The sequence below is a fragment of the Pipistrellus hanaki genome (assembly GCF_964339955.1).
Source record: "Pipistrellus hanaki genome assembly, chromosome: 2".
Lineage (NCBI taxonomy): Eukaryota > Metazoa > Chordata > Mammalia > Chiroptera > Vespertilionidae > Pipistrellus > Pipistrellus hanaki.
Genome location: NC_140504.1, coordinates 178,888,277 through 179,132,412, shown reverse-complemented (window position 1 = coordinate 179,132,412; position 244,136 = coordinate 178,888,277). Strand labels below are relative to the sequence as shown.

Below are 244,136 nucleotides of genomic sequence, written 5' to 3'. Positions count from 1 at the left end.
GGGAGAGCCCCGCTCTACCTGCGGGCTCTGCGGGCCCCCTGTCCCCACGGCGCCCGCCCACCGCTAGGCCCCGCGCCAGGAGCCGGGCGGAGGGGAAAGGGGACGCTCCGGAGGCTGCGGGGCCGGGCCCGGGCTGCGGGAGCCGGGAGGGGCGGAGGACGGCGGGCTGCAGCAGTCCCTGGCTGGCATCCGCCTTGGCTCCCAGGGCGATGCTGTCATGGGGAGGGGGGGCAGGCAGGGGGAGGGGGCCGCGCTGGGGAAGCCGCAGCGGAGGTGGGGGGGGGGGGCTGAAGGTGTGGGGGAGGGTCTGGTTCTGGGTTCTCATTTTCCAGGGCGGGTGTGAGGACACCCTGCCTCAGGCACCCGAAGTTGGGGTGGAGAATAGTGTGCATCCTTCAAGACCTGTTCCTCTCTCCCTCCCTCCCTCCACCTTTTCTGGTGTGGGCAGCTCTGGGGTGGCGAGGTGTGAGTCTGGGGGTCTGACGAGGAGATCGCTCCCTCTCTGGGAACAGACCTTGACGTAGTTCTCACCCAACCATTTCTTTGCCACTGTCCCACCTTGTGGCCACTGGCTCTCCTTGTATCAAGGGGGAAACTGAGGCACAGGAAGTAGAAGTCACAGGCCCGAGCGAGTTAAAACTGGGAGCAAGCCCTTTCTCCTTTCCCTGCAGAGATGCTTAAAGACGTCATGTAGCCGAAACCGGTTTGGCTCAGTGGATAGAGCGTTGGCCTGCGGACTGAAAGGTCCCGGGTTCAATTCCAGTCAAGGGCATGACCTTGGTTGCGGGCACATCCCCAGTTAGGGGGTGTGCAGGAGGCAGCTGGTCGATGTTTCGCTCTCATCGACGTTTCTGACTCTCTATCTCTCTTTCTTCCTCTCTGTGAAAAATCCATAAAAAATATTTTTTTTAAAAAGATATTTTTTAATGCCGGGACCGGTTTGGCTCAATGGATAGAGCGTCGGCTTGGGGACTGAAAGGTCCCGGGTTCGATTCCAGTCAAGGGCATGTACCTTGGTTGCGGGCATATCCCCAGTAGGGGGTGTGCAAGAGGCAGCTGATCGATGACTCTCTCTCATCGATGTTTCTAACTCTCTATCTCTCTCCCTTCCTCTCTGTACAAAATCAATAAAATATATATTTTTTTTAAAAAAGATTTTTTTAAAAATAATTAAATAAATAAATAAATAATCACTATCAGTCATAGCTTCGTGGGCGCGTGTGCTGTGCAGTCACACAGAGCCCATACTTTAAAAGGTTCCCACTTGCCCTGACCGGATGGCTCAGTTGGTTGGAACATTTTCCCGTACACCAAAGGATTGTGGGTTCGATTCCCAGTCAGGGCACATACCTAGGTTGCAGGTTCAATTCCCCGGTCAGGGCACAACTAATCCATGTTTCTCTCTCACATCAATATTTCTCTCTCTCTTTCTCCTTTCTGTTCTCTTTCCAAAATCAATTTTAAAAAGAAACACATCACCGAAACCCATTTGGCCCAGTGGATAGAACGTCGGCCTGCGGACTGAAAGGTCCCAGGTTCGATTCTGGTCAAGGGCATGTACCTTGGTTAAGGGGAACATCCCCAATAGGTGTGCAGGAGGCAGCTGATCGATGACTCTCTCTCAACGATGTTTCTAGCTCTCTATCCATCTCCCTTCCTCTCTATAAAAAATCAATAAAATATATTTTTTAAAAAGAAAATAAACACATCAACCTGGGGTAGAGTGAACCTGCAACCTAAGTACGTGCCTTTGACCAGGAATCAAACCCACAACCCTCTGGTGCACAGGACAGTGCTCTAACCACTGAGCAATGCTGGTCAGGGCTCTTTTAGTCTGTTTTGATAAACTGCATTTAGAGTTTCCTAACATTAAATCTTACTTTCCTGAGATAAACCCAACTGACTCAAGGAGCTTTATTATTTACTGGCAGCCCAGTGCACACAATTCGAGCACGGGTAGGGTTCCTAGTGACTGCTGGCTGTCAGCCAAGGCGCCTCCCTTCCCCTGGACACTTGTCACCACTGCTGGCCCCACCCCCTGGTCGAACTCCTGGTCGAACTCCTGGTCAAGGGGACAATTTGCATAGCAGGCTTTTATTATATAGGATTTATAATACCATTGGATTTGATGTGCTAATATTTTGTTTTGGATTTTTAAAATCTATTTATATTAATAAATAAGGAAAACCTTATGCTTTTCTGTCTTTGTTATTTAGGATTTGTTATCTAGTTATTTTAGCTTCATAAAATAAGTTGGGGAAGTATTATCTATTTTTCTTTTCTCTGTAAAATTTTGTATAAGATTGGAATAATCTGGTATTTGTACGTTTGCTGAAACACATCTGGAACTGGTGTTTTCCTTATGTGATGGGATTTTTGTTTTGTTTTACTAATATTTCTATTTATTTAACAGGACTATTTAAAAAAAACTATTTTGGGCTTTCAATTTTTTTAAATCGGTCTTAATAAGTTATATATATATATATATATATATATATATATATATATATATATATATATTTTTTTTTTTTAATTGATTTTTTTGTACAGAAAGGAAGGGAGAGAGATAGAGAGTCAGAAACATCGATGAGAGAGAGTCATCGATCAGCTGCCTCTTGCACACCCCCTACTGGGGATATGCCCGCAACCAAGGTACATGCCCTTGACCGGAATTGAACCCGGGACCTTTCAGTCCCCAAGCCGACGCTCTATCCACTGAGCCAAACCAGTCCCGGCGATAAGTTATATTTTTTAAGACTATTTTGTCGAAGTTCTCAAATGTATTGCCATAAAGTTGTTGATAAAATTCTCTTATTTTCATCTCTGCTTCCTTTGTAATTCTGCCCTCCTTTACAATATTTATCTATGTTTTCTTTCCTTTTTTTCTACTTTCATTACCATAAATTTGTCCATATTTTAATAATCTTAAAGATCAATTTCTTAGCTTTGTTGAAATTCTCTATAGTACTTTTTTCTAATTTCTTTATGTTTGCTTTTATTTTTATTATCTATTTCCATCTACTTTCTTTGGTTTTACTCATTCTTTAACTTACTGCTTACACTGGAGACTTAGTTTTTAATTTTTAGCTTTTCTTCATGTTTAATATAAATTACTCTTGACTAACGGTTTTATGTACATCTCCTATAGGACACCATCAAGGGGACCATGTATTGTGGGAGTCCAAGAAGACAAGAAAGAGCAAGAGGCAGAGAGAATATTTGAAGAAATACTAGTTGGCATTTTCCCAAATTTGATAATAGACATGAATACAAACACCCAAGAAGCTCAACAAATTCCAAGGAGGAGACACTCAAAGAGAGCCATACTGAGACACACTATAATCAAACTTTCAAAAATGAAGAGAGAATTCTGAAGGCAGTTAGAGATTGTCACGTACAAGAAATCATCAATAAGATCATAAGTATATTTCTTATCAGAAACTTTGGAGGCCAATATGTTTAAAATGTTAAAAGAAAAGAGCTGAAACTGGTTTGGCTCAGTGGTAGAGAATTGGTCTGCGGACTGAAAGGTCCCAGGTTCGATTCTGGTCAGGGGCATGTACCTTGCCGGCACATCCCCGGTAGGAGGTGTGCAAGAGGCAGCTGGTTGATGTTTCTCTCTCATCGATGTTTCCAGCTCTCTATTCCTCTCCCTTCCTCTCTGTGAAAAAAATCAATAAAATATATTTTTTTAAATAAATAAATAAAATGTTAAAAGAAAAGAAAATTGTTAACCAAAAATCCTATACCTTCAAACCTGCCCCACAAGAAATGCTCAAGGGAACCCTACAGGTTAAAATAAAAGGACAGTAGACAGTAACTCAAAGCTGTATGAAGAAACATACAAAGCTGTATAAAATCAACAATAAAGGTAAATACAAGGGGGGGGGAGGTAAATAGAAGAGCAATTATAAAACCCAGTATTATTGTAACAATGATTTGTAACTGTATTTTTTTTTGGTTTGTTTTCTGCATGATTTAAGTCGAGACTAATACATTTAAAGAAAAAAAACACAATTCATGTAAAATTAGCCTTACTGTAACTTTGGTTTGTAATTCCAAATCTTGTTTTCTACATAATTTAGGAAATTGATGCATTTAAAGAATTATTAGTTTATGTTTTAGGCTACACTATGCATAAAGATGTAATTTTGTGTTATCAACAACCAAAAGGATGGGGACAGAACTTTTCTTACATTATTGAAGTTTAGCCGGTGTAAATTCAAAATAGAAGTGTTATAACTTTAGGATTTAAAATGAAATCCCCATGGCAACCACAAAGAAAATAGCTCTAGAATATACACAAAATGAAATAAGAAAAGAATTTAAATGTTTTACTGAAAAAAACAAGTAAACACAAGAGAAGACAGTAATGCAAGAGCAGGAGTGGCTATAAAGTAAATTTTAGATTAAAAAAATGTTGCTTGTTTCCTATATAATAAATTTTTAAAAGGTTGCAAAAATTTTTGCTAGAGATGAAGAAAAAAATTATTCTAAGTGAAAGCCAGTCATAAAAATACAAATACTTTATGATCCAATATACATGAGGCACTTGGAGGAGTCAAAATCATAAAGATGGAAAGTAGAACGGTGATAGCCAGTGACTGAGGGGGAAAAGGGAATGGGAAGTAATATTTAAATAGGGTTTCAGTTTTGCGAGAGGAAAGTATTTCTGGATATAGGTGGTAATGATGATTGTACAACAATATGAATGTACTTAATACCACTGAATTTTATACTTAAGATTGAAATTTTATGTTAAGTGTATTTTCACACAATTTTTAAACATTGAAGAAAAATATTGACAAATTGGGATTTGTAAAAAATAAATAAATAACTTATTTTATTAAAAACACTATTATGAGAGTGAAAATGAAAATCATAGATTGAAGGAAAAAAAAAAAAGCTGAAACCGGTTTGACTCAGTGGATAGAGCGTCGGCCTGCGGACTGAAAGGTCCCGGGTTCGATTCCAGTCAAGGGCATGTACCTTGGTTGCGGGCACATTCCCAGTAGGGGGTGTGCAAGAGGCAGCTGATCGATGATTCTCTCTCATCGATGTTTCTAACTCTCTATCCGTCTCTCTTCCTCTCTGTAAAAAATCAATAAAATATATTAAAAAGAAAAGAAAAGAAAAAGAAAATCACAGATTGGGGAAAATATTTGCAATACATGTATCTAGTAAAGAACTCATATTCGGAATACATGAGGAATCCCAACAAATCAATATGAAGAAAAAACAAAAAGAAAAAGAAAAACCTTGAGTAGCACTTCTCAAAAGAGGATCTCCTATCGGCCCAAAAAAAACCTTAATCGAAGATATAGTTATAATAATTATATAATATAGTTTATATATTTATTCAGAATATATAGAGAGATTTATTATAAAGAATTGGTTTGTTTGATTATGGAGGCTGAAAAGTCCCAAAATCAGCAGTAGGCAAGCTGAAAACCCAAGAGAATCAATGGTATAGAGCAGTGGTCTGCAAACTCATCAGTCAACAGAGCCAAATATCAACAGTACAACGACTGGAATTTCTTTTGAGAGCCAAAAACTGACTTCTGTGTATAGGCCACGAAGTTTCAATCGCACTGTACGTGCACGGCCGCGCATGGAATTTTGTGGAAGAGCCACACTCAAGGGACCAAGGCGCCGCATGTGGCTTGCGCGAGCCATGGTTTGCCGACCACTGGCCTACAGCTCGAGTCCAAGTCCAGAGGCCTGAGAACCAGGAGAACGGGTGATATAAGTTCTAGTTGAGTCTGAGTCCTGAGGCAAAAGACGGATGTCTCAGCTCAAAGACAGCTGCGCAAAGACAAAGGATTCTTTCCTCCTCAGCCTTTTTATTCTGTTTAGGCCTCAGTGGATTGGATGGGGCCCACCCACATTAGGGAGGGTGGTTTGCTTTACTCAAATGTTAATCTGATGCAGAAACACCTTCACAGACATGCCCAGAAGTATAATATTTAACAAATATTTGGGCACCCTATAACCCAGGCATGTTGACACATAAAATTAACCATCACAGAAGTATAGGTAAATTTCTTTCTGACCTTTTAGGACATAGAAAAAGCACTACCTAGGAAAGAAAAGACTGATGCATTTGGCTATATTAGAGTGAAGAACTTCTATTCATAAATCATCTTTTAAAAAGTGAAAAGGCAAGCTATAATGGAGAGGAGACTGTTGTAACACATAACTGACCAAGAATTGGCATCAAGGATTTAAAAATTTCTTTATATGAACCCCTTCGATTCACTAAGAAAAAGAGAAACAATCAAATAGGAAAATACATGATCTATGAGTAAGATATATGAGAAAGATGTATGAGCATGGAATTTTCAGAGGAAATACACATGACCAATATACACAGAAAGAGATGCTCAGACTTCTTAGCAAACAGAAAATGCAAATCAAGACCACAATGAGACACAAATTTACACCATTTGATTGGCAAAAATGAAGATATCTGACAATTCCAAACATTGTAGAGAATGTGGATCCGCAGGACCTCATATATTTCTGGTGGAGGTATAAATGACAGCAACCATTTTAAAATAAGTTGTCATTAGCTTACAAGTTTGTCATTCATAGATTCTGAAAGATAATATTAAAAGTATTAACATGCCGAAACCGGTTTGGCTCAATGGATAGAGCGTCAGCCTGCAGACTGAAAGGTCCCAGGTTCGATTCTGGTCAAGGGCATGTACCTTGGTTGCGGGCACATCCCAAGTAGGGGTGTGCAAGAGTCAGCTGATTGATGATTTTCTCTCATCGATGTTTCTAACTCTCTATCCCTCTCTCTTCCTCTCTGTAAAAAATCAATAAGATATATATATTTTTTAAAGTATTAACAACCAATAACAAGTGGGTTCTGATGGATCAGAACAGTTGCCTGACTAACCAGAATGGATACCAGTAGCTTTACTGGTGTGGACTGGCTGACTACTTGCTCTATATACAATATAACCCAGCATTTCACCCCCAGTTATGTACCCAGTGGAAACTTCTGCTCATGTTTATCAAAAGATGGACACAAGAATATGCATAGCAAGAGGAGAGAGGGGAAAACCTAGAAATAACCAAAATGCCCATTGTTAAAAAATGGATGAATAATTATCGAGCAGTCACACAATAGAATATTATATAGAGCATGCAAAAATGTGGCTAAATCCAAGATTATGTACACCATAACACTCTTTTCAGAAAGTTCGTAAACAACTAAAACTGAGCACTATATTTGGGTCACATATATATTTGATAAAACTATAAAAGCAAAAAAGAAAGGTAATGATCATTGCAAATCTGGGGAGGGGAAGCAGAGTTATAAGATGGGGGGGGCAGATAGATCTTGCGTTAGTTGGAGAGATTGTAGGTATCTGTTACATTCTTGTATAATTACATACATACATACATATATTCACACTCAACCTAAGAGATCTATGTCCAATTATGACAGTAACCATGAAGCAAGGATTATGATTCATCCAACTCTGTCTCAGACTCATTAAAAAATAAAAGACAATTTTAAAATATGAGCAAAGAACAAGGAATTTGAAAGAATGACCAAGCAGATAAGAAAAGGAACTAAATATAACTTCTAGAAATGAAAAATACAGTAACTATAATTATGAATTTAATAAATGGGGTTAGCAGACAATGGGAGGCAGGTACTAATAGTATCAGTGAACAGAAAGATACAGCTGGAAAATATATGCCAAAAAAAACACATCATAAAGAGATAAGGCTCTGAAGGTGCCTGGCCGGGGCGACTCAGTGGTTGAGCATCAACTTATGCCTCAGGAGGTCACAGTTCAATTCCTCGTCAGGGCACATGCCCCGGCTCCATCCCCAGTGTGGGGCATCCAGGAAGCAGCCGATCAATGATTCTCTCTCATCATTAATGTTTCTATCTCTCACTCCTTCTCCATTCCTCTCTGAAATCAATAAAAATATATTATTTAAAAAAAAAAAAAAAAATTGCCCAAACCAGTTTGGCTCAGTGGATAGAGAGTTGGTCTTCAGACTGAAAGGTCCCAGGTTCAATTCTGGTCAAGGGCATGTACATTGCCTGCGGGCACATTCCTGGTAGGGGATGTGCAGGAGACAGCTGGTCAATGTTTCTAGCTCTCTATCCCTCTCCCTTCTCTGTAAAAAATAAATAAAATAGCCAAAACCAGTTTGGTTCAGTGGATAGAGCATTGGTCTGCAGACTGAAGGCTCCCAGGTTCGATCCCCGTCAAGGGCATATACATTGGTTGTGGGTACATCCCCGGAAGGGGGTGTGCAGGAGGCAGCTGGTCGATGTTTCTCTCTCATCGATGTTTCTAGCTCTCTATGCCTCTCCTTTCCTCTCTGTAAAAACTCAATAAAATATATATATATTTTTTTAAAAAAACAACCATGAAGATAGCCTGAAATACATCTAATCAGAAGCTTGCCCCCTCTCCCCACAAAGAGAGAGAATACTACAGAGGCAACATATGGAGAGATAATGGGTGATGATTTTCCAGATCTGATTAAAATAACAAGCTGTGGATTAACAACAAATCTTAAGTAGGACAGGTAAAAAGAAAGCCACACATACAGCATCATATCAAAACTACAAAAACAAAGATAAAGAGAATTCAAAAGCAGCCAGAGGAAAAGCAGGTTGCTTTCAAAGAAGCCACAGATGAGCTGACAATTGACTTCACAAAGCAGCCACAGGCCGCCAGGGGACAGTGGAATGGTGCAGTCAATGGGCTGAGGAAACAAAACGATCAGCCTAGAAATCTGTGGCCAGTTAACAAAGACTTTCCAAGGATCATGACAAAATAAAGGCATTTCAGAGAGGGAGAAAAAAATTGAAAGATTTCCATTAGCAGACCATCTCTGCAGTGAATTATAAAAGAAGTTCTTCAGACAAAATATGATCTCGTGTAAGAAGCGATCACAGATGGAAGGACTAGCATGCAAGAAGTAATGAAAAACAAAGAAAATGGTAACTACGTGGGTTACTCCAACTGTATAAAACAGTTATAAGGCCTGATGGTTTTTTCAAAGATAGACTTAAAACATGATAATAGTACATATCTCTGTGACTAAGATCCTTAAAGGTAGGGAGGAAGAGGATAGATTGACTTCAGACTTTGATAAGTATATATGTTAAAATTTCTAAAGTAATTGATAAAAGCCGAAACCGGTTTGGCTCAGTGGTAGAGCGTCAGTCTGCGGACTAAAAGGTCCCAGGTTTGATTCCCGTCAAGGGGATGTACGTTGGTTGCGGGCACATCCCCGGTAGGGGGTGTGCAGGAGGCAGCTGGTCGATGTTTCTCTCTCATCGACGTTTCTAGCTCTCTATCTCTCTCCCTTCCTCCTCTATGTAAAATATCAATAAAATATATTACTTAAGAAGTAATCGATAAAAGAATAAAAATAGAGCATAATACTTCCAAACAGTTGTAGAAAAAAAATTGAAATAAGAGACATACAGTGAAAGCGGGAATCCAAGTTCCATTTCAGAATCATTAGACTAGGGAGATGGTGGCAGGAGAGAACATTAATGACATAGGCCAGTGGCCAGCAAACTCATTAGTCAACAGCCAAATATCAATAGTACAATGATTGACATTTCTTTTGAGAGGCAAATTTTTTAAACTTAAACTTCTTCTAACAACACTTCTTTTCTCTTTTTTTAATATATTTTATTGACTTTTTTATAGAGAGGAAGAGAGATAGTTAGAAACATCAATGAGAGAGAATCATTAATCAGCTGCCTCTTGCACACCCCTACTGGGGGTGTGCCCGCAACCAAGGTACATGCCCTTGATGGGAATCGAACCTGGGACCTTTCAGTCCGCAGGCCGATGCTCTATCCACTGAGCCAAACCGGTTTTGGCATCTAGCACCACTTCTTCAAAATAGACTCACCCAGGCCGTGGTATTTTGAGGAAGAGCCATACTCAAGGGGCCAAAGAGCTGCATGTGGCTCAAGAGCCACAGTATGCTGACCATGGACATAGGCAAGAGTCAGATCATGAAGGGTCTGGTGAGCCCAGCTGAAGAGGTGGACCCCTAAGCAATGTGGAGTCAGGGAAGTTTTAATTTAAGTTTTAATTTAAATCTTACAATAAGATTTGCTTTAAGAAGCAGCATTCTGACCACAGTGTGGATATAGACTAGATTTTATACACACACACACACCTCAGAAAGATAATCAGAAATCTCAAACTTTGCCAGGTGAATAAAAATGTCACCCATTAACATTCACAAGTAAATCTTGGTAGCTTCCAATGCAGAATTTTTGCAAGCAAGCTGAAGGTCTTAGAGGCTTCAGGCCGTGGCTAGCCAAGCCAGGCATTTGCATGCACAGGGCCCAACGGTTTGTGGAAGCGCCACTCCACACTGGCAGTTGACTCCCATTATTGCCATGTGCCATTGTTAGTGAAATTGAAATGCTGCTGCTTTGGCTTGATGCTTGAGATTAAAGTTATCGCTTGTGAAATGGAGAGAATGCTTTTTCTGTTATGCTCAGTTGGAGAGGTCCTGGAGTGAAACTGCTTGAGCGGTTAGTTATATCATCCTTTCTCTCATTGCCATGGACATCCAGGCAGGAACTCCATAACCTCAGGCCCTAACGATTCCGCAGGAGTCGTTCTCCTATTGATGTTATCACTCCCACCACCACAAAAAACCAGTGAAGTGGGAACTCAGCCAGGCCACACTCTGGTGGAGCTGGAAGTCAGCTGCAGCCTGAAGGCCGTGAAACCTGGGCACTGCATTGCACTCAAGGCAGCAAGTCCATATCTTCACCCCCTTGGGAGTAAGAATGTTCAGTGGAAGCGAGGAGGGCAACCTCAGCAAGGCTGACTGGGCCCCCCGGTGCTGTAGAGATCAGTGATGTAACTCTTCCTACTTGAATTCATAACCCATGTCTCCCAGCGTGCACATCGGCCACCAGAGGGCCTGGGTGGGAATTTCCTCCAGTATCAGCCCCTGTTTTGTACCTGGAACCAGCACTTTTGTTCATTACTTTGCTAGAGCAGGTTCATATACTCAATAATTTTTCCCATTTATAGAGAGTTCTCCCTCTATGGCTTCTGATCTACCTCCCTATCATTAGGCTTCTGTTGTGGTCACCCCTGTCCACCGGTCATATTTGTATACATCTGAAAAGAGTTCAGAGCTTGCTGAAACCGGTTTGGCTCAGTGGTAGAGCGTCGGTCTGGGGACTGAAAGGTCCCAGGTTCGATTCCGGTCAAGGGCATGTACATCGGTTGCGGGCACATCCCCGGTAGGGGGCGTGCAAGAGGCAGCTGGTCGATATTTCTCTCTCATTGAAGTTTCTAGCTCTCTGTCTCTCTCCTTTCCTAAAAAAAAAAAAAAAAAAAAAAAAAAGAGTTCAGGGCTTCCCTTCAAGGTTTCCTCAAACCTTGAGTAAATTAGTAGATATAAATGTACACCTGAGCCCTAGTTCATACCCAAATATGTTACACTAGTATAATTTGAAAGCAACTTTTTTATTATTATTATTGTGTGGGGTGGTTACAGAGAGGAGGAGAGAGGGATAGTTAGAAACATTGATGAGAGAGAAACATCGATCAGCTGCCTCCTGCACACCCCCTACTGGTACACACACCCACAACCCGGGGTACATACCCCTGACTGGAATCAAACCTGGAACCCTTGAGTCCGCAGGCCGACGCTCACTGAGCCAAACCAGTTAGGGCTGAAAGCAACTTTTAAAATACCTTTTAAAATTGCATTTCACTTTTTAAAAATAAATGAAATTTTTACTGGTTGGGGTGGCTCAGTGGTTGAGCATCAACCTATGAACCAAGAGGTCTCAATTCAATTTCCAGTCAGGGCATATGCCCAGGTTTCAGGCTCTATTCCCAGTGTGGGGCATGCAGGAGGCAGCCAGTCAATGATTCTCTATCCCTCTCCCTTCCTCTCTGAAATCAATAAAATTATATTATAAATAAATATGAAAATAATAAATAATTTTTATTGAATTGCAATTAGACTATTCTATATAATAAAACCTAATATGCAAATCGACCGAACAGCAGAACGACCGCTTGTTATGATGCACACTGACCACCAGGGGGCAGACGCTCAATGCAGGACTTAACCCCACAGCCAGACATCCTCTGAGGGGTTCTGAACTGCGAGATGGCACAGGCTGGGCTGAGGAACTGCCCCACCCCCGCCCCAGTGCATGAATGCCATGCACCAGGCCTCTAGCATATACATATGCAGATATGCATATAACTACAAATAGTGCATAAATTTATAACTGTACTTGATGAATGTCACAAAGTAAACACCTGCCTGTAATCAACTCTAATCAAGAAATAGCACGTTGAAGTGTATGTTTAAGTGAGGAGGACTTAATAGGAGAAGAAAGGGAAAGGCTGAGATCACCCCAGAGTCTGAGGTCTGGCTCAGATGACCAAGGCTTGTGCTACCATTCACACAGGAAGAAACGCAAGACTGAAGGAGAAAAGTATGGGTATGGTTTTGAACATGTTAAGCTGGAGAAGCTTTGAGAAACTGCCAGGGTAAGGTTGATGCTGGATAGAGAGATTTGATGGCTGTGTTTTCCAAAACAAGAACCAGGAACCATATTTTGCCATGGATTTTTGTGCTTTTCCCAGATTCAAAAAAGAAAGTTTTAATACCAAAGTCTTTTTTTTTTTTTTTTTTTTTTAAAGAATAGGTGCCAATTTTATTTTTAATATATTTTATTGATTTTATACAGAGAGGAAGGAGAGAGATAGAGAGTTAGAAACATCGATGAGAGAGAGTCATCGATCAGCTGCCTCTTGCACACCCCCTACTGGGGATATGCCCGCAACCAAGGTACATGCCCTTGACCGGAATCGAACCCGGGACCCTTCAGTCCCCAAGCCGACGCTCTATCCATTGAGCCAAACCGGTCCCGGCTTAATACCAAAGTCTTGACATTCTTGGGCTATTTCAATGTTTTAGGTAATTTTCTTCACATTTCTATGTTTGGTTTCCTTATCAGTAAAATTGGGATAATAGTTATACCTACTTCATAGAGTTTTGTAAATAAATACTGAGTATTTTATGAGTAAATATATATATAAAATACTTAGAACAATGGGACATAGGAAACAGTAAATATTAGCTGTTCCCACTTATGGGGACAATAAGACTAATATTTTAAGTGAAAACTGTTCTCAATATTGGGAGAGTTACAATTTCTTACTACAGAACAGGTGTTAGGAAAGAAACCAGATGGGTTCAGCTGGTAATTTTCTTAAATTGGATCAAAGGGGGCCTATCTCTGGTCCCTATACTTTGTTGTTGTGTTTTAATATTTTTTTAAAATTGTTGATAATATTACAGATATCTCCCATTTCCTTCCCCTTTACCCGCCCTTCCCAGCCCCTATCCACCCCCACCCAGGTCTTCACTACCCTACCGTCTGCTCCCTGTACTTTGGAGAGCCTTGGGTATCACACACAAACACATACACACACACCACAAGTTATTAAAGAGTATATTTATGCCTCTGTTTCTCTGGATCTAGAGCTGTTAAAATTACATCAAGCAATTATGTCTCAAAACAGGGCTTAAAAGCCCAACTGGTGTGGCTTAGTCGTTGAGCATCAACCTATGATCCAGGAGGTCACGGTTCGATTCCCAGTCAGGACACATTCCCTGGTTGCAGGCTTGATCCCCAGTCTGGGGTGTGCAGGAGGCAGCCAGTCAATGATTCTCTCTCATCATTGATGTTTTTCATCTCTCTCCCTCTTCCTTTCTCTCTGAAATCAATATACATATATTTATATTATATATATTTAAAGACTATTCTTTTAAAAAGGCTTTTAAAACCACAGTACTGTTGATAGTACTAAATAAATATGAATTTTGATATAGGACATTGGCCAAATATTCCTAAAAGAATATTATTGGCAGCGCCCTCAGTGGTCCCGGATCTGGCTTCAACAGTGTTTGGACAGAACAGATCGAAGGACACCCCTTCTTCCAGCCTCCAGCCACTCTCCTGCATCTTATTCAGTTACCACCTTCAGAACCACCTCCAGGCCCAGCCAACACTCTGGGTTTTGTTTTTGTTTTTTAAATCTACCTTAACTCTATTGTCAAACAATTATGAGGTCCCAAATTCGTCAGAATTATTCCACCAAGATGGAGGCTGTGGTCAACCGCCTGGCAACCTGCATCTGCTCTGCAGGCCTCCTCCACCTCCTCTGTCTGGGCTTCCATTTCGACCAGGATGGTGTGGCTCTCAAGTGCCTGGGCCACTTCTTCCTCACGTGGGTGGAGAAGAAGTAGAGGGCGCTGAGCATCTCTTAGAGTTGCAAAACAAGCGCACTGGCCGCATTCTCTCCCAGGACGTGCTGAAGCCCTTCCAGAATGACTGGGCCAAAACTCAGGACACCTTGGAAGCCGCCCTGGCCTTGGAGCGGAACCTGAGCCAGGCCTGTGGAGCTGCAGGCCCACGCAGACCCTCAGCTCTGTGACTTCCGGGAGAACCACTTCCAGGGTCAGGAGGTAAAAGTCATCAAGAAGATGGGCAACACCTGACTCACCTCTGCGGGCTGCCTGCTGCCAGGCTGGCTGGGCAAGTATCTCTTTGAAGTATGGCCCTTGAGAGGTCCCTCTGCATTCCCCTGGTGTCTGGCTTTTACCTGAGCTTCTCCCCAAAACTACTCTCCATTCTTTTAACCACCTTGAAGCCCTCTCCCATGCATTGTACCAAATGAAACAATAAAGCTTTCGCAGCAAAAAAAAAAGAATATTAGCTTTCGATATTTAGCCAACAAAACCACAATATTTCCAGAAAGGAATAAGTATTTTCTGTAGGAATGATTTTGAAATTTGATGATAGAATGGACAAACATGTAAGATAAATTTTAAAATAAATAATCACTATCTGAGATGGAGAATTCAAAATGAGACTAGTCATTTAATGGGCAATATAACAAAAAAAATCCTATAAATAAAAACCTAATATGCTAAATGTCTGGTCATCCGGTTGTCTATTCAACCAATCAAAGTGTAATATGCTAAGACCTCTCAACCACTCGCTATGATGTGCACTGACCACCAGGGTGCAGACAGTCCACTGATCAACCAGTCACTATGACATGTGCTGACCACCAGGGGGCAGACACTCCAACAGGTAGGTTAGCTTGCTGCTGGGGTCCAGCCAATTGAGACAGAGCAAAACAAGCCAGACACACCCTGGAGCCCTTCATGGTCCCTCCCCGGTCCTGATCGTGCACCGTTGGGGTCCCTCAACCTGGCCTGCACCCTCTCACAATCCAGGACCCATTGGGGGATGTTGGAGAGCCAGTTTTGGCCCGATCCCGCAGGCCAGGCTGAGTCTCATAAGTTTGGATTTGAGATCTTTCTTGTGTTTTTTTTGTTTGTTTGTTTTTTAATATATTTTATTGATTTTCTTTACAGAGAGAAAAGGAGAGAGATAGAGAGCTAGAAACGTCGATAAGAGAGAAACATCCACCAGCTGCCTCTTGCACACCCTCTACTGGGGATGTGCCCACAACCAAAGTACATGCCCCAGACCGGAATCGAACCTGGGACCTTTCAGTCCCTAGACCGACGCTCTACCACTTAGCCAAACCAGTTTTGGCTCTTTCTTGTTTTTTTAATGCAAGCATTTGTAGCTATCCATTTTCCCCTTAGCACTGCTTTCACTAAGTCTCATAAGTTTGGGAATGTTTTGTTTTCAGTCATCTCTAAGTATTTTCTAATTTCTCTTGTGATTTTTCTTCCATCTATTGTTTGTTTAAAAGCATACTGTTTAATTTTCACAATTTTCTTTAATTTTCAAGTTTTACCTTTCTAACCTCATCCTGTTGGTTAGAGAGATACCTTGTTGATACCTATTTATGTAAACCTATAGAGACAATTTGTGGCCTAACATTGGTCTATCCTGGAAAATGTCTTACGTTCATTTGAGAGAGATATGTATGCTGTTTCTGTTGGGTAGTGTTCTCTATATGTCTTTTAGTCTAGGTAGTCTGTTGGTTTATTGTGTTGTCTCCTATTTCCTTACTTATTTTCTATCTGGTTGTTCTATCCATTGTTGAGAGTGGGGTCTTGAAGTCCCTTACTATTATTGTGGAACGATCTATTTCTCCCTTCATTTCTGTCAGGTTTTGCTTCATATATTTTGATTGTCGTTAGGCACATAAAATTTTATAATGGTAGTATCTTATTGCTATATTAAAATTCATTAATACAGAATGTCCTTCTTTGTCTCTTGCATACTTTAAAAAAAAAAAAGAGAGAGAGAGAGAGAGTGGAAGAGAGAGAGAAAGACAGAGAAATATTGACGTGAGAGAAACACATCAATTGATTGCCTCCTGTACATGACCTGACCAAGGCCCAGGCCAGAGAGGAGCCTGCAACCAAGGTACATGCCCTTGACCAGAACCAAACCAGGACCCTTCAGTCCACAGGCCAACACTCTATCCACTGAGTCAAACGGGCTCGGGCTTTTGGGTACATTTGCATTTGAAATCTATTTTTTCTGATATTCATATAGCCACTCCTGCTCCTATCGTTAACATTGCATAGAAATCTTTTTCCTCCTTTCATTTTCAGCCTGTCTGTGTCTTATAGACAGCATATGGTTGGGTCATGTGTTATTTTTTTATTTTGCTTTGTTATGTTTTATTTTTAAATATTTTTGCTTTGTTAATCCTCACCTGAGGATTGTTTTTTGAGAGAGGCGGTGGAAGGAATGGAGGGAGGGAGAAAAGAGGAGAGAGAGAGAGAGAGAGAGAGAGAGAGAGAGAGAGAGAGAGAGAGAGACTATGTGAAAGAGACACATTGATTTGTTGCCTCCCAACTGGGGTCAGGGATCAAACTTACAATCCAGGTACATGCTCTTGACCAGGAATCAAACCTGTAACCCTTTGGTGAGATGGCCAATGCTCTAACCACTGAGCATACCAGACAGGGCAGGCTCATTCGTTTTTGTCCATTTTACCAAGCTCTGTCTTTTGACTGGAGAGTTTAACCTATTTATATTTAAAGTAATTACCACTATCAAGAAACTTTTCTGTCTTCTTTTGTATTTAGTAGATTTTTATAAGCAAAACATTTAGATTCCTTTTTTATTTTCTCTTCTGTATATTTAGATGTATTTTTTGTGGTTACCATGGGGATTACATTTAACGCCCTAAAGTTATAACATGCTAATTTGTAATTATACTAGCTGAACATTAATAACATACAAAAACTGCTCCTTTACAGCTCTGTCCCCAACCCTCTCAGTTGTTGACGTCATGAAATTATATTTTTATACATTGTATATCCAAAAACATCAACTAGTAAGTGCATTAGTATTCTAAATTATGTAGAAAACAAGATTTGGAATCATAAGCCAAAGATACAGTAATCCCAGCCTTTACATTGATAATGGGACTTTTGCTTCTTTAAATGTATTAGTCTCTTAAATCATGTAAAAACAAACAAAAGGTACCATTACAAACCATTGTTACAATAATGCTGGATCTTATAATTGCTCATGTATTTACCTTTACTGAGATATTTAGTTCTCCATTCAACTTCAAGTTACTGCCTATCATTTCTTGCAGGGCAGTCTAAGAGCTACAAACAACCTCAACTTTCATTTATCTAAGAATGTCTTAATCTCTTCCTCACTTTTTTTTTTCTCTTCCTCATTTTGAGGACAGTTTTGACCATAAAGAATTTTTGGTTGACAGTGATGTTTTCTCTAGCAGTTTGAATATATCGACTGCTCTCTTCTGGCCTCTAAATTTTCTGATGAGAAATCCGTTGATAATGTTATTGACAGTACTTGTATGTAATGATTTACTTCTCTCTTGCTGCTTTCAAGATACTCTTTTTCATCTTTTGAATGTTTGATTATAATATTTCTTGGTGTGGGTCTATTTAGTTCATCCTACTTGGATTTGTTGAGTTTCTTGGATGTTTATTTATTTCATCAAATTTGGAAAGTTTTCATCCAGGATTTCTTTAAATATTCTCTCTTCTCTCTCTATTTCTCTCTCTCTCCTTTTGAGACTCCCAGGATGCATGTTTGTTCACTTACTAGGGTTCCACAGATCTCTGAGACACTGTTCCAATTTTTTCCATCTTTTTGTTGTTGTTTCTCAACCACAATAAGTTCCATTGTCCTATCTTCAAGTTTTCTGTACTTTCTTCTACTTGCTCACATCTGCCTTCAAATCCCCCTAGTGAATTTTTAATTTCACTTATTATACTTTTTATCTCTAGGATTTATTTATTCTTTGTTTCTTTTTAGGTTTTCTAACTCTTTGTCAACATTTTCAATTTGTTCATACATTATTTTCTTGACTTTTCCCACATATTCCTTTAGTCTTTGAGCACAGTTAAGACAGTTAAGCTCTTTGTCTAGTATGTTTGTCATTAGGTCTTTTTCAGGATCAGTTTCTGGTTGCTTATTTTTCTTCCTTTGAATGGGCCACACTTTTCTGTTTCTTTGTATGCTTTGAGGTGTTTGAACACTAGACATTTAAATCTAGTAGTATGAGTAAAATGATAACTCTGGAAATCAGAGTATTCCACACTCCCCAGGGTTTGCTCATTTTTGTTAGTTGGGGTTGTTTGTTTGTTTGTTTGTTTGTTTTACACTGTATTTGTGTCAAGGATCAGACTGAAGTGTAATGTCTTCTTAGGTTCTTCCTGAGCCTGTCCCTGTGTAGCTATGGCCACTTTCTTTTCTTTTCATCCAAAGATATGTTTTTTATTGATTTGAAGAGAGAGGAAGGGAGAGAGATGGAGAAATATCGATGTGAGAAAGAAACAGAGATTGGTTGCCTTCCATATGTACCCCAACAGGGATCGAACCTGCAACCTAGGTATGTACTCTAACCAGGAATCAAACTGCAACCTTTGGGTGTATAGGATGATGCTCCAAACAACAGAGCCACCCACCCAAGGACCGTGGCCACTTTCTAATTTTCTTCATATACACAGTTGCTTTTGAATGTCCTAGATTTTAATATTTGGTTCTCAAAGGGAGAAAGCACACAAATGAAGGGGGGGAAGAATGCAAGTCACTTCAGCCAGAGGGGGTGTGTCTCTCAACAATAGGGGTGGTGCAACAATGGCTTCCCGTCTTTTTGTTTGCACCTCTGTGATCAGTAGCAGCAACCATTCCACAGATGCCCTATATTTGGAGGACAGGATCATTGTTGCCCACCCTCTCTCACACACACTGTGCATTAGCTGCTTCAGGTCCATGTGCACAGCTGTCTGCCCCATGGCTGAAACTGGCCAAAACTAACAGCAATTTACTGTCCAAGTTTTCCCTGGAAGTTGCAAACCTTCAACACTTTCCAGAGTTCCAAAACAGTTACAGCAGACAGATTATGTTGGAGTAATTATCTAGGTGGGGAGACTGATTCCTGGTGCTTTCCCTTCTGCCATGTTCCCAGCAATTTTTTTGGTGACACATAATGTGAAGTGCCAGAGGAAAATATGGAAGTCAAAAATAATTGTTACATCGTTAGTTCTATACATGTTATTAGAAGTACAAGGTTTTCTTTTTTTATTCAGATATACTTTATATCCAGTAAATCACACAAATCTTAAGTGTGCAGATCCATGAATTGTTACATATGTAATTGCCACCCAGATGGAAGATATAAACATTTACGAGACACCATAAAGACTCCCTTATGCACTATTCCATTTAATAACCCTCAAGAGATAACCACTGTTCTGAATTCTATCACCATATAGTAGTTTTGCCTGTGCTTTACATAAAAACATAATCATACATAGTGTCATGTTTGTGTCTGGGTCTTGTGCTCAATTTTATAAATGTATTCATCCATGTTATTGCATGCAGTTAATTTTTAATTTTTGTTTAGTATTCCAGATATAACCATACCATAATTTATCACCCATTCTACTATTGATGAACATTTGATTTGCTTCTAACTTAGAGCTATAATAGAAAATGCTGCTATGACTATGCTATCAATACATACATGTCTTTTAGTGGACATTAGCATTTGTTTTTTTCTTGGACATACGCGCAGGAGCCAAGTTGCCAGTCATACAGCTTATGTTCATTTAGTTTTAGTGTATGCTACCAAATTGTTTTCTAGACATTTGTATAAATTTATCCTCCCATAAACAATGTACAAGACTTCTAGTTTCTCTACCTCTTCACCAATTCTTGAAGTTGTCACTTTTAAAAACCTTAGCCATTCTAAAATTGCATGTGCAAGAGGTGGTACATTGATACCACTATCACATTCATTGATAGCTGCTGAAGACAATTGGCACACGGGTTTCCCCTGGATCTTGGGAAAAGGACATGTCTGATATCTAATCAAGGATCAACATGGGCTCCCTTTTCTCCATAAGGGAGGGTCTCACATCAAATCCTTAAAGGTTCGGAATACGTGAGGAGACCAAGAATCCAAAGTAACTGACAGTACAGAGCAGACTGCTCTCTCTCTCCCTCGGGCTCCTTGCCTCTGGGTCCCCACCCCAGCTTCCTGCTCCCCTGAGTGACAGGGGAGGATGGTGATTCCCACACACTGTAACTCTAGACAGAGGCTTTCTTTCTGCAGTGTCTGATCTCCCAAAGGCAATCGGCTCTCAAGTTCTTTTTTCCCCAGGTCAGACACACAAGACTAAGTTAGACATTTCCCAAAGGAAACTGACTATTTTACTAAGGGAAAAAGTCACATCAAAAGCAAGATAGTACAAGACTGCAGGGATAAATGAGGCCAGAGGGGATCGTTTTTTATCTGGACAGAATCAACTTCAGCCTCCGGAGGTTCAGCTGGCTCTCGTGTGGACACCAGATCACTTCTCAGAGACCCAGCATGGCCCCCGGGGCTGAGCAATTCATCCCACCAGAGCGACTGAATTCACGGTGTGGGCCCAGGCTGCCTCCTGGTTGTGATGTGAGATGTTGGTCCGCGTTGCATGGAACGAGCCGGTCTAATTCTCAAGAAAGGAGAGAGAACTAACAATTACCAGTAAGTATGTGGACTTTTGTTTAATTCCTTCAGCAAGCAAGATAGGCTAAAATTTGGCCGGTGTGAGGTCTTAGGTGATACCCTTTCTTTTCCCATTTCTGCCTCACCAGGTTTCAAACACATGTGGAGCAGACTGAGAAGCCTCCTAGGAAAAAGAAGCAAATTAACCTTGCTCACAGCTGGATTGCAGACAGGAGTCTAGATTCTGGAAGGATGCAGGTGACTATGCCCAGTCCTGGTGAGGAAATGTAAAACAGAAACATGTTGTTGATGGGTGTGTAATTGGTGCGGCATTTTGGGAGGCAATTAGATGATGTAATTAAAACAACTTAAGGGTGCACACATGCTCCTTGACACAGCGATTGCATTGCTAGGAATTTATTCGATGGATTTTCAAGTATGCAAAGATTTGTGGACAAGCACATTCATTGTATCTTTGTTTACTACAGTAAAACAATAGAAACAAATGCCCAACAATAAACAATTCAGTAAAATAAATTCTGTATTAAAAAGAATGAGGTAGATATCTATATGTGCTGATATAAAAAGATGCATAAGATATGGTAACTGAGAAAAGTGCAGAAGAGACTTGTAATACCCCATTTGCAAATTTTTAAAGAAAATTGACTATACGTATATTCATACTGGAATAGAAAACATCTGGAAATATACACATAAGAAACTGTGAACAGCCCGGCTAGTGTGGCTCTGTGGTTGAGCATCCACCTATGATCCAGGAGGTCATGGTTTGATTCCCGGTCAGGACACATGCCCTGGTTGCAGGCTCGAGCCCCAGTAGGAGGCATACAGGAACAGCCAATAAACGTTTCTCTCTCATCATGGATGTTTCTATCTCTCTATCTCCCTCTCCCTTTCTCTCTGAAATCAATAAAAATATATACACTTAAAAAAAGAGAAGCTGCTGATGAAACCGGTTTGGCTCAGTGGTAGAGCGTCGGTCTGCGGACTGAAGGTCCCAGGTTTGATTCCGGTCAAGGGCATGTACATTGGTTGCAGGCACATCCCCAGTAGGGGGTGTGCAAGAGGCAGCTGGTGGATGTTTCTCTCTCATCGACGTTTCTGGCTCTCTATCTCTCTCCCTTCCTCTCTGTAAAATATCAATAAAAATATTTTAAAAAGAGAGACAGAGAGAGAGAGAGAGAGAGAGAGAGAGAGAGAGAGAGAGAGAGAGAAGCTGTGAACAGTGGCTACCACTGGGGACCTTTATTTTATATTTTACATTTTCCTCTACTGCTTTGAACTTATTTTCATGAATATGTATCACTATTAAAACATAAGGAAAAAATTTAAAGAAGGGACAAGAAACCAATGAAGCCGAAACTGGTTTGGCTCAGTGGATAGAGCGTCAGCCTGCGGATTGAAAGGTCCCAGGTTCGATTCTGGTCAAGGGCATGTACCTTGGTTGCAGGCACATACCCAGTAGGGGGTATGCAAGAGGCAGCTGATCCATGTCTCTCTCTCATCTCTCATCGATGTTTCTAACTCTCTATCCCTCTCTCTTTCTCTCTGTAAAAAAAATAAATAAAATATATTTTTTTTTAAAGAAAAGAAAGAAACCAATGAAAGTTAATTTACCAAATAGAAAAGAGGGCATTTATCAGGTTTGTCATCAGAAGGCAAATTCAGCAATAGGGGATGAAGGTCAATAAGACATGACGGCTCATTGGTGGACCCTCCCAGCCAGCTTGGCAACAAGAACATGCTGCTGGCGTTCATTAAGCTCTGACTTTCTGAGACCCAAGCAGTCTTGCTGAGACCTGATAACATGACTGAGGAGAGTAGAGGTTCCCTTCTGCACCTGAAGCCAATTCCTGAGTCATCAACACATTACGGGGGAAAGCGCTGGTGGCCAAAGCCATTGGCAGGGATCTGCACCCAGTGACAGAGGCTCAGCTCAGCCAAAGCAAAAAGCAGCAAGTCTGGCGGATTGCAGTCCCAGCCAACAACGGAATGGATCTCCAACTTGGTTACCATCAAGTCTTGGTAGAGGAGGCTTGGCACAGTGGAGGTGATGACAGAGCTGCAGGTATCCAACAACAGCAGAAGGAAGCAATCAGCAGGACTGGCCAGGAATGCATCCGGATCATCCGTGCTTGGAGGCTCCCAGAAACACTTGAGGAAAATCTACCAGAGACTGGGATGTCTGAGCCATGGAGTATTTTAACTGAATGATTCGGGTTTCTTTAATTCATCTGGTATACTGAGGTATTACAGTAGAGAGCACAGGGGCGACATCCATGAAGAAGGTAAACATGAAATTTATTACGTTAAACTGGATAAAAATGAAATTGCCAATATTCAACCTTTTGGGTCTACAAAAAGGAGCACTTTCTTATGGATCAACATAAATGCATTCTGGCAAGAGAGAATGAAAACCAATGAATTACCAAATTAATTGCTCGATTACAATTATGAAAAGAGCTATGAAGGAGTAATCGGATCTCACCCAGTTGTGTGTGTGTGTTGCTGGTTAAGAAAGCCTATAAGAGTTACTTTTAATGAAATGAGAATGAGGAGGAGTTAGCTCAGTGAAGGAAAGGGAGGGACATCACTCCTGGCCATCAGGTGCAAAGGCCTTGGAGCTCAGGAAACTGGCCTGTGGCAGGGACTGAGAGGTGACTGAGCTGCTGGAGGGGGCAGAAGTGGAAGGTGTTGAGGCCGGGTGGGACACAGGAGCCAGCTCAGGCAGAACCTTGCAGGCCATGTTAAGAACTTGAATTTCATCCCATGAGATTTTAAAAAATGGCATATTTTTTGTATCCAAAAGTTGGCAAAGTCTAGGGAACACTCGTGTTCCAAAGAATGTTCTATCCCCTTTCTTACAGAGGAGGCCCGTGCTCCAGCTGGGGGCCTAGTGTATGTGGTTGCATCAGAATAAAAATCTAGGTTCTTCCAAAGAGCTTTGCCTGGCCAGAGTTCCCCTGGGCGGGCGGGTGGCGGGGGTGAGGCAGGCAGGGCGGCCAAGGAAGAGGCTTCCCCTTCAATCCCTCCGCCCCCAGCTCCCAGTGGCAGCTCAGCATCCAGGAGTGCTGGGGGGAGCTGGGCACAGAGGAGCAGTAGATCAGCAGGTCCAGCCAGCTGCTGAGGCTCAGCAGCTCCAGGCTAAAGGTGTGTGGGACATCAAGCGCCATGATACCCTCCTGCTGGGCCACCCAAGGAGCCAGCAGCAGGTAGTTGGGTGCCAGGCAGAGGGCAAAGATGAACAGAAGCCCCAGCACCATGGTCCTGGCCGCACGCTGGTGCACCAGGCTCACATGCACCAGCAGGAAGACTGGGGCGAGGGGAGCAGCCAGGCAGCAGCGTGGGCGGGGCCAGTGGTCGCCCTGGGTCCAGGCTGCAGCCGCACATGCTGATGAGTTCAGGCGAAAGCCATGGCCATGCAGGAGGACAGATAAAAGACCACCCAGGTAGTAGGTGAGCCAGAGTGGCAGCGTGAGCATGAAGAGCACATCGGCCAGGGTTGGAAGACAGCCCCAGGCCCAGTGCCAAGGTGTGAGCGACGGGCACCTCCATGAAGCAAGAAGGGCCATCCCGGGAGTTGCAGCCGCCAACACCAGGTCCCAACACTGCTGTTCATCTTGGACCTTGGGCTAGGGAGAGGCAGAGAGGTCACTGCAGAGGCCTACACTTTCCCCAACCCCAGTCCACCTCTTCCTCAGTCCTTGCTGGGAGGATACACTAGAAGCAAGGAAACCCAAGTGAGTGGGGATGAGGACTGAGCTCAGCCACCACCTGGTGGGAGGGAGGGGGGTGCGGGGAGGGGGGAGGAATAGAGAGAAAGGGATGGACTCCAGAGTTATTTGGAGGTGAGTGGGCTTGATGACAAGCTGTGGGAAATAAGAGGCAGATGTCCCCGATAGCTTGGAAATTTCCAACCTGGTGACTGGGCGGGTGGAGGTGCCCCTCACAGAGGGAGTATGGTTCAGATATGTGGGGGCACAGGCATGTGAGGTCAGCCCAAGCGAGGCTGAGCCAACTGGAAGTCCCGAAGAAACCAGGCTCGCAGATAGAGAACCCGGGAAGGGCCCAAGCCAGTGTGGGAAGCACCAGTGGAGGCACCAGCAGGGCATACATGGAGGGCCAGACTATGATACACTGACCCAGAGGACAAGCCTATGCATAGTGACCTTGGACTTGCCTTGGTGAAGGTCCTCTCCTGGGCTTGCCTGGAGCACCTTGCACAGTACCTTTTCAGCTCTGTGCCAGGTACTCCAGCCTGTTTCCTACCCCCTCGCTTTTGACCACAAAGAAGTCCTGGATCTGACTCAAATCACTGGACAGCAAAGCAAAAAGAACACAGGCCCTGGAATCAAGCAGATTCAAGATACACACATTTATTTGCCATGTGACCTTGGGCAAATTACTCAGCTTCACAGAGCCTGTCTTCTTCTGCTGTAAAATGGAGATTAAAATACCTACCTCACAGTGCTGCTGGGAGGATTATGAGAAAACATAAGTAAAACTCTGAGCACTGTGGCTGCCGCTGGGGAGACACTTCATAACCATTAGCTCCCTTCCCTCCAGGCGGCACACAGAACTGTACACCCACACAGGCACACACAGCGCGAGAGACGCAGGCACCCCCAGCAAACAAAACAACACAGACATCTGGGTGTGTTCCTCCCATCTCCCCAAGGCAGGTAAGTGCACAAGCCCATGTCCCGCTCCCATTTTGGACACACAGACAAACTCCTAGGGTGTCTCAAAACTCAGATCCTCCAGTACCAAATCTGTCCTCTTGCTTGGACTCTCTCAGGTTCCAATCCTTTGTGGGATCCTGAGCGAGAGTATTCCTTTCTTGCGCGCTCTCTCTCTCTCTCTCTCTCTCTCTCTCTCTCTCTCTCTCTCTCTTTCTCAGCTCTGTCCACCATGGCTCTAGCCCCCAAGTGCCCCCCCACCCCACCCCAAACCTCCCCTTGCCAGTAGATTAGGCCTCTCTTACCTCTTGCTATTCCTCTCTCTCCCTCTCTCCCTTGAGACCTGGCTTTAAGGATCTGAGACAGAACAGAATCCACTTCCACCCAGACGTCCTAGGACATGACATGAAGGTTGGGCACAACAGCTGGAGTGGCTTGGGTCCATCTGTGGCAGCTGTGAGCTGGGTTTGTGGGGTGTGGCCAGGGCCCCAAGGGAAGGGAGTGTCATTCCATGACGAGAGGACAGAGGGAGGAAGATAGAAAAGCATAAAGAAGCCCTGGCAGCTGAATGTCATTTGTGCTTACCTGACCTAGGCTCCAGCTGTGGTTTGGGGGGCACATTTCTTGGGGCCTGGCTTCTCCTTGGGCTGAGGAGCTCCAAGAAATGTGCCCCCAAACCACAGCTGGAGCTCAAGATATTCCTGCTGCTGTCAATCCTAATTGCTCCTCCTCACCAGCTGGCCAGCCCACTCCTCTACGCCCTGCCTTTCCTACAGCCAAGCGTGAGGGCCCTTAGCAACTAATCAGCTTACAGGTCAAGCCTTGGTAAACAGGAGTCCTCAGCCTATGCCAGCAGTGAGAGGTTTTACTCAAAGTCCTGGCTAGAGACAGCCTGTCTGTGGCATTCTGGGAGCCACAGATTCTAGGGGCTCCAGGCTCTGTTTTCATGGGCTCAAAATGTTCACGCAGAGGGGCAATTCTGGAAAGCAAGGCAGACTTAATCACATTGGTCAGATCATCCCGTGTACCCTCAAGTTGAAGAGAGCGGGAGTGCCCTGCCTGCCCACTTCCGACTTTGACAGCTGGCGCAGTGGAAATGGTGCATTCTGGAGTCAATCAGGCCTTAATTCTAGTCTCAGATCTGACACATGGGCACTTAAGCTTTCTGAGTCCGTTCTCTCATCTGTAGAACAAGCCAGTGTTTAATAATAGCATTTACTGAACACTTATTATGTGCCAGGAACTACTGTAAACACTTCAACCCACTAAATCCCCCCGGCAACGCTGAGAAGTATTTACCACCATTAAACATATTCTGCAAATAAGCTAGTAAGCCACAGAAACCATTTCTGCCTCCTCCCTTGCTGACCAGAGTGGTAAATCTTTTATATATATATATATATTATTGATTTATTCACAGAGAGGAAGAGAGAGGGAGAGAGAGAGTTAGAAACATCGATGAGAGAGAATCATCGATCAGCTGCCTCTTGCACACCCCCTACTGGGGATGTGCCCACAACCAAGTACATGTCCTTGCCCGGAATCGAACCCGGGACCTTTCAATCCGCAGGCCGACGCTCTATCCACTGAGCCAAACCGGTTCCGGCCAGAGTGGTAAATCTTAACTAGTTCAATGCCACCGTGGGAAGTCCATTCTCCTTGCTAGTGTTGGGCCTCGTAATGAAAATGTGACATGATTCTCACATCTCACAGTGGGATGTGAGGGGAAAACCTAGGGGTCTTCTAGGAGAGCTTTTCTCTTTCTTTTCACCTTTGGGTGTCATGTGTAAGTGTCCATGCTGGAGCTGCTGCCACTGTTATGCATCCCTGAGGGCAGTAGCCAATAAATTGAAAGCAGCGTGAAAAGTTGAAAAGAAAAAAAAAAAGTATTTGATGTCATCATAAAGCAGCCTACATTGAAGCTATGTTACCTCTGGACTTCTTATGTGAGTGACAGCTTCCTTATTGTTTTGACCTCTATATATGTAGTGTGTGTACACTAATGTGTGTGTGTGTGTGTGTGTGTGGGTGGGTGGATGGGTGCTTGTGTGGTAAAAATGGTTGGTAATGTGACAGAAGGTACCCTAACATGGTCACTTTTCCTTGAGCATGGCCACACACACACACACACACACACACATCCTTCTGACTCCCTCGGACCTTTGGGATTTACCCCGGGCTTCCGGCCTTGCTTTGTCAGGCAGCACCCCTTGGAGTTGACTGTCCCCTGCCTCCATGCAGGTTCCCAGGAGCACTGCACTGAGTGCCACACCTCAGCACAGAGGCTGGCAGTTTCAGGTCCTTTGTTAGTTTCGCAGAGCTCAAGTGCCCGAGATAAAAAATGGAGAAGGGCACACTTCGTGAGGCTCGGAAGGGCACACGCAGAAGCAGGCACTTGGACTCTGCCACGCTCAGGGTGTAAGTGACCAAAGCCTTACAAACGTGCATGCCTGTTGAACCAGCACGGACACCCCCAGGGAGAGAAAACAGGTGTGCAGAGGTGATTCGCTGAGGTTTTCAATAGCAAAAGATTGGGAACAATCTACATGTTCCTGCGTGGGGGTCTGAGTAAATACATCACAGCACAACCTTACCGTGGCACAACACCCAGCCACGAACAACAAGGTAAAACATGGTGTATTAGCTTTAAAAAGCCAGTAATAGCCGAAGCTGGTTTGGCTCAGTAGATGGAGCGTCGACCTGTGGACTGAGAGGTCCCAGGTTCGATTCCAGCCAAGGGCATGTACATTGGTTGTGGGCACATCCCCGGTGGGGGATGTGTAGGAGGCAGCTGATCTATGCTTCTCTCTCATTGATGTTTCTAACTCTCTGTTCCTCTCCCTTCCTCTCTGTAAAAAAATCAATAAAATATATGAAAAAATAATAAATAAGAAATAAATAAAAAGCCAGTAATAAAATAGTATATATGGTCTCATGCTCGTTTTTTTTAAAATCTGTATAGAAGCATAGAAAAGTACAGTTAAACAATGGAATAGAAAATAGTTATTTGGGGGCATTAACATTGTGGGCTAAATTTCTTTTCTGCTTATTTTCACATGACAAGAGGAATGCTAGGAAATATCAAAAAGAGCAGCTGATGTCCCAGAGAGAAAGTTGGTCCAGGTAGACAAGATGTCTATTTGCTGAAACCAGTTTGGCTCAATGGATAGAGCGTCAGCTTGGGGACTGAAAGGTCCCGGGTTCGATTCCGGTCAAGGGCATGTACCTTGGTTGCAGGCATATCCCTGGTGGGGGGTGTGCAGGAGGCAGCTGATCGATGACTCTCTCTCTCTCATCGATGTTTCTAGCTCTCTGTCTCTCTCCTTTCCTCTCTGTACAAAATCAATAAAAATATATTTAAAAAAAAAAAAAAGATGTCTATTTCAACGTGGCCATGCTCTGATCCTGGACATATTGTGTTGGTAACAAGGGGGTTGACTCCGTGTCCCTCTGTGACAGTGACATGGCACCGAGAGGCAAGAGGTCCCTACTCTCAGGATCCCTTGGCTAAACTTGGCATCTTCTTCCCTGTGGGACTGTCCACCTTCTCGGTTCTGGCTAAGAACTGGCAGATGTCCAGCAGCACCAGGAGCGCCAGGCAGACGACAGCCGGGATGCAGGTGTTCAGTGACTCCTTCAGAGACACCAACGTGAAGATGGACCCTGGAATGGAAAGTCAGGTCTCTGAGGCTCCCTGGGCACCCGACAGATCCAGGAGCTCAGGGCTCTCCAGCCTAGGCTGCCCAGCTCAAGTCCTCCCCGTAAGCACGCCCCGGGCACACATCCTAAACTAGGTGCGCTTGTCTCCAGGGCCTTCCAGAAAAAGCAGGACCAGGAATCAGAAGCCTTTTGAATCAATGGAACCCCTTTCCGAGAGCAAGAAAGAAACAGAAACAATCCAGCCAAATAGGGCAGGAAGGTGGCTAGATGGGCATTTGGGAACAAATTCTCCCTGCTCCAACTCCTTTCCTAATCCTACTGGAGGGAAGGAGACCCAGGGGTTGGTGGAGGAAGTGAAAGAAAGATCTGAAAATGAGGGAAGCTCCCGCGATGGAAAGCAAGCCCGGGGGCAGGATGGTAGTGGTGGCAGCAGCGATGGTGACACAAGACCGGGGAGCCGGGGGGGGGGGGGGGGGGGGGGGGGGCGGCGTGTCAGTATAGAAGCAGCAGCTGTCTTTGTACATCAGCAGTTCCTGTGAGCTGAGCTGCTATGAGGGGGTCCCTCCAGGACTTCTAGTCCCAGGCAAATTCTCTGCCTTTCTGTTCAGGGGGCTCAGCTTCTTGGTTCCCAACTGCCAGACACATGGGTCAAGTGGCAACTGCTACTCTGTCCTCTCATCTCAGAGGGGTTTTAGATTACATTATAATACATCCTTGTGATGGAATATCACACAGCCAACAGCAATGATGAGGCGGAAGGTCTAGTCGACCTAGTGTTTCAGTAGATTACGTTTGAGAAGCGCCTGCCCTAGTCTGAAGACCATGGAAACTGTAATACAGCAGGACGTGCTCCTGGTTCCAGAGAAAAAAAGGGGGGGAGGGGCAATAGTAACAATAGTAACGGGGAACAGAGGAACAGCCATGCCTTCCCATCACCCTCCCCAGGAATTCCTCCTTCCCCTGCCCAGGGGGCGCCCCTTACCCATCATGAGCACGATCAAGAGAAAGTTACTGATCTCCTGCAGCTTCGGTGGGCCCAGGGCCAGCAGCAACCCAGCCAGCAGCTCCAGCCAGCCCACCGTCACCTGGTAGCTCATGGGATCTGGCTGGTAGCCGAACACCTTCAGCGGGAACACCTCGGCAAACTGCTCGAACAGGACTCTCTAGGGGTGGCAGGGAAGGCCTGTCAGCCACTCGCCGAGGATCCCCTTCCCAGCCATGGGACGGGGCATCTGGTGCCTACGTCAACTACCCCTACTCTAGACCAGGTCCAGGGCTGAGGCCAGCTGGGAAGGAGAGAGCCTCCCTGGGGTGGGGGGTCTGAGCTCTGCAATCAGTAAACGGGCTTCATGCTCCAGGGAGAAGGGCTGGACGGTGATGCCGAGATGGACTGAGTCTCTCACTAGACTCTGCCCAGCCCCAAAAATTAAAGGAAGAGGAAGCAAGGCCTGAGCCTTCTCCTCTAGTGCCAAGGCCTTGGGAATGCCACCACATCTCTTTATGCCTGGTCTGGCTTCTCTTCGGGTCCTGTGCAGCAACTATTGGGAGTTGGGAGAGAGGATGGAAGGGCAGATGGTTGCTCATTAAACAGATTCCACTTTCTACGTCGTGTGCTGGTGCCTGGATCCCACTGCAATAGACACAAGGGGAGTCGAAGGGGCTCAGAGCCACTCATCTTGCTGAATCAGGTTCCGTGAGGGGCCACATGACTTCATCCTGATCCTCAGGCTGGCTGCCTTTTTCTGCTCAGTGATGCAAGGAGGCCCTACGCTGTCTGGCTCTAGGAATGAACCTGCCCAAACCCACCACCTTAAGGCAGGAAAGAAGGGGGGAACCCAGTTTTGGGAGAGAAAGCTCCCAGGGTCTCCAAGCCTCCCCCAACTGGTGGGCGGAGTTATGACATTACTGGCATCTGCCACAGAGACATCCCCAAGACATTGAACCACCAATCAGCGTGTGCTGAAGTGCCCTGGAACCTACCCCTTCCTGTTCAGCCCTGGGCCCAACCCTTTCCTGTTCCTCCCCTCAAAAACACTCCCCAGACCCGCCATGTGCTGCTCTCTCCATTTCCATCCATGGAGGCAACCCGGCTGAGTCCTTTCTCCTCTCCCCCCTTGTTTAATTCTGATTTCTCTACCTCCCTAATGAGTCCTGCTCACTACTGGGGAATAAACTTTAATATGAGGGAGAGGAAGCAAGGCTTGGGCTTTTTCATCTAGTGCCACGGCCTTGGGAATGCCACACACACACACACACACACACACACACACACACACACAAAGGCTTGGGGGATTGGTGAGCATGAGAACAGGAAAGCTTTCCCCAGTAGAGAACTAGACAGCAGGCCTAAGGGCGACTCCTAGGCCTCCCTCCCAGGGCCCATCCTCCAGAAAAGAGCTCTCTGGATTCTAAGTTAAGAGAGTGTAACCTTTGGCCTAACCGGTTTGGCTCAGTGGATAGAGCGTTGGCCTGTGGACTGAAAGGTCCCAGGTTCAATTCCGGTCAAGGGCATATACCTTGGTTGCGGGCACATCCCCAGGAGGTGTGCAGGAGGCAGCTGATTGATGTTTCTAACTATCCCTATCCCTTTCTCTCTGTAAAAAAATCAATAAAATATATGTTTTTAAGAGAGAGAGAAACAGAGAGAGAGAGAGAGAGAGAGAGAGAGAGAGTGTGTGTGTGTGTGTGTGTGTGTGTGTGTGTGTAACCTTTACACTTCACCTTCAGGGCGGGTTTCCTATCCTGCCAAATGGGGATTAATAAACCCTGCCTCCCGAAGCTCCCAAGAACTCGAGCAAGAAAGAAGCTGTGTTTCTTTTCCACCCCATCTTCCTCCCCGGGGGTCCGGATTCGCTGGGGCCACCCATGCTCCTCTGGAAGGGGCCTTCCCGACCCTCCCGTCTAAGGACACTCCCCACGGGGCATCAACGTCCCCGCCGACGTTCGGAGGCTCTTCCCCAGGCTCTAGCGCCCTCTGGCCCGAAGGCAGGCGGGCGGCGGGGCCAGGGGCGGGCGGCGGGGCCAGGGGCGGGCGGGCGGGGGCGGGGCGCACCGGGCGCCGGGGTAACCGCTGGGCCCACCCGCCCGCTGCCCACGCCGCGCTCTCACCATCTGCTGCGCCGCAGAAGCCGAGATCTGCTCCGAGAGCTTGGCCGCCCCCGTGAGCGCGAAGAAGCCGCCCAGCAGGACCCGCAGCGCGGCCACCAGCAGCGCCATGGCCGCAGGTCCTCCGAGGGCGGGCTCACGCGCCCAGTCCGGCCCGGCGCCAAGCCCGCCCCGGCCTCCGATCCACTTCCTCCTGCCCGGGGCTGGAGGACGCGCTAGGCTTCCCTTCCCTCCTCTTCCAGGAGGGCTGCCACTCTCTTTTGTCCCGGGACTGGGTTGGGGGCGAGGGAGTGGGGGCCGGTAGGGCCGATGGACCTGGCCTTTCGTCTCAAGACCGCTGGCTCCTAACTGACTCTAGGAGCCCGATTGAATTTAGGAGAACTGTGTCTCCCAGTCAACCCGAACAGAGTGGAGTTAAACAGTGGATCTGGAAGTGGCTTGCAGGAGAGCACAGTTAGTCGGGATGCAGAAGACCAGGGCCTCATTCCTGCCCTTAGAGATCTGAGCTGTCACCTATCCCGGGCGGGCGCGCCGCAGTATCTGCTTCTGGAAGTAGGAATAGTGCTGCATCGGTCCCCCGGAGTCTGTGATAGGCCTAGCACAATGCCTGGCACATGTATGAGCTCAAAAAGTTATTTGAGAAGTAATTTATGAAATTATTAATAATAAATCAGTTAACGAGTCATAAAATTAATTGCTCTTTTGTATCTTTGCTTGAAACATAGCTTCTAATTTCTCCCAGCTGAAATCAAAATGTAAAAAAAGGTGTTTGAAAATTCAGATCCTTGTGATACTCTGGGCAGTTAGGCAGGAGCAGAGTAGAAACGGGCCAGGTACAGGTCACCAGGGTGGAAAGCCCTAGGTCCCTAGCAACAGGCTGACCTGGGAACTCACTCCCAGGGTGACCTCACCTCCCCTCGCGTATCTCGGGTCATGCGGTTTAGACCCCTGACCTTTCATATCACTGGCGTGCAGTTCGAACTCTCCCCTGACATGTCACTAATCCCATGGTACATCTCCTTAGAGGAGAACAAGGAGGAAAGGGTGCGGGGGGCCGGACAATAGCCTCATTTGACTCCCTTGCATGACCACTCCCTTAAGCATTAAGGCCTCCGAACAATGAGGCTCTGAACAACATAAAATATGAACAAAGCCTCAGGTGTGTTGACCACAGAGAGAGTTTTGGTCAAACTACAATAAATAACATCTAGGCCTCAGTTGTGTTTCAGCTCCAGGCCCAGAAGAGCAGCAAGGCCAGGCAGGCAACACCATGCGGACATCAGGACCAGCTGCAATGACTAATGATCCCCTCCCTGCGTTGGCCCCAATCAATCAGTGGAGACCACAACCCTGAGGAGCCACACCAGGAAAATCTATGAATACGCTAGAGCCAGTGTTTCCCAACCTTCTCTCATGATGAGAATCACCTGGTGGAGCTGTTAAAACACAGATTCCTGAATCCCAACTAAGAAGTGCTAAACTAGAATTTTTGGGAACATATAGGTAAAATTGTATACTTAACTAGTGCTCTAACACAGATGTTATATACAGAGCACTAAGTTAGGTATGCAATTTTACCTATATGTTCTCAAAAATTCTAGTTTAGCACTTCTTAGTTGGGATTCAGGAATCTGTGGTTTAACAACTCCACCAGGTGATTCTCATCATGAGAGAAGGTTGGGAAACACTGCGCTAGAGATCCTCCCGAGACCACGAGATAAAAGCCATTATGAGGAAAGCCCAGCCGAAACCGGTTTGGCTCAGTGGTAGAGCGTCGGTCTGCGGACTGAAAGGTCCTGGGTTTGATTCCGGGCAAGGGCATGTACCTTGGTTGCGGGCACATCCCCAGTAGGGGGTGTGCAAGAGACAGCTGGTCGTCATCGACGTTTCTAGCTATTTCTCTCCCTTCCTCTCTGTAAAAAATCAATAAAATATTTTTTTAAAAAAAAAAAAAAAAAGAGGAAAGCCCAGCACATGATGGTGCTCATACTCCTATTCTCTCTTCTCTAGCCTTTCTCCCCTCCCCCCATCTCTGTGTCACACACACACGCACCCCTTCCCCCCCTTCTCCATCCTCCAGGCGTCTTTTGTCTCTTTCTCCTATGCTCCAAGGGCCCTTGTTTGGCCTCCATAACTTACTTCCAGGCACCACGCAGCTGGTCGGCTCACTTCTTCCACAGCTCACTTCTACCCCTGTGACTTTCTCACCAAACTTGCACTTGTATTCGAATTCCCTAGCTCTGAATTATTTTCTTAGTCGAACTCAAGGACCAAAGTCTAACATCTGATGCAGTTCGCTATTCATACTTACGGCTGTGAGAGAGGTTTTCACAAAACAAATCTCTACAGGCCACTCCTGGCACATCTGACTTTTACCTGGAAATATGTCTAGACCTGGATGGGCAAACTGGGCCAAATTCGGTCAGTTGAATGGGATGTATTTTTTACTCCCTCCTCCTCCACCAACTAACAGTTTATTTGTTTATACTAGAGGCCGGGTGCTATGCACCGGTGGGGTCCCTTGGCCTGGCCTGCGCCCTCTCACAATCCAGGACCCCTCAGGGATGTCGAACTGCCAGTTTCAGCCAGGTCCCCACAGACCAGGCTGAGGGACCAGACCAGTGCATGAATCCGTGCACCAGGCCTCTAATAAGATTTTGGTTAATCTCTTCTCGCCCTTCCAGATCCCTCCTTCCCTGTGAGATTCAGTCTGTTCCATGTTTCCATGCCTATGTGCTGAGCGTCTGCCCCTGGTGGTCAGTACACATCGTAGTTACCGGTTGAACCATCGAACGGCTGAGTGTGGGAGGAACTAATCTGTATCTCTCTCACATCAATGCTTCTCTCTTTTCCCCCATTTCTCTCTCCCTCCTTTCCACTCTCTCTGAAAAGCAATGAAAAAAATATCCTTAGGTGAAGATTAACAAAACGAACAAAAAAATCACTATCTGGCCCTTTATGAAAAAAGCTTGCCAAACCCTGGTCTAGTGGGCCAGATAGGCCCTCCCCCTACAGGGGTCTCAAATTCTGCTGCTTTCATTTCCTGTTCATTAAGCTGCTTGGATCTTTTTTTTCTACCTACCACAACCTGCTATAGTAGGAGGCAGGCTGGCTGAAGACAAACACATCCCACGTGCTTCTAAATGCCAAGCAATTTCAACATCCAGGTGTGCTATTTATTACATTATAAATTGGACCTTTCACTACCTACATCTTTGTCATTAATCCCAATTATTTGATCAGTCAATAAAATGATATGCAATTATGTATAAATGTGTAATGATTAAATTCCTCAACAAAAAGTAAAATTATTCAAACATTTAATCACTGAAAACACATAAGCACATTAGGAAATTATATTTTAGGATACTTATCCCATACAAAAATTAACACAAAGTTATAGAATTTGATAAGCAATATACACATTTACTATTCTTTCTCCTTTACTAATTTTTCTATCCTTGGAATTAACGATGTGACTGCAAGTCTTAGGGCAGGACCAGAAACCAACAGATTTCTTTGTTTTGACTCAGTCAAAGCTGAAAAGGTAGCATCACATAAGTAAGTATTTGAAAAAGGCAATAAAAATTTCATTGCCCTTTCATGGAGTTCTGGGTAACCTGTCTTTGCTTTTATCCAAAACTGAGTTACAGACATTGATTTAAATACTGATTTTAATTCTAAATCTGAAGATAACTGTGCTAGTTTTTCTTCTTCCAAGTCCTCGAGATTACTGTTTCGATGATACATGAAAGGATTAATTATCCACAAATTGCCCAGGCGCAAGTCTTCTTCTGGTGGATAACAGTCACTGAACGTTTGATAAAGTCCTTCCAGGTGCTCAAAAACAGTGCTTGAAATGCTTCTCATATTTAAGCTGGATGAGTTGGAGAATTCGGAAAATGAAGGAAACATGTCATAATCATTCTCTTGTATGCGCTTCAGCCACATTTTTAACTTTTCTTTAAGTACGTCCATTTTATTATACAAATTGAAGAGTGTAGTCATACTTCCTTGGAGGCTTAAATTTAGTTCATTTATAAGTGAAAAAATATCTGATAAATAGGCCAGCCTTGCCACCCATTCCTCATCAAGAAAATACTTGGCCAAATAGGAATGCTGCTGATTTAAAAAAATTTCAATTTCATGTCGTAATTCAAATAGCCTTGTTAAAATTCTCCCTCTTGATATCCATCGTATTTCAGCAGGAAGTGGTAAATTCACATAGTCAGAACCCATCTCTTCACACAAAATTGTTAACATCCGTGAATTCAAGGCATTGCTCTTTATAAAACTTAAAATTTGTGCTGACTGCAAAAGAATTTTATGTAAGCATGGAGACAATTTTTCTGCTGCTAAATGTTCACGGTGAATAAAACAATGTGTAAATGCCAGTGTATTCATGGCAACTTCGTGAATTTTTTCCTTTAAACCAGAATACCTGCCAGTCATGCTTGCAGCTCCATCTGTACAGAGACCAACACAATATTTCCAATTCAGAGATTTACTCTGAATATATTTATTTATTAGTTCAAATAGTTCAACACCAGTTATTTTAGAAGGCATTTCAATACAACATAATAATTCTTCTTTTATATCACTACAATCATTATCAATGAAACGAATATAGCACAAAAGAAGGGTGGTATTTGAGATTTCTGAAGACTCATCTATCTGAAGGGCAAACCACTTTGACTCTCTGACTTTTTGAATCAGCTGTTCTTCAACATCTGCAGACAGTTCATCAATCCTGTGTCCGATCATATTATTAGAAAGAGGAATGGTTTTCATTTTGTCTCCAGCACTTGAACCCCAAACTTCTGAACACATTTCTACTAAGTATGGTTTAATTAACTCCTCAGCAATGGAGAATGGCTTCTTGCTGGCAGCAATTTGGAAAGCAATTAAATAAGAAGCTTTCACGAGTGACTTTTCAACTAATAAACACTTTTTAAAAGAACTATTCTGATATTCCATTTCAAGAGATTTTTGTTCAAAAAAACCTACTGGTTTGTTTTCCAATTCTGAATGTTTTGTCTTTAAGTGATGAGAAAGAATTGCTGGCTTCATGTGTTCAGCAGGTAAGATTTCTCCACAAATGACACACTGAGGCCGTGGTGAACTTTCTTTTGATCCAGGATAGATAATAAAACCAACTTTTAAATATTCTACATCGTAAGTCTGAAAAATATCTATTTTTTTTTTCTTTGCAGGTGGAGAATCAAGTTCCACATCATTCTTCCCATTAGGCATAGGTAAATCTGAATGAAATATTTGAATTTCTGTTATATTCAAGAATAAGCTATGTTATTGATGTTTTCCTCATACATATTAAAGTTTATACTTTTTTTTACTACTTATCAAAGGAATATACTAAAGCTTAAACACAAAACATAATACTTCCATGATGCCATTGAAAACAGAATTTCTCCTTTGTCCAAAGCTTGGTCACTGACTAAAGTGAAACTGTAAGCTGTGGTTACATGAACAAGAAATTCTATCTATTCAATAGATAACTGGAATCAGGGTTGAAGTCCACAGAATACATCATATTAAGAATAAATTACTGCCGAACCGGTTTGGCTCAATGGATAGAGCGTCAGTCTGCGAACTGAAAGATCCCAGGTTCGATTCCGGTCAGGGGCATGTGCCTTGGTTGTGGGCATATCCCCAGTAGATGGTATGCAGGAGGCAGCTGATCGGTGACTCTCTCTCATCGATGTTTCTAACTCTCTGTCCCTCTCTCTTCCTCTCTGTAAAAAATCAATAAAATATATATATTTTTTTAAAAAGGATAAATTACTTCACTTTTTAAAAACTTGTGGGGGGGGGAGAAGAGAAAAGAAATGTTGCAAAAACTTAACATTTGGTAAATCTAGATGAAGAGTATATTGGTGTTTATTGTGCTATATTTTCAATCTTCCTGAATTTTTTCCAAATTAAAGTTGGGGGGAGAGGGGAGGGGTTAATTAGTAGTTTTAATACTCTATGTTAGTAAGGTGCAGAGAAATTAATGCTCTCAAAACACTGAAAGTTGGAGCGTAAATTGATGTGCTTTTCAGAAGGGCAATTCTGCAACATATGTAAAAAAAAAAAAAAAAACATTGGGAAGGTAATGGGGGAATGAGGACAAATATGTAAAACCTTAATCAATAAATAAATTAAAAAAAAAAAAAAAAAACTATGATAGCTTTTGCCCTGACTGGTATTTCTCATTGGTTAGAGCATTGGCCCCAATCAGGGGCTCAATTCCTGGCACACTGGGGTATGAGTAGGAGGCAGGTAACCAATCACTGTGTCTCTATCACATCAATGTTTCTCTTTCCCTCTCTCCCTCCTTCCCACTCAAATAATCAATGGAAAAAATATCCTCAGGTGAAGGATGGCAAAAAAAAGTCTATGATACAAAACAAAATAAATTAAAAAAATACAAAAAAATTTTTTAATTAAAAAATGCTTTGAGCAGGGCTATAAAACTGAAAATATAAGGGTAGGTGGGGTTAAAAGATATAACATGGATTGGAGCAACAGTTTACAACCTTTTCAAGTATGAATTCAAATAATTTTCCTTATCAAAAATACCTCAGTCATACCTTTAGTAGCTGACAAATCAACTTATAGTGTTTAAAAAAAAAAAAGAACTAAGAGATTAAATCACTAATGCTTTTAAAAATTTTGTATTTAGTAATTGTGATAGCTTATCTATACATCTGAAAAACATGTTTGTCTAATCTACACATAATGCTTTGTGTGCATATGGATTCAATTTAGTAGTTATTAGTGTAAATGACAATAATTATAAGAGAAATAAATTAGATGTTCAAAAGATTAAATGTTTTCAAATTTAAATAATTGTTAATGGAACCAAGATGGCTGCATAGGTAAACGCCTAACTGCAGTCTCACACAACAATTTCAAAAAATACAACTAAAATATAAAGTGGACATTATCCAGAACTACAGGAAAGTTGACTGACTGGAAATTCTACAACTAAAAGGAAAGAGAAAACCAAAAGGAAAATCAGAGGAACTGTAAAAGCCTAAGGTACGAAGACACGGTGCACACGTGGGGAGAGGACAGAGCTGGAGAGGAGAGGCAGCCGAGTGCCTGTTGGCATTCCCTAGCGGAAAGGAGATAAAAGTTCCGATCGGTGCTGAACCCCAGTTCCGACTTCATTGAATCCCAGTTCTGGGCGAGACCCTGGGGTCCCAGGCTTATACAAAGGGATTCTAGGCTGTAAGGCGGAAACTCAGGGGAGCGGCGAAAGGCAGAGCCTCGGAGTAGCGCACATTGCGCGCAGAGGAGGAACTGTTGATTGTGCCGCTGGATTGCCCTAGAGGGAAGGAGACAAAAGCTCTGGACTGTGCTGAGCCCCTGTTCCAACTGCACTGAACCCCAGTTCTAGCCCAGACCCTGGGGACCCAAGCTCATATGGAGAGAATCTGGGCTATAAGGCGGAAACTCAGGGGAGTGGCAAAAGGCAGAGCCCTGGAGTCGTGCACATTTCGCGCAGAGGACTGACTGTTGACTGTACCGCTGGATTGCCCTAGCGGGAAGGAGACAAAAGCTCCAAACTGCTCTGAACACCACTTCCAACTGCACTGAACCCTAGTTCCGGGCTCATTGGGGGAGAGACTAGACTGTCTGGTAGTGGGCGAAACTCGAGGGCACCTTTCTCTCAGAAGTGCTTGCAGCGAGTACCAAAGATCATTGAGGAACACTGAGACTCAGGAACCTCACAGGGCGGGGCTGACAGGAAGCCAAGGCTGTAGGCTCCACCCTGAAACTCCGCTCCATCCAAGCTGAGCACAGAGGCTTTTGAATAAGGCTGTCTCCCGGCATAGACACAGCTGATCCTCACAGCCAATTGGCCTGAAGGTCAGTTCCTCCCAGTGATACCAACAATCAAGACTTAACTACAAAAGGCCGTACACACAGTCCACAAAGGGGTGCACCAAGAGAGTTCACGTCAGATAACTGGGAGGCTGGCCCACTGAACCATATAGGACACCTTAACATACAAAGCCACCCTACCAACTCAGGGAAGCAGCGAAAATGCCGAGACAAGGAAACAGATCACAAACGAAAGAAATGGAGGACAAAAAGCGACTGGATATAGAGTTCAAAACCACGCTTATAAGGTTTTTCAAGAGTTTCTTAGAAAAGGCCTAGGTATAAAATAAATGAGACCTATGAGGATATGAAAGGGGATCAACTAGAAATAAAGAATACATTGCCTGAAATAAAAAAAATATTATACAGAGTCCTAAAAACAGAATGGAAGATCACAAGAATCAAGTAAAAGATTTGGATCACAAAGACCCAGAGGACACTCCTCCACAGAAGCAAGAAGACAAGAGAATCCAGAAAGTTGAAGATAGTGTAAGAAACCTCTGGGACAACTTTAAGCGAACCAACATCAGAATTATGGGCATCCCAGAAATAGAGAGAGAGCAAGATACTGAAAACATACTGAAAGAAATAGTGACAGAAAACTTCCCCCACCTGGTGAAAGAAATAGACTTACAAGTCCAGGAAGCGCACAGAACCCCAAACAAAAGGAATCCAAAGAGGACCACACCAAGACACATCATAATTAAAATTCCAAGAGCAAAAGACAAAGAGAGAATATTAAAAGCAGCAAGAGCAAAGCAGGTAGTTACATATAAAGGAGCACCCATACGATTGTCAGCTGATTTCTCAACAGAAACCGTGCAGGCCAGACGGGAATGGCACAAAATATTCAAGGTGATGAATAGTAAGAACCTACAGCCAAAAATAATCTACCCAGCAAAGCTATCACTCAGAATTGAAGGCCAGATAAAGAGCTTCACAAATTAAAAAAAAAAGCTAAAGGAGTTCATCACCGCCAAACCAGAATTATATGAATTGCTGAAGGGGGTTATTTACAAAGAGGAAGAAAATAAAGATAAAAATTATGAACAACAAATATGAAACTATCAACAAGTGAATTTAAAAGCCAAGAGAATTAAAAAACCTGATGAACAATATTAACTGTTGAATATAATAGAATCAGAGGTATGGAAGAGGATTGGACTGACGATTCTCGGGGAAAAAAGGAGTGGGGGGTGCGGGAAGAGACTGAACATAAACTGCACCTATGGATGAGGACAATGGAGGGTGGGGAAAGGGCAGAGGGTGGGGTGGAAACCTGGTAGAGGGGGGAAAAATGAGGAACTTTTGTAACAATATGAACAATAAAGATTTATTTAAAAAATAAAAAAATAAATAATTGTTAGAGTTTCTTTTCCTTTCTTTAAAAAAAAACACAAAAAAACAGAGGACAAACTTTCCTCATGTGGAAAGCACAGGACACATACCTGTCTGACATTCCTTGTGTTGAATATGTGGTTTGCAAGAGATGGCCTTGGTCTGTGTGGCAGGCTTGCACAATAATGCTTTGTTCTTTAAAAGCCCGGCAGACTGGGAATAAAGAAGTATCATGGCATCTGTCTGTGTATTTCCCTAGTTAAAAACAAATTAAGAAACCAAAGAGATTTTTTTTAGTATCTCATCACTAACAATAATTGCTATCAACTGAAAGGTGGCATATATCAAGAGAAATATAATTCCTCTGAGTGATTGTAATAAAGAAGTCACTATGGAAAATATACACTAACTCCTAATTCTTCTAATCAGTATTAGTTCCATTTACTGAAAATACTCTACCCATAGTAAGTATAATCAAAACAATGAAAGCAATCTTTGCTAATTAGGACAACTATTTAGAAAAATTAGAGCCGATGTCACACTATATGCAAAAATATATTCCATATCAATCAACAACCTCAAAATGAAAAATATTAACTGGAGAACTTTTAAATGAAAAGAACAAGAAACAAGTATTCTTAAATAAAACATGACAGTTAAAAACAGCTCTAGCCAGGACCGGTTTTGCTCAGTGGATAGAGCGTTGGCCTGGGGACTGAAAGGTCCCGGGTTCGATTCCGGTCAAGGGCATGTACCTTGGTTGCGGGCGCATCCCCAGTAGGGGGTGTGCAAGAGGCAGGTGATTGATGATTCTCTCTCATCGATGTTTCTAACTCTCTATCCCTCTCTCTTCCTCTCTGTAAAAAATCAATAAAATATATATTTTTTTAAATAAAAAAATAAAAAAAATAAAAACAGCTCTAACCAGTTTGGCTCAGTGGATGGAGCATCGGCCTGCGGACTTAAGGGTCCCAGGTTTGATTCCTGTTAGGGTCATGTACCTTGGTTGCGGGCACATCCCCAGTGTGGGGGGTGCGGGAGATGGCTGATTGGTGTTTCTCTCTCATCGATGTTTCTGGCTCTCTGTCCCTCTCCCTTCCTCTCTGTAAAAAATCAGTAAAATATATATATATTTTTAAAGGCAAGAAAGATGGACATATTTGAATTTTTTTGCAAACAAAGGTCTTTATAAAACAAAGTTGAACTCTGGATGTTGTGGCTCAACTGGGTGAAATGTCTTTCTGCATACTGAAAGGTTTCAGGTACAATTCCTGGTCAGGACACATTCTCAGAATGCAGGTTCCATCCCTGGTTTGGGTGTGTGCTGAAAGCAACCGATTAATATCTCTCTCTTTCCCCCTTCTCTCTCTCTCTCTCTCTCTCTCTCTCTCTCTCTCTCTCTCTCTCTCTCTCTCTCTCTTTCTCCTCTCTCTCTCCCTCTTCCTTCCTCTTTCAAATCAATGAAAACACATCCCCGGGTAAGGATTTATAAAAAAAAAAATTGAAGAATCAGCAACAGAGTGGGAGAATGTATTTAAAACATGTTTTTTTCAATCAGTTAATATTTACTGAATGTTCAATATAAGCCAACCACTGTTCTAAGCCCAGTGGATACAGCAGAAAACAATACAAAGTCCTATTCTCATGTGATTTACATTCTAAAGGGAGGCACAGAAGATAAACAAGTAAGACAAATATATAATGTATAACTTTAGGGAATGATAAGTGCTATGAAAGAAATAAAGTAGGATAAGAGAGTGGAGAGTAATGGTGTGGAGGAAGGAATAAACATTTGAGCAGAGACCTTCTGAATATTCAAAAGAGCAAACCATGCAAAGGCCTGAGGTCAGCAAATTACAGGCAGAGGGATGTTAGGTGCAAATCTGTGAAATGGGAAAGAGCTTGGCCTGCTTTAGGAATATCAAGAAGAACAAGGCTGGCCAAAACTGGTTTGGCTCAGTGGGTAGAGTGTCGGCCTGCGGACTGAAAGGTCCCAGGTTCAATTTCGGTCAAGGGCCTGTACCTTGGTTGCGGGCACATCCCCAGTAGAGGGTGTGCAAGAGGCAGCTGATCGATGTTTCTCTCTCATCAATGTTTCTAACTATCCCTCTCTCTTCTTCTCTGTAAAAAATCAATAAAATATATATATTTAAAAAAAAAAAAAGAAGAAGAAGAAGAAAAAGGCTGAATAAGTAAGCAGGGGTGAGAATGGTATATTTGGAAAGGTAAGCAGAAGCCAAACTGTATAGGGTCTGGAAGGACTGTGTTTTAAATTTTTAAAATAGATAATATAGGCAATAATTTTGAGTTATATAATAATACAAAGGGTATAAAAGTGTATACATAAAAAGTTTTCTATGCTTCTCTGCCATCTAGCCAGACCCTACCTTGAATACAACCACTCTTCCCAATTTCTTATAGATTTTTCCAAAGATGGTCTATGTCAATGATTATTTTAAAAATTTATTTTATTGAACCCAACAAAGATGGCGGCATGGGTAAACATCTGAACTTGCTGCCATACACAACCACATCAAAATTACAGCTAAAAGATAAAACTCTGGGAGCAGGCCTAAGTCATCAGTAGGATATGCCCTGAGGACTCCCAGACTGTGAGAGGACCCTCCCTCCCCCTGAGTGTATGACTTTTCGTGCATGGGGCCTCTAGTATAATATACAACTGTGAAGTTAACTTAATGACAGTTCTAATGCAACATCATGCCTGCAAGTAATTAACTAGAAGTTATCATTATCATCTCCAAACACAAATAATTGCAGAGATAAGAGGTTTCAAAGTAGGACGAGCTATCTCTCTACATTGTAGTGAAGGCTGGTCTGATTCCCTGAAAGACTTCTACTAAAAAATAAATCTAATATGGTTTGTATTTTCCAGGGGATTGGGCCTAAGCCAATAGTCAGATATCCCTCTCACAGTCCAGGGCTCTTGCAGTCCGGAACCCCTCGCTCCTTACCGCCTGCCTGCAGCAGAGACGGGAGAGGCTCCCACCACGGCAGCTGCACTCACTAGCCAGTGCAGCCATGGGCTTCTGGCTGAGCGGAGCTCTCCCTATGGGAGCGCACTGACCACCAGGGGGCAGCACTTGCGTTGAGCAACTGCCCCCTGGTGGTCAGTGCACATCATAGCGACCAGTCGTTCGACTATTCAATCAATTTGCATATTAGGATTTTATTATATAGGATTAGTGTGACACTGGTTAATAAAATTATATGTCTCAGCCGAAACCAATTTGGCTCAGTGGATAGAGCGTCGGTCTGCAGACTGAAACGTCCCGGGTTCGATTCCAGTCAAGGGCATATACCTTGGTTGCAGGCACATTCCCAGTAGGAGGTGTGCAAGAGGCAGCTGATCAATGATTCTCTCTCATCGATGTTTCTAACTCTCTATCCCTCTCTCTTCCTCTCTGTAAAAAATCAATAAAATATGTTAAAATATATATATATGTTTCATGTGTACCATACTATAAAATATCATGTGTATATTGTACGGTGTGTTCACTGCCCCGTCAAGTCTCCTTCCATCCAGATTATCCCTCCTATACCTTCTTCTACCTTCCCCCACACCTTTCATTGTAGTTTTCTTGATATGCAGACACGCTGTCCATCTTTTCCTTTTCCACCCTGGAACAGCAATTCACATTTGGATCATCTTTTCAAAAATAGCAACTATTGCTGAAACATGGTCACTCGCTCACTCGCCACCCACCCAATTCTACAGTTTCTGCCTTCCATCAGAGATCCAAATCCACGAGACTTTTTCCTAATTCTATAAAGTCTTCTAGTAATTCATTCAACCTAAGCAAAATTTCAACATCCCCTTCACCAACCTTGCACAAATCTACCTTCTTTACCACTTTCACAGGTTCTTTATAAGCATGTTGTCTTCCAAGTTAAAGCCTCTTTACAGTAAAGCTGAAATGTTCTGATAGCTTTGGAGTTAGCAGATATAGTTTGCCTGCTCATGTTTATATTCTTAATACCTCGGCAGGCTATAAAATTGGAAAGCCTTACAGTAAACCTTTTTGTCTCACTGTCACCTCCTTTCAAATCATCAAAATACTTCATGCTTTAGCACAGACGATAGCTTGTCCTTTGGAGCGCTTTTGTCAGCCCTTATCTTATAGTCATGTTGCCAGGAATTTATCCACTTACTCCATTATCCTTGCCTAGATTGTGAACTAAAGGGGGCACCTGCTTTAATGATTCTTTGTTTTCTTGAGCATTATCTCTATTATTCTGCAGGATGCACTCTCCTAAATTATTAGAATGAGATATCACAACAGCAGTCTGGCCTTCTTCACACAATTTTGTCACATTTAACTTCTGTTCCAAATTTATTAAATTCTGGGCATAATTTTTAGCAGTAGCCCCACATAATGCATCTGAATGACATTGCTATTTGATATAAAAAATGTTTTTACTATATCAAGAGCAAATGTTAAGAGAGTAGCACAAGAGTCACCAATACATTAACCTAAGGTCCAAGGTTCATGTGATATTGATAAAGAATGATGGGAATTTTGTTTTCCTGCTAAAGTGATGCTGATACAGGACAACAATTACATAGTCTAAAATCCTTTCAACTTGCCGACTGCAATTATGCATTTCTTCAAAAACTGTTTTAATTTTGGGAAGTTTTACAATATTTCAAATTTGAGAGAGTGGGAATTTAAATATTTTTTACTTTATGCTATTTTCTGACATTATTCAAAGATACATAAAATGACATAATACTCAATTTTTTCAAGAGACTTTCTCGTCTAAAAGAAAATTACTTGAGCCGAGACAGGTTTGGCTCAATGGATAGAGCGTCGGCTTGGGGACTGAAGGGTCCCGGGTTCGATTCCGGTCAAGGGCATGTACCTTGGTTGCGGGCACATCCCCAGTGGGGGGTGTGCAAGAGGCAGCTGATCGATGACTCTCTCTCATCGATGTTTCTAACTCTCTGTCTCTCTCCCTTCCTTTCTGTACAAAATCAATAAAATATATTTTTTTAAAAAAAGAAAGAAAATTACTTGAATGTAGCAAAAGAGAAAAATAAGAAACCAGATGAAGTTAACAAGTATCTAAAGAAATTAAATACACAAATAATAAAAATAAATTAGGAATGCATTCTCATTAATAATGTAATTTTAAGATTTGAAAACAAAAGTTAATGCACAATATATTACTCTAATTTTTTAAAGATTAACCTGCAAATAGAAATGTACTCAAGCCGAAACTGGTTTGGCTCAATGGATAGAGCATCAGCCTGCGGACTGAAGGGTCCCAGGTTCAATTCCAGTCAAGGGCATTTACCTTGGTTGTGGGCACATTCCCAATGGGGGGTGTGCAGGAGGCAGCTGGTTGATCTTTCTCTCTCATCGATGTTTCTAACTCTCTATCCCTCTCCCTTTCTCTCTGTAAAAAATCAATAAAATATATAATTTTTTAAAAAAGAAATGTACTCAGATATATATTATAAAGTTATATCCAAAATGAAAACAAAGTGGCATTATCAGGCAAATACTAACAACAAAACTTACGTCTTCAATGATCTTTGCTGTCTCTTTACTAACTGCACCTGTTATAAAATGAAAACATGCTTTATTATCCCCAGAATATACAAATGTAAACACTAAAACCAAGAAGTTACTTTCCTCTCACTAAGGAGATCTAGAGTCTATATCAAAATTTCTCAAAAACAGCTGAAACCAGTTTGGCTCAGTGGATAGAGCGTCGGAAGGTCCCAGGTTCAATTCCGGTCAAGGGCATGTACCTGGGTTGCGGGCACGTCCCCAGTAGGGGATGTGTAAGAGGCAGCTGATAGATGATTCTCTATCAAAATAAAATATATATATTTTTTTTAATTCTCAAAAACAGACCAAGAAAACTTGGCCTCAGTATCACCTAGGGTCCTTGTTTAAGGTGAGGATTCCTGGGCCACAATCCCACCTATTGTATTAGAATCTCTTTTGGTAAAGGCAGCTATATTAAAATAATTTGGGTTATTGCCCTAGCTGGTTTGGTTCAATGGATAGAGCATCAGCCTCCAGACTGAAGGGTCCCAAGTTCAATTCCAGTCAAGGAATTGAATTGAATACCCAGTTGCAGGCTCAATCCCCAGTCGGGGGCATGCAGGAGGCAGCCAATTAATGATTCTCTCTCATCTTACTCTCCCTCTCCCTTCCTCTCTGAAATCAATAAAATAATAATAAATAATTTGGGTTATTAAAAAAATAAACTATGCATGCCCACTTTCTTCCCTATTCATTCCACCCTGCTTGCTACCCTCTACTCCAAGACAGAGGAGTATGTTTCCTCATATAAATGTAAATATTATCAATAAGAGCTATGCACACTAGACAACGATTCCCACAGTTTGAACAAATGCTTTTTCACCAAGCCATACCTTTTAAAACACTGTTAGTGTTCCGTGTGGGCGGGGCAGGAGATACTTTTGCTAATGACACCACATTGGTTATAACTGGTGTTGGATTTCTCCTTGCAGAAGGGAACGCCATTGAAGCAGCTGGTGCCTTACCAATATTTACTGATTAAAACAAAAAGGTAAGACCTCGTATAAACAAAAGGGTCACACACAAAAACCCTGTTTAACAACTTAATTTTCAAGATGCAATGCAAATATCTAACTCTGTATAATGTTGGGTTGGGTGATTCTGGTCAGATTAGTGTTCATTAGGACTTAAAGAAAGGCTGATTCTCTAAAATTATAAGCTTCAAATTATATTTAACAGTGGGAATTTAAATTTTTTTTTACTTTGCACTATTTTCTGCCTGACATAACTCAAAGATACATAAAACAACACTATATTGAACTTTTTCAAGAGATTTTAAAATATAGGTATTTGCTTCAGGGTTAGCTGGGCTTTTCTATTAGAAAGTATTAAAACTCCTGCCGAAACCGGTTTGGCTCAATGGATAGAGCGTCGGCTTGGGGACTGAAGGGTCCTGGGTTCGATTCCAGTCAAGGGCATGTACCTTGGTTGCGGGCACATCCCCAGTGGGGGGTGTGCAAGAGGCAGCTGATCAATGACTCTCTCTCATCGATGTTTCTAACTCTCTATCTCTCTCCCTTCCTCTCTGTACAAAAATCAATAAAATATATTAAAAAAAAAAAAAGAAGAAGAAAGTATTAAAACTCCTACATCTATGTTGCTTCAAATAAAAATTTAACATGACAATTTTTATAAATAAGTTGGTGATGTAGCTGTCCATCCATATTAAAAACACTGGTTTTGTTAACCCACATCACAAGATGAAAATTCTACCACCCACCTGACTAATCTCAGGGAATGGATGCTATAACACAAAAGATTAGCACAAGGCATATCTGGATTAAGGTGATGACTAATAAGACTACAAAGGTAGACAAGAGCCACACTGTAAGGAGTCAAAGCACATGGATTCTGTCAATTCAACAGCACTCCAGGCTTTGATCAGAGAACATAATACCAAATGTTTTTAATCTAAGTCAGGGAAGTCCTACTTCAGGGAACTATTTTAAAAACATGCTACATAACTATCTATTCATCTGGATATTATGACCACATTAGCTGTCCTACTTGCAAAATTATTTTATTCTTAGCCAAGAAGAACTTGGCTACCCATGAAGAAGTGATCTATTTTATTTTTTTATATAATTAATGTGTTGTTCTTTTTTCCTTGGCTACAAGCAAGCACTTGATAGTCTTGGGCCAGACACAGCAACTATATTAACATATTTATAGTCTTTCCCTTTGTTTGCCCCAATTTCCTACTTTTATTTCTAGTATATTAACTGAATAACATATATCTCTTAGTGTAAGTTATTTATGTACAGATAAATGCAATAAAAAGCAATCAAATCTAATTTTCCTATAAAATTAGTGCTTCTACATTTATTATTCTTGGTGTGTTTGATTATGAGAGCAAAAAGTATCAGGATTAATTTCCCTCAAAGGCAATCCTTAAGGATTCTTAAAGGAAATTTTAAGGAAATTCAAGCTATCTGAATCCAGTAAGATTTCGTTCTTATTGTATTATTTACACAATTGTGTATACTGATACTATAATCCTAGCATTGACATAAAAATCCCATTAGCCAAATTTAATTTTACCTTTTCTTTGTGAAGCAGTGTCATTTGTAATTTGATGATGACAGAATGCCAAGACACAAAATAGATTACAGAAATGTTTGACGTTTCCTCGCCATTTTATGGTCTCACTTAGCTTACCCTGTCGTTTACAAGCATCACACTTGGCCATCTGAGAAAAAAAAAAAAAAAAAAAAAAACAGGACATGCTTAAAATTATAAAATAATGAAAAGATAAAATTATTATAAAATCAGAAGACACGATGCAAAACATGATATATCAGTTAGTTGAGATCACACAATATGAGATTTCTACCTTAAAGTGTTGTGGTTATTCTCCAATGATACGTCCAATACAGAGTTAATGTCCACAATTTATAAAGAACTCAAACAAGTCGCCCTACCTGGTTTGGCTCAGTGGTTAAAGAGTCAGCCTGTGGACTGGAGGGTCCCGGGTTTGATTCTGGTCAAGGGCACCTGCCCAGTTTGCAGGGTCAATCCCCAGTAAAGAGCAAGCAGGAGACAACCAACCAATGATTCTCTCTCATATTGATGTTTCTCTCTCTCTCTCTTTCCCTTCCTCTCTGAAATCAATAAAAATACATTAAAAAATAAATAAAACCTCAAACTCAACACCAAAAAAAACAATCCAATTAAAATATGGGCAGGGGACCTAAGTAGACACTTCTCCAAAGAATACATACAAATGGCCTATCTGTATATATAAAACCCTACTGTGCAAATCGACTGAACGGTGGAACAACCAAACAATGAACAACCAGTAACTATGACTTGCGCTGACCACCAGGGAGTGCACATGGAACATGGTACACATTGGCAGCAGGCAGCAGAGCACAGAACATGGTGGGCGTCGGTCACAGTGGGATAGTGGAGCAGGTGTGTGGGGGTGCCAGACCAGGGCAGGGAGCTGGTCAGTCATCAGGTTGAGCCTCTGGTGGTTACTGAAAATGCTTTGCTCCCACGCGCCACAGTCCCGCCCAGTACTTGCACCTGCTGCCGGCACAGGAGCCTCTGCTTGAACCCACTACCGGCCCCAGTGCCAGCCCTGATCACTCAGCACTGTAAGTGCGAGCGGCAGCTGCCAATCCCCATTACCCCATTACTGAAGAGTGATCAGGGCCAGCAGCTATCTCTTGCACCTGCTGCTGGCGGGGGAACCACCACTCATACCAGCTGCTGGCACTGGGCCCATTTGCTCCGTGCCATCAGCAGGTGCAAGCAGGGCCAACACCATGAGCACGTGAGAGCAGCAGCAGCAGCGGAAGTGGGGATGCCAGTTGACAGGAAACCGGGGGCCTTGGCAGGAGTGGCTGGGCAGAGGCGCAGAGGATAGGCCAAGATCTGCCCCTGTGCCCACCACAGCCTCACGGCCCACCATTTCTTTCAAGTTGCATGAATTCCTGCACTGGGCCCCTAGTCCTATATAATAAAAGCCTAATATACTAAGTGTCTGATCATCTGGTCAGCTGTTCAACCAAAGGATAATATGTTAATGGTATGCTAAGGCTGCTCAACCACTCGCTATGACTTGCACTGACCACCAGGGGGAAGACACTCCGACTGGTAGGTTAGCTTGCTGCTGGGATCTGGCCAATCAGGACTGAGTGAGACAGGCCAGACATGCCCTGGAGCCCTTCCACAGTCCCTCCCTGGCTGGCCAACATCCCATGTCTCTCCCTGTCCTGATGGTGCACTGGTGGAGTCCCACGGTCTGACCTGTGTCCTCTTGTAGTCTGGGCTGAGGGACCCCTCCCCACCACCAAGTGCACAAATTTCATGCACCAGCCTCTAGTAGGCATATAAGATGTCAATGTTACTAATCATCAAAGAAATGCAAATCACAACCACAATGAGGCCTGGTCAGCATGGCTCAGTGGTCGTCATCCCATGAACCAGGAGGTTATAGTTTGATTCCCTGTCAGGGCACATGCTGGGGTTGTGGGCTTGATCCCCAGGAGGGGGCATGCGGGAGGCAGCCAATTGATGATTCTCTCTCACCACTATGTTTCCATTTCTCTCTCCCTCTCTAAAATCAATTAAAAAAACAAAAACATTTTTTAAAAACCACAATGAAATATCTCCTTAAACATGTCAGAATGGCTATCATCAATAAATTAAAAAAATATCAAGTATTAGTGAGGATGTGGAGAAAAGGGAACCCTTGTGCACTGTTGGTGGAAATGCAGATCTGTGCAGCCACTATGGCAAATAGTATAGAGGTTCCTCAAAAAAATTAAAAATAGAACTGCCTTATGACCCAGTAATTCCACGTCTGGGCATTTATCCAAAGAAACCCAAAATACTAATTCAAAAGAATATGTGCACCCCTATCTTCATTGCAGCATTATTGCCAATAGCCAAGATACGAAAGCAACCCAAGTACCCATCAATAGACAACTGGATAAAAAAGCTACAGTATATATAGACAACCGAATAGTATTACTCGGCCATAAAAAAGAACAAAATCTTACCATTTGTGACAGCATGGATGGACCTAGAGAATATTATGCTATGTGAAGTAAGTCAGTCAGAGAAAAACAAATACCATATGACTTCACTTATATGTGGAATTTAGAGAACAGAATAAACAAATAAAATTGATAGAACAAACTGATGCACAGATAGAACAGATTGATGGTAGCCAGAAGGGAGGGGAATTGAGGGAAAGAGTAAAAAAGGCAAAGAGATTAAGAAGTACAAAATGGTAGTTACAAAACAGTCATGGGTATGTAAAGTATAGCATAGGGAATATAATCAAGAATCTGTTACTGAGAGCAAGATATTATAAAAAGCTCGTGGCCGGAATGCCAGAACGCAGAAACGACCAAACAACCGGTCACCAGGAGGTGCACTGATGGGTCCCGCAGTGGCGGTAGCAGCAGGAGGGACTCTGGGTCTCATAGGGGCAGCGCGGCGGGTGTGAGGTCCCGAGGCAGCAGTGGGAGGGACTCTGGGGTCTCGTGGCAGTGGCACAGTGGGTCTGGGATCCTGTGGCAGTGGCATGGCGTGGCGTGGTGGGCGGGGCTGTGAGCACAACAGGGCAGTGGGCAGGTGGGCGGGACACGTGCAGGTGGAGGGGTCTGCAAGTACAGTGAGGCACACTCGGGTGGGAGGGGCCACACCCTCTGGGCTTCTAGTATTATTATAATAACTAGGTATGGTGCCTGGTGGATACTTGAGATACCAGGGAATACTTTTGTAAAGTATATGGTTGTTTAACCACTATGCTATACATCAGAATCTAATACAAAATAATATTTAATGTAAAAATAAAAATAGCCCAGCTGGAGAAAACAAAATGGCGGCATAAACACCTGAAATTGCTGCCTTGCACAACCACTTCAAAACTACAACTAAAAGACAAACAGACATCATCCAGAACTACAGGAAGGCTGGATGAGTGGAAATTCAACAATTAGAAGGAAAGAGAAAAGCATACTGAGACTCAGAGAAGGTGTGGAAGTAAAGTACGAAGCTGGGCCTCATCTGGGCAGAAGGTGGGGTGGGAACCAGGTGGAGGGGAGCTATGGGGGGGAAAAAGAGGAACAACTGAAATAATATGAACAATAAAGATTTTTTTTTTTTTTTTTTAAATAGCCCAGCTGGCATGGCTCAGCAGGTGAGCGTTGACCTATGAACCAGGATGTAATGCTTCGATTCCTGATCAGGGCACATGCCCAAGTTGCTGGCTCTATCCTCAGTATGAGGCATGCAGGAGGCAGCTGATTAATGATTCTCTCTCATCATTGATGTTTCTATCTCTCCCTCCCTGTCACTTCTTCTCTGAAATCAGTAAAAAATATTATAAAAATAAATAAAATAAAAAAAATATATATATATACTATAGTTAAAAATATATATTCTTATTTCATACAGATACCTTCAATTGAGAAGAATATAAAAGTTCATCTGTTTTCAAAATTAGCAATGAGAAATCTAAAGATAGATTCTATTTTTAAGGTTAAGAGGCAACATATTGCAATAGGAAGAATATGAACTTAGGAGTCATAAAGACTTTAATTCATTTAATATCTAATGGGGTATCCTTTGTCTTGAGCACTGAGATAGGTCCTGGGCATATAATTATGAAAAAGACATACTTCCCCTCAATAAAATTATATTTTGAGGCCTCAGGAAACAAGTAAACAGGTGATTTCACTTGCGTGGCATAGGTGCTAACTGTCATCTACCAGATTCTTTAAGGACATGTTACTTACTTCTTTTCCTTATTTATACACTGGCAATCACATACCTACCTCTTGGGATTCTGGTGAGGATTAAATGAACTTATGAAGCATTGGACATGTATTAGTGGTTCAATTAGTTCCAGCTTTCATTGTTAACCTTACAAAAAAAGTAATTTTTTTAAAAGGAAGTGGATAAGGAGGTCAGTCATAGTCATTTGATCTATGAAATGAGAACAAGGCCTGACTTTAAATTTCTCAGAGGAACTTTCTGTATGAGAAAGGCATAGACAACTTACCTATGTAAAATTCTAACTCAGTTATAACAAAGTCAATGTGCCTTAGAAGAAAGCAAAATTTAAAAGAAACGTATCCTCAAATAATAACAAAGTCTCTAGAAATTCTGTACTCTTTACCCCAAAGATTTCAAGTTTATAATCAATTAAATTTTGCTTTAGGAGCCCAGTTCTAAACCCAAAACTTTATTTATATAATCTGAACATATTTAAACAGAAAATAATTTTTATAAATTTCAGGAAGCTAAAGAGGTATAATTACCTGATAAAACAGAACTGTAAATTTTGACATGCATTCTTCACAACAAAACTCTTCTAACTTGCCCTCCAATCTGTTTTCTACCAAATTAGGGGATGTCTGGGAGCAATAACTGCACATCCTACAGTAGTTTCCCCATCGCTCTCCAAAGTCACGGGCAGAGAGGTATTTGCAAACTGAAAAAGGATGAAAGGAAGAAACATGAAATTTACATTAACATGAAGGAAGTAAAGTGAGTTTCTACAGTCTTAGATGCCCACATTGTTAATTTCTCAATACTGGACACAATTATTTGCCTCTAGGTTAAAGGATAATCTCTATATTCATAAAACAAACTTATATCACCTTTTACATATACTCTAAATATAAGGCCATCTATAATCAGAAACATCAGTTTCTTAAGCCAAGAAGCCATAATTGCTTAAGTACCTGCTTCACAAATGGGTGCAAGGAAAGATCTCTGAAGTTATAGGTAAACTTATGAAAAGATCTAATTACATTTCAGAATTTTTTATTTGCCGAGGTTATTGTAATATTTTAAAAGAGAGACTTTGGTGAAACCAGTTTGGTTCAGTGGATAAAAGCGTCGGCCTGCAGACTGAAGGGACCTAAGTTCCATTCTAGTCAAGGGCACATGTCCGGGTTGTGGGCTCGGTCCCCAGAGTGACGTATGCAGGAGGCAGCCGATCAATGATTCTCTCTCACCATTTTTCTATCTCTCCCTCCCTCTCCCTTCCTCTCTAAAATCAATTTTTAAAAAAATAAAAATAAAAAAATAAAAAAATAAAAAAAATAAAAAATTTTTAATGCTAAAGGGTCTTCTTAAAAAAAAAAAAAGATGAACAATAAAATGGTAATAAATACATATCAATCAACAATTTAATCTAAAAATCAAAATGAACGAGCAGAACATAAAAATAAAAAGATAGATTTTTAAATGAGTTAAATATAAATTCAATTAAAAAGCTTCAGCCGAAACCGGTTTGGTTCAGTGGATGGAGCATCGGCCTGTGGACTGAAAGGTCCCTGGTTCGATTCCGGTCAGGGGCATGTACCTTGGTTATGGGCACATCCCCAGGTGGGGGGGGTGCAGTAGGCAGTTGATCAATGTCTCTCTCCCATTGATGTTTCTAACTCTCTATCCTTCTCTCTTCCTCTCTGTAGAAAATCAATATATATATATATATATATATATATATATATATATATATATTAAAAAGCTTCAAATTGTATCTGATAAAACAAAAATTACTTGAAAATTGATTGTGGATAAATAGCCCAGCCCATAATGAATACTTCACAACCACATGATCTGTGGATAAAACTGAACTTTTCCCTTTACCTTCACTACAGAATGGCTTATCAACCCCTGAAAATCGTACAGTCTCCTTTATAATTTTCTGTAGTTTACAGTAGTCACACATTGCTATAACTTTATTTTTCTTTTTGTAGTCCTCGGAGCAAGTCTTGCCACAAAACACAAACATTTTACCCTGTAAAGAAAGAACAGTCAATAAAACCTAATTAAGCATTGCTTTAAGAAACATTTTTCCTTCTCATTTCAAAGCAAATTAAATGAATTCACAGATAAAGAGATAAAAATGCTTCCGGATAAGTTTAAATTCAATCTCTCTTATGATCTCTCTTTACCTTGTAGAAAAGAAGTTCTGGTTTTTTGGCAAACAGTTGGTAACAATGCTGACACTTGAGTTTAACAGCTGCTTGGATTGAAGCAATTTGCTGGAATTGTGCTGCAAGAGAAGGGAGACTGGCTGCAGCAGAGCCACTGCTGGTGCTGGGAGGAACCGCGGAGGTGCTGTTACCTCCTCTTGCTGACACTGTTGACCCAGAAGGTGGGCATATTTGGCCCTGAGACAGGGGCACTGCTGAAGAGTTTGTTCCTTTCGGCTTGTCAAATACATCCTGAATGAACACAAATAAGGCGAAGACTTTAACAATTAAGAAGTAACAAAAACTTGGTAAATTTCATTTTCTCATTTTAACAAATTTCTTTAAAATTTATAAAGCAGTACACAAAAAGAGTTTAAATGGCATACTTCCAGAATAGAAGAACCAAGAAATACAGGCTTTCCAGACAAAGAGTTCTAATATATATGACTCGAAAAATTAAAGAAGGCCTCTCATCACCAACCAGCCTCTTATGACTATTAAGAGCACAGTGATGCCAGATTGACATGGCTTAATGGTTGAGCACTGACCTATAAACCAGGAGATCACGGTTCGATTGCCGGTCAGGGCACAGGCCTGGGTTGCAGGTTTGATCCCCAGTAGGGGGTGTGCAGGAGGCAGCTGACCAATGATTGTCTATCATCATTGATGTTTCTCTCTCTCTTCCTCTCCCTTCCCCTCTGAAATCAATAAAAACATTTTTTAAAAATTAAAAAAAGAACAGAAAGAAAAGCACAGTGGCCGCCAGTGATGTCTTCTTTCTAATGCCAGGGCCAATGCATCAGGCATCTTCCCACCCTGCAAGATCTCTAAACTCTACTTTCTCTAAGAGTGAAGACAAAATGTGACAAGTGAAGGCTCACGAGTTCATGCCAAGGGTCATTATGCATCTGGCCCAGGATGAGAGGAAGGAATACATGAACACATCATCTTATCATGTATCCAAAATCATATCCTAGCTTCCATAGTTGAACAGAATTTTTTTCTTACGGAAATTTAATCTTTTATAAATATGGACCTTCATCAGTTAACATTTTGCCTTAGATCGATGCCTAATAGAATTGCAGGGGTAAAATACTATCTTAGCTCATACCTGGAAAGCCACAACACAACTGGAGCTGCAGAAGCTGTATATACTTCCATTGGACATAGCTAGGTGATACTGAGGGGTTGCCGAGGTTTTACAACTATGACACGAAACCTGGACACCTTGGTAACAAAAAATAAAAACCAATGAATAAGTTACACAGATGAACAAATAATCTAAAAAATGTATTAGAATAAAAACACAAATAATAATATACAAAATAAAAATCAAGAAACTTGCCGAAACCGGTTTGGCCTAATGGATAGAGTGTCGGCCTGCAGACTGAAAGGTCCCGGGTTCGATTCCGGTCAAGGGCATGTACCTTGGTTGCGGGCACATCCCCAGTGGGGGGTGTGCGAGAGGCAGCTGATCAATGACTCTCTCTCATCGATGTTTCTAACTCTCTATCTCTCTCCCTTCCTCTCTGTACAAAATCAATAAAATATATTTTTTTAAAAGAAACTTTATAATAACCTGTCAAGCTAACTACTACACACACACACACACACACACAAACACCTTAACTAAGGAAATCTATAAAAAAAAAAAAAAACTATGTTTATTTAAAAATCAGTTCTTTAAAACTAAACCAATATTGCGTCTTTATTTAACCATTCATCAAATTTAGTTTCCAACAAAAGAAAAGCAGTTGCATTCTTCTTTTTTTTTTTAAATATATATTTTATTGATTTTTTACAGAGAGGAAGGAAGAGAGATAGAGAGCTAGAAACGGCGATGAGAGAGAAACATCGACCAGTTGCCTCTTGCACACCCCCTACAGGGGATGTGCCCGCAACCAAGGTACATGCCCTTGACCGGAATCGAACCCGGGACCTTTCAGTCGGCAGACCGACGTTCTACCACTGAGCCAAACCGGTTTCGGCAGTTGCATTCTTTTTTAATAATTACTACTAGTAAGTCTATAAATTTATCAAATTTAAACATTACCTGAAGAAGTAACTGTCTTAACTCTGTAAGCAGATAAGCAATTAATAGAGCAGAAAAGCTCTGTTTTTCCTGAGTCATTGGTAGTCTCAATCATTTCAGCTGAGGGCCTCAATGATTTCCCCAAGGCATATGGAGGTGTATGGGCTGAATTCTGTTAAGAAAATACATTCTATTAAGAAATAACATTCAAAAAAAGAGAAAAGAAATAACATTCACACACCTAAGTATACAGTACATATATACATACTGTTTAAGAAAAAGAAAAGCTGCCTACAACCACTGCCTTTGGTTGAAATATTTGAGCATGACAATGAGGCCACACCAAGTTGGGATGTGGGAAAAGTAAGTTTTTTCAGATAATAATAAAATGTAAATTGAAGAAAATTAATAACTACCCAGATAGGTTAGCACCAACAAAACATATTAGAAGTAATGAAGATAGTCATAACATACTTTTCTCATCACAAATGATCAGAGAAGACCAGGTAATGCATGAACCAAAGGCTCATCTTCAATGCAGACTTATGAGAATCTACCACCTTTAAGGTTACTTAACTAGTTGATCCCACTGGGGAATCAAGCCCACTACCCAGGCATGTGCCCTTGTCTGAAATCGTACCTGGGACCCTTCAGTCTGCAGGCCGTATCCATTGAGCCAAACCAGCTAGGGCAGAAATGAAGTTTAATGTATATTAGGTCATTCTGCAGCACTGCCTGTTTTCAAGCTAAGTTTCATAGTAAACTCTGCCCAAAAGTTTGTCTATGTTTAAAGAAATAGCCCTAACTGGTTTGACTCAGTGGATAGAGTGTTGGCCTGCAGACTGAGGGTCCCAGGTTCGATTTTAATCAAAGGCATGTACCTTGGTTGCAGGCACATCCCCAGTAGGGAGTATGCAGGAGGCAGCTGATCGATGATTCTCTCGCATTGATGTTTCTAACTCTATAACCCTCTCCCTTCCTCTCTGTAAAAAAAAAAAAAAATCGATAAAATATATTTTAGAAAAATAAACAATTATAATATTAATGGCTACCATTTATGTAAGTTACCAATAGTATTACTTATTAAAGAATCAGAATCCATGATAACAATTTATATACACTCTATTATAGAATTCTTTAAACAACATAGTGAGATACTTTAAAAAATTAACAAAAAGTTTAAATTATCTTTAATTAGATTAACTTAATAAACAGAAAAGTAAGATATTAAACTTATTTCACTGACTCCAAAACCCAGGCTCCTAACCACTACCACTGTCACTGACACAATATAAGGTCTCTCAGTAAAAAATTATGTGGGGAAGTAAATGGTAAGAATGTATAAATTGTAGTTTCAAATTAAAAGAAGAACATCATTTATGTAGTAGACAGAGTAAGATTAACTTTTGACAACATTGCCTTATTAGAATACTTTAGTTGATTTTATATTTTTGAATAATGCATTCATTTGGTTACTGGTAATAAAAGTAAGAATGAAACTGGTTTGGACATCCTATATAATAAAACCCTAATATGCAAATTGACCGAACAGCGGAATGACTGGTAGAACAGCCAGTTACTATAATGCAGACTGACCACCAGAGGGCAGATGCTCAATGCAGGAGCTGCCCCCTGGTGGTCAGTGCACTCCCACAGGGGAAGCACCGCTCAGCCAGAAGCCAGGCTCATGGCTGGTGAGCGCAGTGGCAGGAGCCTCTCCTGCCTCTGCAGCAGAGCTAATGAGCAGCAAGCAGGCAGCCAGTAAGGAATGAGGGGTCCTGGACTGCGAGAGGGCACAGGCAGGGCTAAGGGGACCTCTCCCCTCCAGTGCATGAATTTCATGCACCAGGCCTCTAGTATATAAATAAAATGGATTCTATTCCTGTGACAGTAGTAACCAGACTGCCAAAAGCTGCAATTCCTAGAAAAGTAATACTTTTCATAGGATAAATGTCCATTACCAACTGCTTAGAGGAATTAAATAGAAATCAAAATTGCTAACTAAAAAAAAGTCTTAATTATTACTTAACATTCTTTTGTAAAAATTGAACTTTTTAAAGACCCCAAGTCATTCAGCAAGAATTAAATCGACACAAATTGATATACTTAGTAACCAAAAGAATGCATTATTCAAAAATATAAAATCAACTAAAGTATTCTAATAAGGCAATGTTGCCAAAATAATCATAATTTACACATTAAAAAATATTTTTTATTTTTTAAAATATATTTTATTGATTTTTTTACAGAGAAGAGAGAGGGATAGAGTTAGAAACATCGATGAGAGAGAATCATCCATCAGCTGCCTCTTGCACACCCATATTTTATTGATTTTTTTACAGAGAGGGAGAGAGGGATAGAGAGTTAGAAACATTGATGAGAGAAAATCGATCAGCTGCCTCTTGCACACCCACACTGGGGATGTGCCCACAACTAAGGTACGTGCCCCTGACCGGAATCGAACCCGGGATCCTTCAGTCCGCAGGCTGACGCTCTATCCACTGAGCCAAACCAGTCTCGGCTATATTTTACTTTTTGTTTTGTTTTTTGTTATTAATCTTCATTCTTTAAAAAAACGAAGAAGGAAGAAGGAAGAAGGAAGAAGGAAGAAGGAAGAAGAAGAAGAGGAAGAAGAAGAAGAAGAAGAAACAACCCTAGCTGGTTTGTCTCAGTAGATAGAGCATCACCCTACAAACCAAAGGGCCCCGGGTTTGTTTCCAATCAGGGGCACGTGCCTGTGTTGCGGGCTCAATCCCCAGTGGAGGATGTGCAGGAGGTAGACAATCAATGATTCTCTCTCATCATTGATGTTTCTCTCTCTCCCTCTCTGAAATCAATAAAAATAAAAAAAAATTTTAAGAATAATTTACTGATTTTTGGAGAGGAAGGGATAAGAGGGAAACATCGACGTGAGAGCGTAACATTGATCCACTGCTTCCTGCACACCCCTACTGGGGATTGAGCCTACAACCTGGGCATGTGTCATGACAGAGAATCAAACCAGCAATCTCATGATGCATGAGACAATGCCCAACCAACTGTGCCATACTGGCCAGAGCAAGAGTTCACTGTTTTCTTGTGCACTTCATCCCTGCACAGCCATCTCAGGAGGGGAGAGCCCAACTATAATATATGCAAGAGAATGATACTCATACCTGCTTATATGCTGTGACACTCGTTGAAGTAAAAACCTTCTGGGCCTGGGAAGAACCAGAACTACTATAGCAATAGCTCCCACAGTTCTCACAACATTTCATAGTGAGATTGTTGGTAGAATGAAATTTTGAAAAACAGGCATCACTACAAAGACCATGTACCACATTTTTATATTTAACTTCAAATCGAATCTAGGAGAAAAAACACACATAGGCATACAAAATAAGAGCCGGTTAAAAAAATATATATATATGATCTTTGAGCAGAATCCCAATAAAGGTAAAATGTAACTTACATCAGCATTCTTCTGGCACATACTGCACTTAGTTGAAATGTTATTGTTATATATGGTAACAACAGGTTTTTTCTTTAGTTCGTAAGAAGAAAGGCATGATTGGCTGCAGAAATCTTTGCTAGGAGAGGAATTTCCAAATTGGGCTGTGATCACATTCTTTGGATTTAAAATGTCTCTAAAAATAAATAACAAAGGCAAAATGAAATGTGTTCTTCAAAATTGTAATTTCTTCCTCTTTGTGAGCTAAAACAACTACATTTACTAAGGATAGCTATTATATAGTAGAAAATGGCTGATGCTGCATGAGGCATCTGGAAACTTGGGCTTAATGATTAGTTCTGTTACTATCAGCTAAGTAACAATGAATAAGACAATTACTATCTTAATTTCCTCATGTATAAAATGGAGTTCATAATACCAAATTTATAGATGTGTAAAAGAGAATTAAATTTAAAATATATCCAGGCAGATTCCCATGACAAAAAGAATGAGGCTTACAGCTCCAACTAAGTTTCTTCCACTGGAGCCAATAAAACAACTCCAGTCTATGAAACACTTGTCTTCTCACTAGCCAATAGCTGCCAAGAGTAAAAACATGAATGAGATAAAAAATACATTTACAAAAAATTAAATTAAATGCAAGATTCTGGAAATAGTGAACTACTGAAGATAAATATAATAATATTACCAGGGCCCAACCGGTGCTGCTCTGTGGTTGAGCATCAACCCATGAACCAAGAGACCACTGGTTCGATTCCCGGTCAGGGCACATGTCCAGGTTGTGGGTTCAATCCCCAGTAGGAGGAATACAGGAGGCAGCCGATTGATGATGTTTCTCACTCATCGATGTCTCTATCTCTCTATCCCTCTCTAAAAAAAAATAAATAAAAAACTCAGAAAAAAGTATGTTAAAAAATATTACCATGATATATAAAAATTAGCTATAACTGAAGAAAGCAAAGAAACAGATGACATAAGGATTACTATGGTTTGGTATCAGAGGACAGAACCAAGAATAAGATAAAAGAACACAAATAACTGAGTTGTTCTAGTATAAGAGTTCATCTGCAATAAGCACTGACAGTAAAAACAGAGGCTAAATATTGCCATTCTTCTGACAAGCATATAAACTGAAGGAAATAGTCATTAATCAGAAACACTAGTGCAGGCACAAAGTGGAAAAATAAAGGCAATAATATTATATATTATAATAATGTATATTGAATAATAACTATCTGTCAACATTATTCTTTACTCAAATTATATAATTTAATTGTTGCAAAAACACTATAATGTAAGTAGTATTATAATTGCCATTTGATAGATGAGGAGACTAAATCAAAAATGCCAAAGTCACATAGCTGGGAAGCAGTAAAACCAGAATACAAATCCCAGCAGTCAGATTCTACAGGACATGGAATTAATCATTCCACTATTCTGCCTTATACATCCTGTACACCTTTATTATACAGAACCGTTCCATGATAAATTATGAAAGAATAGCCCGGCCAGCATGGCTTGGTGCTTGAGCATTGACCTATGTATCAGAGGGTCACGGTTCGATTTCTGATCAGGACACATGCCCAGGTTGCAGGCTCGATCTCCAGTGTGGGATGTGCAGGAGGTGGCCAATCAATGATTCTCTCTCATTATTGATATTTCTATATCTCTCTCCCTCTCTTTTCCTCTCTGAAATCAATAAAATATATTTTTTTTAAAAAAGAAAGAACAATAGCAGTGTGATTAATTTTTTAAAACTCATCTACTATTAAAAATATTATACAACAGTAAGCCGAAACCGGTTTGGCTCAGTGGATAGAGCGTCGGCCTGTGGACTGAAAGGTCCTAGGTCCGATTCTGGTCAAGGGCACATGCTCAGGTTGCAGGCTTGATCCCCAGAGGGGGGCGATTCTCTCTCACCATTGATGTTTCTATCTCTCTCTCGTTTTCCTTTCCTCTCTGAAATCAATAAAAACATATTTTTTTAAAAAATACATGGAGCCAAAACCGGTTTGGTTCAGTGGATGGAGCGTCAGCCTGCGGACTGAAAGGTCCCAGGTTCTATTACGGTCAAGGGCATGTACCTTGGTTGTGGGCACATCCCTAGTAGGGGGTGTGCAAGAGGCAGCTGATCGATGATTCTCTCTCATTGATGTTTCTAACTCTCTATCCCTCTCTCTTCCTCTCTGTAAAAAATCAATAAAATATATATTTTTTTAAATACAACAGTGAGCCATAACCAGTTTGGCTCCGTGGACAGAGCATCAGCCTGCAGACTGAACGGTCCCAGGTTTGATTTTGGTCAAGGGCACATGCCCAGGTTGCAGGCTCAATCCCTAGTAGGGGGTATGCAGGTGGCAGCTGATCAATGATTCTCATCATTTATGTTTCTATCTCTCTCTCCCTCTCCCTTCCTCTCTGAAATCAATAAAAATATTTTTTCTTTAAAAAGATAAGATTGAATAGACTATCCAACCTAAGAGGAAAGGGGGTGGGGGGTGAAGGGGTAAGAGGTCAACCAAAGGACTTGTATGCATGCATATGAGTATAACCTATGGACACAGAGTAGGGGGGTGAGGGCAGGTGCTGGGGGGTGGGAGCGGCTAGGGAGAGATCAATGAGGGGAAAAGGAGACTCATGTCTTAAACAATAAAGAATTTAAATTTTTTTTAAAAAGAAAAAAAAATATCTAGACCAAGGTCGTACAGTTAATAAGTAATAGAGCCATGATCTAAAACCAAGCTCTTAACTTTTCTTGCTCTTAGAAACTACTGACAATACACTATAATTATATTACCAGAGAAATAGGCAAAACATGCCAAATTCTTCAAATATACTAAGGTAGAAGTTTTTTTGGGCCTGACTGGTTTGGCTCAGTGGATAGAGTGTCAGCCTGCAGACTCAAGGGTCCCAAGTTTGAATCTGGTCAAGGGCATGTACCTTGGTTGTGGGCACATCCCCAAGGGGTGGTGTGCAGAAGGCAGCTGATTGATGTTTCTCTCTCATCGATATTTCTAAGTTTCTCTCCCTCTCCCTTCCTCTTTGTAAAAAAATCAATAATATATATGTATATATATATTTTTAAAAAGTTTGTGACTTTCCTTTCTCTTTCTGAATCTATACATTATTTGAAGCAACAATGATTCCCAACAAAAGTTCACTAGGATTTTTTTTTAGAAATAAACACGTTATATTTGTGGCCACTAAAAGTTAATGAATTAAATAATTTTCACATACTATTTTAATGTGAATGCTATTACTTTATCTTATACTTCAGTAACATTCAAAATAAATAATTTTGAATGGCGGTTGTCTGATTACAGGATATATGAATGACCCTACAATTCCCACAAATTGCTCATTATTTCTTTCCATAGTAAAATTTAAATTGAAAGAGATTAAAAAACTGGCTTAGGCAATATTTTGAATACCAAATCATTTCTTTAATGTTACAAAAACGTTATAACTAAAAAGTTATTTCCAAAAAAATGAGCTAAAGAGATTTAAAGTAGCAAAAGCATGTTTGAAATAAACTATCTATATAAATAAAAGCTTAAGCGACTGTCATGACTGAGAGACCAGTCAGTGATGTGCACTGACCAGCAGGGGGCAGATGCTCAATGCAGGAGCTGCCCCAGATGGTCAGTGAGCTCCCACAGTGGGAGTGCTGCTCACAGCTGTCCAGTGCAGCCGCGGTGGCGGGAGCCTCTCCCACTCCATGGCAGTGCTACGGAGCAGTGGTAGCGACAGCAGGTGCAGGGGGGCCCAGATGAGCGGGAGTAGCGCGGCACCTGGCCCCAGCCACCTGCCCCTTCATGCACTGTTACATCCCCAAGGGGTCCCAGATTGCGAGAGGGCACAGGCCAGGCTGAGGGACCCCACTAGTGCACGAATCCATGCACCAAGCCTATAGGATGCACACTAAAAAAGGTACAAAGATGTAATAAAAATTTTATACTTTGAGCAGTTTGTGCAGGTCTTCTTGGGAGGAGGTGGTGGGCAGGCAGGTGAAGAATATCTGGTGATGCACCGTGTAGAGCAAAAGAGCTGAGTAGATCCTGTCTTGTGATATGCATTTTGCCCCTTACAAAGCATTTTTTTACAACCAGAGCAAACAGCCTGCAAAGCTATAGCTGGAACTGAAGGAAGCAATCTATTTGGGCCAGTTGATGCAAGAGGAAACTGAAAGCCTGGGGTCAACTGTTGGGCTATTAAAAACAAAAAACAAAAAGAAAAGTTTTAGTATCAATATGAACACATAACGTTCTCTATTTTTAGGACAATTCCTTCAGTCTTAAATCCCAATATAAAGGAGGCAGTAAGCACTCCAGGGGATTTCAAGCTTTCTAAACCCATGACCCATAGTAAAAACCACATTTTACATTATAACCCAGCACATATGTACATGCATGTATATGTGCAGGTGTGAATATAATTTAATGTGCAGGTGTGAATATAATTTAATAACTGACATAGTAGTTTCAGGAAATAATGTTTCTTTACTATATGTAGTATCTGATATATTAGTAATCTTATTCTATTCCACTTTTAAAATGCTGGTCAAGCCCGGCTGGTTTGGCTCAATGGCTGGACATTGACTCATGAACTAGGAAGTCATGGTTTGATTCCTGGTCAGGGCATATGCCCCGGTTTGAGCTCGATTCCCAGTGTGGGGCTGAAAGGGGCAGCCAAACAATGATTATCTCTCATCATTGGTGTTTCCATCTCTCTCTCCCACTCCCTTTCTCTCTGAAATCAATAATATATAGACCAGCTACTCAGAGTGAAAACACTGCTTTGTCAAGACCAGTTACTCAGTGTGAAAGCATTGCTTTGTCTTTAGGAAGAAAAAACTTATATGAGATGCTTTCCCAAATTCTACTCGTCAGAATACAATAAATATTCATTATAATTAACTTTTGCCATTTTGTTGCTTACCAAGAGGAATTCCACTAATTGAAAACACAGCATTAATTTTCAATTCACTTTGAGTTTTTGGATTTGGGGCATGTCCATACTCCTTAAAGGAGAAAAAAAAGAGAGAAATAAATATAGTTTTAGTATCTAAGTAAACTAGAAATACAAGAAAAACCTAATTCTGTCTATGCATCTTTTCTATATTCTAATTGTAATCACCTTCACAACTACCTCAAAAGTAAAAATTTACAAGTTATTAAAATAGAGTTAATCTTTACGAAAAGGATCTTTCAGAACTGGAAAATCTTTCATAATGGTTGTATCTACTTTTCAAAGGTAACCTTCATATACAGGAGTAATACACAGCTTTTCCCTGCTGAGCACTATTCTTCTCTTAGGTTGTGTTTATAAGGGAACAATAAATTAAGTTAATCTGAATAATTTAGAGTTTGTAAAATTATAGTAATTTTAGCCAAGACATTTACATGCTGTCGTATCTGTTAGCAGAAAAGACACAAGAGTTTCTGCTCGTTATGTGTAAAATCATCACAGTCCAAATCAGATTTACCCTTAACATATTTTTAAACACTTAAAAATAAAATATTGAAATAAGCCAGTCAATGAAAAAGAAATACCACATGACCTCACTCACTTATGGATAATAAAGAACATTATAAACTGATGAACCAAAAGATAGATATATAATAGAGACAGTAAAACAACAAGCAGACTGTCAAATTACAGTGGGGAGGGTAGGGAGATCTGGGGGAGATAACAGATCAACCGAAGGACTTGTATACATGCATATAAGTACAACCAATGGACACAAAACTCTGGGGAGGGAGGGTATGTATGGGAGGTGGGATGGCCAATGTTAAAATGTGTACACAAATAATAATTTAATTTAAAAAATGTAAAAAAATAAAATAAAATATATTATGTGCATACATATGAGCCTAACCAGTGGTCAAGGACAACAGGGGGTGGGGGTATGCATGGGAAGGGGTGGGGGATAAGAATGGGGGATGAGGACAAATATGTGATACCTTAAAGAAATTTTTAAAATAAAAAGCTAAAAAAGTAAAAATAAAATAAAATATAATCATGAAACAAACATTTAAAAATACATATAACTTTTTTTTTTTTAATAAGTTTTTATTTTTCATATTATTACAAATGTTCCTTCCCCTCCCCCCCACCATTGCTCTGTTCCACCAGGTTCCCACCCCACCCTCTGCCCTTTCCCCTCTCCCCATTGTCCTCATCCATAGGTGCACAGTTTATGTTCAGTCTCTTCCCACGCCCCCCTCTCCCCTTTTCCCCAAGAATCGTCAGTTCACTCCCCTTCCATACCTCTGATTCTATTATATTCAACAGTTAATATTGTTCATCAGATTTTTTTAATTTCCTTGGTTTTTAGATTCACTTGTTGATAATTACGTATTTGTTGTTCATAATTTTTATCTTTGTTTACTTTCTCTTCTGAAAGAACCCCCTTCAGCAATTCATATAATTCTGGTTTGGTGGTGATGAACTCCTTTAGCTTTTTTTTATTAGTGAAGCTCTTTATCTGGCCTTCGATTCTGAGTGATAGCTTCGCTGGGTAGCTTATTTTTGGCTGTAGGTTCTTGCTATTCATCACCTTGAATATTTCTTGCCATTCCCTTCTGGCCTGCATGGTTTCTGTTGAGAAGTCAGCTGACAATCGTATAGGTGCTCCTTTATAAGTTACTACCTTCTTTGCTCTTGCTTCTTTTAATATTCTCTCTTTATCTTTTGCTCTTGGAATTTTAATAATGATGTGTCTCGGTGTGGTCCTCTTTGGATTCCTTTTGTTTGGAGTTCTGTGCACTTCCTGGACTTGTAAGTCAAATTCTTTCACCAGGTGGGGGAAGTTTTCTGTCACTATTTCTTTCAGTATGTTTTCGATATCTTGCTCTCTCTCATCTTCTGGAACCCCCATAATTCTGATGTTGGTTCGCTTGAAGTTGTCCCAGAGGTTTCTTACATTATCTTCAATTTTCTGGATTCTCTTGCCTTCTAGCTTCTGTGGAGGAGTGTCTTCTGGCTCTTTATGTTCCAAATCTTTGACTTGATTCTTGCGATCTTCCCTTCTGTTTTTAGGACTCTGTAGAATATTTTTTATTTCAGACAATGTATTCTTTATTTCTTGTTGTTCCCTTATCATTTCTTGATGGTCTCTTTTCATATCCTCATAGGCCTTATCCATCTTTTCTAGGAAATTCTTGAAAAACCTTATAAGCGTAGATTTGAACTCTATATCCAGACGCTTTTTGTCCTCCATTTCTTTCGTTTGTGATCTATTTTGTTGTCGCATTTCGCAGTTACAGATGGGACGGGGTTTCAGGGTGGAGCCTGCAGCTTTGGCTTCCGTCAGCTCCGCCCTATGCAGGTCCTTCAGTGCTCGCTGCCGGCGCCTCTGAGAGAAAGGTGCCCTCGGTTTTCGCCTGCTGCCAAACAGTCAATGCTCTCCCACAATGAGCCCGGTATTGGGGTTCAGTTCAGTTGGAAGTGGAGTTGGAGGTGGCGTTCACAGCAGTCTGGAGCCCCAGTCTCCTTCCCGTCAGGGCAATCCCGCGGCACAGCCAACCGTCCCTTCTCTGGGGGCAGTGTGCGCGCCTCCGGGACCTCCTTTCTCCGCTACCCCGGGGTTCCGACTTACAGCCCAGCTCCCTATGGCTGAGCCTGAGTCCCCGGGGTCTGGCCCAGAACTGGGGTTCAGAGCAGTCAGGGGCCCAGCACAGTCGGAGTTTTCTCTCCTTCCCGCTTGGGAACGCCCGCCAGGCACTCGGCCTCCCTCCTCTCCGGCTCCGTCCTCTCCGCGTGCGCCGCGTGTCTCCGTACCTTAGGCTTTTACAGCTCCTCCGTGCTTCCTTCTGGTTTTCTCCTTGCTTCTTGTTGTAGGATTTCCAGTCAGTCGACTTTCCTGTAGTTCTGGGTAATGTCCATTTTATATTTTAGTTGTATTTTATTAAAATTGTTGTGTGCGGCTGCGGCTAGTTGCCTACCCGAGCAGCCATCTTGGATTCTCCCTCCAGTACTCTAAAAATACATATAACTTATCTTTATAAAAGACTGTCTTTATTCTTTTTTTCTTTTTTTTTTCTTTTTTTTCAAAAAGAAAGAAAGGGAGAGGGAAGGAGAAAAAGATCAATGTGAGAGTGAAACATCCATCAGCTGCCTCATGCACAACCCCCTACTGGAGATGGAGCCACAATCTGGGCATGTGCCCTGAACAGGAATGGAATCAGCAACCTTTCAGGTGCACTGGACAACGCCCAACCAACACCCTTCCTTCTAACCTGTTCGCGTGCACACACACACACACACACACACACACACACACACACTCTTAACTGGAAGGATCATGTCCACTATGGACAGGGACCATATTTGTTTTTCCATGTCTATACACTCAACGGCCAGCACAGTCAACATAGCAAACAGAGGAGACTCTAGGTTCTGACAGGAGACAGAAACAGATGTGATGTTGGCTCAGACAAGTTATTTAATCTTCTTTAGTTTCAACTTTCTTATCTATATATTATCTAACCTGTAAGCCCATTATGGAGGATAAATGATTTAATATCAACAAAATTTGTAGCATGATGCCTTACAGTTAGGCAAAAGTTAAGCATGATAAAAATATTAGCTATCAGCCGGGACCGGTTTGGCTCAATGGATAGAGCGTCGGCTTGGGGACTGAAGGGTCCCGGGTTCGATTCCGGTCAAGGGCATGTACCTTGGTTGCGGGCAGGTCCCCAGTAGGGGTGTGCAAGAGGCAGCTGATCGATGACTCTCTCTCATCGATGTTTCTAACTCTCTATCTCTCTCCCTTCCTCTCTGTACAAAAACAATAAAATATATTAAAAATAAATAAATAAATAAATATTAGCTATCATTATTATTTTCACTAGAGGCCTGGTACACAAATTTGTGCTCACAAACCCTTCCCCCTGGTAGCCTTTCCTACTCAGCCTCTGCCTCTGCCCCCAACCAAAACTAGGTCAGATTCCCTATTTTATGCTTTTCTTTTGGAGAACTTGTCATAATTTACAATTATATATGTTATTTGACCAATTATTTGTGTAAAATCTGTCTCCCCTACTGACTTTGATGACTTCCTGGATCCCCTAGCATAGAATAGGCCATAATACTGAGAGAATAAATAAAAGCAAACTTCTATCAGATACGAAAGAATTTTTTTTTAAAAAGGTACTCCAGCCCTAACCAGTTTGGCTCAGTGGATAGAGGTCAACCTTTAGACTCAAGAGTCCCAGGTTCGATTCTGGTCAAGGGCATGTACCTTGGTTGTGGGCACATCCCCAGAAGGATGTTTCTCTCTCATCGATGTTTTTAACTCTCTATCCCTCCCCCTTTCTCTCTTTAAAAAATTAATAAAATATTGCCGAAACTGCCTTCTGCCTCCGCGGCTGCCATGGCTCCCATGAAAAAGCTCGTGGCGAAGGTGGGCAAAAAAAAGAAGCAGGTTCTGAAGTTTACGCTGGACTGCACCCACCCCGTAGAAGATGGAATCATGGATGCTGCCAACTTTGAGCAGTTTCTTCAGAAGAGAATCAAAGTGAACGGAAAAGCTGGGAATCTCGGCAGAGGGGGTGTAACCATTGAGAGAAGCAAGAGTAAGATCACTGTCTAAGGTGCCTTTTTCCAAAAGGTATTTGAAATAATCTCACCAAAAAATATCTGAAGAAGAATAACCTACGGGACTGGTTGCGCGTAGTTGCTAACAGCAGAGAGTTACGAATTGAGTTACTTCCAGATAAACCAGGATGAAGAGGAGGAGGAAGATGAGGATTAAAGCTCATTTATCTGGCAAATTTTGTATGAGTTCTTGAATAAAACTTGGGAAGCAAAAAAATAATAATTAAATAAATAAATTAATTAATTAAATTAAATATTGCTGAAACTGGTTTGGCTCAGTGGATAGAGCGTCAGCCTGCAGACTGAAGGGTCCCAGGTTCGATTTTGGTCAAGGGCATGTACATTGGTTGCAGACACATCCCCGGAAGGGGGCGTGCAAGATGCAGCTGATCAATGATTCTCTCTCATGGATATTTCTAACTATCTCTCTCCCTTCCTCTCTGTAAAAAATCAATAAAATATATTTTTTAAAATTAATAAATATATATATACACATATATATATACACACACACACACATATATATATACACACACACACACACACACATATATATATATATATATATATATATATATATATATATATATTTTAAAAGATACTCCAAGCACGGAAAAATTATAACATATACTACTTCCTTTTTACAAAATGAAATATCATACAGATACTAAGATCTTTTTTCTTCTTTTTTTAAATATATTTTATTGATTTTTTACAGAGAGGAAGGGAGAGAGATAGAGAGCCAGAAACATCGATGAGAGAGAAACATCGGACCAGCAGTCTCCTGCACACCAGAATTATTCCCTCCCCGCGCAGTCCCTCCGGCCACCGCCAGAAGCGCTCACCTCCGGGCCGCCCCTCGCCTGCCGGGCAGCCCCGGCCGGAGGAGCAGTGGTCGGACCCTAGAAACCCGCGCCGGGACCAGAATTATTCCCTCTCACTGGAATTCTTCCGCGCGACCCAGTGCAGTCCCAGTGCAGCCAACATACATGCCCTTGACCGGAATCGAACCCAGGACCTTTCAGTCCACAGACGGACGCTCTACCACTGAGCCAAACAGGTTTCAGCTAAGATCTTTTTTTCATTCAAAGAGCAGAAAAACTAATTTACTCATCCAATGAGGAAAAAAAATCAGTTTGGGTCATTTTAATGTATTATACAAGCTAGAAATTGCCTAACTAAAAATTTGAATTCACCAGATAGAAAAGAAGGAATTAAAAAAAATTTTTTTAAGTGAAATGAAATGCTTACTTGAACATTGTCAGGTTCCTCTTTAATTGTGTCCTGCTGTGGTGCCATTGCTTTGCCACATACACCATCCAAAGGTTCTTTCATCCCAATTATTTATATAAAGGAATTCTCCAGGGTAAACTAATATATTTCTTCTTGGTAGTAATAGATAGCTGGGCTCCTAAAACACAACATAAAGAATTGGTACTCAGGTTAATCTTTTTTTTTTTTTCTTTTCTTCGTTTTTATATTAAAAGTTTTGTGTTGAGCACAAGGCTTTAGATTTGAGCATTTGAAAAACTAACTTTTCTGGGGCCTGGTAACTCTATCCTCCCACCTCCCTAATATCTTTAAAGACAAGCACTCTGGTCTTTTATATTTTGAAAGTTGCAGAGGGAATCAGACCTGCAAACCAAGACATAGGAAGAAGTTACCAAGAGAAATGATTCCAATAGTTCCTAACTCCATGAGAATTAGTACTTGGAGATCCGCCTCGGCTTTTATTTCTGAAAGTGGGGCACCACTGAGCTCCCCTCCCCCACCTCTAACTCATCCTTCCCTGGAGGCCTCTACGAGGGCCCCACTCCTTGGACTGAGATGCTATCACTAGTGAATAGGTAGGTACTCCTTACTTAAAGGGGGACCCCCTGCGCTTTTCAAGGTCTCCATGGGTGCCATGCCTAGGAATGAGACCCTCTGAGCTCTGATTCCCCTTCCCCGTCCTGTAAACAAAAAATAATTCTATTAGCCATTCGGCGGACTTTCCTCCTCCTCCTTTTGGTAGATTTGGTAGCAAATGTAGTGAACAGGATGTAGGAAGCCTGAGGCAAAAGGTACCTCCACACAGCTGTCTTTATCCTGGGAGCCCAGCCAGGCTCGGAAGGGGCGCCGGGTTTAAAAGCCGGTGCTCAGGGAGAGGTGAGAACTTCGGGCTCCCGGCCACCATACGACCAATCGAGGAGCGCGCTTCTCTCCGTCGAGCATCGCCTTCGCCCCGAAACTCTAGTCCCCCACCAAGAGTTCCCACGCGCGTCACCGACTACAAACTCGGCACCGCCGAATGGGCGGGAGCGAACGCGTCCCGCGAAAGCGTGTCATTCCCCGCGGCGCAACCCGCGTCCGCGTCCGCCCGGCCCCGCCCCCGCCGGTTCCCGCCCCGTCACATGGTGTGACCCCTCCCCGCGCAGTCCCTCCGGCCACCGCCAGACGCGCTCACCTCCGGGCCGCCCCTCGCCTGCCGGGCAGCCCCGGCCGGAGGAGCAGTGGTCGGATCCTAGAAACCCGCGCCGGGACGAGAATTATGCCCTCTTACTGGAATTCTTCCGCGCGACCCAGTGCAGTCCCACGGGCCGGCTCGCGGACAGATGCTTTCCTCGTCGAGGCCCCGCCCCCCGTTTTCCCATCATGCTCTAGTCCCGAGCTTAGTGGCTCTTCCCAGCATTCCTCTTTCCTCAGGGATGGCTGCCTTCTTAAAGAGACCAAGACCCAATTGTGAAAAGGTAGAGGCAGGAACTGGGGAGGATGAGGTGGGGGGGTGTTAGGGGCGTTAGACGACTTCATAAGTGCTCTGCACCATTCTCTGACGCTCATTTCCAGAAAGGGCCTCCTAGGAGAACATCATAATAAAAAAATAGCTGGAATTTATTAAGCCAAGAGCCTGCTAAGCACTTGACATGCGTCATTCCTTAGTCTTCACCACAATCCAAGAAGAGGTACAAATTTTTTTTTATTTTTATTGATTTTTTTACAGAGAGGAAGGGAGAGGGATAGAGATTTAGAAACACCCATGAGAAAGAAACATTGATCAGCTGCCTCCTGCACACCCCCCACTGAGGATGTGCCCCCAACCAAGACCTTGACTGGAATCGAACCTGGGACCCTTCAGACCGAAGCTCTATCCACTGAGCCAAACCGGCCAGGGCCAAATTTTTATCTGGGAGATGTAAATGAAGAAATTAAGTTGTACAAAGTCAGGATTTGGTATTTTTTAATTCAACATTGTTTTGGAGATACATCTGTGATTTGTGATGTCTCGTTCATTCATTTGTACTGCTGTGTTAAATTCCATTTTAGAAATATGATGTAATTGAACCTCCTACTATTGATGGACATTTGACGTGTCTCCAATTTTTAGCTATAAGGAATCATGTTGCTGTGAGTATTTCTGTATTTTGTGGCACATATGGTAATTTTATACCTAGTAGCGAAATTGCTTGTTATGTATTTATATAACTTAACTGGATAATGTCAAACAATTTTTTAAAAAGATCTTTAATTGATTTTTTTATTTTTTATTTATTATTATTTATTTATTTATTTATTTTTAGAGAGAGAGGAAGGAAGCGGGAGATAGAGAAACACCCATGTGATGGATTGCCTCTCACACGCCCCCTAGCGGGATGGAGCCTGCTAGCAACCATTTGGTGCACTAGAGCCCAATCTAGCTACACTGTCCAGAGCTCAAATAACATTTTTTTTTTTTATTGATTTTTCACAGAGCGGAAGAGAGAGGGATAGAGAGTTAGAAACATCAATGAGAGAGAATCATCGATCAGCTGCCTCCTGCACACCCTCCACCGTGGATGTGCCCACAACCACGGTACATGCCCTTGACCGGAATCAAACCTGGGACCTTTCACCCCCAGGCCGACGCTCTATCCACTGAGCCAAACCGGTATTGGTGAGCTTAAACAATTTAAGAAAGTGGTGGTTTCAGTTTGCACTTCACCAACCATGTAATAGAGTTCCAGTTGCCCCACATCCTGGCCAATAACTATTACTGTACCATTATATCTTTTTAATTTTAATCATTCTGGTGGGGGTATAGTGGTATTTGATTATGGTTTTAATTTGGATTTCCCAGATTACAAATGAAGTTGAGTCCATTTTCATGTTGTTGTTTTTTAAATATATTTTTATTGACTTCAGAGAGGAAGAAAGAGATAGAGATATCAATGATGAAAGAGAATCCTTGATTGGCTGCCTCCTGCATGCCCCATACTGGAGATTGAGCCCACAACCCCGGTATGTGCCCTTGACTGGAATCGAACCTTGGACCCTTCAGTCTGCAAGCCAATGCTCTCTCCACTGAGCCAAACCAGCTAGGGCCATTTGCATGTTTTTTAATATCTGGATATCCTCTTTTATGAAGTGCCTATTCAAGTCTCAGACCTATTTTTGTGTTGGATTATCTGCCAACTTTTTATGGATATATATTCTGGATATGATTCCTTTGTTGAATATACATATGTATTGCAATTATCTTCTCCCGCTCATGGACAGCCTTTCCACTTTATTATTTTTGTCTTTTTAAATTTTACTTATTGACTTGAGAGAGAGAGGGAGAGAGAAAGAAACATCAATTTATTGTTTACTTATTTATGCATTCATTGTGCCCTAACTGGTCATGGAACCTACAACCTTATCTGAACAATGCTCTAACCAACTGAACTACCTGTCCAGGGCCTATTATTGGTGTCTTTCGTTGTTGCTGTTAATCCTCATCTGAGGATATTTTTCCCCATTGATTTTTAGAGAGAATGGAAGAAGAAAAAGAGAGATAAACCTCTATGTGAGAGAGGCTCATCAATTGCTTGCCTGACACCCACACGTGCTCTCCACTGGGGATTGAACCTGCAACCCAGGTACATGCCTTTGACAGGAATTGGTGCTCAGGATGATGCTCTAACCACTGACCAACACAGGTCATGGCTATTGGTGTCTTTTAATGAACATAAAAGACCTTTATGCTCAGTGCTTCTTGTAAATGTTCAAAAATGTTTTCCCATCAAACGTTCTTACTAATTTCTGGAACTGTTATTACTTTGTCTTTCTTGCATAGATCTACAACCTAAAGTTGGGTTTTGTGTATGGTGTGAGGTAAGTCAGATTTATTTCTTCCATGTGAATGTTAAACTGATTAAGTGCTATTTTTTTTTTTAAGTCTGTCTTGCTGAAACTGGTTTGGCTCAGTAGATAGAGCGTCAGCCTGTGGACTGAAGGGTCCAGGGTTCAATTCTGGTCAAGTGCATGTACCTTGATTGTGGGCACATCCCCAGTAGGAGCTGTGCAAGAGGCAGCTGGTTGATGATTCTTTCTCATCTATGTCTCTAACTCTCTAACCCTCTCTCTTCCTCTCTGTAAAAAAATCAATAAAATATATATATTTTTTAAAAAGTCTGTCTTTTCCCTACTGCATTGTATTGTTGCCTTTGCATATAGTATAGTTGTCTAGAAAAGTGTGGATTGTTTCAGGAATACATAATCTATTTCTTTTGTCTCTCTGCAGAAATATTACACTGTCTCAATTTCTATGACAGCTTTATACTAAATCTTTTTTTTTTTCTTTTTCTGAGCACAAGTTTATTCAACCCAAAATAATCCGTCCAACACTGAGGTGGCTGACCACGTCCACGACCAAATCCGCCTCTAAACTGGAATTCGGTTGCTGACCCAGCGCCGGCCTCCGCTTTCTTGTCAGCACCAGGAGGCACAGCACTCCGTCTGTAGGTGTCTCTGTCGGCTTCCCCTCGTGTGAGTCTTGCAGGTCGCTCGCCCTCCAGAACTCTGGGCCTTGGGCGGCCAGTCTCAGGCCGGCTGCGGCGCAGCGTGGCGGGCACGATCTCAGGGGGCAGGTGGAGGTAATCGCGGAGGTACTGGATGCCCTCATTGGTCAGGTACCAGAAGTGTCTCCAGGCAAACTGCTCCTTCACGTAGCCCCGGGACTTGAGAGAGTGCATGGCCTTCATGACGTGGAGATAGGGCACGTTCTTGTCCGCCAGCTCGGGGTGCTTCGGCATGTGCACGTCCTTCTTGGCCACCATCACTCCCTCCTTAAAGAGGAGCTCGTAGATGGCGATCCGGTTCTTCTTGGGCATCAACATTACTCAGAAGTGAGCGAGCGTGCAGTGGGATAGGGGTCCCCTCGCTCCAACTCCGGGGAAGCGCAGCGACTACGGCGGCGACAGGGCCAGGATGGAGGCCGATAGGAGCCCGCACTCCACGGGAACTCACCTCCTATACTAAATCTTGTTATCTGAGAGAAAACGTTTTCCTTCCCATTATGTCCTTCAAGATTATCTTGGTTTATCTTGGTCCTTTGCATATTCATATAATTTTAGCATCAACTTGCCAAATGCAACAAAATTTTCCTTATAAACTTTAGAAGCAGCTAGGATTTTGTTTAGTATGCACTAAAGCTGTACACGTGTTTTGGAGAATTAGCATTTGTTATTCATTGTGTTGAATCATGTCCTCCAAAAAGATATGCTGCAGTCCTAATCCTGAAAATGTGGCTTTATTTGGAAACTAGAGGCCCAGTGCATAATATTCATGCATGAGTGCAGTCCCTAGGCGGAGCTAGCAATCAAAGCATGAGCATCTGGCGTGGAAGAGCAGGTCCCAGCTGACCTCTGGGCCCTGGGCAGCAAGTGGGCCAGCTGGACCCCACGTGCCATCATACGCCTGAGTCACAGCGCCAGAGTCCCCAAGGGCGGTCCAGAGCTCAGCGTGGGCCTCTGGGCCACGGACACTGGGTGGGCAGCACACTCTCTCCTGGCCAGACTCGCAAACTGGCTCCTGCACAAACCCACAGGGAGCCTGACTGGCCTCTGCGGTCTCAGCAGCTACAGCCTAGCTCACCCAGAAGAGGCTGCACAGGTGTGAGGCAGGCTTTCTCTCTCTCTCTCCCCCTAGTGGGCAGGCCTATCCACCGAGCCAAACCGGTTTCGGCTTGAGTTCTTTTTTAAAAATATTTTATTGATTTCAGAGAGGAAGGGAGAGGGAGAGAGAGATAGAAACATCAATGATGAGCCGAAACTCGTTTGGCTCAGTGGATAAACGTCGGCCTGCAAACTGAAAGGTTCCGGGTTCAGTTCCACTCAAGGGCATGTACCTTGGTTGCAGGCACATCCCCAGTGGGGGGGTGTACAAGAGGCAGCTGATCAATGATTCTCTCTCATCAATGTTTCTAACTCTCTATCCCTCTCTCTTCCTCTCTGTAAAAAATCAATAAAATATATAAATTTTAAAAATTTTTTTTAAATAAAATATTTGATAGTTTATAGCAAAAATTACAATTCAAACTTTCACAATTAGAATTTTATGTTTCTAATACATATGACAACTATAACATAAAAGGTAGGGAAGATAAAGGAACTTATATGAAGGTAAAATTCCACTTGAAGTGACCAAATTTTAATTCTAAGTGAACTATGAAAAGTTACTTATGCTTATTGTAATCCTTAGAACAACCACTAAAAATAATATGCAAAAAGATATGGCCCTGACCAGTTTGGCTCAGTGGATAGAGCAACGGCCTGTGTACTGAAGGGTCCCAGGTTCGATTCTGGTCAAGGACATGTAGCTTGGTTGCAAGCACATCCCCAGTAGGAAGTATGCAGGAGGCAACTGAATTGATGTTTCTCTCTCATCGATGTTTCTAACTCTCTATCCCTCTCCTTCTCCCTTCCTCTCTGTAAAAAATCAATAAAATATATTTAAAATAACAATAACAGAGATATGGTCATAAACACAATAAATTAAAACAAAATATTAAAAATGTGTTCAAACTAGCCAAAAGAAGGCAAGAAAAGGGAACTAAGAACAAATAACAAAATACGTATTATACCTAACCCTAATTAGTTTGGCCTTCAGACTGAAGGGTCACAGGTTCGATTCCAGTCAAGGGCATGTACGTTGGTTGTGGGCACATCCCCACTGGAGAGTGTGCAGGAGGCAGCTGATTGATGTTTCTCTCTCATCCCTCTCTCTTCCTCTCTGTAAGAAATCAATAAAATATATATACATTTTAAAACGTTATACCTAATTTCTATATACTATACAAGAGGCCTGGTGCATGTGGAGGGCATGGCCTGCAGGAATCAGTCTGCTGTGGGAGCACCACTCAGCCAGGTCAGCCAAGCGGTTGTGGACCCACCCTCTGAGGGAGCACACTGACCACCAGGGGGGCAGCTCCTGCAGTGAACGTCTGTGCTCTGGTGGTTAGTGCCCCTCATAGCGACCAGTTGTTCCGCTGTTTAGTCGATTTGCATATTAGGCTTTTATTACATAGGATTATGAAGATAAGAATAGCTGTTGGAGCCGAGACCGGTTTGGCTCAATGGATAGAGCTTCGGCTTGGGGACTGAAGGGTCCCAGGTTCGATTCCGGTCAAGGGCATGTACCTTGGTTGCGGGCATATCCCCAGCAGGGGGTGTGCAAGAGGCAGCTGATAGATGACTCTCTCTCATCGATGTTTCTAACTCTCTATTTCTCTCCCTTCCTCTCTGTACAAAATCAATAAAAATATATTTAAAAAAAAAAGAATGTTTATTTAAAAAAAAAAAAAAAAAAAAAGAATAGCTGTTGGAGAAATTAACTTCAGTTATCAGTAAAGTACAGCAGGTCCTTGAGTAACATTTCATTAAAAGTTGATGAGGCCACCGAAACCGGTTTAGCTCAGCGGTAGAGCATTGGTCTGCGGACTGAAAGGTCCCAGGTTCGATTCCGGTCAAGGACATGTACATTGGTTGCAGGCACATCCCCAGTAGGGGGTGTGCAAGAGGCAGCTGGTCGATGTTTCTCTCTTATCGACGTTTCTAGCTCTCTATCTCTCTCCCTTCCTCTCTATAAAAAATCAATAAAATATATTAATAAAAAAAAAAAGTTGATGAGGCTGCCGAAACTGGTTTGGCTCAGTGGATAGAGCGTCAGCCTGCGAACTGAAAGGTCCCAGGTTCGATTCCGGTCAAGGGCATGTACCTTGGTTGCGAGCACATCCCCAGTGGGGGTTGTGCAGGAGGTAGCTAATCGATGTTTCTCTCTCATCGATGTTTCTAACTATCTCTCTCCCTTCCTCTCTGTAAAAAAATCAATAAAATATATATTAAAAAAATAAAAATAAAAGTTGATGAGGCCTTAGGAACTTAACATTTGTTTATACCAATTAGGTTAAGGTAAAATTGAATTCATTATACTTCATTTCACTTAAAGTTGCTGAACCTATCGATGATATTGAGGACTAACTGTATTCAACATCACCAAAAGGTTTGAATTTGAGGTTAATTAACTGTAGAAGATGTTTAGCGACTATAGCAGCAGGGATCAGGAGGCCCTTTTGCCATGGACATCCCATTCACAAGGGGCCTCATATTTAGACTAAATATTAATATCTCAAGTAGTATGATCAAAGACAGGATTGCAATAAATCCACTCAACTTTATATATTGTATAGTCCTATTATGACTTAAGGAATAGCACATTTTTTGAACCTATACTTTTTATGTATTGATGGTGTTTAACTCCTTAAATAGCATTTAAAATCTACCATAATCTCACTTATGTGTGGAATGTAATCAACAAAATAAACTGACAAACAAAATAGAGAGACCTGGAAGCACAGCAAAGACTGAGGAATCTCAGAGAAAAGAGGAGAGAACTTTTGGCATCTCTATATATAAAAGCCTAATATGCAAAGTGTCCCCTTGGGAGTTCAATCAACAGGGGTCTGATTGCTCACTATGATGTGCACTGACCACCAGGGGGTGAGGCTGAACGAAGGAAGGCCCCAACTGACAGCTGGCAGCCAGTAGGGACCCTACCCGTCCAGAATTTTGTGCACTGGGCCTCTACTCTGTTTCCCCAAAAATAAGACAGTGTCTTATATTAATTTTTGCTCCCAAAGATACGCTAGGTCTTATTTTCAGGTGATGTCTTGTTTTTCCATGAAGAAGAATACGGTACACATTTATCGTTAAATGAAAATAAAGGAAATTTATTACCTGTATACGGTACGGTAGTACGGTGGTTGTCAACACAAACCAGACAAACTGTGAATCCTACAGTATCAAGAATTTACTCATTTATTCAATGACAATCATGTCATCATCTTCTGGAACATCATGATAACAATCCAATTCCTGAATTTCCTGGTGAATTTCTTGTGACTCCATTTCTTTCAGAATCAGTGGACCAAATCTCTCACGTTTAGCCTGGGGGGGGGGGGCTTATTTTCAGGGGGATGCCTTATATTTCACTCAGAAGGAAACCTGTAAGTAGATCTTATTTTCGGAGGATGTCTTATTTTTGGAGAAACATGGTAGTATATGCATAATCCCTGGACACAGATAATGGTATAGTGAAGGGGGGGAGGGGGCTCGGGAACCGGTGGAGGAAGTCATTAGGGGGAAAAAGGGGCACATCTATAATACTTTCAACAATAAAGGTATATTTTTAAAAAGTAAAATCTACCATCACTTTTGCCACACTGTTTCGGAATTACTTTAATTTTTAAAATACTCAGAGCTCCCCCAAATGGGAGAAGCATGAACCCCCTCTCTATCTCTGCTAATAATTCATTTTACTGGGAATTTACTCTGTACCCAGCCCTTGACTCACATCGCCTTTCTTTTTTTGTATATATATATTTTACTGATTTTTTTACAGAGAGGAAGGGAGAGGGATAGAGAGTTAGAAACATCGATGAGAGAGAAACATCAATCACCTGCCTCCTGCACACCCCCTACTGGGTATGTGCCCTTGACGAGAATCGAACCTGGGACCCTTGAGTCCTTAGGCTTAAGAAAGTCGCCAATAGAGTCATCTCTCGAACTCAGGAAATCTAATTGCCACTCCTGAGCTCTAGTACGAGCCAATACCCGCTGCCTCAGCCTTTAAGGGTGCAGACTTGGCTGCCATCTACCGTGTTTCCCAAAAAATAAGACATCCTCCGAAAATAAGATCTACTTACAGGTTTCCTCCTGAGTGAAATATAAGGCATCCCCCTAAAATAAGCACCCCCCCCTCCCCTAGGCTAAACATGAGAGATTTGGTCCACTGATTCTGAAAGAAATGGAGTCACAAGAAATTCACCAGGAAATTCAGGAATTGGATTGTTATCATGATGTTCCAGAAGATGATGACATGATTGTCATTGAATAAATGAGTAAATTCTTGATACTGTAGGATTCACAGTTTGTCTGGTTTGTGTTGACAACCACCGTACTACCGTACCGTATACAGGTAATAAATTTCCTTTATTTTCATTTAACAATAAATGTGTACTGTATTCTTCTTCATGGAAAAATAAGACATCCCCTGAAAATAAGACCTAGCGCATCTTTGGGAGCAAACATTAATATAAGACACTGTCTTCTTTTCGGGGAAACAGGGTAGATAAGGTTGCAAGGGTTAAGGCCCCTGGAGGCCTGCAGGCTCTCCCCGCCCCTCACCGGCCGCGGGCCGCATCCCGGAGGCGTAGCCCTCGCCCACCCGGGAGTCGCAGCCCGGGGGGCCGGCGGTTGGCTCTGCTGCGCATGCTCCGCCGCAAAGCACGGCGGGAAAGGGGCTGGGCCTGTGCGACCTTTCGGTCCCTGGGAAGTGGCCGTGAGAAACCTCCCCTGGCAAGCGGCCTGGAGAGAAACCCGTAAGCCTCCGTACGTGGCCCCGGTGCCGGTCTTTACGTCTGTGCCTGGCGGATGGACAGAGAGTTTCGCCTGTGGACGGGAGGGAGGAGGGAGGTCTTGTTGGGCCGAGTTTCTGGAGACGCCGCGGTGCGTGCGGGCTCCGGCCGAGGGGCACCGGGGATCGGGAGCCGAGTTCCCGGGCTTGTGGTCGCGTTCTCATTGACAAACAGGCCTCACTGACAAACTGAGGCCTCACTGACGGGCAGGCTGGTGCTCACCGAGCCGGAGGGTTGTCGCCCCTCGGCCCCGGCGTTCGTGTCGCAGTCGGGCCCTCAGCCTTCGGTGTCTCTGCGGCTTCCGTTTCTAAGACGTTCGTGGCGTCTCCTTCATTCAGTGGTCAGTGGTTTCAGCCTTGGAGACCTGGAACTCCTTTTGCAAAGTGAATTGTACACGGGATAGGCGTTAAAAGATTAAGAGTTTGGTTTAAAAAAAAAAAAAAACTTGTTTTTAGGTAAAGGTCATAGGATTTCTTTTTTTTGTTTTTAGTATTTTTAGAGAGAGAAGGGAGAGGAATAGGAAGAAACGTCAATGAGAGAGGAACATCACCCTTGGGCTGCACGCCCCCAACTGGGGACCAAGCCGGCTTTCCGGGCCTGTGCCCAGATGGGAATCCTACCGACCGGGGTCTACCCACCGGCCCGGTTTAAAAATTTGACCTTTGGTGAAGTAGGATTTGATCTGGGATTACATGAAAGTGCAATTTTTATTTGTGTTTTGCTTTAATATGCAGGATTAAGCTCTAATCGGTTTGGTTCAATGGATAGAGCATTGGCCTGCAGTCGGAAGGGTCTCAGGCTTGATTCCGGTCAAGGGCATGTACCCTGGTTGCGGGCACATCCCCAGTAGAAGGCGTGCAGGAGGCAGCTGATAGATGTTTTTAACTCTCTATCCCTCTCCCTTCCTCTCTTTAAAATAATCAATAAAACATATATTTTTAAAAATACATGCGGTATCGCCGAAACCGGTTTGGCTCAGTGGATAGAGCGTCAGCCTGCAGACTGAAAGGTCCCAGTTTGATTTCGGTCAAGTGCATGTACCTTGGTTGTGGGCACATATCCCCAGTGGGGGGTTTCAGGAGGCAGCTGATTGATGTTTTAACTATCTCTCTTCCTTCCTCTCTATAAGAAATTATTTTATATATATATATATATATATATATATATATATATATGCAGGATTGAGAGTGTCGTGGTTTGCATGGACTAGTTTTTGCAAACGGAAATTTTTTCAGCTTCCCCAGGATGCAATATCAGCACACTTTTCAGTTAAACTCAACCAAAAGCTTAAAAGTAAATGAGTGGAGAATTTCCTCTCAGGAGTTGAATCCTAAATAATATCTGACAGTTTCTTGTATTGTACTTCTCATCCCAAATTTTAAGACAAGAAGCCCTTAATATAACAAGAACTGAATTACAAAACCTTGCCATTAACTTCTAGGTTGTGGCAAGAATATTAGAGGAGCCAAAACCGGTTTGGCTCAATGGATAGAGCATCGGCCTGCGGACTGAAAGGTCCCAGGTTCGATTCCAGTCAAGGGCATGTACCTTGGTTGCGGGCACATTCCCAGTAGGGGGTGTGCAGGAGGCAGCTGATTGATGTTTCTCTCATCGATGTTTCTAACTCTCTCTCCCTCTCCCTTCCTCTCTGTAAAAAATCAATAAAATATATTAAAATTTAAAAAAAAAAAAAAAAACTCTGGCTCAAGCCCTGTGGGCATGACTCAGTCATTGAGCCTCGACCTATGTAAACCAGGAGGTCAAGGTTTGATTCCAGTCAGGGCACATGCCAGGGTTGCAGGTTCTGACCAAGTGTGAGGGTATGCAGAAGGCAGCCAATCAATGATTCTCATCTTTGATGCTTCTCTCCCTCTCCCTTCCTCTCTGAAATCAATAAAAACATATTAAAAAAATAAAATTATTGTGAATTTTGTTTTCTGCTCCAAAATATATCCCTCTTTGGTTTAAAGAGGTCTCTAGGACTTATTTTACTCTGATGTGCATCTGGAAAAGGAAGTCATGGATGTTATTCTTTTTTTTTTTTTTTTTTTTTTGCTTTTTGTTTTGTTCTTAGCTAAAGAAATGTTTTATATCAATTTCCCCTGCCTCAGAAATATGTTTTAGATTTATTAATTACATTTTCAGGGTGTTTTACTTGTCTATTTGTGTAGTGACCGACACACTTGAAGGGAGATTTAAGATGCTGAAACGCATAGATGCTTTACTTTTAAATGATGTTTAGACTTGCATAGCCTATTTACTTTCAGGTAAAGGGAATCTAAGTACTTAATGACATTCCAGTAATTTCCAAGCAGTTTTGCTTTGCTGGTTGTGTGTAATGCTCAAATGGTCTGGGTAGAGACCAAGAAGCCATATGAGCTTTTTTTTCTCTCTCTCCTTAATTTGAGAGAGAGGAAGGGAAGGAGAGAAAGAGAACGTCAGTCCCCAGTATGGAGAGGTGGTTGCTGGAGGCAGCCAGACTGATGTTTCTTTCTCATTGATGTTTCTCACCCTCTCCCTTCCCCGTTCTCTCTCAAAATCAGTAAAAACATATTTAAAAAAAGAAACAACCTGCCCTAGCTGGTTTGGCTCAGTGGACAGAGCATCAGCCTACAGACTGAAGGGTCCCAGGTTCGATTCCAGTCAAGGGCACATGCCTGATCCCCATTGGGGGACGTGCAGGAGGCAGCCGATCAGTGATTCTCTGTCATCTTTGATGTTTCTATCTCTCTTTCCCTCTCCCTTTCTCTCTGAAATCAGTAAAGATATATTTAAAAAACAAAAACACACAAAAAAATCCAAACCTGTACAGAATTTTTTAAAATATATTTTATTGCTCTTCCACAGAGATGAACGGAGAGGGATAGAGAGTTAGAAACATCGATGAGAAAGAAACATCAATCAGCTGCCTCCTGCATACCCTCTCCTGGGGATATGCTCGCAACCAAGGTACATGCCCTTGACCAGAATCAAACCTGGGACCCTTCAGTCCGCAGGCCGATGCTCTATCCACTGAGCCAAACCTGTTAGGGCCTGTACAGAATTTTTATCTGAGCCAAACTGATGGGATATGCTGGGGATCAAAATGTCAAATGCTCTGGAGAATAACAGTTTTGAAATTTCTTTTATACATTTGAAATTAAGGAAGAGACATAAGAAAGATTACATAAAGGTCAGAGAAAGCAAGGCAGGGATTGGATTAAAGAATAGTTAAGATTATTTGCTCTCTTGAGGGTAGTTCCACCTTAAGAGGGGGCTTTTCAAAGCTGTGTTCAACTAAATGCACCAAAACAATGGACAGGGCTTGCTTAAGACAAAGATATAAACCTTTTACTAAAATGTTATACGCCTGTCCTGAGCAGGGGTTAGAGTAGGGGTGTCGAACTCAATCAGAGAAGGGGCCAAAATCTAAAATCCAGCCTAAATCGCAGGCCGAATGGTTTACTGAACAGTCATAAACTGACAGCGGAGTGCAGTGATGACAGCGCGGTGCGGGCCACATTGCAAGGCCTGGCGGGCTGGATTTGGCCCGCGGGCCTTGTGTTTGACACATGTGCGAGCATCAGCCTGTGGACTGAAGGTTCTCAGGTTCGATTCCGGTAAAGAGCATGTACCTTGGTTGCGGGCACATCCCCAGTAGGGGGCGTGCAGGAGGCAGCTGATCGATGACTCTCATTGATGTTTCTGACTCTATCTCTCTCCCTTCCTCTCTGTAAAAAATCAATAAAAATATATATTAAAAAATAAAAAATAAATAAAAATAAAACCGGCTGGTATGGCTCAGTCATATTTCCCTGCCCCCTTCCACTCCTTCTGAAAATCAATGGAAAAAATATTCTCTGGTAAAAAAATAAAAAGTTATAGGCCAGGGGCCTGACTTCTCCACCATGGTCTGCCTGGTTAGGAATTTATGATCTGATCACCCTATGGGGTTACTTTCCATAGAACCCCTTCTTTTGTCCACATCGGGAAGTACTATGCATTGGAGGAACACGAGTACTTTAGAAGCAGGCGGGAAAAATATTTGAAAAGACATAGGAGAAATAGGTCTTGGAATCATAGGACTCTGGGAAGGAGAGAAATTCAAGAAGAGAAAGAATGGTTCTGAGGGGCAATTGGTTTAGAGGTTGGATCCTTGGGTGTGTTTCAATGATTATTTATGGAAGGAACAAATAAAAAGGGGAGGGGAGTTGATTCATATGATAACTGGCTCAATAGGAAGGTGGTGGAGAGAGATAGTGAGGACAGATGATTGGATTAATGTCAGAAACATTTACTGTATTTTCCGGCGTATAAGACAACCCCCTAATTTTACAATTAAAACATAGGTTTAGGCCTATATTCGCTGTATTAGACTACCCCCCACTTCAAAGAAAAGACTTACTTTGCCATCAAGATCTGCAGGTAATTTTTGTGCAATTTTGGTCTTTTGCCCCCGATTTTCGGTTGACTTTTTTTCGTTTCAAAAGTCGTCTTATACGCCGGAAAATACGGTACATTTTCTAAGATTATATGATAAATTAAAAATAATCAGGCTAGCTGGGACCGGTTTGGCTCAATGGATAGAGCGTCGGCTTGGGGACTGAAGGGTCCCGGGTTCGATTCCGGTCAAGGGCATGTACCTTGGTTGCGGGCATATCCCCAGTAGGGGGTGTGCAAGAGGCAGCTGATCTCTCTCATCGATGTTTCTAACTCTCTATCTCTCTCCCTTCCTCTCTGTATAAAATCAATAAAATATATTAAAAAAATAATAATAATCAGGCTATTTTTGGGTTTGGTGGCGTTATGATGTACTCAGACCAGGGAGAATAGAAGTGGAGAAGACTAGCCCGAGAAGAAATTTGAGAAGTGGAAAGCAAAGCTGTATTGGGGAAGAGCGGATGAAGGGAAGAAAGTAAGTATTGGTACTGTGAGAACCTGGAGACCAAGCTATCTGAAGACCCTTTTGTGCTTGTATTAGCAGCAGGAAAATGGCACCAGGTGTGAACCTTGGTTCTGCAAACTCAGTTCTTGAGTTCTGGCTAAGGGAAGAATTCAGAGTCGAGACTCAAATTATGAAAGAAAGTTTATTGAGAAAGTCACAAAGGTGACTATAGGGAGTTGAGGGGAGTTCTGATCTCAGAACTCTTCATCAACTCATATTTCAATTTAGGTATCTGGAAACGATTCCCCAAGAACGGAAGTGAAGAATTCCTTTACATCAGATACTCAGATGAAAGAATCACCAACAGAGGGTGGTGACAAGGCAGTGGCACCACCACTACTGCAGCCGGATGAAATTAAGACAGAACCCGACAATGCTCAGGTAAAACGGTACTTGTTTTCTTTTTTCTAGAGCAGCATCAAATTATAAATTTTAGTTATTTAGATGCTGGTTTATTGGTTGAAAATTTTAAATCCAAAGCAGTTGATCAAATAAAATAAGGTAGGTGGTGTTCAGTGCCAAAACAAGTATGTACAAGAATGTGATCTGAGAGAAGAATGACCTATTTGGAATTAGGTGTTTGGATTGATAAAAGGAAGATATTATGGGCCTAAGGTTAACATGCTTTTGTTTTTCTTGAAACAATTCAAATAACTAATATATTTTGAAGCTACTGCCTATATCAAGTTGTAGAATACATTTTAAATTCTTAGACTTATTTTCTTTTTAATTTTTTAATCATTACAATTTTGGTTTGCTTTTTTTGTTTGTTTCTTTTTTAATATATTTTATTGATTTTTTTACAGAGAGGAAGGGAGAGAGATAGTTAGAAACATCGATGAGAGAGAAACATTGACCAGCTACCTCCTGCACACCCCCTAATGGGGATGTGCCTTCAACCAATGTACATGCCCTTGATGGGAATCGAACCTGGGACCTTTCAGTGTGCAGATAGACGCTCTATTCACTGAGTCAAACCGGTTTCGGCTGATTATTCTTTAAGACCAAATTTCCTTGGAATATTTGCATATGGTCTAGGTGAAATTTAAATATATTTTATTGATTTTTTTTACTTTATTTTTTATTATTTTTTTAATAAACCTTTATTGTTTATATTATCACAAAAGTTCCTCATTTTTTTCCCCTCCACCAGGTTCCTACCGCACCCTCTGCCCTTTCCCCACCCCCCATTGTCCTCATCCATAGGTGCACAGTTTATGTTCAGTCTCTTCCAGCACCCCCCACTCCTCTTTTCCCTGAGAATCATCAGTCCACTCCTCTTCCATACCTCTGATTCTATTATATTCAGCAGTTAATATTGTTCATCAGGTTTTTTAATTCCCTTGGTTTTTATTTTATTTTATTTTTTATTTTTTTATTTTTTTAAATTTATTTTTAATATTTTTTTATTGATTTTTTACAGAGAGGAAAGGAGAGAGACAGAGAGCCAGAAATGTCGATGAGAGAGAAACATCGACCAGCTGCCTCCGGGGATGTGCCCGCAACCAAGGTACATGCCCCTGACCGGAATCGAACCCGGGACCTTTCAGTCCGCAGACTGACGCTCTACCACTGAGCCAAACCGGTTTCGGCTTATTTTATTTTTTTATTGGCTTCCAAAGGGGAGTTTAAGGTCAAAAGGAGTTTCCTGTGTACCCAAATCCTATTCATCAAAATCTGGGTAAGCTCCCTATTTTTTGGTACAAGATTTAGCTTATCGAGACCTGGGTGAGTCAAGGTCCTATTTGTTCCTCATTCCAAGCACATTGATTAAGAAATAAGTACTAATAAGAGGATTCTGCCAGTGCCCTCGGGCTCAGCTGATAAGAATTAAAAGAATGTCCAAGTGCCTTCTCAGGTGGCTCTCTACATCTCACCCTTTTTTACTAATTAAAATAAAATTTAAACAATAATAGGGCTCTAAAATTAAAAACAATTGCAAACAATGCCAATACAAAAGCTAAATTACATACATGTTATTTTCAAAACTTGAATGTCAAGAGCAAAACTCTGGCTATTAAATAATAACAACAATGCCAATGCGAAACAACAAAATGAGAAATCAGAATTATGGACATATTAATATTTTTAGTTACTAAATGAGTCTCTTTTGTTGCTGGTGTAGATTTACTCAGAGTCCTTGGACTTGCTGCACAAGACTTTGCAGAAGACTGGAAGCTAACAGATGCTATCATGAGCAGGAACATGATTAAAGAAGTAGCTTCCACTTCAGTCTTTAATTTCTTCAGATGACTCCATGTTGGCACCTCAGTCCCTTGCTTAGCTTTCAGTTTTGTTCTCCCACTTTGCTGTCCTCTGGGCAACTCTCAGACCTTTTGGGTGAAGGGACATAGGAGCTTCTCTGAGTCCATTGTAATGACGAACATAACACTCTGGCACCTGAATTGGCTGCATTGCTCCTTCTTTCCTTTAATTTTGAACCCAGGATTCGACCCCACAACACTCTGGGCCTGGCTGCTCCAGGCCTGGCTGCTGCTGCTCCGGGCCTGGCTGCTCCAAGCCTGCCATTCTTCCATTTCTCCAACTGATCACATTTTAAGAGCCCCATCGGTCCCTCATTGCTCTTATTATCATGTTAATTGTTGACTATTAACTACCCAGTACCTCCTAGCTTTAATTTTTAAATTGTTGTGGGAGCGGCAGACCAGTTGCTCACCTATGCCGCCACCTTGGTTTCTCTCCCTGATTTTTTTTTTTTTAGATAGAGAGTTAGAAACATCGATGAGAGAGAAACACCTACCAGCTGCCTCCTGCACACCAATGTACATGCCCTTGACTGGAATCAAACCTGGGACCCTTCAGTTCACAGACCGACGCTCTATCCACTGAGCCAAACTGGTTTCAGCTGAAATTTCTAATGAAGCAAAAAATAAATTCAGTTTTAATTTATTTCTTGTATTTTGCCTTGAGAGACCCTAAAGTAAATCAGTATCAAGTAAAGATATGACTCTCATTGAATTGGTAACAGTGCAGAATGCCCATCTAGGAAGTATCTGTTGCTTTTTCAACTTATACACATTAAAAAATAGATCAAGTTTAAACAGATTGGCTGTTGCTGTGAGAAAAAAAAAAAAAAAAAACCTCGTTTGTAAAACTCATTCAGCCTAATCTAACAGTTTTTGCGTTCAAAGTCTTTATAAAGGCAATTATATCTCAGCACAGGAGCTGCCCCCTGGTGGTCAGTGTGCTTCCACAGGGTGAATGCCGCTCGGCCAGAAACTGGCTCATGGCTGGCCACTGCAGCAGCGGTGGCAGCGCTAAGGATGTCCCCTGAGAGTTCCCGGGCTGCCAGAGGGATACCTGACTGCCAGCTTAGGCCTGATCCCCTGGGGAGTGGGCCTAAGGCTGGCAGGTGGACATCCCCCGAGGGATCCCGGACTGCGAGAGGGCACAGGCCAGGCTGAGGGGGACACACACACGGAGTGCACGAATTTTCGTGCACCAGGCCTCTAGTAGAAAATAATGTAGTAATTGATTGGTGTTATTAGCCGAAGGTCACCAAAAGGGGGAAAAAAAAAAATATATATATATATATATATATATATATATATATATATATATTTTTTTTTTTTTTTTTTTTTTTTTTTTTTTTACAGAGAGGAAGGGAGAGGGATAGAGAGTTAGAAACATCAATGAGAGAGAAACATGGATCTGCTGCCTCCTACACGCCCCCACTGTGGATGCGCCTGCAACCAAGATACATGTATATGCCCCTGATTGGACCCTTCAGTCCACAGGCCGACGATCTATCCACTGAGCCAGACTGGTTAGGGCACCCAAAAGGGGAGTTTTTATCTATGTGCCATGGTTCAATTCAATTGTACAAATTCACTGAATGGACTTTAGCATAATTTATTATTTTTTTCAGTTAAGTGGTTGTTTAAAATACATTGTGTTCACTATTTCTTTTTTCTTTCTTTCTTTCTTTCTTTTTTTTTTTTTTTTAGGAGTATTGTCAAGCCCAACAGTCCCAAACTAAGGAGAATGAACAGAAAATAAGCACTATATTTACAGACAGTGGTAATGGAATTATTTAAATCAATCCTATTTATTCTGACTAATATGATAGCCAATTATTCTTTTTTAGAATGTCATTGAATAGTGCATTGTTTTGAGTTATAAATCCAGAAGTAGCTTCTAAAATAAAATGAAAGAAAAAGCAAACTTCATTTAATGTAAATACTGAATATTTTCTTTCCTGTTTGGTGTTTATAGCTTCACAGACAACTACAGGCATTCAGCCTTCTCTGACATCATCTGGAATGAATAAAATGCTTCCTTCGCTTTCAACCACCGCCATTCAGGTTTCCTGTTCGGGTTGTAAGAAAGTTCTTCTGAAGGGGCAAACTGCTTATCAGAGAAAAGGATCTACTCAGCTTTTCTGCTCCACACTGTGTATCACTGAATACGTTTCATCTGGCAGTTCATCAGCTCTTCCCAAGAGAACTTGTGCAAACTGCTCAAGGTATATAATTCTAAATTAGCCCCTTTTGACTTCTCTACCAGGATCTTGGTCAGAGTTTTTGCTGTAGTTTTCTACATTGTCATTTTTTCTGAAAAAAATATCACCTTGGTTTAGGGGAAAGTTGCTTCTGTTTTCAGTTTCTTTAATAGAGTTTTTAGAAATCTTTTTAGCCCTAGCCAGTTTTGCTCAGTGGATAGAGTGTCTGCCTGTGTACAGAAGGGTCCTGGGTTCAATTCCGGTCAAGGGCACATGGCTGGGTTGCAGATTCTATCCCAAGTAGGGGTTATACAGGATGCAGCCAATCAATGATTTTCAATTTTGATGTTTCTATCTCTCCCTTTTTCTTCCTCTCTAAAATCAATAAAAAAATATTTTAAATATATATATTTTTGTTGTTTATTGATAGATTTGCAGAATTTTAAATGTGATTTCTGTTTCTCTTTAACTTTATTTTATTTATTTTTTATTTATTATTATTTTTTAATATATTTTATTGATTTTATACAGAGAGGAAGGGAGAGAGATAGAGAGTTAGAAACATGGATGAGAGAGAGTCATCGATCAGCTGCCTCTTGCACACCCCCTACTGGGGATATGCCCGCAACCAAGGTACATGCCCTTGACCGGAATCTAACCCGGGACCCTTCAGTCCCCAAGCCGACGCTCTATCCATTGAGCCAAACCGGTCCTGGCTCTCTTTAACTTTAAACAGTGTGACTTCCAAAGCTTTTATTGAATGCCCATTTTATTTTATTTAACTGTGTAGGGAGCAACCTTTCAAAAAAAAATTAGTCATATAACAGTTATTTTGGATCTTCCAAGGTATAAATGAAGTTATTTCATTTTCTTGAAAAGTTGAATAGCCATATATAAACATAGATGGATGGTTATAATCTTTTCAAGATTTCTGTGAGTTATTGTGTTGGTCTTGGTTGTTTACTTTTTAAAATATGTAAATATTATTGATTTTTTTTTTTACAGAGAGGAAGGGAGAGGGATAGAGAATTAGAAAAATCAATGCAGAGAAACATCAATCAGCTGCCTCCTGCACACACCTCCACTGGGGATATTCCTGCAGCCGAGGTACATGCCCTTGACCGGAATCGAATCTGGGACCCTTCAGTCTGTAGGCTGATGCTCTATCCACTGAGCCAAACCAGTTAGGGCAGTTGTTTACTTTTTTACATTTGTAAGTCATTTCTGATACGGAGGAAGAAAGTAGTAGTCATTTTATAATGAATTCATAAAAAATGTCCAGAACTTTGAACTCTGCCCTGAGATGTATAAAGCATTAGTGCATTAAGAGTCCTACCTAGCTGAAACCAGTTTGGTACAGTGGATAGAGCGTCGGTCTGCGGACTGAAAGGTTGGGGTTCGATTCCGATCAAGGGAATGTACCTTGGTTGTGGGCACATCCCCGGTAGGGAGTGTGCAGGAGGCAGCTGATCGATGATTCTCTCTCATTGATGTTTCTAACTCTCTATCCCTCTCTCTTCCTCTCTGTAAAAAAATCAATAAAATATATTTAAAAATAAGAGTCCTATCTACCGTGTTTCCCCGAAAATAAGACATCCTCCGAAAATAAGACCTAGTGCATGGAAAGATAAGACATCCCCTGAAAATAAGACCTAGCACAACTTTGGGAGAAAAAATTAATATAAGACATTGTCTTAGTTTTGGGGAAACAGGGTAGTATAATTTTGGTTTGTTAATACTTATTAAATAATAATGCTAAGTTTTGAATGTCTTTGTTTCAGAACACAAATTCCTTTCAAATGATATCTCATTTGGGAATCAGATTGCCATAATTTGAATCATCTTTTTTTAAAAATATTTTTAAAATTAATTTTTACTTATTTTATATTTTAAAAAATATTTTTTTATTGATTTCAGAGAGGGAAAGAGAGAAAGAAACATCAATAATGAGAGAGAATCATTGATCAACTGCCTCCTGCATATCCCACACTGGAAATTGAGCCCACAACCTGGGCGTGTGCCCTGACCAAGAATTCAAATGTGACCTCCTGGTTCATAGGTCGAACGCTCAACCCTGAGGCATGCCAGCTGGGCACTGTCGAGGTTTTATAGCAATGATTTTTAATCTGTTTTTAGTTAATAAAATTTTTAATATATTTCATGAATAAGATGAAAAATGGCTTTGAAGATGACATTTTAAATCATATTAGATGACCTTTTTTTTGAAAGCTATGTATTTAAAAAGTATCATTTCTGTCCTTTAGTATCCCAGTTGGAACCAACCAGAGATCCTGAGAGCAATCAAAATAGGCCCATATACTAAGGTTGAACACATATTTGTAGGAAAGTTGCTCAGATCTATGCTGAGTTTGTTTAAGCTAATTTTAGGCACTTGTAACAAAATCCCTTTGAGTTTTTATTTATAAGGCTTTAGTAGGTTAGAAGCAGCAATCTAATATACTAACAATATAAGCCAGTAAGCATTTTCTGAGTTCCATGCTTCTGTCAATGCAATATCTTCTGCCTCTCTTCCCATCTGGGTAATTTTGTGTCTTAAAGATCTGCCTCAAATATCTTTTTTTTTTTTTAAATATATTGTATTGACTTTTTTACAGAGAGGAAGATAGAGGGATAGAGAGTTAGAAATATGGATGAGAGAGAATCATCGATCAGCTGCCTCTTGCGCCACCCCTACTGGGGATGTGCCCACAACCAAGGGACATGCCCTTGACTGGAATCAGACCTGGGACCTTTCAGTCTGCAGGCCGAAGTTCTATCAACTGAGCCAAACCGGTCTCGGCAGCCTCAAATATCTTTACCTTTTATCTATTCCCACACTATTCCTTCCACTTTTACTCTAATCCACCCACCCAGATTTATTGTTCCACGGTCTGTTTTTATAGTGTTCACAACTCCCAAAATATTGATCATAAAATTAATGTTTTAAAGAATTGATACTGCCCAGTTTAGATAATGAGCTATATATATATATATATATATATATATATATATATATATGTTATTGATTTCAGAGAGGAAGGAAGAGGAAGAGAGAGATAGAAACATCAATGATGAGTGAATCATCAGGCACCCAACCTGGGTGTGTGTCATGACCTGGAATCTATTTGTGTGACCTCCTGGTTCATGGGTCAATGCTCAACCCCTGAGCTACACAGGCCAGGCTACAATGAACTTCTTAACATTAGCAACTAGATTACAGTCATCTTTATATCCTCATCATGTAAACACTGCCTGGCACCAGTAGATCCTAGAATTTTTGTCATGAAGTACCAGGATAACACAACTCAGACTGCATTTAGAGCTGCTATGTTTTAAACTAATAAAATGATTGATGATGTGATAATGAAATGAACATGTTATTTTTGGTATCATCTGATTAAAGGGCTAGAAAAATCATGCATAATACACTAAAACTTTGTAAATGTTGATCTGTTAAAATAGTGTTGATTTTAAGAGTATTTAATCTTTGGGGGGGATAAGGACACATATGTGATAACTTAATCAATAAAGAAAAATAAGTATTTAACCTGAAAAACTATTATACTGAAATATTGATATTCTGAAGGTTCTAGGTAGCCAGGTATGTTGGTCATTTCCGGTAGTGGCAGTTCTCAAATTTTCTGCTCTCCAGGCCCCTTTACACTCATGAAAATTACTGAAGACCCAAAGAGTTTTAGTTTTAGGTAGGTCATATCTACCAATAATACTGTGTTAGAAGTTAAAACTGAGGAATTTAAAAACTTGACTGATTTATTTATTTATTTTATTTTTTTTTAATATATTTTATTGATTTTGTACAGAGAGGAAGGGAGAGAGAGAGAGAGTTAGAAACATTGATGAGAGAGAGTCATCGATCAGCCGCCTCCTGCACACCCCCTCCTGGGGATATGCCCACATCCAAGGTACATGCCTTTGACCGGAATCGAACCCGGGACCTTCCAGTTCCCAAGCCGACGCTCTATCCATTGAGCCAAACCGGTTTCGGCCAAAACTTGACTGATTTAAAGTAATAAACTCAGTGCATGTTCACATGAATATCATGAAAAACAGCCTTTTTAAAAATATTTGTGAGAAGAAAAATTTAGTGGGCATTGTTTTTATCAGTTTTACTTTAATGGCAGGCTGGGTTTTCATATCTGCTTCTGTATCCAGTTTCTTGCAAAAATTGTTTTGGCAGAAGTCTAAAGAAATCTGGCCTTACAAAATGTGTAATTGGAAAAGGGAGGAGTGTTCTACTAGTGTTTAGATCATTGTGGATGCTCTTCTTTGAAAGAACATCAGAAGACAAGTGGTAGGTTTTTAAAGGTTGATTGTAATATGTAATCTGAAACCATATCAATGAAGGTTTTGTACTGCTAAATTAAAACTCATGGGTCTATTTTGTACTTAGGTTATTTTCCCCATAAATGATTTCTGTTATGTGAAATCATTGGAAAATACTGGTTCAGTGAGTTATGCATATGTTGGTATATTTCATTATGCAATATTTTTAAAATCACTTTTTTTAAAAATCACTAATCTCATCAAGAATGTCTAAATAATGGGGAGCGATTAAGCTGGAAGTAGCAGATACAAGTTTTCAAAAATTCTTATTTTCCGTGAAGCTCAAATTTTACCATTGGCAATGAATACTGCCAGTTGTTTTCTTTGAAGTAACAGTCTTACCTAATTCATTTTTGTGAAAAAGTATCTGCCAGGTATCCACTTCTGGGTAATAGTTGTTCTTTCAAGTAAAAATATGTTTCATAGAAAAAGTGGCTAACCTTAGTTACAAATCTTAACATTCCCACACATGGTTTTCCTTGAAACAACCATCATTCTTAAGTGCACATGGACAATTCTTTATGCCTCTATCCTATTCTACCACACAAAAAAGATGTGATGTACTCAAGGATCGAGTTTAATAAAGTGAGTAATTTTTACAGCAAAAGCTTGGCAGTGTACTAGTATGGGTACAGTTTGGTGCTACTACCTTGATTTATGATAAGGTTCTGGCAGTTTTACCCAGCACTGCTTCCCCCCCCCCTTCCAACTTATCAAGGTGAAATTCACATAACAAAAAACATTGCAGTAACATTCGTACATTGACAGTGTCGGACAACTACCACCTCTAATCTAGTTCTAAAACATTTCTGTCACTCCAAAGTAAAATGCTTCATTTAGTTTCTCCACGTTTCCTTCTCCTGTCCCCTCAGCCCCTGGCAACCACCAGCCTGTGTTCTATGTGTTTATCTATTCTGGATATTTCATATAAATGAAATCCTACAGGTGATCTTTTGTTCCTGGCTTTTTTCCCCTTAGCATGTTTTTGAGCTTCATCCATGTTGTAGCATGTGTATCAGTACTTCATTCTTTTTTATAGCTGAATAATACTCCACTGCATGAATATACCACAATTTCTTTATCCCTTCATTCATTGATAAACATTTAGGCTGTTTTAACTATTGTGAATAGTGCTATTATGAATATGCATGTACATGTTCTTTTTTAAGTACCTGTTTTCAATTCTTTGGGTATAAACCTAGGAGTAGAATTAAAGGAGCCTACCATTGCTTTTCAGATATACAGTGAAAAAGGCAAATAACATCTTTTTAAAAATATATATATTTCTTTATTGATTCAGAGTGGAAGGGAGAGGGAGAGAGAGAGAGAAACATCAGTGATAAGAGAGAATCATTGATTGGCTGCCTCATGCACAGCCCGTCCTGGGGATCAAGCCCACAAGCCTGCAACCCGGTCATGTGCCCTTGACCAGAATCGAACCTAGGACCCTTCAGTCTGCAGACCAACACTCTATCCATTGAGCCAAACCGGCTAGGGCAGCAAATAACATCTTAATGTGGAAATAGTTTTGATTTTGTGGATTCCCTCAAAGCATCTGGGGATCCCCAGGGATTTACAGACCATACTTTGAAATCTTCTGTCCTGCCAAAACCAGTTTGTCTCAGTGGATAGAGCATCGACCTGTGGACTGAAGGGCCCCGGGTTCGATTCCGGTCAAGGGCATGTACCTTGGTTGCAGGCACATCCCCAATGGGGGGCATGCAGGAGGCAGATGATCGATGACTCTCATCAATGTTTCTAATTCTCTGTCTCTCTTCCTTCCTCTCTGTAAAAAAATCAATAAAGTATATTTTAATTTTTTTAAAAATATATTTTATTGATTTTTACAGAGAGGAAGGGAGAGAGACAGAGAGCTAGAAACGTCGATGAGAGAGAAACATCGACCAGCTGCCTCTTGCATACCCCCTACTGGGGATGTGCCCGCAACCAACGTACATGCCCCTCACCGGAATCGAACCCGGGACCCTTCAGTCCGCAGACCAACGCTCTACCACTGAGCCAAACTGGTTTCGGCAATAAAGTATATTTTAAAAAGAAAGAAAGAAATCTTCTGTCCTATAGATTTCAAAGTTGGTCAGGTATGAATATGTGATATCACTTATTATTACTAGCACCTGCTAACACAGGTTAGGTAATCCTTAAAACTGCACTGACAGATGTGTTTTATAATCCCTACTTTATAGATGAGTAAATAACATGTAGGTAATAAAAATGACCTATAAGTAAAAGAACTAGATACTAAATTTGGGTTTTCTTACATCAAGGCTGATGTTGTTACTATTTCACAGTTCTACAGGTAAATGAAACAATAAAGGAGAAGGTTGTTTGAGGGAGTGATTTAGCTTATAGAGAGAAATTATACTTATGGTAAAACTGTTTAATGATGCCCTATTCTTCAGGTAAATGAAACAATAAGAGATGCCCTAGTAGCTGATTTGGCTCAGGGATTAAAGAATCAGCCTGAGGACTGAAGGGTCCCAGGTTCAATTCTGGTCAAGGGCACATGCCTGGGTTGTGGGCTTTATACCCAGTAGGGGGCATGCAGGAGGCAGCTGATCAATGATTCTCTCTCATTGATGTTTCTCTATCTCTCTTTCTCTCTCATTATCCTTTCTTCTTTGAAATCAATAAAAATATATTTTTTAAAAACAATAAGGGAAAAGGTTGTTTGAAGGAGTGATTTACCTTATAGAGAGAAATTATAATTATGACAAAACTGTATAATGATACCCTTATTATTTATTTTCAGAGACATTTTAAATCTAAAGGATGTCATCAGTGTCCAGCCAAAAGATACTACCTTTAGCAAAAATTTTTGCAGCCAATCTTGTCTAAGAAAACTATCTGTTAAGCTATATACTGAGAGAATTTCAGCCAAATGCAGCATGTGTCAGAAGACTACTCTCGTAAGTTGCAGTTTTTTTTAATCTTTAGGGACTCTGATTAATCTGCTTAAATACTAGAATTTTTACTGAATCTTTTTTTGTTTTTACCCTAGATTCAGTATGAAGTAGAATATCAGAATGTGAAACATATGCTTTGCAGTAATGCCTGTTTTTCAAAGTTTCACTCTGCTAACAACCTCATCATAAACTGTTGTGAGAACTGTGGAGTTTACTGTTACACTAGTTCTGATCTGTTCCATATACTTCAGGTGGAAGGACAGTCCCATTACTTAAACAGTTCAAAGAATATTACAGCATGCCAGCAGGTATGAATAAAGGTCTGTTGCTTAAAGGGAGGACCACTCCATTTGAACTTGACTGCATAGGACTCAGTGAAAAATTGAAGACTAAGTCCCTTCTGTTAGTTGGCTTGTGAATGGTTTCACTTTAGGAAAATGTGGGGGTAATAGATTTTAATGCCATTGGGAACAGTTTCAGTTGGTAAAATGGAGATGAAATAAAAGATTTCTGATAGTTCCTTCTTGTATAATAATTCATGATAAGTGATAGGTGGAGATTTTCCTAAAGAATCTCAGGTGGTCATCTTACCTTGAGGAAAGGCAACAGATGGAAGCTCATTTATAAACTACAAATAAAGTTAACACAGATCACAGTAATCAACTGGTAAGACTCAGCTACAAAAGTGTTTTTGTTTTTAGTTCCATGTATTTTTTATTTTATTTTATTGATTTTTTTACAGAGAGGAAGAGAGAGGGATAGAGAGTTAGAAACATCGATGAAAGAGAATCATCGATCAGCTGCCTTTTGCACACCCCCTACTGGGGATGTGCCCGCAACCAAGGTACATGCCCTTGACTGGAATCAAAACCCGGGACCTTTCAGTCCACAGGCTGACGCTCTATCCACTGAACCAAACCAGTTTTGGCTCCATGTATTTTTTTAAAAATATGTTTTTATTGATTTCAGAGAGGAAAGGAAAACGAGAGAGAGATAGAAACATCAATGATGAGAGAGAATCGCCCTCCTCTAGGGATTAAGCCTGCAACCTGAGCATTTGCCCTTGACCAGAATCGGACCTTTTAGTCCATAGGCAAACACTCTATCCACTGAGCCAAACCGTTTAGGGCCCATGTGTTTCTTTACACCTAAGCAAGGCTAAGGTGAATCTAGAATGTCATGCTTTTTCTGAGTGAATCATAGGAGGAAATAAACCAATGAGAAATACCCCTCTACTGTTGATAGGAGAGTCTTGAATGGGTGGTCTGAGCAAAGAAGCTTTGGTAGACTCGATGAACACAGCCTGAGCCCCTTTCATGACGTGGGATTATCACATATCTTGTTTATATGATGCTTTGAGACCCAACTCTATCCTTATAAATTCTTTCTTTAAAAAAGTTATTGAAGATGGGAATCTTAACAAACCACAATTCAAATAGGTCATTTGTGAGCCACATCTTTTTAATTTTTTAAATATATTTTTATTGATTTCAGAGAGGGAGAGAGATAGAAACATCAATGGTGAGAGATAATCATTGACTGCCTTCTGCACACCCCACATTGGGGATCGAGCATGCAACCTGGGCATGTGCCCTTGACCCAGAATCAAACCTGGGGCCTTTCAGTCTGCAGGCTGACGCTCTATCCACTGAGCCAAACCAGCTAGGGTGAGCCACATCTTTTTAAAATTGATTTTGGAAAGGAAGGGAAAGAGGGAGGGAGGGAGGAAGGAAGGGGGGGGGGGGGAGAGAGAGAGAGAGAGAGAGAGAGAGAGAGAGAGAGAAACATCAGTAATGTGAGAGAATCATTGATCAGCTGCCTCCTACTCACCCCTATGGGGGTTGAGTCCACAACCTGGACATGTACCCTTGACAGGAATTGTACCTGGGACCCTTCAGTCTATAGGTTATGCTCTGTCCACTGAGACAAACCAGCTAGGGCAAGCCACATCTTTTTTTTTTTTTTTTTTAACATATTTTATTGATTTTTTACAGAGAGGAAGAGAGAGGGATAGAGAGTTAGAAACATCGATGAGAGAGAATCATCGATCAGCTGCCTCTTGCACACCCCCCACTGGGGATGTGCCCGCAACCAGGTACATGCCCTTGCCCGGAATTGAACCCAGGACCTTTCAGTCCGCAGGCCGACGCTCTATCCACTGAGCCAAACCGGTCCCGGCACACATCTTTTTTTTTTTATGTAGACTGTCCACACCAGAGAATATAATGTCTTGGGAACAGAAATGGGACAATGAAAAGTCATGGAAATCTTCCAAAGGCAAGAAATGCCATTCCTTATTTTCCTTCCTTATCCCTCACACTTAATAAATAAACCTTGTCCTAGTTTTAAGAACCTATATTGAGCACTTATTTATTCAACCTATGTGATGGGGCAGGGCTGATTTGTGTAGAGGAGTTGAAAAGCACTACCTAGCCCTGCCACTGTGGCTCAGTGGGGGCAATTGAGCCTGCAGGGGAGCAGTTAGGTGTCGATCAGGCTGGCAGGGGAGTGGTTAAGGGGTAATTAGGCTGGCAGGCAGAAGCAGTTAGGGGCAGGCAGGCAGGCAGGCAGGCAGGCAAGTGGTTGGGAGCCAGAGTCCCGGGTTGTGAGAGGGATGTTCCACAGGGATTGGGCCTAACCTGGCAGTCTGACATCCCCTGAGGGGTCCCAGATTGGAGTATTGGAGCGGTGTGCAGGCTGGGCTGAGGGACAATCCCCCCCCCCCCCCCGCCCCAGTGCACGAATTTTGTGCACTGAGCCTCTAGTATTATTATAAACTAGAAGCCCGATGCACGAAGATTCATGCTAGAATGGGCTTTCCTTTCCCTGGCTGCCAGCATCATCTTTCCAATATGCCCCAGCCCCTTTCCACTCAGGCCCCAGAGCCACCTCTTTCCATTCCATTTCCTCCTTCTCATGCTGGTAGAGGCCCTGAGAGACCAGGGATAGAGCAGAACGCCTGTGTTCCAACCCTGTCACTCAGCAGCTGAGTATGCAAATTAACCACCATTTGTTGGGTTAATTTACATATCACTCCTCATGGGCTAGTGGTGTAGCAGAGGTACAATCAATTTACATGTTTCTCTATTATTAGGTAAGATATTAGCTTTCCCATAAGAATAATTAATTATAAATTATACTACTACTAGTGGCCCAGTGCACGGATTCATGCACATTGAAAGGAAATTAGTGAGAAGAAATATTTTAATATCACTATTTGCCCTTTGTCTATAATAAAAGTGTTAAACAAATTCACCATGGACAATGACAGATCCAAACACACGCATGCGATTGGTGCCAGCCAGAGCTTTATATGTATTGTGCATGCATGAGTCAACTTAGCTTTTTTTTTTTTTTTTTTTTTTTTAATGGTAGACACTGCAAGGAAACCAGAGCGCTGGAGAACTTCATTTTATTTTATTTTTTAAATATATTTTATTGATTTTTTACAGACAGGAAGAGAGAGGAATAGAGTTAGAAACATCGATGAGAGACATCGATCAGCTGCCTCTTGCACACCCCCTACTGGGGTTGTGCCCGCAACCAAGAACATGCCCTTGAATGGAATCGAACCTGGGACCCATGAGTCCACAGGCTGACACTTTATCCACTGAGCCAAACCGGCTAGGGCTCAGCTTAGCTTTTTATATATATATAGAATAAACTTGCTTAATTAGACCTGCTTTCTGATTTAGCTAAACTTTTTCCAGCCCAGAGAAGCACCCCAACTTCTCTTCAGGTCACTGTCAGCAGCACAGCAGTAAATATCAACACAAAGCAGGTTTATTGTAGATCACGCAGGGAGAACAAAGGGTAAAACATTTAACTGCAGCAGTGTTTGTATTCTGCACAGTGAGAAAACCTGAAGTCATTTTCAAGGTCCACCATTTCTTATTTCTTTTCAGTCAGATCAAGTTTCTAAGCTTCCTAAATCTCCATTTTTCAGCTAATGAAAATAAACTAGGATTCTACTGAGTCTCCTATCTATCTACTCCAGGATGCTGTGAGGATCAAATGAGATGAGGCACGGGAAAACACTTCATAGACATTTGGTTAAAGTGTGAAATGTTTGCTATAAAGCAAGTCATGTTCCTGGGCTGAAGAAACTGCAAGGAGGCTAGTTGCTAGGGAGAGGAAGCTGGGTGTTGCTACATGACATCATTACCGGGCGATCACAGCCACTGTTTCGGGCTGAGCTGGGCTGTGGGCTGCATTTTGCACCATGGGTTCTCAGCAGCGTCAGCTGCAATTTGATGGGGTGTCACTCCAGGGTAGTGGTTGGGCCTGTGTCCCACTTGGGGGAAGTTGAGTTTTGCTTTATGGGCACCAGGTTTGTGGTGCCGTTTTTCTGTGTGCACAGGCAGATCTTGCATTGAGCATCTGCCCCTGGTGGTCAATGCAAGTGATAGCAACCAGTGGGACACTGCATATTACCCTGTTTCCCCGAAAATAAGACAGTGTCTTATATTAATTTTTTCTCCCAAAGTTGTGCTAGGTCTTATTTTCAGGGGATGTCTTATCTTTCCATGCACTAGGTCTTATTTTCGGAGGATGTCTTATTTTCGGGGAAACACGGTAGACTTTTATAGATAGGTAGGTAGGTAGGTAGGTAGGTAGGTAGGTAGATAGATGGTTAATGTTAAATACCAGTGGATTTTTAGGGGTTTCTCAAAATACAATCATACTAATCCTGTATAATAAATTGGTAATATGCAAATTGGCCCTCATGGCCTCACAAGATGGCTGCCTACGACCAGGCCAGCAGGGGAGTAGTGAGGGACGACCAAATGACTGACAAGCAGGCTGTGTGGGGCGACCAGGCTGGCAGGTGGAGCAGTTGGGGGTGATCAGGCTGGCCCGGGGTGGGGGGGACAATTGGGGGTGATTAGGCGGGGGGGGGCAGTTATGGGTGATTAGGCTGGAAGAGGGCAGGAAGGGGCAACTAGGCCAGCAGGGGGGGGCAGTGAAGGGCAACCAGGCTGGAAGAAACAGTGAGGGGCAATCAGACCAGCAGAGGGGGACAGTAAGGGGTGACCAGGCCCATGAGGGGGACAGTTAGGAGTGAGCAGGCCAATAGGGAAAAGGCAGTTGGGGGTGACCTGGCTGGCAGCAGGGACAGTTAGGGGTGACCAGGCCAGCAGAGGGTGCAGTTAGGGGTGATCAGGCTGTCACACAGAAGCATTGAGGGGCAATCAGGCCAGCAGGGTGGGGGCAGTGAGAGTCGACCAGGCAGGCAGGTGAGCAATTAGGAGCCAGCGATCCAGGATTGTGAGAGGATTGTCCAACTGCCAGTTTAGGCCCAATCCCTGGGGTGGGGCCTAAACTGGCAGTTGGACATCCCCCCAAGGGTTCCAGATTGGAGAGGGTGCAGGCTGGGCTGAGGGGACCCCCCCTTCCCCATGCATGAATTTCATGCACTGGGCTTCTAATAAAGGATAAAAATACAAATTTTCAAAATTATACTCTGCTTTTTGTTTCATTGTTTCTTTGCCAATATTCTTTCACAGAAAAAAAAAATTGTATAAGGTATTTTAATTTGTCTTTGTACTTTGTGCCCACAAAAGCAGTTTGTTTCATCATTGTCATCTGTGTTAACTTCTTAAATTCATGAATGATGGTTCCTGCTTCACTAGAAAGAACACTAGTAGGTGATGAACCTCACAGTTTCCGTCCTTTTCCTTTGCACACGTACTGCTTATTGAACACACTTTATTCTATACCTCTTACTGCTTCAATGCTTTCTTTGAATATGCTTGAAATTTGTACCATGTAAGTTGGCCTAGAAAAAGTGACTTCCCACAACATTTTGTAAAGTGTGTTAAGACCTTTTCTAGCTCCTCCTTAAACACCAATAGGTTTTCCTGAATTGATGCTCAAACAGGTTTTGAGGGAAAAGCTACAGTTATAAGGCTTATTTTTTATTCATATGAAAAAAGTATTCATAAAATTGGCTTTGATTGCCTGGGATGGTGAACATCTTCTATGAACACTTTTTTCATTGCTTGCACATGCATTATAATTGCTATTAATATAATATATCAGACAAAAAAAATACAAGTAGTTATCTAATAGATTGACCAATTTCCTTCATTTCAATTATTGTAACTCGTGATGCCTTTTCTGGTCTTTAATAAGGTAAAAATGTGGCTTCACTGTCATTAATTTGTAGAGCAGTGGTATTGGGTAAATTTTTGATAGTATGTTAAAAATTTGTCATATACCAGGAATATATTATTTTAATCTCTAACAGAAACCAGCCCGAACACTTACATCTGGTCTTTGCAAATCATTGAAGCCCTCCGATGAAATGATTGAGATTACCAACGACCTGGGGAAGACAGAGCTTTTCTGCTCTGTTAGTTGTTTTTCTGCGTACGGTAAAGCTAAGCTGGAATCTTCTACAGGTAATGTTTGATTAATAAACAGGTTTAGTAATTACTGAAGCATATTACTGCTTCATTTAATTTATAACCTTGATTCATTTCCAAATTAGATTTAAAATTCAGAACCATTCAAAGCTTGTTGCAAAGAAATGCTTTCCAGTATTTTTGTATAAAAGGAAGACTACTTCACCAACATAGATTTAATATTTGTAAAGATGGTTATGTTAGAATAGAATCCTATACTTAGCACTGCTTTGTAAAAAGAAGCCTATTAAAATTTCCACATGAAAGTACAGCCAGTTGGAACTACTTTGAACTTCACTAAGAGAAAAGCACAGATAATTCAGGGCCAACTATGTAATACCATCAAAGAGCCACATATAGTGCCATTGGTGCTATTTACATAGTCAGTGGAGTGAATGATGCTCCTGGGAATTGTACATCTTGCAAAATGGCTTATTGAAATCTCTGCAATACTAGCTTAGCCCTAGTCAGTTTTGCTCAGTGGATAGATCATTGGCCTGCAGACCAAAGGGCCCCAGGTTCGATTCCAGTCAAGGACATGTACCTTGGTTGCAGGCTCCTCCCCAGTCCATGCCCTGGTCAGGGTGCATACAGGAGGGAACCAGTTGATGTGTTTCTCTCACATCCGATGTTTGTGTCTTTCCCTCTCCTGTTCTCCCTAAAAATCAATGGGAAAATATCCTCAGATGAGGATTTTTTTTTTTAAAGTGAGAATTAAAAAATACTAGCTTGGATAGCAACCCAGCTCCATTCGTATTGATGTTTGTGAATCCTAGAAGAGTTAAAAGTAATACCCATTAGTAAATTCTGAAGGAGTCTCTGTTATTTTTTTTTTTCTTCCCTTTTTTAAAATACATTTTTAATTGATTTCAGATAGGGAGAAGAGAGAGATACAAACATCAATGAAAAGCGAGAATCATTGATTGGCTGCCTCCTGCGTGGCTCCAAGGAATGAACCTACAACCTGGGCATGTGCCCTTGACCAGAATCAAACCTGGGATCCTTCAAAATGCAGGCCAATGCTCTAACCACTGAGAAAACTGGTTAGGGCATTTTTTAATTATTATTTTTTTTAATCCTCACCCAAGGATATTTTTCCATTAATTTTTAGAGAGAGTGGAAGGGAGGAAGTGGCAAAAGAGAGAAACATCGATGTGAGAGAGACACTTCGATTGGTTGCCTCCCGCACGAACCTGACCAGGGATGGAGCCTGCAACCGAGGTACATGTCCTTCGGCCAGAATTAAACCCGGGACCTCCGGTCCATGGGACGATGCTCTATCCACTGATCCAAACTAATTAGGTCTCTTTTGTTCTTCATGTGTAACTGTACAGAAAAAAATTGCTTTGAAATTCCAAACAAATAGTATAAAGACTGAGGAATTGTTTGCAAAGGTAAAAGAGATAAAATGATAGGAAATGTAAATTATTGTTTTAATGTTATTGATATTATCCTAAAGAGCCTGGCTATCCCTAAGCCCTACTAAAAATTATCCCAGTACACAGCAGTACCTAAAGCTATTAGATATTTGCATTGTTATTTGAAATACTTGTTATTAAACGATGCTAATTGGTTCTGCCTGGTTTATAAGAAACCTTCCTATTTTTATCAGTAAACGTTTCCATGGTGCACGACACTTCAGCAGAGCTCCCATCTCCAGAGAAGCACCTTTCTCCGAGGAAAGATACAACTCCAGTTATAAGCAACATCATGTCATTGGCAGATACTCACGCTGCCCTGCCCATCATGAACTCTGATATCTTACAAGGTAAAAGTTGATGTGCTGTTTGACATAATATAGTTTTGCCCTGCTTGATGAGTCTTTCTATATTCCAAGTTTTCTTTGTGTTGCCTGATATGAAAGAAGCAATTATTGTTTATGATGCTGTTTTATAGATTATGAAATAAGATCTTGAATTTATGCTTTAACAGGTACAGTTTCTTCAGTAAGAGGAAATGTCCTATTGGATGTAAGTTGTTGGGGGTTTTTTTTGGCTACTGTCTTTTCTTAAGCTTTTTAAATCATTTTGTGTGTGTGTGTGTGTGTGTGTGTGTGTGTGTCTGAGCATTTTAATTCCTATTTTGATCCAAGAGCTCAAAAAAGTAGAGAAATAAACACATTTTGGTATTTATATTCAGTTTCCCAAATCTCAAATTTGAATTTATTTATGTTATTAACAAATTATTAATAAGAATATTTAAAGAGAAGTATTAACTCAGCAGAGTGGTTTAAGGTGGAGGCTCTAGCCCCAGAATAAAGAGAAGTATTCTTTATATATATATATATATATATATATATATATATATATATATATATATATATATATATTTTTTTTTTTAATATATTTTATTGATTTTTTTTTTTACAGAGAGGAGGAGAGAGGGATAGAGAGCTAAAAACGTCGATGAGAGAGAAACATCGACCAGCTGCCTCTTGCACACCCCCTACCGGGGATGTGCCCGCAACCAATGTACATGCCCTTGACCGGAATCGAACCTGGGACCTTACAGTCCGCAGACCGACACTCTACCACTGAGCCAAACCGGTTTCGGCTCTTTTTAAATATATTTATTGATTTCAGACAGGGGGAGGGAGAGGGAGAGAGAGAAAGAAACAACCATGATGAGAGAAAATCATGGATAGGCTGCCTCCTGCACACCCCCTGCTATGGATCGAGCCCACAACCCAGGCATGTGTCCTTGACTGGGAATCAAACCTGGGACCCTTCAGTCCGCAGGCCAAAGCTCTATTTACTGAGCCAAGCCCGCTGGGGCAAAGGGAAGTATTCCTTTTTTTTTTTTTTTTTAATATATTTTATTGATTTTTTACAGAGAGGAAGAGAGAGAGAGAGAGCTAGAAACGTCGATGAGAGAGAAACATCGACCAGCTGCCTCTTGCACACCCCCTTACCGGGGATGTGCCCGTAATCAATGTACATGCCCTTGCCTGGAATCGAACCTGAGACCTTTCAGTCTGCAGACTGATGCTCTACCACTGAGCCAAAACCGGCTTCAGCAAGAGAGAAGTATTCTTAGTCAGTTTTTCCTTTAGGTTCTTTATTAAATTTTTTTTTTTTTTACAGAGAGGAAGGGAGAGAGAGAGATACAAGTGTCAAACCAGGATGCTACACGATGAGAGAGAAACATCGATCAGCTGCCTCCTGTACACCCCCTACTGGGGATGTGCCCGTAACCAAGGTACATGCCCTTGACCGGAATCGAACCGGGGACCTTTGAGTTCGCAGGCCGACGCTCTTTATCCACTGAGCCAAACCGGTTTCGGCTTTATTAATTTTCTTAATATTTATTAAGCAATTCTACTCACCTAAGCAATAAAAAGTTTTGTTATAATTACATACCAAAGTCCTTTGAAAAATTGTTATTGATTCTAGATTGCAAATAGATGTTATAAATAATTGCTTATGTTTCCCCCTAGTGGAGTTCATAACGTAACTTACCCATTCACTTATTGTGTTATTAGAATAGATGCGTTTGATATTTTGATTATTTGTAAATTGTTAAAACAAATGTTATTTTGTCATTTTCTCCTAAAGGTTTCTAAGAGCTCACCCAGTGAGTCAAACAGTGGTGTCGCTAACAGTAGTGTGGAACAACAGCTGAGCCTTTTGCCATCTTCATCGGTACTCAGTCAGCATACAGCCCATGTTGAAGAACAAAGGGATCAAGTGTCAAACCAGGATGCTACACTCAATAAGAAATCTATGAAAATAAGTAACAGACTGTGTTACCCAAAATATACATCTAAAGTACAAAAAGTTAAAAGTAAATCCCAAAGTATTAAAAAATCTTGGTGTTCAAATTTTCAGAAGTTAGGAACCACTATTAAAAAGGATTTAACGTTCTGTTATTCATGCCAGTTATTCTGCCAGAAAAAATATAGCTTTGGCGGAGAGTCCTTAGCAACCCAAGGAATTTCTAATTGGAAAAAAACTCTGAAAAATTTCACAAAGCATGAAAAAAGTATAATGCATTTGAAGTCATTGCAATTTTGGAGGGAATACCAGTTTTGTGATGAAGGTGTCAGTGACAATTTATCTAATCATTCAAAAGAGATGGAAGGAAATAAAAAGTACCTAAAGCTTATCATTGAAAATATTTTATTTCTTGGAAAGCAGTGTTTACCCCTAAGAGGGAAGGACCAATCTATTTCATCTGTGAATAAAGGCCATTTTTTAGAATTGTTAGAAATCAGAGCAAAAGATAAAGGAGAAGAAATATTTAGACTTATGAATTCACAAGTTGATTTCTATAATAGTACACAAATTCAAAATGATATTATTGACATAATAAAGACTGAAATGTTACAAGATATTGTGAATGAGATCAATGTCTCCTCAGCTTTTTCAGTAATATGTGATGAGGTAACTGATAGTGCCACTACAGAACAGCTTTCAATTTGTGTAAGATACCCAGAAAAAACATCAAAGGCTATCATAATTAAAGAAAGATTCTTGGGTTTCATAGATGTGGAAGAGATGTCCGGAACCAGCTTACACAAGACTATCACAACTTACCTGCAGCAAATTGGAGTTGATATAAGTAAAATAAGAGGCCAGGCCTATGACAGTACTGCTAATTTGAGGGGGAAATTTAATAAAAGTGCAGCAGAATTCAAGAAGGAAGAGCCAAGAGCTTTATACGTACATTGTTATGCCCATTTTTTGGACTTAGCAGTAATTAGGTTTTGTAAAGAAGTAAAAGAACTCCGAAGAGCTCTAAATACTCTGAGTTCTTTGTTCAACACTATTCCTATGTCTAGGGAAATGTCTGCAAATTTTCAAAAGATACGTAAGCTAAGTCAAAACAAAACATGCAAGAAACATATATCACAATCATGTTGGACACTCCATGATCATACATTACTGTCTGTGATTGAGGGCCTTCCAGACATTATTGAAACATTGGAATTCGTATCAAGCCATTCTTCTAACACAAGTTTGGCTGATGAATTGAGCGATTTACTGACATCGGTATCCAAATTCGAATTTATTTTTTGTTTGAAATTTCTTTATCGAGTATTAAGTGTTATAGGAATTCTTTCCAAAGAGCTTCGAAGTGAAACCATAGACATTTTTTCTTTGTCTTCAAAAATAGAAGCAATTTTGGAATGTTTATCATCTGAAAGAAATGATGTCTGTTTCAAAATGTTCTGGGAGGAAGCAGAAGAAATATGTCAAAAAATAACCTGTAAAGGTTTTGAAGTTGAAAGACCTTCTTTTCATAAAAGAAGAAAAATTCAGGAAACAAGAGCTCTTAGCAATTCAGACAATATGTTTTTTCCTACTTCAACAGAAGAACAATGTAAAATTGGCATTTATTACCAGGGATTAGATACTATATTACAGAATTTAAAAATGTATTTTTCAGAATTTGATTATTGCAAAGTGAAGCAAATTTCAGAACTATTACTAAAATGGAATGAACCATTAAATGAAGCAACAGCCAAACATGTCCAAGAATTTTATAAACTTGATGCAGACATCATTCCAGAACTTAGATTTTATCGGCAATATGCAAAGCTCAACTTTGTCATAGATGATCATATCAATTTCAGCAACCTTGGCTACTTATTTATTCAGCATGGTCTTCATAACAATATTCCTTGCATATCAAAGCTATTACATATTGCTTTGTCTTGGCCAATCACTTCAGCAAGTGTTGAAAACTCATTTTCTGTACTGCCTCGTCTTAAAACATATTTATGTAATTCCATGGGACAAGAGAAGCTTAGTGGCTTGGCCCTAATGGCTGTTGAACAGGAATTAGTAAATAAATTGCTGGAGCCTGAAAGACTCAATGAAATTGTGGAGAAGTTTATACATCAGTTGAAGGAAATATAGTATTTGCTCAATGAATTTACCTGAGTTTCGTGTTTCTATTAGAATATAATGGTTTTTATTTCAAATGTTTGTCTAAGAAAAATTTATTTTTAACTTGTCTTTTTCACTTTACATGGTATTTTTGAGATTGTTTCATGTCAACACAAAGAGTTTCCTGATTCTTTCTGTACAGCTGCCCAGAATTGTATAAATGTGCCATGATATATTAGAATACTTCCTTCTAAACAGATATGTTAAGTCTGTTGTTAGTATAAATAATGCTTCATTTAATAACTTTGCACATAAGTCATGTTGCATATTAGTAAGTTACTATAAGGTAAAATGTTAAGTTAGAATTACTAGGTCAAAAGATTTGTGCATTCTTTATTTTTGATTGGCACATAGCTTTCTACAAGGATTATGCCAATTTACAGTCCTGCCAACAATATGAGTCAAATATTTTTATTTTTGCTGACCCATTAGTTGAATAAAGGTATATTAATCTCTGGAGATTAAATGAGTGGAATTTTGTACTTTCACTTAAGAATAAGGTTGGGTATGTGCTTGAGCAATTTGTGTATCCTTTTCTGTGAACTGTTAACATTTAAATATTAAAACCAAATGTTGCTGTGTTTTTGCATGAAACCCTGACAGAGTAGTCCACACAGTCCCAAAATAAAATTAGGTAGTGAAAAACTCGAAAGCAGGTATAAGACCTGAATGGTATTGGCTGTCTGTATTGGTCATGGAGGAAAAGCAGTGGGATGTCTGATGGCCTTGAGAATAGGTCCCCCAAATCAACAGCTTTCCATTGGAGAGCATGCAGGCCAATTTGGAAATAGCTAAAACAGGAAAGGTTCCTCAAGATGCCAATTTGCAGGTGAATTTAAGGGGACTGAAGATGTTGCAATAGGCTAGGTCCTTATGAACTCTTGAAACTAATAAATCTAAGCTTCATTCCAAAACAAAATCCATTTAAGGAGAAACTGCTGGCTGTAGATACTAGATTGAACAGGACAGGCAGAGACCATAGGAAAGACAAGATGCATTTTGAAGCAAGGGAGAGAAGACAAGGAAGCAGATGTCAATAAAAATACTAGTAATAGGATTTCTTGAACCTTGAAGCTAGAAAAGTTGTTCTGTCCCTTTCCCTCCATTCTAAAGGAGTGAATGGGTTTCATATAAAAGTGAACAGAAAAGAATTGTGGCTCAGCTGGCCTATGAACCAGAAGGTCACGGTTTTATTCCTGGTCAGGGCATATGTCTGGGTTGGCGTGAAGGAGGCAGCTAATCAATATTTCTCTCTCTACCCATCTCCCTTCCTCTCTCAAATCATTGATGTGATCTTTTGTGACTGGATTCATCTATGTTGTAGCATATATCACCATTTCATCCCTTTTTACAGCTAATATTCCACTGTTTGGGTATATACTGGTAATTTGCTTACCCATTTATCAGTTCATGGACATCTTAGTTGTTCCCACCTTTTCAGTAGTATGGTAAACATTCACATTTTTTGTGTGAGCATGTTTTTGTTTCAGGTGTTGGAACTGCTGAGTCATACAAAGGGTAATGGTTTGAGCAACTATTAGTTTTTCAAGCTGGCTGATACCATTTTAAATTCCCATCAGTAGTGCAAGGATTCCAATTTCTCCACATCCTTCCCAATACTTATTTGATTTTATTCTAGGCACTAGTGGCCCAATGCATGAAGATTTGTGCAAGAATGAGCCTTCTTTTCCCCTGGCTGCCAGTACCACCTTTACTCCGGCCAAATCAGCCTTTCTGCTTTCCCACACTGCCCAAAGGCCCCAAACGGCTGGGGCAGTGTGGAAAGCCTGCATCATCACCATAGCATCCTACACTACCCCCCAGCCATTTTTTTTGTTGAGTTAATTTGCATACTCACTCGTGATTGGCTGGTGGGTGTCATGAAGTTATAGTCAATTTGCATCTTACTCTTTTATTAGTGTAGATGTTAGTGGGTGTTGATTTCCCCCGACCCAGCTTTACTCAAGCTTAATTGACAAAACTGTTAAGACATTTAAAGTGTACATTGTGATTTGATAGTCATGTGTTGTTTCATGACAGGGACACATTTTTAGAAATGTGTCGTTAGGTGATTCCACGGTTGTACAAACATCAGTATACTATAAGCTTAGATAGCATGTAACTACAAGATTAAACCAAGCACAAGAAGAAAAAGATGCATTTAAGATGCAGTAAACACAAGATGAGGTTGCTCCTGGTATAACATGGCATATTGTTTGACAGCAAGTTATTTTTTTTTTTTTTTAGAGAGTACACTTTAAAATAAAAGTATAGTAAATACGGCAGTTACCAATATTATGTAATGTACATAATCATATGTGCTATACTATTACACAAATGGCAGCACAGGTTTGTTTATAGCACCATCACCAGAGGTAATATATAGCACCCCTTTGTCACTAAATAAGGGATTTTTCAGCTCCATTAATCTTATGAAAGCTCCCATCACTTCACTTCTGAGAACAAATTCTCTTGGCAAATTTCAGTTCTACAGTGCACTATTAACTGTGGTTACATACTTTCATCTTACAGCTGAATTTTGAATTGTCATCTCATGGCTTTGAATTGCATTTTCCTACTGGCTGATGTCATCTTAAAATATTTCTATTCAAATCCTTGGCCTATTTAATTTTTTTTAATATATATATATATTTTTTTTTTACAGAGAGGGAGCTAGAAACATTGATGAGAAACATCAATCAGCTGCCCCCTTCACCCCCCTACTGGGGATGTGCAGCAGTCAAGGTACATGCCCTTGACCAGAATCAAACATGGGACCCTTCAGTCCCCAGGCCAATCCTCTATCCACTGAGCCAAACCGGTTTTGGCATAATTGGGGTTTTAAATTGATAGAAGTCTCCAGAATTGTTAAGAATCCTTTGCCAAACACAGGATCATGAAGACCCCCCCCCCCCCCCAAAGTACTTAGTATTTTCATTGCTACATTTGGATACCTGAACCATTTTTTTCATTGTGGTAGAGGCCATATGAATCTTTGGATCAGTTTACCAATTTCATGAAGTTCTCTAGGATCATGTTGAATCTGCAAATGTTCATAATACTGCCCATATTCTTACAACAAATAGGTTTTCCCATTTGGATCTTTAGAATTTCTTCCAAGTCATCCACTCTTTTATATTCAAGCGCCATACTCCATCTTGCCTCAGGTATTTAGAATTCAACCCATTTTTGGTGCAATACTTTACATGACCCCATATATCATTAAAATCTATGGGCTTGGGAAGTGTAGGGGGGCAAAAAAAACCAATCGATTACTAATTTTCTCCTGAAGACTCTGGTCTAAAACCTTACCAAAATTAACATGTCTCTGTACTATAAAATATTAAACTCTTGCTGAAACCGGTTTGGCTCAGTGGATAGATTATCTGCCTCCAGGTTCGATTCCGGTCAAGGGCCTGTACCTTGGTTGCAGGCACATACCCAGGAGAGGGAGTGTGCACAAAGCAACTGGTTAATGTTTCTCTCTCATCGTTTTTAGCTCTCTATCCTCCCTTCCTCCTCTCTGTAAAAATTCAATAAAATATATTTAAAATAAAAATATATATATTAAAATTCTAGACCTAATTACATAACTAGGTAGAGTTCTCAACTTTGTTGACTTTGAACCCTGAATGATTTGGAAATGTGATTAAAAGCCTGATAGGTGGTTAATCTCGCCCAGTACGCCAAGGTTACAGGATAGAACCATGGTCAGGGAACATACAAGAATCAATCGTTTCTCACTAAAAAGAAAAAAAAAATGAAAACAAATTAAAATTTAATGTCCAGCCCAGGAAGATGGCTTAGTTGGTTTGAGAGTCGTCCCCCATACACCAAAAGGCTGTGGTTCAATTCCTCCCTCATCAGGGCACATACAGAAAGCAACCAATTGTCCTTAGTTGAACACTCCTCTCCTTTCCCCTCTCTTAATTCAATAACCACGTCCTTGGGTATTTAAAAAGTAAATTAAATTATCTTGCTGTCCAAATCAGGTTGGTTAGGACAGAAGTGCCATCTAATTGACTAGTAATTAAAAGGTTTAAGGAGCTTCTGCCAAAAAAGCTTTAAGAAAGTCTTGAATCATATACACTGAGTGCCCAGATAATATCTGTACGCATAATCTGGCCCCAGTGTGTGTGCGCGCGCGCGCATGAATTCCTGCATTGGGTGGGGTCCAGCCAGCCAGGCCAGGGGGAGGAGACATGGGCAGTTGGCAGACTTGTCTGCTGGTCAAACTCCTGGTCAAAAGGACAATTGGCATATTAGCCTTTTATTATATAAAATATAGAGTGGCCATATTATTATGCTTTCAGAGATAATAATTTGGCCACTCAGTGTATATTCTGTTCTATGTCTAGAATACAGAAACTCTTTAAATCACCTAGTTCATGATAGGAAAATTCTAGAAAATTAAGAGTTCTATTTAAAAACAATAGAAGGACAGTTTTGTTTTTTTTAAATATATTTTATTGATTTTTTTTACAGAGAGGAAGAGAGAGGGATAGAGAATTGGAAACATCGATGAGAGAGAATCATCGTTCAGTTGCCTCTTGCACACCCCCTACTGAGGATGTGCCTGCAACCAAGGTATATGCCGTTGACCAGAATTGAACCTGGGACCTTTTATTCCCTAGTCTGCAGAAGTCTTTATTAACAATTGGATTGTTCATTCCTCTCTGCCCTCTTCTTCACTGGCTTCCCGGACACAGGACACCTGATCCTGCCAATGAAAGGAAACAATTACTTCCCAAACATGTAAACATCAGTTATCAGGTTTTTTGCACCACCAAGCAAACTTCCTAACAACAAGGAAATGTTAATACTGGAATGTGGTATCAATAATATTTAAAAATTTATAAAAATATAAACTTTACTTAAGATGTTGATTGTTTAGATTTCATACTGATTTTTAAGGGCCTTTAAAACTGAGTGATAGCTATCTAAACATGCAATTTATGAAATGAGGTTAGTAAGCTACTATCCACAGCCACCTTTTTATAATTTTATTGTATACATGTCCATTTGTTTACACAGTCTGATTGCTCTCCAGCTATACAGCAGAGTTGAGTTACACTTTAAAATTGCCAACCATTCAAACAGATCATTTATATTATTTTGTTCTCCATCTATTTTCAATTATAGAAGACCAATCCCACCATGTACTTATATAGATGAAAAATAAATAGGGAACTTCAAATTTTCTGAATCCACATCTGCATGCTGCTATGGACAGAGGTAAATACATACATATACATATACATATATATGTATGCATATACTTTTTAATTGAAAACTGTGAATTCCGTAAAAACAGTATTTCCTGCCCTGGCTGGTTTGGCTCAGTAGCATTCACCTGTGGACTGAAAGATCCCAGGTTGATTCCAACCAAGGACACAAAGCTGGGTTGTGGGTTCAATCCCCAGTATGGGGTGTGCAAGAGGCAAGCAATCAATTATTCTCTCTCATCATTGATGTTTCTCTCTCTCTATCCCTCTCCCTTCCTCTAAAGTCAATAAAAACATATTTAAAAAACAACAGTATTTCCTATAAGAAAAAAAAAAAAAAGATATATTCACACAAAGTAATTATTTCTTTACCACCCGAGAGTAAGATTGCTTAACATACCTTGATACTTCCTCTATCTTGCAAATTTTGGTTTTCTCTCTTGGTTGGCTTATGCTTTGACAGCTTGACAACAATTATCCACCTATTATTAAAAATGTAATCTTATTAAAATAAAGTAACTTGTTCAGCAAATTACATTCTTATTAATATGTTAACATGTTTTTATGTTTGGGTTCTAATCAATGGTTCTTTTATTTAGCTATGTTATTGCTTAGAAAAGGTCTGGTCTACACCACGGTCATACTCTAAATGTTTTTCACCTGTACATATTGCCTATTACCAAGGACTAAACAGTTGTTACTGCTGAAACCGGTTTGGCTCACAGGATAGAGCATCGGCTTGCAGACTGGAGGGTCCCAGATTCGATTCCAGCCAAGGGCATGTGCCTTGGTTATGGGCACATCCCCGGTGGGGGGTGTGCAGGAGGCAGCTGATCAATGTTTCTAATTCTCAATCCCTCCCTCTTCCCTCCCTGTAAAAAAAAACAATAAAATATGTATTTAAAAAAAAACAAAACAGTTGTTACTCTTTTTACTAGGTAAGTAAAAAAGAATCTTAAGGGTATTTATTTTAAGAGGATCCTAAGGTGAATTTAGAGTACTAAAAATACAGCATTTCTCCACTAAACGTAAACCCTCTTTTCTGCTCTTGATCATACCTCCTCAATTCTACTACTTAACATTTTGGTAATATTTCCCATATTTCAACTCTCACATACACACCTATTTTCAAAAACAGAAATAGAGGAATTTTCTCTTAGGTGAGACTAACATCTTTAAAATCAAACATGTTTCACCCCATCTGGCTAAATCAAATTATTTAAATATTAAATCTAATCCAAAAGACCTCTACTGCTAAGGTTAAGATTTCCAAGGAACTTACTTCAGGCGAATGAACACTCCAATATCAGCCAACATCAATCATTCGCACCTAAAGAATAATAAGAGAAGTTAATATAAAAGACAAGGGCATAAGGTTTGAAAATGCTAGTTAACTTCAAAATTTAAAGAGTAAAATTCCAGAGACCAAGATTGGGGGCAAGTTACAGCATAAAAAAACAGGAAGAAACTTCATGGGGGGGGGGTAGAAGGGGGAATCTAAAATTATTCTCACAAAGTAATAAAATAGACACCTGAATCAGAATGAGAACTGTATCTTCTTTAAAATACAAAAGCCTAACTACTATTTATTTTCACCAGTCTGAGCACAAGTTTGACTGCAATCCAAAATATACTATCCCTTATGTGAAGGTATGTGACAACTCTACCTTACCAAATGAATTTTTAACATCAGCTCTTTTCATAAAAGCACATACCCTGCTCCCCACTCAAGTATGTTTTCCATTCTCAGGTGGACTGACCACCTTCAGCAGAAGTCCTCCAAGAGTACCCCCCGCCCCCCATTCCACAGTACACAATGCAGTTGTCATCCTGCAATTCTCTATATTTGCCTTGTTCTTTCCCTCTAAGTGCTCACTGAGTTTTAAGTTAGGGCAGGGAAGCTTTGCCTTATTGGGACAGCGAGGAACCTGAGATATATATATATATTTTTTTCTGAGGGAGAAGACATTCACCTTCACTATATACACCTGCAGGGCCACTGCACAAAAACCGAACAGATCAGCTTAATTCAAATTCTAGGTTTTTCTTCTTCCCTGATTATCAGGTACTGCCAAGGGCATATGAAATAGTTCCCTGTTGCACATTTACCATCCATAAGGGATACTATATCGTTTTGCATTCTTCCCATTCTCCAGATTTATCCTATGCTGCAACCCAGCCCTCCCTTTTCATCCTCTGAATAAAATCTCAGCACTGGTGTTCAAAAGCAACATTTTTATGGTTGATGGTTTACCAACAACTGTGAGATTTCCACAGTTGAGTCTTAAAAATTGCCAATCATTATCTAGCAGCAATGACAGATGATTAGGAGCAGTGAAATCCTGAGTTCTTTCCCTAATAGGCCATTTGAGAACTACACTAGCTGACAAGAGCACTAAAACATTATCAGCTAAAGCCCAAACAAAACAAAAAAAGGCCCAAAACAAACATCCTGGCTCTCTAAAACCTGTCCACGATCATTAAGGGAAGGACAGTAAATGCAGGACTGTGGATCGTGTCACTGCAGCTGACAATGATTAACAATAGGAGACATGCAACCCCCTTTAAGGTTAAAAGTCCAAAACCAGCCACACACATCTATCTCTATTGGGGGGAAAGTCAGACTATTAGTCTTCGTAGGTTTTACAACCTTGTATAGAAAGCACCCATTGCATTTCTTTCATCTTTCAGAAAGCACCTGTATCTGTTCCAAGGGCCTAATAGTACGAAAATGCATTCTGGCATCACACCTCTGAACATCAGACCATTTTCATTAAAAAGAGTAATTTTGATTTATAATAAGGCTTATGAAATACAATGCAAGCACCTCAGTAGTGTTATTACTGAAACCCATTTATTCCCAGGTTTTTGTCTGAGTGGTTTTTTAAAGACCCTCTGCACTAAGATTTACAAATTGTAGCTACGTACAAATCAAAACTATTAAGAACCAACGTCAGTCACAAGTTTCTCATTTGAAAGTGCAAAAACCTATTCTTCTTAGAATCAGAATAAAGCAAAGTTAACCCCCCACCCCAATGATGTTCCTGAAGTCCATTATTACAACAAGCACATTCTCTCAAAATTGTTACTGGTTGTTGAAGAAATAAACCTGATCTTTAATTTCTAAACACCCAATCCCTAAAATCACGGCAGCAAGTGCTGGCCACCGATTTAATGGATCATGCCACAGGAAAACCCTATCAGGGTTACATGCCAACTTAGTGACACTCTTGTCACCAATACCTAAGCATTGTGTTTGCTTTGCATTATATTATTCATGTAGAGAGCTAAATTAATCACCATTTCTTTCATCTATCAGGAGAGTCAAAAGTTATTTGCTTGAATGGACTATGCATCACAGTACAAATTTGTCCCCACCTTGTGAATTGCTTGCTAAAGAGCAAGCCATTTTCCTTAATATAATAAAAGAAAATTCTCATATTCATGAAGTTTCCACACATTTATGCAAAGTAAACCTAAACCTTCCAGTTACAGAGCAGAAAGCATTATATATGAAAGATGTTTCTCATGCACGCTAGCTAAAAACCAGTTCAGAGAACAAAGTTGAGTTGAGGTCTGAAATAATAGTCGATGCAAAGCTTAAGAACTAGGCAACAAAATAAGGTGGTTAAGACCTTATTTTTGGTAAATAAAATCTTGAATTATAACATCACATCCCTAAAGCTAAGGTAACCAAATTTCAAAAACCTACTCTGAACATTTGCAGTTATCCTTCAGAATACGACGAAGTCTTATGATTGGGAAATGATTCCCACCATGTATCCAACTGTAGGCAAGTCAATGTGCCACGCCAATTTTCCCCAGGTTTAGAGTATAGACATATTTAGTAAAATCATGTAATTTAAACTATTCACATTAGATTCCCGTCTAAGCCCAAGTTAGTAACAAAGATGTTTCTATGGAGCTCATTTGAAAAAAATTTATTAAATCACATTACAGATAAAACAAAAAACAAAAAACAAACAAACAAGCCCTGTACTTTTAGTGTTAATTCACTCAACCTACCCAAGATTGCATTCTGAAATCATTGATATTGCTGACCTACGAGCAGGTCAGTTGCTACAAGACTAATTATCACATGCTATACAGTCCATATCAAGAGGCTAAAATAGCACTCTACCTCCCAAGTATGGTTTGGTTCCCTTTCCCCCACACCACTGATATGTTCCATGTTATCTTCAGTTACAATGCAACTAAAGAAAACCACACAACCGAATCAGATACACCAAGGAATCAAGTTTGCACTTTTGATTTGAGAACTGCAACAGCACTGAATTCTGCCTGACAAATTACAGCCCTAAACCCAAACCCACGCACTTTTGATAAGCTAGCTTTACCATACAAGTGTTAGGTGCTGCACTGTTATTTCACTGTCAGAAGTGTGATGTCAGAATGCCCACGGAATAAAAGTACATAGCAAGTCACCAAGTTAGATTATATTGCTTGTTACCTACCTGTATGCAGTCGGCAATGAGAATCTTGGAGCAAGCAGGAATACTACATCCGGGTCCTAATGTCCATTGCCATTTGCGGTACTACGTTCCTCACAGTTACGCACTGCAGAAATGCTGGCTAAATGCAGTTATGTAGCAGGCCACTACTTTAATAGTCCAAGAACACCAGAAAACATTCCACCAAAACTTAGTGGCTTGCCCAAGAAAAGCCAAGTATCTTTTTTTAAGTTTTTATCTGCCATAATATGCCTCTTACGAAAATTGCACAGGTGTAAATTACAATTTCCCAAATTATGTTTATAATAGTGGTATATCTACGTAAAGAGTGGTAGAGTTTACAGAACTTGTTAATGAGTTCAATTTGTGTTCTAAACAGGGAAGGATTGTGATTTCACTAAATAAATGAGCCAATGGGTTAATGCTTATGAGCTACCTATTAGTAAATACACTGGGGTGTCTTCGAGAATGCAGTTTTTAAAGATTTGGACTACTAAGTTTTAAAATGATCAGTGTTCCTCTTAAAAACAAAATTATGAGAATGGAAAAGGGAAATGGGGGCAGGTGATTTCTTCAAATGAGAAAAATGGCTAAAATACTTTGAACTACTATCTTCCCTCTCCCATCCTAAGTTTCTAATCAACTTTTAGGCAATTGTTTTTTTTAGATAACTTTAATTCCCATTAGGCTAAAAGCTATCATATACAAGACTTACAGAAAGTCTATTTGAGTACCTTACAACCCTTGGTACACTGCTTTTTCAGTGATAAAAGTAAAAAAAGAAAAAAAAAGAAAAAAACTTATTTGAAACTAAGCAAGATTATTTGCTAAACAACATTTAGCAATTCTACAGCCCTCAGTAAGGCCATCAAAATCACAACTTTTAGCAGATTATCCATGAGCATCCTTCACCACTCTTCAAAGGTAAAGTACTACCAAAAGCTTATTTTAGGGGTCTGTGCCAGCATCCCTTATAAAGAAAGGCATGTAATCTGAAAAATAAACTGAAACATTAATTTTATAGGCAGATTATCCCATTTCCCCACCAGCCCCCACCCACACACATACAAGTTCACCCTCCATGGGTGTCCCATGAACACCCCTTATTTTATCATTAGTCGAGTCCCTACTATACAATCCAATCAAATTATAATGGACTTCTTTCCAATTAAGACCCTGGTTTCCGTACAGAAAAATCTCATACATAGCACCAATTCATATCTTAACTGGGGACAAAACTTCCTCGTTAACATAATTATGGTAGAGCTACCACCCATTTCCAGGTGTCTTGAATAGAAATAATGAACATTTTTAATGAGATTTCCTTAATTAGCACATCATGTACTTGTCACATAACCAGAATTGGGTGACATGCCTTTATATTCCACTAGTGTTTTAATTTTAGTATTATCCAGTTTCCCATGCAGAAGGTGCTCAATTATTTCAATAGATTTCCCTTCGTACTCAGGCACAATACTAAACCTCAGCATTTTAACCAAGATTTGATTTAGAATTTTACTTTTGCCAATTAGCACCAAGAACAGAGGTGAAAAGGAGGAAGACACATTCCACAGTAAAGAGTTCTATAATGTACAAATTTGGATGGATCTGTAACTAAGAACAAAACCAAACCATTATTTTACCTACTTTTAGGAAGCTGTTCCCTCTGCTAAAACAGATACATTGGGAAAACAGATCCCCACTGTTTTCAGACAACAGTAACAAGATACTTTAATATTAAATCAGTGTATCTAATTCTAAGGGAAGGAGATTCAATGAAGTTGACAATAAACTGACAACACCATCGAAAAACTCCAAAACTTGATGGGTGGGAGGGACATTTATATTTGCACTGTGTAGCATAAGTGACTCTCTAGATTTAGTGCTGCATCAAAAGGAAACTATGGAAAAACAAATTAAAAAGTATTTTACAATTAGGAATGGCTATCTGCAACCCTACATGTCAACTGTCACCACTAAGTCTTTGAAAAGAGAGCAAGTAGATTTATGGTCCTATAGTTTTCGCCCAATGAAGTAGCAAAAGGAGATATAAAAGGTTCAGAGTATAAATGTATATATAGCTACACCTAGTTTATGGTTACTGCACTTTTTACTTTCAAGTTGAAATTTTCAGTCTAAAGCCCATCTTTATAAAAATCACTTAAAGTAATACATGAAAAGACTTCATGTTTGACAATCTTTAATTCAAATGTGAAAGTTCAATACAAGCCAGTTGTGGGGCTTGGGACAACTCTTTTAAAAACAAAAATGGAGGAATGCAACAAAATGATCTTTCCACTTTTTCTCCAGGAACTTTCAAGAAAAGGATAACTCATAGGGCCATAGAAGATCCATTTAGCCATGCCCACTTTCTCCCCCTACCAATAGTCATACACCCAATTCCACAATCTTAATACATATTCCTGAATGAAGATTTACAGTTCAGTTTTACTTATTTAACCATTTAAAAATACTTAGCACCGCTTGCTTCCTATAATGCCAAACAAATCAAATCACGGATCTACTTCAGTATGTGTTTCTTCTTTTTAAAATAAAGGGATACTTGTTTGTAAAAAGCAATACTTAGCCTACAGATACATTTCCCCAAAATGGCATATGCCATCTGAAGGTCTCAACACGCTCATGCTTTCAAAGTGGAATACCTAGCCTAATGTGCATGGAAGCATGAATGGCAAAATTGAAGATCAATATTATAACTATTTTATCTATTTATTTGAAGCACAGTAAAAAAAAAAAAAAAAAAAAAAAATACACTTTAGAAATTCGATGGCACAAGGTACACTGCCATAACTTGTGGGACATTATACAGTTAAAAAAAAAAAAGGAAATAAAAAGGAAAAAAATCCTGTTTCAAAACACTGCATTACATAATTTTACCTGCCCAAACAGACCATTTACAAATATTAGGTCAATGAACTGCTAACATCCATAAAAAGGTAGCTTTCTTACTAAAATGCAAGAATTTAAAAGATTGTTATCTAAACAAGAAAAGACAAAAACAAACTAGAATGAGAGCCTAGATATCACATCTAAAATCGGGGTTTTTTGTTTGGGCCTTCATACTCTTCTCTCCCTCTACCATATCCTGCTGGAGTTCCAGGCCCCATCCCTCTAGGGCCCTGTCCACCCACAGGTCCCGCACCTCCCTGCCCAAAGCGCTCAGTACGCTATTGGAACAGTAAGTAACAGTTCATTAAATGTAGTTGATGTCCATGTGTGTTAAGTAAATATTTTAGAAGGTTCCGTAGTCAACGTTCGTCGATACAATCACCAATGAGTCGATCCACAGGTACCGGGAACATAGAAAGGAAAAAAGGGTAATTTGAAAATTAGTTTACGATAATACATGCCTTGTGGTATGTTCCCACTTGAGCCATTCTCATACACCTGTTTCAAAGAATAGATCTTCCCTGTGGTGCTAAAAAATTTAAGAATTAGTGCAGATGTGAAAACCCATTCCAAAATGAGTTAAAGAAATTTCACATCAGAACAAACCACTGGAAAGCTTGCAAACTTCTCACTTTCAAGGTCTGAACAGGAAAATTAATTTCCAAGTAAGCCTGACAAGCCCAACCAGACAGATTCAATTCACTCAAAGAAGTGACAAAGAACCTACTCACCAGTTAGTGGCATGTGCTGCATAAGAAACCTTGTGCTTTCAAGATCTCAAGACACATCTGCTAAGTTGCAGAAATCTTAAAAAGTTCAAAGTTTTAATAAAATGCTACCAGACTACAAAAAAAGCATAAAAGACTAATAGATTTAGTCACTTAAACGGCACAGTAACGTGATTTAAAAAAAAAAATGTGTTGCCATATTCTCACAGGTGTACCACCTTTAGGACCCATCACTGTATGACCAGAGACACTTTTATGGTTACGGTACTATTCTGTGTTGTTGCAAATTGACTGGATATACAGCCCACCCCATAACAGTCCAACTTTCCCCTAAGGACTTTGAAAAGTCCTCTGGCTATGATTCCATGGTTTGGGCATTTCCCAAAGAGCCTAGCACCATGCTTAAGTGACTGCAATAAAGCAGCAGTTTTTTGTTTTTTTTCCATCTAATTCCATCTAGTTTAAGTACTTCTAAGTCTTAGGAAGCATGTATCCAAAAGAAAAACCCTAGAGATATGCAAGCAGTGCAGCCTGACTATCTTTCAAATTCCATTTAAAATAGAACAGCTACTAAGTATTACCACCACGCCCCGCCCCCCCAAAAAAATTTTTTTAAATAAAAATGGCATCAGGGTTTAACTGTTCCTATATGTTAGTTTCAAAATGTCTCTTACAAAATACTATAGGGCTACCTGAGGAAGACAAAATCTCAATCCTTTAAACTATTTTTCAAAATCTAAACATTTTAGGGGTTTAGCACACTGTACTATATATTTCATGAAGGCTAGTGAGGAAAATTTGGGGATTTCACAATTATATCATTACATCTTAAATGCATAGGTTTTTGTTTTTTTAACCTGTTATATGGAATATACAATTTTAACTGTGGGAACATCATGTGAAGTTACATTTTTAATGAATTTCCTTACATACCTAAAATATGCCTTTAAGGAAACACATAAGCAAAAATGTTACCCACACTAACTATCACACTATTTTTAAAATTTAATTTGAAGAAAGCTTATAGCACTACATTTAACATAACCAGTCATTTACGGTTCTAATTCCCCAAAAGCCATAAATGGGTTTTGAAATAGGTGAGGTCCCACACTAAATCCTTATGTTCCTTATTTTTAAACTGAAATTAGTGAGTTATTTGCTGCAGCTTCCTTCTTTTGCCAAAATCCTGTAGGTGAACTAATTAGACTTAATTCAGTTGTGAAAATGTCTTCTTCCTTAAACCCGTTTCTAAAGCCAATATTCAATTCTCCTGAGGATTTGTAAAGCCCTAAACACAGCCACTCAGACCAATTCACATGGTTGTTCTAAAAGCATCTGGATTAGGCTATCTGCAGTTAAAATATGATAGCATCAAGAAGGTTCAGATCAAATGCACACAACTAGTATGCTTAAAATTGTCATTGGTTTTTTTTTGCTACTCTGTAGCAAAACAGATGTCTGTTTTAGAAGGTGTACCTATAGACAGCCCAACAGGTGGGAAACGACGAGTCAAAACTTTAAACAATTCCCTTTTCATGGATAGAAGCCACACCAAATATAGGTCAAAGTTCTACACATCACTAAAACATGCCTAGGAGCTGCAAACTACAAGTCTAATTCATATAAAGTTATGGCAAATGCCAGCTGAGTGAACAACAGTTTGCCATTTGTTTACGCTCACTTAGATGTAGAATAATTAGGTACATTATCTAACATTTAGAATTTGGATTTGCCATGCCATGGGAGTGCCAAAGTACACAAGCAATATAATAGAAAGCACCTAAGTCTACTTATTGCCAAAGATAACTCCAACATACTAACAGCACTGACTTCGAGTTGGCAACCATATCTGTTTAGGTTACCACACACTGAGTTCTTCTATGTTGCCAAAGTATCCCTCAATATTACGATTTACATGATAGGGAAACTAAAAGAAGTCCAATCACCTACTTAAAAAAAAATAAAACACACACAACAAAATAAAACACACACACACATTAAGTAGTGAAAATGAGAATTTCCTCGGTACTACGTCTCACAGGATACATTACCATGTCGCTTCCCATCATGGAACCAGTCATGGTTGCTGGTGGAACGCCAGGATTAGCTTCATAACCTATGCCGCCACCACCACCTAATGGTGGAAATTTCTGGCCTCCTGAACCATAGGGATCTAGGAAACAAAAATGCCAGTTATAACTAAACCAGAATATTGCTCTCTAATGACATTGCTAATTTATTTTCATGCTTACCTCCCATGTTCATTGCTGCTCCACCACCCATTCTCATGTCTCTTTCTCTCTAAAGAAAAAGAAAAGAAAAAAACTTTGATGTATCTGTACTATACCCATACCATATTTGAAGGTACAAAAAAATCCCCATATTTAATGTTTCTAACCAATTTAAAAAGGTTCATTTAAGGCAATTTAAAAAACTTTGAATAAAAAAATTTTAATTTACCCATTGACTTAAGCTTCTTCCCAAAGAATCTTTGGCCTACCAAAAAAATAATAAAACTAAGAAATATAATCATAATACACATTTAAAATAAGTAGATATGTTGTTATTTTACTCTAACTAGACTACAACAGAAGTCTACTTACTGGATCCATGTAGCCCATTCGGCTATAACTTTCCTCTCTTTGTCGTCTCATTTGTTCTTCCATCTCACGTTGACGAATCATCATCTCTTCTTCCCTTCTACGTCGTTCCTCTTCTTGCCTGGAAATGTCCATTAAGTAAATAAATCAAATGTTATCCACACCTTTTCAAACTCAGTTTTGACTACACTGCAAAATTTAGGTTCATCTTTTGTCAAAATGTTAATGCAGAAGCAAAGGCCCAGTTTAACAAGGTCTGCCCGGTGTGGCTCAGTTGGTTGACTGAAGTCTCCCCCCACTTCCCTCTCACTCTAAAATCAATAAAAAACTTTTTTTTTTAATTAAAGGCTTAAACAAAAGTTTACCTTAACTGCATTTCTTTACGTTTTTGCATTTCTTGATTGTGAAGTTCTTCCATGCGCCTTAATTCTTCCTGGCGTCGCATCAGATCTGAACATTGGAAAATTTTGTTTTGGATTAACATTAATGAGATCACAGTAAATGTTTTAAAGACAGTAATTGCTCCCATGAGCAAACCTCAGGGAGTCCTTTACCTTGACGCAGGAGATTTGCCTGATGCTCATGATAGGCATCTTCCATTTCACTTTCCAGTTTGTCTTTTGCATCTTTCATGTTTTTTTCAACTTGTTCCCTTTGCTGTTTCTCCATTTCATCCAAGGACTTCCATCGCTGAGAATATTCATACTCAAACGTACCATGCTGGGCAAAACGGGGAGGGGTTTCTCTCTCCCTGACAACATTTAAAGGTGAATCAATTTGGGATGCACATAAGAAATACTACCTGACTCCCTCCCCTAAAAACAGTGCTCTGTCCCCTGCCCCATCATTTGTAAGGAACATCAGGGGGTAAACAAAGAACCACTTTGGTTCTTAAGAACAAGACAAAATTGTGAAATATACAGACTTCAGAAACAAAAACTAGGCATTTGAATAACTGCTTCAAAACATCTAACTTTCGACTGGTTTGGCTCAATGGGTTCGATTCCGGTCAAGGGCATGTGCCTTGGTTGCGGCCATGTCCCCGGTGGGGGTGGCTCGGAAGGCGGCTGATCGATGATTCTTTCATGGATGTTTCTAGCTCTCTATCCCTCTCTCTTCCTCTCTGTAAAAAAAATCAGTAAAATGTTTTTTTTTTTTTAAATCTAACTTTCTGAGACTGATGCTTTTAGTAAGCATATTCATTTAGAAGAATTTTGCACATTTTAAACAAAACTGAAAAATTACTAGGACAAGTTCTCCCTTAAACTTAAAAACTGCCCAAAAGTTAATCCATCTTACTTTTGATACATTGGATTCTTCTGTGCAAGCTTTTCAGGAAGACCATCCTCATCATCCAATTGTTCAAGTGGTTCCACAATGACTGGACGAGGAGTTCTAATAAAAAAGAAGGCTGTATCTTATTTTCCAGTTGTATCACAACTTCCCCTTACGAGTTAATAAACAAAAATTATTAAAATAAGCACAAGAACTTACGTTGTCAGTAAGAAAACGCCTTCACTGCATCTTTCGAATGCTTTTCTTGCTGCTGGCTTAGAAGCAAATTCAACAATGCCTTTCCCGGTAGATCTTCCACGATCGTCCACAATTACAACAGCCCTTTCAATAGGGCCAAACTGGCTAAAGGCTTCTTCCAACAGTTCATTGGAAACGTAAGGTGAAAGATTTCTAACAGAAAGGGCAGCAGCATGTGTGGCAAAGCGAACCCGAAGCTGTCTACCTCTCATGGGTGTGTCATCAAGTTCAGCTTTGGCAATCTCAGCCAATGCCCTGGATTCCTGAAAGTTATCAGACATCATCACGTTAATGACCCCCAAAATTGCCTCATGTCTACTCTGAAAGTCATAAGCCTACTTCCCATTCCTGTTCTCCCTCCAGCTCCAAGTATATTCAGACAGCCCACCCTGACACCCTTCTCAGAAGTTAAAATGCCTTGCCCATCCCTTGATTCTTTGATACCAACAATTATACACTTTATAAGTTCATCTTTTCTGCAAGAACATTGAAAACATTTTTATCCTTTCATTCTCACCCATGGATATGGGTTATTTTTGGTTATGGTTGTTGTTTTTTTGTTTTGTTTAAAGAGAGCATAAAACACTGATGTGAAAAAAAACATCAGTTTCCTGTGTATGCCACCCCCTCCAGGACTGAACCCACAACCCTTTGGTGTACAGGACCAACTGAGCAACCCGGCCACGGCAAGAATGACAAAAAATTTAAAGGCCAAATGATTAATATTCGTTTGAAAACCAGCACATTTATAGTAGCAAAAAGGAGACCCTTTACTTAATTATACATAAAACCCCAACAAACTCACAAGCTTAATGAATCCGAATCCTTTGCCTTTGTTGATAAAAACTTCTCCCGGCTCTCCATACTTAGCAAACAGTCTTTTGAATTCCTCCTCTGTAATATCTGCAGGTAGGTTCCCAACAAACAACCTACAACGCTGCGTGTAAGTCTTCTCTCCGGGTCTTCTCAGGAGAGACAAGTTGGCTTTAAACCCCTAAGTGAAAAAGAAAGGGCATTTTCAGACACCAGGGACCTCTGGCAAAGCAGGGAAACACACTAATTTTTGCTTTTACCAAAATGGATTTTTCCCAACGGGGTTGGCTCTTCCGTCTCGTTTAAAGTCAAATCAAGGTCTTACTATAGTTGCGAGATTTCCAATGGAACCGCTATCCTAACGCCAAACAGCCAAAATCATTCAAAAAGACTCGAGAACTGACACTTGGACCGAGCGCTACAGACAGGTCCTTTTTGATGGACCATTCCTTCCTCAATTAGAATTAGCTCATTCATGGCCTATTGTCTTCCTTCCCACCTCTATTTCTGCTCACCATTCTACACCTATATCAACAACCTCGTCCTTTCCATATGCTGAGCATCCCTAATTAAAACGGCAAGATATTAAGTGGAAAAAGAGCAAAATCCCGTTATCAAACGACATGATGTGGGCCTGCTCTTCCTCGACCTCTGGGAGCCTACATTTCACGGTCTGGTTCCCAGAATCTTCTGGCTTTAACAGGGCCGGCCCATCCGGGCGGCTCCTCTCCTCCCCGGACCCTCCCCGGGCGCGGGCGGCCCACCCCGGGCTCCGCGGAGAGCCCCGCCCCCGCCGCAGCGCGCAGGCGCCCTTCCGGCCTCCGACAAAATGGAGGCCGGCGGGAAGGGAGGGGGGCGGAGAGGGGCAGCGGCCATCTTAGGGGAACGGACGCGTAGCTCCGGACGCACTCACCTCCGAGTCGGAGATCTTCTCCTCGCTGCGGCCTCCGGGCCCGCCGGGAGGGGGCCCCTGGTGGTGCTGCTGGTGGTACGGGGGGTGGTGCTGCCGTCCTCCGCGGGGCTCCAGGCCTCCTCGGTGTGGCGGCTTAGGATGGCCGCCGGGAGCGCCGAGGCCCGGGCCACCCCCGGGCTTCGGGCCGCCCGGCATCTTACCGCCTTTGGGGCCGCCGGGGCCTGGGCCCGGCTTAGGCCCGGGGACCGGGCCCCCGGCGGGAGGAGGCGGCGGCCCCCCGGCCTGAGGGGGGGTGCTGGAGACCACGCTGCTCGGAGGCGCCGGCGGGGCCGCCCCGGAGGGCGCGGAGGTGACAGCGGGCGGCGGGGTCGGGATGGGGCCTGGCCCCGTGGTGGCCCCGGAAGTCGGGGGAGTGGCGGGCGGCGCCGTGCCCGAGGCCGGCGGCGTGGTGCCTACCCCGGGGGCCGGGCCGGGGCCCGGAGGAACCACGGGCTTGGAGGAGTCCTGTGGCGGCGGCGGCTGCGGCTGCGCTGGCGGCGGCTGCTGGAGCGGCGGCGGCTGCTGATGTGGCGGCTGAAGCGGCGGCGGCTGCTGTGGCGGCAGCTGCTGCGGCGGCGGTTGCTGCTGCTGCTGGTGCGGAGGCGGCGGCGGGATCGGAGGTTTGGGGCCGCCCGGGACCGGGCCGGGACCCAGGGGCCCGCGGTTCTGATTGAGGCCCATGCCGGGCGGCGGCGAGCGGAAGTCGTGAAGGCCGCCGCGGCCGCCGCCTCCTCCGCGCCGGTGGAAGCCGCCGCCGCCACCGCCGCGGCTCCGGAACCGATCTCGAGACATGCCTGCGATCAAGGGGCGGTCGAGACAGAGGCGGAGAAGTCGCTCAGGGAATGTGGATGCCACCTTGCTTTCCACAAAATGGCGGATGACACAGGCTGCGTGCCGCCTTTGTCCTCTTCTTATATAGGCCAGCTGGTAAGGCCCCGCCTCCCTTCTTAATTGGTAGCTCCAACATCCAATGGCAAGCGCCCTATTTGATGACGTTGTTTTTACGAAGTTCTCTTGTCTTCTATTGGCTGCTTGGTGAGAGGTGGGAGGGATGTAGCTGAAGCCTCCCGTTGGCCAATGAGCGGCAAAGGAGTTGGCTGGAGGCCTCTGTGATTTGCTGGGAGAAGTTTGAATGGGTTCGCCAGACCAATTTTCTCAGGAAAGCAAATAGTAAGGGCTCTATCGGCTCCCAGGGAAAGATAAGGGCCCTTTTCTTTCTCAATTGCCCCGGAAGCAGTCTATTGTTATCTTTTCCCAGAAAGAACGTCCCCTGGTTCAAAGGCATAAATTAAGTGCCTGCGATTTGCTATAACCCTGTGTTAGGCCAGTGAAATAAGGAAAATCAAATCTTACCGACTTCACACGTGATCTTACTGTCCTCCAAGCAGCTTTTGGTGGGTCATTCCTCCCCCAATATTCCCTCTTTTATCGCTTCCCGGCCTTTTGGCTAAGATCAAGTGTAGTTTCTGTTCTTAATCAGTTTAATATCTGACACGCCCTCTATCCTAGAACAATTAAATGGATTTTTGGAACAGGGAGATCGAATAGGAGCTTGCTCCGTCCACTCCACGCATTGACCCGGTATTGCAGTGCCTCCGGAGACGGTGCACACACTCACACACAAAAATTAGCTCTTTAGCTCGTGGCTTATTGTCTTCCTTTCCACCTCTCTGTTCATCCAACATCTAGGTGGATGACCACCCAATACGCTGTCAATTCTTTTTTTTTTTTTTTTTTTAATATATTTTATTGATTTTCCACAGAGAGGAAGGAAGAGGGATAGAGAGCTAGAAACGTCGATGGGAGAGAAACATCAACCAGCTGCCTCCTGCACACCCCCCGCCGGGGATGTGCCTGAAACCAATGTACATGCCCCTGACCAGAATCGAACCTGGGACCTTTCAGTCCGCAGACCAACGCTCTATCCACTGAGCCAAACCGGTTTCGGCCTCTGTCAATTCTTTATCTCCTCACCTCCAACAACCTTTCCTTCCATCCTATATCAGCTCCTCCATCCCCACATTATTGCCAGTAAGTATTTCATCTTTAAAATCTCTATTTGAAGAATTTTACTGTCTGATCATAATAGCTGATTCTTTTTTTAAAATATATTTTTATTGATTTTTTACAGAGAGGAAGAGAGAGGGATAGAGAGTTAGAAACATTGATGAGAGAGAATAATTGGTCAGCTGCCTCCTGCACACCCCCTACTGGGGATGTGCCCGCAACCAAGGTACATGCCCTTGACCAGAATTGAACCCAGGACCCTTCAGTCTGCAGGCCGACGCTCTATCCACTGAGCCAAACCAGTTTCAGCAATAACTGATTCTTTAACTTAATCAAAAGCTCCAAACCATTAAATGTATTATTTTTTCACTCTCTCATTTTAAACTTTTTTAAAAATTGGTTTAAGAGAGAGAGAGAGCCGAAACCGGTTTGGCTCAGCGGTAGAGCGTCGGTCTGCAGACTGAAAGGTCCCGGGTTTGATTCCGGCCAAGGGCATGTACATTGGTTGCGGGCACATCCCCGGTAGGGGGTGTGCAAGAGGCAGCTGGTCGATGTTTCTCTCTCATCGACATTTCTAGCTCTCTATCTCTCTCCCTTCCTCTCTGTAAGAAAATCAATAAAATATATTTTTAAAAAAAAAGAGAGAGAGAGAGAGAGCGCAAAACATTGATGGGTTGTCTCCTGCTCCAACCAGGATCAAACCTACAACTTCCTGGTGCTGGGAGGACACTCCAACCAACTGAGCCACACTGTCCAGGGCTCTTACCCTCTCCTATTCATAACTTGTGTTGCATAGTTTACTTATTTTTATTTTTATTTTTTGGGGTGAGTGTGTGTTGCACAGTTTAGATGTTAAGATTGCTTACAAACACGTACAACTCTTGTTTTTCTCCTACATCATACTCATCTGGTAAAACCCCATTCTAGTTGGACCCAGCAATTTACCTTCCTTATCAGTGGCTGAGGCTTTCACTTTAAATTTGTGACCACAAGTCTCAAAAGGGCACTAGACTTTTCCTGGCGCTCTTACTGAATTTCCCCAGTAAGTTCACTTTCCCACTTCCAGAGATAGTGTATTTTATGCCTTCTCTGTTCAAACTCCTATGCCTCTTCTATCACTTCACCATATATAACCAATGCCTTTTCATATTTGAGAAAATTAAAATCACCAGGGGGAACATTGTCATTCAACTGAGCCAGTTTGATTTGTACTGTAGGAGCACAAAAAAACAAACAAACAAAAAAAAAACTTTTCTCCCACCTGAGCTAATAATCCAATTAACATGAGACAGAATAACAGAAGAAAAGATCCAAAAATTATTACTGGTGTACATTTTGGGGTGCCATAAGATATAAGACCCAATGATGCATTAGGCAGTTAAAGTTTATGTGCTATTTTGGTCAAAGGAGAAAGGGGTAGGAGTCTGGGATTTCAAAGAAAAGTAATAATTCATATGAAAAGATCAAACATGTAAAAATCTTTTTTTTTTTTTTTTTTTTACACAGAGGAAGAGAAGGATAGAGAGTTAGAAATTTAATAATCTTCAAATGTATATTTCGATGATAGCATGGATCTCTCCTTTGAGCTTCCAAATCATATCCAACTATTTATTAGACATTTCCACTTGGGAGTTTTAGCTGGCATGTCAATTAATATGTCCAAACTGGAGCTCTCCATTGAACTAACCTATTCTTTTCCCTACTTTTCCCCATCATAGTAAATAGTATCATCTCCATTGTTAAAACAGCAAGGATCCATCCTCTTCATAATCTCCAAACATGAGTCCTACCTCCAAAGTATATCTCGATTCCATTTACTTCTCTCCATTCTCTATCACTGCAATCTAATATTTTTTTTACCTCCATCCTCACCCAAATTACTGCAACTATTTAACTTGTTTCCTTCCTCTCTTTCTGGGTCCACTCTAATCTATTTTCCATATGGCGGCTAGAGAGATTTTTTTTTCCATCCTTAACAGACATTTATTGATGAGATGTAAACAATGTGATGTCGGTGATCAAATTAGTTTGAATTTCCCCACCCACCGCTGCCTTTTTTCTTGTGGTTTGGAGGTGCTGATTTGTTCCTTTCCAGAGCTTCTAGTTTCTAGTGGGCTGTTAGAAACTCCAATCTTTGGGCCTCTTTGATTCTTAATCATTTGTAAATGTTTCTGATTTCGTGCCTTGATTGGTTTATCCATTCACCCATTCAGCAAGTCAGGAACTTTTCCTCGGCCCTGGCTAGGTGCCCACGCAGCCTGCTGTTCAGTCGTTTGGTCGTGCCTCAGTAACCTCCTGCCGGCCTGGTTGCCCATTCAGCCTGCTGTTTGGTCATCCGTCCCATTGTTTTGGTCCTGATGGCCCCTGGCTTTTTATATATTAGGATGTTCTCTTAGGCTTTTACAGCTCCTCTGATTTTCCTTCTGGTTTTCTCTTTCTTTCTCGTTGTAGAATTTCCAGTCAGTCGACTTTCCTGTAGTTCTGGGTAATGTCCATTTTGTATTTTAGTTGTATTTTATTGAAATTGTGTGAGGCTGCAGTTAGGTGTTTATCTATGCTGCCATCTTGGATGCTTTCTGTGTGATCGAATAGAGATCTTTTAAGAAAAAAATAATTCGCCGAAACCGGTTTGGCTTAGTGGATAGAGCGTCGGCCTGCGGACTGAAAGGTCCCGGGTTCGATTCCGGTCAAGGGCATGTACCTTGGTTGTGGGGTGTGCAAGAGGCAGCTGGTTGATGATTCTCTCTCATCAATGTTTCTATCTCTCTATCCCTCTCTCTTCCTCTCTGTAAAAAATCAATAAAATATATTTTAAAAAAATAATTCATAAAAAATTAAAAATAACAATTCTGATGATCCTGTTCCTCCTGATGGGGAAAATGAGACATTGGGGGGCGGGGGGCCTAGCAATCTGAATCTGTGCCAGTAACCTAATGTACTTTCTTGATAGCCTATAATTAACTCACTGCCCCTTGCTCCACAATCTGATCTTGCAAGACCTGTTTACCTAAGTACTACTACCATTTTACAGAGGCCATAAACCATGAACAACCCCTGGAGGGGGCTATCTGTGCTGGCACCAAGCCAGGCCTTTAGGTACGATCTCCTGGTCCCCATCCCAACACCTGGGGCTTTTTGCAAAGCCCACGAAAGGTCTGGAAGTCCCATCCCATTTTGGGGGGACAAAGAAACCAAAGGGTACAAAGGGAAAGCTCCCTCCATATTGGCTTGCTAAGGGATTGGAGAGATGCGGGGGGCTGTTTCTCTGTTTTCTGTGTCCATCACAGAAAGCAACAGGTTCCTGAGTGGAGGAGCTGGGGATTAAGAAATATTGAAAAAAGTAAGAGACATGGAGGCAGAAATAGATTCTTCAAGCTGGGCGTTAGGTGGGCGCCATCTCTCTGATGGAGAGGCAGCAAGGGGACCCCCCAAGCCACGCAGGTTTATTTATAGGGTCAAAGGAGCTTATTTGCATTCTTAACCAGGCCTTAGCATTACTGGATTTACATATCTAGACCCACCTCTGCTGACACCTGGACAAAGGCACTCTGCCAGTGCCTCCGGCTCAGCTAACAATTTAAAGAATGTCCATGTGCCTTCTCAGGGGCCCTCTACAGAGAGAAACTGTCTCCCCTGAGTCACTGTACTGGTACATGTGAAACATCTGAAAATAAATGGTTTTTTCCTGTGTCTCCAAGTACTCCTGTGTGTTCTTTGGCCACTCGGTAAATTCTGTAACACTCTTATATTGAAAGTGACTTCCATTTATCTTAGAATAAAATCCAAACACCTTAGCAAGATCTGCATGACCTGACTCAATCTGACCCCTCTCTGCTTCAGCATCTTTTCTCTTAAGTTCCCTAATCCTATCTACAGGGAGCCCTGTCTGGTTTTAGGATTTATCAAGTTATTTTGTATGCTTTTTGCTTTGGTCTTCTTGAACTTTCTGCTTACTCAACCTTCTGCCATTATGGCATCTCTATTCTTCTACCCACCTTGACTGTCATCTCAAAAAAGCCTTCCCTGCCAATTACCACAACATCTAAAGTAAGCCTCCTCTCTTTGCAATTTGTATTTATCTTGTTTATTGTCTGTCCGACTAGGATTCTGTCTGAGTTTTTTAAGGTGATACCACTAGCCCAGAAATGCTTAATAAATATGTGTTGAATGAATAAATGAATGAATGAAAACATAACAATGAAGAACAACCTTTAGTTCCATCTCTAGGACCTTGTTCCAAGGTCCTTCAAATTTCTGACACACTATCTTAGGGAAATCATGATGTGTGACGTGTTTAGTACTAAGTTCTCAGTAAATACTAGTTATTGATACAAAAAAATCAGAGACCTCTAAAGGCAGTTGAGTGTTAGAGGCTATAAGACAAATGGAGCCGTCTGACCTGGCTCAGTGGTTGAATAATGACCTATGAACCAGGAGGTCACAGCTCGATTCCTGGTCAGGGCACATGCCTGGGTTGCTGGCTCAGACCCCATTGTTGGGTGTTCAGGAGGCAGCCAATCAATGATTCTCTCTCATCATTGATATTATGAACTCTCTCTCCCTCTCCTTCCCTCTCTGAAATCAACAAAAATAGATTGAAAAATAACAAAGACAAATGGAGTTGAGTAATAAAAGTTTGGTTAGTGTATTATTGAAGAAGCAAGGAAGTTTATTATGCATTAAAAAAAAAAAAAAAAAAAAAGTCTAGCTCTAGCCTTTGGGTCACTGGCTAGAACGTAGTCCACCTGAGAACTGAAAGGTCCTGGGTTCAATTCTGGTCAAAGTCACATGCCTGGGTTTCGGACTCTTTCTCCTTCTCCCTTCCTCTCTGAAATCAATAAAAATATATTTTAAAAAATGTAATGTGAAATCAATTCATCATTCCAGATCCCAAGTGATTCCCTGTTCTAACCTTTAAAAAAAAACACACACCCTCTTTTATATAGTACACTAGAGGCCTAGTGCATGAAATTTGTGTACGGGGGTGGGTGGATCCCTCAGCCCAGCCTGCATCCTCTCACAATCTGGGACCCCGTGAGGGATGTCAGGCCTAAACCAGCCGTCAAACGTCCCTCTCGCAATCCGGGAGGCTGCACACAGGGGAAAGGCATCTTGCTGTTGTATTGGCAACTTATTTTTTTGTCCTAATTATAAAAAGTAGTACGTAAAATGACCCTTCTGAGGCAGTAGTACCATTTTCCCCATCTTATGGGTGGAAAAACGGAAGCAGAGAGAAGTAAGTAATTGGCTTTGTCATACAGTTATAAGTGTCAGAATCAGGGCTGACCACAAAATGAGCAAGCCAGAGTCTGTGCACGCCATAACTTTTTCAGTGTTAGAGTAGTAGCCTTGCCAGGTTTTAACTTTTAAATCTAAAAGACTGTTCCCAACATATAAGGTAGGGTCCCTAGGCCTGGCTGGTGATCAGGGCCGTCTGTGGGGCGACCAGTGGGCGGGGCGATTGAGGAGGTGGGGGCCCTGCTGGCACCTGCCTTTGCTGTGGCCTGGTGCTGCCAGCTGGCCAGTCCCAAACCCAGATCGCCACCCTCTTGGGGGACGGGCGCTCAACATAGGAGCTGCCCACGACTGAGGGTTTTATTACACAGGATGTTTGATATACTGTTTAATCCATAAATAAACACTTCTTTTCTTAAATTTATCAAACTAGCCCTTACTGGCATTAAAGGGATTTTTTTCATATATCACTGCCTCCAAAATGCTATCACTGGTTAACTGCTTCTCCTTTATCCAATCAACAGCAGTTTTTCTATCTATTCAATTGCCTGTAATTCTTATTTCGTGAGCATTTCCACATCCTTAGCAATATTAGCACTCTTTTATTTTGTTTTAATATATTTTTATTAATTTCAGAGAGGAAGGGAAAGGGAGAAAGAGATAGAAGCATCAACAATGAGAGAGAATAATTGATTAGCTGCTTCCTGCACAACCCCCACTGGTGACGGAGCCCCAACTCGAGCATGTGCCCTTGACTGGAATCGAACCTGGGATCCTTCAGTCTGTAGGCTGACACTCTACCCACTGAGCAAAACCAGCTAGGGCACTCTTTACATTTTAAAACTGTGCTAATCATAGATTTTGCCAGCAACAAAAACATTCTTTTCTTTGTTGCCTGAGAAACACTTTTTGGTATCAGCATGAAAGGGTTGTCAGGTTGAAAACTGAAGTTTTGGTTGACAACAGACATTTTTTTCTTTAACAACTTGGTTGGACTGAATTGTTTAAGATGGGAGAATTTCAGAAATGAGGTTTGACTGCAGAGTAAAAGAATGATCCCTCCCACCGGTGTGGTTCAGTGGTTGAGCAGCAACCCATGAACCAGGAAGTCACGGTTGGATCCCTGATCAGGGCACATGCCTGGGTTACATGCTTGATCCCCAGGAAGGGGGCTTGCAGAAAGCAGCCAATCAACGATTTTCTCTCATCATTGATGTTTCTCTCTCTCCCTATCCCCTCTTCTCTGAAATAAATAAAAATATATATTTTTAAAAAAGGATGATCCATCACAACTAAGGAGGAATATCTATAATATTAGGGAAGTTATTATGATATTAGAAGAAAAGTATCAAGCTAATATTATACATCCCATCAATAAATCAAATAAGGAGCCGAGACTGGTTTGGCTCAGTGGGTAGAGCCTCGGCCTGTGGACTGATGGGTCCCGGGTTCAATTCCGGTCAGGGGCATGTACCTTGGTTGCGGGCACATCCCCAGTGGGGGTGTGCAAGAGGCAGCTGATAGATGTCTCTCTCTCATCGATGTTTCTGACTCTCTATCCCTCTCTCTTCCTCTCTGTAAAAAAATCAATAAAATATATATTTTAAAAAAATAAAAATAAATCAAATAAGGAGCTGAAACCGGTTTGGCTCAGTGGATAGAGCGTCGGCCTGTGGACTGAAGGGTCCCGGGTTCGATTCCGGTCAGGGGCATGTACTTTGGTTGTGGGCACATCCCAGTGGGGGTGTGCAAGAGGCAGCTGATCGATGATTCTCTCTCATCGATGTTTCTAGTTCTCTCTCTCTCTCTGTAAAAAAATCAATTAAAATATATTAAAATTTTTTTAAATAAATCAAATAAGGAAATAATAAATAAATAAAATAAGAAAAAATATGTGAAAGCTCAAAGGGCATTTGATAAAATTCACCACTCATTGAGTTTTAAAATTTTTAAAAGTTTGGAATAGAAGAATAATTCCTCTAAAAATTTTTTTTCTAAGATTTAAAAATTGATTTTGAGAGAGAGAGGAAGGGAAAGAGAGAAACATACATGTGAGAATGAAACAACAATCTGTTGCCTCCTGCACACCCCCTACTGGGGACTGAGCCTGAAACCCGAGCATGTGCTCTGACCAGAAATTGAACTGGCAACCTTTTAGTGTCCCGGACGATGCCCAATCTACTGAGCCATACCAGCCAGGGCTAAAAAAAAAAGTCTTTATTATTTTGTTGAGTGAAAAACATTCATATCAACCACATCTGGAAAGGGAACATTGCTAATTTTCTCCATCCTACAGAATGGAAATAGCTGCCCCTTTGTGACCATTTAGTACTTTGTACCAGACACTCCATTACCTCAATTAATCTTCACAACAATGCTATGAACTAAATACCAGGATTATTCTCATTTACAGATGTGGAGACAGGCTTACAGGAGCTAATACAGTTGATGAATGATAGAGCTGGGATTTGAATCCAGATCTAACTAAATTTTAAGCTCTTTTCCATTCTGCTATATTTTTTTCTTCTCTCATTCTAAATGTTGATGCCTAGGATCAGTAATAGGCTTAGTTATTAATTTTTAAAAATGACATAAGTACACTACGTAAATGTTACCTGTAAAAGGTTCAATTAATGGTCCGGCTGGCCATTACTTCATGTTTCTGCTTCTCTCTTTCTTCCTCTCTGAAATCAATAAAAAATATTTTTTTTTAATCCAAGTAATGAATAAGTTTGTAGAGTTAAAACCAACCCTCTTTCACTCACTCCCACCCTCTTGTTAAAAGTATGATAAGTGTAAAAAAGTAAAAGAAAAGAAAGGGGATAAAGTTTGAACTGTGGCCCTGGCTGGGTAGTTCAGTTGATAGAGTGTCATCCTGATATGTATAGGTTATGCTTTTGATCTCCAGTCAAGGCACATACAAGAACAAACCAATTTGCCCTATCCAGTTTGGCTCAGTGGATAGAGCGTCAGCCTTCAGACTCAAGGGTCCCAGGTTCTATTCCGGTCAAGAGCATGTACCTTGGTTGCGGGCACATCACCAGTAGGGGCTGTGCAGGAGGCAGCTGATTGATGTTTCTCTCTCATTGATGTTTCTAAGTCTCTATCCCTCTCTCTATAAAAAAATCAATAAAATATATATTTTTGAAAAAGGAGCCAACCAATTAGTGCATAAATAAGTAAAGCGACAAATTGAAGTTTCTCACACATGTTCTCTCTCTCTCAAATCAATAAATATTTTTATTAAAGTTTGAAATGTGTACTAAAAGCAAAATCCTTTAATATAATAATAGCTGCCTCAAATAATAACCAATATCATAACAATAGTCAAAGTTAATTGATCATTTACTATATGCTAGTAAGTACGTAATATTGAATTCTCATTACAACTCTGAGATTGATAGTATTGTCTTTGTCTCCATTTTACAGATTAAAAAACTATCTCCACTATAATCCAACCTAACAAGCAACATGATTTCTCACCTAAACCTTTGCAAAAGCTTCCCAAATGGTGTCACAATTGCCCTACTTTCTATTTTCCAGGCAGCAACCAAAACTATCTTTTTAAAAACCAAATCTGATGCTCTTAATCTCTTCTTTCAAGTCCCTTACTGTCTGCACATTACCCTTAAGAGAAAAATACAAAGATTGCCCTCCATTTCCTGGCTATCATTTCCTCTCCAGTCACCTCTCCATCTTGCATTCTTTGCTGGAATCACACTGACTGCCTTTTAAAAATATATTTTTATTGATTTCTGAGAAAAAGGGAGAGGGGAAGAATCATTGGTTGGTTCTCTCCTGCAAGCAACATGGGCATGTGCCTTTGACTGGAGTCAAAACTGGGACCCTTCAGTCCACAGGCTGACAGTCTATCCACCGAGCCAAACTGGCTAGGGCTGCCTTTCAGTTCTTTTAACTTATTTTATTCTCACCTGAAATGATCTCTCCCTAGCCACCCTCTTCCCGTTTTTTGGTTAGCTCCTGTCCATCTTCCTTGCGACTTGACTTACACCTCTGAAGGCTTTCTATGATCCCAAAGATCCAGTTGCTTTATTTGATTGACACCCTGTACTTTCACTCCCACTTTACTGTAGAGACTTTGTAAAGTGTTCCCTTTAATATATCTTATTGATTTTCTTACAGAGAGGAAGGGAGAGAGATAGAGAGCTAGAAACATCGATGAGAGAGAAACATCGACCAGCTGCCTCTTGCACACCCCCTACTGGGGATGTGACCGCAACCAAGGTACATGCCCTTGACCGGAATTGAACCTGGGACCTTTCAGTCTGCAGACCGACTCTCTACCACTGAGCCAAACTGGTTTCGGCTAAAGTGTTCCCTTTAAACTGGAAGATCAGAAGGGCAATGACAGAGACGCTCTTTTAACCCTAGAGCCTGGTGCTGGGAAACTCAATATGGATTTGAATGAGTGCATAAATGAGTGAATGAATAAACCCACTGTCTTTCATTTTCTGAACCATTGAGGAATGCCCCTAGTCATAGGTGACTAATTTCAGATATTAAACAACTCCATAATTCAAATGTGTATAAATTATGCTGGATAGTATGTAGGACAATCTTTACCTTGAATACTCTGAATGTGTATGAATTTATGATTCAAAACTATACATACAATAAATAAAAAGTATAATAATCCTCTGGTTTGACTTTTTATAAGGCCTAAAAGGGTACAGGGTGGAGATGATATGCTTGATGAAACACAGTGCTACTCCTCAATGAATATTAATTGAATTGACTAAATTTATATTTTCAACTGTATTCCAGGGCCTGAGAAACCATGTTGGTTCATTTGCTTTGTATTCATTTAGCTTCATAGTTCCAACTTCACAGAGGCTATTCAGTTTCCAGGTCTTTCAGCATTTGTCTCTATAGCTTCATGCACACCGTAGAGACCTCAACGTATTTTGATTGGGAGCAGAAAAGAGAGTACCCAAGCTCCCCAAATGCACAAGCCCCTGTAGTAAGTGGTTCTTAGACCCACCCAACTGGCAAACTAGAAGGATGCAGTTAAGATCCGCACCACTAGGTGTCTCAGGACCATGCCACGTCCCCCATCTCCTTGGAAAACAGCGAGCTGCTCACACTCCATTACTCCATTGTTATTGAGCCTCCAAACAAATGAGCTTTCCGGAGGGTCGATTTCAAATTTTCCAGCAGATCTAACCGGCATCTACCTCGCCCCTCTCAATAACAGAAACATTGGCTTAAACACAGTCTCTCATTCAGTTATTGCTTTCCTTTGTTTAGGGATCACATGCTGTGTTTGTAGTACATTTATTTAATTATTTCTCTATCTACTTATCTATGGAAGAGGGGAGGCCTGAAGCGATGATAATGTTCTATCCGATCTTGATCACTTCTCACCCTGACAGTAAACTAAATGTCCTTCCATTTCTTCTCACAGGTCCAATAGTCTTAAAGGTATTTATAACTCCGATTTATTTTTATTTTATTTTATTTTTTTAAATTTTATTTCAGAAAGGAAAGGAGAGAGAGACAGACAGACAGACAGAGAGAGAGAGAGACATTAATGATGAGACAGAATCATTGATTGGCTGCCTCCTGCTCGCCCCCTATTGGGGATCAAGCCCGAAACCCGGGCATGTGCCCTTGACTGGAATCAAACCCAGGACACTTCAGCGCGCAAGCTGATGCTCTGTGCATTGAGGCAAACCAGCCAGGGCTTGGCTGATTTATTAAACTAACCACTTAGGCTGATTTTTAAAGGTCAAAAGAGTTGGAACTTAAAGAATCACCAATGGAGGAAGAAAATAGCACAGAGACAGATTGCATACATATGGATTTTTCCCCCCTTTCTTCCCCCATTGACTCTTTACAGCTCCCCCTGCCCCCATTCATATACATTTATATCATAAGGGGACTTCAGAAATTAATGGGATAGGAAAGAAATAGCCAACAAATGATAGTAGAATAACTAGCTTACCAAAAAACTTACCAAAGTAATTCCAGAAGGATTAAAAATATAAATTTATTTTATTTATTTAAATATATTTTATTGATTTTTTTTACAGAGAGAAAGGGAGAGAGATAGAGAGTTAGAAACATCGATGAGAGAGGAACATTGACCAGCTGCCTCCTGCGCGTCCCCCACCCGGGGATGTGCCTGTAACCAATGTACATGCCCTTGACTGGAATAGAACCTGGGACCTTTCAGTCCACAGACTGACGCTTTATCCACTGAGCCAAACGGGTTTTGGCAAAAAATAAAAAAATAAAAAATAATAAATAATATATATATATATATATATATATATTATATATATATATATATAATCAAATTCTGGAAGAAAGAGAAAAAAAGTGAATATCAGATCTTTGTCAGAAAGAAATTTATAAGATGCAATATGCTGATAAATTATAAAATGTCAATAAGTTTCCCTGCATGAAGATTAGAAATCACCACATGAAAAAAATGAGACAATAGCCGAAACTGGTTTGGCTCAATGGATAGAGCGTCGGCCTGTGGACTGAAAGGTCCCAGGTTCAATTCCGGTCAAGGACATGTACCTTGGTTGCAGGCACATACCCAGTGTGGGGTGTGCAAGAGGCAGCTGATCAATGTTTCTCTCACATCGATGTTTCTAACTCTCTATCCCTCTCTCTTCCTCTCTGTAAAAAATCAATAAAATATATATATTTTTTTTTTTTTTTTAAATAAATTTTTATTGTTCATATTATTACAAGTGTTCCTTTTCCGCCCCCTTCCCACCCCACCCTCTGCCCTTTCCCCAACCCCCATTGTCCTCATCCATAGGTGCACAGTTTATGTTCAGTCTCTTCCCACATTCCCCTGTCCCCTTTTCCCCAAGAATCATCAGTTCACTCCCCTTCCATACCTCTGATTCTATTATATTCAACAGTTAATATTGTTCATCATATTTTTTTTTTTAATTTCCTTGGTTTTTAGATTCACTTGTTGATAGTTACGTATTTGTTGTTCATATTTTTATCTTTATTTACTTTCTCTTCTGAAAGAACCCCCTTCAGCAATTCATATAATTCTGGTTTGGTGGTGATGAACTCCTTTAGCTTTTTTTTATTAGTGAAGCTCTTTATCTGACCTTCGATTCTGAGTGATAGCTTTGCTGGGTAGAGTATTTTTGGCTGTAGGTTCTTGCTATTCATCACCTTGAATATTTCTTGCCAATCCCGTCTGGCCTGCATGGTTTCTGTTGAGAAATCAGCTGACAATCGTATAGGTGCTCCTTTATAGGTAACCACCTGCTTAGCTCTTGCTGCTTTTAATATTCTCTCTTTGTCCTTTGCTCTTGGAATCTTAATTATGATTTGTCTTGGTGTGGTCCTCTTTGGATTCCTCTTATTTGGAGTTCTGTGTGCTTCCTGGACTTGTAAGTCCAATTCTTTCCCCAGGTGGGGGAAGTTTTCTGTCACTATTTCTTTCAGTATGTTTTCGATATCTTGCTCTCTCTCATCTTCTGGGACCCCCATGATTCTGATGTTGGATCGTTTGAAGTTGTCCCAGAGGTTTCTTACATTATCTTCAATTTTCTGGATTCTCTTGCCTTCTAGCTTCTGTGGAGGAGTGTCTTCTGGCTCTTTATGTTCCAAATCTTTGACTTGATTCTTGCGATCTTCCCTTCTGTTTTTAGGACTCTGTAGAATATTTTTTATTTCAGACAATGTATTCTTTATTTCTTGTTGATCCCTTAGCATTTCTTGTTGATCCCTTTTCATATCCTCATAGGTCTCATTTATTTTATCGGCCTTTTCTAGGAGTCTCTTGAAAAACCCTATAAGTGTGGTTTTGAACTCTATATCCAGTCGCTTTTTGTCCTCCATTTCTTTCCTTTGTGATCTATTTGGTTTAGGCATTTTCGCAGGCAGCTTTCCTGATGGGGCGGCGTTTCAGGGTGGAGCCTACAGCCTCGGCTTCCGTCAGCCCCGCCCTATGCGACTCCTGAGACTCAGGGTCCTTCAGTACTTGTTGCAAGCGCCACTGAGAGAAAGGTGCCCTCGATTTTCGCCTGCTACCAAACAGTGTAAGCTCTCCCGCAATGGGCCCGAAACTGGGGTTCAGTTCAGTTGGAAGTGGAGTTGGAGGTGGCGTTCACAGCAGTCTGGAGCCCCAGTCTCCTTCCCGTCAGGGCAATCCCGCGGCACAGCCGGCCGGCCCTTCTCTGGGGGCAGTGAGTGCGCCTCCGGGACCTCCTTTCTCCGCTACCCCGGGGTTCCGACTTACAGCCCAGCTCCCTATGGCTGAGCCTGAGTCCCCGGGGTCTGGCCCAGAACTGGGGTTCAGAGCAGTCGGGGGCCCAGCACAGTCGGAGTTTTATCTCCTTTCCGCTAGGGAACGCCCGCCAGGCACTCGGCCTCCCTCCTCTCCGGCTCCGTCCTCTCCGCGTGCGCCGCGTGTCTCCGTACCTTAGGCTTTTACAGCTCCTCCGTGCTTCCTTCTGGTTTTCTCCTTGCTTCTTGTTGTAGGATTTCCAGTCAGTCGACTTTCCTGTAGTTCTGGGTAATGTCCATTTTATATTTTAGTTGTATTTATTAAAATTGTTGTGTGCGGCTGCGGCTAGTTGCCTACCCGAGCAGCCATCTTGGATTCTCCTCAAAATATATATTTTTTTTAAAATGAGACAATAAGAATTAAAAGTCAAACTGAAAAATAATTGCAAAAAAAATTATAAGTGGTTAACACCTTTAATATATAAAGAATTTATACAATTTTATAAGAAAAATCACTAAGATCACAATAAACAGCCAAAATAAATTAACAAACATATGGAAACTATTTGTCTTGATTGGTAAATTGAAGAATACAAACTAAAATCGGATAACCATTTTTCATCTAAGTTAACACAAATTGAAAGAACCACGACTGCTATAACCCTTTTGGAAAATAATTTAACATAGCCTTTAGCATTCTCATTCTCTCTCTCCTCAGATTCCTTCTCCCTCCAGCTCCCTCCCCCCTTCTTTCATTCATTCATTTTTATTTAACAAGTACTCTCTGTGTGCCTTCTAGGTGCTGTAATCTAGCCTCAATGCTAAATACAGAAAAAAAAAAATTCCAATTTGTTCATCTAAATATGATCAGTAACAGCCTCAAATTGAACACCTCCTACATTGTCACCCATAGACAATGTGACAAATGTCCTTTTTTTGCTTAAGATAATCTTGGTTTATGCCTGATGTCCTAATGTAATTATTATATGACTAGAGGCCCAGTGCACGAACCCACCTACATCCCTCCTTTGATTGCACTGTATAAATACAAATGTAACCCGCCATTCTCCGGGGCATTATCTCAACTTGAGGTTCTGCTTCCCGGCATATGTAGATACAATAGTTTGGCTTAAATAAACTCACAAATTTTTTTTTACAGGTTTTAATGTTGTTTTTTTTTTTACGTTAACAGATCTTTGTCTTCACTGAAAACAAGGATGATAACTCCCTCCTAACATTTGTGAGGATTAAATAGGACAGTGTTAGAAAGGATATAAAACTATGGTACATCTACACAATGGAATACTATGCTGCCATATAAAAGAAGGAATTCTCATCATTTGCAGCAACCTGGATGGAATTGGAGAACATCGTGCTGAGTGAAATAAGCCAGTCAATGAAAGAGAAACACCACATGACCTCATTTATGGCTAATAAAGAACATTATAAACTGATGAACCAAAAGATTAATATAGAGACAGTAAAGCATCAAGTAGACTGTCAAATTACACCGGGGAGGGTAGGGAGATCTGGGGGAGATAATAGATCAACCGAAGGACTTGTATACATGCATATAAGTACAACCAATGGACACAAAACTCTGGGGAGGGAGGGTATGTATGGGGGAGGGCAATGTTAAAATATGTACATAGATAATAATTTAATAAAATAATTTTTTTAAAAAGGAAAGGTGCTCACTGAGTTCCCTTCACCTTTAAGAAATTCATACTAATATTACAAGTCTCGTGGACTCTTGAGTTTCTTTCATTTGGAAAATTCTCATAGAGTGGGAGCACATGAGAAAAATGTAAAGCACTATGATGTCTTTAGCTAAGCAATGACTGTGCTAACTGAAGGAAAAGTCTAATGTGTTATTTGCGAGCTTAATTAAGTCTTCTTTGATATTCTCTGATACTGGAAGAAAATCCATTCTCCTTGGGGTTAATTCAAGGAACACTACTCACAAGAGGTCAAGTCCGGGGCAGCTGTCTTCAGGGAGGACGACCTCCACTCCCCCACCTCAGGAAGTCTTCCCAGCCCTCTCCACAGACACTAACAGATCCTGAGGAGTGTATCCTCCTCCTCCCCTGGGGCTTCTCTGTAAATCACCCCAACCAGCCCAAGGCTAGAAACAGGACTCGGGATTCATCAGGCCTGGTGGATGGCTGACAGCAGGAACTGAGTCTGACAGAGGGAGTTATATAACACAAATCCGATTGGACAGAGGGTAAAAGATGATGAGAAGGGGAGGTAAACCGAAGGGGTAAATGGAGAGATTTTTTCCAACCAACGCCCACATAAGTCAGATTCTGAGGTTGCGTGCTAGCTCCTCCCTCAGATCCTGTACCCACCTCCATCCCTCCCCCACTGCCTTTTCACTGCCTGCTGAATTTAGACCACGGACCACGTGCCTGCTGCCTTTTCAGAGCCCTCCAGGGAATGAGAATCTGATGCTTTCTGAAGCAGCCCGGTGATCCACCGCACAAAGTCGGGCCGCCTGCTCTGCTGTGTTCCACAGTTGGCCCCAGTTATTCTGGAGGAAAAGACGTAATCACACAAGAGATGACTCTAGGAGTCAATGGCCTAAAATTCTGAACAGCATATTCACAGAACCGGATTAAACCCGTCTAGCCCCTTTGCGTTATTTCAGCACTCATCCACCACTTTCCATTGCCTCCTTGCCCCCCTCCCAGTGCCTTCCAACTGGGGCCCACTCAGTGAAGAGTGACCTCTTCTGCCCCTACTGTTTTCCCTTAGTTAAAAAAGCGTTTCCACCTGATAAGGCTGAAAACATGATTTTGAAAAAGCTTAAACCCTTTAATTCACAAACATTAGCATCTCCAACCTTTTTTCTTGGGATGTTTTATCCAACTCCATATGAAAATTGCCCTATGCTATGCTTCTCATCTTCTCAAGTATTATAATTACCTACTCTACCCCTGATGCTTTAAATTAGCCCTCCTCTCCCCCCCACACCTTTTTTTTTTTTTTTTTTTTTTTAATAAAAGAAAAGCAGCAACAACAAAACCAAAAACATTTCAAGAAATAGAGTGAAAGTTACTCCTGGGAGGCAAGTTAGTGTAGCTTTTAGGAAGGGCACAGACTCTATGGTCAGAATATCTGAATTTGAATCCTGGGTCTACCACTTATTAGTTATGTGGCTTTGTCCAAGTCTCTTATTCTCTCCAGACCTTGAGAGAGGTTTCTTCATTCCTAATGTGGGGATAATAATAATAATAGTACTTACTTTTAGCTTTAGGAGGATTAAATGAGTATTTGAAGCATGTAGTACAGCACCTAGCACATGAGACGTGCTGTAAAATATATGCTATTTTATTTATTTATCCTATCTAATAAAGAGGGGATATGCTAATTGACTGTTACACCCTCAAATATGGTAGCCAATAAGGAGAGAATATGCTAATTGCCTGTCACACCCTCAAAAGATGCAGCCATGCACAGCCACAAAATGGTGGTGCCCAGTGCCCTCAGCCCTAAGCCCCTCGGGGCAGGCCTGAGGTGCAGGCAAGCCTCGGATGGTGGCTGCCCAGTCACCCAGGGCCAGCCCGAGGGACAACCAAATGACTGAACAAGCAGGCTGCGTGGGGCGACCAGGTCGGCAGGAGGGTTAGTAAGGGATGACCAAATGACTAGACAGCAGGCTGTGTGGGGTGACCAGCCAGCAGAAAGGGCTGTTGGGGGCAGCCAGGCTGGCAAGGAGGGGAGTTGGGGGCGATTAGGCTGGCAGGGGGGGCAGTGAGGGGCTAACAGGCCAGCATGCAGAGGCAGTGAGAAGTGATCAGGCCAGCGTTGGGGGGCAACCAGGCTGGCAGGCAGGTGAGTGATTAGGAGCCAGTGGTTCAGGATTGTGAGAGGGATGTCCGACAATCAGACATCCCCCAAGGGGTCCCAGATTGGAGAGGGTGCAAGCTCAGCTGAGGAAACTCATCCCCTGTGCATGAATTTCCTGCACCTAGCCTCTAGTTTTAAATAATTCTTTATTATTAAAAGTATTACATATGTTCCTTTTTCCCCATTGACCCCTTTTGCCCCCCCTCATATGCTATTATTTTACTAGAATGTAGATTTGAATCCCAATATATAGATTGCAACGGGAACTTACATCCTAGTGTTATTGGCATAATTAGTTAATTTATATTACTAATAGAAAGAGAGCAAAGAGGAGGCCAGACATTATAAGCATGGTCATCTGGGCAGCTTCACCAGGAAGCTGCACCTTCACACTCACCAGGGAACCACCAGTCCATTCCCTGCAGATGACCGGGAGAAAGGATCATAGGCAGTGAAGTGGGGATGATTTGGGGAAGATGCTTGCCTATCAGTCTAGCTTAGGGAAAAAGATGATTGGTTAAAAGGGTGGAACCCAATGCAAGCCCAGAAATCTTAGAAGATTAAAATCACCAAAGAATTCTCTCTCTCTCTAGCCTCTTGCTTTCTCCCTGGTGCTCTCTTGCTCCGTGACCCACACTCACCCGTGTGCCTCCATAACCATGTGGCCTTAAGCAGCCTCATTGCCCATGGCCATGCAGAACCCACACATAATGGACTGCAGTTGAGAACACAACTAAGCTCAATGCTGGACTGGACTGTGCTTTAAAATATATTTTATTGATTTTTTACAGAGAGGAAAGGAGAGGGACAGAGAGCTAGAAACATCAATGAGAGAGAAACATCGACCAGCTGCCCTTGGCCGGAATAGAACCTGGGACCCTTGAGTCTGCAGGCTGACGCTCTATCCACTGAGCCAAACCAGTCAGGGCTTGACTGTGCTTTAATATAAAGTGGAGACTCTGGACAGGGGCTCTAGCCCTGCTGAAGACTTTAATATATATATATATTTCAAAGAGGAAAGGAGAGGGAGAGAGATAGAAACATCAATGATGAGAGAGAATCATTGATCGGCTGCCTTTTGCATGCCTCCCACTGAGGATCAAGCTTGCAATCCGGGCATGTGCCCTGATTGGGAATGGAACCGTGACCTCCTAGTTCATACGTCCACGCTCAACCACTGAGCCAAGCCTGCTGAGTGGGGTAGCCTTGCTGAAGATTTTTTCCATGTCAGGATGGAGGGAAATGGGACATTGGAAACTGAGGGGTTTGATTCCATGGAAATAAAGATCACTCATTCTCACGTCCTAACCTCAGGAAATTCTTTTCCTTGTGACATCACAAGAACTCCACCCCACTGGTAACAGATGGGGACACAGATGGCACCCCACTGTTAAAAATAGATCTTTAATAGTTCAGCCACCCTACCCATTTTAACCTTACACCTTCTTCCTCTTGGCCATTTGACTTTGGTTTTTTGTTTGTTTTTTAAAATATATTTTATTGATTTTTTCAGATTGGAAGGGAGAGGGATAGAGAGTTAGAAACATCGATGAGAGAGAAACATGGATCAGCTGCCTCCTGCATACCTCCCACTGGGGATGTTCCCCCAAACAAGGTACATGCCCTTGATGGGAATGGAACCTGGGACCCTTCAGTCTGCAGACAGGCACTCTATCCACTGAGCCACACCGGCCAAGGCTCTTGGCCATTTGAATGCTTGTTCTTATAAGAATAAAATAACTTCTATGCTTGAAAAAAAGAAAAATGAACCCATCTAGTCCGAAATTCTGCTTTGGTGAAACAATAGTGGTTCCCTTTCTAGATTTAAAGGTATTTTCAACTCATGGAAATGAGATTGTTTGTAGAGTTGAATGGAGGCAAAGCAACCCTTAAAAAGAACATCTAGGACTGATTTGTGAATTAGAAGGGTCAGTGGAATCCATAATCATGGACAACAAAAGAGTGTTAATGCCTTGAAATTTAGCTCCTGTCACAACCACAAAACTATAGTTGTAATTTGAAAGGTCACTGACGCCCTCTTTGAGCCAGTTCAGGCCTTTCTTCAGCCCTTATCCCTCTTGAAACTTTGTAATTTCCCCTTGGTTCTGCACCAAAGCCTTCAAATTCTAAAATGGAATGTTCAGAGGGCAGTGATAAGGGTACAGTCAAAAAGTTACAAGGGCCCTAGCTGATTTGGCTCAGTGGATAGAACGCCGGCCTGCAGACTGAAGGGTTTGATTCTGGTCAAGGGCACATACCAGGGTTGCGGGCTAGATTCCCAGTCGGGGGTGTGCAGGAGGCAGCCAATCAACACACAGGCTAGAAAAGATGGAAAACAGAAGCAACTGTACAAAAGCTGCTGGGACAGACTTATTACCTTCTTCCCTTTTTTCTTTTTTCTTTTTTTTCTTTTTTAATATGTTTTATTGATTTTGTACAGAGAGGAAGGGAGAGAGATACAGAGTTAGAAACATCGATGAGAGAGAGTCATCGATCAGCTGCCTCTTGCACACCCCCTACTGGGGATATGCCCGCAACCAAGGTATGTGCCCTTTACCAGAATCGAACCCTGGACCCTTCAGTCCCCAAGCCTACGCTCTATCCATTGAGCCAAACCGATTTTGGCCCTTTTTTTCTTTTCTATTTGCTTTTCTAATGCTAAGTACAAACTACATTTCAATGAAAAGAGACCTTTCTTGGGAGGTGGTAATACATTATAGCTATGTAGATAAGTTAACAATGTTTTTGTTTCTTTCATGGCACTTAGTTTATTATTTTATTAATTGGTTTCTTGGTGTTTGTCCATTAACCCACCACATTATAAGCTCCAAGAAACAAGCCCTTAATTTTACTTATCCATATCCCCAGCAACCAACACAATATCAAGCATATTATGTTTTTTTAATGTTAATATAAAATTTTTTTAAATATATATTTTGTTGATTTTTTACAGAGAGGAAGAGAGGGATAGAAAGTCAGAAACATCAATGAGAGGAATCATCTATCAGTTGCCTCTTGCACACCCGCTACTGGGGATGTGCCCACAACAAAGGTACATGCCCTTGACCAGATTCGAACCTGGGACCTTTCAATCCACAGGCTGACACTCTATCCACTGAGTGAAACTGGTTTGGGCTATAAAAAATTTTAAAAATGTATTTTTATTGATTTCAGAGAGGAAGAGAGATAGAAACATTAATGATGATACAGAATCAATGATCGGCTGCCTCCTGCATGCCCCCATTGGGAATCAAGTGTGCAAAACAGGGATATACCCTTGTCTGGAATTGAACCGGGACCCTTCAGTCCACAGGCTGATGTTCTATCCACTGAGTATCCACTGAGCCAAACCAGCTAGGGCATATTATTATAGCTTTAGGAATCACTACTTACTGGTGATATATCTATCTATCTATGTATCTATCTATCTATCTATCTACACATTTATACACACACACACACACAAATATATATATATATATATATATATATATATATATATATAGAGAGAGAGAGAGAGAGAGAGAGAGAGAGAGAGAGAGAGAGGGAGAGAGAGAGAGAGAGGAATAGAAACAATGATGACAGAGAATCATTGGTTAGCTGCCTATTGCACGCCCCCTACTGGGGATCGAGCCCACAAGCCAGGCAGTGCCTTTGACTGGAATCGAACTCAGGACCCTTCAGTCCACAGGCCGACCCTCTATCCACTGAGCCAAACTGGTTAGGACAGTAAAAATATATTTTAAAAGAATAGTGAGCTTTAGATTGGCAAAAAGTAAAATATTGCTAATATCTAGTAATGGCAATGGTGTGGGAAAATAAAGTAAACCAGTAAAACCACTTTTTAATTTTATTCAATAGGTTATTTTTCATGACTTTCACTAATGATTGACTAACCAATAATGATTGACCAATCAATGAGTGTTGATTCTCAATTTGTCCCAGATTTGACCAGTGGGAGTCTCTTCAAGCTGGCTCATGCATCCTTTTGATATGTTCTATTATTCTGTAAGCACTACTTACTTTCTGGCACAAAAATGTATTTGGATATAGGCTCATTCTGTCCCAGCTCTGTAATCAGTCAATTCTCTAAGGGACCCTAGTTCCTTGGAGAAATCAAATATATCTAGTGTTTTTGCGCGTTTGTTTGTTCTGTAGTATTGTTGCTTTTAGGTCCTCTTGAAGTGCTAGAAAATAAATTCAAGTAAAAAATGCTTAATGAACCTTCGGTGGTATGGCTCAGTAGATAGAGTATCAGCCCTCAGGTTCGATTCTGGTAAGGGCACATTCCTCTTTTGCAGGCTTGGTCCCTGGCCCCAGTCAGGGCGTATATAGAAGGCAACCAATTGATGTGTCTCTCTCACATCAATGTTTTCCTCTCTCTGTGTGTCTCTCCCCTTCCCTTCCACTTTCTCTAGAAATCAATGAAAAAAATATCCTTAGGTGAGGATTAACAACAGCAACAAAAATACTTAATGATAATTCTTACTGAGTAGCTTAGTACCCCAAGGTTTCACGTCTGATCCCTGGTTAGGGCACATAAGAGAAGCAACCAATGAATGCGTAAATATGTGGAAGAACTAATTTATGTTTCTCTCTCTCTTTCAAATCAATAAATTAAAAATTTTTAAATGCTTAATGACAAATGCTAACTAAATAACCCAGACAGAAAATTGTATACTGTATGATAGTTTTCATTAAACTCACACATATATACACACTCACAGATATAGCAAAGGGCTGAATTATAACATTTGTGGTAATTTTTAAAAAATTCAGTCTGGCCGAAGCCGGTTTGGCTCAGTGGTAGAGCGTCTGTCTGTGGACTGAAAGGTCCCAGGTTAGATTCCGGTCAAGGGCATGTACCTTGGTTGCGGGCACATCCCCAGTGGGGGGTGTGCAAGAGGCAGCTGATCGATGACTATCTCTCATCGATGTTTCTAACTCTGTATCTCTCTCCCTTCCTCTCTGTACAAAATCAATAAAATATATTTTAAAAAAAAATTCAGTCTGCCGAAACCAGTTTAGCTCAGTGGATGGATCGTCATTCTGTGGACTGAAGGGTCCCAGGTTTGATTCCGGTCAAGGGCATGTACCTTGGTTGCGGGTACATCCCCAGTAGGGGGTGTGCAAGAGGCAGCTGATTGATGATTCTTTCTCATCGATGTTTCTAACTCTCTATCCCTCTCGCTTCCTCTCTATAAAAAATCAATAAAATATATTAAAAAATAAATTAAAAAAATTCAGTCTGTATTCTAAATTCTCTGAAATGAGGCATGTTATTTTTTTTATTTCTTTTTTCAATAACCTTTTTATTTTAGAGTAGATTTAGTTACAAAAAGTTATATCATTTGGAGAAACTTTGCTTTTGTTATAACATCAAATAAATTTTCCATCAGGTGGTTTTTCATCAGAGAAATTTAGGGATAGGCAAAATTGACAAGTAACCCTCATTCCACCACAACTGTGTTTGATAATTACATCCTCATTTACCTCATTTTTGCTATGAAGGCAGTTCCTACCAGTATTGGTAACACTTGTCAATGACTGCTCTTCAGACATATTCCGTTGACGATGCCAGCTTCTTTCGGCTTCAGAGGTACATTATGGCAATAATTGTTCTTCAGACATATTCTGTGAACAATTTCGGCTTCAGAATGTCAACAAAAACATGACTTCATTACCTGGCGCCCACAGCCACCATTTGCGGGCTGGGCTGCATTGTGAACTGTGTTTTGTGCCATGGGGGTCTTGACTGCGTTGGCTGCAATTAGGTGGCTGTTGCTCAGGCTGGCTGCAGGGCCCGTGTCCCACTTGGGGGAAGCTGGTGTTGCTTTGTCGGCCTGTTCTGCCCTGCTGTTTCTCTGTAAATGGCAAATGTGCATATATGGCAGCTCCTGCGTTGAGCATCTGCCCCCTGGTGGTCTGTGTCCATCATAATGACCAGTTGGACAGTGAGAAGGACACTTAGCATATTAGCCTTTTATATATATAGATTTTCCCAAAGACAAATCTTCCCTTAAAAAAATTGTTTAAAATTTCAGCACCTTTTATACCAAGAAAAACCTTCCCATGAGCAGAGGAGGTAAATTTTTTTTTTTGTCTGGCACTCCTTGAACATTTCTTCACTTGGGAACCAGGAATATAAGCTGAAAGCCATTGTGTATGTCAGTCTTTCTGGCCCCATGTAAGACTATAACTTTGGAAAAGTTTGTTCTCAGGTGCCTTTGGTTTGCCCCTATACTCTGCCCTTCTTCCTCAGTCTCTCCTTCTTTCTTTCCTTTCATGGCACTCCCAAGCCATCTTCCTGCCTTTGCATCCTCTAAACTAGGGGTGTCGAACTCAATCAGAGAAGGGGCCAAAATCTAAAATCCAGCCTAAATCGCGGGCCGAATGGTTTACTGAACAGTCATAAACTGACAATGTCATAAACTGACAGCGGAGTGCAGTGATGACAGCGCGGTGCCGGCCACATTGCAAGGCCTGGCGGGCTGGATTTGGCCCGCGGGCCTTGTGTTTGACACATGTGCTCTAAACAATTCATAAACCACATTTGACTAAGACAAAAAAATAACAGTGGGGCATCTAGTTACTGCATTACACTTAAAAATATTTTTTTAAATTGATTTTTAGAAAGAAAGCAAGGGAGAAGGAGAAAAACATCAATAGAAAAGCAGAACATTGATCAGCTACTTCTTGCACACCCCATACTGGGGATTGAACCTGAAACTTAGACATGTGCTCTGACCGGGAATTGAACCAGCAACTTTCTGGTGCATGGAGGATGCCCAACCAACTGCACCACATCAGCTAGAGCTCCATTACATTTTAACAGGGACTAAAGGCCTAAGAGGTGAATGTCTAAATGAAAGAATTTTAAGTATCTCATCCTTTTCAGGGAAAACTCTTCATCCCGGGTACATTGCATACAACTCTTTCACATAAGACAGTGTATATAATCCTCACATTAATTATAAGTGGCATTATAATCCCTATTTAATGGATAAATTGAGGCTCAGAGAGATGTAACAATTTGAACCCAGATCTGGCTGATTTTCCAAATCTGCACTGTTTCCACAATAGCAACTGTGAATATCTTTTACTGGAGAAAAGAAATGTAAGGATTGCTTCAGTCTCAAGAGTCCACATCTTCTCAGGCACTACTCCTAGACAGATCTTGGATGAATATTAGCAAATAGGGAGTGGTTGCAAGAGATGGGCCAGACCCATCCCTTTTATGGCGTTTCACAAGAAGTGGTGTACATCAGACTTATCAGAAGCTTTACTCAAAATGTGGCTTCCTGAATTCCTTCCCAAACCAGTAATTGCAACCTCCTGGAATCTGCATTAAAAAAAATTTATTTTTTATTTTATTTATTTATTTATTTTTAAATATATATTTTATTGATTTTGTACAGAGAGGAAGGAAGAGAGATAGAGAGTTAGAAACATCGATGAGAGAGAGTCATCAATCAGCTGCCTCTTGCACACCCCCTACTGGGGATATGCCCGCAACCAAGGTACATGCCCTTGACCGGAATCGAACCCGGGACCTTTCAGTCCGCAGGCCTACGCTCTATCCACTGAGCCAAACCGGCCCCGGCTGGAATCTGCATTTTAAATAAGATGAACTAAAGCACACAGGGTGTAAACCACTGGTTTGATGAATAAACAGAAAAGAAAGAGCTGTCATCCTTTCCACTGTTATCAGAGAGGAGTGTGGCTTGTCTCCTCTGGATGCTACTGGGGTGGAGTTCTTGCAATAACCCAAGAAAAGGAATTTCCTAAGACTCGCACAGGAGGATGCAATATTTTTGTGGAATTACATCCCTGGGTTTCCAAAGGCCCATTTCCCTTGGTCCAGTCATAGAAGAAGTGTAGCTGGGGTTTCAGCAGATATGAAATCAGAGCCAGCGTTCAGAGTTTCCTTTTCATATTGGAGCCCCGTCCAGTTCAGCATTAAGCTAGCTGCAGTCCTTTAGTCTATTGCAATGGTCGACAAACTCATTAGTTAACAGAGCCAAATATCAACAATACAACGATTGAAATTTCTTTCTTTTTTTTTTTCTTTTTTTTTTAATATATATTTTATTGATTTTTTACAGAGAGGAAGAGAGAGGGATAGATAGTTAGAAACATCGATGAGAGAGAATCATCGATCAGCCGCCTCTTGCACACCCCCTACTGGGGATGTGCCCGAAACCAAGGTACATGCCCTTGACCGGAATCGAACCCGGGACCCTTCAGTCTGCAGGCCGACGCTCTATCCACTGAGCCAAACCGGTTTTGGCTGAAATTTCTTTTGAGAGCCAAATTTTTTAAATCTAAACTTCTTCTAACGCCACTTCTTCAAAATGGACTCACCCAGGCTGTGGTATTTTGTGGAAGAGCCACACTCAAGGGGCCAAAGAGCCGCATGTGGCTAGCGAGCCGCAGTTTGCAGACCACATGTTTATTGTATATGTGGGCCATGTGGGTGAATGCAAGAAAACAGGAGCAAAAGAACACTGCAAGCCGAGACTGGTTTGGCTCAGTGGATGGAGCGTAGGCCTGTGGACTGAAAGGTCCCAAGGGTTCAATTCAGGTCAGGGGCATGTACCTTGGTTGCGAGCACATCCCCAGTGGGAGTGTAAGCAGGGGGCAGCTGATCGATGTCTCTCTCTCATTGATGTTTCTAACTCTCTATCCCTCTACCTTCCTCTCTGTAAAAAATCAATTTTAAAAAATGTTAAAAAGCCGAAACCGGTTTGGCTAGAGCATTGGCTTGAGGACTGAAAGGTCCTGGGTTCGATTCCGGTCAAGGGCATGTACCTTGGTTGCAGGCATATCCCCAGTAGGGGATGTGCAAGAGGCAGCTGATCAATGATTCTCTCTCATCGATGTTTCTAACTCTCTATCTCTCTCCCTTCCTCTCTGTAAAAAGTCAATAAAATATATTTTTTTTACATGTTAAAAAAAGAACACTGCAAGGCCTAGTCCTTTTGACTCAGTGGACAGAACTGATTAAACATGGACAAGTGTGACAACCATTTCTCCTGCACTTCCAGTGGAGAAGCCAGATCACTAGCTTTTATACTGCTAGGAGCGCTTATATCTATATACTCAGCAAATCCAGATTTTGTAGGACCTGAGCTTTCACAATTCTAGAGGCCCTCTCCAAGAATATGAGTACAATATGCCTATGAACGTGAATATTTGTTTAGAATGAGAAAAATAAATCAGGACAAATTATTGAAGACTCAGCAATTCAGGTCTCTCTTTTCTGGGATCTTGAGGCAGTTCTCCAGAAATGCTTACTAGTACACAGAAATGCTTCGTGATTGCAAACTGCTTCCTCTCTTTAACTTCCAGCAGCCCCCACCGCTCACAGGGGCCCCTGCAAATGAGGGCCCTGAAACATGAGCTCCATTAACTTCATAATAAATGCTCCTTCCTTCCTTCTTTCCTCACAGGACAAAGTACCAAACTTCGCTCCAGTAGCCTTTGCTGTAACCTAGCTCCAGGAAATATGCTCCAGGTCAGCTGTTAAACGGATTTAGCTGGGGACCAATCCTGGCAGAATAAACTTCTGATATTGGTGGTGTAGAGGGAGAGAAAATGGATTTTTGGACCTGAGAGAGTTATCCCGCCCCATTTACCCTGGGGAATCTGGAAACAGCAAGGGGCTTGGGAGTATTCCAACATGGTTATGTATTTGCTTCAACCTGGCAATGCAAGCTGGGAAATAAAATTCTTTTGGCTTGAATTTATTTATTTATTTATTTTAATTTAATAAATCTTTATTGTTCAGATTATTACATTTGTTTCTCTACCCCCCCCCCCAATAGCTCCCCTCCACCTGGTCCCCATTGCACCATCTGCCCTTACCTCCCTTCTCCCCCTGCTGTCCTCATCCATAGGTATATGATTTTTGTCCAGTCTTTTCCCGTAACCCCCATACAGACACCCATTTCCCCTGAGAATTATCAATCCCCTCCCATTCTATGCCCCTGATTATATTATATTCACCAGTTTATTCTGTTCCTCAGATTTTTAATTCACTTGACTTTTATTTTTTTATGTCTAAGTAGATTTTATTTATTTTTAATTTATTTTTATTTTATTTATTTTTTAAAAATAAATCTTTATTGTTCATATTATTACAAATGTTCCTCATTTCCCCCCCCCTCCATTGCTCCCCTCTACCAGATTCCCACCCAACCCTCTACCCTTTCCCCACCCCCCATTGTACTCATCCATAGTTGCACAGTTTATGTTCAGTCTCTTACTGCACCCCTCACTCCCCTTTTCCCCGAGAATCGTCAGTTCACTCCCCTTCCATACCTCTGATTCTATTATATTCACCAGTTAATATTGTTCATCATATTTTTTAATTCCCTTGGTTTTTAGATTCACTTGTTGCTAGTAATGTATTTGTTGTTCATAATTTTTATCTTGATTTTCTTCCTCTTCCTAAGGAACCCCCTTCAGCAATTCATATAATTCTGGTTTGGTAGTGATGAACTCCTTTAGCTTTTTTTTTTTTTATTAGTGAAGCTCTTTATCTGGTCTTTGATTCTGAGTAATAGCTTTGCTGGGTAGATTATTTTTGGCTGTAGGTTCTTGCTATTCATCACCTTGAATATTTCTTGCCATTCCTGCCTGGCCTGCATGGTTTCTGTTGAGAAATCAGCTGACAATCGTATGGGTGCTCCTTTATAGGTAACTACCTGTTTCCCTCTTGCTGCTTTTAATATTCTCTCTTTGTCTTTTGCTCTTGGAATTTTAATTATGATGTGTCTTGGTGTGGTCCTCTTTGGATTCCTTTCGTTTGGGGTTCTGTGTGCTTCCTGGACTTGTAAGTCTAATTCTTTCACCAGGTGGGGGAAGTTTTCTGTCACTATTTCTTTCAGTATGTTTTTGGTATCTTGCTCTCTCTCTACTTCTGGGACCCCCATAATTCTGATGTTGGTTCGCTTGAGGTTGACCCAGAGGATTCTTACATTATCTTCAACTTTCTGGATTTTCTTGCCTTCTTGCATCTGCAGAGGAGTGTCATCTGGCTCTTTTTGTTCCAAATCTTTGACTTGATTCTTGCAATCTTTCATTCTGTTTTTAGGACTCTGTATAATATTTTTTATTTCAGATGATGTATTCTTTATTTTTAGTTGATCCCTTTTCATATCCTCATAGGTCTCGTTTATTTTATCGGCCTTTTCTAGGAAATTCTTGAAAAACCTTATAAGTGTGGTTTTGAACTCTATATCCAGTCGCTTTTTGTCCTCCATTTCTTTTGTTTGTGATTTGTTTCCTTGTCTCGGCATTTTTGCAGCTTCCCTGAGTTGGTAGCCTTAAAAGTCTCTGTGTTCAGCTTGGATAGGGCAGAGTTTCAGAGTGGAGCCTACAGCCTTGGCTTCCGTCAGCCCCACCCTATGAGGTTCTTGAGTCTCAGTGTTCCTTGGTACTCGCTGCAAGCACCTCTGAGAGAAAGGTGCCCTCGAGTTTCACCCATTACCAAACATTCTAGGCTCTCCCGCAATGAGCCCGGAACTGGGGTTCAGTACAGTTGGAAGTGGAGTTGGAAGTGGGGTTCAGAACAGTCTGGGACTTTTGTCTCCTTCCCGCTAGGGCAATCCAGAGGCAGTCAACAGTCCATCCTCTGCACGTAATGTGCACGCCTCCAGGACTGCCTTTCGCTGCTCCCCTGAGTTTCTGCTTTACAGTCCAGGCTCCCTCCGTATGAGCCTGGGTCCCCAGGGACTGGCCTAGACTGGGGTTCAGTGTAGTCGGAACTGGGGCTCAGCACAGTTTGGAGCTTTTGTCTCCTTCCTGCCAGGGCAATCTAGCAGCAGAGTCAACAGTCCGTCCTCTACACACAATGTGCGCGCTTCTGGGTCTGCCTTTCACAGCTCCCCTGGATATTCGCCTTACAGCCCAAACTCCATCGGTATGAGCCTGGGTCCCCAGGGTCTCGCCCAGAACTGGGGTTCAGTGCTGTTGGAACTGGGGTTCAGCACAGTCCAGAGCTTTTATCTCCTTTACACTAGGGAATGCCAGCTAGGCACTCAGCCTCCTCCTCCTCTCCGGCTACGTCCCCTCTGCGCGCGCAACGTGTCTCCGTACCTTAGGCTTTTACAGCTCCTCTGATTTTCCTTCTGGTTTTCTCTTTCCTTCTCGTTGTAGAATTTCCAGTCAGTCAACTTTCCTGTAGTTCTGGGTAATGTCCACTTTATATTTTAGTTGTATTTTATTGAAATTGTTGTGTGAGGCTGCAGTTACCTATGCCACCATCTTGGTTTCTCCTCACTTGACTTTTAGGTTCACTTGTTGATAGATATGAATTTGTTGTTCATAATTTTTATCTTTACTTTTTTCTTCTTTTTCCTCTTTTTAAAGAACACCTTTCACCATTTTATACTGGTTTGGTGGTGAACTCCTTTAGCTTTTTCTTATCTGTGAAGCTCTTTATCTGACCTTCAATTCTGAATGATAGCTTTGCTGGGTAGAGTAATCTTGGTTATAGATTCTTTCTATTCATCACTTTGAATAATTCTTGCAGCTCCCGTCTGGTCTGCATAGTTTCTGTTGGGAAATCAGCTGATAATCATATGGGTGCTCCCTTGTAGGTAACTAACTTGCTGCTTTTAAGATTCTCTCTTTGTCTTTTGCCCTTGGCATTTTAATTATGATGTGTCTTGGTGTGGTCCTCGTTGGATTCCTTTTGTTTGGGGTTCTGTGTGCTTTCTGGACTTAAAAGTCTATTTCTTTCACCAGGTGGGGGAAGTTTTCTGTCATTATTTCTTCAAATAGGTTTTCAGTTTCTTGCTCTCTCTCTTCTTTTGGCACCCCCATAATAATGGTTCGCTTGAAGTTATCCCAGAGGTTTCTTACACTATCTTCAACTTTCTGGATTCTCTTCTCTTCTTACTTCTGCGAAGGAGTGTCCATTGCCTCTTTGTATTCAAAATCTTTGACTTGATTTTTGCATTCCTCTAGCCTGCTATTAGGTCTCTGTATAATATTTTTTTTATTTCAGTCAGTATATGTTTAATTTCTAATTGGTCCTTTTTCATATCCTCGAGGGTCTCATTAAATTTATCAGCCTTTTCTAGGAAATTCTTGAAAAACCTTATAACTGTGGTTTTGAACTCTATATATAGTCGTTTGCTTTCCTCCATTTCTTTAATTTGTGATCTCTTTCCTTGTCTCCTAGTTTTCACTGCTTCTCTGAGTTGGTAGGGTGCTTTGTGTGTTGGGTGTCCTATATGGTTCAATGGGTCAGCCTCCCAGTTACCTGAGGTGGACACTCTTGGTGCACCCCTTTGTGGATTGTGTGTACAGCCTTGTTGTAGTTAAGTCTTGATTGTTGTTGGTGTCACTGGGAGGAATTGACCTTCAGGTCAATTGGCTGTGAGGACCCACTGTGTCTCAGAAGAATGGCTGTGCTGGAGACACGTTAATGGGGCAGGACTTGTTCCAGTGGGGCTCAAAGTCTGCCTCTTGAATGTGTCCCTTATGAGAGAAGTTGAAATCTGGTGTCGTCTCACACTGACCACTAGATACATTAGTTTCTGGATCTCCAATGGGGTGCAGGTCAACTACTGTTTGAGGCCACCCAGCAGGAGCTATAGCAAGAACTACAGTTTTCTCCTCTTTGTTTGGGATTTGGAGGCTTTGGAACTGTCTGACAGGAGCTGCAGTTTATTTGGTTAAGCTTCAACAGGGCAGGCCCTTTATATGCAAAAGCTGCTGCGAGGAGCTTGGGTGTGTTTGTAGGTTGTACGGGGCGGGGTATCAGGGCGTCACTAGGCTAGAGAGTGGCAAACATTAATGGCTGCTAGTCTGACTTCTCTGTCTTTCTGTGTTTCCAAGTCCCTGCATCGCACTCTCTAGTGCAGTAAACAATGATTGCTGGGCACACCTCTGCAAGAAAGTCACCCTCACTTTCCGACCCAATGGCCAGCAGTCCAGCTTCTCCCCATAGGTGTCTGGGTCTCCTGTGTCTCCCCAGAAACTGGATTTCAGAGTAATCAGGAGTTTGTCTCCCTTTGGGTTGAAAAAAAAGCAACGCACCCAGTCACCCGCTACCAGCCCGATTCGTGTGCCTCCGTACCTCAGCTTTTCAGGGCTTGTGCTCTTTTCTCTCTCCTTCTAGTTGTAGAACTTCCACTCAGCCAGCTTTCCCGTGGTTCTGGGTGATAGATGATTTGTCTTTTAGGTGTAGTTTTGAAATTGTTGTGTAAGGTGGCAGTTTAGGTGTCTACCTTTGCTACCATCTTCGTTTCTCCCTGAAGGTACTTTCTATCTTGATTGGGGTGGTTGTTACATGGGCATATAAATTTACCAAAACATGCCGAAACCGGTTTGGCTCAGTGGTAGAGCATCGGTCTGCGGACTGAAAGGTCCCAGGTTCGATTCCGGTCAAAAGCATGTACCTTGGTTGCGGGCACATCCCCAGTAGGGGGTGTGCAAGAGGCAGCTGGTCAATGTTTCTCTCTCATCGACGTTTCTAGCTCTCTATCTCCCTTCCTCACTGTAAAAATTCAATAAAATATATATATATATTTTTAAAAATTACCAAAACATTAAATTATACACTTTAGATCCATGTATTTCACTGTATCTAAATTTTACCTGAATAAAGACCTGTCCAGCTTGACTCAGTGGTTAGAGCATCAGCCTGTGGACAGAAGGATCTTGGGTTCATTTTTGTTCAAAAGCATGTATCTAAGTTGCAGGTTCGATACCTGGCCCCATCAGTGTGTGTGTGGGAGGCAAAAGTCCATATGTTTCTCTCACATCAAAGTTTCTCTCACTTTGTCTCTCCCCTTCTCTTCCATTCTCTATAAAGGATCAATGGAAAAATATCCTCTGGTGAGGATTAACAAAAAAATTATTATTTTTTACCTAAAAAACAACACACAAATAAACAGCCTGGTCAGGTAGCTCACTTGGTTAGAATGTCTTTCTGTAATATACCAATATTGCAGGTTCAATCCCCAATTAGGGCAGATGCAAGAATCAAACAATGAATGCATAAATAAGTGAAACAACAGATTGATGCCTCTCTCTCTCTTTTCCTCTCTCTCAAATCAATAAAATTTTTTCTTTAAACATAAAAAACTGATGTAGTAGAAATAACATAAATGTTGGGGTTGAATATCTTTGAATTTGAAAACCATTTCTACTTCTCAGGTGTATAAAGTCCCATAATCTTGATAGATTTTAATATTTTTATCTATAAAATGGGAAAGTTGTTTATATAATTTCATTTCATTGTGGTAAAATATATATAACATAAATTTACTGTTTAACCATTTTAAGTATATAGTTCTATAGCATTAAGTACACTTAAAATATATATTTTTATTGATTTCAGAGGGAAAGGAAAGGGAGACAGAGAACATCAATGACAAGAGAGAATCATTGATCGGCTGCCTCCTGTGTGCTCCACACTGGAGATCGAGCCTGCAATCTGGGCATATGTCCTGATTGGGAATTGAATCATGACCTCCTGGTTCATAGGTCAATGTTCAACCACTGAGGCACATCGGCTGGACTAAGTACATTTATTTTTGTGTAACCATTATCATTATCCATATCTGTAACTTTTTCACTTTACCAACTGAAATTGTACCTATTAAACACTAAATCTCTAGTCCCCTCTTCCCTCAACCCCTGATAACCATGCTTCTGCTTCCTGTTTCTGTGAACTGGACTACTCTAGATACTTTATATAAGTGGAATCATACAATATTTGTCTTTTTTATGACTAGCTTATTTCACATAGTCTAATTCTTCAAGATTCATCAATTCTGTAATGTCTCAAAAATTCCCTTGTTTATTTTTTAAATGACAACTTTTTTTTTATACATATTTTTATTAATTTCAGGAAGGAGGGGGTATGGAGACAGGGAGATGAAACATCAGTGATGAGAGAGAATCATTAATTGACTGCCTCCTGTATGCCCTTCTGAGAATGGAGCCCACAACCTGGGCATGTGCCCTGACTGGGAATTGAACTGTGATCTCCTGGGCAATAGGTTGACACTCAACCACTGAGCCATGCTGTCTGGGTGATCCTTTTTATTTTTATAGAATTGGTAGTAATTGCCCCATTTTATTTATGATTTAACTCATTTGAACTTCCCTCTTTTTTTCCTTAGTCAATCTAGCTCAAGTTTTGTCAATTCTATTGAATTTCTTCTCACTGGTTTTTTTTTTTTTTTTTTAATTTGGGAGAGAGAGAGAAGAGGGTTTTTGAGAATTAAATAACATTTAATATTGCTACAGAAGAAATACAAATGGTCAAAAGTCATATTTTAATTGTTTCCTTAAATAATTCACAGAAATTAAGTGAACAGAAAGATACCATTATTTTATCAAATTGGCATTGCTATTAACAAAGCCCAGCTGGAATTCATCCTTTTGTGTGTGGGCTTAGTAACTAACTAGAAGGAGATACTTAGGGGAGCTTAGGGAGATTGGTAATATTTCATTTATTGATCTGGGAGCTGGTTATGTTTTATTTTATTTTATTTTTAAAATATATTTTTATTGATTTTTTTACAGAGAGGAAGAGAGATAGATAGATAGTTAGAAACATCGATGAGAGAGAATCATCGATCAGCTGCCTCTTGCATACCCCCTACTGGGGATGTGCCCGCAACCAAGGTACATGCCCTTGACCGGAATCAAACCTGGGACCTTTCAGTTCGCAGGCCAATGATCTATCCACTGAGCCAAACTGGTTTCGGCTGGTTATATGTTTTAAAAATTAATCAAGCAATGGGGAGTTATCATTTACTTGGTGTAGACTTATAGTTTTACATGACGAAAAGAATTCCTGAGTTGGTTGCTGGTGATGGTTGTAGAACAATGTGAATGTTTTATTTAATGCCAATGAATTGTACACTTAAAAATAGTAAAATAGTCAACTTTACAAGTATTTCACAGAATATTTTAAAAAAACGTTGTTATATACTTATAATTTGTACACTTTTCTGCATGTAAGTTATATTTTAATTATTTAAAAAATGTAGTACCTAGTTTAGGAGCTTGTATTGGGTCAGCAGCTAAGTAATTGCGGGTTTCACACATATATGGCTTCAGTTGAATTTTTAGTTTGCAGACGTAGTACAAATGTAAAACACATTTTGTTATTTGATAGTTGGCTATTCAGCTGTTAATCAGTAAAAAAAGTTTTTTGATCTGTTTTGTAGTTTTCGTTTGGCGTTCGTTGAAAAATGGAAAATCAAAAGGAACATTTTCGTCATATTTTGCTTTTTTATTTCCGCAAAGGGAAAATGCATCGCAAGCTCATAAAAAGTTATGTGCTGTTTATGGTGACGAAGCCTTAAAAGAACGGCAGTGTCAAAATTGGTTTGCCAAATTTCGTTCTGGTGATTTTTCACTCAAAGATGAAAAACGCTCTGGTCGTCCAGTTGAAGTTGATAACGCCCTAATCAAAGCAATAATCAATTCAGACTGTCACAGTACAACACGTGAGATTGCAGAGAAGCTTCATGTATCACATACATGCATTGAAAATCACTTAAAACAACTTAGCTATGTTCAAAAACTCGATACATGGGTTCCTCACGAACTGAAAGAATCACAGTTAACGCAACGCATTAGCAGCTGCGATTTGCTAAAGAAACATAATGAAAATGATCCATTTTTAAAACGACTGATAACTGGCGATGAAAAATGGGTTGTTTACAACAATATCAAGCGGAAAAGATCGTGGAGCAGGCCAGGTGAACCAACTCAAACAACATCAAAAGCTGATATTCATCAAAAGAAGGTTTTGTTATCAGTTTGGTGGGATTACAAAGGAATTGTCTACTTTGAACTCTTACCACCCAACCGAACGATCAATTCTGATGTCTACATTGAACAACTAACGAAATTAAACAATGCAGTTGAAGAAAAGCGGCCCGAATTGACAAATCGAAAAGGTGTTGTATTCCATCATGACAATGCAAGGCCACACACATCTTTGGTCACTCGGCAAAAATTAATGGAGCTTGGTTGGGATGTTTTGCCACATCCACCATATAGTCCTGACCTTGCACCATCTGATTACTTTTTGTTTCGATCTTTACAAAACTCCTTGAATGGTAAAAATTTCAATAATGATGATGATGTCAAATCGTACCTGATTCAGTTTTTTGCTAATAAAAACCAGAAGTTTTTTGAACGTGGGATTATGATGCTGCCTGAAAGATGGCAAAAGGTCATTGATCAAAATGGGCAATACATTACAGAATAAAGTTATTTAGTTCCATGAAAAAATTGTCTTTGATTTTCTTTAAAAAATCCGCAATTACTTAGCTGCCGACCCAATAGTAAGCTGACACAGCTGGTGCAAGTGTAACTGGTATCTTTCTGGAAGGCAATCTGGCAGCATGAATCAAAAGTCATAAATTTTGACTCAGCCATTGTACATTTAGGAATGTACCCTAAGGAAATATTTAAGATGTTTGCAAAGTTGTGTGTAAAAGGACATTTACTGTTGTTTACCATCCTGTTGTTAACAGTAAAAAAATAAATAAAATACTACACAATAAAAGACTTACATGCAAATTGACCAAACAGCAGAATGACTGGTTGCTATGACGCACATTGACCAGTAGGGGGAAGATGCTCAATGCAGGAGCTGCTCCCTGGTGGTAGCGCTCCCATGGGGTAGTGCTGATCAGCAAGAATCCCTGAGCCGGGCTTATAGCTGGTGAGCGAAGCTGGGGTGGTGGGAGTCTCTCCTGCCTCCCTGGCAGCGCTAAGCAGGCAGGCAGACATCCCGCAAGGGCTTCTAGACTGTGAGAGGGTGCAGGCTGACCTGAGAGACCTCCCCTCCCCCCATGTACACAAATTTCATGCACAAGTCCTAGAAAAGGGGACTAGGACTTTCAGGATTTCAGCTTAGAGGAGGCCTATGTGCAACTTCCTTCAGTTGTCTTCAATGTGGGTTCATCTGACACCAGCCACATCCACCATGTTGCCAAAGTTGTATCCCAACAAGATCAAAGTCATATATCTGAGCTGCACCAGTGAGGAATTTGATGCCATGCCTGCCCTGGCTCTCATGATTAGTCTCTTGGGTCTGTCTCCAAAAAAGGTTGGTGATAGCATTGCCAAAGCAACCAGTGATTGAAGGGTCTAAAATAAGCATGTCAAACTTGTGGCACACAACAAATATTTTTGCAGCCTAGCCAATATAACAGTATGTAAGAAACATTTTTTTAAAAAATATATTTTATTGATTTTGTACAGAGAGGAAGGGAGAGAGATAGAGAGTCAGAAACATCGATGAGAGAGAGTCATCCATCAGCTGCCTCCTGCACACCCCCTACTGGGGATATGCCCGCAACCAAGGTACATGCCCTTGACCGGAATCGAACCCGGGACCCTTCAGTCCCCAAGCCGACGCTCTATCCATTGAGCCAAACCGGTCCCGGCTGTAAGAAACATTTTTATAAAAATTTTGTAAGTTTATTTTTACAATATCCTGTTATACGTTATATATATATATGAAATGCCGAGACAAGGAAACAGATCACAAACGAAAGAAATGGAGGACAAAAAGCGACTGGATATAGAGTTCAAAACCACGCTTATAAGGTTTTTCAACAATTTCCTAGGAAAGGTCAATAAGACCTATGAGGATATGAAAAGGGATCAACTAGAAATAATAAGGGATCAACAAGAAATAATAAGAGATCAACAAGAAATAATAAGGGATCAACAAGAAATAAAGAATACATTGTCTGAAATAAAAAAATATTATACAGAGTCCTAAAAACAGATGGAAGATCACAAGAATCAAGTAAAAAATTTGGAACATAAAGAGCCTGGAGATACTTCTCCGCAGAAGCAAGAGGACAAGAAAATCCAGAAAGTTGAAGATAGTGTAAGAAACCTCTGGGACAACTTCAAACGAACCAACATCAGAATATGGGCATCCCAGAAGATGAGAGAGAGGAAGATACCGAAAACATACTGAAAGAAATAGTGACAGAAAACTTCCCCCACCTGGTGAAAGAATTAGACATACAAGTCCAGGAGCAGACAGAACCCCAAACAAAAGGAATCCAAAGAGGACCACACCAAGACACATCATAATTAAAATTCCAAGAGCAAAAGACAAAGAGAGAATATTAAAAGCAGCAAGAGAGAAACAGGTAGTTACCTATAAAGGAGCACCCATATGATTGTCAGCTGATTTCTCAACAGAAACCATGCAGGCCAGGTGGGAATGGCAAGAAATATTCAAGGTGATGAATAGCAAGAACCTACAGCCAAAAATAATCTACCCAGCAAAGCTATCACTCAGAATCAAAGGCCAGATAAAGAGCTTCACTAATAAAAAAAAAAAAAAAAAAAAAGCTAAAGGAGTTCATCACTACCAAACCAGAATTATATGAATTGCTGAAGGAGGTTCTTTCGGAAGAGAAAGAAAATAAAGATAAAATTTATGAACAACAAATACATTACTATCAACAAGTGAATCTAAAAACCAAAGGAATTAAAAAATCTGATGAACAATATTAACTGTTGAATATAATAAAATCAGAGGTACGGAAGGGGAGTGGACTGACAATTCTCGGGGAAAAGAGGAGTGGGGGTACGGGAAGAGACTGAACATAAACTGTGCACCTATGGATGAGGACAATGTGGGGTGGGGAATGGGCAGAGGATGGGGTAGGAACCTGGTGGAGGGGAAAAAATGAGGAACTAATAATATTAACAATAAAGGTTTATATATATATATATATATATATATATATATATATATATATATATATATATATATATATATATAAAACTGATATGCTAAGTGTCTGACTGTCTGACCGGTCGCTATGATGTGCACTGACCACCAGGGGACAGAAGCTCAATGCAGGAGCTCCCGAGCTGCAGTGACTTGGCAGCGGCAGCTCTTGGATGATGCACCCCAAAACCAAAGAGGAGGGAGCCTGATTTTTTGCAGGGCTGCACAATTCTACCTTCAGCCATCGGTTATGTTGTTATTGGGGCTCTGTTGGCCCAGAATCTGGTTTACTGCACACTTGCATTTGTGTTCCACACCCTGTACAACACCAACTTTGCAGAGTGCCCTCTCCCGCTCTGGGACCCCTTGGGGGATGTCGGAAAGACAGTTTTGGCCCAATCCTTGCAGGACAGGCCAAGGGACCCCACCTGCCAGAGGGACCCCACTCATTCCACAGATGCCCTGCAAGCCACTGTGCCACCCCAGGAGCAGTCGGCCGGGGAGGGACAGTGGGAGGTTGGTTCCAGGGTGTGTCTGGCCCATCTTGCCCAGTCTTTTTTAAGAGTTTTTTTTTTTTTTTTTTTTTTTTTTTAATATATTTTATTGATTTTTTACAGAGAGGAAGGGAGAGCGATAAAGAGCTAGAAACATCGATGAGAGAGAAACATCGACCAGCTGCCTCTTGCATACCCCCCACTGGGGATGTGCCCGCAACCAATGTATTGATACATGCCCTTGACTGGAATCGAACCAGGGACCTTTCAGTCCAGAGACTGATGCTCTATCAACTGAGCCAAACCAGTTTCAGCTATCTTGCCCGGTCTTGCTAGCCATCTTCTAATTCAGTGGTCGCCAACCTTTCGGACATCATGGACCACCAGTGGTCCGCGGACCACCAGTTGGCGACTGCTCTTCTAATTAATTTCCTTTCAATGTGCACGAATCTGTGCACTAGGTCACTAGTCATTAATAACGAACTACAATGTTCGCTAATGACTGATGACTATAATCATGTTGCATTCATTTTCCTTACAAGCTTTATATGCAGGAACACCATTTCCCCCCACTAATACTAGCAGTGAATATTTTAGCAGCCGATTGCTATGTCATCAGTTTTGTACTGACTTGTTTGATGTGTGCAACAGGAAATATTTCACTTTTGCAGAACAAGAAAAATAGGTTTATTTGCATTCTACTTATTAATTTGTGCAGTTATTTAATGTCTGGTAAGTTAATGTTCAAGAAAAAAAATATTAATTTTTATTAAAAGGTTCTATTATTTTATGTTAATGATGACTCATTTATTTCAGTCATTTGTATTCAGCATGTCTCTATGGAAATAAACCTATGTTTCTATGAAAATTGAAGCTTTTGTTTTTTTATGGCCCACATAAATGTAAACCTTGCTTATTTGGCCCATGTTAGCCTTTGAGTTTGATATGCTTTGTCTAAAAATTACAGTGAGCCCTGGCCAGGTAGCTTAGTTGGTTATTGTGTTGTCAGAAATTGTAAGGTTGCAGGTTCAATCCCTTGTCAGGGCATATAAAAGAATCAACCAACGAATGTATAAATAAGTTGGACAACAAATCAATGTTTCTCTCTAATTTATTAAAAAAATTAATAAATTGGACCTGGCTGGTTTCTCTCAGTGGATGGAGCAACGGCCTGTGGACTAAAGGATCCAGGGTTTGATTCCAGTCAAGGGCACAGGCCTGTGTTGTGGTCTTGGTCCCCAGTGTGGGGCATGCAGGAGGCAGCAGATCAATGATTCTCTCTCATCATTGATGTTTCTCTCTCTCTTTCTCTCCATTTCTCTCTGGAATCAATAAAGATATATTAAAAATCAATAAATTAAAAATTAAAGGTTACAGTGAAACTCTCCATTCAGTACAAATAAGCCCAGATTGAGATAGTACCTTCTGTCTCTGCCCTGATCAGCAAAGTCCTCAAAGAACTGCCAAGAGAGAAAGAAGCAAGAAAACCTTAAGCACAGTGAAAATATCACTTTTTAAATTGATTTTCTTTCTTTCTTTCTTTTTAGAGAGAGGAAGGGAGAGGGAGAGAAACATTCTTGGGCACATTAGATTGAACTCAAAACCTGGGTATGTGCACTGACTGGGAATGGAACTGGCAAACTTTCAGTGCATGGGATAATGCTCAACCAACTGAGCCACAATGGCCAAGGCTGGAAATAGCACTTTTGGTGAGATTGTTAACATTGCTCAACAGATATAGCACTCATCTTTAGCTAGATAGTCTCTGGAACCATTAAAGAGATTCTGGGGACTGCCCAGTCTGTGGTCCTTAATGTTGAAGGCTGTCACCCTCATGACATCAACATGGTTCATTGAAATGTCCAGTTAATTAATAATCACAAAGTAACTCTGGCTGGTTTGGATAGAGTGTCGGCCTGCAGACTGAAAGGTCCCGGGTTTGATTCTGGTCAAGGGCACAGGCCTGAGTTGTGGGCTCAATTCCCAATAGGGGGTGTGCAGAAGACAGCCAATCAATGGTTCTCTCTCATCACTGATGTTTCTCTCTCTCTCTCCCTCCTCCTTCCTCTCTAAGGTCAATAAAAATATATTAAAAAAAAAAGATCCACAAAAGAAAATATTTCAATTAAAGATCACTTGACAATCAAAAAAAATGAGGTGGGGACCCAGAAAAATACATGCTCTAATTATACATGAAATATATGAAGCCATAAAAATGTTGTAGGTTAATATTTATCAGCATGATAATATGTTTATGCTACATCAAATGAAAAATGTTAAATATTAAAGATATAAAAAGCAACAAAAAATTTGACGGCAATCATCTAGAAACAGTTGATATAGGAGACAGCCTTATGCTGGGAGTCAAGATAACTGTTTTAGCCCTGATGTTGTTACTAGCCCTTTGGGTGATTTCAAGCAAGTCACATCTTTCTGGGCCTCTGTAACTCCATCTTTAAAATGTGGAGTTGGATGAAACGTGGCTTTAAACTGTGTTCTGAAAAATGCAACATTTCTGTAATAGTGGGAGGGCACATGGAAAGAAGAGAGGGGGCAAAGGGAGGTTTGGCGAGCAGGTTTATGGATTCCTTATTTCCACTTCAAATTTAGTAATGTCATTTTAAGTCATCAGATTTTATTAGAAGGGAATATTCCACTAATAATAAAGACAGGTGGAAACTACTAGACCTTTCATGTACCCACATTCCCTGGAACTACTTTTTCTTGGCTTTTCTTCTCATTTCCACCTTGTTCCGAATATGGAATGAAAGATTCTGACTGAACTATACATTGTAAAATTCTGGCTGAAATATATTCTTTTCTTTTGGCTCTTCTCCCTTTTTCCCTACGTAGAAGTGAAATTAAAGATGAACAGGCCTAAGCAAGAATCAGCATGGAAACTTCCAGCAATTTCGAAGGTAGTTTTCAGGAAAATTAGGCAAGTTCTCAGTTTCAAAAGAGCTACCAAGTGACACACAAAAGTTAAAATGACAAACAGAAGTTTACATCTCATTATCCTGTGATTTTAGGAGGTACTTTTGAAAAAAAAAAAAAAAGTGTTTTTTTCTTTTTTGGTCATGGGAATGATCTTCAGAGGTAACTTCTTGGCATTTCTTACATATGATCTCCCTAAACTATCATCATGAAAACCATTAGGGCAATTTTCTCCACCTTAAGCTAGGGGACTGGAATGGATAAAGAGGAATGAATCAAGGCCCCATTCTCTTCAGGCATCCTCAGCTTTGGTTTCAGGGCAAGATAGACCCAAATCTATTTTCCAGTTTTCTGGTTAGAGATGAAGTTGCTTATTCTTTAAGTCAAATTCTCAAAGCTGCTACAATGGAGGCGAGTGAGGACACATAATATCTGCAAACCATGGCACATCTTCAGAGTAGAATTACAAATTTCTTAAAGTATCGTAGAACTTTAATCTTCTAGGTTAAAAAAATTACCTTTTGGTTTGAAGACAGCTTGGTGTGTTGAAAAGCCTGGATGAAGGTGACTGAAATCTTCAGTCTATTCACACCAGCCCCTAGGTGCCCTGGGACAAATCACTTCCCTTGACCAAGCTTCAATTTTACCACTGGGAGCATTGGAGTAGATGGTCCCTAAAATCCTCTTGATTTAGATATTCTAAGGACAAATTATTGAGGAAACTCTCTCCAGTTGTTTGTTCAGTCTTCAGAATCACCAGAGGATCTAATTTGAGGTCAGGCAACCAGTTGGCCCTTCATGTTCTGCGCTCTGTGCTTCAGACCATGCTGTCTAAAAGGCAGGAAAGCTGTGTCTCCTTGAAATGACTGGCTGTCCTCTCATTGATTGGGATTCTTCACCTTCAGAGGTCCACTGAGAACTTCAGTCCACCATCATTTTCTCTACACAATGGTATTTCTGCAATGAGGTGTAAGATGGTGACCTGGACCACCCCCAACACCATTTCCCCCAATTCTCCAGATAGCCCTTTCACTAATTTCTTTCATTCCTCCTCCATCACTGTGTCACGGCCCCTTTAAGGCAGCGGCCATAGTTGAGTGGTGGGAGTAGTTGTTGGCAAGCAGAGACTCGCAGGATTTGGCCTACCCTGGGCCACTTACCGCGCAGGCTCAGGACTCGGGGCTTCATGGGAAAGGAGGGAGGGGCTTACGGTGCGCCTGCGCACCAGGGGCGCGCGCAAGGGGCTGGTTTAGTGATCCCTTTAAGAAACCGCAGGCGGAGGAATTTCTCTGAGAGAAAATAATCCTACTCACGGGGCCCCTTGGAGGCCATTAACCCCCCGAGTCCCAGCCCCCACCCCCTTTCCTGGGCAGGCCCTACCGCCCACGCGCGCGCGCCCGTGGGATCGCAAGCTATCCCACCCGGCGCGCAGCACCCGCCGCCTCCCCGCTCGGCGGCACCAGGTTCGGCCGGATCCCGGGAAGCTGCCTTTGAGGCGGCCGTGGCTGCAGTGTGGGCGGGGGCCGGGGGCCCGAGAGGTGCCACCGCCGCCGCCACCGCGCCGGGAGCCGCAGCGGTTCCAAGCGGGGCCCAACATGGCGGAGAGAGAGGTGGAGTCCGGCCCCCGAAGGAGGGTAGGTGAGGTGAGGCTGAACTCGGGTGGCGGGCGGCGGGGGGGCGGGGCGGGAGCTGCGTCCCGGGCCGGGGCCGGGGCCCGGAATGGCCGGGCGCAGGCTCGTCGAGGGTCGCCGAGTCCGGGTTCGGGGAAGGCGGCGGGCAGGACTGAGGCCACCATGGGTCCGGAGCGCGCCGGAGAGTACTCCTCGGGCAGGTGGGACAAAGATTTGCTGCGGGGTGGGAGGGGGAGGGGGAGGGGGAAGGGAAGGGGAGGGGAGGGGGATGTTTGCTTTTGCAAATATCCCGTGTCTCCCCCCCCCCCCCCCCAGCATTGGGGGTCGGTTCCTTGGGCCTGGGGAGGGGACGAGTCATAGTCTCAAGTGCATCTTGCACAAATGGGTCTGGAAGTTTCACTGGGGAGAGGACCGGCGCGGGGGCCGGCGGCGGCGGCGGGAATGAAGTCGCGAGGGGGGTCTCCTGAGGGGTAACCGGAGGGTTCTGTGGTAGCACCGTCGCCAATTCCTTCTCCTCCCTCCTGTCCCTCCTCCCCCGTCACCGTTATCCAGACGGCGGTAGAGGTCGCGCTCTTCCCACCTGTGAACAAGTGGGGGTCGTCGGCATGTCCTGATTTAGGAGGAAGATTTTTGGCAAGTATAAAATGCCAAGTGTTCTAGTCTGGTTTCTTTGCCAACAATTAAGGACGTGGGAAGAGTAGGGCAAGTTTTGTCAACACAAGGCTGTGTCTGCAGAGGTGAAGCCAGTTCTGGAGAGGTTGAACTTAGAAAGTTTGTCCTGAAACTTTTAAAATTTAATTCCAGATGACTTTTCCCCCCTCCCTCAGATGGAGAACAATATTGTGCTATCGATTGGGCGGTATTTTTCAGACTTGTACGGCTCCTCCTCCTCTTTCCTCCCCCAGAATGTTAAGCAGTGTGAGTTCGCTATCAGGAATCTTCCTTTTGGGAGTGGTCTCACAAAGATCAAATTAGTGCTAAGCCAACTGCGGGGGGGAAAAAATTATTAATCTTTCTAAAGATGTGTTTTTATTGACTTTAGAGAGAGGAAGGGAGAGAGCATCGATGAGAATCTGAGAATTGGCTGCCCCCTCTGTACCCGCTATTGGGGATCGCGCTGGCCGTCAGGGCTAGTGGCCTGACCAGGAATCCAGCCGGTGACCTCTTGGTTCATGGGTGCACGTCCAACCACACCAGCCGGGCACTACTTAATCTTTATTGAGAATGATCTTTCTTAGTGCAAAATTAGCAATCTCATGATATTAACGTCTAACATATATGCCTGGCACTGTGGTTTCTAGGAAAAATTTAACTTCACATTAACTCTGTGTAAGACCCATTTTTTCAGATGAAGAGAAATGTAGGCATAGCGGGGTGAAGTAATTACGTAAGATCAGATAGCTAGTTAAGACATTGAGCTGGGATTTCAATCCTTGTGTTGGACACCATACAGGCGTTTCTTTAATCTAGGTTTCTCTCCTTAAAAGCTTCAATTATAAATAACCAAAGAAGTGTGTAGTATTTTTTTCAACAGTTTATTAGGAAAATATTTTCAACTACACAGCAAAATTGAAAAGTTTACAGGGAATATTCGTATACCCACAACCTAGATTTACCATTAACATTTTACTGTACTTGTTTTTTTATTTTATTTTTTAAAATATATTTTATTGATTTTTTACAGAGAGGAGGAGAGAGGGAGAGAGCTAGAAACGTGGATGAGAGAGAAACATCGACCAGCTGCCTCTTGCACACCCCCTACCGGGGATGTGCCTGCAACCAAGGTACATGCCCTTAACCGGAATTGAACCTGGGACCTTTCAGTCCACAGACGGACGCTCTACCACTGAGGCAAACCGGTTTTGGCTACTGTACTTTGTTTTAATCACATGTTTACCTATCCTTTATCCATTCACCAGTTATTTAGGCATTTCATTGTATTTTGAGCAATTCAAATTTAATGTTTATAGTCTCAGTTTTATAAAATTTTAGATTCTTATGCAATAATTAGTCATAGATAGATCAGGTTAAGCTGTATGAAATAGGTCCAAGTGGTTCATTTCATATAAATATTGGGTGTGGAATGCACATGTTTTTAAATTTTAATTTTTTTTTCAAGCTTTGAGTTTTATTGTTATTTTTTGCCTTTAGAAAATTCTTTTATTTTTTAAAATCTCCCAATATCTCTATTTATTTTTCTTGTATAAAACCGTGGAGAGTGAAATTTCAAAAAAAAAAAAAAAAAAAAAAAAGTTCAGAGGTCTAAATCTACTGAATTTTTTTTTTTTTTTTTTTTTTAAATAAAACCCCCAAAAGGAAAGTCAATAATTTTTATACAAATATGTACAAAGAATTCCCCTCCCTTCCCCACCATACAGAGAGTAGATGCCGTCAGGGTACATTTTTGGAAAAGTAGGTTTTTGGCTTTACCTGTGTGGAAAGCTTTTCCACCATGGGCGTGCTGAGAGTTTGATCCACCAGCCTAGATGTGCTCCAAGCTTTGAGTTTTAAACGATTCTTCCTCATTAGGTTTGACCATATGGCATATGGCCACCAATTAAAATGATGGGGGTAAATTACTTTAGATATATATAATAATATATATATATAATGTCATTCAAGGAGATCTCTGAATTCTACTAAAGCTGTTGTTATTCACCTTATAAAATATAATGTTCTAGAAAACATCTATGCACTTTGGTAACAAATTCACATATTATTTTATTAAAATACACTTAAAACTTTTAACTGTCTAAACTTCTTGGCTGTCTAAACTTTTAACAACATGTAAAATACATAGCACTTGTGCAGGTTTCCCTTTAGTTTTACCAGTTTCATTGTGGAGGGTTACATTCAGTATCTTTTGGGCTCCCTAATCCATTTAAAAAAAAAAAAAAAAAAAAAAAAAAAAAATATATATATATATATATATATATATATTTTATTGTTTTTTTTACAGAGATGAAGAGAGAGGGATAGAGAGTTAGAAACGTCAATGAGAGAGAATCATCGATCAGCTGCCCGCAACCAACATAATGCCCTTGACCGGAATCGAACCTGGGACCTTTCAGTCCGCAGGCCGATGCTCTATCCACTGAACCAAACTGGTTTCGGCCCATTTTTGATATTTGGTTAGAATGTTCAGTAGGGTTGTTGTGAATGGTACACGTGGTACATGTGTGCTTTTTTTCTATGTGGCACCACTCGCAGTGAACTCCACGTGGATTCCATCATGCGCCTGTGTGCGTGATAAACTCCACCTGGATTTCATCTCCTACATGCACAGTGAACATGGATTCTATCGCGTGTGTGGGAGATAAACTCCATGTCAATTCCATATGTATACTCCAAGGAGATTAGTAGGGACTGTACAGCCCATCTCATGTCCGGCCCATCTTACCCAGTCCAGATTGGCCGGACTGTATCTTTTAAAATAACTTGACTGTTTGCCTTGAGTTAAGTTTAAATAAACAAAATAGGCCTAGATGATAACTTTCAGTTATTTAGTCTGAAATTGCATTGTATTTATGATGCTTACTGCCTTTGACTTTTATAATCATAACTCACAAAAAGTTGTTAATCACATATGTTAATTGATTAGCTCTATGCGAGGCATTGTGTTATGGTATTTGTGATTATTAGGATAATATATTTTGGCTCTTGCTAAATTGTGAACTCCTTTCTGATAGAGCCCATATTTCATTGCTTTTTTGCATTTCTGATAACTGTGATATTCACGTAATGGGAACTCAGAAAACATATTGATTTTTGGTAAGAGAAGTTTACCTGTTACATTAGAGGCTCTATGGCACATGTGTCAAACACAAGGCCCGCGGGCCAAATCCAGCCCGCCAGGCCTTGCAATGTGGCCCGCACCGCGCTGTCATCACTGTACTCTGCTGTCAGTTTATGACATTGTCAGTTTATGACTGTTCAGTAAACCATTCGGCCCGCGATTTAGGCTGGATTTTAGATTTTGGCCCCTTCTCTGATTGAGTTCGACACCCCTACCTATGGTTTTAGTACCAAGTTATCTGCTTTGTATTTTTGGGAGCTTCTATAAATCTTATCATCCTATTTATCCCAAAGTTCTCTCCTGTGGATCCAGATTTAGGGGTCTTCTGATTTTTCTGGGTTATGGCAAGGTGGGAGAGTGTATTTTAAGATCAGTGGGTTTAACAACCTTAAAGTTCTTTGTAGGCCTGCCTGAAGTCTTATTTTCCTGCTTGTGGGTTAGGTATGTATTGGCCAAGATTTTTTTTTTGCAAAAAAAAAAAAAAAGCTTTTATTTATTTATTTATTTATTTATTTATTTTTTTAGAGAGAGTAAGGGGGGGAAAGGGAAGGGAGAGAGGGAGGGCAAGAGAGAGAGAGAGAGAGAGAGAGAGAGAGAGAGAGAGAGAAACATCCATGTGAGAGAGAGAAACATGGATCGGATTGATTGTCTCCTGTATCCTGACCTGGCTCTGAACCTGCAACCTGGGCATGTGCCCTGACCAGGAATTGAACAGGCTCCTGAGCCACGTCAGCCAGGGGTAGATAAGATTAATATGATTGTATTCAGACCATGTCTGAATGCTATTCTCTCTGTGAACTTTTGAGGAAGCAAGTGCATCATAGTATAGCCATTTATCATCTCTGCTATAGAAAGCACCAAGTTCACATGAAAGCTAGTATTAAACACACACATCCTCTTTAAAGTCAGGATATTTTTGAGTGAATTTTTAAGATTGTAAAATTTTATTTTCTAAAAATCTAACATGCTAAGTGACCATTCGTTTATTTAGTCACTATGATGTGCCCTGACCACCAGGGGGCAACGCTCTGATCAGTAGGTTAGCTTGCTGCTGGGGTCAGGCCAATCTGGACTGGGTGAGATGGGCCGGACATGCCCTGGAGCCCTCTTGAGGTCCTTCTTGGGCCTCATTGTGCACTAGTTGGGTTCCTCAGCTTGGCTTGTGCCCCCTTGCAATCCAGGACCCTTTAGGGGATATTGCAGAGTAGGTTTCGGCCCAATCCCTACACGCCAGGTCGAGGGACCCTACAAGTGTATGAATCCATGCACCGGACCTCTAGTAGAATATAACATGAAAAAAATTAAAGCATTGATTTTATTATGTGATGGGATTAATGGAGAAGTATTGTTTTGGATTGCTTTTATTTAATACTAGAGGCCCAGTACACAAAATTCATGCACAGTGGGGGGAGGGGTTGGTTCCTTAGCCCAGCCTGCACCCTCTCCAATCTGGGACCCCTTGGGGGATGTCTGACTGCCTCTTGCAGTCTGAACTGCTGGCTCCTAACTGCTTGCCTGCCTGCCTGATTGCCCCTAACAACCTTTGTCTGCCTGCCTGATAGCCCCTAACTGCTCTCCTACTGGCCTGATCACCATAACTGCTCCTCTGCTGGCCTGACCTCCCCTAACAGCTTCTCCTCGCCCTGCATCCAGGACCCAGGATTCCCTCTTCTGGCTGGTCACAGGCACCTGGGACCCTGGCTTCCCTTTCTCTGGCCAGCCGCAGGGACCCGGGACCTGATCCGGCTTTGCCCCTGGGCAGGCTGCAGCCACAGAGGACTGTGGGTGGGTGGCTTTGCCTGGCTGCAGTCCTAGGCGCCCGGGATCGTGGGGTGGGCGGCTTGTCCCTCTCCCAGGCTGCAGCCACATCTGCTGGTGGCCGGGACTGCGGGGCAGGCAGCTTGTTCCTCTCCTGGGCCACAGCCTGGCTGGTCCCCATTCCTCTCTCCCCAGTGTTGAGTGTCTGAGCCCTTCTGGCATGATGTTGTGAGGCCATGCCAAATATTGCATATTAGCTTTTTATTATATAGGACTAGAGGCCTGGTGCACAAATTCCTGAACCAATGGGATCCCTCGCCCTGGCCTGCAGGATTGGGCCAAAACTGGACTACAAAAATTAATATTTCTCTGTCTCTCAAAGTGTTTTTTTCCTTCATCAATTATTTGTTTACCCTGTAATAATCATTTGTACAGGAAAAGCAGAGTAAATGTTTATATTTTCCCCTTTATTTACCAACTTTTATTTTTTAAAAATATGTTTCTATTGATTTTATAGCAGAAAAGTGAGGGAGAAAGAGTTGGGAACATCGATTAGAGAGAAACATCAATTGGCTGTCTTCTGCACGCCCCATACTGGGGATCAAGCCTGCAACCTGGGCATGTGTCCTGCCCAGGAATCGAACCAGTGACTTCATGGTTTGAGGCTCAACTGAGCTACACCTGCTTGGCTATTTTACCAATTCTTACAAGTACGAATGATGACTTAGGAAAATCCAAAGGTTTATGTTTTGGAGGGGATATCATCACTATGAACTGATGGATTTCTTTTTTTTTTCCAAATTGATTTTAGTGAGATAAAGAGGGGTGGGGAGAGAAACATTGATTTGTTGTTCCACTTATTTATGCATTTATTAGTTGATTTTTAAAAAAATATATTTATTGATTTTTGATAGAGAAACATTGATTTCTTGTTCCACTTATACATTCATTGGTTGTTTCTTTCTTTTTTTTTTTTTTTTAAATATATTTTATTGATTTTTTACAGAGGAAGAGGGAGGGATAGAGAGTTAGAAACATCGATGAGAGAGAATCATCGATCAGCTGCCTCTTGCACACCCCTTATTGGGGGTGTGCCTGCAACCAAGGTACATGCCCTTGACCGGAATCGAACCTGGGACCTTTCAGCCCACAGGCCGACGCTCTATCCACTGAGCCAAACCGGTTTCTGCTGGTTGTTTCTTTTTAAAAAATATATTTTTATTGATTTCAGAGAGGCAGGGAGATGAATTGATAGATAGAAAGATCAATGAGAGAGAATCATTGATTGGCTGCCTTCTGCATGCCCCCTACTTGGGGGGATTGAGCCTGCAACCCAGGCATGTGCCCTTGGCTGGAATCGAATCTGTGACCCCTCAGTCTGCAGGCCGACGCTCCATCCATTGAGCCAAACTATCCAGGGCCATTAGTTGATTCTTGTATGTGCCCTGATGTGGATCAAACCTGCAACTTTGGTGTATCAGGATGAACAAACTGAGCTACTGAGATATCCATTCAGGGCTGAACTCATGAATTTTAATATATTTGTTATATTTAAGTTTATTGAGTGCCTCCCGAAGGATGAAAGCTTCAACCCAGGTGCATGCTCTTGACTAGGAATCAAACCCTGGTGACCCTTTGGTGCTAGGTCCAACACTAACCAGTGAGCAACACCAGCCAGGGTGGAACTCCTTTTTAGAAAAAATATTTTTGTTGATTTTTTTAGAGAGAGAAAGGAGAGGGACAGAGAGAAAACCATCAATGTGAGAGTGGAACTTCAATTGGCTGCCTCCCACATGCCCCAGATCGAGCCACAACCCAGGCATGTGTCTTGACTGGGAATCAAACCACCAACCCCTCGGTGCACAGAAAGGCACCCAATCAACTGAGCCACAGTGGCCAGGGCTACATTTTTTTTTTTTTAAACTGAATTCTTTATTTACCAGACAAATACTTGCTCCCCATAGTACCCCGTTCTCTACCTGTTTTTCTTCCTGTAGTCTCTTTTAATATTGTCTTCTAGTCACCCAAATTGGAAACCTGAGTCATCTTGCAAGAACCATTACCCTTATTGATCTAGTTTTAGTTGTTAAGTCTTATGGCGATTACTTCAGATAGGATTTAAAATCTTTATTTCGCCTGGCTGGTGTTGCTCAGTGGTTGAGCATTGACTTATGAAACAGGAGGTCATGACTATTCTCCCTCAGGGCGCATGGACCTGTTGGGGTTGCTAGCTCTATCCCCAGTAGGGGGCATGTAGAAGGCAGCAGAGCAGTGATTCTCATCATTGATGTTTCTATTTCTCCCTCTTACTTCCTCTCTGAAATTAATAAAAATATATATTAAAAAAAACTTTTTTGATTAACAAAATCCAAGTTTATTTGTTCATTTCTTGCATTTGAAGTAGATTTTATTGTGCTTAACCACCACGTAATTGCAACCCACTGCTTTAAGGGGTTTTTCTTCTCTGTCGATTTTACAGAGGCCTTCCTATTCCCGTCAGTGGTCGGCAAACTCATTAGTCAACAGAACCAAATATCAACAGTACTACAATTGAAATTTCTTTTGAGAGCCAATTTTTTTAAACTTAAACTTCTTCTAACGCCACTTCTTCAAAATAGACTTACCCAGGCCGCGGTATTTTGTGGAAGATTCAAAGAGCCGCATGTGGCTCGCAAGCCACAGTTTGCCAACCACGGCCCTAGTTTCTTGTCATCAACCTTAATTAGGTTGATTTGGTGTTCAGCACAAAGAGCCTCCACCAACTTGATGTACATAGGCTCATCACAGTTGGATACAAGTAACCAGTACACAAAGGTGGGCTTGGCACCTTTTCCTAGATCTCCTGTAGAATGGATGACATTCAGAACTTTTGTGCTAACACCTTAAACTTTGTTCCGGTTCAGATCCACAGTATTGAGATTGATACAAGTAGTTGTCTAAGGCTTTGGCAGCTTCCTGAAATCCACGCTAGGCCATTGGGATGAAGGCCGTCTTTACTATGCCTCCAGCAGCAGTACCTTCCTCGGCCGTGGGGGTGCGTTATAGGTAGAGCTGATTGAACACAGCCAAGCCCCTGCCTGCATGCAGCTCCGAGGTGGCAGGGAAAGAGCACAAACAAATCTTTATTTCTGCTGCTACCACCCTAGATCTGGTTCTCATTTTGCTTGCTTTGTCTTCTTCCTTTTCATGCCTTTACAACACTTCTTTTCCCTCTCCCTTCTCTATTGTTTCCTCTACCCCATTCATTTTACACACTTGGAGACTGATTTATATTTGAAAATGAAAATCTGTTCATCTACAAGGTAACAAGTTGATTCCCTTAATACTATTGCAATTCCCCAAGATAGTTCCTATTTGTATTCTTTTTCTTTGTCAAGAGAGGTTGCTTCACAGCTTTCACTGTCCTCCTAGAAATTTACTTTTCTTTTAGGGAGAGTTTCTGATTTTCTTTGTTATTATCATGCTAGCCTTAGAAGGGGCTCTACTCTGACCCTGTAGCCCAAATGTAAAGACAGAATCTTTGCTTAATTCCATCCAGAACAGCTGAGCTGAGACCAGGCTGTGACTTTTAAAATACATTTTTATTGATTTTTCTTACAGAGAGGAAGGGAGAGAGCTAGAAACGTTGATGAGAGAGAAACATCGACCAGCTGCCTCTTGCACACCACCCACTGGGGAGGTGCCCGCAACCAATGTACATGCCCTTGACCGGAATTGAACCTGGGACCTTTCAGTCCGCAGACCGATGCTCTACCGCTGAGCCAAACTGGTTTCGGCAAGGCTGTGACTTTTAAACAAGACTATTAAAAGTATAGTATAGGAGGGAATTAAAAAATAAATAGTTGGCTCTTATTTATTGTTAATCCCAGGAGAAATGTGCAACATTGATCTGTTGAGCCTTCAGCTTGTCTTCTAGTGAGCAGAGAAAATCTTTTTTTTTAGAACCAAGAAGAAGGTTGAAATCTGGAGGAAATAATTTTCCTCCCTTCTAACAACCTACCATTCTAACATAACTTTTTTTTTTTTTTTTTTTTTGGCTGACTAACATTGGGAATATCAGTTCACTTTAGGAGGTTGTCTCCTTCCTTCAGTTGTATTGTTCCTCTTTGGCTTCAATAGAACAGATAGACCAACATCAGTATAAGAGAGCTTTGTTAATTCAACAAATATTTAGGCCCTGTATCAAGCATGGTTTTATGGTAGGTGCTGGAGAAATAATAATGAAGACAAGGTCTGTGCTAGTAGTGGGGGCAAGATAGATAATAAGAAATAGATAAATTCAGGTAGTGAAAAAACAATACAGCATAGGATACTATGATTGTGAGTGATTGTAGAGGGAAGAAATAATATTAGATATTTCTCTGAGAAGCCAGTGTATGGTTTTAAAATATGATTTATTTAGCCGAAACCGGTTTGGCTCAATGGATAGAGCGTCAGCCTGTGGACTGAAAGGTCCCGGGTTCGATTCCGGTCAAGGGCATGTACCTGGGTTGCAGGCACAACCCCAGTAGGGGGTGTGCAAGAGGCAGCTGATCGATGATTCTCTCTCATCGATGTTTCTAACTATCCTTCTCCTTTCCTCTCTGTAAAAAATCAATAAAATGTATTAAAAAAAATATGATTTATTTAAAAGATTCCTTTATATCCTGTGTGCAGGATGACTTCAGAAAGTAAGATGGGAGACAGGGTCAATTAGGAAGCTACTGGTGTAATCATAGGTTAGGGTAGGTGGAGATGGTGAGAATTGGTTGTGATATATTTTGGAGGTGGAGTTGATAGTGATACCATGTAATTTAACCCATTTATTAATAACAGTAAAGGAACAAAGGGAAGACCAAATATTATAGGTATGTAATTTGTGCAGCTTTGTCAGGAAGCTGGAGTTTAACACTCCCCAAGGGGCCACCAGTCTATTCCCAGCAGATCTTTGGAGGAAGGGACTGGACATAGGCCCAGTAAAGTCTAGGTGACAGAGAAGACCCTTTTCCATCAATCACACCTGGCCATAATAAGCATGGCTGCTGCAAGCATGGGAAAATTTGAGATATTTAATCCCCAAAACAAAGAAGTTCACTCTTGCTCTTATATTTTCTGGACTCGTGGGACTCTTGTTGCAGGGGGTGCGCTCTCTTGATTCCCCTGCATTCGCCCATATGGCCCACAGCCATGAGGAACTCATGCTGTGGACTAATGGACTGCAACTAGCCTAATGCTAAACCGGACCCAGTTCCAACATGGGACAGAAACTTTGGACACCGGCTTTGCTACCAGCTCTGCTGAATCCCCAGCACATGTACATCTTCCAGGACTGGATTAAGGAAAATGGGACTTTAGAAATGCAGGGTTGTAACTCCATGCAGCTAAAGCTTTCTACCAAATTTACCTTCTCATGGGGGCCCCCAGAAATCTTTATTCCAGGGGTATCCCAAGAACCCTACTCCCAATAGCAATGGAGAAAGACCATCCACACTTTTCTCCGATAACGGGATTTGTTGATGACTGTAGGGAAATAAAGAGCACTACTGACCCCTATGTTTTCACCTTGAAAAACTAGATAGTTGGTGGCACTATGAACCGAGATGGAAAACAGGGAAAGAATATACATAGTAATGAAGATGAATGAGGAAACTATTATTTTCTGATTTTAGATTACTCTCCTGATCTAATTTACTCATGATTATGTAACAACTTCAATGTAATGTCTAGATTGGAGTTTCCCAACCTCAGTACTGTTGACATTTTGGATCAGGTAATTCTTTGTTGGGGCAGGGGGAGTTGTCCTGGATATTGTGGATGTTTAGCAGCATACTTGACTTTTGTCAACTACATGCCAGTAGCACTGACTCCCAATTTAAAACTATCTCTAGACATTGCCAGATGGCTGGGGGGTGGGGGTGGGGTGTGTGAATGGAGGTCATTGGGTCAAAATTGCCCCAGTTGAGTAATAGTATAGGTATTTTTGCCATATATCCTAGACTTGTCCAGAGTTTTGACAAATGCATATAGTATGGTAATTACCACTACAGTGAAGATATAGAACAGTTTCATCACCTCTTCAATTCCTTTGTGACTTTATAGCTAGCCTTCTCCTATCTCTAGCCCCTGATCTATTTTCTGTTACATAATTTTGCCTTTTCAGAAAATCATATACTAAATGGTATCATAAAGTATGCAGCCTTTTGAGTTTTGCTTTTTATTTTATTTTAAATATATTTTATTGATTTTATACAGAGAGGAAGGGAGAGAGATAGAGAGAAACATCGATGAGAGAGTCATCGATCAGCTGCCTCTTGCACACCCCCTACCGGGGATATGCCCGCAATCAAGGTACATGCCCTTGGCCAGAATCGAACCCGGGACCCTTCAGTCCCCAAGCCGACGCTCTATCCATTGAGCCAAACCGGTCCCGGCTGAGTTTTGCTGCTTTTATTTAGTATAATCTGTTTGAGAATCATTGATGTTGCTGCATTTATTTGTGGCTAATAATTTTATGGATATACCACTGTTTATCCATTTACCAATTTCAAGACAATTGTGTTGTTTCTAGTTTTTGATAATTATGAATAAAGTCATTATAAATATTTGCCTATAGGGTGTTTTTTTTAAACATACTGTATTAATTTTAGCAAGAACATACTACCTTTAACACTTTTCTATTTCTATTTTATTACTTAAAGCAAACTATACAAAAGGAAAAACCTCCCACTTCATTCCCAAGAAGTAATTAAAAGGAAAAAACTTACTATGCTAGGTATAATTCCTCTGTATATATTTACTCAACTTTATTTCTTTCCACAATGAATTTTAGGCAGTTAAAAAAAAACTTATTTAAAAAGATGAAAAGAAATAAGGACCATGGTAAAAGAAATTACAGATATAATCATTTTAATGTTGCAATTGATTAGATAATATGATTAGTTAAGTATACCCCATTATCAAAATGGAGCAAACATTATTACATCTGTAAAGAATCAGCATTTTACAGCTAATGATTCTTTTTAAAAAAATATATATTTTATTGATTTTTTTACAGAGAGGAAGGGAGAGAGATAGAGAGTTAGAAACATTGATGAGAGTCATCCATCAGCTGCCTCTTGCACATCCCCTACTGGGGATGTGCCCGCAACCAAGGTACATGCCCTTGACCGGAATCGAACCTGGGACCTTTCAGTCCGCAGGCCGACGCTCTATTCATTGAGCCAAACTGGTTTCGGCTATAGCTAATGATTCTAAAAGTAATTTCAGATGTGAATCTTCAGTAGGAGGCACTGAGGAATGTAATGAAGTATCTTCATTAAGGAAGTATCTTTTTAAAAAATATTTTTAGTGATTTTAGAGAGGAAGGAAGAGGGAGGGAGAGAAACATCAGTGATGACAGAGAATCATTGATTGGCTGCCTCCTGCACTCCCCACACTGGGGATTGAGCCCAAACTGGGGCATGTAATCTGCCTGGTAATGATTACCTGCCTGGTATTCAAACCATGACCACTTGTTTTATAGGTTGACATTCAACCATTGAGCCAAACTAGTAGGGCCTTAACAGACAAACCATAAACATATACCATTATCACACAGAATGAATTAGCAGTAATTTAGTAATCCTCCTATATAATAAAAGGGTAATATGCAAATTGTCCTTTTGACTGGGAGTTTGACCAGAGGGTGGGGTAGGCTGGCCAACCTCCTGCATCCCTTCCCCCCAGCTGGCCTGGCCAGATGGCCCTGATTGGGGCGGGCTGCTGGACCCCTTCATATTCTTCAGTGCTCTAGTAGAAGCTCATCACTTTTAGTGATGTTCGTTCCAGTGCAGGTGATGTCAACCTAATTCATATATTACAACTTCCTTTCAGTATTTGATGTATTGGTTTTAGCATTCATTGATAATTAGTTCTTTTTAAAAAAATATATTTTATATTTTACAGAGAGGAAGGAAGAGGGATAGAGAGTTGGAAACATTGATCAGCTGCCTTTTGCACACTCCCTACTGGGTATGTGCCCACAACCAAGGTACATGCCCTTGACCAGAATTGAACCTGGGACCCTTGAATCCACAGGTCGACTCTCTGTCCACTGAGCCAAACTGGTCAAGGCTGATAATTAGTTCTTAATTCACTATTTCATTAGGGGTTATAAAGTGATCATTTTTAAATTTTTTTTATTCATTATTTATTAGCTATTATTTTATAGAGAAGAATTTTTCCTTATCAACTTTGTTTTTCTTATTACCTTGAAATATGTTAATACATAGAAGAGAAGATAAATGCTTGATTCTTTGTAATTTTAAAGAATGAGTTATTGATGCCCTGGCATCTTCCACAAATGACCAGTGAAGGTTTTTTTTGCAGGACTTAAGGGAATGAGAGGGATAATAAATCATTATAAGAAGATTTACATATATATTTACATATTTATTTTGTGTCAGTTTATTGTGCCATCTTTTAAAAAAACGTTTTATTGATTTTTAGAGAGGAAGGCAGAGGGAGAGAAAGAAGTAACATTGATGTAAGAAATACCCATTGGTAACCTCCTGTATGCCCTGTACTGGGGATTAAGCTAGCAACCCTGGCATGTGCCCTGACAGGGAACCATACCTGTAACCTTTTGTTGAATGGGAGGAAGTTCAACCAACTGAGCTACACTAGCCAGAACTGTTGTACCATTTTTGATCACTGAGCCTCTTCAAGTTAGCTTTTGAATAATTTTGCTATGACTCCTGTAACCTTTGATAAATTTCTTGTTTTGTGGTACAGAATGAATTAGGCTCATCTGTGAAATCAGGAACCCTGTGCTTCTTTTAGTGGGAAATAGTATTTAGAGACTATCACATTTGATGATTTAAAAAAAAATACATCTTATTGATTTTTTACAGAGAGGAAGTGAGAGGGATAGAGAGAAACATTGATGAGAGAGAAACATCAGTCAGCTGCCTCCTGTACAACCCCCACTGGGGATGTGCCCGCAACTAAGGTACACATGCCCTTGATCGGAATGGAATTTGGGGCCCTTGAGTCCACAGGCTGATGCTCTATCCACTGAGCCAAACCAGTGAGGGCTATACCCCATTTTAAAACCTTAAAATTTAGAGAGTGCATTCTTTGATCACAGTGTAGTGAAGCTGAAATGAGTAAAGTGTTAAAACAACCCAAAAATTTGGAAATTTTAGAACTTTTAAGCACCTCTTGGGCTAAACAAGTTGAAACTAACTTTAATTACCAAACTCTTAGGAATATTACAATGAGTTATATGCCATTTATATCCAATGAGTTATATGCCATTTATATGCCAATTAAAAAAAGATTATAACAATGAGAGTCTGCCATTTCATAACTTGGGATATGAGCAGAGCTATTTTCTAAAGAAAAGATTTAGCATTAAATGCTTTTAGTGTTAAAAATAAATTGCATATTCAATTTTATGTGTTAGAACAATGAAATAAACCTTAGTAAAGTTGAAAGTAATGTGTTAGAAAAGTGAATTAAGAAATGGAAAAATCTAAAGATTGATAAAAATAGAGCTGATTTTTGTTTGAAGAGATCAATAAGCAAGTTTCTGACAAGTCTAATTGAGGGGAAAAAAAGAAAAAATAGAAAGACATAGTATTGAGAAGAAAAGGCTATATAACCATAAATATATTGGAATAATATGTTGAACAAGTATATGTATAACTAACAATGCCGATTCAGATATGAATTAGATGAAGTGGGAGATTTTCTAACATAAGTCACCGACATGATTCAAGAAGTAGAAAACCTGAATAGGCCAATAACTGCTTAAAAATGATAATGTCAGCGAACAACTCCCCAAGTTTCTAATCTTTTTTTGTAACTTTTGAGGAACAATTTATTGTTTTGTTTTAAAAATATTTGCCAAAAAAATAAAATCTCATATAAGATACCAAAAAAGACCTTGGTATGCTTAGTATTCATTTCTGATAAAGTCATATTCAATGAAGCTTAGAATAGAGGGTTATTTTCTTCCTTTGTATTAGAATCCAGCAACCATCCTTGGAAATTTAGGAGCAATGCCTGCTATTACCATAATTACTTAGTTCTAGGCAATATAGTTAGACGAGGAAAGGAAATAAAAGGTGTAAAGTTGGGGAACAAAATTATTTTCAATGATATAGTTATTTACCTGTAAACTCAAGAATAGCAATAGAAAATATGACTAAGAAGTAAAAATGCAAAAAAGAAAACAATCTGGAGGAAAAGAAGAAAATATAACAGGGAACAGTAAAATGCTCAGAAAATAAAAAATGTTTTCAAAATCTTATAAAACCCAATATTTTGAGTATAACCAGTTGGAAAATATGTTATTAAAAGAGGTTGATTCACGAAGTAATCAAAAATTAAAATTGCTAGCCGAAACAGATTTGGCTCAGTGGATAGAACGTCAGCCTGTGGACTGAAAGGTCCCAGGTTCGATTCCGTCAAGGGCATGTACCTTTCTCTCTGTAAAAAATCAATAAAATATATTAAAAAGATTAAAATTCCTTGAGATAAACCTAATAAGAAATATGTGAGATTTAAAGAAAATGATAAGACTTTACCCTGAGGACATGATACTAAAATAACAGTAGTCACAACAACAACTAGTTTTTATTGAGCCTTGCTTTAAGTTTATGTCCTAACTCATTTGACCCTGTAATGTAGTGTTAAGTCAGAGGATAACAGGAAAAGTGTCTTTTCAAGGTTATTTAGCTGACTAGAATGAAGAAGAATAGGATTGGAACCCATTCAGGCTGTGTAAATGCGGATCTGTAGCTAATAGGCTTTGATGATTCCTGGAAAAAATAGGCTGATATGCTATGTTCCTGGATGGGAAACCCCAATATTATAAAAATACAAGAAGCCCAGTGCATGAAATCATGTGCAGGTAGGGTCCCTAGGTCTAGCCTGATCAGGCCATCTTCTGCCTGCTTGCCAGACGCCAGTCCTGCCCTGCTGCTGACACCCACCTCGGTTCCCCTTGCCAGTCCCCAGCCCTGCCCTTCTTTTACTACCTCCCCCTCCCCCCTGATTCCCTATCCAGCTATCCATTGGAGCCTGTGGGCTGTGGGGGAGGGACCATCAGGTCTGCCTTCTGCCTGCTTGCCAGTCCCTAGTCCCACCTTGTTGTCACCCACCCCGATCCCCATGGTTCACTGTTCACCATCCTGCGATTGGAGCCTGTGGGTCAGGGGGAGGGACCAAGCAGCCAGCCAGTCAGCCCAATCCTCAGTCCCTCCCTGCGGCCACCCACCTCAGTTCCCGTAGTTCCCTATTTACCATCTGCTGATCTGGGCCTGCAGGCTGGGAGGGAGGGAATGAAAGGTGGTCAATGCACATCATAGCAACTGTCTAGTGGTCATTCTGGTCATTACACCATTATGGTCGCTGGGCTTTTATATAGGATGTCCCACTAAATATTATCCAATATTTTTATATTTCATATAAAATATTTATATTTCAATATATTTTTATATTTCAATAATTCAGCCAATATTACAAGTTTTGTGTTTCTTTTTTCTTTTGACAATGAAGAGAGTAGAATTTGAGAAAACTTCATTTGAAATTATAAATATGTGAAAGATAGCCAAAGTAGTTTTGAATTGAAGAATAATGGAAGAATGCAGGAGTAGGGGAATGTGTGGGTACCTTGTTCTACAGAATCTTGAATACGATACTGGTATAGGAAATGTTCAGGCAAATTATCTACAGTGAGAAAGATGCAAATTGACCATACTTTTGCGACGCCCACCAGCCAATCAGGAGTGAGCATGCAAAGTAACCCAACAAAGATGGTGGGTTAATTTCCAAACATAGGTGCCAAGCAGTTGGGGGTGGGGCAGGATACAGGGGTTCTCCCCTGCACCAACAGCTAGCTCCGGGCCTCTGGGCAGTGTGGGAAGGTGGTAAGCCAGAGAGAAAGCGGTGCCGGCAGCCAGGTGAAGGAAGGCCCATTCTTTTTTTTTTTCTTTTTTTTTTTTAATTTATTGATTTTTCACAAAGAAGAAGACAGAGGGATAGAGAGTTAGAAACATCGATGAGAGAGAATCATCGATCAGCTGCCTCTTGCACACCCCCTACTGGGGATGTGCCCGCAACCAAGGTACATGCCCTTGCCCGGAATCGAACCCGGGACCTTTCAGTCCGCAGGCCGATGCTCTATCCACTGAGCTAAACCGGTCCTGGCAAGGAAGGCCCATTCTTGCACGAATCTTTGTGCATTGGGCTTCTAGTTACAAATAAATAGACTCATATCCTTACATAAGAACATAATTATTAATTATTCATTAAATGGTGTTTGAACAGTCTGCCATTCATTTGGGCAAACAAAATTAGATCATCTTCTTACTCCAGATGCCAAGACAAATTTGAGAGAGATTGAATATATAAATCTAAGAAAACTAAAGTATAAAAGTACCTAAAGAAAATTAAATATTAGATCTTGACATAGGGAATGTATTTCTAAGCATCTATACTAATAAAGAGCTAATATGCTAATGAATGGGACTCCGTAACGGGTAACGACCAGGTCAGTATATTAGCTGGGGCGTTGCCCCAGAGATGGAGTGGAAGCAGGGAGGTGCCCGGAGGAGGTGGGACCATCTTGTGCTGGGGAGGGGAGGGGTGAGAGCCCCTCACCAGTCCTTCACCACCCACCGCTTGCACTCGGAGTGCCCTGTGACCCACCTGCCAGGGGAAGGAGCACAGTTCAGCAGGTGGGAGGGAGGCTTCCACGCTCTCCTCTGGCACCTTAGATGGGGTGGAGATGCCTCGTTGCTCCAGAGATCGGGTGGAAGCGGAAGGTGCCCAGAGAAGGTGGACCAGCCTGAGGTGACTGGAGGGACTGAGGTCAGGGATTGAAGTGGCCAGAGAAGGCCAGAGGGTTTAGGACAGGCATGCTGGAGCTTTGTGTGGACAGGTTCGGGTGTTAAGGCAGGGCTACAGGTGGGTGGGCGTCGCCGTGCCATATCATGTGCTGGGCTCCTAGTAAGTAATAATAATAATGATAATGCATTTTAAAAGAATGATAGGTTTGACTACATTGAAAAAATTAAGAAATTTTCCCCCCATCTGACACAAGGATAGATTTTTTGTTTTGTTTTATTCTTTTTAGAGAGAGAAGTGTGTGTGTGTGGGGGTAGGGGGAAAGAGAGAGAGACAGACAGACAGACATCAATGTGAAGAGAAACATGGATTGATTGTCTCCCTTCTTGCTTGAATGGGGCTTGAATGTGTAATCTAGTTGTGTGCCCTGACCAGGAATCAAACCTGCAACCTTTTGGTGCATGGGATGTTACTCCAACCAACTGAGCCACCTGGCCACGACAAAAATCTCACATTTTTAAAAAGGAAAAGTGTTTGAAATATGTGACAAATGTAAACGACTATGGAGTACTAGAAAGATAAAAGCAGATAACCACTTTAAGAGTCATCTTCTAATATCTCAGTGTTCCACATACAGTCATTATTCATGCTTTCATTAAAATGCTTGAGTGTGCCAAAACCGGTTTGGCTCAGTGGATATTGCGTCGGCCTGTGGACTGAAAGGTCCCAGGTTTGATTCTGGTCAAAGGCATGTACCTTGGTTGTGGACACTTCCCAGTGGGGGGTGTGCAAGAGGCAGCTGATCCATGATTCTCTTTCATCCATGTTTCTAACTCTCTATCCCTCTCTCTTCCTCTGTAAAAAATCAATAAAATATATTAAAAAAAAATAAAATGCTTGAGTGTCTGTACAGGGAACCATTGTAGGTATTGATGATATAGTAATGAACAAGAAAATCTCTGCTCTTACAGAGTTTACATTCTGTGATGGGAGAGATAAATGCTAATTAAACGTAGAGGATTTAAAATGGAGTGTTTCTGTAGAGAAACAAAGCAGAAAAGGAAATGCAATATGCTATGGTGAAAAGGGCATTGCAATTTTTAAAAAAATATATATTTTATTGATTTTTTACAGAGAGGAAGGGAGAGAGATAGAGAGCTAGAAACTTCGATGAGAGAGAAACATCGACCAGCTGCCTCCTGCACACCCCCTACCGGGGATGTGCCCGCAACCAAAGTACATGCCCTTGACCGGAATCGAACCAGGGACCTTTCAGTCTGCAGACCGACGCTCTACCACTGAGCCAAACCGGTTTTGGCAGGGCATTGCAATTTTAAATAGTGACATTTAAGCTAAAATCCTGAAGGAGATGAGGAGAAAGTTATCCATGTCAGCACCTGAGAGAAATATATTCCAGGTAGCGGAGGAAAAGGCAAAAGCTATGAGGGAGGAGAGTGCTGTGCATGTTTTATGAACAGCAAAGATGTGGTAGTTTGAAGGTGAGTGAGCAAGATGGTGATGAATAAGAGGAGATGAGGTAAGGAAAATAACTGTCTAAATCCTTTAGGGGCATTGAAGTCAAGATTGTCCTTTGCTGTGGTGACTGTTGTGTACATAGTTGGATGTTTCACAGCATCCCTGACCTCTGCCCACTAAATGTCAGTAGAACTCCCCAGTTGTGTTAACCAAAAATGCTTCCATACATTATCAAATTCTAGATTTGGGAGCATTGCCCCTGGTTGAAAATCACTGCTTTTCTAAATCACTGTCAGTCCTTCTTGTCAAGGTTTGAAGGATAATTTATGGTGTGTACTTGTGGTAGCAGTGCAGAGTTCATAAGGGCAACCCAGTCTCTCCTCAGTCAAGTGGGTATGGGCCTTTGAATTGATTAGGTCTGTCAACGGCAAATATATGTGACTTCCACTGTGATGACTCAAGTCAGATTGGCCCCCAGATTTAGGCATTTTTGTGTTATATAGATTAAACTGCCCATCTATTTCCTTCCTAGGAACATCGTGATAAATTAGCCACTGCCAAAGATCCCTGCGGGTCAAAGCATTCTGATTACTGGTATGTCCCTTCTGCCCTTATCTGTAGGCTTAAGTGCTGTCCCTTGGCCTTACTTTGGGACCCCACAATCCTCAGTGAAATTCAGAGAGCCCATCTCAATAACATTCCCAATAGTAATACCAAAAGATAGCAGCCACACAGCTTTTCAAGTATGCAGATCTTCCCTAACCAATATACTAGTGTACCGGTTAATAATAGCGAATTTTGTAATAAAAGAAAACATAATTTCAAGAGAAACAACAGAAGTGCTTTATTCAAAGTAATGTCCATCGCTAGCTACACATTTCCCCATCTTTCAGGTAATTTGTATATACCTTCCCAATATAACTTTTCTTGTTTTGAGGCAAGCCATTCAGAGATCCAATTTTCCACTTCGTATGTTTTGAAGTGCTGCTCAGAAAGTGTGTGTTCAATCGATCGGAACAAGTGGTAATCTGAAGGAACAAGGTCTGGTGAATACAGCGGGTGGGTTAATACCTCCCAGGCAAGATCTTTTAACGTGTCTTACTGGTTTTGAAGTGTGTAATGGTGTGTTATCATGAAGCAAAATTACTTAGCCGTATCTTCTGTAACATTTTGGTCGTTTCATGATCAAAGGGTGGTTCAGATTGATTATTTGTTGTTGGTAGCAATAGGTATTAACCGTTTTACCTGGTTTTAGAAGCTCATAATACACCACACCTTCCTGATTGTACCAAACTCAGAGCATTGTCTTCTTTCCAAAGCAGTTTGGCCTTGCAGTCAATATTGATGGTTGAGCTGGATTAACCCATGATTTTGTGCCTTTGGGATTCTCAAAATAAATCCACTTTTCATCACCAGTCGCAGTTCAGTGCAAAAAAGATTTTCTTTTGTGCTGTTGAAGCAACATTTTACTGATGACTTTTTGGTTTTCCATTTGTCTTTCATTCAATTGATGTGACACCCATTTTCCTTGCTTTAAAATCTTTCCCATTGCTTGTAAATGATCAGAAATTGTTTGCTGAGCAATGTTTAATCTTTCTGCAAGTAGATTTTGAGTTTGACACGCATCTTCATCCAATAATATTTGTAATTGTTGGTCTTCAAACTTTTTCAGTTGACCTGGACGTTCTTTGTCTTTAACATCGAAATCATCACTTTTAAAGCGTTTAAACCAGAGTTCACAAGTATCTTGACATGGAGCATGTTCTGAAAGTTCCCAGGTTTGATTCTGGTCAAGGGCATATGTGGGCTCCATCCCTAATAGAGGCCATGCATGAGTCAACCAGTCAGTGATTCTCATTGTTGATATTTCTATCTCTTTCTCCCTCTCCTTTCCTCTCTAAATCAATAAAAAATATATATATATTTAAAAAGTACAAGTTCAGGAAGTTCGGAGAATCCCAAGTAGATTGAACCCAAGAAGGCCCATACCAAGACGCATCTTAATTTAAATAGCAAAGGTTAAGGACAAAGATAGAATCTTACAGTTAGCTAAAAAAAAAATAAAAATAGCTAGTTACTTATTAGGGAGCTCCCCATAAGACTATCAGCTGATTTTTTGGTTTAAAAAAATTAAAAAAAATTTTTTTAAAATTGATTTCAGAGAGCAAGGCAGAGAGAGAAAAAGAGTGAAACATCATTGATGAGATAGAATCATTGATTGGCTGCCTCCTGCATGCCCCTGACTTAGGAATCAAGCCCGAAACCCAGGCATGTGCCCTGACCAGTAATTGAACTATGATCTCCTGGTTCAGAGGTAGATGTTTAACTATTGGGCCACCAGGTCTGCTTACTTCTCAACGGAAACATTTTATACCAGAAGGAATTGCCATGAAATACTCAACATGATGAAAAGGAAGGATTTAAAACCACAACTGTTTACCTAAGAAAACTGTAATTTAAAATTAAAGATGAAATAAAGAACTTCAAGACAAGAGAAAAGCTAAAGGAGTTCATTACTACCAAACCAGTATTATAAGAAATGTTAAAAGGGTTTTTTTTTTAATTAGAAGAAGAAAAAGAAAAGAAAGAAAAAGCAAAGAACAGCAATTATAAATAATAAAATGATAATAAATACATAACTGCAAATAATCACTTTAAATGTAAATGGATGAAATATTCCAATCAAAAAACATAGGGCCCTCGCTGGTTTGTCTCAGTGGATAGAGCGTCAGCCTGTAGACTGAAGAGTCCCGGGTTTAATTCCCTCCAAGAGCACATGTCCAGATTGCGGCCTCAATCCCTAGTAGGAGGTGTGCAGGAGGCAGCCAATCAGTGATTCTCTCTTGTATTGCTATTTCTTACTATCTCTCCCTCTCCCTTTCTTTCTGAAATAAAAATATATTAAAAAAAACAAACACACAAAACATAGGGTGGCAGAATAGATAAGAAAACAAGACCCATGTGTGAGCTGTCTACAAGAGACGTATCTCAGAACAAGAAAACACATTAAAAGTCAAGGGAAAAAGATATTTCATGCAAATAGAAATGGAAAAAATAAAACCTGGGGTAGCAATACTTGTATCAGACAAAATAGACTTCAAAACAAAGGATATAATGCGACAAGAAAGGACATTACATAATGCTAAAATAATCCAACAAGAGGCTATAAGTCTTTTAAACATTTATACACCCAGCATAGCACCTAAATATATAATGCATATCTCAATGGGATAGATTGACAGTAATGCAGTAATAATAGGGGATTTATTTATTTATTTGTTAGGTCTCTTGCAAGGAACGAATCTTAAGGTATATGTTCTTGACTGGAATTGAACCCGGAACCCTGGACTGATGCTTTTTCCACTGAGCCAAACCAGCTAGGGCCATAGTAGGGGATTTTAAGACCCCATTGACATCAACGGATCTTCTAGACAGAAAATTAACAAAGAAGCAAAGGCCTTAAATGACACACTAGATGAGATGGGTTTAATTGATGTCTTCAGAACATTTCATCCCAAAGTCACAGAATATGAATTATTTTTATTTTATTTAAAAAATATATATTTTATTTAAAAAAATATATTTTTTGCAGAGAGGAAGAGAGAGAGAGAGAGAGAGAGAGAGAGAGAGAGCGAGCACGCACGCGCGAGCGAGCTAGAAACATTAATGAGAGAGAAACATCCATCAGCTGCCTCTTGTACACCCCCAACCAGGGATGTGCCTGCAACTTAAGGTATATGCCCTTGACTGGAATCAAACCTGAGACTCCTCAGTTCGCAGGCCGATGCTCTATCCATTGAGCCAAACCTGTCTTGGCGAATACGAATTATTTTCAAGTGCACATGGAACCTTTTTTAAAGATAGACCACATTAGGACACAAAACATCAATCAGTTGTTTCCTGTAATTGTCCTGATTACAGGAAACCCACAACTTGGGTATGTGCACTGACTGGGAATGGAACCTGTAACCTTTTGGTTTGCAATGCTCCAACCAACTGAGCCATACTGGGCAGTGCTTTAAATTTTTTTAAATTGAATTTTTTTTTGGTGACATTGGTTAGTAAAATTATATAGGTTTCATGTGTATAATTCTATAATACATCATCTGTATATTGTAACATATTGTGTGCTCACCACCCAAAATCAGGTCTTCTGTCACCATTTATGCCTTTGTTATGTTCTTCAACTTTCCCCTACCCCCTTTTATCTTTGATAATTACTATACTGTTCTCTGTATCTATGAGAGTTTTTTATTTTTATTTTATTTTTTATTTAATTTTAAATAAATCTTTATTGCTCAGATTATTACACTTGTTTCTTCTCTCCCCCCGCCCCCCCCCCCCCCCGCCCCCAATAGCTCCCTTCCACCAGGTTCCTGTCACACCTTCTGCCCTTACCACCCCTCCCCCCAAGCCCCCGCCATTGTTCTCATCCATAGGTTATACGATTTTAATCCAGTCTCTTTTTGCACTCCCACACCCCTTTACCCCTGATAATTATCAATCCACTCCCTTTCTTTGCCCCTGATTCTATTATATTCACCAGTTTATTCTGGTCTTCAGATTTTTTTTGTTTTTTTGTTTTTTTTGTTGCCAATGCAGAAACTAAACCACATACATGTTATTTTCAAAACTTGAATGTCAAGAGCAAAACTCTGGCTATTAAATAATAACAACAATGCCAATGCAAAACAACAAAATGAGAAATCAGAATTATGGACATATTATTTTTAGCTACTAAATGAGTCTCTTTTGTTGCTGGTGTAGATTTACTCAGAGTCCTTGGACTTGCTGCACAAGACTTTGCAGAAGACTGGAAGCTAACAGATGCTAGCATGAGCAGGAACATGATGGCTTCCACTTCAGTCTTTAATTTCTTCAGATGACTCCATGTTGGCACCTCAGTCCCTTGCGTAGCCTTCAGTTTTCTTCTCCCACTTTGCTGTCGTCTGGGCAACTCTCAGTCCTTTTGAGTGAAGAGACACAGGAGCTTCTCTGAGTCCATTGTGATGACGGACATACCACTCTGGTACCCGAATTGGCTGCATTGTTCCTTCTTTCCTTTCATTTTGAACCCAGGGCTCGACCCCACAACACTCTGGGCCTGGCTGCTCCGGACCTGGATGCTGCTCTGGGCCTGGCTGCTGCTGCACCGGGCCTGGATGCTCCGGGCCTGGATGCTGCTACGGGCCTGGCTGCTTCAGGCCTGGATGGGGCTCGGGCCTGGATGCTGCTGCTTGGGGCCTGGCTTATTTTTTTTCTTAATCTCTTCACCTTTTTCACCCAGCCCTCACCAAATCTCCTCCTAACAGCTATTAGTCTTTTTTTCTGTTTCTATGAGTATCTTTTTATTTTGCTTACTTTTTTTTTTTTTTTTTTGGTCCACTAGATTGTATTGTACATAGAAGTAAAGTCATATGATATTTGTCTTTGTCTGACTAGCTTATTTTACTTCACATAATACAGTAAAAGCTCACAAAAATGGACTAATTTGGATGAGGAGGGTATCTGTTAAAGCTGAGAGTCTGTTATATAATAAAATAGGTTTTCCAAATGCATATGTTAAAAAAATTGACAAATTAGTATACCTGTTTTTACTTATGTAAACATATTTGTATAATTACAATCAAGTATGTATGAAAAGTTTAATTTCACAGAAAAGTTTCCTATATGTATCACTATAATTTTAAATTTATACTGATTAGGTCTAGTAAATGTGTGCATTCACCAGTCACCATGATTAAATGAATACACAAAGCTGGGGCATGCAATTAATTGTTGGAAGTTGAATCAAATTTGGGAAGGATTATTATGACAGTTTGCAAAGGCATAGAAAAAATGCTTATTTTATGTCATAAGTTATCTGAAAGAAGATGGCCAGCACAGTGTAATCATGATAAAGCTATTTTTTTTAAAAAAACCTTAAGAAAAGGATATATATATATATGTGTGTGTGTGTGTGTGTGTGTGTATGTGTGTGTGTATACACACACACACACACACACACACACACACATATATATAGTGTCTCTTTGTTTAATTTAACAAATCTTTATTGTTCAGATTATTACAGTTGTTCCTCTTTTTCCCCCCAATAGCTTCTCTTCACCTGGTTCCCTCCCCACCCTCTGCCCTTATCTCCCCCGACACTGTCCTCATCCATAGGTGTATGTTTTTTGTCCAGTTTCTTCCCATAACCCCCACACGTCTTTTCCCGGAGAATTGTCAGTCCACTCCCTTTCTATGCCCCTGATTCTATTATATTCACCAGTTTATTCTGTTCATCAGATATTTTATTCACTTGATTTTTAGATTCACTTGATGATAGACATGCATTTGTTGTTCATAATTTTTATCGTTAACCTTTTCTTCTTTCTCTTAAAGACTACCTTTCAGCATTTCATATAATACTGGTTTGGTGGTGATGAACTATAGCTTTTTCTTATCTGTGAAGCTCTTTATCTGATCTTCAATTCTGAATGATAACTTTGCTGAGTAGAGTAATGTGGTGGTAGGTTCTTGCTATTCATCACTTTGAGTATTTCTTGCCACTCCCGTCTGGCTTGCACAGTTTCTGTTGAAAAATCAGCTGACAATCGTATGGGTGCTCTCTTGTAGGTAATTAACTGTTTTGCTGCTTTTAATATTCTCTCTTTGTCTTTTGCTCTTGGCATTTTAATTATGATGTGTCTTGATGCGGTTCTCTTTGCATTCCTTTTGTTTGGGGTTCTGTGTGCTTCCTGGACTTGTAAGTCTATTTCTTTCACCAGGTGGGGGAAGTTTTCTGTCATTATTTCTTCATATAGGTTTTCAGTATCTTTTTCTCTCTCTTCTTCTGGCACCCCCATAACTCGGATGTTGGTATGCTTGAGGTTATTATCCCAGAGGCTCCTTACACTATCTTCAAATTTTTGGATTATTTTTTCTTTTTGCTTTTCTGGTTGAGTGTTTTTTGCTTTTGTGTATTTCAAATCTTTGACTTGATTCTTGCATTTCTTTTGTCTGCTGTTAAGTCTCTGTATAATATTTTTTAAGTGTATGTTTAATTTCTAGTTGTTCCTTTTCATATTCTCGAGGGTCTCCCTAAATTTATCAGCCTTTTCTTGGAAATTCTTCAAAAATCTTATAACCATGGTTATGAACTCTATATCCAGTCATTTGCTTTCCTCCATTTTTTTCATTTGTGATCTGTTTCTTTGTCTCCACATTTTTGCTGCTTCCCTGAGTTGGTAGAGTAGCTTTGTGTGGTAGGTATCCTATATGGACCAGAGGCTTAGCCTCCCCCAGTTACCTTAGGTAGACACTCTTGGTGCACCCCTTTGTGGACTGTGTGCATAGCCTTTTTGTAGTTAAGTCTTGATTGTTGTTGGTATAACTGGGAGGAATTGACTCCAGGCCAACTGGCTGTATGGATCAGCTGTGTCTACGCTAGAAGAACTTCTGTGCTGGAGACACCCTTATGGGAGAAGATTTACAAAAGCCTTTGTGCTCAGTTTAGATGGGGTGGATTCTCAGGATGTAGTAGATAGCCTTGGCATCCTGTCAGTCCTGCTCTTAAGGTCCTGGGTCTCAGTGTCCCTCAGTAATTGCTGCAAGCATCTCTGAGAGAAAGTCACCCTCGAGTTTCATCCGTTGCCAGACAGTCCAGTTTCTCCCCGAATGAGTCTGGTTTCCCAGAAACTCACCTGGAACTGGAGTTCAGTGCAGTTGGGAGCTTCCATCTCCCTCTCACTTTGGAAAGCAAGCCACGCACTCAGTCACCCATGCACTCAGCAGTCAGTCCTCTCTGTGCTTGCACACATGCACCTTTATTTTATTTTATTTTTATTTCTATTTATTTTTTTTCAGAGTACAACAGCATTTAATGGTCAGAAACAGTTGTATAGTGTTACAATCAGCCACAGAAACTGTGCTGCAGGACAAGATCCAGTCGTTCCCACACAGGACAAAGCAGTATTGGACATGAGCTGGCATGTGACTGTGCCTAAGGCCTGAGGGGAGACCACCATCTAATATCCCCAGCTACCACTCTAGTCATCAGAGGAGGGGTATAAACCCCACATGCAAGAAGAACCATTTGTTCCCAGTGTCAAATGGGATGGGGATGCAAGAGTTATAATTAAGGGGAAACCCTATGTAACCTGTTAACATAGTTCAAAGGGGTAGGTATTATCCTATTCCCCATCTCCCAAAGGGGCTCACTTTCCCAGTTTCTTCATCCGTTTATCAATGTTGGCAAAATTCCCCTCAATTGTGGACAGGTTTTCACGCATGGTTGTCTGTACCTGGGTCAAGAGGGTGGTGTTGTCCTTGAGAGAACTAGTGATCATCTGCTGTGTGGTGTTCAAGTGTGTCAGGAGCTGACCAAACTGCATGGCTTGCTCATGAAGCTGCTTGATGGTGACAAGTCTCTGCAACAGCTCAGGAAGGGTGGAGGCGATGGGGCTCCAGCGCTGTATGGTTTCATATTGCTGGTGCACCTTTCTTTGTGTATCTGCATCCTCTACAGAAGCTTTATGCTTGGCAATCTCATTCACCTTTCCCAGGACACTCTGTAGCTGAGCCTCCACTTGGTCCCAAACTGCAAGATCCAGGGTGCTCACCTTTGCCTGCAGCAGCTCTACAGTCTCTGTAAGGCACACTCCCTGCAGACCTGCAGAAAGGGGATTCTGAGCATCCTGATTACACCGTACAGTTGCTTCCAGGTCTGTCAGGCGCTTCTCAAGTTCTGCAACTTTGGCAGCTTGAGAGAACTTGTCTTGCTCAGGCCTCAAATGTAGTTCGTAAGTGACAAGGCTGCTATCTGGGGGTGTCCCACTTGTGGTTTTCCCCCCTGAACCAGTCCCTTTGCTGTTCTTTGTTGCCTCCAGCTGTAGTAGTAGGTGCTTAGCCAGAGCTCCATCAGGGTCAGTAAGGTTGATCGCTGCATCTGGTCCCAGCAGCTTCTCCAGGTGGGAAGCAACCAGCTGCTGCTTCAGGGCTGCCAGCTGCTTAGCCAACACCATGGGGTCAGTTTCTCCTCAGTGGCTGACTCCTTCACTGTTGTCTTGATTTTTTCAACTTCAGTTGTCAGCTCTTGGACCTCATGCAATAGTCGCTGGTACTTTTGCTGGGGTGTCCCCTTCACTTTCAGACCCTCTCCAAGCATCTCATAGTCTCCGGATTCATATCCTCTCCTCTTGGTTTTTCCAATACAATCTGAGAAATCCAGTCCCTTTGTCCCCACTCTCTTGTCTTTGAACTTGTCATAGGCAGCATTAGGACTGACAGTGATGTGCTCTACACTTGTGCTCATCAGTTCCTCCACATCAAACTCTGCTTGGTCATCCTCAGGTAGGTCGCTGGTTTCATAAACATCTGGCTCGTTCCTGGCAATGCCGGGAATGTCAGCGAATTTAGGGTCCGCCATGGTGGCGGCGAGGCGGGTTTGGGGGATTGGGGCCTCGGTGAAGCCGGGGCGGGGGAGAGGCTGGGTCTGGGTCCCGAGCTAAGGCCCACATGCGCCTTTAGACCTCTGCCTTCCATAGCTCCCCTGAGTCTCAGTGTGGCTTCTCTTTTCCTGACAGTCCAGATTTCCCCTGAGTGAATTTGGGTTCCCAAAGTCTTTCCCCGGACTGGAGTTCAGTGCAGTCAGGAGCTTCTGTCTTCCTCCCGCTTGAGAAAGCCAGCTGTGCACTCAGCTGCACATGCACTCAGCCGCCCGTCCTCTCCATGCACCCGTCTCTGTACCTCAGCCTTTTGCAGCTCCTCTGAGTCTCAGTGTGCTTTTGTCTTTCCTTCTAGTTGTAGAATTTCCACTCAGCCAGCTTTCCTGTGGTTCTGGATGGTGTCCGTTTTGTCTTTTAATTGTAGTTTTGATATTGTTGGTTGAGGCAGCAGTTTAGGTGTTCACCTATGCTGCCATCTTGGTTTCTCCTAAAAAATATATTTTATTGATGTTTTACAGAGAGGAAGGGAGAGGAATAGAGAGTTAGAAACATCGATGAGAGATAAATATCTCTGTCAGGACACAATACCAAGTTGCTGGCTTGATCCTCAGTGCGGGGTGAGCAAGAGGCAGTGGTGACGGCAGGTGGTGGGGCAACTCAACGTTTCTCTCCTCTCCTCTCCTCTCTAAAACCAATAAAAGCACATTTAAAAAAAATTAAGTGCCTATGCTCTTCAACTTCTATATATATAAGCAATTCCAAGAAGTAGTCATGAAGTTTTATATAATATAATATAATACAATATAAATACACACACACATATATATGTATATATATATATGATCAAGCATACAGTCACATAAACACACTGTCATATAAGCCAACTTATATATACAATGATAACTACAATATTTGGAAAAAAGTTTGAAGTGCCCATCTATTTTATACACACACACACACACACACACACACACACACACGTACATACGTACATATATAGTTAATTTGCTAAGTTCCTTCCCACTGTTGGATCAGTTGCTATGACAAGCACTAACCACCAGGGGGCAGGCGCTCAACGCAGGAGCCGCTGCATATGCACACTTACCATTTACAGAGAAATGGCTTACAAAGCAACACTTGGCTTCCCTCAAGTGGTACATAGGCCTCGTAACCATCCTGGAGTGACAGCCCACCAAATCGCAGCTGATGCCGCTGAGACCCATGGTGCAAAATGTGGCTCAACCCAGCCCAGCCTGCAAATGGTGGCTGTAGGTGCACCGGGTAATGATTTCACATTCTATGTTGACCAACTATTGTCACAACGTACTTCTGAAGCTGAAAAAAAGTGACGTAGTTGACAGAATATGTCTGAAGAACAACTATTGGCACAATGTACCTCTGAAGTTTAAAGATGCTGGCATTGTTGACAGAATATGTCAGGACAACAGTCATAGTCAAGTACTAACAATACAGCCTTCATAGTGAAAATGAGGTAAATTTTGTTGCAATTATTGAACATAGTTGTGGTGGAATGACTGTTACATGTCAATTTTGCCTATCCCTAAATTTCTCCGATGAAAAACCATCTGATGGAAAATTTACTCGATGTAGCAAAGGCAAAGTTTTCCCAAATGATATGAGTTTTGTAGAATACCCAGCATATTAAAAAACATTAATGATAAACGAAGATTCTGATAGTATAAGTTTTATAGAAACTACTGGTTTGGTAAATATTTCTTTTTGCTTTTGCTTCAATGATTTATTATCACAAGATTGTGACCAAGCATAACTGAGGCTGAAGTATTAACAAGATCTGCAGAAGGAGAGGTTGTTCTTATTCCAAGAATTGATTTGTCCCCATCTGACACTGGCCTCCCATTTAAATTAATTCGAAGACAGTTTCACGTGATGCCAGCATTTGCATTGACTATTAATAAATCATAAGGACAGCCGAAACCAGTTTGGCTCACTGGATAGAGTGTCAGTCTGCAGACTGAAAGGTCCTAGGTTCGATTCCGGTAAAGGGCATGTACCTTGGTTGCGGGCACATCCCCGGTAGAGGGTGTGCAAGAGGCAGCTGATCGATGACTCTCTCTTCGATGTTTCTAACTCTCTCTCTCTCCCTTCCTCTCTGTAAAAAATCAATAAAATATATTAAAAAAAAATAAAAACCACTTTACCTTTAATATATATTAAACATATGCAGTGTTTATAAAAAAAAAAACAAACCATAAGGACAAACTCTAAACAGAGTAGGAATATTCCTACCTGAACCCGTTTTTGGACATGGTCAGTTATAAGTTGCTTTTTCTCAAGTTCGAAGAGTGTGTGACATTAACGTTGTAAATACTTCATCACAAGGGAAATTAGTGAAGCCCTCTAAAAGGTATTTTTACATTTGGATATTCTTTTCACTTTTATTTATTTATTTATTTTAATATATTTTATTGATTTTTCATAGAGAGGAAGAGAGTAGGATGTGCCCACAACCAAGGTGGGCCATGCCCTTGCCCGGAATCAAACCCTGGACCTTTCAGTGCGCAGGCCGACGCTCTATCCACTGAGCCAAACCGGTCCTGGCTCTTTTTTACTTTTATTCTTCCAGACGTCCTTGATAATGGTTTTGTCTCCTTTCCTTACCCTACTTTCCCTGTTTTGTGAGGAAATTGAGTTCTTCATAGTAGTGATTTTTTCCCCTTTGTAATGTTATATTACCTATTTATACTCTGAAAAGTTTTATAATTTTTTCATAATGATTTTATATATTTTTTAACTTTATTTTTCAGAACTTTTCATATGTAGTTTTATGGTTAATTGTTTTTCCCCCCATTATATTTTAAATAATTATTGCTGGTTCATAGGAGTGCTCTTGATTTCTTGAACATTGAATTTTAAAAAGAGTCACTTTATTGAAATGTATTCTTACTCCTAAAACATTTTATTCTTTTATCTTGGGCTTTTAAGTAGACAAGCATATTACCTGTAAAAAATTAAAATTTTTTTTTTCTTTTCACTGTTTTTACTTTATATATATATATTTTTTCTTATGGCATAGACTAGAACGTTCACTACAAGGGAAAATAGTGCTAATATTACCACACCTGAACTTTGAGTTGAGAACAATTCTAATAACATATCTATACTTTGTAGGAAAGATTGTTGTGGTTGATTAGTAGCAGATGATTTGTAGTGGAAGGTGAATCTTAGTAGGAAGAAAGTGTTAGGAACCAAGTATTTACTATCCTTCTTTAATACTAGAGGCCTGGTGCACGAATTCGTGCACGGGTAATTTGGCCTGGCTGGCGATTGGGGCCAATTGGGGCCATCTTGCACAGTCTAATCAGGGCTGCCCAGCTGGAGAAGGACTGCAGGAGGTTGGTAGGCCAAGGAGAGACCTCAGGGAACTCCAGGGAATGTCCGGCCCTCTTACCCAGTCCTCGATTAGCTGGACTGCAGCAGCAAGCTAACCTACCGGTTGGAGCATCTGCCATCTGCTGGTCAGTGTGCATCATAGCGACTGGTTGAGCAGTCAACCAGTTGGACAGTTAGCATATTATTCTTTTATTATTTAGGATTTCCTTGTTAATTTGACTAGTAATTTGAGAGAAAAATTCTTTAGCATGTTGAATAATTGCACTTATTTCTATGTATTTGTGTAACTATCAAGTGGAAAAGCCCTCATACAATACTTGTGAAAACCACACATGGTCAAATGACATGATTATTAAGAAAAGCTGGGGAAAAAATGAGTTTGGAGTATGTTACTAAATTAAAAATGACCTTCTTGTATTAAAATGTGCAGATACAACTGCTACTGTCATCTAGCATCATTTCTCCTATATTTCTGTAGTATGTTAATAAATGTTATCCTTCAAAAGGGTCCTGTGGTCAAATATGTTGGGGAAGTTTTGTGTGAAACAAAGCAGTACCATGGTCAGGTATGTTTGGGAAATGCTGGGTGAAACAAAGTAGTACAGGATTCTTTAGTTTGACTTCTTAGTGTTTAATTAATTAACAACCATTATAAATTACAAAAATTACAAAAAAAGATATTTGTATTTCCTACGTTAATTTGATGACAGAACTTTTCTCAGAACATCTTGCGGGTTTGCATAACAAATGCTGAGAAATGCAAGTTACAGCATATGGTTAATAAAAAAGATTGAGAGATTATACAATATAACACATCCTCAAATGATTTCATTTCATTCAAGATCATTTTCTTATAACTTTCAGATGCCATAAGAACTTAACTTGTTTATACATCAACCCGCTTATGGTAAAATTGGTCTTGTTATTCATCATTTCACTTAACGTTGCAGAACCTATCAATGATGTTAAGTGAAGACTTAATATAAAATATGCTTGGGTGTATGGGTATACCAGGATGTTGATTGTTCAAGTTAGTGTTGATTTGGAGTTTTGCAAAGTTCTTAAGAGATGTTAGTATGTTCTTAGCAGTTGTTTATTGAGAGCATGTATTGGCTACATTTATTACTATAAATATATATGGTCTTCTATTTTGTAACATAAAAGTGATTTAAAAAAATAAGGTGTTTTGTGTGTGTTTTTTAATAGTTAATGCACGTATTTCTTTCTTTCTTTTTTTTTAAAATAAATCTTTATTCATATTATTACAAATGTTCCTCTTTCCCCTCTCCCCCTCCATTGCTTTCCTCCACCAGGTTCCCACTCTATCCTCTGCCTTTTCCTCACCCCCCATTGTCCTCATCCATAGGTGCACAGTTAATGTTCAGTCTCTTCTCACATCCTCTTCTCCCCTTTTCCCCAAGAATCGTCAGTTCACTCCCCTTCCATACCTCTAATTCTATTCTATTCAACAGTTAATATTGTTCATCAGTTTTTTTTAATTTAATTTCCTTGGTTTTTAGATTCATTTGTTGATAGTTACGTATTTGTTGTTCATAATTTTTATCTTTATTTACTTTCTCTTCTGAAAGAACCCCCTTCAACAATTCATATAATTCTGGTTTGGTGGTGATGAACTCCTTTAGCTTTTTTTTTGTTTGTGAAGCTCTTTATCTGGCCTTCTATTCTGAGTGATAGCTTTGCTGGGTAGAGTATTTTTGGCTGTAGGTTCTTACTATTCATCACCTTGAATATTTCTTGCCATTCCCGTCTGGCCTGCATGGTTTCTGTTGAGAAATCAGCTGACAATCGTATGGATGCTCCTTTATAGGTAACTACCTGCTTTGCTCTTGCTGCTGTTAATATTCTCTCTTTGTCTTTTGCTCTTGGAATTTTAATTATGATTTGTCTTGGTGTGGTCCTCTTTGGATTCCTTTTGTTTGGAGTTCTGTGCGCTTCCTGGACTTGTAAGTCTAATTCTTTCACCAGGTGGGGGAAGTTTTCTGTCACTATTTCTTTCAGTATGTTTTCGATATCTTGCTCTCTCTCATCCTCTGGGACCCCCATAATTCTGATGTTGGTTCGCTTGAAGTTGTCCCAGAGGTTTCTTACGTTATTTTAAATTTTCTGGATTTTCTTGCCTTCTTGCTTCTGTGGAGGAGTGTCTTCTGGCTCTTTATGTTCCAAATCTTTGACTTGATTCTTGCGATCTTCCATTCTGTTTTTAGGACTCTGTATAATGTTTTGTTTTTGTTTTTTTAAATAAATCCTTATTCATATTATTACAAAAGTTCCTCATTTCTTCTCCCCTCCAACAGGTTCCCGCCCCACTCTCTGCCCTTTCCCCACCCCCCATTGTCCTCATCCATAGTGCACAGTTTATGTTCAGTCTCTTCCCGCATCCACCACTCCCCTTTTCCCAGAGAATTGTCAGTCCACTCCCCTCCCGTATCTGTGATTCTATTATAATCAACAGTTAATATTGTTCATCAGGTTTTTTAATTTTCTTTTTTTTTAATTAATAAACTTTTATATTTTTAAGAATAAATTTTAAAATCTAATTTTAAACCTTGTTTCTTCCCGGGGAACTGAGAGGCAAACTTGTTTACATGTAAACTTGCCCTTAGGCTATCAAAAGGTGTAGCCATTCAAATGTAAATGAACACATTGTTTAAAGATAGCTGCTGGCTGGAATTGGATTACCTGTTCTGGGTGGGAAGGGCTTGTCCTTCCCTTTCTCCATTAAAATTAAGGTGCTAGCTTTAAAACCTCTTTTTGGCAAGAGACCTTAAACTTTCAGAACTTTAAATTTTTTAGGTAGTAAATTAATTACTTAGCATTTTCTCAAATCAATAATACCTCCACATGCCCAAGGATACACTTCACACAAAAGACACTTCCAAATGGATCAACAAACCTCATCCAGACCCCCACACAAGGCACTCACAGATCAACACCCCAGTGCTACAATAACTCAACACATCCAGATCTAATCCTTAATCACTTGATCCAGCAGACCCTCAAGTTTCCCCAAAAGTTTCCAGCCGTGTCTGAGAGGCAGCCTTGGGGCATGGGCTGGCGAGGAGCGAGCTGTTCCAGGCCCAGCTTCTCCGGGCCTGGCCTCTGTTGCTTCAGTCTGCTCCAGAACCAGCTGCTCCGGGTCTGGCCACTGCTGCTTGGGGCCCGGTTGCTGCCGCTCTGGGCCTGGATGCTGCTGCTCCAGGCCTGGCTGCTCCCGGCCTGGCTGCTCCGGGCCTGGCCGCTCCCTGCCTGGTTGCTCCCGGCCAGGCTGCTCCTGCTCTAGGCCTGGCTGCTCCCGACTCGGCTGCTCTGGGCCCGGCTGCTTCGGGCCTGGCTGCTCCTGACCCGGCTGCTCCGGGCCTGGATGCTCCGGGCATGGCTGCTACGGGCATGGCTGCTCCGGGCCCGGCCACTCCGGGCCTGGCCGCTTCCGGCCTGGCGGCTCCCTGTCTGGCTGCTGCTGCTCTGGGCCTGGCTTCTCCTGACCCGGCTGCTCTGAGCCCGGCTGCTCCGAGCCCGGCTGCTCCGGGCCTGGCTGCTGCTGCTGCTCCTGGCCTGGCTGCTCCCGACCCGGCTGCTCAGGGTCTGGCTGCTCCGGGCCTGGCCGCCTTGGGCTTGGCCGCCTCCGCCCCAGGTCTGGCTGCCACTGCCCCAGGCCTGGCTGCTCGGGCCTGGCTGCTGCTGCTCCAGGTCCGGCTGCTGCTGCTCTGGGCCCGGCTGCCTGGCCACTCTGGGTCTGGCCTCCGCCGCTCCAACGTTCTGTCGTGTTTTTTTTTTTTTTTAAAGCATTTATGTTGCAATTTTGGCTGCTGAGTTGAGTTCTGTCTTAATCTTCGTTTTTTCAAGATCTTCTTTGTAGTCTTTCTTAAGTAATTTTTACTATCTTTTCCTATATCTTGATTTGTTCACATTGAAAACTTCTTCGGTTTCTTCCTCCTCGTCCTGGAAGCTCAGCAGGCTGGCCTGCAGCGCCCCTTTGTTCTCCGTGGCCTCTTGTGTGTCTTCGGCCTGTTGCAAGGGTCGGCGCCACCCAGGAAGCAGCCCCTGGCCTCGGCTCCGTGGCCCGCGATCAGCGGTCGAGGGCCCAGCGGTACCTTTCCCCCCGGGGGCCCTGTCGCCCTGCTCTTTGCCGGCGCCCGGCTTGCTGGTGCCCGGTGGCGGCTCCACTCCTCATTGCGTTCTTCCCAGTCTGTAGCTTTTGTCTTCTTCCCGCTAGGGCAGTCTAGCATCAGAGTCAACAGACAGTCCTCTGCGCGCAGTGTGCGCGACTCCAGGGGCTCTGTTTCTCGCCGCTCCCCTTGGATTCTGCCTCACAGGTCCGTCTCCCTCTGTGTGAGCCTGGGTCCCCAGGGTCTGGCCTATAACTGGGGTTCATAGCAGTCGGAACTGGGGCTCAGCCCAGCTGGAGCTTTTGTTTCCTTCCCGCTAGGGTAATCTAGCATCAGTCAACATTCCGTCCTCTGTGCGCAATGTGCGCGACTCCGGGATTTCTGCTTTTCGCTGCTCCCCTGGAATTCCCCAGGGTCTGGCCTAGAACTGGGGTTCACAGCAGTCGGAACTGGGGCTAGCACAGCCGGAGGCTTTGTTTCTTCCCGCTAGGGTAATCTAGCATCAGAGTCAACATTCCTTCCTCTGCACGCAATGTGTGCGACTCCGGGGGCTCTGCTTTTCGCCACTCCTCTGGGGTTCCGCTCACAGCCCCGTCTCCCTCCGCTTGAGCCTGGGTCCCCAGGGTCTGGCCTAGAACTGGGGTTCTGCGCCATCGGGTCTTGGGTTCAGCCCAGTCCGGGTCCTTCATTTCCTTCCTGCTAGGGAACGCCAGCCAGGTACTCGGCCTGCCCCTCCTCTCTGGCTCCGTCCTTTCTGCGCGTGTGGGCAGCATGTCTTCGTACCTTAGGTTTTTACAGCTCCTCTGATTTTCCTTCTGGTTTTCTCTTTCCTTCTTGTTGTAGAATTTTCAGTCAGTCGACTTCCTGTAGCTCTGGGCAATGTCCATTTTATATTTTAGTTGTATTTTATTAAAATTGTGTGCGGCTACCGTTAGGTGTTTACCTGTGCAGCCATCTTGGATCCTCTGTATAATATTTTTTATTTCAGACAATGTATTCTTTGTTTCTTGTTGATTCTTTATTATTTCTTGTTGATCCCTTATTATTTCTAGTTGATCCCTTTTCATATCCTCATAGGTCTCTTTATTTTACCGGCCTTTTCTAGGAGATTCTTGAACAACCTTAATAGTGTGGTTTTGAACTCTATATCCAGTCGCTTTTTGTCCTCCATTTCTTTCGTTTGTGATCTATTTCCTAGTCTCGGCATTTTCGCAGCTTCCCTGATGGGGCGGAGTTTCAGGGTGGAGCCTACAGCCCTGGCTTCCGTCAGCCACGCCCTATGCGGCTCCTGAGTCTCAGTATTACTTAGGGTCCTTTAGTACTCGCTGCAAGCACCTCTGAGAGAAAGGTGCCCTCAATTTTTGCCTGCTACCAAACAGTCTAGGCTCTCCCCAATGAGCCTGGAACTGGGGTTCAGTTCAGTTGGAAGTGGAGTTGGAGGTGGCATTCAGAGCAGACCGGGGCTTTTGTCTCTTTCCCACCAGGGCAATCCCGCGGCACAGCCAACTGTCCCTTCTCTGCGTGCAATGGGCGCGCCTCTGGGACCTCCTTTCGCCGCTCCCCTGGGGTTCCGCCTTGCAGCCCCGCTCCCTCTGTTTGAGCCTGGGTCCCCGGGGTCTGGCCTAGAACTGGGGTTCAGAGCAGTCGGAACTGGGGCCCAGCACAGTCCAGAGCCTTTGTCTCCTTCCCACCAGGGCAATCTGGCAGCAGAGTCAACAGTCCGTCCTCTGCACACAATGTGCGTGCCTCCGGGGTTCTGCCTTTTGCCGCTCCCCTGGGATTCTGCCTCACAGCCCCGTCTCCCTCTGTTTGAGCCTGGGTCCCCAGGGTCTGGCCTAGAACTGGGGTTCAGCGCTGTTGGGTCTGGGGTTCAGCACAGTCGGAGCTTTTATCTCCTTCCTGCTAGGGAACGCCAGCCAGGCACTCAGCTGCCCCTCCTCTCCGGCTTTGTTCTCTCCGCCTGTTCCACGTGTCTCTGTACCTTAGGCTTTTACAGCTCCTCCACTCTTCCTTCTGGTTTTTTCCTTGCTTCTCATTTTAGAATTTCCAGTCAGTCGACTTTCCTGTAGTTCTGGGTAATGTGCATTTTATATTTTAGTTGTATTTTATTGAAATTGTTGTGTGCGGCTGTGGCTAGGTGTTTACCTGTGCAGCCATCTTGGATTCTCCTCTGTATTTATTTCTTGAATTTTAGTTTGTGGGTGTCCCAGTTCATGAAAATTCATACACTGGAGGCGGGTCACTCAGCCCGGCCTGCTCTTTCTTACAGTTTTGGAGCCCTCAGGGGCAGGATGCAACTTAGTGATTAGGGGAAGATGATGCCCCATCACACCTCTGCTGCTGCCCCTGCCAGCAGCACAAGCCTCGGCTGGTTCTGGTTACCTGCGCCTCCGGCCGGCCCTGGACGGCTAGGGGCCTGAGAGTACTGGGTATTGCAATCTTGTTTCTGTTGGCGCCGCCATTCTTTGAGGGCGTGGCAGTCAATTAACATGTTCCCTTCTTATTGGCTGTGGGCGCCTCCATCTTTGGGGTAGCGTGAGTGTCAATTAGCATATTCCCTCTTTATTAGGCAGGATTTTATTTTATCCTATTCGTATTTATAGTTTTGTAAATTTGAGTACTCTGGGTTGAAAATTACTTTTGGGGGAGTTGGGGGGATACTAAAAAAATGCTAGAAGAATATGATGGTAATGTTATTTCTCTCTTTTTGCTTTTTCAGTTTGAGCAGAAAACTGGTGCAGTTTTTGATGAAATTGTAGAGAACTGTAAGTACCATTTTGGAAAAAACCCAGTTCTTATATAGATAATAACATAATATATAAGCATAGATAAAACATGTATCTATAACTGATTTATCTAAATCAGTTAGATTTATTTGAGATCTCCTCACAACTTCTTAGTATTTTCAGCAAGTTAATTTGAATTGTAAACCTTAATTTTTAAGGTTGACAGATAGCCACACTTCGGGTATGTGTGAAGTATATAAAAGTTTATATACCTCTTAGTAAAGGTTTCTACTTTGTTTAAGGGTATCTTAATTGTCTCTTTATATTTTTTCCCCATGGTACATGGTTTTCATCAAAAAAATCTGTTTCTTATAAAAGTAATACATTCAATTCTACAATATAAAAATGAATATAGTTGAAAACACAAGTCTTTGTTTTTAACATTCTCCAAAGATAACCAGTTTTAAAAGTTTAATATATATCTTTCCCAATATTTTTTCTGTGAATATATGTATTTCTATATATGGTAGGAGCGGTTTATGTATGTATGCAGGGAATTATATTAATTTTTCTCATTTTTTAACTCAACTTCCTAGATATCTTTCTATGTCAGAGATGGATCTACCTATTGGATCCTTTCTAACAGCTACTCAGTATTTTTTTTGGTATGTCTATACTGTAAACTGTCCTTTTTTATACGTGTGAACATTATTTTTAATTTTTCTATATTACAAATAATATGCAGTATGTATCCTTATACACATCTTTGTGTACTTATTGAAGTACATCATAAATCATTATAGGAAATTTATGCACTTATTTTTGAAGGGTAAATTTTGTCACCTATAATTCCTAAGTCAGGAAATGTGTATTTCTTTTATTTTTTTATAAGTTTATTTCGTTCAGTAAGATTTGTGAGGACCATTTTTCTCTTTGAAATTAGGTAATATTGGGTGATAAATTAGGTAATATAAACAGTTTTTATACTACATATTGAGAGGTAACTAGCTTTCATGATCTTTAGTAGAGTTAGTTGTCTTTTTCTTGTATGCAAGCAAGTAAATTAGGCTTTAGCTAGCTTCTCCAGAAGAAACTTCGGAAGTGTATTGGAGTACTTCACAGAATTTAGGGAGGGTAGAGAACAGATTTTCTCCAGGGAACTCAATGAGACCATGTGCTGGCTCCGTCTGTGCTGCCCAAAAGCAGTTATGTTCCAGTGACTTATTTCTTCTCTATGCTCATTTTAAATTTCAAGTTCCTAGGAAAAAAATTATGATTGTACCAGCTTAGATTTGATGTTTATCTTTGACCCAATCATCTATGATCAGGAAAAGTAAGGATACAAAGTAAACCGTTGTTAGGAGATACCCCTCAGTCTCTACTATTCACTTTCATCAAATAATTTTTGATTACCTTCCTCTGGACATGTCTTTGCTCAAGTTTATATACTGGTAGCGATAGAAACTAATCAAATAGGTTTCTAATGAAGGTTTGAATCAGGTGCTTTGTTTGTTAAAGATGTTGAATAACAACTATCTTAAAGTGATATCAGGAATCTTATTGCATTAACCAAGCTCCTGTACTTGGGCCCCTATACCAAATAATTGGAGTTTATGTTTCTGATGCCTGGTGCTTTTCTGTTCCAACCCCACTTTAAGGATGGAGGTTTACAAGCAGGGAACTTGATACCAAATCTTGAGTGCAAATGGTTTAGTAAAGATTGCCCTATATCTCCTCCTTTCTGGTAGATTATCATTAAGGGGCTGTTAAAGGCTCTGGAGGCAGAGAAGTATGTAACTTGGAAGGGGAAAGTGGTCTCTCTCCATAAAGGGGATTCAAAAACATAACTACCTATTCATTAGATATAAAGGCAGACTGCTAAATAGACAGTGTTTAGGAAGCATCTAATTCCAAAGATGGTCATTCAAAGTATACCATTTTGTCTTGGGGTGCATATCCAGAAAAAAGGATATTCACTGTTTCTCAGGCTTCCCCCAAGTGGGACACAGGCCCCGCCACCACCCCAGAGCGGCAGGCCACCAAATCAAAGCCCATGCTGCCAAGACTCTGAAACGGGCACTGTGGGTGCCAGGTAATAATGTCATGTAGCAATGCCTGGCTTTTGTTCCTTAGTGACAACTAGCCTCCTTGCAGTTTCTTCAGCCCAGGAACACCTCTTGCTTTATAGCCAGGTGCAAACATTTCACACTTTAACCAAATGTTTATGAAGCATTTTCCCGTGCCTCATCTCATTTGGTCCTCACAGAAGTCCCGGAATAGGTAGATAGGAGACTCTGTGGAATCCTATTTTCTTTTCATTAGCTGGAAAAACGAAGATTTAGAAAGCTTAGAACTTGTCCCAACTGAAAAGAAGAAAGAAATGGTGGTCCTTGAAAATGACTTCAGGTTTTCTCACTGCACAGAATATAGTCAAACACTGCTGCAGTTAAATATTTTACCCTTTGTTCTCCCTGTGTGATCTACAATAATAATCTGCTTTGTGTTGATAATTACTGCTGTGTTGCTAACAGTTACCTGAAAGAGAAGTTGGGATGCTTCACTGGGCTGGAAAAAGTTTAGCTAAATCAGAAAGCAGGTTTAATTAAGCAAGTTTATTCTATATCTATAAAAGGCTAAGTTGATTTGTACATGCGCGATACATATAAAGCTCTCGCTGGTGTAAATCACAAGCATGTGTTTTGATCTGTCATTGTGGATCGTGAATTTGGTTGACACTTCTATTATAGAGAAAGAGTGAATAGTGATATTAATATATTTCTTCTAATTAATTTCCTTATAATGTATGAATTCGTGCACTGGGTAACTAGTTAAGAATAGTACCATACCTACCATATATTCATTGGCCAAGATTACCAGGACATGGGGCTTCAGATATTTGTTTTATAGATCAAATAGATCAAATTCAGCCATTCTAGGGCATAGCCCTTCTGAAAAGTTCAGCAAAATATAGTATCTACTAATTGTTGGTACACATAAACTGATAGAGCTTAACACCATCAATGAGGAATTTGGGAAATTTGGTTCAAATATGAAAAAGCTGCATTGATCTACATTCAAAGATGTAATGTTTTCAGTGAAAGAGATTAAAAGAAAAAAGCTTCAACATTCCATGCAAATCAAAGAGAAAGTAGGGCTTTTCAACTTCTAGTTCATCTCTCAGGATGATCCTCCACATGGGGGCAGGATCTTTGACCACATGAGGGCAGCCATCTTGTTTATCTGCATATTACTCTTTTATTAGATAGGATAGAGGCCTGGTGCATGGGTGGGGGCCAGCTGGTTTGCCCTGAAGGGTGTCCTGGGTCAGGGTTCCCTTGGGGTACGGGGCGGCCTGGGCAAGGGGCCTGTGTTGGTTTTCAGGCCAGCCATGACCCCCAGCGACCCAAGTGCAGGACCAAGTATCTGGGATTTATTTACCTTCTACAATTGAAACTTTATAGCCTGGAGCAGAGCCAAGCCTTCTGCTCCCTCCATGGCAGCAGCTATTTCTGTTGGAATTTATTTATCTTCTATAATTGAAACTTTGTAGCCTGGAGCAAAGTCCTGGTCCTGCCAGGGCTGTAGAAGCTTGGCTTCCTCCATCACCAGGGGAAACCCTAGGCTTCTGTTCTACTGTTCTCTCCAGCTTTGTGGCTGCAGCTATTTCTGTTGGGATTTATGTATCTTCTATAATTGAAACTTTGTAGCCTTAAGTGGTAGCCTGGGCCGGGCAGGGTGTGTGGAAAGCTTGGCTTCCTCCATTGCCAGGGAAACCTAAGCCTCTCTCCAGCTCTCTCTGTGGCTACAGCCATCTTGGTTGGGTTAATTTGCATACTTGCTCCTGGTTAGCTTGTGGGCGTGGCTTGTGGTTGTGCCTTGTGGTCATAGTGGAGTGATGGTTAATTTGCATATTGCTCTTTTATTAGATTGGATTTTTTAATTCCAAGTTGTAGCCTCCTTTTATATTGCAATAAGAGTTGTTAAGGTGAGTCACAGTAATCATGGTAAAGGATAATTCTGAAACGAAATTCAGATATATATTTAAAAAAAAAAGTCACTTGGTCATTTAGAAAATTTAACTTTTAGAATACATGATCCAAAGTTTTTTTTTGATAATATAGTGTAGGGGGTTTTGATTTCTCTTGCTTTATTTTCTTTGTGTCAACTTTTCTGAAACAAATGTTTTTAACATAAATATTTTAACATCAGGGTTTTCAGTCTTGGTTAAAAAAATTTTCCTTACACCTTGATTATGTGCTATTCTGGAGTTTCTTGGAATATTAGAAAGCTGTTTTTATAAAGTGGTAAATGAACAGAAAATATTAAAACATGAGATATTTAAAAAATGGCAATAAAAAAACCTTGGATTCACCACCCAGCTTTAAAAAAATGTACATTATTATCATGCCTTTGATGGGAGTTCCTCAGTCTAATTTTGTTTTCCTCTCTAGCGATTATCTTGAACTTGGCTTATTTTTTGCTTTTCTTTATAGTTTTTACCACATTGACATTATTAATCAATATATAGGTTAGTTTTGCTTGTTTATGAACTACATATATATATGTGTGTGTGTATATATTTATTTTTAAATATATTTTTATTTTAGAAAGGAAGGGAGTGGGAGAGAGAGAGAAAGAGAAACATCAGTGATGAGAGAGAATCATTGATCAGATGCCTCTTGGATGCCCCTCTTGTACGTTTTGAAGTGCTATTCAGAAAGTGCGTGGGCCCTGACCAGGAATCCACCCATGATCTCTTAGTTGATAGGTGAAAGCTCAACCACTGAGCCACGCTATCTGGGCTTCATATAAGATTTCTATTTTAACTATCTTGAGGAATGTGAGGAACTGCCATAATGTTTCAGTAGTGGTTGCATCATTTTACATCAGACAGCAGTGCATAAGGTTTCTAATTTCTCCACATCCTTGCTAACTTGTTACTTTGTGTTTTTGATAACAGTCATTTTAATGGGTGTGAGGTGATATCTCATTGTAGTTTTGATTTCCTTTTTCTAATGATTACTGATGTTGAGCATCTTTTCACATTTGTATATCTTCCCTTGAGGAATGTATATTCAAGTCCTTTGTCCATTTTTGAATTGTGTTATTTGTTTTGTTGTTGTCGTTGATTTGTAGTTCTTTATATATTCTGGATAGTAACCCCTTATGTGATAATGTGATTTGCAAATAATTTCTCTATTTTTGTAGGTTGCCTTTTCATTATGTTGATGATTTGTTTTGATAAGCAGAAGTTTAAAAAATGTGATATAGTCCCATTTGTTTATTTTTGCTTTTGTTGCCTGTGTGTGTGTGGTTTTTTTTTTTTTGTTTGTTTTGTTTTTTTAAATCCCCAAGGATATGTTTTTTGATTTTAGAGACAAAGGAAGGGAGGGAGAGAGAGAGAAGAAAACAAACATTGATTGGTTGCCTCCTTATACGCTCAGACTGGTTTTGAATCTGCAACCTTTTGGTGTATAACGACTCTTTAACCAACTAAGCCACCAGGCCAGGACTTGTTGCTTGTGCTTTTGATGTAATATCCAAGAAATCATTGCCAAATTCACTGTCATGAAACTTTCCCACTGTGCTTTCTTCTATGAGTTTTATAGTTTAGGTCTTATTTAAAAAATATATCACAATTTTAAATTTCATTTTACTGTTTATATACTTTCTGATTACAAATTTTTCCTCTAATAATATTCTTGATTATGTTTGTTTTTTTTTAAAATATATTTTATTGATTTTTTACAGAGAAGAAGGGAGAGAGATAGAGAGCTAGAAACGTCGATGAGAGAGAAACATCGACCAGCTGCCTCTTGCACACCCCCTACTGGGGATGTGTCCGCAACCAATGTACATGCCCTTGACCGGAATCGAACCCGGGACCTTTCAGTCCACAGACTGACGCTCTACCGCTGAGCCAAACCGGTCTCGGCTTGATTATGTTTTTTGAGACATACAACAAACTATCATGTTTGTAATTTCATGTAAAATCTATAATGTGGGTCTGTCAAAATAAAGTCTTTTGCTTTAGGACAGTGATTGACAACCTTTTCTGGCCAGATAGTAATATTATTTTAGGTTTTATAGATCATACTGTCTCTGTTGGAATGACTCGACTCTGCTATTGTAGTGTGAAAGCAGCCATAGACAATATAAAAAGGAGGCTAAATCTTTAATTTAACAATTTTCATGTATCAGGAAACATTTTCTTTTGACATTTTATATCGTTTAGCTGTGAAAATTATTTGTTGCTTTTGGGTTGTGAAAAAAACAGGTGGCTTCTAGATTTGGCATGCAGGGATAGTTTTATCTCTTCTTGCTGTAGGGTATACCAGATGTATCGGTTAATAATGCAGATTTTGTAGTCAAAGAAAACATGATAATTTCAAGAGAAACATCAAAAGTGCTTTATTCAAAGTAATGTCCATCACTAGCTACACATTTCCGCCATCTTCAGGTAATTTGTGAATACCTTCGCAATATAACTTTTTCTTGTCTTGAGGCAAATCATTCAGAGACCCAATTTTCCACTTCTTTGTTTGTTTTGAAGTGCTGCTCAAAAAGTGTGTGTACCATCGATTGGAACAAGTGGTAATCTGAAGGAACAAGGTCTGGTGAATACAGTAGGTGGGATAATTCCTCCCAGGCAAGATCTTTTTTTTTTTTTTTTTTTTTTTTTTTAAAATATATTTTATTGATTTTGTACAGAAAGGAAGGGAGAGAAATAGTTAGAAACATCGATGAGAGACAGTCATCGATCAGCTGCCTCTTGCACACCCCCTACTGGGGATGTGCCCGCAACCAAGGTACATGCCCTTGACCGGAAATGAACCCAGGACCCTTCAGTCCCCAAGCTGACGCTCTATCCATTGAGCCAAACCTGTTTCGGCCCAGGCAAGATCTTTTAACTTGTCTGGCTGGTTTTGAAGTGTGTGATGGTGTGTTATCATGAAGCAAAATTACTTTGCCATATCTTCTGGAACATTCTGGTCATTTCATGATCAAAGGGTGGTTCAAATTGATTATTTGTTGTTGGTAGCAATCAGTATTAATGGTTTCACCTGGTATTAGAAGCTCATAATACACCACACCTTCCTGATTGCACCAAACTCAGAGCATTGTCTTCTTTCCAAAGCAATTTGGCCTTGGAGTTGATGTTGATAGTTGAGCTGGATCAATCCATGATTTTGTGCCTTTGGGATTCTCAAAATAAATCCACTTTTCCTCGCCAGTCACAATTCAGTGCAAAAAAGACTTTCTTTTGTGCCGTTGAAGCAACATTTTACTGATGACTTTTTGGTTTTCCATTTGTCTTTCATTCAGTTGATGTGACACCCATTTTCCTTGCTTTAAAATCTTTCCCATTGCTTGTAAACGATCAGAAATTGTTTGCTGAGCAACGTGTAATCTTTCTGCAAGTTGATTTTGAGTTTGAAATGCATCTTCATCCAATAATGCTTATAATTGTTGGTCTTCAAACTTTTTCGGTTGACCTGGACGTTCTTTGCCTTTCACATCGAAATCATCACTTTTAAAGTGTTTAAACCAGAGTTCACAGGTATCTTGAGGTGGAGCATGTTCACCATAAGCTTCCTGAAGTATACAATAACTTTCAGTAGCACTTTCTTCAAAATAAAGTAATGAATTAAAACTTCCCACCAATGAGTTTTTTGGGCACAATATTTGACATTTTTAAGCATAAAAATATCTATGATGTTAACACCTTCAGAAAATTTGACATATGACGTTTTGAAGCTTGCTGTCAATACAATAAAATAGCATGTATATAAGATCATATATATATATCAACAGTATCTTATCGAAGGTAAGGTACTGAAATTATAGAGTAGAAATCCTTTGAGTGTTTTCTTAATGTCTTCATCTGAGTCAGTTAAGACTGATGTTTAATTCTCTCAAGCTCAGAACCCGAGATTATGATTATCGTAACACTACTTACCTGTTGGATTTGACTCCATAATGAATGTCTATGTTGATATTATAGGAAATGAATTCTTTTGTTTGTGTAACTCCCATCTATTGAAAAAAATATGCATTATTAATTGGTACACCTGGTAAATGGGGAGGTGATTGCTCAGGCCTTGGGTGTGTTCACTCTCAACTTAATAAAAATATAAAACTTTTTTCCTAAATAGTTTTATACATTTATCCTTATGCTGTTGGTTAGAATTTTGGTCATTGTGCATCTGTCCAACAATTGGTATTATCAGATATTTATTTATTTATTAATAAATCTTTATTGTTCATATTATTACAAATGTTTCTCATTTCCCCCCCCCCCCCTCCATTGTTCCCCTCCACCAGGTTCCCACTCCACCCTCGGCCCTTTCCACACCCCCCATTGTCCTCATCCATAGGTGCACAGTTTATGTTCAGTCTCTTCCCACACCCCCCACTTTCCTTTTCCCTGAGAATCATCAGTCCACTCCCCTTCCATACCTCTGATTCTATTAAATTCACCAGTTAATATTGTTCATCAGGTTTTTTAATTCCCTTGGCTTTTAGTTTCACTTGTTGATAGTTATGTATTTGTTGGTCATAATTTTTATCTATATCTTCTTCCTCTTCCTAAAGAACCCCTTTCAGCAATTCATATAATTCTGGTTTGGCGGTGATGAACTCCTTTAGCTTTTTTTTTTTATTAGTGAAGCTCTTTATCTGGCCTTCGATTCTGAGTGATAGCTTTGCTGGGTAGATTATTTTTGGTTGTAGGTTCTTGCTATTCATCACCTTGAATATTTCTTGCCATTCCCGACTGGCCTGCATGGCGTTTCTGTTGAGAAATCAGCTGAGAATCGTATGGGTGCTCCTTTATAGGTAACTACCTGTTTCTCTCTTGCTGCTTTTAATATTCTCTCTTTATCTTTTGCTCTTGGAATTTTAATTATGATGTGTCTTGGTATGGTTCCCTTTGGATTCCTTTTGTTTGGGGTTCTGTGTGCTTCCTGGACTTGTAAGTCTAATTCTTTCCCCAGGTGGGGAAGTTTTCTGTCACTATTTCTTTCAGTATGTTTTTGGTATCTTGCTCTCTCTCTTCTTCTGGGACCCCCATAATTCTGATGTTGGTTCCTTTGAAGTTGTCCCAGAGGTTTCTTACACTATCTTCAACTTTCTGGATTCTCTTATCTTCTTGCTTCTGCGGAGGAGTGTCCTCTGGCTCTTTGTGTTCCAAATCTTTGACTTGATTCTTGCGATCTTCCATTCTGTTTTTAGGACTCTGTATAATATTTTTTATTTCAGACAATGTATTCTATATTTCTAGTTGATCCCTTTTCATATCCTCATAGGTCTCTTATTTTATTGGCCTTTTCTAGGAAACTCTTGAAAAACCTTATAAGTGTGGTTTTGAACTCTATATCTAGTCGCTTCTTGTTCTCCACTTCTTTTGTTTGTGATCTGTTTCCTTGTCTTGGCATTTTCACAGCTTCCCTGAGTTGGTAGGGTGGCTTTGTGTGCTAAGGTGTCCTATATGGTTCAGTGCGTCAGCCTCCCAGTTACCTGAGGTGGACAGTCTTGGTATAGCCCTTTGTGGGTTGTGTGTGCAGTCTTGTTGTTAAGCCTTGCTTGTTGTTGGTATCACTGGGAAGCATTGATCTCAAAGCCAGTTGGCTATGAGGATCAGAAGTGTCTCAGCTAGGAGGGTTTCTGTATTCTGTTGGGATGGGGCAGAGTCTCGGGGTGGCACATACTAGCTTTGGTGAATCCCGAAGATTGGTTGCAGGCATGCACACCTTTTTGGTATAGGCACAGACAAGCTTTAGATTTCTGTCTGCCCCTCCCTAGGAGAGTCCTGTTCGTGGCGAACGAGAAAGCTAGCCACTGGAAGGGCCTCTGTGCTCAGCTTGGATGGGGCAGAGTCTCGGGGTGGTGCAGACAAGCTTCAGTCAGCCCCTCCGTACGAGGGTCTGGTTTCTGAGACCCACAGTAATGGCCGCTGGCTTCACACCCTCTGAGAGATCTCTGCCCACTGCCTGACAGTCTGGCCTCTCCCTGTCTGGGGCCGTCTATCAGAGCAATAGGGTGGTTCTGTTTTCCTCCCGAACAAGAAAGCCAGCCGCGCATTAGCTGTCTGCCCTGTCCGTTCGCAGGGAGTAAGCCAGCAGCGAACTCGGCCCGCCCTCTCTGCGCTCCGCAAGCAAGCCAGCAGCATAGTCTGGCAGCCGCCTTTTCACGCGCACAGTTCTCCGCACCTTCACAGTTTCTGAGGTTCAGTATGCCTTCTCTCTCCTTCCCAGATGGTAGAGTCTCCTCTCAGCCAGCCGTCCGGTGCTTCAGGGCGATGTTTCCCGTTTTCCATTTCTAAATTTAAATTTGTTGTCATAGGCTGCATTCAGGTGTCTACCCTATGCCGCCATCTTGGTTTCTCCGGTATTATTAGATTTTTAAACTTTGTGAATACGGAATTCATATTTTTATGAAATTGGATTTCCCTGATTAATAATTTAGTTGAATACATTTTCATATTTGCTGGTCATTTCAGATTCTTCTTTGTAAGATGACTGTTCAGTTAAATCCTTGGTCGACAAACTGAGGCTCGTGAGCCACATGTGCTCTTTGGCCCCTTGAGTGTGGCTCTTTCACAAAATACCATGGCCTGGGTGAGTCTAATTTGAAGAAGTGTCGTTAGAAGAAGTTTAAGTTTAAAAAATTTGGCTCTCAAAGAAATTTTAATTGTTTTATTGTTAATATTTGGCTCTGGTGACTAATGAGCTTGCCAACCACTGAGTTAAATCTATTGTCTACTTACTATTGGGTTGTTGGTATTTTCTTAATTTGTAAGAATTCTGTAAATATTATGAAGAATAAACTCGTCAGTTGTAGATACTACAGATAACTTTTCTTAATTCATGAATGGTTTTTAGAAAGTTTTGTGTAAGCAGATATTAATTTTAATGTAATTTAATGATAACAATTAAGTCTTTTTCTTTGTGGATTGCTTTTCCCCTCCATTATATTTAGGAACATTTTTCCAAGGCTAAGGCCGAATAGAAAGATCTCTGATATTATTTCCTAACATGTTCATTGTTTGTATCTTTTACCTATTGCTCTGGAATTATCCTATATTTAATTTATTTTATGGTTTGGGTTAGGGAACTAATTTTATTTCTTTTCACAATGTTCTTCATTGTTTCACTGCCATTTATAAAAAACTACTTCCTTTTCCCAGTGATCTGACAAGTTATTCTATAATGTATATCTGTGGGATTTTTTCTATGTTTTCAGTTAATGTTTTTGTCGACTATTTGTTTATTACTGTGCCAATACCGTGTTGTCTTAGTTTATTTAGTTATATAATAAATCATGAGAATTTTATAGTTCACAACCCTAAAGATTGTTCTTCAGGAATGTTTTACCTATTCTTGCATTGCTCATTTTAGAAATACCCCACCAAGTCTCTGACAAAACAAAATTTAAACGACAATTTGGGAATATGATTGGAATTGTCTTTAATCTATAAATCAAGAGAGAGAATTGGCATGTTTATGATACTGAGTCTTCCTATATATGAACTTGGTATGTGTTTGTATTCATTAAATTCTTTAGTGCCTTTCAATAAAATTTTATAATCTAATGAAGCTTTTTATTTTATATTTTAACATTTAAATCTTATTTAATTTGAAATCTATTTTTAGAGTTAGGATAAGATTGGATTCCACATTATTTTTAGATGAGTAGCTCTTTGTGCTATCATATGTTAAATAATTTATCTTTTCATCTAAATTATTTATGTTTTCATCACTGAATTGGCACTGCTGGAATATCTTTAAGTTCTGTAGGTGTGGGATCTTGTTTTGGAATTTCTGTTACATTCTATTTGTTTATATGTATTTATATTGTAAATAATACAAAATATTAATATTTATTTCTATATTAATGTCACTTATTTTACTTGTATATATTTTAATTAGAAATGTCTTTTAATTTATTTAGGCCTTTTATTTTTCTCGGCAATGTTTTGTAGTTTTCAAACCATTGGTCTTGTACATATTTTTTTATTTCTTTGTATTTTAAATTTCTTATGCTTTTAAAAATTAAATTTGTTGATGTATAATGGATAATGAGACTTACCATATTTAAAGATCACTTTTATTTTCAATAAATGTTGCTGATACAACTAGATATCCAAAAATTATTTATTTTAACTCTTATATTACATTCCATCCAAAAACTAACTTGAGATGGATGACAAACCTAATCATAAAGCTAGGGCTAAAACTATAAAGCTTTAAATAAAAAATAAGTGAAAATACTCATTATTGTGGGATAAGTTTTTTAGAACATTAAGAATGTATCTGAAACCGGTTTGGCTCAGTGGATGGAGCGTTGGCCTGCAGACTGAAGGGTCCCAGGTTCGATTCCAGTCAAGGGCATGTACCTTGGTTACGGGCACATCCCCTGTAGGGGGTGTACAAGAGGTGGTTGATCGATGTTTCTCTTTCATCAGTGTTTCTAACTCTATTCCTCTCCCTTCCTCTCTGTAAAAAATTAAAATATATATTTAAAAAAAAAAAGAATGTAGACACAAATATATAATAATAACAAAATAGGATTTTTGTCAAAATTAAAAACTTGAGCTTTTCAAAGGACATCACTGAGGTAATGAAAAAGCAACCCATAATACACCATAACCAAATAGGATTTATTCCAGGAATGCAAGAATAGTACAATATCCGCAAATCAATAAACGTGATACATCACATAAACAAACTGAAAGATAAAAATCATATAGTCATATCAGTTGATGCAAAAAAAGCATTTGATAAAATCCAACACCCTTTTCTGATAAAAACTCTCAACAAAGTGGGAGTACAAGGATCATACCTCAACATAATAAAAGCTATATATGATAAACCCACAGCCAACATCATATTCAGTGGGCAAAAACTAAAACCATTTCCTCTAAGAACAGGAACAAGACGGAGATGCCCATTCTCACCAGTCCTGTTTGACATAGTACTAGAAGTACTACCCATTGCAATTAGACAAGAAGAGGAAATAAAAGGCATCCAAATTGGAAAAGAAGAAGTAAAGTTATCCTTAGTTGCAGATGACATGATATTGTACATAAAAACCCAAAAGGCTCCATTAAAAAACTAATTGACTTAATAAATTAATTTGGCAATGTAGCAGGATACAAACAATGAACTTACAGAAACAGAGACTAAAAAAGCAATTCCATTTACCATTGCACCAAAAAAATTAAGATACCTAAGAATAAACTTAACTAAGGAAGTAAAGGATCTATATGCGGAAAACTACACAACACTAAAAAAAGAGATAGAGGAAGATGTAAACAGATGGAAGAACATACCATGTTCATGGATTGGTAGAATCAACATCATCAAAATGTCCATACTTCCCAAAGCAATCTATAGGTTCAATGCACTCCCCATTAAAATGCCAACAGCATATTTCACTGACCTAGAAAGAACTCTCCAAAAGTTCATTTGGAACAATAAAAGACCCCAAATAGTCACAGCAATCCTGAGAAAGAAGAGTAAAGTAGGAGGGATCTCAATACCAGATTTCAAGCTGTGTTACAAAGCCACTGTTTTCAAAACAGCCTGGTACTGGCACAAGAACAGACATATAGATCAATGGAATAGAATCCAGAACCCAGATATCAACCCAAATCACTATGCTCAATTAATATTTGACAAAGGAGGCACGAACATACAATGGAGTCAAGACAGTCTCTTCAATAAATGGTGTTGGGAAAATTGGACAGATACATATACAAAAGAATGAAACTAGATCACCAACTTACACCATACACAAAAATAAACTCAAAATGGATACAGGACTTAAACATAAGACAGGAAACCATAAAAATACTAGAGGCATCCACAGGCAGCAAAATCTCAGACATGCCAAAAGAACTTCTTCACTGATACTGCCCCTAGGGCAATGGAAGCTAAAGAGAAAATAAACAAATGGGACTACATCAAAATAAAAACCTTTTTTTTTTACAGCAAAAGAAACCATCAACAAAACAACAAGAAAGCCCACTGTGTCGGAGAACATATTTGCGAATGTTACCACTGATAAAGGTTTAATCTCCAACATCTACAGACAATTTATACAACTAAATAAAAGGAAGATGAATGATCCAATTAAAAAATGGGCAATGGACCTAAATAGAATATTTTCAAAAGAAATAGAAGGAAGGCGAAGAGGCACATGAAAACATGCTCAAAGCCACTAAATATCCAAGAGATGCAAATCAAAACAACAATGCGGTACCATCTCACACCTGTCAGAATGACCAACATCAACAAATCAACAAATGACAAGTGTTGGCGAGGTTGCGGAGAAAAAGGAACCCTCGTGCACTGCTGGTGGGAATGCAGACTGGTGCAACCACTGTGGAGAACAGTATGGAGTTTCCTCAAAAAGCTGAAAATGGAACTCCCATTTGACCCAGTAACCCCACTCCTAGGATTATATCCCAAGAAACTAGAAACACCAAACAGAAAGGATATATGTACCCCTGTGTTCTACAATAGCATCATAATCTAAAATAGCTAGGATTTGGAAACAGCCTTGGTGCCCGTCAGCAGATGATTAGATCCAAAAACTATGGTACATCTACACAATGGAATACTATGCTGCCATAAAAAAGAAGGAATTCTCATCATTTGCAGCAACCTGGATGGAATTGGAGAACATCATGCTGAGTGAAATAAGCCAGTCAATGAAAGAGAAACACCATATGACCTCACTCATTTATGGATAATAAAGAACATTATAAACTGATGAACCTAAAAATAGATACAGAGGCAGTAAAGCAACAAGCAGACTGTCAAATTACAGCGGGGAGGGTAGGGAGATCTGGGGGAGATAATAGATCAACCGAAGGACTTGTATACATGTATATAAATACAACCAATGGACACAAAACTCTGGGGGGGGGGGGGGCATGTTAAATTATGTACACAGATAATAAATGAATAAAAAAAAAAAAAAGAAAGTCAGCCCTCGACACAAGGGTTAAATTATTTAAAAAAAGAAAATATAAATAAATAAATAAAACTGCAAAAAATAAATAAATAAAATCTTTACTTAACTTTCGGAATTTATATAAAGCCACCTCATTCTTTTTATTTTTTTTATCCTCATTTTTTTAAAAACAATATTCCATTGTAGGTATGTCATGTAATTAATTTAGCCTCATTGATAGACAGATTGTTTTTAGTATGTTGCTGCCAAAAATGTATTTTATAGATCTCTTATGAGATTATATATGTAGGGTAAATTTTTAGAGGCACAATTGCTGGCTCAAGTGATATGTGTATGTAACGTATTATAAATATTGCTAGCTGCTCTTTATTTGGATTGTACTAATTTATATATTCTTACTGTTAAGGGCCAATTGTAAATATTTTAGGCTTTGCAGTTCATAGATGGTCCTGGACATCACAAACTTTGGCCTTTAACATAGCTGCCAGGCTGTTATCAAAACCTTTGTCATGCTGAAACCGGTTTGGCTCAGTGGGTAGAGTGTCGGCCTGCAGACTGAAAGGTCCTGGGTTCGATTCTGGTCAAGGGCATGTAACTTGGTTGTGGGCACATCCCCAGTAGGGGTTATGCAGGAGGCAGCTGATCGATGTTTCTCTCTCATCGATGTTTCTAATTCTCTATCCTTCTCCCTTCCTCTCTGTGAAAAATCAATAAAATATATTAAAAAAACAAACCTTTGCCATTACCAACCTGCTATGTGAACATAGTATATCTCATTGCATTATTTGCATTTCACTTATGAGCAAAGTTCAACGTTAGTGTTTCCTTTCCTGTGAAATGTTCAAATCCTTTGTTTTTTTTAAAAAAGATACCTTTTTATTGATTTCAGAAAGAAAGTGAGAGAGAAGGAAATATTAATGAGAATAGTTGATCAGCTGCCTCCTGCATGCCCCCTTACTGAGGATTGAACCTGCAACCTGGGTATGTGCCTTAAATGGGAAGTTGAACTCTGACCTCCTGGTTCATATTTCAGTGCTCAACCATGGAATCACACTAGCCGTGCTAAATCCTTTGTTTTTATGTATTTGGTTTCTTGTATCTTTATTGAACTCTAAGAGTCTTTATATAGTGGAGAAATGACCTTTTTCCATATAAAATCCAGTGAAATAATTTTTTAAGCAGTTTATCCTTAATCTTTTGGTTTGGCTTGTGTTTTCTTCTCTTTGGTTACATTTGATCTTTTATTATTTTACTAAATTTATTCTGGATTTTATGTCTTCATAAAGGCTTTTCTCCATTTTAAGACTTAAAAATAATTGTTCCATCGTTTTCCAACTGTTTTAAGTTTTATGTCTAAACTTTAAATACAATCTGGGAATTATTTTGGTATGAATTAGGGATTCAGTTTTTTCACCCAGTACCATAATTTGAATTTAAATGTAGAAAATTTGAAAGTTGATTGTAATATTACTTTTTAGTATTTTCTCATTTGCTATGGAACTTAAATTTTTGACCATATGAAATACATATCCTTTCCATTCATTAAACAGTTTCTGAGCATATGCAGTGTAATCAGATATTAAGAATAACCTGTTATATAGAGAAGGCTCTTACCCTGACTGTTATCTGCTTACAGTCTGGTAGATTTATTGCACTATCTATACTAATAAAAGGGTTATATGCTAATTAGACTGGACATCTTCTGTATGACCTTCAGGACTACATTCCGGACAATGCCATGGTGGCAGGGCTGAGGCAGAGGTGGTAAGAGGCAACCAGGCTGGCAGTGGAGAGCAGAAACGGGGATCAGGCTAGCAGCGGAGAAGAGTTAGGGGGATCAGATTGGCAGGTAGGTGAATGTTTAGGAGCCAGTGGTCCTGGATTTCGAGAGGGATGTCTAACTGCTGGTTTAGGTCTGATCCCACAGGGATCCAAACTGGCAGTTGGATAATCCCCTGAGGGGTCCTGGATTGGAGAGGGTGCAGGCCAGGCTGAGCCCCCCCCCCCCCCCTTGCACAATTTTCGTGCTCTGGGCCTCTTGTAAGTATATATGTGTGTTAATATCTTGCCTTTTATTTATATTTTCTCCCTAACTTTCTATTATGAAAATTTAAAAATAAATAGAACATGAAAACAATAATATCATGAGTATCTGTAACACTGTGCATGCTGTTATCCCTTCGTGCTTCTCTCTCTGTGGCATACTGTGTGAAAGTGAATTGTACACATTCCTAAGATTTTAGCATTTGTTGATTGAATTTATTATTACTTAATTAAGTTAATATTTTCTCTGTTTTTCTAATTCTGTGAAGAGGGGGGATTATCACAGTAATTATTACATAGAGGTTTTCTAATAAATACAGAGCGGGGCAAAATTAGGTTTATAGTTGTGTGTAACCAAAACATGGTTGGTTTTTCTTGTATTATTTATTAATTATTGTATTATTTTCTGTATGAACAACTGTAAACCTACTTTTGCTCCTCCCTGTATGTGCTGAATGAATGAGTACTTTAGGCTGTGGTTTGCTATTAAAGGGTTTCAGAGGAAAGTATAATATGGAATGATTTATGGTTTAAAAAGAGAATTCTGTTGTCTTTATGGAGGAGGGCACGTGAAGAAAAGTTTCATTTGGACTCTGTATCAGTTAGGACTTGATTATAAGGAGGAATTTATTCTGGATCATACCCAGGCAATTATTTGAAGAACCAACCACATTGAAGGTTTCATCTGGGCTTCAAATAAAAGCAAGGCTGTTGCTTCACTATTTTTAATGTTTGCTTCACTATGTTTTTGTCAGTTCCAATTTGGCTGCTCATGGATCAATTAAATGTGCTTCAGGGTTAGGGTTTATAAGAATGTGGTTGCTTCTTAGATACTTATGTGGTTTGAGTTAGTACACTGTCAACAGAAATTGGAGAATCTCTCTTCTATCTTGAGTAAACTGCTGGTTTGATAATACTGTTAATCAAGTGAAAGAAATACAAGAAGAATATGCTTGAAATGGGAGCAGGATGAATTTGGTTTTAGAGGTACAAAATTGGAGTCCTTACGGGTCCTAGGAGAACATAAATATCTGACTCTTGGGTCTAAGCTGAAGTGCTTAGGAAGTCAACTGCAAAAGCCATGCTATGGTGGTGAAAAATAGTAGTCCAAGAGTATAAAATGAGAAGAGAACTGGAATCTTAGAGGAAAGCTGATATTGAGTGCATAGAGGAAGAGAAGTATAGACCAGTTTAAAAGGGAGGAAGAAATAATAGTGTCAGAGAAACCAAAGGAATTTTATCCAGGAAGGATATGCCACATAAGGGGTAAACCACATAAATCCTAATGGATTTGACCGTTAGGAGATCATTGGTGATCTCAAATGAGAGCATTTCCAGTGCAAAATTGGAAACCAGATTGCTTTCATCTAAAGTATTAAGATGAAGTAGGAATAAACCACTGTAGATTTTTCACAGTGACTGTGAAAGAAAGGTGAATGAGAGCAAAGAAATACAAAGCTGTAAATTTTTTGTTGTTTTATTTTGGAATAAGAGACTTGAGCATATAGTTTTAAACAGTAAACATTTTTAAAATTTATTCTAGCGTGGATACATTTTATTTTTATATTTAAATATTTATTATTATAAATATTAATTGCTGTGTTTATTAGAAATAGTGCAGAGAAATTGGGACTCTGAGACCAGAGACCTGAGTTCTTATATCAGGTCCCCAGAATAATCACTATACTAATTATAATGATCACTTTTATACTCTGTCAGTAGGTCCTTTATACACACCGCCATTAATCCCCACCATAAATTAATTTCCAAGGTCAGTATTATATCTCTCTATTGATAAAAAAGCCAGAAAGTTTAATTTTCAAGATAATATTGATTTACAGTGATCATGCTGTGATTCCAACACAGGTATGTCTGATTTCAAGTTTTAGGGCCCTGTTTCCTTATCTGTCAAATAGGGATGGTCATATCTGTTCCTCTTATCTTAAAGTGTTAATGGAATGTTGTGATATTACCTATATTTTGTTTGGAAAGAAAAAATATTTGATTAAATACCAGACAGACCTTATAAATGTGGTCAACTTTAGCATTATCGTTTGTCTAAACAGTATTTTACTTTTTAAGGTGGTGGTATCATGGATACAGAAATGTCTGAAGATATAGACCACAACTTAACTCCTACCCTTGACAGCATGCCTTATGGAATGCCGAATCAAACAGGATCTGAAAATTCATTGCTGGATGAAGATGATTATTTTTTGAACTCTGGGGATCTTGCAGGAATTCCAGTCGTTGGTAGTGACAATGAGGATGAACAGGATTTTAGTTCAAAAGACAATCTTGTTTCTTCAGTTCATACTGATGATAGCTTGGAAGTAGAGAGAAGAGTCACACAGCATGAATCAGACCATGAAAATGAAATACAGATTCAAAATAAATTTAAAAAAGACTTTACTAAACAGTTTGATCAGGTTTCTGTCTTTAAATCAATACGGAAAGATTTTAGTCTAGTAAGAGAAAACAGCAAAGAGACATTTTCTGGAAAGGAGAAAAATAGAGACCTAACTTATGAACATGAAAAACAATTGGACAAATCCCATAAAGAGGTGGATGCAAGGTTGAAAAGCAGTTTTTTTGATAAAGCAGGTAATAATTGTTGGAATAGAGCCATAAATCACAATAAATAACAACATACTTATAATAATATAGCTTTTATTATTATACTTGTGATGCTAAGCGAAGTATGAACAGTTAAATTCATTGTAAGCTTGTCATTTTTTTTTTTTTTTATCCTTGTTCTTTGCAGAGTGACTGAATTTCTCCCTGTAACTTTTGGTAATGGTATAAATGGTTGAAAAATAGTTCTAAACCTCATTTCTCCCTCCCCTGGTTGCAATATTTTGATGAGAAGGCAAGATACTCGAATCACCTGTTCATTTTCTTTGGTTGAACATTGGAACCTGAAGTTGGATTTAACTTCTTTGTGCTGTAAGCACTAATTCAAACTGCTGTCCCACCAAATTAGGGAGGGTTTTTCTTATTGATAACATTTCTATTTTATGTTTTAGAAGTTTCTTGCGGCTCTTCTTGAGCCTCTTTGCTCAGTGTATCCTATACTTTAACTCTAGTTCCATTCTTGAATACATCATGTATTTCCCTCATGCATCCTTTTTCTATTACTGTTCTATTTTTCTGCATGCCATTTTCTCTCTTTGTATATATGTCTGTAAAAGTACTTTTTATTCAACAGTCCTAACTCATAAACCTCTACTACTCTCTAGTCACCCCTAACCTTTCTGTATCAAGAATGAATTGTTTCCTTATCTATATTTTCATAGCATTTTGTTCATGCTTCATTATTTACAGTCCTTATCACACAATATTTTAGTTTTGTATTTATTTTTGCCTTTACATACTAGTGTAGGTGTTTATGGAGGTTCAGATTGTATCTTATTCATCTTTGTATTCTTGGTTATAATGAAAATAGTGTTTCAGTAAATATTCAGTAGATATGAGGGAAAGAAAGGTATAATTTATCAACCTTAAATTTCTTCTGACAATGTTAGGAGAAATACGGTAGAAAGAACAAATCAGTATACATTTTCAGTATTCCCTGTAGGGATATTGAACATTATGAGGGTACTTAACCTCAAGTAACAATGTCTGGTAGTAGAAGAGACGAGACAAATATTAGTAGTGTCAGTGACCAGTTGCATATCATAGATTTAATTTATAATTAAAGATAGTGGAGGAAGAGTTTGTCATAAGGCAGCAATACATGAAGATTTTCAAATTATTGAAATAGGGTTTTGGATATTCCTAGAGATGATTTTTAACTTATTGGCCAGGAAAGGTTTTATGGAGGAGAGGCGAATTTTGACCTGAGCTGAATCTGGAAGACTTATAAAGATTAGAATAGATAAAGGGATAGAAATGGGGAATAACAAACACAAGTAATTTTTTAGAGCATAATGAATAAAATAATCACTCTGTTTAGATTTGAGCAAGGAAAAGTGTGAGATGAGGCTAAAGGTTAGATGGTGTCAGATTGTTTACTGTGAATGAAACTACCTTTTGGGTGTTTTTGGGGCATCCATCTCATGCTAATGAGCATCTTTGTTGGAAAAGAGAGGTGATTATCTTTTTTAGGTTACTCTTTATAAGATTTGTTATTCATATACATGTGTTTGTTTTGTTTTGTTTTTCTTTCAATAGCTAATCAAGTTGAAGAAACATTACATACTCATTTACCACAAACCCCAGAAACAAACTTTAGGGTAAGTTTTCAGTGTGTATGTAGAATGCTGTAATTGTGGCAAGTCAAGTGTCAACGTTTTCTTTGTTACTTTCTAAACTGTAACTATATGTAGTAGGTAGAGTGCTGATTTTTATTTTATTTGCTTGATTATTTTGGAAAGGACATCTTTGGAGATAAAGTCTCAGCTCTTAGATTATTTGTACTTGATATTTAGACATTTACTTTTAGGTGTAGGGATTCTAGTGAATGTCCATAGAATTCTTCATTTCCAATGAGTTTTTCTTTGGGTGTTGAACCTGAAGAAGAATAAATCTAAAACCTGAATATTTATTAATCCTTTATATTGTGTTTTAGGATTCCAGCTATCCATTTGCCAATAAAGAACCCATTGGTTCGGAACTGGGGAATTCCTTTGCATCAAATATTAGAATTAAAGAAGAACCTTTGGATGATGAGTATGACAAAGCAATGGCACCACAGCAGGGACTACTAGACAAAATTAAAGACGAACCTGACAATGCTCAAGTAAACATTTCACCTTTTTTTTCTCCCCCCCCTTTTTTTTTTTTTACACATGAATTATTCATTTGAGAACAGATGTTCTTGATTAAAAAGTGAAGTAGTTTGTTGACAGGGTGAGAGGAGACTCTTAATGAAAGTTGAGACAATTTGAATTTTCTTGTGAGAATAATGCTAAGGAACCAATAAGGAGTTCTATGAAATGTTTCCTGAGTAGTAAATAGGCTTTTAATCCTGTTTGTTCCTAAATACCATTGTATTCTGACTTTCACAGTTTCAGTGCAGAATTAGGGAAAGTGTGAGTCTTCAAGGATTAGAGATTGATATAGAAGATAAGAGCTGAAGGTTTATGGTAGTTTATTAGTTTATGGTTTGATTGAGCTTATATGAGGTAATAAGTCTTTGCATTTATTGTTAGTGGAGTACAGGCTATGTATAGATTTAAATGTTTTTCAGGAGGGAGTAATGGACAGGCTATCTTGGGAAGGATTAATTGATTGAAGAACCAGTTGGATCAGTGGATAGAAGGTAAAAACTGATTGGATCAGTGGATAGAAGGTAAAAAAGGGTAATAGGGGATACTAAATTTGAGACCTGTGAGTAATAAAGATAGGGATAGAGCTCTGCTATTGTGTATCTCTGGAGGTAAAAGTCATAGAGCTATCCTATAAGCCAGCAAAGTTATTCATGCAGTTAATGACATTGCAGTGGTAAGGATGGAAGAAAGAAGTTATACCAGGCACTGTAATCATACTGGAGTATGGGAAGGAGAACCAGGGATGAATACACAATAGTAGCAATTATTTGAGGGTTGTCTATGGTTTATACAGATCACATTAATTCAGAGGCTGAGAAGCAAATGACAGTTAATCTGGAGGGAAGATTGCTTTTCCATATCTTCCTGTTATACTAGCGGGTTTGAGAATGTGAAACTTCTTTGTAAGAGATTTTTTCATTCAGATGTCTTTGAGCAGGGTTTCTCAACCTCAGCACAGTGACATTTTGGGCCAGATAATCCTTTGTTGTGAGGGGCTGTCCTGTGCAGGATATTCAGCAGTATTTTTGGCCTTCTAGATGGCTATAACAATGCTGCCCCCAGCCCAAGAGTTTCCAAATGTTACCAAATGTCCCCTGGGGGACAAAATTGTCTGTTATTCAGAACCACTGTTTTAGAGTAAGGAGATGAAATAATAGATAATTTAGATAATAGGTGATTTGTATGGTCAGATTGTTGCTCAGTTAAGCAAGAATTTCATGGTGCGTAGTGGAAGGTAGCTATATAGTGATGATAAAGCTGTACGAGTTGGATGGGTAAGAGTTTAGTGGCTACAAAAGAAGATGGTAGAGAAGGAACATGAAAATATTTGAATAGAAGGTAGATCGTGAAAGCATATTTAATAGAAGCAGGCAAAATGGAGATCTTGGATATCTAAATTAGGGATAAAGAAGTGTCTTGACATCTAGAGAAAATTTATGTGGCAGTGTATGCCTCAGAAAATTATAACCATGTATGTATATGGGGCACGTCTCTTGTCTCTTTACATACCCAGTGTAGATATGGGAAATCCATAAGAAATCTTGATGGTGGGTTACCAAAGGCATCCCATTCTTACTGTACATGATCCAATGACACTTTTTTTGGACAAAAAGTCAATTATAGTAAAAACCAAATACATTGGGGAGGAGGGCATCAGGAAGAGTTATTTGTACTATTGTTCTGAAAATAATCAGGTTCTAGTAGCTGGAGAATTCTATATGACAAAGAAACATCTACATTTTTATATTCTATTTAGATTGTAAAGATGTGTTTTAAATTCTGAATATGAAGTTTCATAATGATAATAGGGAAGAACTTCCTCAAAGACTCACCACCTGATTGATTGGACTCTTGAGAACGAAGTAGGAATGTAGGTCCTAGGCATAAGGTCCTGAAGCATTCTTTACCCTGATCCTTCAATAAGGTATACCAGTATGTGAGTGGGTAAAGCTACTTTTCTCTAAGAGGTTGTATCAATACTATCGGAGCAGACCTTTGATAATTCTTTTTTTTTTTTTAAATATATATTTTATTGATTTTGTACAGAGAGGAAGGGAGAGAGATAGTTAGAAACATCAATGAGAGAGAGTCATCGATCAGCTGCCTCTTGCACACCCCCTACTGGGGATATGCCCGCAACCAAGGTATATGCCCTTGACCGGAATCGAACCCGAGACCTTTCAGTCCCCAAGCCGACGCTCTATCCATTGAGCCAAACCGGTTTCGGCAGACCTTTGATAATTCTTCCAGAAATTCCCAGGGGACCTCATGTTAAATTGGTTCTTCCTTTTCTTTTTCCTCTCCTTTTCTTTCCTTCTACTTCCCCTCTGTTCCCTCTCCTCTGGTTTTCTCCCTCCTCTCCCTTCTTCATTATTATGTTCCTTCGGGTCTTTTTCCCCCGTGACTATTAGAAACCTGTATTTCTTGCTATTCACGACTACTAATGCGTTATCACTTAAAAAACAACAACACTTTAATGTTGAAAGTATTATAGATGCCCCCTTCTTTCTTTCTTTCTTTTTAAAATATATTTTATTGATTTTTTACAGAGAGGAAGAGAGAGGGATAGAGAGTTAGAAACATCGATGAGAATCATCGATCAGTTGCCTCTTGCACACCCCCCACTGGGGATGTGCCCGCAACCAAGGTACATGCCCTTGACCGGAATCGAACCTGGGACCTTTCAGTCCGCAGGCCGACTCTCTATCCACTGAGCCAAACAGCTTTCGGCCCCTTTTTTCTTCTGTTGACCCCTTCTACCCAGCTTTTGCTCCCTCCCCAGGCCTTTACTACACTATTGTTTGCCCTTGGGCTATGCATATCCTATATTCAGGGGTCCTCAAACTTTTTAAAGTGGGGGCTAGATCACGGTCTCTCAGAGAGCTGGAGGGCCGGACTATATGAACTACTAATTCCTACTGTAACACCTTGGCTGCGCTCACTGCCCAAAAAACCTGGCGGGCAGGATCAGACTCCCCTGGGGGCTGCATGTGGCCCGCGGGCCGTAGTTTGAAGACCCCTGTATATAATAGAGCTAATATGCAAATGGTCATCTCACCCTCTTGCCAGGGGCTGGGGGACCTGAGGCTGTGCCCCCTGCCCTGCAGGGCTTGATGGGGTGGGGCCAGCCAGGTCTGGGTCTTGTGTGATTTCAAGGTGGGCGGGTTGGTGGGGACTTGACTCTGGGTCCCGTGGCGCGCCCCGACTCTGATAGAGGGAGATTTTTACATATATTTTACTAATTTTCTTTCATCTCTGACACTTCTATAGAAAAAGGGCAAATAGTAATATTAAAATATTTCCCCTAATTAATTCCCTTTTAATGTGCACAAATTTTGTGCACCAGGCCACTAGTATGCATATAAGTTCTTTGATTAACACTCTCTCCCCCTCCTGAAATACATCAGTCTGTTGCATGTTTCAATGTCTCTAGATCTATTTTGTTCATCAGTTTTGTTTGTTTTCATTAGATTCCACATATAAGTGACATCATGTTATACTTATCTTTTTCTGACTGGCTTATTTCACTTAGCATAATACTCTTCAGGTCTCTCCATACTGTCTCAAAGGGTAAGAGATCCTTCTTTTTGTACAGCTGCATAGTATTCCCTTGTGAAATATACCACAGTTTTTAAACCCGTCAATCTACTGATGGGCACTTGGGCTGTTGCTTGATATTAGCTATTGCAAATAATGCTGCCATTGAACATAGGGGTGCAGGGTGCATATATTCTTTGATTGGTGTTTCAGGCTTCTTAGACTATATAACTAGAAGGGGGATCAGCTTTATCACTCATTTATTTCCCATAGACTGGAAAAGGGAGTTCAAATGCATTATAACTAAAAGAGTACTATTAACCTGAGGTTCATAAAATGCTAATAGATTTTATTTTTGGTCATTAATTATTAGTTACTAGTAGTAGCTTTTCACCTGATTTAATAAGATCATAGCTTTAGCTCATGGCACCTTGTCAAAATCTCCCTTGGCTTTTCTCTTCACTTAACTTGTAGTTTTGCTTTCAGCTCACTCTATAATTTTCCTTGTATGATTCTTTTGGTTTTAACTTCTTTACTTTCCACTAAAGTACTAAAATGTGTGTTTATAAATTTTACTGCTTCTATTTATTTGCTCTTGATTATTCTGTTGCAATCTCCTGGATTTGTCAGTTACCTTTCTTTTTCTGTTACTGGTCTAACATCATTTGGCCTTTCAGTTTCATTTCCATTCAAATCCCATTGCATGTCACATTTCTTCATTCAAATCCCATTGCAGGTCATTATAGTATTTTTACAGTTACAGGATATTTTTATATGTGCTGTGTTGTTTCATCTTATTTCAGAAGGCCAGAACAGATGATACTGACTTTATTTGTAAATGAGGAAACAGGTTCTAGAGGATAAGTTAATTATACAAGGAGCCAATCTAGGGTCACAAGGTCTTACTTTCATTAGTCTACCAATCTTTTTGTAAATAAAAGTTGTTTAATTAAAAAAACAAAAAAAGCCTACAGAAGGTTTTAAAATAGAAACTTTAAAGAGCTAGAGAACTCCATTTCTCAATTTTGATTTTGATAGGTTCTAAAAGTTGGAAAATCAGTAAATGTTACATTAAAATAAATTTTTTACCTTTTCGTTTTGCTCATAATAAAAGGAAAGCTAATTTATAATCTTTCATTGAAATAAATGAATTAGAATGGGAAGGCAAATTATTTGTCACAATAATGAGTCACATAGTCTTGGAAGTCAGAATTCAGTAATTAAATTTTGGGGCCTTTTTTTAGTCATAATCAAGTTAACTTGGCTATAGGAGGAAGTGGGTTCTTCATTTTGAAAATACTTTCTTGGGATAGTGATCTGGATCTTCCTTTTTGGTAAACAAAGGGAAGTTAAAAGTATTGGTAAAGGATTTTATTTTGTTTTGAACCTGTTTTTCTGCTTCTGGAAGCTTTTGGGTTATCAGATTTTCACTTCTGAAATTATTAGTCATTGGTTTGTTATTAAATTTGTAAATTTAATTTTTGTCAGGGGAATCTTAAAATAACATGATTCTGCCTTGAAGGCTTTGTGAGGTGAAGAAGTGGAGTACTTAAAATACATACTTATTTTATTGTACTATTACATGAGCAATGTATATTTGAGGCTTATAGAATGTATCAGAAATTTGGAATAATTGTTACTGACAGTGAGAAAGAGCTAGGACAGTGTGATTTTATAAGGTTAGTGAGCTAATAATGATACAGAATGGATTGCCACAAAGAAGACATACTTAAAGGAATTAGATATATTAATGATGAATGGGAGCAATTCACCAGCTATTCAGAGAAAAAAAAGAAAAATGCCTATTATACATAAAAATAAATAAATACCAGGTGGGTTAAAAGTAGGGGCTGGCAAAATATCAATAATGTGCAAAACCCAGCCTGTTCTCTGTGTTTTTATCTTGTTTGCTTTTTTTTTTTTTTTTTCTTGCACATAGTTTTTGTATATAAAGTTTTATTGGAGCATTGCCACATTCATTCATTTTCATAAGATTTCTAGATACTTTTGCTCTACTGTGGCAAAGTTGAGTCGTTCTGATAGTATGGCTTCCAAAGTTAAAAATACTTAATATCTGACCCTTTGCAGATAAAGTTTGTTGACATCTGGATTAAAAAACTGTATTGTAAACATTCTTAGAGTTTTGTTGCAGTAGAACTTTGTAAGAAATATGAATCACAAAGGTAATTTATGTTAACATTTTGGCATAAAAATGGAAACTTCAGTACATAAAATTTTAACTCAAAGTACATAATGAGAAAATGTTGATAACAGATGTTACAGAGGACTAATAATGTTACAGTATTCTTTTTTATAAGTAGATATTGGAAAAGAATTGCAAATTGAAACACCAGTGGGGAAAAGACTTTTAAATGGCTTTTTTCACAAATTATTACAACAAATATAATCAAGTGATATTCATTTGTTTGTTTTTAAACAATGTCATTTCTTATCAGAAACCTTTTTTACTTTGTATCTGTTTACTTAGTAATTTCACTATAAAGATCATTTAGGAGTTAATTCTAAAAATGAGAATTTGAGTATTCACAAAGATGTCCTTCATGAAATGTGTGAAAAAAATGGAATGACACTGGGTTGGGGTTATGTAACTCAGTGTCATGCCAGGCCATTAAAATGGAGCCTGAGTCCAAAGGAAAAATCAGTAATACTGATCCTGTCCTTATTTATTTAAAGTTTTGGTATTACATTCATCATGGATTTTTCATTTTTTATTTTAAAGAATATAGCATTAACATAATTTTTATCTTGATTACTGATATTTTTGATGCTTTAATTTTATGCCCAAGGCAAGTGCCTCTCTCCAACCCAATCTCTTTCCTGTATAACCTGTTACATCTGTTAAAATATTCAGTATTTCTCAAACTTGAGTAATGTACAGATACCCCTTATCACAAAGAAAGGGAGTATGCTAGAATTCCAAGAATAAGAAGTCTTGCCGGATTTTTGCAAGTTGAGTGTGATAAACAATGAATTAATCTACCACTTTTTGGTTTCACAAT

The 244,136-nt window shown here is 40.7% G+C and overlaps 7 protein-coding genes, 1 long non-coding RNA gene and 1 pseudogene across 44 annotated transcripts in view; 3 read left to right on the top strand and 6 right to left on the bottom strand.

Annotated features, from left to right (window-relative positions):
• Nucleotides 1–25,998: 25,998 nt before the first annotated feature.
• TMEM35B (transmembrane protein 35B) lies at nucleotides 25,999–32,632 on the bottom strand. The gene is made up of 3 exons (XM_084874355.1): nucleotides 32,444–32,632; nucleotides 30,318–30,498; nucleotides 25,999–29,338 (listed from the first exon to the last, which is right to left on the bottom strand). The coding sequence occupies exons 1-3, from the start codon at nucleotides 32,549–32,551 to the stop codon at nucleotides 29,169–29,171; spliced, it is 459 nt and encodes a 152-aa protein (XP_084730481.1). The 5' UTR covers nucleotides 32,552–32,632; the 3' UTR covers nucleotides 25,999–29,168.
• A 3,111-nt stretch (nucleotides 32,633–35,743) lies between these two features.
• On the bottom strand, nucleotides 35,744–73,901 carry ZMYM6 (zinc finger MYM-type containing 6). 12 transcript variants are annotated; one of them, XM_084871980.1, is made up of 18 exons: nucleotides 73,725–73,895; nucleotides 73,141–73,230; nucleotides 72,530–72,689; nucleotides 66,617–66,698; nucleotides 65,637–65,886; nucleotides 61,679–61,853; nucleotides 61,383–61,574; nucleotides 58,249–58,399; nucleotides 57,307–57,422; nucleotides 56,175–56,447; nucleotides 55,867–56,017; nucleotides 54,528–54,700; nucleotides 49,789–49,936; nucleotides 48,081–48,221; nucleotides 47,215–47,252; nucleotides 42,673–42,774; nucleotides 41,782–41,926; nucleotides 35,744–37,722 (listed from the first exon to the last, which is right to left on the bottom strand). In XM_084871980.1, exons 3-18 carry the CDS (start codon nucleotides 72,611–72,613, stop codon nucleotides 35,870–35,872), a joined length of 4,074 nt encoding a protein of 1,357 aa, XP_084728106.1. In that variant the 5' UTR covers nucleotides 72,614–72,689; nucleotides 73,141–73,230; nucleotides 73,725–73,895; the 3' UTR covers nucleotides 35,744–35,869. The 12 variants fall into 12 exon arrangements, with proteins under 12 accessions (XP_084728106.1, XP_084728107.1, XP_084728109.1 ...); XM_084871981.1 differs by lacking the exon at nucleotides 73,725–73,895 and adding an exon at nucleotides 73,346–73,656; XM_084871983.1 differs by lacking the exons at nucleotides 73,141–73,230; nucleotides 73,725–73,895 and adding an exon at nucleotides 73,346–73,656 and having other exon boundaries at nucleotides 56,175–56,275; nucleotides 56,348–56,447.
• On the top strand, nucleotides 71,042–71,489 carry LOC311616454 (large ribosomal subunit protein eL22-like; annotated as a pseudogene). Its single transcript has one exon. The product of its transcript is annotated as a large ribosomal subunit protein eL22-like (transcript).
• Nucleotides 73,902–76,803: 2,902 nt separating the features above from the next.
• Nucleotides 76,804–77,532, bottom strand: LOC311617533 (small ribosomal subunit protein eS10-like). The gene has a single exon (XM_084873887.1). The coding sequence runs from the start codon at nucleotides 77,389–77,391 to the stop codon at nucleotides 76,819–76,821; it is 573 nt and encodes a 190-aa protein (XP_084730013.1). The 5' UTR covers nucleotides 77,392–77,532; the 3' UTR covers nucleotides 76,804–76,818.
• A 5,296-nt stretch (nucleotides 77,533–82,828) lies between these two features.
• Nucleotides 82,829–112,385, top strand: ZMYM1 (zinc finger MYM-type containing 1). 8 transcript variants are annotated; one of them, XM_084871991.1, is made up of 10 exons: nucleotides 82,833–82,931; nucleotides 88,120–88,272; nucleotides 91,860–91,932; nucleotides 92,128–92,377; nucleotides 99,468–99,624; nucleotides 99,873–99,929; nucleotides 105,872–106,025; nucleotides 107,641–107,796; nucleotides 107,961–107,998; nucleotides 109,583–112,385. In XM_084871991.1, exons 2-10 carry the CDS (start codon nucleotides 88,180–88,182, stop codon nucleotides 111,887–111,889), a joined length of 3,285 nt encoding a protein of 1,094 aa, XP_084728117.1. In that variant the 5' UTR covers nucleotides 82,833–82,931; nucleotides 88,120–88,179; the 3' UTR covers nucleotides 111,890–112,385. The 8 variants fall into 8 exon arrangements, with proteins under 8 accessions (XP_084728119.1, XP_084728120.1, XP_084728117.1 ...); XM_084871988.1 differs by having other exon boundaries at nucleotides 99,717–99,929; XM_084871989.1 differs by having other exon boundaries at nucleotides 82,835–82,941; nucleotides 99,717–99,929.
• A 3,978-nt stretch (nucleotides 112,386–116,363) lies between these two features.
• Nucleotides 116,364–132,030, bottom strand: SFPQ (splicing factor proline and glutamine rich). 4 transcript variants are annotated; one of them, XM_084872008.1, is made up of 13 exons: nucleotides 131,114–132,004; nucleotides 130,193–130,381; nucleotides 129,349–129,650; nucleotides 129,154–129,249; nucleotides 128,409–128,605; nucleotides 128,220–128,304; nucleotides 127,858–127,975; nucleotides 127,715–127,750; nucleotides 127,507–127,555; nucleotides 127,306–127,427; nucleotides 118,427–118,474; nucleotides 117,545–117,626; nucleotides 116,364–116,639 (listed from the first exon to the last, which is right to left on the bottom strand). In XM_084872008.1, exons 1-11 carry the CDS (start codon nucleotides 131,942–131,944, stop codon nucleotides 118,451–118,453), a joined length of 2,049 nt encoding a protein of 682 aa, XP_084728134.1. In that variant the 5' UTR covers nucleotides 131,945–132,004; the 3' UTR covers nucleotides 116,364–116,639; nucleotides 117,545–117,626; nucleotides 118,427–118,450. The 4 variants fall into 4 exon arrangements, with proteins under 4 accessions (XP_084728134.1, XP_084728135.1, XP_084728137.1 ...); XM_084872009.1 differs by lacking the exon at nucleotides 127,715–127,750; XM_084872010.1 differs by lacking the exons at nucleotides 116,364–116,639; nucleotides 117,545–117,626; nucleotides 118,427–118,474 and adding an exon at nucleotides 122,970–124,804 and having other exon boundaries at nucleotides 131,114–132,030.
• A 3,100-nt stretch (nucleotides 132,031–135,130) lies between these two features.
• Nucleotides 135,131–148,703, bottom strand: LOC311616543. Its single transcript, XR_014793910.1, has 2 exons — nucleotides 148,588–148,703; nucleotides 135,131–135,735 (listed from the first exon to the last, which is right to left on the bottom strand). It is a non-coding gene; the product is annotated as an uncharacterized lncRNA (long non-coding RNA).
• Nucleotides 148,704–175,870: 27,167 nt separating this feature from the next.
• The window catches only part of ZMYM4 (zinc finger MYM-type containing 4), a 119,134-nt gene continuing 50,868 nt past the window's right edge, over nucleotides 175,871–244,136 (top strand). For 4 of the 15 annotated variants that reach the window (XM_084871962.1, XM_084871969.1, XM_084871961.1 and 1 more), the window contains exons 1-5: nucleotides 175,882–176,298; nucleotides 215,776–215,821; nucleotides 234,890–235,411; nucleotides 236,981–237,042; nucleotides 237,378–237,548. In XM_084871962.1, coding sequence (XP_084728088.1) covers nucleotides 176,251–176,298; nucleotides 215,776–215,821; nucleotides 234,890–235,411; nucleotides 236,981–237,042; nucleotides 237,378–237,548 — 849 coding nt within the window. In that variant the 5' untranslated portion in view covers nucleotides 175,882–176,250. Of the gene's footprint in view, nucleotides 176,299–176,358; nucleotides 176,487–196,661; nucleotides 196,724–215,775; nucleotides 215,822–234,889; nucleotides 235,412–236,980; nucleotides 237,043–237,377; nucleotides 237,549–244,136 lie in introns of those variants that run through there. The other 11 variants (XM_084871963.1, XM_084871974.1, XM_084871967.1 and 8 more) reach the window with 9 other exon arrangements.
• On the bottom strand, nucleotides 203,952–205,620 carry DCTN2 (dynactin subunit 2). Its single transcript, XM_084872672.1, is given in 2 exon segments — nucleotides 203,952–205,133; nucleotides 205,136–205,620. Coding segments are annotated over 2 exon segments (1,209 nt in total). The 5' UTR covers nucleotides 205,539–205,620; the 3' UTR covers nucleotides 203,952–204,327.

What these genes read in the sequence shown, in the direction of transcription:
- ZMYM6 (XM_084871979.1), bottom strand. Translation starts at nt 72,613, where the DNA reads ATGAAAGAACCTTTGGATGGTGTATGTGGCAAAGCAATGGCACCACAG. An exon ending in CAGAACTTCTTTTCTACAAG is followed by an intron (nt 56,018 to 56,174) that starts GTAAAGAGAGAT and finishes CTTTCTTTACAG; the next exon opens with GGTAAAATGTTTGTGTTTTG. An exon ending in CAGCAAAGATCATTGAAGAC is followed by an intron (nt 42,775 to 47,214) that starts GTAAGTTTTGTT and finishes GATTTTTTACAG; the next exon opens with AGAGGAAGGGAGAGGGACAG.
- ZMYM1 (XM_084871988.1), top strand. Translation starts at nt 88,180, where the DNA reads ATGAAAGAATCACCAACAGAGGGTGGTGACAAGGCAGTGGCACCACCA. An exon ending in TGTGTCAGAAGACTACTCTC is followed by an intron (nt 99,625 to 99,716) that starts GTAAGTTGCAGT and finishes TTTTTACCCTAG; the next exon opens with ATTCAGTATGAAGTAGAATA. An exon ending in ATATTACAGCATGCCAGCAG is followed by an intron (nt 99,930 to 105,871) that starts GTATGAATAAAG and finishes AATCTCTAACAG; the next exon opens with AAACCAGCCCGAACACTTAC.
- TMEM35B (XM_084874355.1), bottom strand. Translation starts at nt 32,551, where the DNA reads ATGGCGCTGCTGGTGGCCGCGCTGCGGGTCCTGCTGGGCGGCTTCTTC. An exon ending in CTTCTGCGGCGCAGCAGATG is followed by an intron (nt 30,499 to 32,443) that starts GTGAGAGCGCGG and finishes TGCCACCCCTAG; the next exon opens with AGAGTCCTGTTCGAGCAGTT. An exon ending in CTTGATCGTGCTCATGATGG is followed by an intron (nt 29,339 to 30,317) that starts GTAAGGGGCGCC and finishes TTTCCATTCCAG; the next exon opens with GGTCCATCTTCACGTTGGTG.
- LOC311617533 (XM_084873887.1), bottom strand. Translation starts at nt 77,391, where the DNA reads ATGTTGATGCCCAAGAAGAACCGGATCGCCATCTACGAGCTCCTCTTT.
- SFPQ (XM_084872010.1), bottom strand. Translation starts at nt 131,944, where the DNA reads ATGTCTCGAGATCGGTTCCGGAGCCGCGGCGGTGGCGGCGGCGGCTTC. An exon ending in GAATGGGCTACATGGATCCA is followed by an intron (nt 127,751 to 127,857) that starts GTAAGTAGACTT and finishes TTTTTTTGGTAG; the next exon opens with GCCAAAGATTCTTTGGGAAG. An exon ending in AGCAGCAATGAACATGGGAG is followed by an intron (nt 127,428 to 127,506) that starts GTAAGCATGAAA and finishes TTTGTTTCCTAG; the next exon opens with ATCCCTATGGTTCAGGAGGC.